At 54.5% G+C, this 277,898-nt stretch overlaps 5 protein-coding genes and 4 long non-coding RNA genes across 23 annotated transcripts; 4 read left to right on the top strand and 5 right to left on the bottom strand.

Annotated features, from left to right (window-relative positions):
- Positions 1 to 17,274: 17,274 nt before the first annotated feature.
- On the bottom strand, positions 17,275 to 32,393 carry LOC111938671 (uncharacterized). Its single transcript, XR_015278722.1, has 4 exons — positions 28,355 to 32,393; positions 22,309 to 27,486; positions 19,524 to 21,221; positions 17,275 to 17,567 (listed from the first exon to the last, which is right to left on the bottom strand). It is a non-coding gene; the product is annotated as an uncharacterized LOC111938671 (long non-coding RNA).
- A 5,144-nt stretch (positions 32,394 to 37,537) lies between these two features.
- On the bottom strand, positions 37,538 to 42,122 carry LOC111938670 (uncharacterized). The gene is made up of 2 exons (XR_002869048.1): positions 42,028 to 42,122; positions 37,538 to 37,818 (listed from the first exon to the last, which is right to left on the bottom strand). It is a non-coding gene; the product is annotated as an uncharacterized LOC111938670 (long non-coding RNA).
- Positions 42,123 to 50,432: 8,310 nt separating this feature from the next.
- Positions 50,433 to 53,088, bottom strand: HES4 (hes family bHLH transcription factor 4). 2 transcript variants are annotated; one of them, XM_086860579.1, is made up of 4 exons: positions 52,795 to 53,088; positions 52,514 to 52,609; positions 52,352 to 52,439; positions 50,433 to 51,436 (listed from the first exon to the last, which is right to left on the bottom strand). In XM_086860579.1, the coding sequence occupies exons 1-4, from the start codon at positions 52,903 to 52,905 to the stop codon at positions 50,859 to 50,861; spliced, it is 873 nt and encodes a 290-aa protein (XP_086716705.1). In that variant the 5' UTR covers positions 52,906 to 53,088; the 3' UTR covers positions 50,433 to 50,858. The 2 variants fall into 2 exon arrangements, with proteins under 2 accessions (XP_086716705.1, XP_086716706.1); XM_086860580.1 differs by having other exon boundaries at positions 52,693 to 53,077.
- A 3,338-nt stretch (positions 53,089 to 56,426) lies between these two features.
- Positions 56,427 to 57,462, top strand: LOC147649565 (uncharacterized). The gene is made up of 2 exons (XR_015278756.1): positions 56,427 to 56,907; positions 57,079 to 57,462. It is a non-coding gene; the product is annotated as an uncharacterized LOC147649565 (long non-coding RNA).
- A 31,070-nt stretch (positions 57,463 to 88,532) lies between these two features.
- Positions 88,533 to 92,486, top strand: LOC147649564 (uncharacterized). The gene is made up of 2 exons (XR_015278751.1): positions 88,533 to 89,991; positions 90,064 to 92,486. It is a non-coding gene; the product is annotated as an uncharacterized LOC147649564 (long non-coding RNA).
- A 12,711-nt stretch (positions 92,487 to 105,197) lies between these two features.
- Positions 105,198 to 202,965, top strand: AGRN (agrin). 11 transcript variants are annotated; one of them, XM_086860940.1, is made up of 39 exons: positions 105,497 to 105,787; positions 114,408 to 114,669; positions 133,647 to 133,667; positions 144,808 to 144,855; positions 154,627 to 154,842; positions 156,621 to 156,845; positions 159,427 to 159,651; positions 161,301 to 161,507; positions 166,735 to 166,956; positions 170,358 to 170,552; positions 171,382 to 171,582; positions 173,161 to 173,306; positions 173,419 to 173,524; positions 174,267 to 174,380; positions 176,619 to 176,783; positions 178,131 to 178,274; positions 178,796 to 178,920; positions 179,321 to 179,426; positions 179,668 to 180,084; positions 180,165 to 180,299; positions 181,180 to 181,307; positions 182,833 to 182,947; positions 183,470 to 183,589; positions 184,654 to 184,962; positions 185,861 to 186,053; positions 186,605 to 186,820; positions 187,454 to 187,683; positions 188,302 to 188,436; positions 188,528 to 188,624; positions 189,684 to 189,848; positions 190,810 to 190,921; positions 191,766 to 191,777; positions 192,619 to 192,735; positions 193,666 to 193,855; positions 194,666 to 194,753; positions 195,559 to 195,582; positions 198,826 to 199,050; positions 199,709 to 199,812; positions 200,527 to 202,965. In XM_086860940.1, exons 1-39 carry the CDS (start codon positions 105,593 to 105,595, stop codon positions 200,682 to 200,684), a joined length of 6,213 nt encoding a protein of 2,070 aa, XP_086717066.1. In that variant the 5' UTR covers positions 105,497 to 105,592; the 3' UTR covers positions 200,685 to 202,965. The 11 variants fall into 11 exon arrangements, with proteins under 11 accessions (XP_086717072.1, XP_086717069.1, XP_086717071.1 ...); XM_086860946.1 differs by lacking the exon at positions 133,647 to 133,667 and having other exon boundaries at positions 105,198 to 105,787; XM_086860941.1 differs by lacking the exon at positions 191,766 to 191,777.
- A 3,324-nt stretch (positions 202,966 to 206,289) lies between these two features.
- On the bottom strand, positions 206,290 to 213,475 carry RNF223 (ring finger protein 223). 3 transcript variants are annotated; one of them, XM_086860952.1, is made up of 2 exons: positions 210,100 to 210,223; positions 206,290 to 207,140 (listed from the first exon to the last, which is right to left on the bottom strand). In XM_086860952.1, the coding sequence occupies exons 1-2, from the start codon at positions 210,149 to 210,151 to the stop codon at positions 206,323 to 206,325; spliced, it is 870 nt and encodes a 289-aa protein (XP_086717078.1). In that variant the 5' UTR covers positions 210,152 to 210,223; the 3' UTR covers positions 206,290 to 206,322. The 3 variants fall into 3 exon arrangements, 1 of the variants encoding a protein (XP_086717078.1); XR_015278836.1 differs by lacking the exon at positions 210,100 to 210,223 and adding an exon at positions 213,438 to 213,475 and having other exon boundaries at positions 207,105 to 207,140; XR_015278837.1 differs by lacking the exon at positions 206,290 to 207,140 and adding an exon at positions 213,438 to 213,475 and having other exon boundaries at positions 210,168 to 210,205.
- A 4,134-nt stretch (positions 213,476 to 217,609) lies between these two features.
- C22H1orf159 (chromosome 22 C1orf159 homolog) lies at positions 217,610 to 233,756 on the top strand. Its single transcript, XM_086860939.1, has 9 exons — positions 217,610 to 217,689; positions 218,803 to 218,907; positions 223,248 to 223,323; positions 223,804 to 223,887; positions 225,146 to 225,211; positions 226,779 to 226,913; positions 228,830 to 228,855; positions 229,585 to 229,615; positions 231,428 to 233,756. Exons 2-9 carry the CDS (start codon positions 218,827 to 218,829, stop codon positions 231,493 to 231,495), a joined length of 567 nt encoding a protein of 188 aa, XP_086717065.1. The 5' UTR covers positions 217,610 to 217,689; positions 218,803 to 218,826; the 3' UTR covers positions 231,496 to 233,756.
- A 32,849-nt stretch (positions 233,757 to 266,605) lies between these two features.
- Positions 266,606 to 274,484, bottom strand: TNFRSF18 (TNF receptor superfamily member 18). 2 transcript variants are annotated; one of them, XM_086860696.1, is made up of 7 exons: positions 274,291 to 274,484; positions 273,639 to 274,248; positions 272,591 to 272,725; positions 271,676 to 271,763; positions 270,150 to 270,238; positions 269,160 to 269,300; positions 266,606 to 268,406 (listed from the first exon to the last, which is right to left on the bottom strand). In XM_086860696.1, the coding sequence occupies exons 2-7, from the start codon at positions 273,844 to 273,846 to the stop codon at positions 268,252 to 268,254; spliced, it is 816 nt and encodes a 271-aa protein (XP_086716822.1). In that variant the 5' UTR covers positions 273,847 to 274,248; positions 274,291 to 274,484; the 3' UTR covers positions 266,606 to 268,251. The 2 variants fall into 2 exon arrangements, with proteins under 2 accessions (XP_086716822.1, XP_023795984.2); XM_023940216.2 differs by having other exon boundaries at positions 273,639 to 274,473.
- Between the last annotated feature and the right edge of the window lie 3,414 nt (positions 274,485 to 277,898).

Raw genomic sequence — 277,898 nt, 5'->3', positions numbered from 1 at the left:
CCAGGGCACCGAGCGCTGCCCCGGCTGCTGCTCCATCCGCAGCGGCTCTGGAGCGATCCCGTGCTCCAGAACTTTCCCGGAGCCGGGGGATGGGCTCGGCTCTCGCACGGGGCCGGGAGACGGCCCCGAGTGTGCCGGGGGGGCTGGAAAGCAGCTCCGGCAGCTGTGCTGGAGGAAGGAAAACACGGATGTGACAGCACATCCCGCCGGGGAGGTTTTCCTGAGCCCACATCCCCACATCCCCCTGGCCAGTTCCACAGGGAATCCGGCTGGGAACGGCGAGCCCTGCAGCTGCCGGCTCAGCCCCAGCCCGGGGCAGGCGGCACGGCAGCTCCGGTGGCCCCGGTGACCGCCGGGTCTCCGTGAGCACCGCGATGGGACCGCGCCCGTGGCCACAGCAGGAATGTGTTTGTGGGGCAGGAGGGGAGCGCTCATGGGCCAGGAGCCGCCCGCCCGCCGAGTTCTGGCAATGGAAACACCGCAGCCATCTCAACAGCTCCTCCAATTCCCCCTGCCTCGTTTCCTCTTGCTGCTTTCCCGAATGCTGAAAGGCTTTGGGCTCCCGCGGATTAAAAGAAAATAATAATATATATAATAATAATAAAGAGAACCAATCTGGAGAGAATCCAGGACTGAGATTTGTGCCTGCTCGATCTCGGCTGTCAGCGCATCGTTAAACGCGGGGCAGAGCCAGGGGAGGGAGATCCTGCCGGGGGAGACAAGTGCTGCTGCTCCCCGGGGGTGACAGGCTCGGGGACACCGGGCCGGGGGGGACAGCGCCAGCAGGGCACGGAGCGGGCTGCGGGGCTGCGGGGCTCACCCTCGCTGGGCCTGGCACGCCGGGGAAGGAGCCCCAAGGTGACCAGCACAGGGCTGTGACATGTCCCAGCTGGCACCTGCGGGCACAGAGGATGAGGAGGGACACGAGGGAGAGGCGGCACAGGAGGGGCAGGAGCTGCAGCACAGGCGGCTGGGCAGGCTGAGGGTGGCACAAGGGACAGAGCTCCCCACGCTCCTCAGGCATTCAAAGGCGGCTCAGAAAATCACTGAGCTGGGTTTAGGCTCTGCTCACATATCCCGAGTCCCTCCGGGGTCACCTTTCCATCCCATCCGCTTTGGGATGCTGTGACAATCGGCCAGGAGCTGCTGGCACGGTGTCCCTGCGTGTCCTGTCCCTCTGGAGCCTCTCCTGGTGGCCCTGGCACGGCTGGGGAGGGGCCCTGGCACAGATGTGGGGGCTGGCACGGCTGGGGGGGCCCTGGCACGGCTGGGGGGGTCTGGCACAGCTGGGGAGCCCTGGCACGGCTGCCCCCAAGGGACGTGAGGTTCAACACCTGGGAGTGCCACAGCCAGGCAGGGACTGCGGGCACTGCCTGGCACAGGGCTGTCCCCAAGGGTGGGTGCCCAGTTTGGGCTCTGTGTGTGCCCAGTTTGGGTTCTGTGTGCCCAGTTTGGGTTCTGTGTGCCCAGTTTGGGATCTGTGTGTGCCCAGTTTGGGTTCTGTGTGTGCCCAGTTTGGGTTCTGTGTGCCCAGTTTGGGATCTGTGTGTGCCCAGTTTGGGTTCTGTGTGTGCCCAGTTTGGGCTCTGTGTGTGCCCAGTTTGGGATCTGTGTGTGCCCAGTTTGGGTTCTGTGTGTGCCCAGTTTGGGCTCTGTGTGTGCCCAGTTTGGGCTCTGTGTGTGCCCAGTTTGGGTTCTGTGTGTGCCCAGTTTGGGCTCTGTGTGTGCCCAGTTTGGGTTCTGTGTGTGCCCAGTTTGGGTTCTGTGTGCCCAGTTTGGGATCTGTGTGTGCCCAGTTTGGGCTCTGTGTGTGCCCAGTTTGGGCTCTGTGTGCCCAGTTTGGGCTCTGTGTGTGCCCAGTTTGGGCTCTGTGTGTGCCCAGTTTGGGTTCTGTGTGTGCCCAGTTTGGGCTCTGTGTGTGCCCAGTTTGGGATCTGTGTGTGCCCAGTTTGGGCTCTGTGTGTGCCCAGTTTGGGATGTGTGTGCCCAGTTTGGGATGTGTGTGCCCAGTTTGGGATGTGTGTGTGCCCAGTTTGGGTTCTGTGTGTGCCCAGTTTGGGCTCTGTGTGTGCCCAGTTTGGGATCTGTGTGTGCCCAGTTTGGGATCTGTGTGTGCCCAGTTTGGGATCTGTGTGTGCCCAGTTTGGGCTCTGTGTGTGCCCAGTTTGGGATCTGTGTGTGCCCAGTTATTTTATTTCCTCAGTTTCCTCAGCTGGCCTCTTCCTTCCTCACGCTCATTTCCTCCTCAGCTCTCCGGCTGCCTTTTGGTGCTGCTGCCGAGTGGAATTTGGGTCTCAGAACCCACCCTGAATTTTGGAGCATCCCAAAATCCACCCTGAGCTTTGGAGGGTCCCAAAACCCACCCTGGGCTTGGGAACATCCCAGAACCCACCCTGGGCTTTGGAGCATCCCAGAGCCCACCCTGAACTTTGGAGGGTCCCAAAACCCACCCTGAACTTTGGAGCATCCCAAAACCCACCCTGGGCTTGGGAACATCCCCGAGCCCAGCCCGGGCTGACCCCTGCGAGGTTCAGGCGAGGTCTCAGCCTCCTTTTCCATCCACCCCAAACCATCCCCAGGTGCTCTCCTTTAGCACGGGAGGCAGCCCCAAACCCCCTGTTCCCCTTCCAGCCTCAAACGAGGTGTCAGCAAAGCGCACACCGCAGAACGGGTGGCCCCTTTCCTGGAGAAGCTGTGAAAACCTGCCCAGGAGGAAATCAAACAAATAAACATGACCTGGAGAGGGGTTTTGGTGCCTCTCTCCCATCCCAGCAGTGCCTGGCTCCGCTCTCCCCGAGAGCCGAGCAAAACAAACCCGGCCCGCCTGATAAGAGCCAGCCCCGACAGCAAGCCATGGGAGAAGCCCTGGCTGCAATTAAAAATCTGCAATGTTTTAAACAAAGGGCAAAAGCAATCAGCTCGAGGTAATTAAAATGGATTAAAGCAGTGCAAAAGCATCGGAGCCAAATGCTGGGAAGAGCTCCAGGATGGATCAGGATGGGAAATGTGGGTGCCGGGCAGGACCATTAATATTCCTTCGCTCTTCTGCAAATCTTGGAGCAGCTCGGGGCCGGCTGCGAGCAATTAAAGCTCACAGCACCCCGGGGAGCCCGAGCTTATTGCACACACTGCGAGGGGAGTGGCTGGGATTTACCCCGGTTTGGGGTGATTTATCCGGGTTTGGGGTGATTTATCTGGGTTTGGGATGATTTATCTGGGTTTGGGGTGATTTACCCTGGTTTGGGGTGGTTTATCCCGGTTTGGGATGATTTATCCCGGTTTGGGGTGATTTATCCTGGCTTGGGGTGATTTATCCCGGTTTTGGGGTGATTTATCCCGGTTTGGGATGATTTATCTGGGTTTGGGGTGATTTATCCCGGTTTTGGGGTGATTTACCCCGGTTTAGGGGTGATTTACCCCAGTTTAGGGGTGGTTTATCCCGGTTTAGGGGTGTTTTACCCCAGTTTTGGGGTGATTTACCCCAGTTTTGGGGTGATTTACCCCAGTTTTCGGGTGATTTACCCCAGTTTTGGGGTGGTTTATCCCGGTTTTGGGGTGATTTACCCCAGTTTAGGGGTGATTTACCCCAGTTTTGGGGTGTTTTACCCCAGTTTTGGGGTGGTTTACCCCAGTTTTGGGGTGGTTTATCCCGGTTTTGGGGTGATTTACCCCAGTTTTGGGGTGGTTTATCCCGGTTTTGGGGTGATTTACCCCAGTTTTGGGGTGATTTATCCTGGTTTTGGGGTGGTTTACCCCAGTTTTGGGGTGGTTTACCCCAGTTTTGGGGTGATTTATCCCGGTCCTGGCCCGGGTGTGGCCGGGGAGCAGCCCAGGTGCCCGCAGTTTGTTTTCCCAGGCTGCAGGGGGATGGTGCCACGTGAGGATTTTGGCTCCCCCGGCAGCCTCGCTGTGAGTTCTTCCCTCCGAGCTGCCTTGTTTATTTTTAGCACCTCGGTTTCTATCAGGAATGACAAATTTGGCACCCGAGCTCGGATGTGGCCGGGACAGGAGCAGCTCACAACAATAAAACCTGAGCAGGCTCTGGCTGCCTCTTCCTCTTCCTCTCCCCCTCCCTGAGCTCTCCTGGCACGGCCCCAGGGACCCAGGAATTGCTTCCCTGTCCTTGGGAGGAAAATCGTGGAATGCTTTAGGTTGGAATGGTTGAAGACTGAGCTTTTCCAGCCCCTTCCATGGGCAGGGACACTTTGCACCATCCCAGCCTGGCCTTGGACACTCAGGGATCCCCAGTTCCTCTGGAAAAGCCGTTCCCAGGAGCCGCTCGCACGGAAGGCTTTGCCAGCCAACAATAACAACCAGGTACAAGTGAAGGCAGGGACGTCTCACTCGTCCTTGGGGGAGAGAGAGAGAGAAAAAAAATCAAAATAAAAGAGATCTGTCTTGTGTGTGTGTGTGTGTGTTTGAAAAGCAAACTCGTCACTGGAAAATGAAGCGGATTTCTGGGATAGCGCATCCGCTCCAACGGCTTAGCCTCGGAAAATAAAAGAAGGGATAGAAAAGGATAAAAAATAAACCCCAAGGCTTCCCTTTTCCCACGGGACAGCACTGAAGCAAAGCCTGGAGAGCGCTGCTCGCCAAGGTTCCCTGACTCCGGATTCCTTGGGTTTCGCTTCCTCCGGGAGCGCCCCAGCCCCGCTCCCGGCCTGAGGGCAATTTGGTTAATTGGTTTTAATTTCAGTGAAAGGGGGCAGGGTCCTGGCAAGGGGACATTAGGGGGGTCCCGGGGGTCATCAATCACCGGAGCTGAGCCCTGTGCTGGGCCGGCCCAGCCCTGCCCCATTGCAGTTCCCCATTCCTGGAGCAGCCGGGGGCAGATCCGGGTCCCTCCCTGGGACACGCTTTGCATCCCGCTGCTCCTGGAGAGGCAGCCCGGGATTTGTGCAGCCCCAGTTCTTGCTCTCAGCACCCGGCCTGGGCTGTGGGAGAGGTTTCAATGCCAGAGCTGGTGCTGGCAGCCGTGGCTGAACCATCGCCATCCTCACCCTGCATCCTCCAGGAGCTGTAAAACCCCAGGCTCCCAGAGGCTGCCTGGTGCCTCCAGCTCCCTAAAATGTCTGGAAGGGCATTATCCAACAGCCAGGGACAGCCAGAGCACGATGGATTTCCCTCCATCCCTGGAAATCCCAAAACGCTCCGTGCAGGATGGCTCAGCACGGGGCAGGCAGGGATCAGATGGGATCACACGGAGCAGGGATCAGATGGGATCAGATGGAGCAGGGATCAGATGGGGCAGGCAGGGAGCAGCTGGGATCAGATGGGGCTGGGATCACACGGAGCTGGGATCAGACGGAGCTGGGATCACACGGAGCTGGGATCAGATGGAGCTGGGATCACACGGAGCAGGGATCAGATGGGGCTGGGATCAGATGGGACTGGGATCAGATGGAGCTGGGATCACACAGAGCTGGGATCAGATGGGATCACACGGAGCAGGGATCAGATGGGATCAGATGGGGCTGGGATCAGATGGGGCTGTGATCACACGAAGCTGGGATCAGATGGAGCTGGGATCAGATGGGATCAGATGGAGCTGGGATCACACGGAGCTGGGATCAGATGGGCTCAGATGGGGCTGGGATCAGATGGGGCTGGGATCACACGGAGCTGGGATCAGATGGGGCTGGGATCACACAGAGCTGGGATCAGATGGGATCAGATGGGGCTGGGATCACACGGAGCTGGGATCAGATGGGATCAGATGGAGCTGGGATCAGATGGGATCAGATGGGGCTGGGATCAGATGGGGCTGGGATCAGATGGGATCAGATGGGGCTGGGATCGCACGGAGCTGGGATCAGATGGGATCAGATGGAGCTGGGATCAGATGGGGCTGGGATCAGATGGGGCTGGGATCACACGAAGCTGGGATCAGATGGAGCTGGGATCACACGGAGCAGGGATCAGATGGGATCAGATGGGGCTGGGATCAGATGGGGCTGGGATCACACAGAGCTGGGATCAGATGGGGCTGGGATCAGATGGAGCTGGGATCACACGGAGCTGGGATCAGATGGAGCTGGGATCAGATGGAGCTGGGATCGCACGGAGCTGGGATCACATGGAGTTGGGATCAGATGGGATCAGATGGAGCAGGGATCAGATGGGATCAGATGGGGCTGGGATCACACGGAGCTGGGATCAGATGGGGCTGGGATCAGATGGGATCAGATGGGGCAGGGATCAGATGGGATCAGATGGAGCTGGGATCACACGGAGCTGGGATCAGATGGGATCACACGGAGCTGGGATCAGATGGGATCAGATGGAGCTGGGATCGCACGGAGCTGGGATCAGATGGAGCTGGGATCAGATGGAGCTGGGATCACACAGAGCTGGGATCAGATGGGATCAGATGGAGCTGGGATCACACGGAGCTGGGATCAGATGGGATCAGATGGGGCTGGGATCAGATGGGATCAGATGGAGCTGGGATCACACGGAGCTGGGATCAGATGGGATCAGATGGGGCTGGGATCAGATGGAGCTGGGATCACACGGAGCTGGGATCAGATGGGATCAGATGGAGCTGGGATCGCACTGAGCTGGGATCAGATGGGATCAGATGGAGCTGGGATCACACGGAGCTGGGATCAGATGGGATCAGATGGAGCTGGGATCACACGGAGCTGGGATCAGATGGGATCACACGGAGCTGGGATCAGATGGGATCAGATGGAGCTGGGATCGCACGGAGCTGGGATTGCAGGGATTAGGGGCCTGCCTGGATAACAAGGAAACACCCAGCCACAGTCAGAGCAGCACCATCGTGCCTGGGGAATGAACCCAGCTCTGTCTGAGGAGGGAGCGTTCCCTTGAGGGCAGGAGGTTATCCAGGTTATCCAGGAGGAGCTGCCGCTCCCAAAGGGCATTTCAGGGATCCTCGGCAGGGATTTGTGCCGCTCCCTGCCAGAGCCTGCAGCAGCAGCGGCTCATCCGTCTGCTCCAGCCCGGCAGCTGCCGGTGTTTTGGCTGGAGCAGATCGGAATTAGCGGCTGGGCAATGTTTGTTCTCACCAGGCAGGAGGGGAGGCTGACAGCGACAGAAATGCAGGGCAGGAGAAAAAATAGCCGTGGAGAGGAGGAAGGAAGGGGAGGGGATGTGTGCAAACACAGAAATAAACACACGCCGCGCTCTCGGGATGAGCCGGCCGGGATGGAGAAGCGGCCCCGGCTCTGCCCACGCTGGAAACGCAGCACAGACAATTTTGGGAAGGGGGATGTGCCCGGCCCTGGCAGCGGCGAGGCGGCTGCACGAGTGACAGCGCCGGGGAGGGAGCGGAGGAGGAGGAGGAGGAGGAGGAGGGGGAGGATGACGAGGAGCTCCTGTGACACACGCCAGCAGCTCCAGTGGCGGCTGCGTGGGTGGCAGATCAGGCTGCGTGCCTGGCTCGCCTTTCCCAGGCACGAAGCGCTCCCCCCGCACGGAGAAATGGTCATTAGGATGTGCCTGCTGCCGCTCCCACCCCTCTCCCTGCCGCTCCCACCCCTCTCCCTGCTCCAAACCCCCGCAGCAGCCCCAGCTCCTCTTTGAATCCCTTTTCAAAGCGCTGGGACCTCCCGGCTCGCTCAGGGATGGGGTGGGATAGGGTGGGATGCTGGCCAGGCAGCCAGACGAGGAGCACGGCGTCATTAATTCCCAATAAAAAGGCAGGAGCCAGAGCTGGGGAAGGTCTCGGGGCAGAGCAGGCTCTGCTGGGAGCACCAGTGACCCGGGGAGGGATCCCAGTACAAACTGGTGTCACTTTGTCACCTGCTGAGGACGAGATGTCCAGGCCAGGGGCACACAGCGTGTCTGGCTTACAGGAGACAGAACTTTTGGGGTGGCAGGGGGAGGTTGGAGCCCCTCTGGTTCCTGCAGTGATTGGCATTTAAATAAACCTCAGGGCACAGCCGCTCCGAACCTGCCAGGCCTGGGGTCACTGGGGGCCGTGCTTTTCTCCCCTTCATGCCGAGGTCCTGCTTCCCCTGCTGGCTCTGGGGATTGCCCAGGCCCCGAGAGCTTTGGGTGCCTGTGCCAGCCTCGGAGGGAGCCTGGGGAGCTTTGGATCAGCTCATTTGGGTCAGCCTCAGGCGTTCTGCAGAGGGATCAATCACCCTGCCCGGCTCCCTGCCACTTTCATCAGCGTGACAAAAGCCGAGCTCAGGGGGAGCTGGGGCTTGGCTTTGCCCTAGATTTTTATTATCTCCAGCTCTGCTCGCGTTGGTGAAACGGGAGAGAAGCTGGAGCAGGAAAACACTCAGAGTTTCTCGGTGCCACAGCTCTGGATGAGCAGGGAATGTCCAGAGAGTCCTGAAATGAGTCCCAGTTACAGCACGAGGAGAGCTGGATTCTTAAAACAAAGGAATTTTTCAACAATTCTCCTCTTTGTGTCGCTGGAGGCTGGAAACGGCACCTGCAGGATCAGATCTGGGAATCCGGGGTGGGGAGGGCACTGCAAGGAACCCAAACCCAGATTTAGGATGAGCTGCATCACATTCCCCTCTGGCAGATGCGCAGGGACTTGGAAAAAGCGAAATTTCTGGGAACAGCTGGGAGCTTCATCCCTCTTCCCATGGCCGTGCGTCCCTCGGGGGCTGCAGGGCGGGTTTGGAGCTGTGACTGTCCCTGGCCGGTCCCTGTGTCACCCTGCCGGGCTGTGTGTCACCCAACCAGGCTGTGTGTCACCCTGCTGGGCCCCGTGTCACCCTGCTGGGCTCTGTGTCACCCTGCCGGGCTGTGTGTCACCCTGCCGGGCCCTGTGTCACCCTGCCGGGCTGTGTGTCACCCTGCCAGGCTGTGTGTCACCCAACCAGGCTGTGTGTCACCCTGCCGGGCTGTGTGTCACCCAACCAGGCTGTGTGTCACCCTGCTGGGCCCCGTGTCACCCTGCCAGGCTGTGTGTCGCCCTGCCGGGCCCTGTGTCACCCTGCCGGGCTGTGTGTCACCCAACCAGGCTGTGTGTCACCCTGCTGGGCCCCGTGTCACCCTGCTGGGCTCTGTGTCACCCTGCCAGGCTGTGTGTCATCCTGCTGGGCCCCGTGTCACCCTGCCGGGCTGTGTGTCACCCTGCCAGGCTGTGTGTCACCCAACCAGGCTGTGTGTCACCCTGCCGGGCTGTGTGTCACGCAACCAGGCTGTGTGTCACCCTGCTGGGCCCTGTGTCACCCTGCCAGGCTGTGTGTCACCCAACCAGGCTGTGTGTCACCCTGCTGGGCCCCGTGTCACCCTGCCAGGCTGTGTGTCGCCCTGCCGGGCCCTGTGTCACCCTGCCGGGCTGTGTGTCACCCAACCAGGCTGTGTGTCATCCTGCTGGGCCCCGTGTCACCCTGCCGGGCCCTGTGTCACCCTGCCGGGCTGTGTGTCACCCAACCAGGCTTTGTGTCACCCTGCTGGGCCCCGTGTCACCCTGCTGGGCTCTGTGTCACCCTGCCGGGCTGTGTGTCATCCTGCTGGGCCCCGTGTCACCCTGCCGGGCTGTGTGTCACCCTGCCAGGCTGTGTGTCACCCAACCAGGCTGTGTGTCACCCTGCCGGGCTGTGTGTCACGCAACCAGGCTGTGTGTCACCCTGCTGGGCCCTGTGTCACCCTGCCAGGCTGTGTGTCACCCAACCAGGCTGTGTGTCACCCTGCTGGGCCCCGTGTCACCCTGCCAGGCTGTGTGTCGCCCTGCCGGGCCCTGTGTCACCCTGCCGGGCTGTGTGTCACCCAACCAGGCTGTGTGTCATCCTGCTGGGCCCCGTGTCACCCTGCCGGGCCCTGTGTCACCCTGCCGGGCTGTGTGTCACCCAACCAGGCTTTGTGTCACCCTGCTGGGCCCCGTGTCACCCTGCCGGGCTGTGTGTCACCCTGCCGGGCCCTGTGTCACCCTGCCGGGCTGTGTGTCACCCAACCAGGCTGTGTGTCACCCTGCTGGGCCCCTAGTCACCCTGCCATGCCCCGTGTCATCCTGCTGGGCCTTGTGTCACCCTGCTGGGCCCTGTGTCACCCTGCCAGGCCCCTAGTCACCCTGCTGGTCCTGTGTCACCCTGCCGAGCTGTGTGTCACCCTGCTGGGCCCCATGTCACCCTGCTGGGCCCCATGTCACCCTGCTGGGCTCTGTGTCGCCCTGCTGGGCCCTGTGTCACTCTGCTGGGCTGTGTGTCACCCTACCGGGCTCTGTGTAACCCTGCTGGGCCCTGTGTCACCCTGCCACAGTTCCCCCATGCCCTGGAGCTCCCGGGCTCCCCTCGCTCCCGGCCCGGGGTGCACAGCTCTGGCTCCGGGAGCTGCAGGAGGGCCCGGCGGGGACCCAGCCCGGTTCCTCCGGAGCCTCTCCCTGGCTGCAGCTCTGCAGCAGCGATGCTGTCGGTGCAATCGGTGCAATCGGTGCTGTGGGTGCAATCGGTGCTGTGGGTGCAATCGGTGCTATCGGTGCTATCAGTGCTATCGGTGCTATCGGTGCAATCGGTGCTGTCGATGCTGTCGGTGCAATCGGTGCTATCGGTGCTATCGGTGCTGTGGGTGCAATCGGTGCTATCGGTGCTATCAGTGCTATCGGTGCTATCGGTGCTGTCGATGCTATCGGTGCTATCGGTGCTATTGGTGCTATCGGTGCTATCGATGCTATCGGTGCTGTCAGTGCTGTCGATGCTGTCGATGCTATCGGTGCTATCGGTGCTGTCGATGCTGTCGATGCTGTCAGTGCTATCGGTGCTGTCGCGGCGGGGTCCGATAAGGACAGCGGGGATGTGGCAATCCCCGGCCAGAACCTCCCTGGAACCGGCTCTGGGAGGAGCGGCCGCGGGTGAACAGATGGAGGCTTCCCCCGCGCTGTCTGCAGCACTTGGTGCGCTGAAATCTGGTGGTGGAGCCATTCATTCCCTCTGGGAAGCTCCAAGAGTTGACTCATGCCCTGAGACTGGACTCCTTTTGGCGCTGCCAGCACCGAATCTCCTCTCCTCTCCTCTCCTCTCCTCTCCTCTCCTCTCCTCTCCTCTCCTCTCCTCTCCTCTCCTCTCCTCTCCTCTCCTCTCCTCTCCTCTCCTCTCCTCTCCTCTCCTCTCCTCTCCTCTCCTCTCCTCTCCTCTCCTCTCCTCTCCTCTCCTCTCCTCTCCTCTCCTCTCCTCTCCTCTCCTCTCCTCTCCTCTCCTCTCCTCTCCTCTCCTCTCCTCTCCTCTCCTCTCCTCTCCTCTCCTCTCCTCTCCTCTCCTCTCCTCTCCTCTCCTCTCCTCTCCTCTCCTCTCCTCTCCTCTCCTCTCCTCTCCTCTCCTCTCCTCTCCTCTCCTCTCCTCTCCTCTCCTCTCCTCTCCTCTCCTCTCCTCTCCCCATTTTTTGTTTGGTTTGTGGTTTTTTATGGCTGGAATTTGTCCCCATCACGCTGACCCTGTCATGGACAAACACCACCCATGACCTCGCCTTGCCCGGGCTTTTATGGGGAGCCAACCCTTCCCTTGGTGCCTGGAATGGGGAAGGAGCGGGGCAGGATCCTCCTGTGGGATTTCAGAAGGGAATTGGGAATCTCACCCTCCTGGGCCGGAGTTTGACCCCAAACCGTGCTGGGTGATGTGTGGCTGCCTGCAGGAGCTGGGCAAACACCTGAGGTGCATCCCCTGTGTCCTGATAGAGAGAAGTGACTTCAGGGCTGTGAACCCATCCCTGCTGGACAATCCCAGCAGAGGAGCACTGAGAGCTGGGATCCCACTCTGCTCCCAGGGGATTGCTCCTTTCCCAGCTGGAAAAGCTCCTCCGGTGCCTGGTGCAGCCCAGCACAGCTCCCCAGGCCTGGGCCAGCGCTTCACACGGGGCTTTCGCTGCTTTTCCTCACAGCATTGCTGGGATTAAAACCATCTTGTGTTGGACCTGCAGCCGGGGGCCTGCAGAGAGCCCTGCTCCTGCTGCTGCTCGATGGATTTAACTGCAAACAGCGGGGCTGAGTGGGCTGCCAGGGGTAAATATCCACTTGTGAGGCATCTCCCCTTCAGCAGCAGCCTGGTGATGGCCGTGGCTCTTGTGGGACACATTTGTTAACTCCAGGAACCGAGTTTGGGATTAATTGGAAGAGCAAATGCAGAGCTGAAACTGCTGCAGTGGAAATGTGCCTCGGATTTATGGCCCCTCTTACATTTGCCAGTTAAAAAAGCAGTGCAAACATTTAAACATCAGTGGCAGTAAAGATAAAAATGTAACTTTGATTAGATAAAAGCTGGAGATACCCGTATTTACCCCCGGACCGTAACCCTTGTTTGCCTCCCTCGCTCCAGGCCACTCAAGTGCAGCAGCAGGGATTTCCTGGAGGCCCAGACACCTCCTGCTGTTAAAGGAACCTTTGGGGTGTGGGGACAACGAGCCCAGGGCCCCTGCAGGAGGGGAAGGGGGGCTGGCAGCTCTGTCTGGGGCAGGGGTGGTGGGGTTGGATGTTCCCTCTCCAGGGGGAGTCCCACGGAGCTGTGGGGACAGTCACCCTGCAGCAGGGACAGTTTGGGATGGGGACACTTCCAGCTGCTGCGGCAAACTCTGACAGATTTGCTGCCTTTGGTGGGTTAAGGGGGCCTTGGTGAAGTTTGGGGGGGTCTGTGGGGTGAGGATGGCTCAGAGAGCAGTGAGGAGTGGGGTGCTCCAGCTGGGACATCTGGGGACATTGGGACAGCAGGGATCTGGGGACATTGGGACAGGAGAGATCTGGGGACATTTGGATTACAGAGATCTGGGGACATTGGGACAGGAGAGATCTGGGGACATTGGGATTACAGAGACCTGGGGATGGGGACAGGAGAGATCTGGGGACATTGGGACAGGAGAGATTTGGGGACATTGGGATTACAGAGATCTGGGGACATTGGGATTACAGAGATCTGGGGACATTGGGATTACAGAGATCTGGGGACATTGGGACAGGACAGATCTGGGGACTGGGACAGAAGAGATCGGCTGTCACTGCTCCAGGGGCTCAGGAGGGGGACAGGATGCCCTGTCCCTGCCTGGGGGAAGGGGTGGGATGTCACATGCCTGGAGCTGTGGCGAGGAGGGAGCAAAGGCCACTTCCCTGGGATCCACATCCCAGCCGAGGTCACACCAGCCTCCGCCTCCTCACGAGCTGATGTGCAATTAATTAATTAGCAGTGTCCCCACAGCCCGATCAGCACAGCCAAAGCCAGGCCCCGGTGTCCCTGTGATGTCCCAGGGCTTGGCAGAGGGACAGACCCTCCCATCCCTTCCCCAGGGACGCGGCACCCCGTGCACCGCAGGAATTCCCATTCCCGCTGAGAGCAGCGCTGTGGCCCCGGTGGCACTGCCAGCCCTCCAGCCACGTGTCAAGGGCACAGAGCAGCGGCCCTTGGGGACATGGTGGCACAAGCCTGCGCTGTCGCTTGTTGTTTTTTTGCCTGCGTCAAGCGAGCAGATTCCATTTTAATGTCACGCCCGTGCTGTGCGGTGGTGGGACATTCCTGCCATGTGAGGCCAGGACGGTGTTTGGCTGCCCTTAAAGCGCTTTATCAGCTCCTGAAGTCACTTTGCAAACAGAGGCAGCCAAGGAGCCGGGGGTGAGAGGCAGCCGGGAGGAGGAGGAGGAGGAGGAAGGGGGGGAGAGGAGGGAGAAACAGCAAAGCAGGAAGAAAAAGGGCTTTGTTAATTTTAGCGGGGTGTGTTAGGTTCCTCCTTCATTCGCAGATCTGCCACACTCGGTGATGACAAGCCTCACGGAGCCCCCCCGGCTCGTCAAACCCCCCAGCCCGGCAGAGCCCGGCTCTGCTGCCCTGCCAGGCGAGGCTGAAGCGCGGCTCTGTTTTCATCACGGAAAAGCCTCCGGGCGCATATTTTTGTAATTAGGCTCTTTCTGCTCAGCAGTTTTTGCAGCTGTGATGACACTTGGGTGTCGCCCCCTGGTTTCTCACGCTCTCCCTGCCAAGGCTGGGCGGCCGCCAGCTCCGAGGTCAGGCGGCCCCGGTGGCCCCCGCACGCGCTGGGGGCCGGCGGCGGTGGCAGCGGGCCAGGGTCCTCCCCACGGCCACAGCCGGGGATGGAAGCCTGGAACGGCTCCGGGAGCAGGGATGGGGCTCGGCCCCCTCCCCTGCCTCGGCGGGGTCAGGGCTCGGGGCCACGGGGCCCCTGTGCTCGCAGCTCCCTGCCCCAGCACGTGGCCGGACGCTTCTGGAACGTCTCCAGCCCGGGAGGCTCCACGCCCTGCTCGGGCCTGCCCGGCCCAGCGCTCACAATGAGCTTCTTCCGCAGGGTCAGGTGGAGCTTCCTGCGCGTCCGGCTCTGCCTGCTGCTGCTTTTCTAATGGCTTGGCACTGCTGAGCAGAGCCTGGATCCATCCACCCATCATCCATCCATCCATCCATCATCCATCCATCCATCATCCATCCATCATCCATCCATCCATCATCCATCCATCCATCATCCATCCATCATCCATCCATCATCCATCCATCATCCATCCATCCATCCATCATCCATCATCCATCCATCCATCCATCATCCATCCATCCGTTCATCCATCCGTCCATCCATCCATCATCCATCCATCATCCATCATCCATCATCCATCCATCCATCATCCATCCATCCATCATCCATCCATCCACCCATCCATCCATCCACCCACCCATCCATCCATCCATCCATCATCCATCCATCCATCATCCATCCATCCATCCATTCATCCATCCATCCATCCATCCATCATCCATCCATCATCCATCCATCATCCATCCATCATCCATCCATCCATCCATCATCCATCCATCCATCCATCCATCCATCATCCATCCATCCATCCATCCATCCATCCATCATCCATCCATCCATATCCCTGCAGATCCTGGATCCATCCATATCCCTGCAGATCCTGGCTCCATCTCCTCCCTGCAGATCCCGATCCCATCCCGATCCCATCCCGATCCCATCCCCTCCCTCCCTCCCTCCCTCCCTCCCTCCCTCCCTCCCTCCCTCCCTCCCTCCCCGCGGCTCCTCGGAGCCATGGATAGCTCGGGATGTTCCCATCCCTCCCAGCCAAGAGGAGCTTTCCCCTTCCCTTTCCCCTTCCCTGCCCTCCCCGCAGCTCCTGGCTTCCAGGCAGGCTTTTCTTAGCCAAGGAAAGCCCAGGGGAGCCTCCCCTCCCTGCCCGGGACGAGGGAGGAGGAGGGATGGGCGGGCCTGGATCGGTTCCCACGCCCGGGGGGCCGCAGCCGCTTCCTCCCCGGGAGCCCCCCGAGCTCCGGGAAGCGCCGGGAGCTGGACCCGGGCGGGCTCCGGGCCACCCTCCCGTCCATCCGCCCGGAAACCTCGCTCCAGCTGCGGCTGATTACAGCCGGCACGGCTCTGCGGGCCCGGAGGGATCATTAATTACCGCTAACGAGGCCGCCCTGGTGCCCGCCCCGCGCGGCTCAGCCCCCCCAGCAGCGCCCCCGGGGGGATGCGCACCCCCTGCCCAGCCCGGGGCTGGCACCGCGACCCCTCCCCAGGCAGGGCCGAGCCCCATGGGTGGGTGGGGGATCCTCCCCCGGGGCTCCGGGCTGGTTAAATACAGCTTTGGGGTCTGTGTGCCCCCTCCCCAGGCAGGACCGAGCCCCATGGGTGGGTGGGGGGATCCTCCCCCGGGGCTCCGGGCTGGGGTCGCACTGGTTAAATACAGATTTAGGGTCTGCGGGAGCCTCAGCCTGCCCTGAGCCCAGCCCTGCCTCTCAGCAGGGGCATTTCCACTCCTAAGAAATGATTTACCCCCAAAACTCGGCCTCTTCACCCAGATGTTCAACATCAGCCAGACAGCGAATTCACCTCCTGCCTCAGTTTCCCCTTTCACAGAATGCAGTGTTCCTGGAGCAGGAGCAGCTCCTTGCTCCTTCCAGGATGTTTTTGCAGCCTTTAGGAAAAGGAACATTTCCTGGCCATAAAACCCTGGGGGAACCTGCACCAGTGATTTCTTGGGGAATGGGATGGGATGGGATGGGATCCATGGGATGGGATGGGATGGGATGGGATCCATGGGATGGGATGGGATGGGATGGGATGGGATGGGATGGGATCAGTGGGATGGGATCCATGGGATGGGATGGGATGGGATGGGATGGGGTGGGATGGGATGGGATGGGATCAGTGGGATGGGATGGGATGGGATCAGTGGGATGGGATCCATGGGATGGGATGGGATGGGATCGGATCCATGGGATGGGATGGGATCCATGGGATGGGATGGGATCGGTGGGATGGGATCCATGGGATGGGATGGGATGGGATCGGATCCATGGGATGGGATGGGATCCATGGGATGGGATGGGATCAGTGGGATGGGATCCATGGGATGGGATGGGATGGGATGGGATCCATGGGATGGGATGGGATCCATGGGATGGGATCCATGGGATGGGATGGGATGGGATTGGATCCATGGGATGGGATGGGATCCATGGGATGGGATGGGATCCATGGGATGGGATGGGATGGGATGGGATGGCAAAGCTGACCCTGGGGCTGTCACCTCATCCAGGCCTCTCAGCTCTGCAGCTCAGCCTCCCCTGAGGCTGCACCGGGATTTCCCACTTCCTAAAAAAATTTAAAAATGGATTATAAAGATCAGTGTGGGAATTTCAGGCTGAAGGGATTGGGAATGCTCAGCCTGGAGAAGAGGAAGCTCCAAGGTGACCTCGTTGTGGCCTTCCAGGACCTGAAGGAGCTGCAGGGAAAACGGAGAGGGAAGATTTGCAAGGGACAGGAGAAGAGGGAATGGCTTCCCACTGAAAGAAAGGAGTTGTAGATGGGATGTTGGGCAGGAATTCTTCCCTGTGAGGGTGGGGAGGGGCTGGGCTGGAATTCCCAGAGCAGCTGGGGCTGTCCCTGGATCCCTGGCAGTGCCCAGGGCCAGGCTGGACACTGGGGCTGGGTGCACCTGGGACAGCGGGAGGTGGCCCTGCCATGGCAGGGCTGGCACTGGATGACCTTGAAATCCCTTCCAACCCAAACCATTCCATGATTTTCTGATACAGATCACCAGGAAAATGCCCAGGGATGAAAGCTCTGACACGGGATCCATCCCTGTTTTGGGAAAGGATGGACAGAGGCTCCGTATAGCCAGAGCCAAATGGTTTTCCTACACGGCAGGCTGAGAATCATGGAATCCTGCAGTGGTCTGGGCAGGAAGGGACCTTAAAGATCATTTAATAACAGCTAAATCAATGCACTTAAGCATCAATTAAGTAGGAAAATCCAGGTTTTCTTTCCACAGGGGCTTTCCCTCTGGAAAACTGAGGGCACCAAATCCCCCTCTGGAATCACAGCAGATCTTCTTTGGACGCCAGGTTATTTTTCATGACCTCTAAAGCTTTTATTTTTATTTTTTTTATAAATTCCAACTCCAAGCTGATTTTTCTGCTGACATCACTTGACTCCAGGAGCCGAAACCTGGATTAAAACCATTCCACACTGGAAAAAGCTCTGCTGAAATGAGGCTCAGCAGCAGCAGGCTCACCCTGAAAACTCAATCTTCCCCGAATCAGGGAGAGGGAAGGAGCCAGCAGCTCTGAAGGAGCTCACCAAAGTGCTCTCATTTATTCTTATTACCAAGCCTTGCATGCCAGCTTCCCTGGAAAGCTCTCCTGGAAAAATAGCCAGAAGGAAATTAGATTAAAAAAAAAAAATCTATCAAAGCCTCCCTCTCTCCCAGCAATTCACAGATCAGCTGGATCAGCCCCAGATCCATTTCTGGCAGGGGTTTTATGAGTGAGGGGCTGGTTTTATCCCTCATTTCCCGGGTGGAATTCCCTCTGGAGACTCACTGGAGCTCAGGGTTGGTGCTGGGCCTTGGCACGAGGGATTTCCTCTTCAGAGCTGCCTCCCCCTGAATTTTGGGGTATTCCTTTGGATATTTTACCCCTTTCCAATCACCCCCCCCCAGCCCAGGCTGGCTCCATCCCTGTTCCATCAGCTCCAGAGGACTCCCAGCAAAATTCATTTGGCTTTTCCATGAATATTTCAGCCCAAAGGCTTCAGCTGGAGCTGTTCCCTGCTCTGGGAGCAGAGCCTGGGCTCAGCCCTTGGACTCGGGGCTACAACTGCCATAAAATCCCTTTGATCAAACCCTTCCCTGATGTGGCCTCTCCGTGCCCAGATAATTCCCAGGAATTATCCCAGGACTGGGCCCAGCAAAAGCAGGAATGTCACAGGATTCCCTGTGGAACAAGGAGCAGCCTGTGGATATTTTTTCCCCTGGGAATATTCTCGGGGCAGGTTCATTTTCTCTGTGAGTGCTGTCAGGATGAGCAGGGAGGAGTGGCAGTAACAGGGATCAGCTCCCTCGGAGCCCTTATCCCGGGTTTAATGATCTTCCCTGCTGGAATGGGATGCTCCCCTGCTCCCCAGACCCATCCCCACCTGTGGGCAGAGGTTTGGGAACAGCTTTTGTTCTCCTTTTTGGGGTTGCTGAATATTCCCCAGTGATTTTCCCGCCTGGCTGATGCCATTTTTATAAATAGGCTCCTCATGCATTTATTATCTCCTCCTTTTGAGGCACAGTGTGACACAGAGCTGTCTGTTCCCAGCTCGGAATGCTTCTCCAAATTCCCAATAAATCAGGAATTACCGCAGCAGCCGACACCGTTTTAGCTCCTTGTCAAAAGGGCGGTGAATGATGAGAAATCCACATTTAGAAAGAACTTCCAGATCTCCCAAACAGCTCCAGAGCAGGGAGAGGACTCAGTGAACCCGACGGGGACGATTTGGGAAGGGGACAGAGAAATCCTGCAGCTGCTCTGGAGCCTTTTTTTGGTGCCAATGTGTTCGTGGGGTTTGTTTGTGCTTTGGGGGTTCCTTCCTTGGGTTTTTTTTAAATTTTATTTTCTCCTGCCTTTAAACCTTTTTTATCTTCCCAAATCTTGTGTTTTATTACTTATTAGGTTAATGAGGAATTATTTATTATTATTTATTACTTATTATTGAATTCTTTATTATTCTTTATTACTTTATTACTGAATTCTGTGCCTCAAACTGTGAGCAGGAGGAGCAGAAAGGAGCTCTGGATGTTGTGCCCTGTCATAAACATAAACTCGTGGGGAAATCCCAGGCTGGGTTCATCTCAAAAAGCATGGAGCCAAAAAAAAAAAAAATTGGGAAAATTCCCTCTGTTCTGCAGGAATTCTCCATTCTCTGTCCTGGCCCTCAGGGACCTGGAAAAAAAATTGTCCCAGGTGTCCCCAGCCATGGGGAAAATCACAACTCAGCCCTAAATGTGCAGGGCTGGGAAATGAAATTGAAATCGTGACACTGAGAGGGAGGGAAAGGGGGGCTTGGTTGCCCTCCCAGCTTTTTCAGCCTCTGGGGTTTCCTCAAATTACATTTTTCAGCCACCAGGGCCGTATCTTCAGCACTTTTTAAGCAGAACTTGAGTTTCTCACAGTCCCAGGGCTGCAGGAATTGGGGATTTACACAACAGAGCGTGAACTGGAGCCAAACGTGGGTTTGTTCCCCCTGGGAGAGCTCAGGATTTTCTGGGAATTTCTTTGGAATGAGGAGTTCCTGAGCCTCGCTGTCCCTGATCGAGGACAATCCCTGCTCACCTGCTCTCCCAAGAAATGCCTGCAGTCAAAAGATGCTCCAGAGGGGTTCCAGATGCAGGAAAAGCCTGGATTTTCCATCTGGGATCGGGGGCTCCTGGCTGCCTTTGGCCTGGAGCTGCCCCGGGGCTGATTTAGAGCTCGGGCAGGAAGGTTCATCCCTGCCAGGCTTTGTTTGCTTCCCTTCCCAAGGTGAACAGCGGGACAGGATAAAGGGGTCAAGGCAGCAGGACACCCTGCTGGAGAGGAGGAGGGGAGGGAAACTCATCCCAAAAATCCCCATCCATCAAGATATTCTGGGGAAAAAAAAAAAGAGAAAATAACCCGTGCTTGGTGAGTCCTTCCCTGAGCACGGAAACTCCAGGGAGGGGCAGGGAGGGCAGGATTTGGGATATCCTGGATGGAAAAGGGAGCCTGGGGAGCTCCAGCCTCTCTCAGAGATGCTCCAGGTCCCTGCCCGGCTCGGGGCGAGGGGAGGGCAGGCAGCTCCGGCTGCTTTCCCTCTGCAGCTCTGTTTCCAGGAAAATTTGCCCTTTCACAGTCGCTGCAGCGAAATGTCAGCGAATGCCAAACGCCCGGAGCCACGGCCGCCCGGCGCAGGAGAGGCTCCATAAATCAGGGAGCAGTTAGTGGGAAAAAATCAGGTTCCAAGGAGCGAAGCAGTGGGAGACGAGCTCGGTTTTGTTGGTTTTTTTGTTTTTTCCCCGCTCCGAGCCAGGGCAGCAGCGCTCGAGTCCATTATGAGGCGCAGCAGTGAAGGAATTCATCACCTTGTCAATGCCCGGCGCTTTTTTTGGGGGTTATTTTTGTTGTTGTTTTTCCGCGGGGAGGGAACAAAGCCGCCCCACCATCGACTTTGTGCGCGCTCGGCGGGGCCACAAAGCCGGGCCACAAAGGCCTGGGGCTGGTGGCCCAGCTGGCTCCGAAGCCAGCACAGCTCCCTGCAATATGGAGCCACCCCAGAGCGCTGGGTGACCTCCTCCGGGCTCATCCCGCGCAAAATCCGCCAACAAACCCAACGGAAAATAAATAAAATAAAGATATCATCTTCAAATCTTCAATATTTCATCAGGCTCTTCTCACGCTCCCCGCCTTGCTTTGGTTTTGTTAGCTGCTCTAGGCTTAAAAAAAAGATATTTTAAAATAAAAAAAAAGGCAATGTGGAGGGGAAAAGTCTTTAACAAATGGTTAAAGGAGAGGTTTAGGAGGGGAAGGGATGGGTTTGGAGGTGCTGCTGTCCTGGGTGGAATTACAAAGGGAAGGGAAAAAGAAACTCTCCCAGGTAAAATGTTGTCCAAAAGCTGTTTGTTTAGGCAGCCCAAGGCTGCCACGCTGCAGGCAGAGGGGCTGGTGGTGCTTGGAAAAGGCTCTCAGGTGGGATTTTTGGGGTGTCCTGGGAGTTTAACTCAGTGATCCTTGTGGTCTCTTCCAGCTCAGGAGATTCTGGGATCAATTCCCTCTGAGGAAAAGCTCCTCCTCTGCAGCCTGGATGAGCTTAAGCACAGCTGGGTGAGGATAAAACAAATCCCGGCTTTATCCCTCACCCGGGAAGGGAGGTTTGGGAAGCACCACTGTCACCATGCCTGTCACCATCCTGTGTCCCCTGAGGCAGCAGCAGGGTCCTCCCTGGAGAAAATCCAGGGAAACTCCAGCCCTGGCATGGATCTCGCATTCCAGCACTTGGGATGGTGGCTCCTGGTCCTGAGGGAGATCACGGAATCATGGGATGGCTTGGGAATCGTGGCAAGGGACTTGGAAATCAGCTCGTTCCACCCCGGCCATGGGCAGGGACACTCCACCATCCCCAGCTGCTCCAAGCTGGCCTTGGACACTTCCAGGGATGGGGAATCCATGGAATAACCTGTCCAGGGCCTCCCCACCCTCCCAGGGAAGGATTTATTCCTAATTCCCCATCCAAACCTCCTCTGGGGCCAAAGATGTGAAGGCTGCAGCAAGAGGAGGTGGGGAAGGAAAAGACACAAGTCCCATCCCATCCCATGGATCCCATCCCATGGATCCCATCCCACCCCATGGATCCCACCCCATGGATCCCATCCCATCCCATCCCATGGATCCCATCCCATGGATCCCATCCCACCCCATGGATCCCACCTCCTGGATCCCACCCCATGGATCCCATCCCATCCCATGGATCCCATCCCAACCCATGGATCCCACCCCATGGGTCCCATCCCATGGATCCCATTCCATGGACCCCATCCCATTCCATGGATCCCATCTCATCCCATGGATCCCATCCCATTGATCCCATCCCATGGATCCTATCCCATGGATCCCACCCCATGGATCCCATCCCAACCCATGGATCCCACCCCATGGGTCCCATCCCATGGATCCCATCCCACCCCATGGATCCCACCCCCTGGATCCCACCCCATGGATCCTATCCCCATGGATCCCATCCCCATGGATCCCATCCCATCCCCTGGATCCCATCCCCTGGATCCCATCCCATGGATCCTATCCCCATGGATCCCATCCCCATGGATCCCATCCCATCCCCTGGATCCCATCCCATCCTATGGATCCCATCCCCATGGATCCCATCCCATCCCATGGATCCCATCCCCATGGATCCCATCCCATCCCCTGGATCCCATCCCATGGATCCCATCCCCATGGATCCCATCCCCATGGATCCCATCCCATCCCCTGGATCCCATCCCATGGATCCCATCCCAGTCTCCCAGTGACCTTTCCCAGGCTGGGAAGGTTCCTCCCTTTGCTGCCCAGGCTCTCTCCCTGAGCTGACAAAAGCTCTGCTCACAGATATCAAACCCTTCTGGATAGCTCTGCCCTGCCACGCCACCGAGTCCATTCTGCTCCTCTGGGTGACTCTGGAAGGACTTTTCCCGGCCCTGCTTCCCTTCTCCTGCCCGGATTCCGCAGTGGAAAGAGCCAGGCCTCACAATGGCCTCGCTCCTCTTTTGTTTCAGCCTTGATTTAACCCCCCTTTTAAGGAGCCTCCTGAATAATTCAGTGTTATCATTCAGGATGATGCTGGATTATTACAAGGCTTCCTTCCCTCCCGTCCTCCCCCTCCTCTTCCTCCTCCTCCTCCTTCCCCCCCCTCCTCCCATAACCTTTAAATTCTTTTCACACGTGAATGGGTTCAAAGGAAGTCGGGGAAGGCAAACACACAACGAGGAGGTTGCTGCTCTGCCCCTCTGCTGTCAGCTTGATAAATATAATGTGTCACCAATTAAAAACCCATTGCCATTCTGCGGCTGCAGCCCGGCCTCGTTAGGGCCCTCCTCCCGGGGTGGCTCCCAGGAGCTGCCGCTATCATTGTTGATAACAGAGGCTGCGTTTTTCCCATCCCGGGCCATTTCAGGCCTCCACATTGGCATGTAAATAAGTTATTCACCCGGCATCACTTGCTGATAGAAAAATGACCATGAAACTCTTTGATTTTGGGTTTGCTCTTGTCACCGGCGCACAATGAAATCGGGAGTTGCAGTTTTGTGGCTGGGGCTTGTGGAGGGCTTTTATTATTTTTTTTTCCCCCTCTTTTTTTTTTTCCCCTCTTTCCCAACTCTCCCCTCGCAGCATTTGTATGGAAATGGTGCCATCCCACAATTTAATGCCGGGGTTGACCTGCGAGGTGTCCCCACTCCAATCCAGCAGATTGTTGTTTATTTTTGCCCTCCCCAGGAACATTCAAACACAATCTGGGTCACGCAGGAAGAGCTGTTGGCTTTTCCCCCTTTTTTCGGGCTCTTTGGAGAGGAGAAAGGGACCCCCGGACTTTTCCCCGTGGGGAATGTGGGCCAATCCCACAGCTCTGCCTTGCCCCAGGGTGCAGCCAGGGAACCTTTCCCTGGAATATTGATGCATTCCTTCAGCCTCCCTGCCTCTCTCCAGCTGATTTTCCCGGCAGGATTTGCATTCCTGTTGGCAGCTCCCGAACCCAACGCACCCCTCAGGGTTTTCCCCTCATTCTGCCTCAATTTCTGGATGCTGGGCACCTTCCCCAGTGGTCCAGAGCTCACCCACAGCCTCTGGAAACTTCATTCCCTGGCCACCAAAATCCCTGGGAGGTTTGTCCCGCCTATCCTGGATCCCAACCCGCACTGGTGGGCAGCAGCAGGTGAAGGGGATTTGTTTGGGGACAAAAAAAGCTGTCGGGTTTTCATTGGAAAACCGCAGGATGTGGCTCACAGGAAGGGCCGGGTTTGGGGAATGCAGTTGGATGAAATATGGGAATCTGCTGCGGTCAGAGCTCCTCATTTCCACTTTAAGATCTCCAGTGCTTTGCTCTCGACCCTCACCAACCTGAGCTAGGACATTTCCAGACAGAAACCACTAGGACCAAGCTCTGGGTCTTTTGTTTGCCTCGGTTTGGTGTCACTTGGGGTTTTGTTTTTTTTAACTTCAGCAGGGCTTTTGGAGAGGGATGGGAGAATCCTTCACTGGGGGGAGCTGGGCGGGCGGTTTGAGTGATAAAGATGCTTCTGTGCAGCGTTTGAAGTGGAAATTCATGCAGATTTGGAGCCTGGATGCTCCCAGCAACGTTCTGGGAAGCTTTGCTTGTTAGATCCGTGTAATAAAGTTCCTCCCTCCCACCCCAGCCCAGCTCATCCCGGCCTCTCTCCAGGCACAGTCTGCAATCTCTGAAGTTCCTCCTCGCCTGCCAAGCACCACCTGCAAGAGGGGGAGTTCCCTGCAGCTGGGAGACAAAAGGATTTGCAATCAAAGCCTTGGAATAAGGGGAAAAAAGGAAGGAAAAAAGGCATCAAAAAGTTTTTCCACGTTCTGGGCTGTCTGGGAAGCGGAAAGGGGAGAATTGTGAGTTTTTCTTGCCCTGTTTACAGGATGTGGGAATGGGGATGTCTCCCAAAACCTCTTCTCTCCTTTCGTGGCCCCACAGTGGGAAGATGACGATGGAATTTTATCCTGTGGGACACAAATTTGCCTTTCTGGGCAGTGCTGGCTTCCAAGAGAAAACCTCTCTACTTAGATGTGGAAAAATCAGGATTAAACTCAGTGGGTGAAGCAGAGGGAAGAGAACAAGTTGGAATTCTTACTTTATATTCCCAGTCTCATTCCTCTTTTTAAACTAAATGGATTTTTAGGGAGCTGAGAGGTAAAAATTTGCACAGCAAAAGTCTGCAGGTAAATCAGGGGTTTGGAATGAGATGACCTTTAAGGAGCCTTCCAACCCCAAACCTGGGATTTCAGTCCCAAACTCTGGGATTCTGTAAAGGGAATTTTGTTTTTCAAAAGTCCTGAAAGAGAGGGGAGAGAAAACAGTGGCCTCATTGGGAAAATGAGGGGGGAGATGTGAGAAAATCCATCTGGGGATGACTGGGAAAAGCAGGACGAGAGTTTTCTCTCCAAGGAAATCCTTTCCCAGCAGGTTTTTGGCCAGCAGGAACAGGGAAGGAAACAAAACTCCAGGAAAACGCTGGAAATGTCTTTAAAAATACAATTTTTGTGTCACCTGAAGGGCCTTCCTGAGCTTTGTCCCCCGTGGGAATGGCAGCTCTGGGATGACTTTTCCCTTCCTCCTCCTGGAATGATTCCAGTCACCTTTGATTTGACATCCCCAAAAACCAGGATGGATTCCCGGTTTTCTGGCACTCCTCAGCCCTCCTGCTGCTGCTGCTGCTGCTGCCTGGTTATTCTTTAACATCCTGCGGCCCTGTCCCCTCTGCTTCCCGCAACACCCGGGCCAGGAGCCGGGGATGTTTATCCCGAGAGAGCCAGGGATGTTTATCCCGAGAGAGCCGGGGATGTTTATCCCGAGGGAGCCGGGGATGTTTATCCCGAGAGAGCCGGGGATGTTTATCCGCTGTCATTCCTCCCGGGCCATGCCAGCCCCGGGGTCACCCCGGGGATTGACACCGAGCCCCCCTGCCCTCCTTAGAGATGCACCGGGCTGTCAGTAACGAGGCCACGAGGTTTATTCAGCGCCGATCTCCCGATCTCCAAAGATAATCTGGGAATAATTGGGACTTAAGGAACTGGTGGGAATCTGATTTTTTGGCGGCGCTGCCATTCAGGAAACAGATGGACATCTTATTTCGCCTTAATTTGATGGGCTTGCTTGACAAAATGGCAGAGGTTGCACTTTGCTACAATAATCAGCTGCCACTCAGACTTTGTAAGGGGCTTGTGGAGGTTTCTTCTTAATTAGAGCGTGGCTCCCCATCGGGGAGGAGGTGATTCCCAGCAGCTTCTCTGCCTCTGGAGCCTGGAACAGAGAGGGAAAAACCCAGGGGTTTTCAGGTTTGTGTCAGATTTGGGGTTTTTTAAAAGTCTCATTTGGAAAATCAAGCTCGGGAGCGAGCGCATTGTCCGGGGGATAATGAATTCATGGATTTGCTCCCTCTGCCCTGGGACTGCTTTCCCTGGGCTGGGGGACACCTTGGGAAGCTTTGGAAAGCCTCAGGATTATTCCCAGGTTTGCAAACCCCACTTTTCACTTGCAAAAAACTTCCCAGTGCTGCCGTTTAACCCCTGACCTTCTGTGCTGCTTCCCTGGGCCTCCTATCCCGCTCCAAAGGGGATCCTCTGGGATCCCAGCTCCTCTCGGGACGCTCTCCTTGCTGTCCACTCTGCAGCTAAAAAGCAATTGGGAGCTTTTTTAATTAGGCAGATGTAATTACCGCCACCCCAGGGAAGTGCTGGAGTCGCCATCCCTGGAAGAGCTCAAAAAATGGAGGATATTGGTGGCACTTGGAGAAATGGCTCGGTGGGAACGCTGGGGGTGTTCGCTCCAGGGTTGGATTTCATGATCTTGGAGGTTTTTGCCAAGCTTTTCCTAAAAGTCTGGGACTTTCTTCCAAACTTAGTGACTCCATGATGCTGTGTTCAAACTCCTCAGTCAAATGCTGATGGGTTAAAGAGCCAAGCCAGACAAAACCCAAACCAGACCCAGACATGTTTGATGTCCTTTTTGCTTTCCTCATCCCCGTCCCTTTGGAGACTCCATTTTCAGCTTTTTCCAGCCTTTTCTTGGGGAAAAGCTGAAGGCATTGAGCAATCCAGGGACTCCAGATTGGGAGAGGGTCCAGCTCCAACCTGCCCCGTTCTGCACGCAAGGAATAAAGGGAATTCCAGTGGGATCTGTGGAACAGGGAGGTGCAGGATGCACAGATTTCCCCAGGGCTCATCAGCCGATCTGGCAGCTCTTGGCTGTGCTCTTGGACATCCATCAATCGCTGGCTGTCCATCAAACCCTGGCTGTCCATCAATCCCTGGCTGTCCATCAATCCCTGGATATCCATCAATCCCTGGCTGTCACTAAGACTCTGCATTTCTTGGTGTTTAGGAAGAGCGAAAAAGAGCCCCCTGAGCCCTTTGTGGGACTGTGGAATGGTGTGGATTGGAAAGGGACTTGAAGATGATCCAGTGCCACCCATCCCATGGCTCCCACTGTCCCAGGTTGCTCCATCCAACCTGGCCTTGGACAATTCCAGGGATGAAGAACCCACAACTTCTCTGTGCCTCCTTTTGCTGCCCGCAGGGGGCCTTTAGCAGCCCCTCTGTCCCTGCTTGTGGCATCACATTGAGCCTCTTCACCACTCCCTTCACCCTAAAAACCCTCCAGAGGAGCAAACCCTCCTCCTCCATGGAGATCCTCACTAAAAATTCAGTTTCCCCTCACTGCCCATCAGCTCGGGGATGTTTTTCGGGGATGTCTCGGGGATGAACATTCCCAGCTTTTGAAGGGGTATCAGGCTGAGGGTTCCCCTGGTCCTGGATCCCACCTGGCTCCCACCTGGATCCCACCTGGATCCCACCTGGATCCCAAAGCTCCAGGGTGACCTTCGCACTCCTCCAGGCTGCAGAGGAGCCGAAGTTTGCAGCGAGGTCATTGCACCTGCTCGGAAGAGAGGCTGGAAGGGATCCCAGAGGCTCCTCAGGGATGGAGCAGAGGCTGGAAGGGATCCCAGAGGCTCCTCAGGGATGGAGCAGAGGCTGGAAGGGATCCCAGAGGCTCCTCAGGGATGGAGCAGAGGCTGGAAGGGATCCCAGAGGCTCCTCAGGGATGGAGCAGAGGCTGGAAGGGATCCCAGAGGCTCCTCAGGGATGGAGCAGAGGCTGGAAGGGATCCCAGGAGGCTCCTCAGGGATGGAGCAGAGGCTGGAAGGGATCCCAGGAGGCTCCTCAGGGATGGAGCAGAGGCTGGGAGGGATCCCAGGAGGCTCCTCAGGGATGGAGCAGAGGCTGGGAGGGATCCCAGGGGCTCCTCAGGGATGGAGCAGAGGCTGGAAGGGATCCCAGGAGGCTCCTCAGGGATGGAGCAGAGGCTGGAAGGGATCCCAGAAGGCTCCTCAGGGATGGAGCAGAGGCTGGAAGGGATCCCAGAGGCTCCTCAGGGATGGAGCAGAGGCTGGAAGGGATCCCAGGAGGCTCCTCAGGGATGGAGCAGAGGCTGGAAGGGATCCCAGGGGCTCCTCAGGGATGGAGCAGAGGCTGGGAGGGATCCCAGGAGGCTCCTCAGGGATGGAGCAGAGGCTGGAAGGGATCCCAGGGGCTCCTCAGGGATGGAGCAGAGGCTGAAAGGGATCCCAGAGGCTCCTCAGGGATGGAGCAGAGGCTGGGAGGGATCCCAGGAGGCTCCTCAGGGATGGAGCAGAGGCTGGAAGGGATCCCAGGAGGCTCCTCAGGGATGGAGCAGAGGCTGGAAGGGATCCCAGAGGCTCCTCAGGGATGGAGCAGAGGCTGGAAGGGATCCCAGGAGGCTCCTCAGGGATGGAGCAGAGGCTGGAAGGGATCCCAGAGGCTCCTCAGGGATGGAGCAGAGGCTGGAAGGGATCCCACGGGCTCCTCAGGGATGGAGCAGAGGCTGGAAGGGATCCCACGGGCTCCTCAGGGATGGAGCAGAGGCTGGAAGGGATCCCAGGAGGCTCCTCAGGGATGGAGCAGAGGCTGGAAGGGATCCCAGGAGGCTCCTCAGGGATGGAGCAGAGGCTGGGAGGGATCCCAGGAGGCTCCTCAGGGATGGAGCAGAGGCTGGAAGGGATCACAGGAGGCTCCTCAAGGATGGAGCAGAGGCTGGGAGGGATCCCAGGAGGCTCCTCAGGGATGGAGCAGAGGCTGGAAGGGATCCCAGGAGGCTCCTCAGGGATGGAGCAGAGGCTGGAAGGGATCCCACGGGCTCCTCAGGGATGGAGCAGAGGCTGGAAGGGATCCCACGGGCTCCTCAGGGATGGAGCAGAGGCTGGAAGGGATCCCATGGGCTCCTCAGGGATGGAGCAGAGGCTGGAAGGGATCCCACGGGCTCCTCAGGGATGGAGCAGAGGCTGGAAGGGATCCCATGGGCTCCTCAGGGATGGAGCAGAGGCTGGGAGGGATCCCACGGGCTCCTCAAGGATGCCATACCCTGCACACCTCGGAGCATCCCCCCTGATTTATTCTCCACGGAGATGAGGTGCTTGCAAGGATTTAAAGAAGCCCATCTAATGGAGTGCTGGAAATGATAAATCAGCGGGCCTTTGTAAAGGTTATTACTTTAAACAAAGAGGGGCTTGAATGGAGCCAATTAAACGGCACCTGAATTGATAAACAAACTGCTTATTGTCGGGGGCTATTCTGCAGCTCTGGGGGTCCCCCCTCGCTGGAGGCCTGGGGATAAATTTACATGTGATTGGAGTTTAATGGGCCGCAACAGGCCTCCCATCCCATCGCCATGGCAACGGCCCTTTCTCCAGCTTTTAAACAGTCTGCAATGGCCTTTTATTGTGTGGGCTGCCAGCCCGACGGGGTGGGCGCTCCTTGTAGCAATTTGTTCCTGTCCCCGGGCACGGCCCGGCCAGGCCATGAATATATCTGGGGGGACACGGGGACAAAGGGCCGGGCCGAGGGGGCTCCATGGAGACCCTGGCACTGGAATGGTGACATATGGTCCGTGCTGACCCCGGGCAGCCCCACAATGAGCAGCCCCCGGCCCTTTCTGCTCCCCGGCCCAGGCAGGCCGGGCCTATTCATCCCTAGGCCGAGTCACGGGCCCAGGCCTCTCCCTCCGCCTGCTCCGGGCTTTGCTCCCGCTGAAATCTCTGCCCGGCAGCGCTAAAGGGAGAATGAGCAGAGGAGAAAGGAGATAAAGGCAGGAAGAAAAGGCTCTCCATGTCCCAGAGATGTTTGCTTTCCACTTGATTGGAAGCTGAAAGGGCGCGGATGTCGGGGCGGCAGAAGCGAGAGCTCCTGGTGCTGGAGTCCCAGCGAGGTTTGGGGTCAAAGGGGTCTGAAATCCCAACCTGTCCCACCCTTCCCATGGCCAGGGACGCTTTCTGCTCCTCCAGGTGCTCCAGCCTGGCCTCGGGCACTGCCAGGGATGGGGCAGCCACAGCTGCTCTGGGAATTCCATCCCAGCCCCCCATCACCCGCACAGGGAGGAATTTATTCCAAATATCCCATCTATCCCTGCCCTCTGTCCTGTCCCTCCATGCCTTGTCCATCTCCAGATCTCCTGGGGCCCCTTTGGGCCCTGCAAGGGGCTCTGAGTTCTCTTTGAGCCTTTTCTTCTCCAGATGAACATTCCCAGCTTTTGAAGGGGGATCGGGCTGAGGGTCCCCCTGGTCCTGGATCCTTCCTGGATCCCACCTGGATCCCGCCTGGATCCCACCTGGATCTCACCTGGATCTCACCTGGATCCCACCTGGATCCCATCTGGATCCCGCCTGGATCTCACCTGGATCCCTCCTGGATCTCACCTGGATCCCACCTGGATCCCGCCTGGAACCCACCTGGATCCCTCCTGGATCTCACCTGGATCCCTCCTGGATCCCACCTGGATCCTGCCTGGTACCACAGCCAGCACTGAATGCATCCCACAAGGACAAGGGAGCTGCAGGACATTCACCCCACACCCCAAATTCCACTTTTTCCAGGTGACTCAGGTGTCAGACCAGGGTTTGCGCTGTTGTCCCTCCCTGACCGCAGCAGGAGCCGGGTGACAATAAAAGCTGATTTCTCACAAAGGCCCCACCTGTGAGCTCTGCTCAGTGACCCCACAAACCAACGGGATTTGGGGTGTGTGGACACCTCATCCTGGGCTGTTCTTCCTCCCAGTCTGGGAGAACCCTGGGCTTGGATCCCTGGTGAATGAACCTGAAAGCCAGGCTCATAAAAGTCACCAGAAAGAAGCTGCCACACCAGTACTGTGCAGGGAGAACAAACTGGCCAAACTGGGCAAGAAATCTTCCTTCTGAAATCATGAATTTCCCAAAGAAAGCCTTCCCTAAGCAGAGAAAATGAAAAATCTCCTCAATAATTGATTTCCCAAACCGTGCAATGCTCTCGAAAATGTGGATTTTCTTCCTGGAGAGGAGAATTTCTACCAGACGTGGCTGAGCCGGGATGCTGGGGGTGCTATCAAAATCTCAGCTCCCCCTTGCTCCCTTCCCCACCCCTCGGAGCCATCCCGTGGCCAGGAGCTGGTGTGAAGGGACTGGGACCGGCCGCATTCCCCCTTTCATCTCGGGGTGTGACTTTATTCGGTTATTTCCTGGCAGTTTGGTGGGCTGCAGGCAGCTCCTCGCAGCTGGGAGAGCACCAGTTCCAGGCTTCCCTCCTGCCTCAAAGCCTTGTGGCACCTGGAGAGGGAATTCCTGCAGCCAGGACTGGGAAAATAAAAAATCCAGGAGTCCTCCTTGTCTCAGAAGTGTCAGAGCACTTGGAGAGGGAATTTTGGTATTGAGGACTGGGAGAGCAAAAATTCCAGAGTTTCTCTTGTCTCAAAGCATTGCCGGACTCAGAGAGGGAATTCCTGGGAAAGCACAAAATCCAGGAGTCCTTCTTGTCTCAGAAGTGTTGTGGCACTTGGGAGAGGGAATTCCTGTGGCCAGGACCGGAGAGCAAAAATTCCAGGGTTCCTCTTGTCTCAAAATCCAGGGTTCCCTCTTGTCTCAAAATCCAGGGTTCCCTCTTGTCCTGTGGCAGTCAGAGAGGGAATTCCTGCAGCCAGGATTGTGACAGATCCATCCCCGAGGCTGCTCCCTTCCAGCACCTCCTTGGGATACAGGAGATCTCCTGCCCTGCAGAAATTCCATCGTTTTCCCTCCCCTGATTCCTGCAGGTGCCTGAGGTGCAGGTAAATGCCTTTGTGGCAGGGTAGGCTCTTAAAAATGATGGCAATTAAACCAGTGAAATCCTCTCCATGTGGGAAAAAAAGGTTTTCTTTTCATGAAATATATCCCAGAGTTGTTCTCAGCTGGAGATTTAACGCCTGGATTTGAAATCTCCTGGCTTTTCCCAGGAAAAACCTGGCTCTTCTCCTTGGACCCCACTGAAATTCTTTATTTGGGATATTTGGATTTGGCTTGGGGTTTTTAATACCATTTTTTGAAGGAGTCTGATGCTGCTCATAACCTGGATCCAGGGAGGGCAGGCAGGCAGCAAAACTTCCCCCCAGGACAGCAAAATTCCCTCTCCTTTCCTTGCCATTTGCTTGGGAGGGATTTTCCTGCCAAGTTTATGGCCAGGCCTTGCATTTGAAAGGAAAATTGCTCTTCTTGAGCTGATGAGAGCAGGAGAAGAAACAACACAAAGCAAAAGGGGAGGTGAAAACCTGGCCAGAGGCTTCCAGCTGCAAGAGGAGCCCGTGGAGTCCTGGATTTTCCCATCCCAGGCTGGAATTCCAGCGGGTTTCGTTTTTGAAGCGGGATCTGGGCGATGCAGGACGTCCCCAGCCCTGTGCAGGGTGGTTTCAGCTGCAGGGAGGAGGAAAGGAAGGTGCTGAGGTGAGGCTGGAGGAGAGGAGGTGACACCAGTCCCACCTCACATCCCGACATTCCGCACGCTTCCAAGTTTGGGAATGAGTCCTGGTCTCCCGTGAATTACCCCAGGGTGCTCCCAACACCCCTCCTGCTCCTCAGGATCAGGGCAGATTTTTTAAAAAAAATCTCTTTTTTAAAAAAAATAAATCTGCAGGATGGCTGCAAATTATTTTAATTATATATTATATATAATAATAATATATATATATATATATATATATATATTAATTTCTGGGAGTTCTGTGCTTTTCTTTCCCTGGAAATGCATCAAACATTGAGAGGTGGAGGGAAGGGCTCCTCCTAAACACCCCTGGATACCCTGGAAACCTCCCCGGGAATGGGGAGGGAGGGAACCACGCAGGCACCACGTGGGAATGGCAGGGCTCAGCTTTTCCTTGGGATTGCTGCTGAGAGGGGAATTTCCTGCTGGAAATCTGGGAATTTGTGCGACGGGGAAAACGCCACCATAAGGAACTTCTTCCTTCGTGAAGCCTCGTTTACAAAGCCCCTGCAGAAGGCTGAGAAATGTTTTTGATTGGGATGAAAGCAACAGAAATAAACCCAAAGAAAGGAGAAAATCCGGGTTTATGGCATCCATTTGGCCCTTAATGGATTCATTCCCGCGTTTCTCGCAGCCTTTAACATTTGGGCCGGTCATAAAGCGCCTTTTCCTCCTCTGCTGCCCTGGATCCCTCCCCAGATGGCTGCTCCCAGCCTCCCACGCCAGCTGACCCTTTGGAAAGTCCTTTCCCAAAGCTGCTGCCTGCTGCTCCCTCCATATCCATACAAAAGCTTTACACTCCCAATATTTTCTATGCATCCTGCAGCACAATTCCTCCTGCCTCCCATAAAAGCGTTTCCAGGCTCCGAGACCATTCCGTGTGTGTGCCACAGGAAAAAACAACTGCAGCCCTGTAAACACAGACACTTCCTGCCCTGCTCCACGCAAACAGCGCCCTGACCCAAATTCACCCCCTTTCCTGCAGAAATCCTCGCGGCTTTACCACGTTTCCAGCGCAGTGTAAATGTCAGCCTGCTCTCCGTGGGGCTGGGCTGCTCCAGGAGACATTCCCAGCCGGACCCCAGCCTGCTCTGCTCTGGAATTTCAATCCTCTCATACACCTGGGCTGGATCCCTGGGGCTCCACGTGTCTGACACCAGCAGGAGCTGGCAGCAGAGCTCTGCGGCCTCTGGAATGTCACCATGGCTGTTCTGGTGTCACAGGGAAAGGAAGTGAGAAGGAACTGCTGCTTAAAAGGGGGGGAAATCACTTTTTTAAAAAAAAATTAAAAATGAATCTGCAGAATGGCTGCAAATTAATTTCTGTGCTTTTGTTTCCCTGGAATTCATCAAACATTCAGAGGTGGAGGGAAGGGCTCCTCCTAAATACCCCTGGATACCTCTGGCAGCGTGTGAAGGAACTGTCCCCTCTGTCCCCTCTGTCCCCTCTGTGCCACCCCACAGCTGGCCAGGTGTGCAGACAGCATCAGGGGAGGGAATTTGGGGTCAGCTCCGCATGCTGGGGGTCTCTGCCAGCCCTGGGGACGTGTTTGGGACCGCTGTCCCAGCCCCACGGGAGCTGTTTGCCCCCAGCTTGGCCTCCCAGGGCTTTCCCAGGATGCAGATCCAGGATCCTGCTGCCAGAGGGCTGGGACAGAGGTGCCAGTGCCACAAAGTGCCACTGCTGGTGGCCTCGGGGCTCAGCCCCAGCTCTGGGATGGGGCACTCGTGTTCCAGCGGCTCAGCCCGTGCTTGTAAGGAATAAATCCGTTTAAAATGTCATTTCCCTCCTTTTCTGACACGGGGATGGAGCCGAGCTCTGGGCGCTTTCCAAGCCCCATCCTTCCTCCTGTGCTTCCCTGCTGGCCCATGCCGGGATAAGGCACAAACCGGGAAATGTGGGGGTCTGAGCTGGGCCGGACCCCCGCCCCAGAGAGCAGCCGGGAGCATCCCGGGGGGAGCGGGGCAGCGTGCCCGGGGTCAGGGAGTGCTGCAGACGGGAGGCACACGCCCGGCGGGGTGGCAGCAGGAGCTTTAATGATGGTTTTATTCCGGTAATCAGCGAGCAAATAACGCGGCCACGCCTGAGAGGGACCGGCTGGGCCAGCCCGGCAGGTCCGGGGCTGAGTCAGGAGCGGCAGAGAGCGGCTGCTGGCCACGGGAACCTCGGCACCCTGGGCAGGGCACGGAGCCTGGCCCGAGCTTGGGGTGACTCAGGAGCGGGACAGACCCGGGACTGCCCTGGGACAGCCCTGGGACAGCCCTGGGGCAGCCCTGGGACAGACCCGGGACTGCCCTGGGACAGACCCGGGACTGCCCTGGGACAGACCTGGGACAGCCCTGGGACAGCCCTGGGACAGCCCTGGGACAGTCCTGGGACAGCCCTGGGACAGACCCGGGACAGACCTGGGACAGACCCGGGACAGACCTGGGACAGTCTTGGGACAGCCCTGGGACAGCCCTGGGACAGACCTGGGACAGCCCTCGGACAGACCTCGGACAGCCCTGGGACAGCCCTGGGACAGCCCTGGGACAGACCTGGGACAGACCTGGGACAGTCCTGGGACAGCCCTGGGACAGACCCGGGACTGCCCTGGGACAGACCTGGGACAGCCCTGGGACAGCCCTGGGACAGACCTGGGACAGACCTGGGACACTCCTGGGACAGACCCGGGACTGCCCTGGGGACAGACCTGGGACAGCCCTGGGACAGACCTGGGACAGACCTGGGACACTCCTGGGACAGTCCTGGGACAGTCCTGGGACACTCCTGGGACAGACCTGGGACAGACCTGGGACAGCCCTGGGACAGACCTGGGACAGACCTGGGACAGCCCTTGCACAGTCCTGGGACAGCCCTGGGACAGTCCTGGGACAGACCTGGGACAGTCCTGGGACAGCCCTGGGGACAGACCTGGGACAGCCCTGGGGACAGCCCTGGGACAGCCCTGGGACAGCCCTGGGACACTCCTGGGACAGCCCTGGGACAGTTCTGGAACAGACCTGGGACAGACCTGGGACAGACCTGGGACAGACCTGGGACAGTCCTGGGACAGCCCTGGGGACAGCCCTGGGACAGACCTGGGACAGACCTGGGACAGACCTGGGACAGACCTGGGACAGTCCTGGGACAGCCCTGGGACAGCCCTGGGACACCGCTCTGACAGCCCTGGGACAGCCCAGTACACACCAGGACACCCCAGGACATCCCTGGGACACTCCAGGACACCCCAGAACACCCCTGGGACAGCCCAGGACACCTCAGGACACTCCAGGACACCCCAGGACACCTCTGGGACAGCCCTGGTGTTCCAGTGCCGCTGGGATTTGGGCAGCAGCCGCTCTCTGAGGCTGCATTTTGCTGCTGGTTCCTCTGAAATGCTCTGTGGGTCTCTCTGGGCTGTTCCTCTGCTCCTCTGCAGCTGATGGGGGCAGGGAGATCCTGTGTAAACAGGAATCTCATCCCCAGTGGGGTCTGGGAGCTCTTCCAGCCTGCCCTGTGACCCCTGTGGAGCCTTTGCTGGGACCCCACAAGGTTTTTCCTCGGTGCCCCTAACTCTGCTTTGTCCAGAGATTCCTGAGGAGTGATCACAGAATCAGGGAATGGTTTGGGTTGGAAATGCCTTAAAGCTCATGCCATTCCACCTTTCCCTACCCCAGCTTTCTCCAAGCCCTGTCCAAGCTGGCCCTGGGCACCCCCAGGGATCCAGCCCCAGCTTCTCTGGGAAATCCATTCCCAGGGGAACAATTCCTTCCTGAGATCCCAGCGAAAGCTCCATGAATTCCTGTTCATCTGAGCTGCCGAGGGGAAAACTTTGGGCTTTCCTGGCCTCTATTTGGTGTTTTTTTTGTGAGCAGAACTCTCTAGAAAATCTGGCTCATGGGTATTTTTAGGTCTTTTCTGCTTCCCCCTGAATCATGAATCCTTTCCAGCAACCTAGGCTGGCCCTGGGAAGCCTCAGGAGGGATTTCCAGGGAGAAGAGGGGATGGAGGAGCTGCCACTCCTCCTTCCCACGAGTCTTTGGCACCAGTGAATCCCCAGCAAGCACTGGCTGCGTCCTTTTCGATAAAAAGAGAAGGATTTGTTTAAAGCAGCCAGAAAAACCCCATCCCTTAGGTGCTGTCAGCCTCAGAACGAGCCCTGGAGCCGCTCTGGACGCTCTGACACCAAGCAGGGAGGAAAACAAACAAGCAGGGAAAGCAAACCCTGCAAGGGGGAAAAAAAGCAACGTGTCTGGAAGACAACTCAAGGGCAGGCAGTGATGGGCAGGAGCGCTGCTGCCACTTCCCGTCACGTCAGGGCACAGGAAAACCGCACAGACACGGATTCAGCAGCCGGGAAGGGCTCGGGCTCGGGGATTCTGACAGCTGGAGTCCGTGGGAAGAGGGGCCAGGAACATCAGCAGTGCCCTCAGCAGGGTCTGTGCTCCCTCAGGGATGGGGAAAGGCTCTGTGCCCACAGCCACTCACCAATTCTGGGAGTCCTGCCTCAAAATCCAGCCCTGGCACCACCCTCTGTCCGTGCCTGTGGCCTCTGATCCAGTGAGGTTCCCACCTGAGGGTGAAGACCCCTGGAAAAGCCAGATTCCTGAGCCCTCTGAGCTTAGGGAAGGCCCAGCCCTGCGATTTAAGGGTCATTCGGGGTTTTTTAGGACAGCCAGAAAGAATGAAATCCATTGTGATTCAATCCTGGTGAAAGTGAGCTGGGAAAGGCAGGAGCAGATCCGTAATCCCCCTCCCACGGCTCCCAGATCCCGGGGCAGGATCCTGGGATTCCTCCCACAGCTCTGGGATAAGGCTGGAAAAATTCTGGAGCCAAACTTTTAACCGTGGTCACCACAAAACCCCGTCCCCAGCATTTCCAGGGATTCCAGCACTTCCCTGACCCACAGGAAAATCCTGGGAACAGAGAGGAGCAGAGAGAGGGGGAGATTCCGAATGGGGACTTGGAGCATCCAGCCAGTAATTCCTGATTTTTCCTCCCCACATCTGACCCGGGGGGAGAAGCCTCTGCTATCCCATGCCAGCAATTTAGCTGGAAGAACAGAGGTTTATTGCCTGCTGAGTGCTTTTCCAAACGGGACCTGGAGCCTTCACACACTTCCCTGCCTCTCCAGCATTCCCTTATCCCTCAGAGGCAGAAGGATTTTTATCTTCATCCAGCACTGGAAAAAAAACAACCCAATAAATAAAAATTAAAAAAAAAGGAGAAAATCCATAAAACCAGCTGCCTTAAGAAATAAACCTCTTTTCCCAGCCTATGCTAATAATTTACTCTTATTCCAGGTTTTATTGGAGCTCCTTTCAAGGGAGCCCCCCTCGGTAAATACACATAACTCAGGCCAGGAGGATTTCCTCCCCGCTGGGACTTTTAATGTCGAAAGCAGAGGTGTCAAACGAGCGGCTCAAAGCCCCGTGGTGGCCCCGGAGAGTTCCACATCTGGCCTGGATCTCGGTGCTTAACACATTTTAACTCTTGCCCCGAGCAGCTCCGGATTTCCCTCGGCAGCTCGAGCCGAGGGTTAGGTTTGATTTAAGGGGCTGAGAGCTGCAAGGAAAAGAAAAAAATAAATATATAGATATATAAATAAAGAAAAAGGAGCTGTTGAAAGGTTCAAAGGGCTGCCCCGGGCTTTGGGAGCGGGCTCGGAGCTCCCCCGGAGCAATGAGCAGCATTCCCGGGATGGGCTTGGGAAAGAGGGAGGGAGCGGGGATGGCCCTGCTCGGCTTTATCGCCTATCGGCTTTATCGCGACATGGCCACTCCAGCCGCTCCTGGCTCCGGCTGCCTCCAAACCAGTTCGTACCGCTGGGCTGGCACTGGGAGCACTGGGAGCACTGGGGGCACGGGGAGCACTGGGAACACTGGAGGCACTGGGAGCACTGGGAGCACTGGGAGCACTGGGAACACTGGGAGCACTGGGAGCACTGGGAGCACTGGGAGCTCTGGGGGCACGGGGAGCACTGGGAACACTGGAGGCACTGGGAGCACTGGGAGCACTGGGAGCACTGGGGACACTGGGAACACTGGGAGCACTGGGAACACTGTGGGCACTGGGAGCACTGGGGGCACTGGGAGCACTGGGAGCACTGGGAACACTGGGAGCACTGGGAGCACTGGGAGCACTGGGAGCACTGGGGGCACTGGGGGCACTGGGAGCACTGGGGACACTGGGAGCACTGGGAGCACTGTGGGCACTGGGAGCACTGGGAGCACTGGGAGCACTGGGGGGCACTGGGAGCACTGGGAGCACTGGGGGCCCTGGAGGCACTGGGGGCACTGGGAGCACTGGGAGCACTGGGAGCACTGGGGGCACTGGGAGCACTGGGAGCACTGGGAGCACTGGGAGCACTGGGGACACTGGGAACACTGGAGGCACTGGGGGCACTGGGAGCACTGGGAACACTGGGAGCACTGGGAGCTCTGGAGGCACTGGGAGCACTGGGGACACTGGGAGCACTGGGGACACTGGGAACACTGGAGGCACTGGGAGCACTGGGGGCACTGGGAGCACTGGGGGTACCGGGGGCACTGGGAGCACTGGGAGCACTGGGAGGGAGCACTGGGAGGGAGCACTGGGAGCACTGGGAGCACTGGGAACACTGGGAGCACTGGGAGCACTGGGAACACTGGGAGCACTGGGAGCACTGGGGGCACTGGGAGCACTGGGGGTACCGGGGGCACTGGGAGCACTGGGAGCACTGGGAGCGCTGGGAGCACTGGGAGCACTGGGAGCACTGGGAGCACTGGGAACACTGGGAACACTGGGAGCGCTGGGAGCACTGGGAACGGGAATGGGTGAAGCAGCGGGTTTGTGTCTCCTGTATTGCCGGGGAGCTGTGCGTGTCCTGAAAGGGAATTTGGGACACTTGGATGCTCTTCCTGACTTTTTCCTTCCCTTTTTGGTGGGCGCTGAAGCCTTTTCTGCTCCCTCTCAGTCTCTGCCTGCTCTGGTGTCCCCTCCTCTGGTCACGTTTTGGGGTACAGCAGGGTCCAGATCCCTGCAGGAGGAGGTTTGGGGGTTCAGCACCGCTCAGGATCTGCCCAATCCCTTGGGAAGCGTTCCCTGCTCTCCTGACAGGGAATGGGTGGGTTTGGAGAGCACCCAGCCATCCCAAATCCCTGCAGGAGGAGGTTCGGGGACTCAGCACCGCTCAGGATCTGCCCAATCCCTTGGGAAGCGTTCCCTGCTCTCCTGACAGGGAAACAAATGGATTTAGCAGCCACAGAGGGGCTGGGGGATCCTCTCCCTGGGGACGCCGCTGCCTTTTTCCCTCCTCCCTTCGAGTCCCAGAGCTCCAGAAGCATCCCAGACCCCCCGTCCCAGCGCTGTGCCCGCTGTCCCCAGTGCCCCTCTGGCCCTGCTGGCTCCGGGCTGTGCCTGGCACGGGGCACGGAGGCTCCAGCCCCGGCCGCCTCCAGCGCCCTCCTCCCGCAGCGGCTCGGGAGGCGAAAACTGCTCACGGAAGAACGCCGTGAAACGAGCGGCCACCGGCACAATTCCAGCTCCTGGCACGCTCCCGCTTTCCCAGGCTCCCGGGATGAGCGGCCGCTCCCAGCCCGGGAGCCGGGGCAGGATGCCGGGATGTGACTGGGAAAGCCGGGCCGAGGGAAGCCGGGGTGAAGGAGGAGATGAATAACTTCCCTGAAGGCTCGGCCCAGAGCGTGCCTCGGCCTGCCGGTGATTCAGCAGCTGATTTCACCCTCCCCTGCCCTCCTGGGACACGGACCTGCGGCCCGGCACCCGCCCCAAACAGCCCGGAGCCTTCAGGGAGGAGGGGACAGGGATGGGGAAAGCCGGGCTGAGCCCTGAAACCGCCCTGGGTGCTGGGAGAAAGGTGCTGGCAGCAGGGAGAGTGCCAGAAATCCTGCGGGAATGGCTGGAAGTGCCCCCCGTGCCCATCCCTCCCGGCATTCCAGCCGCTCCTCCTGGAGAGGAGAAGAGGAAAACCCCTCAGCTCGAGCCAGAGGAGGTTTAGGTTGGGTATCAGGGAAAGATTCTTCACTGGAAGGATGGTCAAGCCTTGGATCGGATTGCCCAGGGCAGTGGTGCAATCCCCACCCCTGAGAGCGCTGCAGAACCGTGGATGTGACATTTGGGGACACGCTCCGGTGCTCTGGCTGGCCCCGCAGTGCTGGGATCACGGGGGGAGCGGTGAATTTATTCTCCAGCTTCGGTGATTCCGTGGTTCTGTGCTCTCCCTGCTTTAACCCCGAGCTCCTGAGGCCGAAAGGAGCAGGAGCAGCTCCAGGGAATTTTGTGCTCTCCAAATGGTTCCCCCCGGCCGTGGAGCTGCCCCGGGCGGGGCTGGGGACAGAGGGGACCAGGGCCACCCCCAGGACACGGCAGCGGGTCCTGGGGCCAGAGGTGGCTGCTCAGGTTTTGGGGAGCGGCTGGAGCCGGGGCTGAGCGGTGAAATTGGGAGGCAGCTCCTTGCAGGGTGAGGGATGTGAGGGATCTCTGCAGCAGCAGAGCTGTCCCGTGTGTGATTCCGTGATCCGGAATTTGGGATTCCCGACACGAGCTGCTCTGCCCAAAACCTCGCCTGGCTTTCCCCCGGCTTCAAAACGTTCCGAGGGCTGTGTCCAGCTGGAGATGAGGCTCGCTCCCGTTGCATGGGCTGCAATCCCTGCAGCTGTCAGTCAGAGCTGTTGTCAGGCAGAGCTGTCACGCCGGGCAGGCGGGGGGTGATTGACAGCCCGGTTTGTTATCTCCGAACGTGTCATCCCAGCCCAGCCTGACAGCGCGGCCGTGGGAGACTTCCAGCATCCATTTATTATGAGCTGGCTGCAGCAAATCCTTCCCCGGCTCATCCCAGCCCTTCCTGAGCATCCCTGCCCGGCTGAGAGATGGGATCTGACAGGGCCAGGGGGTGGAGGGGGGTGGGAGTTGGGTCTGAGGAATCCTGGAGGGTCAGCGAATGGAAACAGGGAATTTCCACCCCTCTCCCAACTCCTCGGAGGGGGTTTGAGGTGGGAAGTAAAGAATGGGAGGAAAATCAATGATCCAGCTCAGGATATGCCAGGATTCCATGGCTCTGAGAGCAGAGCTTCACCAAGGATTTTACCAGCAGTGGGAAGGAGGAAAAACAATGGGAAAGAAAGAGGAAAATATGGGGAAAAAGGGGAAAAAAGCAACGGGGAAAACAGGAATAAAAACAATTGGAAAGGAAGAGGAAAAACAATGGGAAAGAACGAGGAAAAGATAGGAAAGAAGGGGGAAAAGCAATGGGGAAAAAGGAATAAAAACAATGGGAAAGAAGGAGGAAAAACAATGGGAAATAACAAGGAAAAGGTGGGAAAAAAGGGAAAAATCAATGGGGGAAAAGGAAGAAAAGCAATGGGAAAGAAGGAGGAAAAACAATGGGAAAGAAAGAGAAAAAGATGGGAAAAAAGGGGAAAAAGCAATGGGGGAAAAAGGAATCAAAACAATGGGAAAGAAGGAGGAAAAGCAAAGGGAGAAAAAGAAGGAAAGCAATGGGAATGAAGGAAGAAAAAATGGGAAAGAAAGAGGGAAAGCAATGAGAGAAAAGGAAGAAAAACAATGGGAAAGAAGGAGGAAAAGGTGGGAAAGATGGGAAAAAAAACAATGGGGAAAAAGGAAGAAAAGCAATGGGAAAGGAGGAAAAACAATGGGAAAGAGAGAGGAAAAGATGGGAAAGAGAGAGGAAAAGATGGGAAAGAGAGAGGAAAAGATGGGAAAAAGGAAGGAAAAGCTCCCAGAGGATGTTTCTGTGTCTCTCAGTCGTGCACTGACCTTGTCCTTGCAGGGCAGTTCCCCCTGCTGCAGCCCGGGGCTCTCCAGGATGCTCCCAGGTCACCTTGGCGGTGCCAGCAGCCCGGCCAGCCCAGCCTCGGGGACACTTCGCCCTTTCCCATCCCCTGGAGCCGCTCCAAGGCAGCCCAACCTCCCCCTGCTCCCGGCCAGGTCGCTGCCCTTTGGTCCCCACTAAAAATACCCGGCGGTGGATGTGTCTGAGCGTGTTTGGAGGTTAAATAAAGCTCTCCGTGGCCTCTCCCTGCACTGGGAGCTTCCCAAAAAAACACACGGAGCTTGCCGTGCTCGGCAAAGACAGAAAAATAATTCCCAGCCGGATTTAGAGAGGGAAAAGCTGCTCCAAGAAGCAAAAATGGGCTAAAAAATTCCTGCTGATTTCTCTGGGTGTCTTGGGTGTCGCCAGGAGCGCCCAGCACTGCCTTTGCTCAGCACCTGGATTTGTTCCACCTTCTCCTGTCTTTGCTCCCGGATCCTGGGAGGGTAAAAGGGGATCCCACAGACCCCGGGAGCTCAGTTTACCCCACATCCCACAAGTGCCAAAACAGGGGGGACAGCGGGAGCAGCGAGGGGAGATGGAACGGGAGCAGGAAGGGTGGAAAATGCCCATAATTCCAATTAAATCAGCGTCCCCGTGGCTTTATTCCATTGCTCCGTGAAAAATCCTGAGGCCACACATCCCACTGGGCTTTGGTTTAGGATTCCCAGAGAGAAAGTGAGGTTCTGGGATCATTTTTTGGCCTCCTCCCATGCGAGGGGACAGGTTTTAAACCAAGCCAAGGTCACGATCTGAGCCTCCCTCTCCCAGCTGATCCTGCTTTGTCTTCCCAGAGAAAACCTGGGAGCTGTCCCTGGGTGACTTCCCTTCAGGTTTGGGGTCTCTGGACATGGAAACAGCTTTCAGGAGCAAACACAAGCCAGAGGCTGCTGCCAGAACCTGAGTTCAATTCAGCTCCTGCTGCTGCCGATTGATTTTGGTGTCTGGGGGAAGTTTTGCCTTCTCCCCATCCCAGCCCCTGCGCTCCCGAAGGATCCGGGGAATCCCAGCACAGCCCCTGAGCTCAGGATTTGTTGCTGGTTTAACACCCAAACGCTGCCAAGAAACACTTGGGCTGCTCGGAGCTGCCTTGGCTGAGCCTCCGCGGATCCTCGGGGCTCGGCTCCATCTGCTCCGCTCTATTTCTGTGCCTCGGCCTTGGATCTCGCTCTCCTTTGGAAACCAGGCTGTTTACAAATATTTGCCTGGGAGAAGTTCTGCTGCTCCAGCAGGGAGGAGGAAAAACCTCTCAGCTCTGCACGGGCAGCAGCTGGATCCAGCTGTGAGGGGGAAATGATCCAGATGTGGGCGATGGGTGCCCGTGGCAGGGGCCTGGAACAGGATCATCCTCCCAGTTCTGCCATTCCAGCGTCTCCCAAGTAGCCAGAAAGACCCAATTTTCCCAAAAAGAGAAGAAAAAAATAAGGATTTATCACCCCAGAGCTGCCTGCTGGTAAATCAGGGAATAAAATGAATGGAGAGGCAGAGGTGAGGTGGATGCAGGGAGGAATAATTTCATTTATGGATCTTTTTCGTAGGAACAGCAGAGTAGGGATGGGGAGAAGCTCCCTTTGGAATATATTCCATGTTCACATATTCTGCATTTAAATTCCCACATCCTCCTCAGACTGTTCCATGATGTCTCTGACGTGAGATGAGGACGTGAAGCAGGCGGCTCCCTCCCAAATCAGGATATTCCCGGATTCCAGGATTCCAACTACAACATTTGAGGAGCGTTCAGGAGTTTTGCCATTCCCCCCCAGTTTGTGGCCGCTCTGGGGAGATGCTCCCAGCAAAAAGCTGGTGAGGGTCTGAATTCCTAAAAAACCAAGCTGGGAACAGACTCTGATGGCTTTAAAACCTCAAAGCCTGATGGAAGGCTGACACTTTTAATGCTGCTGTTCGGTTTAAAGTCGATTTTTAGAGTAAAACTCATCCTTTTTTAAAGCCCTGGCAGCTTTGGCAGAGCCAGCCTGGGGCTGATGCTGAGCCACCTCCCCAGGAAAGTCTGGAATTTGAACCTCACTTCACGGCTGTTGCCTTCAGCTTTTGGGAAAGGGTTTTTTTGGGGGAACACCCCCGTTCCAGCCAGCATTCCCAAGCTCTGGGAGGTTCCCAAATCGCTTGTGCAGCTCTGCAATGTGCTCGTGTTGCACTTTTAATCCATCTGTGGATGTTGGAAATGCAGGTGCTGGCCCCAGGCCCCGGCAGAGAGTAATTAATAGAATATTAAATAGGAATAATTCTGTTCTTGGTGGGGGAAGGAACATCCTGTGCTGCTCCCAGGGGCTGGAGCAGGGACGGAGGGTCCCGTTCCTCGGAAACACCAACTCCAGGCAGAGCAGCTGGACAAGGAGGAGCTCTCAGAGCTCTCACTGGGGGGCTGTGCCCTCTGTGTCCCAGCAGAGCCGGGATTCCTCCGGCTCTGGGAGCGATGGAAAACCAAAAATCCCTGCCTTGAACAGCTCGGGGTAACCTCGTCATAACCTCCCGGAGAAACGGCGCAGCTGGAGGGAGGAATTTGTTATCCACACGGAACATCTGTCCTCGGCCACGGGGACGGCCGCCCTTCCTCCCCACCCCCAGCATCCACCTGCCGGATTCCATGTTTTATTTCCCTTCCCTGGCGGTGGAAAGCTCACCTGAGCCGGCAGGGTGGCGCTGGGTTGGGTTTCCCTGCTGGATTGGCTGCTCCCATGGAATGGGAGAGGGAGATAGAGCAGGAATTTGGCTTTGAAAGGGCCGCATTCCGGCCCTGCCTGAGAGGGGCTAAATGGGAAGATCTGATTAAGCGTCTCAGTGCGGTGACCCTGACCTCAAAGAACGCGCCGAGGCTCGGGAGGAACTTCATTTCAATTAATCAGCTTAACAGCCCGAGTGGAGCTGCCCGCGTCCATTGAGCCGGGCTCCCGCTCCTCCTCCTCCTCCTCCTCCTCCTCCTCGCCATCCCAAGGGCCGGGGCTGCTCTGGGATTGCCCCAGTCACTGCCCTGGGGCTCGGGGGTCGGCGATGCCTTCATCCCCCTCATCAGCAGCCTTTGGAATATCAGGGACACAGAGCCCCCCATCCCTCTGGGAGCCGGCGCTTCCCAAGGGAAATGAAACGTGGGAAATGTGGGGAATGTGGGAAGCGAGGGATGGCTTTGCCCCCTTTTCCAGCCCCTCCTGCGCTCCCGGGCAGGGAAGGGGAGCAGGGAGCAGTGGGGACGGAGCTGAGGCTGCTGGGGAGGCTGAGGAAGCAGCCGGATGATCCCAGGAAGGGTCACAGGACCGTGGTCAGGGTGGGGCTGAACGGAGCCTTGAAGCTCTCAGGAGCCCCTGCTCGGTGGGAAAGGCCAAGGACAGGAGCTGGGAAGGGAGGAAGGCTCATCCAGAACCTCCACTGGTTTTCCAGGTGCTTTTCCTTTTCCCCTGGTGACCCGGGCAGGCCCAGGGAAGGGCTCTGGCTCCTGCCCGGAGCCTTTACCTGCTCTGGGCAGCGTTTCTCGGGATGCCCGTGGGGTCACGGCTTTGTGGAGCCACAGCTGAGCCCCTGCCGAATATTCCAGCGAGTTTTGTGCCTGGAGCTCCATTCCCGGCTCCTCCGTTTAGCTGGAAATGGCTCGTTAACACCTCTCCTCACATCCTTTCCCACGGAACGAGGCGCAGCTGCTCCGGCTCGGCTGCGATGAGGAGGAATCTCCACTTTTCCCTCTGTTCCACTCCCAGCTCTCCTTCCCGCACCACACCTCGATCATTCCAAGATTCCCGAGAATTCCCGGCCTCCTGAGCCATTATCGCTCTGGCTCCGCGTCCATCCCTTTGGACTTTTCCCTCCGGGGATCCGCGCACTTCGCTCTGGCCCTGCACTTTAAAGGGACAAGGGCAAATTTCGAACCCTCTGGAAAAGCGGCTGCACTCGGGAGCTGCTGCGGGGAAATGAACTGGAAACAACCTGGAAACAACCTGGAAACAATCTGGAACTAACCTGGAACTAACCTGGAAACAACCGGGAACTAACCTGGAACTAACCTGGAAACAGCCTGGAAATAACCTGGAAATAACCTGGAACTAACCTGGAACTAACCTGGAAACAACCTGGAAATAACCTGGAACTAACCTGGAACTAACCTGGAAACAACCTGGAAATAACCTGAAACTAACCTGGAAATAACCTGGAAGTGACCTGGAACTAACCTGGAACTAACCTGGAACTAACCTGGAAGTGACCTGGAACTGACCTGGAACTAACCTGAAAGTGACCTGGAAGTGACCTGGAACTAACCTGGAACTAACCTGGAACTAACCTGGAACTAACCTGGAACTAACCTGGAAGGGGCCTGGAAGGGGCCTGGAAGGGGCCTGGAAGGGGCCTGGGAGTGACCTGGAAGGGGCCTGGAAGGGGCCTGGAAGGGGCCTGGAAGGGGCCTGGGAGTGACCTGGAAGGGGCCTGGAAGGGGCCTGGAAGGGGCCTGGAAGGGGCCTGGGAGTGACCTGGAAGGGGCCTGGAAGGGGCCTGGAAGGGGCCTGGAAGGGGCCTGGGAGTGACCTGGAAGGGGCCTGGAAGGGGCCTGGAAGCGACCTGGAAGCGGCCTGGAAGTGACCTGGAAGGGGCCTGGAAGGGGCCTGGAAGTGACCTGGAAGGGGCCTGGAAGTGACCTGGAAGTGACCTGGAAGGGGCCTGGAAGGGGCCTGGAAGGGGCCTGGAAGGGGCCTGGAAGTGACCTGGAAGGGGCCTGGAAGTGACCTGGAAGGGGCCTGGAAGGGGCCTGGAAGGGGCCTGGAAGGGGCCTGGGAGTGACCTGGAAGGGGCCTGGAAGGGGCCTGGAAGGGGCCTGGAAGGGGCCTGGGAGTGACCTGGAAGGGGCCTGGAAGGGGCCTGGAAGCGACCTGGAAGCGGCCTGGAAGTGACCTGGAAGGGGCCTGGAAGGGGCCTGGAAGTGACCTGGAAGGGTCCTGGAAGTGACCTGGAAGTGACCTGGAAGGGGCCTGGAAGGGGCCTGGAAGGGGCCTGGAAGGGGCCTGGAAGTGACCTGGAAGGGGCCTGGAAGTGACCTGGAAGGGGCCTGGAAGGGGCCTGGAAGGGGCCTGGAAGGGGCCTGGAAGTGACCTGGAAGGGGCCTGGAAGGGGCCTGGAAGGGGCCTGGAAGGGGCCTGGGAGTGACCTGGAAGGGGCCTGGAAGGGGCCTGGAAGGGGCCTGGAAGGGGCCTGGGAGTGACCTGGAAGGGGCCTGGAAGGGGCCTGGAAGGGGCCTGGAAGGGGCCTGGGAGTGACCTGGAAGGGGCCTGGAAGGGGCCTGGAAGCGACCTGGAAGCGGCCTGGAAGTGACCTGGAAGGGGCCTGGAAGGGGCCTGGAAGTGACCTGGAAGGGGCCTGGAAGTGACCTGGAAGTGACCTGGAAGGGGCCTGGAAGGGGCCTGGAAGGGGCCTGGAAGGGGCCGGTCGGTGCTCCGGCTGCAGCCCGGGGCTGGAACAGAGCCGGGCGTCTCCTGGCAGTGCCATTCCTCGGGAGGATTGGGCATTTCTGGGGAGCGGCCCAGCCCAGCGGTGCCGCACACACGGAGGGGGCGGCAGCGCTGCCTCGGGGGGCTCGGGGGGCTCCGGCGAGGCCGTGTTGGGGTTCCGGGCTCCTGCTGCAGTGGGAGAGCCCCGGGGAGAGCTCCAGAGACCGGGGGAGGGCCCCAGAGCCCCGGGGAGAGCCTCAGAGCCCCGGGGAGAGCCCCAGAGCCCCGGGGAGAGCTCCAGAGCCCCGGGGAGAGCTCCAGAGCCCCGGGGAGAGCTCCAGAGCCCCGGGGAGAGCCCCAGAGCCCCGGGGAGAGCCCCAGAGCCCCGGGGAGAGCCTCAGAGCCCCGGGGAGAGCTCCAGAGCCCCAGGGAGAGCCCCAGAGCCCCGGGGAGAGCTCCAGAGCCCCGGGGAGAGCTGCAGAGACCGGGGGAGAGCCCCAGAGCCCCGGGGAGAGCCCCAGAGCCCCGGGGAGAGCTCCAGAGCCCCGGGGAGAGCTCCAGAGCCCCAGGGGAACACTCCAGAGCCCCGGGGAGAGCCCCAGAGCCCCGGGGAGAGCTCCAGAGCCCTGGGGAGAGCCCCAGAGCCCCGGGGAGAGCTCCAGAGCCCCGGGGAACACTCCAGAGCCCCGGGGAACACTCCAGAGCCCTGGGGAGAGCTCCAGAGCCCCGGGGAGAGCTCCAGAGCCCCAGGGGAACACTCCAGAGCCCCGGGGAGAGCCCCAGAGCCCCAGGGGAACACTCCAGAGCCCCAGGAACACTCCAGAGCCCCGGGGAGAGCCCCAGAGCCCCAGGGGAACACTCCAGAGCCCCGGGGAGAGCCCCAGAGCCCCAGGAACACTGCAGAGCCCCGGGGAGAGCCCCAGAGCCCCGGGTAGAGCCACAGAGCCCCAGGGGAACACTCCAGAGCCCCGGGGAGAGCTGCAGAGCCCCAGGAACACTCCAGAGCCCCAGGAACACTCCAGAGCCCCGGGGAGCACCCCAGAGCCCCGGGTAGAGCCGCAGAGCCCCAGGGGAACACTCCAGAGCCCCAGGAACACTGCAGAGCCCCGGGGAGAGCTCCAGAGCTCCAGGGGAACACTCCAGAGCCCCGGGGAGAGCCCCAGAGCCCCAGGAACACTGCAGAGCCCCAGGAACACTGCAGAGCCCCGGGGAGAGCTCCAAGGAGCGTTTGCACCGCTGCCGCCGCTCAGAAGCCGCTGGAACGGGGAGAGGGGCTCGCTCGGGCTGGCTCAGCCCCGAGTGCCCCGGCAGGACAGGCAATGTGCCGGGTCCCGGGGCGATCCGGGCGGTGAGAGCTGCCCCAGGGAGGGATTTGGTTGCAGGCAGGCGACAGCCAGGCTTTCATCTGCTCTTGCGAGCCTCCTTCAGACAGGAGAGGAGGGGTAGGGCCCGGCTGTGGGGGATGGAGGAGAACTGCTGGAACATGATTTTTATGTCTGTGATTGCATAACGAAAGCTCCTGGGAAGCTCCTGATTCAGACGGATCCCTCGCTCTGCCCGGGTGATGGAGGGCTCTCAGACTGATCGATTGCCCACGCTGCGGTGCGGAGGAATTGCTGGGCTGGATCGCTACCAGGCTCCGAGCAGCCTGCGCTCCTTTATCGAGCCGCGCCTGAGCCATCAGGAAGCTGGAAAAAGCCTTCAGGAGCCGATAATCTGCTTTTTATACCCCCGGCACACACAGGCCCCGCTCTCACAGAAGCTGCAGCCTGTTTGTTAATAGGAGCAGACCTTGAAGGATGGAATTGCATTTCTAGTGTAAAAAAAAAAATAAAGATAAAAAAATAAACCCGCCTGGGTTTGTGTCATTGGATGCTCTGCAAATAGCAGCTCGTTGTGAGCTGGGAAATGCTGCTGGTCCCACCGGGCTCATCCCCCCCGCCCACCCAGCGGGCCAATCCCCAGGGGGATCAGGGAAATCGGGGTCCCACAGCCCCCCAGCCCAGCTGGGAGACGCCTCTGGCCGCCCCAGCCCGGCTCCTGGCGTCTCCTGCACATTCCAGGACAGCCCCACCTCACAAATTTGGAGCGGAGCGCACAAAAAGCTTCGCCCTCCACCCCGAGCATTCCCTCTTAATGGTTTTTTCTCCACACCGCGGCCCTTATTAATTGGCGACAATTGGAAGCGGTTCATTCTCCGTGTGCGAGAGGCTGCAATTGCTTCCACTTGGCCACGATTCAAGTGCCGGGGGTGAGTCAGAATGGGTGGCAAAACTGTCTTTTCCTCAGTCCCCCTGCTCAGCGGCAAAGAAAAAGCCACAACCCCGAGTTATTCTCTTTTATGAGGTGGGCATTGTGAGGCCAGGCAATTGAATTTACAACAGCATTGAGTATCAGAGTCTATCTGGCCCTGTCAATGAGAGCGCCGGGGAAAAAAAAAAAAGACACACATTAACCCTCAGCTCCGAGTTCCCAGGAGTTTCAATAGGGCTCCCAACTTCCCAAAGAGCCCGCTGCATACTCGATGAGACCCTTTATACCTCCTAATTACCCTCCTGACAATAGGGACAGACTCTCTCGCCGCTTTTGTGGGCTCCGAGTAACTTCTGTGCAGCCCACCCCCACCCGAGCGCGGGGAGGGAGGGGGACAGCAGCCGCCTTGGGGAGCAGGCAGGAGGTGTTTCCTCAACCTCCAGATGCCCATTTTTTTAGGAATCCTCCTTCTGACTGCAAAACTCAGATGATATTTAACCCCCATCACTTCCCCAGCCCCCAATTTCTTACCCGAATCCCTTCCAATTCTCCTTAAATAAGGCCATAAAGTCCAGTCCTACTTTTTTTGTTGTTTTTTGCACACAGAGGATGAGCCCGTCCTTGCCCACTCTCAAACGAAATGAAAGGGTGGAAAATAAAAATAATAAAAAAAGTCTATTTCAAAGAGTTCCTTTATTGAAACACCTGCATTTTTTTTTCTCTTTTCGTTTTTGGAAGTCTTCGACACAGGCACGCACACACCCACAGACCAACGGGATACAAACAACTTTGGCATTATAACTTTTTGAATATTTGTTACAAAACTATTTCTCATTTATTTTTTTTTGTTTGTTTCTTTCTTTAAAAAAAGTATCTCAAATAAAGGCATTTTAAAGGAGTAAAAATACAAGTCGAGATCCCAACCTCTGAAAATAATAAATAGCACGTTCATAGCGAGGTCCTTTTCTTCCTTTCTGCTTAAATCTGCTTAAAAAAAAAACAAACCAACCCAAAACGTAACAGGGGCTCCATACAACGGAGCCAAGGAGAGTTGTTTCGTTTTTGTTTTGTTTTGGAGAGGGGGAATGACTGGAAGGAAGTCACCAGGGCCTCCAGACGGATTCACTGCGCTCTCCCACGGGACTCCCTGCCTGGGACGCTGGACCGATGCTGCCCCCAAATGATGTCAAGCCTTGCACGGGCGATGCCGAGGGGGTGGCGGCCGCGCTCCCCGAGCCGCCGCCCGCCGCGCTGGCGTTGGCGTAGAGCGGAATAACCGGTCCGGAGCCGGCCGGGAAGGCCGGGTTGGGGATGAGGAAGGCGAACTGGCCGTCGGTGGCCGGCACCAGCTGGAAGCCGCCGTAGACCTTGGGGGACAGCGCTTCGGCGGGGTTGAGCTTGCAGGGCACGGGCACGGCGGCTCCAGCTGCGGCCGGGGGCAGCTGGACGTGCAGCGGCTGCTGCGCCAGATGTGCGGGCTGGGCGGGCGGCGGCGGCGGCGGGGGGTAGTTCATGGCCACGATCTGGCCCAGGCACGCCGAGAGGTGGCTCAGGAGCCGCGTGCGCACGTCGGTGTTGACCCCTTCGCAGGTGGACAGGAACCGGGTCACCTCGTTCATGCACTCGTTGAAGCCGGCCCGGTACTTGCCGAGGACGGTGGGGTCGGCGCTGAGCGCGGCTGGGGGGGAGGAGGGGGCGGCAGGTGAGCGGCAGGTCCGGAATACCGGCCCCGGTACCCTGTCCCCAGTTCCCGGTCCCTGGCTCTCATCCCGGGTGTGTGGAGCCCGGTTCTCGGTTCCCCGCCCCCGTCCGGAGCCCGGTGCCCTGGATCTCATCCTGGGTGTGTGGAGCCTGGTTCTCGGTTCCCAGCCCCCGTCCGGAGCCCAGTTCCCGGTGCCCTGGCTCTCATCCCGGGTCTGTGGAGCCTGGTTCTCGGTTCCCAGCCCCCGTCCGGAGCCCGGTGCCCTGGCTCTCATCCCGGGTCTGTGGAGCCCGGTTCTCGGTTCCCCGCCCCCGTCCGGAGCCCGGTGCCCTGGATCTCATCCTGGGTGTGTGGAGCTCGGTTCTCGGTTCCCTGGCCCTCATCCCGGGTCTGTGGAGCCCGGTTCTCGGTTCCCAGCCCCCGTCCGGAGCCCGGTTCCCTGGCCCTCATCCTGGGTCTGTGGAGCTCGGTTCTCGGTGCTCTGTCCCTGCCCCCGGGTGTGTGGAGCCCGGTTCCCGGTTCCCTGGCTCTCATCCTGGGTGTGTGGAGCCCGGTTCTCGGTGCTCTGTCCCTAACCCCGGGTGTGTGGAGCCCAGTTCCCGGTCCCTGGCTCTCATCCCGGGTGTGTGGAGCCCGGTTCTCGGTGCTCTGTCCCTGCCCCCGGTTCCCGGTCCCCTGGCCCTGATCCCGGTTCCCAGCCCCCGTGCGGAGCCAGGTTCCCTGTAAGGAGCCCCGTCCCGCTCTCCTGTCTGCAGCTCCCGTTCTCTCACCCTCAGGCCCCAGTCACCGGTCCAGAGTCCCGTTCCCGGTGCCCCACCTTCAGTCCGGATCCCCGGTGCCCAGGTCCCGGTGCCGCCCCCGATCCCCGGAGCCCCCGGGGCCGGCACTCACCGGTCATCTGCGCCCGCTGCAGGTTCCGCAGGTGCTTGACGGTCATCTCCAGGATGTCCGCCTTCTCCAGCTTGGAGTGCCGCGAGCTCTGCGGGACAAGAGCGGCTCGGTGAGGGCTGCCCGCGGCCGGACACCCCCCGGTGTCCCCGCAGCCCCACTTACGTCCTTCTTGAGCGCGTCCAGGATGAGCGTCTTGAGCTGCCCCAGGCTCTCATTGATCCGCGCCCGGCGCCGCTTCTCCATGATGGGCTTGGAGGACTGCGGGGAGAGCGGAGCCGGTCAGCGCCCCCCGCACATCCCCGGGACCCCCGCACCGCACCCCACGCCCGACCGTCACCGACCTCAGCACGGCCGCGGGCTTGTCGCCATCCAGCTCCGCCGCCACCGCTGCTGCGCCCCGACCGGCACCCTCCTCCTCCTCCTCCTCCTCCTCCTCCATTTACCTTCCGGTGCTCGCTGGCGCTCCGCGGCTTGTCCGGCGTGTGGCTGGCGCTGGCGGGCGCGCCGGCGATGGGCGAGGCGGTCGGTTTCTCCATGCCCGTGTCGGCGGGCATGGCTGCTACGGCGGTGAGGAGCGGGAGACCGGGAGCGGTACCCGCGGAGGGGGGGAGGAGGAAGGCGGGGGTGGGGGGGAAGGGAGAACCGGAGGGGGCGAGCAGCGGCGCGGGCGGGCGAGCGCGTGCGGCGGCGGGCGCGGGGCGCGTGCGGCGGGCGCGGGGCGTGAGGCGGCGGCGGCGGCGCCCCCCGCCCCTCGCCCGCGCCCTTTTATAGCCCGGCGGCGGCGGCGGCGGCGGCGCCCATTCGTGTGAACCCGCCGCCGCCGCCGTTCCCACACTCGCGCTCGGCCAATCGGCGCCCGGCCCGCGCCCGGCGCCCGCGCGTCCCGCGCTCCCATTGGTCCGCGCCTCAGCCCCCCCGCCCCCTCTCCGGGGAGCCCCGCCCCCCATCACGCGCGCGCGGGGAACGCCCCCCGCCCCTCAGCGCGGCCACGTGGGGTGCGGGAAGGCGGGGGGGCGTGAGGGGGTGGAGTGTGAGGGCACAGCTCGGGCGGGGCGGGTCCCGGCCCCGGCCCCGCCGCGCCGGCCCCGGCCCTGGCCCCGCTCGCTGCCGCCCGCCCCGTGACACCCGGCCCGGGGGCGGTGGCGGCGGCTGGCGCGGCACGCGAGGCCGCGGCCGGCGGGTGGCCAATGGGCGGGGGCTGCGGGCGGGCGCGCGGGCGCTCTGCTCTCCCATTGGCTGCCGCGGGCGCCGCTGTCAATCACGGCCGCGGCTCGCGCGGTTCTCCCCCCCAGCCCCCCCCGTTCCCAATCCGCTCCCCGCCCCCCCCCCGTTCCCATTCCCATTCCCGTTCCCATTCCCGTTCCCATTCCCATTCCCGTTCCCGTTCCCATTCCCATTCCCGTTCCCGTTTCCATTCCCATTCCCATTCCCGTTCCCATTCCCGTTCCCATTCCCGTTTCCATTCCCATTCCCATTCCCATTCCCATTCCCATTCCCGTTCCCATTCCCGTTCCCGTTCCCATTCCCATTCCCGTTCCCGTTCCCATTCCCACTCTCCCCCCGTTTTCCCGTTGGAGCACGTGCCGGAGCGCTCCCGGGTCCATGGGAAAACCCCGCCCCGCCGCACCGCCCGCGGGGCCGCCGCCTTCCTCCGCTCCCGCTTCCCCTGCGCTCCCCCGGCTCCCTGCGGCCCCGGGAAGCGAATCCCGGCGGTGGCGGAGCGGGAGGAAGCTGGATGCGTCCGGGGGGGTGAACCCCCAGCGCCTTCTGGCGCGCCGGTGATGCTCCGGTACCCCGCGCCCCCCCCGCTTCAGCCGCTCAGGAAGGGTCAGCGCCCCCCTGCAGCCTTCAGGGACCCCCATTTGTCCCCCTCGCCTTTATTTCCCCCGGCTTGTCCCCTCCCGCAGCTCCCCGGAGCAAATCCCGCTGCGGTGCGGCTGCGGAGCCCCGCCACCCCCGGGGTTACCGGGCAGGAGGGGACAGGACCCCCCTTGTGCCAGCCGTGCCCGGGAGGAGCCGGGAGCTCGTCCCCCCTCCCTGAAACTGGGGGCTCCTCCGTGCCCCCCGAGCGGGCAGGTGGCCTCTTGTCCCCATCCTGGGGATTTTTGTCACTGGTGTTGATTCACACGGGGCTCTGTGCCCCGGGTTTGGTGATTTTTGTCACTCGGGGCTCTGTGCCCCGATTTTGGTGATTTTTGTCACTCGGGGCTCTGTGCCCCGATTTTGGTGATTTTTGTCACTCTGTGCCCACCGGCTCAGCCTGGCACCTCACACGTGCCAAGGGAGGTGCCAAACCCACCCCCCACTTTTCTGTGCCACCTTTGGGATGGGAGCAGCGTGTCCCCAAAAACCTGCGGGGCTTTGGGGAACCCCAAAACCTCCTGAGGGTCACGGTGCCCATCGGGCTCCCATGTCCCACAGAAATTCGGGGAACACGGCAGAAATTGGGGTAAGGTGGCAGAAATTGGGGTAAGGTGGCAGAAACTGGGGTAAGGTGGCAGAAATTGGGGGAATGTGGCAGAAATTGGGGGAATGTGGCAGAAATTGGGGTAAGGTGGCAGAAACTGGGGTAATGTGGCAGAAATTGGGGTAAGGTGGCAGAAATTGGGGTAAGGTGGCAGAAACTGGGGTAAGGTGGCAGAAATTGGGGTAAGGTGGCAGAAATTGGGGGAATGTGGCAGAAATTGGGGTAAGATGGCAGAAATTGGGGGAATGTGGCAGAAACTGGGGTAAGGTGGCAGAAATTGGGGTAAGGTGGCAGAAATTGGGGTAACTTGGCAGAAACCGGGGTAAGGTGGCAGCCCCGGAGCTCCTGGCTGGTTTCAAACCCTGCCCATTTAAAGACCTTTCCGGGGAACGCGGCCCTCGTGTGAAATCTCGCTGCTGCAGGCTTTAATCTTTTAATAATCATAAATTGGGAATTAGCTCCACACAGGCTGGAAAAGTCGGGAGGATTCCTCGGCTGGAAAGGCGCTGCTCCTTTTTCCCCCCCCTTTCCTCGCCCGTTCTGAAGGATAAAAATGAGGATTTTTATAAAACTCTCAGGAAAACGCGCCCGGTTCTGCCGCTGAAAACCGAGGGTGGCCTGGCTGAGTTTGTGGGAATTCTTTGGGAGGAGAAGGGAACCACACGTGGAATTGAATCCCCAGTTTTGGCCTGACTCCTGCTTTGCTCTTCATTTGCTCCAATGAATCATTCCCAGAGGAAAAGGAGGGAAGGGAAGGGAAGGGAAGGGAAGGGAAGGGAAGGGAAGGGAAGGGAAGGGAAGGGAAGGGAAGGGAAGGGAAGGGAAGGGAAGGGAAGGGAAGGGAAGGGAAGGGAAGGGAAGGGAAGGGAAGGGAAGGGAAGGGAAGGGAAGGGAAGGGAAGGGAAGGGAAGGGAAGGAAAGGGAGCAAAAAAGAGGAAAAAAAGGGAAAGAAAACCACTTGGAAGTATTCCCATCCTCCCGGCTGATCGGATCCCGGCCCTTTCATCTCCGGAGCAATTCCAGGTGCTTTGCCACATCCAGGCTGCCGAGAGCACCCAAGGCAGCCGCGCTGGAGGAAGCGGCACCATCCTCCCGCAGACATCAAAGGCTCCAGGAGAATTCATTTATTTCAGGAGCCTTTTCCTCTCTCTCCCCAAGGCGCACGTGACCACAGGAACAGCAATTCCGGGCTGAATGATGATTTTTGCTGTGTGGGAGGTGGTGTTTGTCTGGAGGAGTCTAAATGGCAACAAAGTGAAGCCCATTCCTCTGGAAAAAGGGCTCCGAGGTGCAGGTTGTGTCCCTGGGGAGGAATAAATGTTATTAAAGGGCTTTTGGAGCGTCACTGCAAAGGTTCAGGGCTCAGTTTCCTTCTGAGAGCAATAAACTGCAGAACAACAGCCCCTTGTGCAATCTCTCTGAAAATGAGGGAGGCTGTAAAAATCCTGGGAGGAAATAAGTCATAATAATAATAATAATAATCAAAAAAAAATAATGTCCCTCCTTCGGCCGCTGGTTCTGAATGCATTAATTACATAATTACACTGAAAAAAACCCCAACAAAAATTAAAAAAAAAAGAAGTCACGAAGCAAAGATTTCAGCAGAATCCACATCAAGTGATGCAATTCCCGGGCGGGGAGCAGGGAGCTGGCTGTGCTCCTCTCCAGAGGGAATTCCAGGGGATAACTCGGGGGAATTGGTGCCGTTCTGAACCCCTGGCATCGCTCCCAGCCCCGCTCCTCCTGTTTCCACCATCTCCAGGTTTCAAAGCTCGGTGAAACCTGGGGAAATCTCATTTCCTTGCAGCCGGAATTCTGTCCTCCCCCAGGATCGGAGCCTGGGTGGTTTTATTTTTGTTTTATCCCCACCTAAAGGCCCAGCTGGATGTGCCCAGGGCCATTTCCCATTCCCAGAGGTTTTACAGCCTTTTAGCGGCGATTGAAACCTCACAATGGGGACAGGATGGGGACAGCGACACTGCCCTGCCACCCTCCTGGAGCTGTGCCTGCCCACCTTCCCACCCCCGCAGCTGCAAACTGCCCCCGAGCCCAGGAGGAGCCCGGAAAATTCCCGAAAAACCCCTGCGAGGTGCGAGAAGATCCACGGGGACGCGGCGGATCCCGGGAATTTGCGGGAGGAGTTGGGATGTCAGGGTGGGGAGCGGGGCTGAGCAGAGCTCAGGATTTCCTCCCCCTAAGCCGCTTTTCTCCAGCCCAGCCCGTATTTTACAGCTCTTCATCTATTTCGTCACCCACGCAGGGTCCACGGGAGATGCCAAGGAAACAATTCCAGGACTGGCCAACCCTGGGATGGCAGCTGGGATCACTTCCATTCACCCCCTTGCAGCTGGAATTGCAATCATTTCGCTCCTCTCCTGCAATTCCTGCTTTGTAGCGCTGCCCCAGCTTGGGATAATTCGGCTTTTCCAGCCTCTGCTGGGAAGTGAAAGCCTTTAAACAACCTCTGGATGGAGACTTGGGATTTTCCTTCTCAGGGCTTATGTGCAAAGTCCCTGTGATTCCTCTCTGGGCATGGCCTATATATTTAATCTTGATCCCTTTTTTTATAAAAACCCAACAAATAAAACCCCCTCGTGTTCACACACGGCACTTTTTAAAATAAAAACAGCTTAAAAGCTTGGAATTCTGATGGTGTGAGGAGGGATTCTGGGCCTGAGGAGATGAGCAGGGGACAAACCTCTGCTGGCCGTCCCCGCTTGTCCCTGCCCAGCTCCCTTTGATCCCTGAACCCCATTTTATTACAGCCAGCCCCCTCAAAAATTGGCAAGGCCGCTGAAAAGCTTCGCATGGAGGGGGAAGAGGCTCATGAAGGATCCCGGAGGGGCTGAGTGAGGTTTTTGTGGGGTTTTGTGAGGTTTTTGTGGGTTTTTTGTGGGATTTTGTGAGGTTTTTGGGGTTTTTGGTGGGGTTTTGTGGGGTTTTTCTGGGGGTTTTGTGAGGGTTTTATGGGGTTTTTGTGAGGTTTTTGTGAGGTTTTTGGGGGTTTTGTGGGGTTTCTGTGAGGTTCTAGTGAGGTTTTTGGGGGGTTTTGTGGGGTTTTTGGGGGTTTTGTGAGGTTTTGTGGGGTTTCTGTGAGGTTTTAGTGAGGTTTTGGGGGGGTTTTGTGAGGTTTTTGGGGTTTTTGTGAGGTTTTGTGGGGTTTCTGTGAGGTTCTAGTGAGGTTTTTGGGGGGTTTTGTGGGGTTTTGGTGAGGTTTTGTGGGGTTTCTGTGAGGTTCTAGTGAGGTTTTTGGGGGGTTTTGTGGGGTTTTGTGAGGTTTTGTGTGGTTTCTGTGAGGTTCTAGTGAGGTTTTGGGGGGTTTGGTGGGGTTTTGGTGGCTGCCCCTCCCTGGCGCTGTTTGCTCGCGGCATTGTTGGGAACAGCTGGGGCTGCTCAGCCTCTCCAGCGCTGTTTGCCCAGGGATTGGGCTCTAATCCCTCCGGGATTTCCCCGGGCCTGATCCCATCCATCACCTCGGGCCGTGTCACGGGGAATGCCGAGCCAGAAATGAAGACATTAAGGGCTGGCAGCTCGCGAGGAGGTTTTTTTTTTTGGCCGCCCATAATGGGGAACAAATTAGAGCGCAGCCTCCAGCCCCGAGCATCCCCGGCAAACCTCCCGTGGCCTCTTTTGTCCCCGCGGAGTTTCCAGCTCTAATCAGCTGAAATTAATTAGCGGCGCTCACGTGGCCGCCAAAATCCCCCCCGGACGAGCCCAGGGCCAGGAAGGGGTTTGGGGAAAGGCGGGGAAGTTTTTGTGTCCTGATCTGTCCCATCCCTGCTGTGCTCTGCCTCTCCCATCCCTCCGGTGCCAGTTTCCATCAGAAATCCTCCTGCAGCTCAGCCATTCTCCAAAAATCCCCGGGATCCAAAACCTGCCTGATCCCAGGGGCTCTTCCATCTTTTATCTGGGAAAGAAATCTTGGGAAGGGCTGTGAACATTGGGAATGGGCGGTGGAACAATTCCCCATCCCTGGAATTGTTCTGGATGTGGCTCGAGGACATCACGGGCAGGGAGATGCTGCAAGGCCGGGCCTCGAGGCCTTTTCCAGCCTTGGAAATGCCGTGATTCCCCGAATCCATGGATCCAGCACCGAGCCCCAAGCTGTGCCAAAGGCTTCCCCCATGCCCGAGTTTCCCTGGATCCCAGGAGCTCCCAGACCAGGCGCATTCCCGGTGTCCAGCCCGCTCCGGCTGCCCTGGGAACAGAATCCCAGCAAACCCAGGCGCTGCCGGGGCTCTTCCAGCTGGGAGAGGAGATATTTCCAAGAAAATTCCTGTCTGCACTAATTAACTCCTCTTCAAGGACATCCTTTTGAGGGCTGGGAACGCAGCGGTGCCAACGCCGCCGCAGGAATCTCGCCCCGTTAGAAATGGAGATTTTTTAGTTTATTTTTTTTTTTTTCTTTGCTCATTTTCACGAGGAAGCAAATGGGCTTTAATTTCTTTTCTCCCCTCCTTTCCTCCTTCCCCGCCCTTGGAAATTTTCCTAAAAGGAAATTGCGGCGGCGTAGACAAAACCCCCTTTTTGAAGATTTTGCCCCGGTTTTGTCTCTCTCGGTGCTGAGAGCTGAGGAGGAGCCGCCGCACAGAATAGCCCAGCTGATTGAGACAGATGTTCCCTTCTTCTGCAAGTGCCAAAAACTCTGCCCAAGCACGGATCTGCTGACTTTCCCTTCCCTGGAAAACATCTTGAGAAGGCGGTGGGGATGGAGAGAGGCAGCGCCGTGCCCGGGTTCCCAGCCAGGGGTCCCTTCCCCATCCTCTGCGGACACAGAAGAGGGGCCGAGCCCTGAGCGGGCAGGAGGCAGAAAATCGAGTTAATCACAGCGGTGTGAGGCGGCCTCGGGCAGAAAATCTCCTGGCACCGATGCTGTTCTCAATTATCCGAGGAGTTAAAGCCCAGCACAATTCCAGCTGCTCGGAATTCAGAGGCGAAAACGTCTCCCGGGAGGTGGTGGCGGTGGGGATGGGACTTTCTGGCAGGGCTTGAAGTGAGGATTTTTGGTTGGCACTCAATAAAAATGTCACCATGAGAGGGGCTGATGGTGCCACGCTCTGAGCCGGGAGCCGGGCTCAGCTTCCCAAGGGATTCAGCCTCTCCTGGTCCTGCTGCTTCGCTCCAGAGTTTGGGGAAGCCTCAACTTCAGCCGGGAGCGGGGGCAGGATGGCTCCTAAGGGACACAGGAGCACAAAAAACTCATGGGAATCCTTTTATCCCTCAAGTTTTTCCTCAGAGCGGGTAAAGCCCATCCTCGTCTGCCACCCAAACGCCCCCTCTGCCATCTGGGCACCTCCCAGCCCCTTTCCTTTGGGTTCTTTGCGTTTCCCTTCACCTCCTGAGGTTTCTGCTCCCATACCTGGGGGAAAGGAGGGAGGGGAAAAGAAGCCATCACCGCTATTTGCTTTCCTTGGAGCAGATTTGTCGTTTTGCCGTCTGCAGGCGAGCGTGCTCCCCCACAATGGGGTTTGTTTGACTTCCCCGCTAAAAAGATCCCTGAGGTTTTTTTTTTGTGGTTTCTTTTTTTTTTTTTTTCCAGGCCCTGTCCACAGCTTTCCCCCGCCTCATTCCTTTCACTGGGGCTGTTGATGAGCTTGGCCTAATCAGATTAACTCAACCCAGACACAGCAGTGGCAGTTTATTCTCTTTTAAAAGGACTCCACGGCTTCCTACAAACTTTTTGTAAACTCTTCATCTCCGGCTCAGCTCCTTTGTAAGCTCGATCCAATGGGGCCTTTGAGAGCCCCACACTCGCGGGCAATGAGGAGCTGTTAGAATGGGTCACTAATCCAAAAGAGGGGAGAAATTCCTTTAAAGCCGCGCGCTGAGGCTTTGGGAGCACGGACAGGCACCCGCGGGAAGAGGGAATGGAATTCCCCAAGAGCCGGGACATTTCATTCCCGGCCTAAAATCCATTTGTTTTTGGGAAAGCCCGCTTTGTTTACACACCTGGATGTGTCCCTGGCTGCTGGGACACGCTTTGGGATCTGTCCTTTGTCCCTTCTCATCAAACAGCCCTCGGCAGGACCGAGGAAAACAAAGCAAGTGCTCCAGGATCGGTGCTTGGAGTTTGGGGTCTTCACCTCATCCTTCTTTTGGCAGGCACCAGGACAAAATCTGTGTGAGACCTTCAGAATTCCTGATCCACATCCAGAATCCTGGAATTGTCGAGGCTGGAAAAGCCACCCAAGGTCATGGAGCCCAATCTGTGCCCAGTTTATCCCCACCCTGTCACCAGCCCCATCCTTGGGCACCTCCAGAGCTCCCTGGACAGCACATTCCAAACTCCCACAGCTTTTCCATGAGGAAATTCCTCGCCATGTCCAGCCTGGAGCTCGAGGCTGTTTCCTCTCATCCTGGCACTGAGAGAAGGGCAGGGGCTCCTTGCTGGGATGGGTTTGGAGAGGGTTCCAAGCCGGGATGGTGGGAATGTCCCTGCCCATGGCAGGGGGAGGAATGGGAAGAGCTTTAAGGTCCTCTCCAACCCAAATCACTCCATGAACTTCCATTCCCTCTTTTCCCCATTTCTCCACAGGCGTTCCTCCATGTAAAAAATTTTTTTTAAAAATCCTTTTTTTGTCACATTATTAAAATTCCTTCTATTTGCATCATTCCAGACCTTTTCCTCCCAGGATTTCCCCTTGTGGCCGCCGTGACTTTGTGATTGGCACCTCGGAGCGGGCTCATTGTGGGGAGGATTTCATGGCATTCACGGGGGTTTCCACCTCTTTAGAGGCGCACAGAGCAGATTAACGTTGTGACTTCATCCCCCTGCCATTGTCCCCGCGGCTCCGAGTCACTCCGGGCCTTTGATAAAACCTGTCCCGCTCACAGAAAACCCCACAAAGCGCACAAAGAGCGCAACAACTCCCTGAAAAATTCCCCATTGTCTTCCCGGCGAAAAGATGCTCATTTTTCATGGTATCAGCTTTATATGAAAAATTCAATGGGATGGCAAAAAGAGTTGTCTCCTCTGGGAGGGACGGCCGGGACACCCAGCCTGGGCCACCTCCCCGGGCGGGGACAGCCCCGGCCCTCCCTGCCCCTCCTGCAGCTTTTGCTCTCCAGGGGTTGGAACCTGAACGCCCCAGACCTCCTTTGAACAGGGAAAAATATTAAATTTTTGTTTTTGTCTGAAGAAATGATGCCTGGAGTTAAAGCTGCTGCAAAAGAAAATGGGAATAATTGAGCGGAGGGTTTGGATTTTGAAGTCGATGATTTGTTTTTAAAGTGAGTTTAACGCTGCTGGTGGCTCCAAGGGACGTTGTGAAGTGTGGGAGGAAGGAAAATGAACACATCCAGAGAGAAGTGGCCAAAATCCAGGGACAGTTTAACCTGTGAGGTCCCAAAAAGCTGCCAGTGGAGAGGTGACACCAACCCAGCACCCCCATGGTCACCACCAGAGCGCGTCCCCAAGTGCCACTGCCAGGGATGGCCATTCCCACTTCCCTGAGCAGCCTGAAAAGGGAATTACTCCGGCTGGGGAGGGGCTTTTCCAGGATGGAAAACTCAAGCAGCCCTTCAGGAGAACTCCAGGACCATTCAGGCAGCTCAAGGGGATGTGGAATTCTCCCCTTTCCAGGCTCCTCCCAGGTGTCCCAGCAGCTGCCTGGTTAATCCAGAGGCTCCCTGGGCTCCCCCAGGCTGGGATGTGATCCTGGAGCCGCAGCCTCCTTCCTACCCCAAACTTTTAACAACAGGAAACCTTTTGTTTAAAAAAAAAGAAAAAAAACCCAACCAAAGAGAGAAAGAAAGGGAATTGGGGCTTGGGAAAGGCAGGATTTGTCCCGACCTCATTATATGCTAATTGGGATTTTAACAAGGATTGCCCAGTCCCGAGCAGGTGGCCGGTGACAACTGGTGACAACGTGGCTGTGACTGGGGAGCGAGCGGTGACATCAGGAGAGGCTGGGAACGCGCTGGGAGCCGGCTGAGCTGAGCTCTGCCTGCCCGTCTGGCGCCCCATCAATAATTAATCAATTAATGAGACACCTCTCTGCGGCACCTTTATCACGGGGGGAGCTGGAACCAACCCTGGAGCTGCGCAAAATGCAGGAGCTGGGGCCGGGTGTGAAGAGGCAGGGCTGGAATGAGCTGGAATGGGAACCCTGGCAGCTTTGGGGAGCGGTTTGGGATTAAAGCCTGGAAGTGGGGTCAGGGTGGATATTTGGGATAGATGGAAATCATGATCCTGGACAGTGGAGAGACTCATGGAGCTGGGAGAGGAATGCAGCTGGAGCAGCACAGGGAATGCAGCAGGAGCAGAGCAGGGAATGCAGCAGGAGCATCACAGGGAATGCAGCAGGAGCAGAGCAGGGAATGCAGCAGGAGCAGCACAGGGAATGCAGCAGGAGCAGCACAGGGAATGCAGCAGGAGCAGCACAGGCAATGCAGCAGGAGCAGCACAGGGAATGCAGCAGGAGCAGAGCAGGGAATGCAGCAGGAGCAGCACAGGGAATTCAGCAGGAGCTGGGTGGGAAATGCAGCAGGAACAGCACAGGGAATGCAGCAGGAGCTGGGTGGGAAATGCAGCAGGAGCAGCGCAGGGAATGCAGCAGGAGCAGCACAGGGAATGCAGCAGGAACAGCACAGGGAATGCAGCAGGAGCAGCACAGGAAATGCAGCAGGAACAGCACAGGGAATGCAGCAGGAGCAGCGCAGGGAATGCAGCAGGAACAGCACAGGAAATGCAGCAGGAGCAGCACAGGGAATGCAGCAGGAGCAGCGCAGGGAATGCAGCAGGAGCAGGACAGGGAATGCAGCAGGAGCTGGGTGGGAAATGCAGCAGGAGCAGCACAGGAAATGCAGCAGGAACAGCACAGGGAATGCAGCAGGAGCAGAGCAGGGAATGCAGCAGGAACAGCACAGGGAATGCAGCAGGAGCAGCACAGGAAATGCAGCAGGAGCAGCACAGGGAATGCAGCAGGAGCAGCACAGGAAATGCAGCAGGAGCTGGGTGGGAAATGCAGCAGGAACAGCGCAGGGAATGCAGCAGGAGCAGCGCAGGGAATGCAGCAGGAGCAGGACAGGGAATGCAGCAGGAACAGCACAGGGAATGCAGCAGGAGCTGGGTGGGAAATGCAGCAGGAGCAGCGCAGGGAATGCAGCAGGAACAGCGCAGGAAATGCAGCAGGAGCTGGGTGGGAAATGCAGCAGGAGCAGTGCAGGGAATGCAGCAGGAGCAGCACAGGGAATGCAGAATAAGCACGTGGGGAGAAGAAGGAACATCTCCTCCAGGCATTTCCATCCCCTCTGAGTTTCCTGCCGGCATCTCCTCCCCTGGAGCCCCCAGCACGGGAAAATCCCGGCTCAGGCCCGGCTCCGGGCAGGAAGCCCCAGGTGTTCCGTGGGATGCTCCAAGCGATCCCTGGGGCCAGCAGCGCTCCCGGATTCCTGTCGGGCACTGCCCGGGAGCTCCTGGCCGCCGGCTCAGCGCTCCTGCGGGCGGGAGCCAGTCCTGGAAAGGGAAAAGGCGGCCGGGGCAGGGCTGGGCTCCCTGGAATCGGGTGGCATTTGGAATTCCGGGGGCTGGGGAGGCTGCGGGCTTTGCCCGGGGTGGTGTGAAACCCTCCATCCTCTCCCAACGTGCCGGGCATATCAACACCACCTTCCCCGGGTCCCCGCGGCGTGGCAGGGGGAGAAAGGGTTTAATGAAAAATTTAAAGGCCGGCGTCTTAAAATAAATTCCAATCCCGGCTGAAATTTCACAGCGGCTGCTAAATGTCTCTCTCTCGCTGCAGGACTTGTGTGAGGGGACAGAAACAATTGCTCCCCTTCCAGGAGGGGAAAATTGGGCCTTGCTGGGCTGGGGGGAGACGGAGCCGGCTCCTCCGGAGGGGCGGGAGGTGATGGATGTAATTAAAAGCCCCGGGGGAGGGAGAAAGGGAGGAGGGAGAGAGGGAAGAACAATAAATGGACGCCGCTTATCTGGCGGCTGCGAGCTGATCTTCCTGGACGTGGAACATATGGGATTTTCAATAATGGATAAACACTTCCAAGGGGACTGCAAATGTTGGCTTTTAACGAGCTGGGATGTGCCCGAATCCCCCCGAATTCACCTTTTCTCTGCTCCCCCGGTCGTGGGGGGCTCTGCAGCCCCAGCAGTCCCCGGGTGCTGGCACAGCTGCCCCGAGGCTCCAGAGGGGGAATAAAATTGGCCCGAGCTGGATTTGGGCCAGGCCGGCAGGTCCCGTTCCCCTCCTCTGCTCTGGGATCCTTCACTCGCAGCCCCCCGGGCTCACCAGGACACCTCGAGTCCCACTCAGAGCTTTGGGCAGCCCAGGGCCTCTTTTCCAGGTGATGCCTCTGGAAAATCCATCCCACCAGCAGGGCCCGGGTTTTGCTGAGGTGACAACCGGCAGAAAATGTCCCGGCACCGCCCCGGGAGCTCTGCGAGACCAGCAGCAAACACCCGCGGGCACCAGGGGAACGCTCATCCCAGGAAAAATGCGGATCAGAATCCCAGAGCTGGTGCCCGGGGAATGCTGAGCAGCTGGAGCCTGGAATTCCCATCAAAACCATTCCCGGAATAAAAGCGGGAGGAGGCAGAGGGAGGTTCTGGCTCTGCTGACACCTCGGAGTTTCAATGGAGCTCAGGGAACTTGGAGACCCCTGGGTGCTTTTCCATGGATGGAATTCCATTTAAACCCGGGATATTCCCTTTCCCTCCCCCGGGATTCATCCAGAGGAAGCAGAGCCCATCCAGCAGATCCCTGGGAAGGGAATTTGGGGAAGGCTTTCCCTCCCTTGGCAAGATCCCACCCAAATCCTTGCTGCACTCACAGGGGATGATCAAGCTGCCTGAAGAAAGACAATTTCTGGATCTCAGCCGAGTCCAGAGGAGGAGGCAGCTGGGCAGGGACTGGGAGCGGGCACAGGGAAGGCACAGGGCAGGCACTGGGTGGGCACTGGGGGTGAAACTGGGCACGGGTGGGTTTTTCTGGAAGAAAATTCACGTTTTAATCATCTGGGGCAAGGCCAGGAGAGTGAAGTAGGAGGGGACAGTGCCCAGTTCCTCTGCCAGAGGAAATCCACTTTGGAGCTCAGCTTGGAGCTGGGACATCGCTCAAAGCCCTGGTGCTTCCCACCCGCTCCCTTCTCATGCTGTGACCTCCACATGTGCTTGTGCCTGAATTACTGGAAATTTGTGCCTTTCCTCCATCCCCTGGTGCCCACCCAGGGCCTGAGTTTTGTGTCTGGGTCAGTTTTTGTGGGTTCAGCCTCGTGTCTGGCATTCCCTGGGGAAGGAGGTGTCTTTCCCTTCCCTTCCCTTCCCTTCCCTTCCCTTCCCTTCCCTTCCCTTCCCTTCCCTTCCCTTCCCTTCCCTTCCCTTCCCTTCCCTTCCCTTCCCTTCCCTTCCCTTCCCTTCCCTTCCCTTCCCTTCCCTTCCCTTCCCTTCCCTTCCCTTCCCTTCCCTTCCCTTCCCTTCCCTTCCCTTCCCTTCCCTTCCCTTCCCTTCCCTTCCCTTCCCTTCCCTTCCCTTCCCTTCCCTTCCCTTCCCTTCCCTTCCCTTCCCTTCCCTTCCCTTCCCTTCCCTTCCCTTCCCTTCCCTTCCCTTCCCTTCCCTTCCCCGGTGTTTGGGGCAGGTACCTGGCAGCCAGGGCTGGGAACAAGGCTCTGGAGGATCCCTAATCCGCTCTGGCTCCGGCAGCGGCGCTTCCCAGAGAATAATTAGAGCCAAGTGACAGAGGCAGTGAGTGGAAATTGATGAATGTAATTAAAATCTCAGGGGGAGAGAGCCAGGGAGATGGGGAAGCACAGAGGAGCCGAGGGAGGAGAAGCGAGGGAGGTGTCGGGATTGGGATCCTGGGCTGGTTTAATTAATGAAAAAAAAAAAAAAACCCTCCAGGAACTTATTATTGATAAATTCTTATCTTTTCTTCTCAAAGAAATCAGGGATTTGAAGCCTGAAGGACAGCCAGGAGCAGCAGCTCGGAGCTGATGGGAGAAGCTGGGTTTGCTCCAGCCCTTCCCAGCAGGAAATCTCGGGGATGGCCGAGGACGGGCCCTGCTGGGCACTGCTGGCTCCAGAGCCGAGCCCCAGCTTCCCACGGGATCCCCAGGGAGCCTTTCCTGGGATCCCTGAAAGCTCTGCCCTGAACCTCCCAGGATCCCTGGAAAGCTCGGTGTGACCTTGGAGAGGCAAGGTGGGAGTGCTGGGATTGCACTGACCTGGGCTGGTCCTTCTCCCTCTTCCATCCTCCTAAAAATCCCCTTTTTTACCCTTTTGGGATGTCTTTGCACAGCCTTTCCCCTCCTGTGCAGCCCCTTTGGGGAGCTCTGGAGAGGTGGGCGAGGGTTTTTTGTTGGATTTGCCCTGGGTGATGGCGGTGCTGAACAGGCTGTTCCTGGAGGAAGCCATTTCCAGGGAAAACAATGGAATACCTGGGAATGGGGCTGTTTTCCTGGCCCTGATGCTGCTCTGTGCCCCCAGCCTGGAGCTGGGAATTGCAGGGGGAATGAAGGAGCTGGCACAGAACATCTGCTCCCACCTTGGTGTGTCCCAACCACCTCCCAGCTGGATTTCGGAGCTCAGGGAAGTCTGGATTCCATAGGGAAGGAGGGAAAGCTGTGTGTCCTCACCTTGAGGAGAACCCCATGGGTCAGCTCTGGGGTTAGCTCCCCATTCCTGCCTCAAGCCTTCCATCCCCCCCTCAGGATCAGCCCCTCTCCAGAGGCAGATTTTGTCCCCATCCCCCTCCTCCTCCCTCCCGTGCTGCCGATGGATGGGAAATTTGAGGAATGCTCAGATTTTACTCATTAGCCCAACCTCCTGCTGGCCCTGGTTTAAAACAACCTGCAGGAGCTTCCCTTGATCGGTGATGGATGAGTGGCAGCCGTGGGGCAGGGCAGACACCGAGCCTGCCTGGGGCCGGGCTGCCTCCGCTGCCCCGCTCTCCTGCTCCTCTGAGCCTGGACACAATCCAGTGGGATTGTCAATTCAATTTACTGGGATTGTCAATGCACCGGGATTGTCAATTCAATTTACTGGGATTGTCAATGCACCGGGATTGTCAATGCACCGGGATTGTCAATGCACCGGGATTGTCAATTCAATTTACCGGGATTGTCAATGCACCGGGATTGTCAATTCAATTTACCGGGATTGTCAATGCACCGGGATTGTCAATTCAATTTACTGGGATTGTCAATGCACCGGGATTGTCAATTTACCGGGAGTGTCAATGCAATGGGACTGTCAATGCACCGGGATTGTCAATTTACCGGGATTGTCAATGCACCGGGATTGTCAATTCAATTTACCGGGATTGTCAATGCACCGGGATTGTCAATTCACCGGGATTGTCAATTCAATTTACTGGGATTGTCAATTCAGCGGGATTGTCAATGCAATGGGACTGTCAATGCACCGGGATTGTCAATTCACCGGGACTGTCAATTCAATTTACTGGGATTGTCAATGCACCGGGATTGTCAATTCAATTTACCGGGATTGTCAATGCACCGGGATTGTCAATGCACCGGGATTGTCAATTTACTGGGAGTGTCAATGCAATGGGACTGTCAATGCACCGGGATTGTCAATTTACCAGGATTGTCAATGCACCGGGATTGTCAATTCAATTTACCGGGATTGTCAATGCACCGGGATTGTCAATTCACCGGGATTGTCAATTCAATTTACTGGGATTGTCAATTCAGCGGGATTGTCAATGCAATGGGACTGTCAATGCACCGGGATTGTCAATTCACCGGGACTGTCAATTCAATTTACTGGGATTGTCAATGCACCGGGATTGTCAATTCAATTTACTGGGACTGTCAATGCACCGGGATTGTCAATGCACCGGGATTGTCAATGCACCGGGATTGTCAATTCAATTTACTGGGATTGTCAATGCACCGGGATTGTCAATTCAATTTACCGGGATTGTCAATGCACCGGGATTGTCAATGCACCGGGATTGTCAATTTACTGGGAGTGTCAATGCAATGGGACTGTCAATGCACCGGGATTGTCAATTCAATTTACTGGGACTGTCAATGCACCGGGATTGTCAGTTCCCCGGGATTGTCAGTTCACTGGGATTGTCAGTTCACTGGGATTGTCAATGCACCGGGAGTGTCAATTCACCGGGATTGTCAATGCACCGGGAGTGTCAATTCAATTTACTGGGAGTGTCAATGCACCGGGAGTGTCAATGCAATGGGACTGTCAATTCACCGGGATTGTCAATTCACCGGGATTGTCAATGCACCGGGATTGTCAATTCAATTCACCGGGATTGTCAATTCACCGGGATTGTCAATGCACCGGGATTGTCAATTCACCGAGACTGTCAATGCACCGGGATTGTCAATTCACCGAGACTGTCAATGCACCGGGATTGTCAATTCACCGGGATTGTCAATTCACCGAGACTGTCAATGCACCGGGATTGTCAATTCAATTCACCGGGATTGTCAATTTACCAGGATTGTCAATTCACAGGGAGTGTCAATGCACTGGGAGTGTCAATGCACCGGGAGTGTCAATGCACCGGGACTGTCAATGCACCGGGATTGTCAATTCACAGGGATTGTCAATTCACAGGGATTGTCAATGCACCGGGAGTGTCAATGCACCAGGATTATCAATTCACAGGGACTGTCAATGCACCGAGATTGTCCATTTACCGGGATTGTCAATTTACCGGGATTGTCAATTCACAGGGAGTGTCAATGCACTGGGAGTGTCAATGCACCGGGAGTGTCAATGCACCGGGACTGTCAATTTACCGGGATTGTCAATTCACCGGGATTGTCAATTCACAGGGAGTGTCAATTCACAGGGAGTGTCAATGCACCGAGATTGTCCATTTACCGGGATTGTCAATTTACCGGGATTGTCAATTCACAGGGAGTGTCAATGCACCGGGATTGTCAATGCACCGGGATTGTCAATTCACAGGGATTGTCAATGCACCAGGATTGTCAATGCACAGGGATTGTCAATGCACCGGGATTGTCAATTCACAGGGAGTGTCAATGCACCGGGATTGTCTCCCTGTGGCTCCTTGCATCAGGCCGGGTTTGCCCCAGGCCAGGTTTGCCCCAGGCCAGCGAGGAGCTTCCCTCGGCTGCTCCTTTCCCTTTGGCTTTCCCAGGCTCAGGGGAGGGCAGGGGAGAGGCTTTGAGCACCCAAGGGGTCAGGACAGAGATTGGGATCTTGTTTGGGGACCCCAAAGATCAGGAGGGCCTTGTCTGGGCACCCCAGAGAGCTGGGAAAGCAGCGGGACCTGGTTTGGGCACCCAAGGGATCAGGGAGAGGAATGGTATCTTGTTTGGGTGCCCCAGAGAGCTGGGAGGGCAGCAGGACCTTGTTCCCCACAACTGGTCCAGCTCAAGCCATGGAATCCCGGAATCCCAGACTGGTTTCCGGTTGGAATAGACCTTAAAGCTGATCCCATTCCACCCCATTCCACTGCCCCAGGCTGCTCCAGGCTCCAGCCTGGCCCTGTCCCCCACTCCTGGTCTTGCTGGGAGTGTCCTGGAATCCTCTGGAGCCCAGTTTGGACCTTCACTCCCAGCAATTCCCAGTTTTGCGTTGCTGGTCCCGGGTCCCGCGGCAGCCCGGGGGTCCCTGCCCTGCAGAGCTTCTCCAGCCTCTCCAGTCCTGAATTTGGTCACAGCCGTTCCCACCCCTCTGTCACCTGCAGAGCGCCCGGAGCGAGCCCGGGGCGCTTCCCCCATCCCAGAAACTGCGGAAATCTGGGAAAAGGCAGGCGGGATGTGCTGCCCGCATCCCGCACCCGGCCGGAGGCGCTCGGTGCCCCGGGAAGGGCCGATGCAGCCGGGACCCGCCGCCCCGGGCTGCGAGAGCTTTGGGTTTTGTTGTTGTTGTTGTTGGGGAAGGGGAGGGGCCGTCTCTGGGGCTTTTTTGGAATCGCGTCCCCGCGTTTTTGACGGGAAGAAGCTGGCGTTCCATGAAAGCCTCGCGCTCGTTATTTAACGCTCAAGCCCTTCAATTAGTTCCATCGGATTCCCTTTGATGCTTTTGTTCGCGGACGCTTCCAGCGCGCACGGGGAGCTGCTCCACCTCTCCGGGGCTGCCCCGCTTTGATCTCCGAGCGCCTCCTGCCACTCCCCGGCCGCTGCGGCGGCGGAATCCGGGCCCAGCGGCCCCTGGCCGGGCTCTGGCACCGCCTGGTCCCCCCCGCTCCTGCCGGCACCGCCGCCCGTCCCAAAACCAATATTGACCTCCCCGCCAGGCCGCTCCCATCAGAGCTCGCCCGGCAAGTGAAGTTTTCCCGAGGTGCTCGGGCTGGCGGGGAGGGGACAGCGGCCAGCGCCGAGAGGGACCCGGGGGATGCCCGCGGCAGGCGGCGGCTCCGGGAGCCCGGACGGAGCCAGAACGCGGAGGGTCCGCGCAGGAATTAACGGGGAGGGGAGGAGGAGACGTTTCGGCACCGAAATTCCTTCTCGTGGGAATTCTGCAGAGCCGCGTGCCACAGCCCTGCACATCAGCCCCCCAGCCTGGCCACAGAGCCTTCCCTTTCCCAATCCCAATCCCTTTCCCAATCCCATTTCCATTCCCATTCCCTTTCCCATTCCCATTCCCCTTTCCATTTCCATTCCCATTCGCATTTCCATCCCCATCCCCATTCCCATCCCCAATCCCATTCCCATTCCCATCCCCAATCCCATTCCCATTCCCATTCCCATTCCCAATCCCATTCCCATTCCCACTCTCCACAGCTTCCAAACTCTCCCCACCATTTCTCCTGACGAGCAGCAGAGTTTGGGTCTCCCAGGATTTGCAGAAGAATCCATGCGAGCTCGGGAGTGCCCACGAGCTCCAAGGATTTGGCTCCAGGGGCCAGAGCAGAGGGAAGAGTGGGAAAACGTGGGGAAAGCTCTTGTGCCCCATTCCTGCTCCTCCCGGTGGCTGCTCCTGGTTTGGGGTCTTGGTAACGGGGCTGGAACAGGGAGGAAAGTGGGTGGAAAATAGGGATGTCGGTGAGGGATGTCCCCTGGGAGCTGGAATTTGGAGGAAAACCACCTGGGTAATGTCCAGCCTGGTCCTGCCCGTGCCAGGGACAGCCTGGAAGTTCAGGATTTGCTCCCAGGGTTCTCAGGGAGGAGCCAGGGACAGCTGTCCTTGCTTTGGGGGTGACACCTCAGGTCACCGTCCCATGGCCACCAACACCCCCGAGCAAGGCAGAGCGACAGAAACCCGCGGAGTCCAGGGCAGCAGAAGGATGGATCAGCACTTTCTGAGAGCAAACTGGGGAAAAACCCTCAGGAATTGGTTAAAAATGCATTTATTGAAACAAAAAAGCAGCTCAGAACAATGGGTGAGAGGAAGGAGTGGGGCCGGCTCTGCAGCCAGGGGCTGGGATGAGACATGAGGAGCTGAAAACCCAACTGGAAAATAAATCCCAACCTTCACAGCCCTTCCCAAGTGCCCAGAACTTTCTCCCTGCACCGAGGTCAGAGCCTGGGAGCGTTTTGGGAAGGGGCAGAATCGAGGAGAGCAAACAGCTCTTATTATTCCTTATAATTATTGGTCCTTATTAGTCCTTATTTGTCCTTATTATTTGTTATTTGTCCTTCTTTGTCCTCATTATTCCTTATTATTTTCTTGAATTCCCAATATTCCCCACATTGTGAAACAGATTCTCTGGAGGAATGAAACCGAAGGGAGCCTCAGGACCGAGGAAAACCCAAACCCCTTCCAGCCACATCCTGATGAGCCCAAGCCTTCTGTCAGCTTCAGGGGACACAAATCACACAAGGAATGTTCCTTTTGGGGCAGGGACATGAAAGGTTGGGACACGGGGAGGTTGGGAATAACATGGGAAGGTTGGGAATGACATGGGAAGGTTGGAAATGGCATGGGAAGGTTGGGAATGACATGGAAAGGTTGGAAATGGCATGGGAAGGTTGGGAATGACATGGAAAGGTTGGAAATGACATGGGAAGGTTGGGAATGACATGGAAAGGTTGGAAATGACATGGGAAGGTTGGAAATGGCACGGGAAGGTTGGGAATGACACAGAAAGGTTGGAAATGACACAGAAAGGTTGGAAATGACATGGGAAGGTTGGAAATGACATGGGAAGGTTGGAAAAGCTTCCCCGAGGAGGCCAAAGCTGCTCCCCAGGCAGGCTGGGAATGCACCTGGGGCTGTTCCCTCCTCCCTGGCCTGGAGCTGGAGGCAGATCCTGCTCCCATCCTGCTGGGAATGCTTCTCCATCCCTGCTGGGATCATTTCCCCATGGATAGGGTTCAGTGGGACTGAAAGGACCCCACAACCTCGGAAATTTGTCATTTGTTGGGGCTGAGCTGACATTTCCCTGCAGCCGGGCACTGGGGAGAGAGGAATCGCTCCCTGTTGTCCTTCCCGAGGCACTCAGAGCTCGGCTAAGGGGACATTCCCTCCTCCCGGGGAATCCTCCACTTCCAGCAGCCAGGATCGGTTACTGGGGCTCGAGCAGGCGGCCTTTGGGTGCCCGTCCCCATTTTCCCAGCAGGATTATCCCGATGTTGTTGTTCCTGAGCAGGGTGACTCAGGTGGGAGCTCCTCCCTGTCCCTGCCGGTCCAGGAGCTCCCAGCAGAGCCAGGACAGCAGGAAAATCCCGGCTGGGAAGGCGGGGAGCTCTGCTCAGCTCTCCCGGGAGCTCTGTGAGGAAAGGCTGGGATTGTTCACCCAGGGAGGAGTTTTGGGGTGACCTCGCTGTGGCCTGGCAGCGCCTGAAGGAGCTGCAGGAGAGGAGAGGGAATATTTACAAGGGATGGAGGGACAGGAAAAGGGGGAATGGCTTCCCACGGACACAGGACAGGGTTAGATGGGATATTGGGAATAAATTCCTGGCTCTGGGATGGAATTCCCAGAGAAGCTGGGGCTGTCCCATCCCTGGAAATGTCCAAATGCTGGGTTGGAACAACCTGGGATGGTGGAAGTGTCCCTGCCTGTGGACGGAGTGGGAATGGATGGGATTTAAGGTCCTTCCAGCCCAAACCATTCCATGACTCTGTGACATTGCCCGTGCAGGAGGAGGTGGCACAGAGGAGGTGACGCCCTGCCCGGACACTGCCCTGGCCCAGAAATGCATTGACCACAAACAGAGCTCGGCTCTCCATCTCCCCAAGGGATGAAACTGGATAAGGGAGCAGCAGGAATGTGCTCAGCACATGGAAAAACCCAGGGGATGGGGCTGGGAAAAGCCTTCCTGGAAGGTTTTCCTTGCTGGTGTCTGCCCAGGGCATTTCCCAGCCATCTCCAGAGCCACGGGGCCACCACGAGGGCCACCAGAGCCTGGATTCTACAGGCCAAGGCCGGGGGGGAATGATTCCCCCTCTGAGCACACACAGAGGAACCCATTTCCCAGGAATCCTTCTGCTGCCTGCCCTCAGCCAGGTCTGAGCTGCAGCAATTCCAGCCTGGCTTTGGCTTCTCCCGGCGCAGTGCCGTGGGCATGGGAGAATTCCAGAGGGAGGAATCCCACCGGAGCAGCTCTGCGCCCCCACAGCTCCGGGATTTCTGCGTCTCTCTCCCTGCTGAAGGTGCAAACCCTTCCTGGAGGGCAGCCAGACACTGGATAAGCACCCACCCAGGTTCCAGCAGGGAGGGGGAAAGGATGTGCAGGAGAGATGGAGACCCTCTGGGAAGCTCCAGAGGGCTGGGAAGGTGTCGTGGAGCTGCTGGGGACAAATGTCACCCGGGGAGCGGCCGCTGGATCCGCGGCGCCCCAGCCTGGTGTCAGCATCCATTTGGGAAAGGCTCCGTCAGGCAGAGCTCCAGAGAAATCCCATTCCCTGCTGGGTGGGAGCGCGGCCGATCCGCCCCAGAGCGAGCCAGGGCAGCTCCTCCGCGCTCGGGAGCTGGAGAGGAGCCAGGGCAGCAATCAGCGCCATCGGGCCGGGCGATAACGCCGCTTATCAGGCTCCAGCCGGCGGCTGAGCCAGCCCCGGCATCGCCCTCCAGCCTGCCGGGCTCCGAGCGGGCTCCGGGCCCTTCCGCTGATCAATCCCCCCAGAAACCCCCCGGGATGGGGCCGAGCACCCCGGAGCATCCCCGGGCCGGCTGTGCCGATATCCAGCCGGGAATGCGGGGATGGCTTTGGCCTGCCCTTGGTGGCAGCGGGCCCGGGATGTCGCGGTGGCGCTGGGGGACACCGGGAGGATGGAGGCGGCTGCGGGGGGCAGGGGGAGAGGGCAGGGGGCAGGCTGGAGGAGGCTGCAGGTGAGGAGCAGACAGACAGACAGGAGGAGCAGACAGACAGACAGACAGACAGGAGGAGCAGACAGACAGACAGGAGGCTGCAGGTGAGGAGCAGACAGACAGACAGACAGACAGGAGGAGCAGACAGACAGACAGATAGGAGGAGCAGACAGACAGACAGACAGAGAGGAGGAGCAGACAGACAGGAGGAGCAGACAGACAGACAGACAGACAGGAGGAGCAGACAGACAGACAGACAGAGAGGAGGAGCAGACAGACAGACAGACAGAGAGGAGGAGCAGACAGACAGGAGGAGCAGACAGACAGACAGACAGAGAGGAGGAGCAGACAGACAGACAGAGAGGAGGAGCAGACAGACAGACAGACAGACAGGAGGAGCAGACAGACAGACAGGAGGAACAGACAGACAGACAGACAGGAGGAGCAGACAGACAGACAGACAGACAGGAGGAGCAGACAGACAGACAGACAGGAGGAGCAGACAGACAGACAGGAGGAGCAGACAGACAGACAGAGAGGAGGAGCAGACAGACAGACAGACAGAGAGGAGGAGCAGACAGAGAGGAGGAGCAGACAGACAGACAGACAGACAGGAGGAGCAGACAGACAGACAGACAGGAGGAGCAGACAGACAGGAGGAGCAGACAGACAGACAGACAGAGAGGAGGAGCAGACAGACAGACAGAAAGACAGGAGGAGCAGACAGACAGACAGACAGACAGGAGGAGCAGACAGACAGACAGACAGACAGGAGGAGCAGACAGACAGACAGACAGACAGGAGGAGCAGACAGACAGACAGAGAGGAGGAGCAGACAGACAGACAGACAGAGAGGAGGAGCAGACAGACAGACAGACAGAAAGACAGGAGGAGCAGACAGACAGACAGGAGCAGACAGACAGACAGACAGAGAGGAGGAGCAGACAGACAGACAGACAGACAGGAGGAGCAGACAGACAGACAGGAGGAGCAGACAGACAGACAGACAGGAGGAGCAGACAGAGAGGAGGAGCAGACAGACAGACAGACAGACAGGAGGAGCAGACAGAGAGGAGGAGCAGACAGACAGACAGACAGACAGGAGGAGCAGACAGACAGACAGGAGCAGACAGACAGACAGACAGAGAGGAGGAGCAGACAGACAGGAGGAGCAGACAGACAGGAGGAGCAGACAGACAGACAGACAGAGAGGAGGAGCAGACAGACAGACAGAGAGGAGGAGCAGACAGACAGACAGACAGACAGGAGGAGCAGACAGACAGACAGACAGGAGGAGCAGACAGACAGGAGGAGCAGACAGACAGACAGACAGGAGGAGCAGACAGACAGGAGGAGCAGACAGACAGACAGACAGGAGGAGCAGACAGACAGACAGACAGGAGGCTGCAGGGAGGAGCAGCCCGGCTCCGATGGGCTCCGATGGGCAGAGCCGCAGGTGCGCGGGGGAAGCGGAGCAGCAGCAGCGGGAGAGCAGCGGAGCACGCAGGGAGCAGCACCCGTCTGATGCCGACATCCCGCGGCCCCCGCAGCCTCTCCGTGCAGGGGAAACGCGGTGCCGTGATCCCGAGAAATCCCAGCGCCGCTGGATTTTGCCGGGAAGCTGGGAAACACCACCAAATTCAGCTCCCGGCAGGCGCAGCTGCTCCGTTTGGTCACCCTTGCTAAGAAATGCGGGGAATTTCTCCTCTCTCCCACTCCTCCCATTCCCAGGAGCACAGGCAGCGGGTCCAGCACCAACTCCTGCATCCCAGAGCTCTCCTGCATCCCAGAGCTCTCCTCCTGCATCCCAGAGCTCTCCTCCTGCATCCCAGAGCTCTCCTGCATCCCAGAGCTCTCCTCCTGCATCCCAGAGCTCTCCTCCTGCATCCCAGAGCTCTCCTGCATCCCAGAGCTCTCCTCCTGCATCCCAGAGCTCTCCTCCTGCATCCCAGAGCTCTCCTGCATCCCAGAGCTCTCCTACTCTCCTCCTGCATCCCAGAGCTCTCCTCCTGCATCCCAGAGCTCTCCTCCTGCATCCCAGAGCTCTCCTCCTGCATCCCAGAGCTCTCCTACTCTCCTCCTGCATCCCAGAGCTCTCCTCCTGCATCCCAGAGCTCTCCTGCTGCATCCCAGAGCTCTCCTGCTGCATCCCAGAGCTCTCCTCCTGCATCCCAGAGCTCTCCTGCATCCCAGAGCTCTCCTGCTGCATCCCAGAGCTCTCCTGCATCCCAGAGCTCTCCTCCTGCATCCCAGAGCTCTCCTCCTGCATCCCAGAGCTCTCCTGCATCCCAGAGCTCTCCTGCTGCATCCCAGAGCTCTCCTGCATCCCAGAGCTCTCCTCCTGCATCCCAGAGCTCTCCTCCTGCATCCCAGAGCTCTCCTGCATCCCAGAGCTCTCCTCCTGCATCCCAGAGCTCTCCTGCATCCCAGAGCTCTCCTGCTGCATCCCAGAGCTCTCCTGCTGCATCCCAGAGCTCTCCTGCATCCCAGAGCTCTCCTGCATCCCAGAGCTCTCCTGCTGCATCCCAGAGCTCTCCTGCTGCATCCCAGAGCTCTCCTGCTGCATCCCAGAGCTCTCCTGCTGCATCCCAGAGCTCTCCTCCTGCATCTCAGAGCTCTCCTGCATCCCAGAGCTCTCCTCCTGTATCCCAGATCTCTCCTCCTGCATCCCAGAGCTCTCCTCCTGCATCCCAGAGCTCTCCTGCATCCCAGAGCTCTCCTCCTGCATCCCAGAGCTCTCCTCCTGCATCCCAGAGCTCTCCTGCATCCCAGAGCTCTCCTGCTGGGAATCAGCCGGGGGAAGGGAGCCAGGAGAGCTCAGCAGGATGACAGCGAGGATGGGAATGCTCTGCAGCAGCTCGGAGTGGTTGATTTCCCTGCAATATTTACTGTCTCCACCTGGCTCTGCTGGATCAGGGTTGCTGCTTTCCCAGGGCCCAGAGTTCCCAAATTTCAGCTCCATTTAGAATTTAAAGCCTGTGACCCGTGGCGGTTTGGAGCTGAAACAGGTCTGGAAAAGGCAGAGTTTCTTTGCAGAGCACAAACTGAGCTCTGTTTCCTTCCTACTCATCTTTCAAACCTCCGCAGGTTCTTCCCCACCGAGCTTTGCTGTGAGTCTCCCTTTTCAATCCTCCACACTTCCCAGGGTTTAACAACGGGATGAGAGACAGATCCGAGCAGGAAAACCCCGGGCCAGAACATTCGGTGTCTTTGCAGCTGGAGCCGTGAACGTGGGGGAGAAGAGAGGGTGGAAATTCCACAGCACGAGCCACACACTTCCAAAAAAAAGAAAAAAACCCCAAAAAAGTCAAATTCCCTGCTATAAAAAACAGTGGGAAAAGCACAGGATGGTGAGAGGAGCTGGGGGCTCAGAGCAGCTCATTCCAGGGGATCCCAGCCAGCACCTGTACATCATTCATCTTCTTTTATTGCCCTCTCGCAGCTCCTGGCTGGCTGTTAATGCAAAGCTCGATACCCCCTTTGGAAAGAGACATTTTCCAGGCCTTCCCGAGCGCTTGGGAATGCTGCTGGCCCTGTATCCTGGCCAGATAAATAGGCCAGGAGAAGGATTTGGGATCAGGGATATAATGAAAGTGTTTTCCCCATCAGAATTTCCCTCAGGTTGTCCCAGCCTGGGCTGAGGGCTCTGATCCAAACCCACATTTTCTGGAATTGCACCTTGGTACCCGTGGCTCCGCTCAGCCCCGAGGAAGCACTGGAGTCGAGGTCAGAAAATCAGGATTTTCCCCCACTTGCAGGATATTTTTGTCCTTACAGCCTTTACCCTGAGCTGGGGGGAGTGCTGGGACACAAATGCCACAATCCCCTTCCCAGGGGGAGCACGGGGGATCCAGTGCCCAGTGCAGAGGCAGAGCCCCAGAAAGCCCAGGGAGTGCAGGACTGCCTTTTCCAAGAGGATGGGATAAGGGGATAATCCTAGCCCAGCCCAGGTGTGGTGGGACACGTTTGGGGCTAATCCCTTGTCCTTATTTTCTTCTCAGCGTGGGAAAGCAAATCACTGCTTTTAATCCCTTTTTCCAGCCCCCAGTGCAGAGGGAGCGGCCCCAGGTGAGGGAGCCTCGGCTCCCTGGCTCGGGGTGTCCCTAGGGATGGGATCCAGGTGGGGAACGGTGGCACCCGCTGGGGCCACAGAGTGACCTCAGCCCGGGGAGGTGACACAGCAGGGCCCAGCAGGGGACGGAGAAGAGCGGCCCGAGTTCCTCTGGGCACATCCCTTGCATCTGTGACAAGGATTTTGTTTCACCCGGGGGTGCTAAATCTGAATTTTAGCACCCACAGAGGCTCCTGCACCTCTCCCCCGTCCCTGGCCTCGATCCCAGCAGAGCCGAGATCCCAAAAACACTGTCAGGACAGGGAGAAGAGAAAACAGGGGAGCTTGGGCAGCTTTGCCCAGCTCTCCCTTTGCCACGTCTGTGTCCCCGGTGACCCCGGCGCATCTCCCTCCCTCCCCATCCCCCGGGAGCCTCTCCTCCCTCCGCAGCTCCTCCCGCGGCCGCGATTCGCAGCTCCCGGGCCGGCAGCAGCTCCAGACACATCTGGCGGCCACACGCAGAGCCGATAATCCCATCCCGGAGCCGTCCCGGAGCCGTCCCGGGGGCGCCGCTGTCCCCCCGGGCAGGGCCGAGCCGGGGGCTGCAGCGTGACTGGAGCCGGGCTCTGCAGGGTGGGTGCGATGAGACTTCCAGCACCTGGAGCCAGCAGAGGCGTGGGCAGCATCCTGCGGATGATTAATGCTGGGGGAGGCGGAGAGAGCCCCGGCCGAGCGGGAGGGAGCGACAGCGACAGCGACAGCGAGGAGCTGCCTGTCAGTCACGGCCACAGCTCCCCCCCTCCCCGGGGAGATGACAAATCGGGATTGCCACCTGCTCCCACCTCTGCTGACTCAAACCGTGGCATACCTGCGGGGCCGGCACTCCCACTCCGAGATTTTCCAGGGTTTATTTATTGGACAATGGTAATTCACAGGAAAAAACCCCCTGGAAATCTTGTGTGGTGCCGCTCCCATCGCAGCTGCCTCCCAGCTGATCCCAAAAACCTCCCTCTGGATCCAGCTGATCCCTGACACCTCGCTCTGGATCCAGCTGATCCCAAAGCCTCCCTCTGGATCCAGCTGGTCCCAAACCCTCGCTCTGGATCCAGCTGATCCCAAAGCCTCCCTCTGGATCCAGCTGATCCCAAACCCTCGCTCTGGATCCAGCTGATCCCAAAGCCTCGCTCTGGATCCAGCTGATCCCAAAGCCTCGCTCTGGATCCAGTTGATCCCAAAGCCTCACTCTGGATCCAGCTGATCCCAAAGCCTCACTTCCAGCGGCTCTGGAGAGCCGGCTCCTGGAGAATTCCCTCTCCAGCCCCCAGGGGGATGGGAACGAGCGGAGGGTCCGAGGGAGCTGTGCCGGGAGCAGCTCCGCGCTGCTCGGGGACAGGGCCTGGCAGGACCTGGCAGCTGAAAGAAGCGGCTCATTAGCAATCAGCGCTTCTGCCCCTCTCATTACGGTCATTGCCAGCTCCTGCCGGCCCCGAGAGCCTCCGTGGGATCAGCAGAGGAGCTCTCGCTCCCCGCGGGGCTCCCTGGGCAGGTTCCCGGTGGGATCTGCAGCCGCCCCCTCCCCACCGCTGGCTGCATTTGGAGTATGGGAATATCAGTTGTATTTGGAATATGGGAACATCAGTTGAATTTGGAATATGGGAACATCAGTTGTATTTGGAATATGGGAACATCAGCGACTTCTGGCGGTCTGGTCCGCCCAAGCTGAGGCGGGCAGGGCCAGCCTGGGAACCGGGGTTTTCTCGGGGAAGGGGACGTCTCATTCCCGGCTTGCGGGGCGATGGATTCGGCCCGGGGCGGCGGGGGCAGCCGGGGGGGCTGTGTGGCCGGGATGGGCTCTGTGGGGCTGCCGCAGCCCACGAACCGTCCTGGAGCCTTCCCGGGGCCATCCCGGAGCCTTCCCGGGGCCATCCCGGGGCCATCCCGGAGCCTTCCCGGGGCCATCCCGGAGCCTTCCCGGGGCCATCCCGGAGCCGCTCCGGAGGCGCGGCCGGGCTGCGAGTGCCCCCGCGCGGTGCCGGGGCTCGGGATGGGGATGGAGCCGGAGTTAGGGATAAGGCCAGGGATCAGGATGGAGCCGGGATGGAGCCGGGGTTAGGGATGGAGCCGGGGATCAGGATGGAGCCGGGATGGAGCCGGGGTTAGGGATAAGGCCAGGGATCAGGATGGAGCCGGAGTTAGGGATAAAGCCAGGGATCAGGATGGAGCCGGGATGGAGCCAGGGATCAGGATGGAGCCGGGAAAGGGGTGGAGATGGACGGAGCCAGGGGTAGGGATGGATGGAGCCGGGAAAGGGGGTGGAGCTGGGGATGGATGGAACCAGGGATGGAGCCCAGGGTGGGGACTGGGATGGATGGAGCCGGAGATCAGGATGGAACTGGGAACGGAGCTGGGTAAGGATGAACTGGGTAAGGATGGAGTCAGGAATTAGGGGTGGAGCTGGGAATGGGGATGGAGTTGGGTAAGGATGGAGCTGGGAATGGGGATGGATCCAGCTTTGGTGCTGCAGTGATGGGAACAAGACCAAGAGGAGAAACCTTCTGGGAGGGGATGTGGGGGAGGAAGAGCGAGGCCTCAAGGGAAGTTTAGTTTGGATATTTGGATATTGGGGACAGCTTTTCACTGCAGGGCCGGCCAGGCTTTGGAGCTGTTCAGGGCGGTGCTGGAATCACCACCCCTGGAAGTGTTAAAAACCTTCTGAACGTGGCACTTGGGGACGCGGTTTAGTGGTGACCACGGCAGCGCTGGGGAATGCTTGGATCCGATGATTTTGGGGGTATTTTCCAACCTTTCCTCCCTCAGGTTGTTGCCAGCCCCTGGAGTGAAAGCCGAAACTTCCCGGTGGAGATCCCAGAAGCTCCCGCAGGGCAGGGGTAGCTGCCAGGGAGCAGGAGGAGCTGGGAAATGTCCCGCTGCCCCTTCCCTGCCGAGCACAGCTGGGGATTCACCTGCAGCCGGCACGGAAAGGGAATTCTGCAGCCTGGGGCTGGCGGGGAAGGGGCTGCGGTGCCTCCATCCCCCCGGGCTGGGCGCTGGTGACCGGGAGGGTAACGGGGTTGGATTGAACCTAATCCTCATTAGCCTGAAACCCATTTCAATTAAGCCAGGCTGGGCTCCTCCTTTGTCTTTCCTTTAATTGGAGCGTTCCCGCTGCTAAATGGGCAGCTTAAGCACGGCCGGGAGCCTGAGAAAAGCGCGGCGTGTCCCCCGGTGGGGTTGGGAAGTGCAGCAATGACAGAATAATCAGCTTCTTCCTCTTTATGGCCGCTCCCGATTCCCAGCGCTGGCCCCCGCTTCGTGGGGTTCGCCGGGGCTTTCAGGGGCCCGGTCCCCGTTCCCGGTCCCCATTCCCGGTCCCCATTCCCGGTCCCCATTCCCCGGTCCCCATTCCCCGGTCCCCATTCCCGGTCCCCATTCCCCGGTCCCCATTCCCCGGTCCCCATTCCCCGGTCCCCATTCCCCGTCCCCATTCCCCCGTCCCCGTTCCCGGTCCCTGTTCCCGGTCCCCGTTCCCCGTCCCTGTTCCCCGGTCCCCATTCCCCGTCCCCGTTCCCCGTTCCCTGCCCCTTCTCCTTCCTCTCCTCCCGGCCTTTGTGCCAAGCTGGGGAAGCCGAGCCCGGCCTGGAAATTCCTCCCTGAAAGGAGAAAACCGGGAATTCTTGGCTCTTTATCCCATCCTCTGCTCGCCTGAATTTCCCTCCTCCACCCTCTGGGTGTTCTTTATTTTTGAATTTGGGATTTCTCCACCCAATTTTCCTCCCTCGTGCTCTTCATCTCCATTTTCCCTGCGCCTTTTTTTCCTCCAAAAAATCCTTTCCTGTCACTCCCACTCCCCTTCCAGCGACCTCTTTGGTGGCCACCACGGGCCCGGTTTTGGCTCAGCAAAACTTCTCAGTCTCGGGGGAAGATGTGAGAAGCAACTGGGTGCCCATGCACCAATTAATTGGGTTCTCCCGCACAAATTAATTGGCCGACATGAATAAATTAATTTTGCGCCCATGTGTGAATTAATTGGGTGCCCATGCACGAAGCGGTCGCGCGCTCATGCGCGATGGAATTGGGCATTCACGCAGAAATTAATTGGGCGCGCGTGCATGACGTCATTGGGCGCTCATGCACACCTTAATTGGGCGGTCATGCATTAATTAACTGGGGGACCATGCATACGTTAATTGGTTGCCCAGGTGTGACGCCAAGGTGGTCCTGACCGGGAGCAAAGAGCTCACACGTGAACTCACATCGGGTGCTCGAGCGCGGCCTAATTGAGCAATCAAATGTGAATTAATTGCGTGGGGCTCGTCAGGTGCTGCGCTAATTAGGCCCTCGTGCATAAATTAGCGGTGCGGAGCTTTGGGGCCTGTCGCAGGTCCAGAGGGGTGTGAGGGTGGGAAGGGGCTGGAGCCCGCTGGGAATGTTCCGGTTGGGTGTTCTGGGATTTGGGATCCCCCAATTCCCTCGTCGGGGTCAGAGGGGTTTTGGCAGCTGGTCAAGCTCCAGCAGGAATTCCCAAGCATTCCCGAGCTGTCGGTGTGATGGAGAAGTCAGGGCTCAGCAGGAAGTCTGGGAATCTCTGCTTCATTAAGAAATCCATAATTCTCCCTCCAGGACCATCCATAACCTGTGGAGCCTCCCGTGGTTTCAGGAATCTGAACAAAACCCACCCAGGCCATTCAAACCAACTCAGTGGCGCTTGCTGGGAGGGGGTAAATTACTTTTAATTAACATTCAATTAATGCATTTGATGACTTTCTGTGTTCCCATGCGGTGCCCTGGATCCGCCCGCACCAGAAATTGTGGAGGTGGAAATCTGGGAACCTTTCTGTGTTTTCCAGAGGGGATGGATCCCCCTTTTCGCCTTTCACCATCCTGGGATGGCGCAACTCGAGGAGCTTTAAGGTCCCAGACCAGGCTGGGATTCTGTGATTTCATAATCCTGGGATTTTCCTGCACATCCCGAGGCCTGGAGAGGCTCCACGGGTGGAGCGAGGCTGTGAGAGGTGGGAGAGCTTGAGGAGCTCCTGGGACCCTGCTGCTGCCGCCTGTGGAATTCCTGGTGGAATTCGTGTGCTTCCTGCTGGCTCCTCTTCCCAAAAATCCGTGGATCACAGCAGGTGACCTGACCTTCACAACCCCCCATCACAGCACTGGGAACATTCTGATAGAATTTACAGAATTCCCGAGGCCCCCGCGGGACGCTGGAATCGCATCCCAGCCCCTCCCGGCTCAGCCTCTCTCCCCCAACAGCTCACCAGCCCCGTTTCTAGTATTTTTTTTCCCCTCTTTTCCATATGGTGCCAAGCCCACCTTGGGCCAGATTCCCGCCTGGCAGACAGCTGGGAACAGAGGGAAAACAGCAGCCGCCGCTCCTGGGACTTGCAAAGGGCCGCAGCAGGATGGGAGAGGGATGCAGCGCCGGGAGCCGTCTCCCTGGAAACCGCAGCGTGGGAGACATAATGAGCAGTGTCCCTCCCTCCTTCCCTCCGGCTGCTCTTTAATTCCTTCCTCAGCTTCCTTTGGATGAGGCCGGGGAGCCGCCGGCCCCAAAGCCCGGCCTTTTGTGGGTTTATGACACTCGGCCTTAGAAAAGCTCGGGTTTAACTCAGCTGCCGCTGTAACTTCTGGGGGAGGGAGAGGGGAGGAGGTCATGGAAAGGGTGCTGGGGATCCTCGGGAAAAGCGAAGCGGGGAAAACCTCTTGGATCCCTTTTCCTCCCCATTTGGTTGTTCCCAAAACAAAAGCGGCGTTTAAATGATGTGTTTGGGATGGGGCCATCCAAAGGCGCCCCGGGATAGCGCCCACGGGCATTCCCTTGGTGCTGCTGGGAAAAGCTGGATGTTCCCACCCCCCAAAGGCACATCCCAACATTCGGGGAGAGGAGGGACGGCGGCCCCAGGGTCCCCGTAGAGGTGACACCGCGGAGGGCGAGCTCCCCGCTGCTCCGAAGCCTTGGAGCTGCACCCTGGGGGAAGCTGGAACCAGGTGGGAATTCTGTCCTGGTGCCAGGAGAGCTGAGGAAATCCAGCTCCATCTCCAGAGGATCCCTGGGACACTCAGTGCTGGGACACTCAGTGCTGGTGGGGTGTGACCTCTGCTCCCCGGGACATCCTGAACCCCCGTTTCTGTCCCTGCCCCCCCCGTTTCTGTCCCTGACCCCCCTCTTTTCTGTCCCTGCCCCCCCCGTTTCTGTCCCTGCCCCCCGTTTCTGTCCCTGCCCCCCCGTTTCTGTCCCTGCCCCCCCCCGTTTCTGTCCCCGATCCCCGTTTCTGTCCCTGCCCCCCCCGTTTCTGTCCCTGCCCCCCGTTTCTGTCCCTGCCCCCCCGTTTCTGTCCCTGCCCCCCCCCGTTTCTGTCCCCGATCCCCGTTTCTGTCCCTGCTCCCCCCGTTTCTGTCCCTGCTCCCCCCGTTTCCGTCCCTGCCCCCCCCCGTTTCTGTCCCTGCCTCCCCCGTTTCTGTCCCTGCCTCCCCCGTTTCTGTCCCCGATCCCCGTTTCTGTCCCCGATCCCCGTTTCTGTCCCTGCCCCCCCGTTTCTGTCCCTGCCCCCCCGTTTCTGTCCCCGATCCCCGTTTCTGTCCCCGATCCCCGTTTCTGTCCCTGCTCCCCCCGTTTCTCTCCCTGCCCCCCCGTTTCTGTCCCTGCTCCCCCCGTTTCTGTCCCTGCTCCCCCCGTTTCTGTCCCTGCTCCCCCCGTTTCTGTCCCTGCTCCCCCCGTTTCTGTCCCTGCCCCCCCGTTTCTGTCCCTGCCCCCCCGTTTCTGTCCCTGTCCCCGATCCCCGTTTCTGTCCCTGCTCCCCCCGTTTCTGTCCCTGCTCCCCCCGTTTCTGTCCCTGCTCCCCCCGTTTCTGTCCCTGCCCCGTTTCTGTCCCTGCCCCCCGTTTCTGTCCCTGCCCCGTTTCTGTCCCTGCTCCCCCCGTTTCTGTCCCTGCCCCCCGTTTCTGTCCCTGCCCCGTTTCTGTCCCTGCTCCCCCCGTTTCTGTCCCTGCCCCCCCGTTTCTGTCCCTGCTCCCCCCGTTTCTGTCCCTGCCCCGTTTCTGTCCCTGCCCCCCGTTTCTGTCCCTGCCCCGTTTCTGTCCCTGCTCCCCCCGTTTCTGTCCCTGCCCCCCCGTTTCTGTCCCTGCTCCCCCCGTTTCTGTCCCTGCCCCCCGTTTCTGTCCCTGCCCCGTTTCTGTCCCTGCTCCCCCCGTTTCTGTCCCTGCCCCCCCGTTTCTGTCCCTGCTCCCCCCGTTTCTGTCCCTGCCCCGTTTCTGTCCCTGCCCCCCGTTTCTGTCCCTGCCCCGTTTCTGTCCCTGCTCCCCCCGTTTCTGTCCCTGCCCCCCCGTTTCTGTCCCTGCCCCCCGTTTCTGTCCCTGCCCCGTTTCTGCTCCTGGGCAGTGAGGATGGAAGGAGCTGCCTTTGGAATCCCGCTCCGAAGCTCTCGGCAAGGGAAGGAAAAGCTCCTGCTCCCTCCTCGTGTCCCCAGGCCCGGGGTGTCCTGGTGTCCCTTTGGAACCAGACCCTGCCTCCAAAAGGGGGAGCGGCCTCTGGCATCTCCCACCCCTCAAAAACGGGGAGAAAAAATGGGAGAAAAGCGCGATATTCGTGGCAAACTGCGCCGGGGAGGGGCAGGCGGGGGCTCGGCAGAGCTTTGGGGTCTCTGGGGGATCGGAACTCTTCCCCTACACCCTGTGGGGCACTGCTGAGCCCAGGGCTGGGGAGTGACCTCCCCTAATCCCAGGCGTGCTCCTCTCCTGCTTCCCTGCTGGATAAAGCTCGGAGGAGCTGCCAAGCGGGAATTGCTCCCAGGGAAGGGCATCCAGCGTTTCCCCAGCAGTGGAGCCACCCCTGGAGCTGAACCCAGCCCCATCCTTTGCCTGCTCCCTTTTTATCCTCCCCCATCTTTATTTTTCCTTCTCCTTTTTTTTTTTTTTTTAATTTTTTTTTTTTTATTGTTATTTGAGAAATGAATTTTAAAAAACTGGAATCACTTTTCCCCTTCTGGTGGGATTAAAACCCTCCCCATTCAAGCTCCCCGAGCAGGAAACAGAGGGGGTTTTATTTTATTTTTCCCCTCTGATTTCAGCTCGGAAAGCCGTGGCACTGAAAGCCCCTGGCTCTGAATGACCCCCGGGCCCTGAATGAGGAGCCTCTCAATTAAAAGTTTCCCATTGATGCCGCCTGAATGAGACCTTGCTGGGGAATTCTCCGCGCCTCAATGGCCCGGGCCCTCAGCAAATATTAAGGGGCCAATAGATTTCCCACAATATTTGTACACCTTCCTTTGTGGGGATTTTTCCCTCCGCTGAACCAGAAACCTTTAACACATCCGCTCCCGACCTGCTGCTCATTAGGGGCCGCCCCCGGTGTCCCCCCCGGTGCCATCCCCCGGTGTCCCCCTGGTGCCACCCCCGGTGCCACCTGCTCGCATTTATCCAAGCCGAGCTGGGAGTTCCGTGGAGAAAGGCGGGAGCGAGCGGAGCTCTGCGGCACCCCCAGGACAAACCCCGGCCTTGGGGAAGGGTTTTGGGGGCGCTCTGGGGACAGCAGCGCCTCCCCTTCATTCCCGGCCGCCACAAAGGGGGCTCGAGTTGGGGACAAAAGCCCCGGGACACTTCAGCAGCCCCCAGGGCCCGGCTGACAGCTCTGATTGTCACGGCCTCATTAACGATGCTAATTAGCGCCCACGCCGCGCGGCCCGGCGGGGGTGGGGGCGGGCAGCGAGGGGTGGGCCCTGCATAATTTATTGTCGCTTAATCTCATTAAAGGAGGATAAAAAGAGGGAGAAGGGAGTGTGGGAATGCGGGGAAGCTGCTCCGGCCTCCCTCGCTTCCAGGGACTCATCCCGGGGCTCCGGGCGGGGTCGGGAGGGATGGAGGAGGGATCTGGGCTGAGAGCTGGGCTGGGATCCGGGCTGGGATCCGGGCTGGGATCCGGGCTGGGATCCGGGCTGGGATCTGGGCTGGGATCCGGGCTGGGAGCCGGGCTGGGATCCGGGCTGGGATCCGGGCTGGGATCCGGGCTGGGATCCGGGCTGGGATCCGGGCTGGGATCCGGGCTGGGATCCGGGCTGGGAGCCGGGCTGGGATCCGGGCTGGGAGCCGGGCTGGGATCCGGGCTGGGAGCCGGGCTGGGAGCCGGGCTGGGATCCGGGCTGGGAGCCGGGCTGGGATCTGGGCTGGGATCTGGGCTGGGATCTGGGCTGAGAGCTGGGCTGGGATCCGAGCTGGGAGCTGGGCTGGGAGCTGGGCTGGGATCTGGGCTGGGATCTGGGCTGGGATCTGGGCTGAGAGCTGGGCTGGGATCCGAGCTGGGAGCTGGGCTGGGATCCGAGCTGGGAGCTGGGCTGGGAGCTGGGCTGGGATCTGGGCTGGGATCTGGGCTGAGAGCTGGGCTGGGATCCGAGCTGGGATCCGGGCTGGGATCCGAGCTGGGATCCGAGCTGGGAGCTGGGCTGGGATCCAGGCTGGGATCCGGGCTGGGATCCGGGCTGGGATCCAGGCTGGGAGCCGAGTTGGGATCGGGGCTGGGATCGGAGCTGGGATCGGAGCTGGGATCGGAGCTGGGATCGGAGCTGGGATCTGGGCTGGGGATCAGAGCTGGGATCGGAGCTGGGATCTGGGCTGGGGATCGGAGCTGGGATCGGAGCTGGGAGCTGAGCTGGGAGCTGGGATCGGAGCTGAGCCCGGGCTGGCCCCACACACTCCCAAAGCTGTTTGTCCTGCCTGCAGCGCTCCAGAACGGGACTGGAGAGGCTCCATGGATTTTCCTGGTGCCTGGACAGGGCTTTCCTTGCCCTGCCTTTGTGGCCAGCAAAGGTTTGCAGCCTCAGGCTGGCCTGGATGGGAATTACTCCATGATTTCCATCCTCAGACAGGAATAACCCCTGGATTTCCCTCCTAGGGTGGGAATAACCCCTGGATCTCCCTCCTAGGTTGGGAATAACCCCTGGATTCCCCCCCAGACTGTGGCCAGACAAGCCCCTGCCCCCCATGGGCTGAGTGAGGGGTGCAGGGGGTGTGACCTGGATGAAATTTGGACGTTAAATTGTTCCCAGACCTCAAGGATCCCAGGAAATCCAGGCATTCCAGCATAAATCAGGGTCAGGGTAAAGCAGAGTGAGGAAAGGGAGTCCTATTTATTTTTTGCTTTCATTTTTTTCCCCTTTCTCTAAGAGCTTTCCCTCTATTCCATGGGGGCATCATTCCACGAGCTCGGCACCGGCCTTGGCAGCTGGAGCGTGAAGTGGAAAGGAAAGAGCTTTTCCCAAGGGCTCTGCGGCAGCGAGGAGAAAATTTCCTGGAGAAATCCCTGGAGACGGCCAGGGAATGTGATGGAGAGGGGCACCAGCTGCTGCCTGACACCCCCGAGGTGTCGCCAGGGAGGGTGGGAGCACCTGACCGTGAACTGGAAGATCTTTAAGATCCCTCCCAAGCCGGATTTTCCCAGGATTTTATGATTTTCTGTCTTTTTGCACAGCTTTTCACCTGCCCTCCTCTAGGGCAAAGGAATGTGGGAACCTTCGGGAACGTGGGACCTTTCCCGCATGGAATTTGCGCTCCCACTCGGAGATGAGGAGGGATCTGGCTCTCCTGGGGCTCAGAGGGAAGGACAGAACCCTGAACCCCGACTCCTGGGGCTGGGAAAGCCGAGCCCTGCTGTCTCATGGAGCAGAAGGAATTGCCATTCCTGCCCTGCAGTGACCAGGAAATCAGGAACACCGGGGGTCACCGGGCTGCTTAGCTGGGGGGATCAGCCACTTCTTCCCAGCCCTGATCCCAGTGATCCCACTGATCCCAGTGATCTCACTGACCCCACTGATCCCAGTGACCTCACTGACCCCAGTGATCCCAGTGACCCCACTGTTCCCAGTGATCTCACTGACCCCAGTGACCCCAGTGACCCCACTGATCCCCGTGACCCAGTGACCCCAGTGATCCCACTGATCCCAGTGATCTCACTGACCCCAGTGACCCCACTGATCCCCATGACCCAGTGACCCCAGTGATCCCAGTGATCCCAGTGATCTCACTGACCCCAGTGACCCCAGTGATCTCACTGATCCCAGTGACCCCACTGATCCCAGTGATCTCACTGACCCCAGTGACCCCAGTGATCTCACTGACCCCAGTGATCCCAGTGACCCCACTGATCCCTGACCCCACTGACCCAGTGATCCCAGTTGTCCCAGTGATCTCACTGACCGCACTGACCCCACTGATCCCACAGATCCCACTGACCCCCCTGATCCCCAGTGATCCCACTAATCCCAGTGACCCCACTGATCCCACAGATCCCACTGACCCCACTGACCCCACTGATCACTGACCCCAGTGACCCCACTGACCCCCCTGCCAGCTCATGTGGGAAAATCTGGGAATCAGCTGCTTTGGAGGAGGGGATTTGGTTGGAGCAGGGGAGGCAGAGCCAGAGCAGTCCAGCAGCTCCCAGAACTAGGGAGCAACACCTGGGGGGGCTCCGTGGGGAGGGAAAGCTCCGGGGAGACTTTGGAGCCTCTCCCGGTGCCTAAAAGGGGCTTAAAAGCAGAGGGAGCCCCCGTTTTCCAGAGACAGACGGAGCCAGGATGTGGGGAAGGGGTTTAAAGGAAAAGAGGAGAGATTTAGATGGGTTTCAGGAAGGAATTCCTCTCTGTGAGGCTGGCAGGCGCTGGCACAGGTTATTCCATGGATACCCCAGCCCTGGAAGTGACCAAGGCCGGGCTGGACGGGGCTTGGAGCAGCCTGGGATGGTGGAAGCGGCCCTGGGATGGGATCAGGGGATGTTTAAGGCTCCATCCAACCCATCCCATCCCTTTGCCCGCACACAGCTGGGATGAAGGAACCCAACGGGAGCTGGGGATGGAAGCCAAGCCCAATTCCAGCCGGGAATCCCTCCCCAGCAGCTTCCCGAGGCTGGAGCCCTGCTCGGGGAGTCCAACAGTAGCACTGGCAGAGCTCTCCGAGCACTCCCGGCCTGCCCTGCCCTCCCTGGGGAGCCATCCATGCCGGGAACATGTGGAATTCCCTGCTCCATGTGCCCTGCAGATGCCTGGAGCACGTGGAGGGGATGATTCCAAAGCCAGGGGACCCAAAGAAATAAATGCATTAATTAAATTAATGATGAAAAGGCTTTAATCAGCCCTCCCTCACCCAGGCTTTGATGCTTTCCTCAGCCTTTGGAGTTCTGAGGGATCAGGCTTGCAGCATCTCAGGAAGGCCCGAGGGTTTGTGGAGTTGGATATCCCGGCTCCTGCTGTGGGGAAGGATGGAGAAATCCTGGAGTCTCCATCCCAGGGCGCTGTGGCACCCTCAGGGATCTGCAGGGGATGGGAAGGGATCCACAGGGATCAATCCAACCTTTATCCCTGCACAGACTTCCCCAAATTCCTCCCCGTGCATCCCTGGCAGCCTCGGGAATGTTCCCGTTCCTTGGAGAGCCTGCCCAGTGCCCCAGCACCCTCAGGGGGGAGAATTCCCTAAAATCCACCCCAGCCTCCCGGGCCCAGCTCCAGCCATTCCCTGGATCCCGTCCCTGTCACAGAGCGCCGGGATCGGAGCTGTCCCGTCCCGAGGGAGCCGCTCCAGGGGCGCACACGCCAACATCTGGGAGCCAGGGGCTGCTCCAGCTCCCGGGAAGGCGCCCCGCGGCTCCATGGAGCGGGAACAATCCCGCTTTTTATGGAAACACACGGCTGACATCTGGGGGAACAGGAAACAGCGTTGTCCCAGCAACGGCGTGTCCCCGCTCCATGGGAATGCCGCGGGACCGCCGGAGCTCGGGAATTCAAAGCCCACGGCGCCTGATGGATGGGCCGGGCTCCGTGGGGAGGATGGGATTAATCAGCACCATTTTTCCGTCATTTTTCCTCATCCCACACCTGCTTTTTCACATTTTCCCCCCTGTTTTCTGGCTGTTCCCCATTTCCTCTCCTCTGATCCCTCGTGGGATCTCGGGGCCTCATCCCCGTGCCAGGGGAGGAGAGGAGGGTGGGAAACCGTGGCTTTTCCTTGGGAATGGGGCTGGAACGCCGGTGGCAAAGGGATTCTTTAGGCCAAACATCCCGCGTTTTGCAGCCCAGCTTTGGGCGGGCACGTGGAATCATGGAACGCTTTGGGCTGGAAGGGACCTTGGGATCCGCTCCTGCCACCTCTTCCACACCTCCCGCCAGCCCGGGCTGCTCCGGCCGGCCTGGGACACTCCCAGGGATGCGGCAGCCGCGGCTTCCCTGGGAAATCCATTCCAGAGCCTCCCAACCCTCCCAGGGAAGGATTTATTCCCAAAATCCCATCCAAACCCCTCTGTCAGTCTGGCACCCCGGGAGCTCGAAGGGGTTGGAAATTGGGAAGTGCAGGACCTGCCCCGTGTCCCGGCCACCCTCGCACGTTTGTGCTTCCCGGGGACTCTTTGGGAATGGGAACGCTGCCGCTGGATCCCATCCCTCGCGGGTGGCTGCTCCAGCTCCTCGAATTCCTTCCCAGAGCGCTTCCCTCTGTTCGGGCCGGAACAATTCCCGAGTTCCCGGAGCTCAGCCGTGTCCCGCCCGTGCCCCAGGAGCGCCCGGGGGCTCTGGGATGCGGAGCCCGGGCCCTCCCCGCGGCTTCCCGTCCCTGCCGATGGCTCAATAACGCCGGGGACGAGCTAAACCCGCAGCTCCGTGCGCTCCAAAATTGGATTTACAGCCGCCTTTCTCCCGGCTGAGGAGGAAGAACAACCCCAGGGCTGTGGCGTGGGTCCGTGCCGGGCAGGGGTCCCCGGGAAGGGGCTCTGGGGACAGTCCCACGGTGTCACAGCCCCGTCCCTCGGGGCTCCCCCGGTCCGGGCAGCCGCGGGCCGCTCGTGCCCTCTGCCGGTCCCTTCTTCCCGGTGCGGCTCCGGGGCTGGATCCTCAGGGATCTGCGGTTCCCGGAGTTATTAACCCCCTCGGCTCGGGCCTGGCCCTGCAGGAGCCTGGCAGAGCAGCGCCAGGTCAGGGATGCTCCGGACCGGGATCGCGGCTGGGTGGGGATGCAGTGGGAAAGCCGAATGGCAGAATCCTGGAATGGTTTGGATGGAAGGGACCTTCAATCCCATCCCATTCCACCATCCCAGGGTGCTCCAAGCCCTGTCCTTGGGCACTTCCAGGGATGCGACAATTCCGGGCAACCTTTGCCCGTGTCTCACCACCTTCACAGGGGAAAATTTTCTTCCTCTCATTTATCCCAAACCTCCCAATCCACGATCGTGTGATTATCCTATGGATCTGTTGGAGCTGCCCTTTCCCAGCCCTCCTGCTCCGGGATGGGGAGGGAGATGCTCGTGCCGAGCCCGAATTTCCCCGCTCGCTCCCCTCCCCGGGCTCCCGGTGCTGTCCCCACCTGCCTTCCCGAGGCTCCCTCTGCTGCTCCACCGCTTTTTTCCAGGAGCGGCAGCGTTTCCCTGCGCTTTTCCTGGAGCTGCAGCGCAGTTTCCATCCACCAGAGGCCACTTTCCTCTCGCGTTTGCTGCTGCGGCTCCAGGGAAACTTTGGGAAGAGGAACCCGCCGGGCACAGCTGGGATGTTTTTCCCAATTCGTGGATTGTTGGGATTTTCCTGTCCAGCTCCTTCCCAGCTTTTCCTCACTGCTTCTTGCCAGGAAGAGCGGAGTTGGTAAGGATTTCTCTGGAGTTTTTTTGGGATTGTATCTCCAGCCCTTATCTCCTGAGAGAATTCCTTTGGCCTCGCAGGGGCCAGGTGGGAGCAGAGCCCCGCAGGTTTGCATCCCACCTCCGGTGTCAGCGAATCCAGCGTCTCCTGCCACGGGAAAACCTCACCCCGGAATTCCAGAGTGGTCTGGGTTGGGATGGACCCGAAATCCCATCCCACTGCAGCCCCTGCCACTGCCACTTCCAGAAGGATCCGGGCAGTGTCCCCCAGGATGAGCCTGCAGAGAGCTCGGAGCGGATCCCAGATCCACGGCCGTCCTTCCCAGGCTTTCCCATCCCATGGATCCCACTGTGCCCTGCTGGAATGACCCGGGAAGGAGGGCAGTCACCCCTCCAAGCGGCTCTGGGCCCAGGGAGTGCCCGGGGGAAAGGACCGGACCAGAAATCCCAGTGGGAAAACTTCCCAGCCTTGGGGGCCAGGAAATTCCCCTTGGGCAGTGCCCGAGCCCCGAGCAGAGACCAGAGAGGAGTGGGGACATTCCAGAGGGACTGGGGACACTCCAGAGGGATTGGGATATTCCAGAGGGATGGGGACACTCCAGAGGGATTGGGACATTCCAGAGGAGTGGGGACATTCCAGAGGAGTGGGGATATTCCAGAGGGATGGGGACGTTCCAGAGGGATGGAGATGTTCCAGAGGGATTGGGATATTCCAGAGGGATGGGGACGTTCCAGAGGGATGGAGATGTTCCAGAGGGATTGGGATATTCCAGGAGGATGAGGGTATTCCAGAGGGACATTCCAGAGGGATGGGGACATTCCAGAGCCAGCTGGGCACTGCCCTGTGCCCCGGGCTGGCCCTGCTGAGGTGGGCTCGGCCTGAGCCATCCCGGGATTCCATGAATCATGCAGGGGGAGCAGAGGGAGCCTGGGCTGCTCTCCCCCCCCTGATCCCTTCCCCTGTCCCGAGTGCCCACCTTCATTCCCTCTCCCAAAGCCCCAGTTTCCCTCTGCACTGCGGGATCCACGGATTTCCCACTCCCTGGGAGCGATGCCCACTCCCAGCTTGGCTGTTCCTGCTTTTCCAGGTTCCTGGGGTTCCGTTCCCCCCAGCCCTGCCGCTGCCAGGGGCTGCAGCCAGCCCTTCACTTTAGCTCCATTAAATCTCCTGGCTCAGCCCTGATCTTTAATTGAGCCTTCCCTGCCTGGCTCCCTGCAGCTCATCCAGCCCTGGGTCGCTTCCAGCGCTGCGGGGAAGGAAAAGGATGGAGGTGGCACTGGAGAGGGACCCGCCCTCAGTGGGGTGAGCAGTGGGGTGGGAACGCTTCCCTTTGCTGCTGCCTGCCCGGGGCATGGATGGACACAGGGATGGATGGATGGATGGATGGATGGATGGATGGATGGATGGATGGATGGATGATGGATGGATGGATGATGGATGGATGGATGATGGATGGATGATGGATGGATGGATGATGGATGGATGATGGATGGATGATGGATGGATGGATGGATGATGGATGGATGGATGATGGATGGATGATGGATGGATGATGGATGGATGGATGATGGATGGATGGATGGATGATGGATGGATGGATGGATGATGGATGGATGATGGATGGATGGATGGATGATGGATGGATGGATGGATGGATTAGGGATGATGGATGGATGATGGATGGATGGATGATGGATGGATGATGGATGGATGGATGGATGGATGATGGATGGATGGATGATGGATGGATGGATGATGGATGGATGGATGATGGATGGATGATGGATGGATGGATGGATGGATGGATGATGGATGGATGGATGATGGATGGATGATGGATGGATGGATGGATGGATGATGGATGGATGATGGATGGATGGATGGATGGATGGATGATGGATGGATGGATGATGGATGATGGATGGATGGATGGATGGATGGATGATGGATGATGGATGGATGATGGATGGATGGATGGATGATGGATGGATGATGGATGGATGGATGGATGATGGATGGATGGATGGATTAGGGATGATGGATGGATGATGGATGGATGGATGATGGATGGATGGATGATGGATGGATGGATGGATGGATGGATGGATTCGGGATGATGGATGGATGATGGATGGATGATGGATGGATGGATGATGGATGGATGGATGATGGATGGATGGATGGATGATGAATGGATGATGGATGATGGATGATGGATGGATGGATGGATGGATGGATGGATTCAGGATGATGGATGGATGATGGATGGATGGATGATGGATGGATGGATGGATGGATGGATGGATGGATGGATGGATGGAGACCCTGGAAAGGGCACAGGGAAATCCTCCTTGATTGGGATTTCAGGGAGGAGAAATGGATATCAGGGGCCAGGGCTCGCTGAAGGAGGGGAATGAAGGTGCTGAGGAAAATGGGATCAGGTGACTGATGGCACTGAGCAGGTTTCCCAAAAATGCTGTGGCTGCCCCAGGCCAGGCTGGGACAGCAGGAGGTGTCCCTGGAAGGCTGGGCTGGAATGGGATGGTCCTTACAGTCTCTCACAACCCAAACCATTCCCTGGTTCCATGAAAACAAGAGAGGGGATTTCACCTGCAGAGCTTTCCCTGCTCCGGGGCCTCTCCCCTCAGGTCCCTCTGGCACCTCACACTCGATCCCTTCCCAGCCCAAATCCCGGCCCAGCGCTGGGATCGGGTCCATCCTGGAGCATCTCCTTGGCTTTGAGCTCTGGGAGAAGAGGAAGGGGCAGAGATGCTGCTCCCACCCCCTGGCAGCCCCTGCTCTGTGCTGGAGGGGCTGCCACAGCCTGGCCCACCCAAACTGGGAGAAAACCAGTCCAGGAAGGATCAAGCCAGCTTTAAACTGGTTTCTGAGTGGGGTGGAGCAGGATGTCGGAGGGAGGCGAGGGTTTCTGTGCAGGGCCCAGCACCAGCCAGCCTGGTTTGGCCACGTTTGCTACAAAAAGCAGAACCAGAATTAATATTTGTGCCCTGCCAGCCGTTCCCAGGCTGAGCTGAGCCCTGCTCTGCTGCCCTGGGAGCAGCAGGAGCCGCCTGCCCCTTCCCGTGGAGGTTCCTGGAGCACTCCTGGTTTCCAGCAGGGGATTGGATTGACTCGGCTGTGAAACCAGGAGAGAGAAGGAGCTGCTTGCAGCAAATCCTGCCTGACGGGACTGGGAGCAAGCCCTAGGCAAGGCTCTGGTCCCAGGCTGAGCTTTGATTTGAGCTCAGCCAGGGCAGCTTCCTTCCCTTTCCTCCTGACCATCAAATCCTCTGGATTCAAACTTCTGCCTCTTCCACTTTGGAATGTTTCCCTTTCTTTTTTTTCCCTTCTTGACCATCCCACGAACGGGAAGGGATCGCTCCCAGAAACGACAGGATCCTATTCCTGATCACAGAAAGGTTTGGGCTGGAAAGGGCTTTTAAGATCATCCCATTCCCCTGGGCAGAGACAACTCCCACCATCCCAGGGTGCTCCAACCTGGCCTTGGGCACTCCCAGGGATGGAGCAGCCAGAGTTTTCCAAGGAAATCTGTTCCAGTGCCTCCCCAACCTCACCTGAAGCTCTTTTAGGCCCGAAATGGGGGAAAACGAGCCAGGATCCCTCCTTGGAGTGGGAGCAGCAGCTGCAATCAGCTCCTCCACCCCCAGCTCTGCCTCCAGAGCCTCTCTCCTGCCCAAATCGCCCCCTTTGCCGCAGTGCCAGGGGTGCCCCCAGCCCCAGGCTGTGAATGGTGCCACTGTCACTGCCCGTGCTGAGGAGCTGCTCCGCTCCCAGCCCGGCTCTCCAGCCGGGATTATGTGTCTGGACAAGCCCTCGGCAGCTGTTTTCCAGCTCTTGCCTAACAAAGAGCACTTTCATGGCTCCAGGAAAAGAGCAGGACCGGCCTTTGCAGCTGAGCCGGGGGCAGAGGGGCTCAGAGCCCCCTGCGCTGCCCCTCGGGGGGTGTGGGCACTCAGGCTGGCACCCAGGGACAGGGACAGGCTCTGTGGCCCTGGAATTCCCCTCCCTGCCTGCCCCAAAATATTCCCAAGCTTTCCTGGACGCTGCACCAGCCCCACTTTTCCCAGCTAAAACCGAGCCCAGCCCGCCCGGGGCTGGGAAATTGGGATTTTCCCTGGTGGGCTCAGCTTCTCCCCCTCCCCCTCCCCTCTCCCCACCTCCCGTTCCCCTTTTCCCAGCCGGAACACCCCGGGAGAGGAGGAGACGAGCCGGTCTGGAGTGCCTGAGTCAGAGCAGCCCTAATGGATGAGGCTGCAGCACTTTGGATAATTGGAAGGCTCTGCCAGGCTGCGCTGCCCTGGCGGAATCCAGAGGCTCCGGCGCTGCTGGGCCCGGCTCCTTGGCTCCTCTCCCGCTCCCTGCAGCAAACTCGGTGGCCTTGCCGGGACTGGGGTGCCTGGCCGGGTGGTTTTAGCTCAGCTGAGGATTTAGGGCAGGGTTGGGTCCCGACAGAGGTGAGGGGGCTTTCCTTGGGCTGCAGCAGCTGCAGGAAGGTTCTCCTCCACAGTCCAGCAAAGGAGGGGAAAGGATCAGGGAATCATGGAATGGGTTGGGTTGGAAGGGACCTTTAAAGGTTGTGCAGTCCCATGACCCTGCTCTGAGATTTCCCCCAGATTTTTCCCTTCCTCTCCAGCCACTTTTTGTCAGGTTTTCAAAATTCGGATTCAGCTCTTTGCAATGGATCTAAGAGGGAAAGGAGCAGGGTGCTCTCCTCCATGGATCCATCCCTCCATCCTCTTCCACCTCCAGCTGCCAATTCCTTGGCTTTCCCTGCGCCTGCTTCATCCCTGGGAAGGGAATTCCTCCCGAAATCCCTCTCAGCCCCGGCTAGCAGGTGCAGAACCCCTCAGCTCCCGTTTTCCTGCTCCCACTGTCCCAGCGCGGCCTGAGCTGAGTCGGGAGTGAAGCCGGGAGCGATTCCCGTGGTTTGGTGTTCCAGCCTCTCTGGGACATCCATCCCTGTGGTTTGAACCGGGAACAAGCGGGAGGCCAGCGCTCAGTGCCTGAGCCAGGGGCGGAATGCGGGCAATCCCGGGCAGGAAGAGGTTAAACCGCGCTCCGTGTGTGTGCGGAATGACGAATGCAGAGCCCAGCTTTGGGCAGATTCAGATCCCGGCAGGATGAAATATTCCCTGGTCATTCCCTGTGTGTGACTCACAAACTGATTCCAGAGAGAAGAAATCTTTTCAAAGCTCTCACTTTCAATGTCTTTTTTATTCTTCCCCCCCCCCCCACCGTTCTTTTTTTTTTTTAATTTTTTTTTTTTTTTTTTTTTTTTTTGCCCACGCAGCAGCTGCAGGAAGGGTTTGGGATAAAATTCCACACAAAAGCCTCCATCTCCTGGAGAGCCTGGGCCAATAAATCCTGCTCGGAGGATGAAATGGGCTCAGGGGAGTGTGAAACCACGATTTGGGAGGGCTGAGTCCCTCTGTGCCCACCCCTGGGCATTCCAGTCCTTCTGGGAGAGGCTCCAGCAGCTTCCCAGGGGTTGCCAAGGGCCCTCGGAGGGACTGGGAAAACCTTGGCTCCTTCAATCCTCAAAAAAAAAACCAAGAAACAAGCGGGAGAAAGCGAAAAGCTGGATCCCTGCATGCTCTGAATCTAAATATTTCCTCTTTCAGGTCAAGTTCTGCTTCGTGTTTTCCATCAGGGAGCCCCTGGAAGCTTTGGGAGCCTTTGTGGGGCTGGGCAGTGCCAGGGATGGCTGTGCCCACCCAGGGACCCCCGGCACGTAGCACAGGGAGCTGGGAATGCCCTGCCCGTGGGATTTCCCACATCCCCGTGGGTTTACAGCTCGTGGCAGAAGGAAACAAATGGGATTTGCCAGGAGGAGCTGCAGATTCATCCCTGGAATTGTCCAAGGCTGGGCTGGAGCAAGCTGGGCTGGTGGAAGGTGTCCCTGGAATGCAGGAGGTGGGATGGGATCAGCTTTTAGGTCCCTTCCCACACAAACCATTCCAGGGCTCCCCATTTCTCTGGGACAAGATTCCATGGAAGAACAGGCCCAGGTTCTCGGCTCCTTGGGATAAACTGGAGCCGAATTTGACGTTCCAGGCATCCCAGAGATGGTGACACCCCCAAATGTCCTTGGCACGGCGTGGCCAGCTGGGAAACCCAAACCCAAACAGCTGGGAACACACTGGGACAAGCCAGGGAATTCTGGAATTTAACACAGGAAAGGTTTTTGGTGTTTGATTCTAAATATTCTTCATCCCTGCAGCCATGGCTCCCACATCAAATCCTGGGACAACCCAGGGTGGGATGAGAGCAGCCACTGGGGATGCCCAGTTTCAGCTGGACAAAATTCCCAGCACTCCTTCCACAGAACGTGGGCTCAGAAATTCTCTGGAATTTAAAGCAGGAGAGGTTTTCGGGGTTTGACTCCAAATATTCTTCATCTCTGCATCCATGACTGCCACGTCAAATCCAGGGAATTCTGTGTTGGGATGAGGAGGGACATCCAATTCCATCTGGACAAAATCCCCAGTGCCCCTTACACCCAACACGGGAATTCCTCTGGAATTTAAACCAGGAAAGGCTTTATGTGTTTCATTCCAAATATTCCTCAGCCCCACCGATGCATCCACGATTCCCACCCCAAATCCCGCTCCATCAGGCTCCCTCTCATCCCCTGAGCCTGCAGGAGCTGAATTTCTCCCTTGCTGGCAATGCAGAAATGCTGTGGCTGCACTTTCCCTGCCCAGCTAATCCCATTTGTCTCCTCGCTGCTCCCAAAATGCCTTTTAAGGATTCCCAGCAATGCAGCAGAGAAATCCATTTGCCGGCACGAGGCAGCCAGGAGGGGAATTTTGATTTCCCAGTTATTAGCGGATGACAAGGTGAGGGAACCGGGGGAAGATTGATCGCCCAGAGAAGCATTTTCACTTTCCCCAATTAATCCTGGCGTGCTGGTAATCAATCCAGGAGCGGGAGGAATCAGGTGGGAGTGCTTCCCTCTGCTGCTGCCTGTCGGGGGGGATGGATGGAGACGTTTTCCCCTGGAAGTGGCACAGGAAAATCCACTTAGGTTGGGATTTCTGGGAGGAAAAATGGATATCAGGGGCCAGGGATTGTCCTTTCCCTGCACAGAGAGCAGACTGAGGCCATCAATCCACATTAGGGAGGCTCTGTGGCCACATAGAATTCCAGCAGGAGGAATTCCAGCAGCCCCCAGGCGTTTTTGAGGATGCGATTTCATCCTGGGGGATCGTTTGCCCTCAAGTTCACGCTGGGTTTTCCTTCTGCTTCTTTCCCTTTTTCCTCTTTTGATTGTGGTTCAAAGAGTCCTTGTGGGTCACTGGGTGCTTTGGGCCCTGAGCTGGGGTTAAGTTAAACCCTGCAGGAGGTCCAGGGCCACTAGACCCAGCCCTAAAACACCTGTAGGGGCGTGGGGGGCTCTGATCCCCAGGATTTGGGGCCAAAAATCCCAAAAATCCCCGGGTGACCCCAGCCCTTCATCCCATTCCAGGCTGAATTCCTCCCACCCTGTCATTACAGCTCAGAACCCGCCGTGGTTTGGAGATTTCTCCTGGAGTCGCGGGAATTTGGGCACATTCAGCACAATTCCCAGCTTTTCCTGCCTCTGGAGCAAAGCCTGGATCCCAGCGCCTCCAGATCTGCCATTCCAAGAGATCAGCTGGGAATTTTTAACCCCATTTTAACCCAGTTTTTAACCGAATTCAAGGCTGCCAGCCCGATCTGGGGAGGAGAACGCTGAATTCTCAATTTCTTTCCCCCAGGATGTGACAGATCCCTGTGAGTTCCTTGATTTTTATTTTTTTTTTTGGAAAGGCCCCAGTTTTCCTGTCCCTCAGGAGAGGGCCAGAGTGACCTCCCTTGGATGCTGCAGTGGCTGAGGTGAAATCCAGGAATGTGGGGCTGCTCCCAGCCCTCAGCCCCTCTCTAATGAACAGATTTACTAATTTGGGACTCATTATCCAGGCAGACACGCAGCATCCCAGGAGCAGCTTGTTCCAGCTGCTCCGGAGTGACATCCAGAGGGTTTCTAACAGCACACAAAAGGAATTTGGCAGCAGCAGGAAGCCACCAGGAGGGATTCAACTTGAAAGAGAAACAGGGAAAGGGGGAAAAAATCACATTAAAACATTTTGGAGTTTAAAGAGATGGAGCAGGGAAGGAAGCAGGGATGAGGAGGTTGGAAATCAGGAATGGGGATGATGGAAATCTGGGTTTTCCTTGCCTTTATTTGCTTCCAAGGCAAATATTTGGCTCCGAGCCCTGAGGGGTTCCTGCCCTGACATGTGGGCAATGCCAGGCCCTCCCTTCCCTTCTCCCCTTCTCCCCTCTCCACTTATCCCCCACTCCCTCCAAAAAAACCCTTGGAATTCCCACCCAAAATCCCGCAGAAGTGCGAGGAAGCAAACCCTGCCTGAATTCCCTGCGGTTTTTCCAAGATGTTTTGATTTTCCAGAGGCAGACTAAGCCACCTCCAAACACATTCCCGGAAGTTTTCCCCAGCCCCAGGTTCACAAGGAAGAGCCGGGACAAACCCCGGTGTTTTGTGTATTTTTGGGAGCTGCTGTTTATTTGTTTTGGGCGCTGATTTGCCGAGGAATTCGCCTCGGTTTTCCCACAGAAACGTCCCAGGATTTTTTGCCTGTTTCTCCTTTCATCAGCTTGAGGTTCAGCAATTCCCTGTGGGAATGTGCTGCTCCTTGCACATTGGCCCTAAAAAGGTGATTTTCTTCTTTTCCTGCCTTTTGGAAAATCCTTGTCCTTCTGAATCCCATGAAACCTCCACAAGCAGAGCCAGCTCCTCACATCTCACCTCCACCAAAAAACCCCTCAAGGCCAAGCAATTCCACTCACACCACGCCAGATTGGGGCAAAAACATCAAAAAAAAAAGCTGTGAAATCCATTTTTCTCCTCACATCCCAGCCCTGAAAGCAGATGGAGGGGTGGGGCTAAAAGGAGACAACTCAAACACAGAAAATTGTCAAAATCCAGCAGAAAGAATTCCTCCCTGATGAGATTGTGGAGCAGGGAGTCCCAGCTGGTTCCTTCCACCTCGAGCTGAGCTTGTTCCTGGGATTTCCACTCCAGCAGTGCTCGAGGAATACAATAAAAATTAATTATTAAAACAGCAAGATAAAAAAAAAATATCAGCTGCCAGGGCACTGAAATATTTTTAGCTGATTGCTGGAGTTTATAACAACAACAGAAATGGAATCATGGAGCTCCTCTGTGAGGATCTGTGAGGCCTGGGCTGGGCTTTGAGGGATGGAGGCTTCCCAGTGCCCCTCATCCAAAAATTTGGGGGTTTTGGGGAGGTTTTTTGGTAAGAAAATTGGATGATGTGGGTTTTCTTCAGGTCACTTCATCCTGGAACTTCTTCAGGGGAAGTTTTGAGTGGCAAAACCTGGGATGTGAGGCCTGTGGGGCCTGGGCTGGGCTTTGAGGGATGGAGGCTTCCCAGTGCCCCTCATACAAAAATCCAGGCTTTTGGAGAAGGTTTCTGATGAAACATGAGAATTGTCTTTGGGTTTCATCCTGCAACTTCTTGGGGTTTTACAGTGTAGAGAATTCTGGCAGGTTTCCCTACCAGGAGGGCCTGAGCAGGCTCTGGGGCACTTTTTTGGTGAAAATGATCTCCCTGAAGGCATCCCTGATGGAGATTTTATCCCTGAGGTGATAAAACCCTGCCTGCTTTGGATCAGCACCTTCCCTCAGTGCTGAGCTGGGAAATTCAGATTTCTGGGGGAGAAATGGAAGTTTTGAGTGGAAAGAGAACTGGGATGTGAGGCCTGTGGGGCCTGGGCTGGGCTTTGAGGGATGGAGGCTTCCCAGTGCCCCTCATCCAAAAATCCAGGCTTTTGAAGAAGGTTTCTGATGAAAAATGAGAATTGTCTTTGGGTTGTTTCATCCTTCAACTTCTTGAGGTTTTACAGTGTGGGGAATTCTGGCAAATTTTGAAGTTATTCCCTACCAGGAGCACCTGAGCAGGCTCTGGGCCACTTTTTTGGTGAAAATCTCCCTGAAGGCATCCCTGATGGAGATTTTATAAAACCCTGCCTGCTTTGGATCAGCACCTTCCCTCAGTGCTGAGCTGGGAAATTCAAATTTCTGGGGGAGAAATGGAAGTTTTGAGTGGAAAGAGAGCAGGAGAAGCTGTGGGGGTTACAAGAAGAGCCCCAAATGTCTGTGGGAACACCTGGGTTAAGAAAGAAAATGTCCAGGGTGCGTTCCCTGCAAACCCCCAAGGATCTGGGATATTTCCAGGCAGATTTATGGGCTCTCTGGCGCTCCATCCTCTTCAGGGAGAAACTTTGGAACACTCAGCAAGATTCATCTATTTCTACATATTAAATAAAAGAGAGAAGGAGAGGAAAAGGAGTGTGACACCCACAGGGACAAGCAGCAGGGTGAGATTGAGGTAAGGAATTATTTGGGAATTTAGGGAAGGGCGGGAGCACACAGGGCAGGATGCTGCTGTGGATCAGAGCTCATTGATGCCAGGAGGGACACGGGGACACCTCTTGTGTCACATCCTCTGCTGGCAGGTGGCACCGGCGTGGCTGAGCCTCACCCTGGCAGCGGGAGCTGGGCCTGGCTCACACACGGGGGATTTGTAGGGCCAGCAAGTGAAACACCCGGTAAAGCGCCTCTGGGGGCTCGCTGATTTATGGAGGGCAGAAACAACATCCCTCCTCCGGTGCCACTCCACTTTTCATTCTGTATCTGCCCTAATTGCTGGGGACAGCCGGGGAAATGGCCCTGCAGCCCCCGAGGGGAGCGGGGCCACGAGGTGACGGTGCTGCGGGGACAGAGCCCGGGATGCGGAAGGTCAGGAAAGGGTGCCATGGCATGGGATTTAAGCTCTGGCCCGACCCAAACCGCTCCACGGTTCCGTGGGTGGCTCTGTCACGGCTGGGGCACAGCGATGTCCCCAGGGTGGGTCACTCGTGGAGGGCGCGCCCGTGGGGTCCCCACGGGGCAGGACCAGCCCTGCCTCAGTTTCCCCGCGGGGTAAAGCCGGGATCATCCTTGGTGCCGGCCCCGGGGGTGGAACTGGGGGTGACAGGGAGAGAAATGCCGGGGTGCCCCCTCGGGGGTGCGGGGTGGAGGGGACAGGGCTGGGGACAGCTCGGGTTGGGGACGACAGGGAGGGCAATGCCGGGTGCCACCCCGCTTTGAGCACCTCGGGGGTGCGGGTGGAGCGGGGACAGCCCCGAGCAGGGCTGGGGACAGCCCCGAGCAGGGCTGGGGACAGCTGCCACCCGGAGTGGGGGTGCCGGGGAGGGACAGAGCCTGTCTGCGCATCTCGGGGGTGCGGGCTGCGGTGAGGGACACACCGCGACAGGGCTGGGGACAGCTGCCACTCACGGCGAGGGGGTGGCGGGGCCGGCTGCGGTCCCTACACCTTTAAAAGTCTCCTCACGTTGCGGCGCTGATTATCCATTAACCGAGGCGAGCTCCCCTTCCTGGGGGCGGCGTTCGCAGCGAGCGCTGCCAGCAGGGCGGGCGGGCGGCCGCGCTGCCTTCCTCCCTTCCTTTCTCCCTTCTCCCTCCCTCCTCTCCCCCCTAACCCCCGCTGCCTCCTTATCAGCAATTCAGATTGCATGCAAATCTGCGCGCTTTCTTCCAGGGCCACGGCAGCGAGCGCCGAGCGCTTCTCGGCGGCTTCGGGGAGCCAGATCTCCACCTCCTCCTCCTCCTCCTCCTCCTCCTCCTCCTCCTCCTCCTCCTCCTCCTCCTCCTCCTCCTGGGATTTTCCTCCTTCTCCCCTCCCCTGCTCTCCCCTCCCCTCGCTGCCTCCCTCCCTCCCTCCCTCCTCTCTTTCTTTCCTCCTTTTCACCTCCTGGAACAAAAGTGGCCCTTTCGGCTGCGCCAGCGCTGCCTGCGAGCGGGGCCGCTTTGTCTGCGGGGCACCGGCACCGGCTCCGGGCCGCCCCCGGTAGCGGGCCCATGGGCACCCCGCGGGCGGCCGCTGCCCGGCCGCTGCCGGCGCTGCTGGCCCTGGCAATGGCACTGGGATTGGGATTGGCGAGCTGCCCCGAGCGGGAGCTGGAGCGCAGGGAGGAGGAGGCCAACGTGGTGCTCACGGGCACGGTGGAGGAGATCATGAACGTGGACCCGGTGCACCACACCTACTCCTGCAAGGTAAAAACGCGGGGGCAACTTTCGCCCCGCGCCGGTTTTGGGGTGGAATCGGGGGTTTTTAGGCTACGGAGCGGCTCCCGCAGCAGTGGCCGGGGTTGTGCGGGGGGGTGGGGAATCTCCAGAGGTTGCTTTTTATGGACATTTCCCTCTTTGGCTTTGGCGTGATGCGGAGCTGCCTCCCAACTTTCCGTGCCTGGCTGCCGGGAAGGTGCTGGGAGCCGCTCCTGCCTCCAGCCGCGGCTCGCTGTTTACTTTAGCAGCATCTCGAGTTCCTGCAGCCCGAGCTATTGTTTAACCACCAACCTGGCCTCGGGCTCTGGGGCTTTTTTATCTCCCCCCGAAGCTGAGAGACGCTCAAGTCCCGAGCAACCTGAAATCCCATCCGCCCGCTTGACAGAAAACGTGCCGGATGCCTTAACCCTTGCCGGGGCAGGGTTCTCGCTTGCAAGGACACGCTCTTCCCTTGCCTTTTCCTCTTCTCCCCGTTGCCCTCTTCCTCCCCAAAATTCCTGCTTCTTCTGCCTGCGGTTGGTGCCGAGCAGGGCCGGGGGCGATGCTTTGGTGGCAGAGGGAAAGGTGAACTTTCCCCGCGGTGTTCTGGGGCATCCCCCGAGCATCCCCCAGCCCCTGCCCGCCCAGCTGGTGCCCGGTGCCCGCTCCCAGCGCCCCCCGACCCATCTGCAGCTCGGCGAGGAGCCCCTCCAGGCGAGAGCAGGCACCGTCTGTTTGCAGAGTGTCTGGCACATCCTGGGTGCTCCGCGGAGAATTAATGAGCTGCTGCCAGCAGCCGCTGGCCTGTGGGGCACAGATGGATGTGGCCACCTGAGGCCGGCGCGAGGTTGCCACGGGAGGTGGCCCAGCGGTGCTGGTGGCGAGGCAGAAATGTCAGGGTGAGAAATAAATCCCTTTTCTCCCGCTGCAGACTCACAGCGAGGTGTCTGCCTGGCAGAAAATCATCTTGCAGCAGCAGGGCAGGACTCTGGGATGGGGAGAGCTGGGATAGGAAAAGCTGGGATGGGAAAAGCTGGGATAGGAAAAGCTGGGATAGGAAGAGCTGGGATGGGGAGAGCTGGGATGGGGAGAGCTGGGATGGGGAGAGCTGGGATGGGAAAAGCTGGGATGGGAAAAGCTGGGATAGGAAAAGCTGGGATAGGAAAAGCTGGGATAGGAAAAGCTGGGATGGGGAGAGCTGGGATAGGAAAAGCTGGGATGGGGAGAGCTGGGATAGGAAAAGCTGGGATAGGAAAAGCTGGGATAGGAAATGCTGGGATAGGAAAAGCTGGGATAGGAAAAGCTGGGATAGGAAGAGCTGGGATGGGGAGAGCTGGGATGGGGAGAGCTGGGATGGGGAGAGCTGGGATGGGGAGAGCTGGGATAGGAAAAGCTGGGATGGGAAAAGCTGGGATAGGAAAAGCTGGGATAGGAAAAGCTGGGATAGGAAAAGCTGGGATAGGAAAAGCTGGGATGGGGAGAGCTGGGATGGGGAGAGCTGGGATAGGAAAAGCTGGGATAGGAAAAGCTGGGATAGGAAAAGCTGGGATAGGAAAAGCTGGGATAGGAAAAGCTGGGATAGGAAGAGCTGGGATGGGGAGAGCTGGGATGGGGAGAGCTGGGATAGGAAAAGCTGGGATAGGAAAAGCTGCCTGCTCAGCAGCTCTGCCTCTGCAAGGTGCAGTCCAGCCCCAGCTGGAGCAGCCAGGATTGGAATGGGGCTGCCCGTGGTGGCTTCCTGTGAAGCACCATCTGAATTCCTTAAACCGGGGAGGGAATCTCTTCCCTGCCTTTCCCTGAGCAGTGCCCGGGAGAGGTTTGTGCTGCTTGCTCTGGAGTTTGGGATTTGCTCCTGCCCACTCCTGGTCTTGAAAGAGCACAGAAGGGCCAGGATGTACTCCTGAGAGACCATTCCAGCCTTGGAGCCGTGTAAAAGTGAAAGCAGGAAATCTTTAATCCCATCCCATCCCATGGATCCCATCCCATCCCGGCAGTGCTGTGACATTCAGGAATTTTCACAGGACACTGGTTCCCTGTCCCTTTCCCTGCCCATCCGCCTGTGCTGTGCCATTTTTAGTGGCATTTCATGGTGTCTTTGCAGGGAAAAAAAAGCTTTGGAATGGGATTTGGAGTGTCCCAAGGACCTGGAAGCAGATAAATCCCCCATCACTGCAATGACTTGGGGATGTGCAGCTCTGCAGCAGCTCTTGGCTTCTTGCCCTCCTCAGATCTCCCAAAGTCTTGAAATTGTGTGGATTTTGCTGGGTTGGCCACCCCTGCGGTTTATTTTGTTGTTTTGTTTTGGTTTTGTTTTAAAACCAAAAAAATTAAACCTAAATTCCAAGAGCAATTTGGGATTAAACCTGACCCCTGGCTCCTGCTGTCCTTGCGCTGCCCCTGGGGAGCTGGGAGAAATCCAGGATCTTGTGCCGAGGAAATTCCTGCCCCAATTCCTGCTGCTCCCCAGACCCCGCGGTTATCTCCTGTCGGGCTCTTCCTTATCAGCAGAGGAAAGGCGAGGGCCCAGCGGGTGTGGGGAGTTCCCTGGAGCCCACACCCAAAATCCCGAGTATTCCTGGAGCTGGGTGGTCCGGGAGGGATCGGGCACGTGGGGATCTGTGAATTCCTTGCTGGGGCATTGTTCTTCCCAGCTCGGCTCCAAACCCTCCCAGCTGAGGGCTTCCATAGGCGCAGATAAGCACCGGCAGAAATGTGAAGTTCATGTTAGATAAACACCCCGAAATAGCTGCCAGCCCTTCCCGTGCTGCCAGGGGAGCTGGGGAGAGGAGGAACAGGCTGACAGAATTCCCAAAAAGCGGCTGCTGTGCTCTTTTTCCGAGGGATTTGACATTCCTGACTGCAGTTTCTGACTTTTCCCCCAAGCTGCTGCCGCTCCTCTGCGCTGGCATTGTCCCTTTCTGCTCCCAGGGCCCCCCGAAGTGCCTTTTCTGGGCTGTCCCGATGTTTAGCTGCTCTTTAGAGGATAAACCCAGGTTCTCTGAGCGCCGTAGGAAGCGTGGAAAAGGATGTGGATCCTGTTCCGGACAATGGAGCACGGATTTTGGGGGGGGGTTTGTGGGAATCGCCGGGTCCGGGGGAACGGGCAGGGAAAAGGCACCGAGAGAGACAAAAAAGGGGAGAGGGAAGAGTTGGAAGCAGAGCTGATTCTGGCTTTTATTTCCTAAAATTTCGTGGTGACCCCGTTCGGTGCGTCCCATCCCGAGTGACAGCTCCTCCAGAGGGGACTTTGCTCCTCACCCGGCTTCACAAAACCAGAGCTGGCAATCCCCGCCGCCTTTTCCTGGCAGGAATGTTCTGTACAGGTGCCGTCCCCTTCCTTCCCTATTATGGGATGCACCGCCCTGACACGTTGGAAAATCCTTTTATTTCTGGGGTTTTAAATTTCTTTTCCTGCTTTTAAAACACCCCCGTGCGAGGATGAAGTTGTGGCCGCTCTTCCTCTGCCCCCGCGGAGTTTAAAATCCTGCGTTTTCTGCTCTCCCCGGAAAAACAGAGCGCTCCAGGGCAGGGTCCTCCTCCAAACAGGTCCCAGCCCAATTTTTTTCTTTCTCTGCCTTCCTTTTCCCCCCGATGCTCGCTGCCGCCGGTGAGTCAGCGGTGACAAAGTCTTAATTGTGCCGCGCTGATGAATGGGATGCCCTGCAGGTAATTGCCGGAGCTCTGGTGCCTGCACATCCATTCATTAGGGTGGGGAGGAGGCCGCCGGACTCTGATGTTTCTCGGGGAGTGCTGTGGCCTGGCTCGGAGCTGCCTGAGCGCAGCAGCCACGCCAATTAACGCCAATTAACGCCAATTCCCATCTGCCGCAGAGCTGGGGGAGAATTCACCTTTTTCCCCCCCAAAACGCGAGGTGTGAAAATGCCCCGCACGCTCCTTTCAGCGCCAGCCTCGGGCTGCGTTTTCTGCTGCTGGAGGAGGTTCCCCCCCCCTTTTTTCTCCTTTGTCTGGCTGGGTTTTTGCCCTGCTTTGCTGCTCGCCTCCTCCGGAGCCTGCCCTGCGGCTGGAGCAGCAGCAGCAGGAGGTGGGGCTGCGGGAAGGTGTCTTGACTTGACTGCGGGGAGAGAGCGGCTCCAGCCCGGGGAGGAGGCTGGGGAGCAGCTGGGGAGGCAGGAGAGCTCTGGGAGCGCAGGATTGTGCCCTTCTCACCTTCCCCGAGCTCACCCGGGCTGTCCCGTGCGGCTTCCCGTGGGATCAGGGCCACGGAGGCTCTTCCAGGCTCCTTCAGGGAGTCCTGGAATGCTTTGGGTCTGGAAGGAGCTGCAAGGAGCAGGGTCCGACTCTTGGTTCTGCACAAAAATCCCACCTGGGCATCCCTGGGAGCGGCTGGGGGAATCCCAGTGCCCCACCACCCTCTGGGGGAAGGAAAGTTCCTGATCCCACCTGGGCATCCCTGGGAGCAGCTGGGGGAATCCCAGTGCCCCACCACCCTCTGGGGAAAGGAAAGTTCCTGATCTCCATCCTGGCACAGCTCCAGATGTTCCTTCAGGTCCTGTCCCTGCTCCCAGAGCAGAAATCAGAGCTGTCCCCCCTGAGGAAGTTGGAGCCTTTCAAGACCCTCTCATTCCGTAATATCCTCGGGAAGTGCCGGTCCTGCTCCTTCCTCGCTCCGAGGGAGGAGGAGGAGGAGGATGAGTGTGAGCAGGGCTTCTTTTAGTTAAACCAAACCAAATTTCGGGGAGGTTTCTGCCCTCCCTGGTGGGATTTGGAGTTCAACCCCGTGTTTCTCACCCAGCTGGGAGCTGGGTTTGTGCTGAAGGAGGACAGAAAATTCCTCGGAGAGCTCGGAGCAGCCCCTCAGTGCCTTTGCAGGAGGCACAAAACTTTCTCTGTCCCCATCTCGCTGCCTGCCCAGCTGGATTTGGGCTGTGCAGGGAGGGACACATCCCCTGGAGGATTTATTCCGTGTTTTGGAGCTTTGGGGTGGCTCAGCCCCCCCGGGGGACCCCCACCTTTCCTGCTGGAGGATAAACGGGGCTGTCCCGAGCTCTCCACGCCCGGGAGCAGCCGAGGCATGTGCGGCTCCAGAGGAGCTGTCACAGCCCTGTTTGCACCTGGGCTGCTCCTGCAGCTCAGGTATGCGGCAGAGCAGGGCAGGCTGCAGTGCTTGGGATGATAATTGGGGTAATTTATTGCTCTTTTGGATGGCTGCGCTGCCTGCGAGCTCAGACCCCTGCGAGCCCGGGGTCCTGCTCCCAATATTTCACCAGAAGGAGAAAGTGTGAGGAAAACAGGAGGGTGTGAGGGAGAGATAAACTCCTACACTCGCTTCTTAACCTTGACTTGTGCCTGCAGGGCCCAGGCAGTGCCGAGTTCATTCCCTTTTCCGGCCTGGCAGGTGGGGCTGGCGCTGAGCAGGACGCTCCGGCCCCGGCCCGTGGCTCCCGTGGCCGCAGGGAATGTGGGAATGACCCCGTTCCCGTCCTCCCAGTCCTGCCAGCGACACCGTGGAGGAGTTTGGCTCGAGCTCAGCCTGAACTTTGAAGCCTCTTCGATCGGGGCTGAAATTCTGGAGCTGAGGCTGCAAAAAAAACCCAATAAAAATTCCCAGATTGATGGTGGATCAGAGGATTTGTGTTCCCCGGAGCCCCCAGCGAGGTTTCAGCCCCTGGTTTGAACTCTGCAGCCTCAGATCTCGGCTGGAGACGCCGAGGGAGGGACGGGGAGGAATTTGGCACAGGGGAGAAGTCTCTGTGTCTGAACAGCCCCTCAGACACAGCTGGGGCACCTGGAGGGCCACCGGGGCAGAGACACCAAACTGGGAGGGGTCATTTTCCAGGGGGAGAAATCTGTCTGCCACCACAGGGCCACCAATCACTGCCAGGGCCACCAATCACTGCCAGGGCCACCAAACCTCGTCTGCCAGGGCCACCAAACCTTGTCAGAGCCACCAATCACTGCCAGGGCCACCAATCACTGCCAGGGCCACCAAACCTCGTCTGCCAGGGCCACCAAACCTTGTCAGAGCCACCAATCACTGCCAGGGCCACCAATCACTGCCAGGGCCACCAAACCTTGTCAGGGCCACCAATCACTGCCAGGGCCACCAATCATTGCCAGGGCCACCAATCATTGCCAGGGCCACCAAACCTCGTCTGCCAGGGCCACCAAACCTTGTCAGAGCCACCAATCACTGCCTGGGCCACCAATCATTGCCAGGGCCACCAATCACTGCCAGGGCCACCAAACCTCGTCTGCCAGGGCCACCAAACCTCATCAGAGCCACCAATCACTGCCAGGGCCACCAAACCTCGTCTGCCAGGGCCACCAAACCTTGTCAGAGCCACCAATCACTGCCAGGGCCACCAATCACTGCCAGGGCCACCAAACCTCATCTGCCAGGGCCACCAAACCTCACCAGGGCCACCAAACCTTGTCTGCCAGGGCCACCAAACCTTGTCAGAGCCACCAGTCACTGCCAGGGTCACCAGTCCTTGCTGGGGACACCAATCCTTGCCAGGGCCACCAGTCCTCGTCCCCAGCCGTTTGTGCCTCCTCCTGGCCCAGTCTGACTCTCCTGTGCTGTTTCTGGAGCCTCTCCCGTGGACGGGCGCTGCTCTCCGAGCCCCGCAGCCTTTCCCAGTCGGGATTTCCAGCCCTTCCATGTCCCTTCCCAGGCTCTCCCTCCTCCCTTGGCCCGGGATTCCCTCCCCAGGCCGGCTCTGTCGGGCAGGAGGGAGCTCTGTGCGCTTTGCTCGGGGCTTTCCACACTTCTTGTGCCTTTTGGGCTTCTGGGATGGGCTCTGCTGGGAGGTTCTGCCGGCCCTGGGGGGCCTGGGACAGCACCAGTGAAAACTGGGAACCAGGGTGGGAATGGGGAGCCAGGGTGGGAATGGGGAACCAGGGTGGGAATGGGGAGCCAGGGTGGGAATGGGGAACCAGGGTAGGGAATGGGGAACCAGGGTGGGGACTGGGGAACCAGGGTGGGAATGGGGGTCCAGGGTAGGGAATGGGGAACCAGGGTAGGGAATGGGGAACCAGGGTAGGGAATGGGGGTCCAGGGTGGGAATGGGGAACCAGGGTGGGGAATGGGGAGCCAGGGTGGGAATGGGGAACCAGGGTGGGAATGGGGGTCCAGGGTGGGGAATGGGGAGCCAGGGTGGGGAATGGGGAGCCAGGGTGGGGAAATGGGGGTCCAGGGTGGGGAATGGGAGTCCAGGGTGGGAATGGGGAGCCAGGGTGGGAATGGGGAACCAGGATGGGAATGGGGAACCAGGGTAGGGAATGGGGAGCCAGGGTGGGAATGGGGAGCCAGGGTGGGGAATGGGGAGCCAGGGTGGGAATGGGGAGCCAGGGTGGGGAATGGGGAGCCAGGATGGGAATGGGGAATCAGGATGGGAATGGGGAGCCAGGGTGGGGAAATGGGGGTCCAGGGTGGGAATGGGGGTCCAGGGTGGGGAATGGGGAGCCAGGGTGGGGAATGGGGAATCAGGATGGGAATGGGGAACCAGGGTGGGGAATGGGGAGCCAGGGTGGGAAAAGAGGAGCCCAGAAAGGGAAAGAGAAGCCCAGGGAGGGAAAATGGGAGCCCAGAGACAGAAAAGAGGAGCCCAGAAGGGCAAAGAACAGCTGAGGAAGGGGAAAAGTGGAGCCCAAAGAGGGAAATGGGAGCCCAGAGAAGGAAAATGGGAGCCCAGGGAGGGAAAATGAGGAGCCTAGGAAGGGAAAAGAGGAGCCCAGGAAGGGAAATGGGAGCCCAGGAAGGGAAATGAGGAACCCAGGAAGGGAAAATGGGAGTCCAGAGATGGAAAATGAGAGCCCAGGAAGGGAAATGAGGAACCCAGGAAGGGAAAATGGGAGTCCAGGAAGGGAAAATGGGAGTCCAGGAAGGGAAAATGGGAGTCCAGGAAGGGAAATGGGAGCCCAGAGATGGAAAATGGGAGCCCAGGAAGGGAAAAGAGGAGCCCAGGAAGGGAAAAGAGGAGACCAGAGATGGAAAATGGGAGCCCAGAGATGGAAAATGGGAGCCCAGAGATGGAAAATGGGAGCCCAGGGAGGGAAAATGGGAGCCCAGGAAGGGAAAAGAGGAGCCCAGGAAGGGAAAATGGGAGTCCAGGAAGGGAAATGGGAGCCCAGGAAGGGAAATGGGAGCCCAGGAAGGGAAATGGGAGCCCAGAGATGGAAAATGGGAGCCCAGGAAGGGAAAAGAGGAGCCCAGGAAGGGAAAAGAGGAGCCCAGGAAGGGAAAAGAGGAGCCCAGAGATGGAAAATGGGAGCCCAGGAAGGGAAAAGGGAGCCCAGGAAGGGAGGAACCCAGAGATGGAAAATGGGAGCCCAGGGAGGGAAAATGGGAGCCCAGGAAGGGAAATGAGGAGCCCAGGGAGGGAAAATGGGAGCCCAGGAAGGGAAATGAGGAGCCCAGGGAGGGAAAATGGGAGCCCAGGAAGGGAAAAGAGGAGCCCAGGAAGGGAAAAGAGGAGCCCAGGAAGGGAAATGGGAGCCCAGGGAGGGAAAATGGGAGCCCAGGAAGGGAAAAGGGAGCCCAGGAAGGGAAAAGAGGAGCCCAGGGAGGGAAAATGGGAGCCCAGGGAGGGAAAATGGGAGCCCAGGAAGGGAAATGAGGAACCCACAAAGCACAACAAGCCGGTGAGCTCTCCCCTCCCACCACCAGGTGCGGGTCTGGCGTTACCTGAAGGGCAAAGACATCGTGACCCACGAGATCCTGCTGGACGGGGGCAACAAGGTGGTGATCGGGGGCTTCGGGGACCCCCTGATCTGCGACAACCAGGTGGCCACGGGCGACACGCGCATCTTCTTCGTCAACCCCGCCCCGCAGGCGCTGTGGCCCGCGCACCGCAACGAGCTGATGCTCAACTCCAGCCTGATGCGCATCACCCTGCGCAACCTGGAGGAGGTGGAGCACTGCGTGGAAGGTGAGGCGGCACCTGCCTTTGGGGGGGTTTGGGGGGGTTTTTCTGGGGTTTTCTGGGGTTTTGTGGGGGTTTGGGGGGATTTTCATGGATCTCTCCTGGCATTTTCCTGGCATTTTCACAGGATTTTCCTGGCATTTTCACAGGATTTTCCTGGCATTTTCACAGGATTTTCCTGGCCTTTTCCTGGTACTTTCCTGTGCTTTTCCTGGGATTTTCATGGTGTTGCCAGCTCTGCTGGATGCCCCTGGGTGGGTGGGGGTGGGGGTGGGGGGTGAGGGCTGTCCCGCTGGTTTGGGGTGGGTGGGGCTGGGCTGGGCCTGGTGGCGCTGATTTGGGGTCAGTGGGGGATGATTTAAGATCGTCCTGCACTTCCCTGTGTGTTTGGGGTGGCTCACACTGGGCTGTGGGCTCCTGGACAGGTGATTTAGGATCGTCCTGCATTCCCTGTGTGTTTGGGGTGGCTCACACCGGGCTGTGGGCTCATGGACAGGTGATTTAGGATTGTCCTGCAGCTCTGTGTGTTTGGGGTGGCTCACACCGGGCTGTGGGCTCATGGACAGGTGATTTAGGATCGTCCTGCACTTCTCTGGGTGTTTGGGGTTGGTTTATGGGCCCTTGGACAGGTGATTTTGGATTGTCCTGTATTTCTCTGGGTGTTTGGGGTTGGTTTATGGGCCCTTGGACAGGTGATTTTGGATTGTCCTGTATTTCTCTGGGTGTTTGGGGTTGGTTTATGGGCCTCTGGACAGGTGATTTAGGATCATCCTGCATTCCCTGTGTGTTTGGGGTGGCTCACACCGGGCTGTGGGCTCCTGGGCAGGTGATTTAGGATCATCCTGTAGCTCTGGCTGTTTGGGGTTGGTTTATGGGCTCCTGAACAGGTGATTTAGGACCATCCTGCATTCCCTGTGTGTTTGGGGTTGGTCTGTGAGCTCCTGGACAGGTGATTTAGGATCATCCTGCAGCTCTGTGTGCTTGGGGTGGGTCACATTGGTCTGTGAGCTCCTGGACAGGTGATTTAGGATCATCCTGCATTCCCTGTGTGTTTGGGGTCCTCACACCGGGCTGTGAGCTCCTGGGGTCAGATACTGCCGGGTGTGCCGTGATTTAGGATCATCCTTTAGTTTTAGGGAGTCCCCAAAGGGAACAGGGAGCCCCCTTTGCCGAGCGTGTCCCAAGAGCAGCGGATAAACAGGAGCAGGAATGTGGGAATTCTGCTGGGACAACAAAAATCCAGGATTGGCTCCCTCCTCCCTTGGATCTGCAGCAGGGGAGGCCACATCCCCTTTTTCCAGCTGGGAATTCTGATGGGGGAATGCCCCACATCCCCTTTTTCCAGCTGGGAATTCTGACAGGAATGCCCCACATTCCCTTTTTCCAGCTGGGAATTCTGACAGGAATGCCCCACATTCCCTTTTTCCAGCTGGGAATTCTGACAGGAATGCCCCACATTCCCTTTTTCCAGCTGGGAATGCCCCACATCCCCTTTTTCCAGCTGGGAATGCCCCACATCCCCTTTTTCCAGCTGGGAATGCTCCACATCCCCTTTTTCCAGTTGGGAATTCTGATAGGAATGCCCCACATTCCCTTTTTCCAGCTGGGAATTCTGACAGGAATGCCCCACATCCCCTTTTTCCAGGGGAATGACCCCGCTCTTGGGTCAGCAGCTCAAGAGAGCCCCGAGTGGTGTTTGGGAGAAGAAAGGAGATTTTTTTTTTTATCCCAAGGATGAAAAAATGGGCTATAAATATAAAATATCTACAGAAATATCCATTAGAATTCCGTAACATCCTCGGGAAGTGCCGGTCCTGCTCCTTCTCGCTCCGAGGGAGGAGGAGGATGAGTGTGAGCGGGGTGGTTTGAGTTTAACCTGAGCGAATTTCGGGGAGGTTTCTGCCCTCCCTGGTGGGATTTGGGGTTTAACCAGGTGTTTCTCACCCAGCTGGGAGCTGGGCTTGTGCTGAGGGACGAAGGAGGAGAGAAAATTCCTCGGAGAGCTCAGAGCAGCCTCTCAGGAGCTGAGGATCCCACGGGGAGAGGGGCTCCTCACCGGGAACCGCGGTGCCGGGACGGGGTGGAGGGTGCGGACTGCGATGGGAAATCTCGGCTGGATACCGGGAAAAATCCTTCCCTGTCAGGTGGGGAGGCTCTGGAAGTCAAAATTCCATGGATTGCCCATCCCTGGAAGCGCCCAGGGCCCGGCTGGCTGGGGTTTGGGGTGATGAAGGTGTCCCTGCCCACGATGATCCCCAGGGTCTTTTCCAGCCCAAACCATTCCATGATGTCCCTCCAGGCCCTCGGGAGCTGAGGAGGGATCAGGATCCGTGGATTTGCTGTAGGGTTGGGACAGGTGGCTGGGGCTGTTTCCAACCCTCCCCTCCCATCCAGCGTTTTTTGGGAAGGTTTCTGTTGTGCTGGGCAGGTCTGAGCTCCGAGCTCAAATTCCAAATCCACCAGGAAAAAAGGGATTTCTCCTCATTCCCTGCCCTGTGCCAGCAGAGGATTCCTCCTGGCGCTTCCTGGGCTCGTTTCCTGCAGATTCTGTCCCTCCAAATGTGCACTTCCCTCTCCCCCAGGATGCTGCTGCCCTGGCAGGTGGGCTGGGATGGGAATACCGGGATGGGAAAGGCTGGAACACCACCCAGAACCTGCCCTGTGCTGGAGCTGATCGCCCTGAGCTGCTGGAATTGTGAGAAACCCCAAAGCCAGGGACTCCCAGGGAGCTCCAGGTGCTGCTCAGGGTTCTCAATTTGCCATCCATCATTCCCACTTTTCCTGGGAAAGCCATTTTGGGAGTCGTACTCCAGGGATTTCCTGCTCTTCCCACACTTTGGGAGCCCCATTCTCGTGTTGTTCCCCTCCTGAAGCCCTGAGTTCTCTGCAGCCTCCTCCAGCCCACCTGGCTCCTGCAAAACCGAGCCAAACCCGGCCTGAGGAGCTGCTCCTGCCCCCTGGGAACCATTCCCAAGCTCCCAGGCCAGGAATTCTGCTCCAGGACCGGTTTCCCATGGGCTCCTCGCAGGAGGCTTCAAAGCAGAGCTGCTCTTTGCTGCACTTTGGAGTTTCCAAACAAACCTTGGAGGGCTTTTTGCAGAAGGAATTGGAGGAATTGGAGGCAGCTGAGTGGAAAAACACAAATGTTTGGGAGTTCAGCCTCATGTCCTGTTGCTCCAGCCTGGAAAAATCCCAGACATCCGAATCTTGTCAGTGAGGGGAGGGCAGGCCAGGGCGGCTCTGGGAGACAGCTCAGGTTGGACTGGGAGCAGAGGGATTGGAGAGGTTCAGGTGGGCAGGAAAGGCTCCAGCAGAGCTCTGCAGACCGGGAGGGGCCTGGAGGGGAATTCTGGGGGGTTCTGGGACAGCTCTGGGACACCAGGAGCAGCTCTGGAGCAGCTCTGGGACACCAGGAGCAGCTCTGGGGCAGGTTTGGGACACCAGGAGCAGCTCTGGGGCAGCTCTGGGACACCAGGAACAGCTCTGGGGCAGGTTTGGGACACCAGGAGCAGCTCTGGGACACCAGGAGCAGTTCTGGGGCTGCTCTGGGACACCAGGAGCAGCTCTGGGGCAGCTCTGGGACACCAGGAGCAGCTCTGGGGCAGCTCTGGGACACCAGGAGCAGCTCTGGGGCTGCTTTGGGACACCAGGAGCAGCTCTGGGATTTTTTGGGGACAGTGTGGGGTTTTGGGGCGCTGCTGTGACCACAGGTGAGGAGCATTTGAAATTCTGCTCCATGTAAAAAAGCTCAGGATGTGCTGCAGGTGCTCCAGAGGTGGAAAAAAATCCCTTTTATTGGAACTGCAGCCAGTCCAGAGCCCTCCCCTGGAAGGAGGGCTGCACCTTCCCGAAGTTTCTCCTCCCATTTTTCTCCTGGTTTCATCCCTGGGGAGCAGCCCAGGCACCATTTCCATCCCAGGCTCTTCCTGAGGAATTCCGGGGGCTCCTGTCAGCCTGGGAATCTCAGCTCCGGCTGTGCTCTCCTCCGTCCCACCCCTGGAATTCCTTCCAGCCCTGGCATCTCCCTGTGCTCCTCAGCAGGGAGGGAGGGGGTTCCTGTGGGGGTTTGCCCTCCAGAAAGTGTTTTTTTTTCCTTTCCTTCCTCCTGTTCTGTTTTGTATCCGAGATAACGAGAGCAGGACCATCACCCCCGTCCCAGCAGGGGCAGAGCTCCAGCAGCTGGGAAATGTGGGAAAGGGGCAAGGAAGGAGCGGAGAGGGGAAAATCCAGCACTGGGCAGCCCCGGGGGACCCTTCCTGCTGCCTTATCACGGGGAAAGGATGGAATCCTCCCAGGGATTCCATGGAAAATGCTCTTGGAACAGCAGGGAGGGTCAGGGTTGCAGAGGCCACCCATCCCTGTCCCCATCCCTGTCCCTGTTCTGTCCCCATCCCTGTCTGCATCCCTGTCCTGTCCCTCTTCTGTCCCCATCCCTGTCCTATCCCTGTCCCCATCCCTGTCTTGTCCCATCCCTGTCCCATCCCTGTCCCTGTTCTGTCCCCATCCCTGTCCCCATCCCTGTCCTGTCCCATCCTTGTCCCATCCCTGTCCCATCCCTTTTCTGTCCCCATCCCTGTCCTGTCCCCATCCCTGTCCCATCCCTGTCCCTGTCTTGTCCCCATCCCTGTCCCATCCCTGTCCCTGTCCTGTCCCTGTCCTGTCCCCTCTGTGTCCCATCCCCCGGGTCCCTCCCCTCGCTCCCTGCCGTGGCAGGAGCACAAACGCTCCCGGTGCCGGTGGCAGGAGCAGGGAGGCTCCATTTGTTTAGCAAATTCCTGTGGAATTTTAATCCGGAGTGGGAGGCTGTGGCTCTGGGAAGGCTCCTCTGGCCCTGCTCGGGCACATCCCACGGCGCTTCCCTGCGGGATCAGCTCGGGAGCTGCACGTCCAGTCTGTCCCTGCTGCCCGGGAGCCCTGCCTTTCCCGGATTCCCCCTGTCCAAAATCCCTGCCTTTCCCGGATTCCCCCCGGCCAAAATCCCTGCCTTTCCCGGTTTCCCCCTGTCCAAAATCCCTGCCTTTCCCGGTTTCCCCCTGTCCAGAATCCCTGCATTTCCCTGTTTCCCCCTGTCCAAAATCCCTGCATTTCCCTGATTCCCCCTGTCCAAAATCCCTGCCTTTCCCGGTTTCCCCCCGTCCAAAATCCCTGCCTTTCCCGGTTTCCCCCTGTCCAATATCCCTGCATTTCCCTGTTTCCCCCTGTCCAGAATCCCTGCATTTCCCTGTTTCCCCCTGTCCAAAATCCCTGCCTTTCCCGGTTTCCCCCTGTCCAAAATCCCTGCCTTTCCCGGTTTCCCCCTGTCCAGAATCCCTGGATTTCCTGGTTTCCCCCTGTCCAATATCCCTGCATTTCCCTGTTTCCTCCTGTCCAGAATCCCTGGATCTCCCATTTCCCCCTGCCCAGGATCTCTGGATTTCCCAGTTTCCTCCTGTCCAATATCCCTGGATTTCCCCGTTTCCCCCTTCCCTGGAATTCCCAGTTTCCCCCTGCCCAGGAGCCCTGGAATTCCCAGTTTCCCCCTGCCCAGGATCTCTGGATTTCCTCATTTCCCCCTGTCCAATATCCCTGGATTTCCCGGTTTCCCTCTTCCCTGCATATCCTGGTTTCCCCCTGCCCAGGATCCCTGCATTTCCCAGTTTCCCCCTTCCCTGGAATTCCCAGTTTCCCCCTGCCCAGAATCCCTGGAATTCCCGGGTTCTCCCGCCCTCTGTCCCTGCCCGTGCTGTGTTTGCAGAACCTGTCCTGGCACAGATCCTGCCCTGCCAGCCTGGAATTCCAGCAATGCCCCCTGGAGCGCCCAGGATCCCGGGCAGCCTCTCCTGGGACCCTGCCAGCAGCTCCCGGCCGCTTCCCGGCCTCTTCCAGGGAATCTGGGCAGTGCCGGAGCTCGCCCAGGGCTGCCAGGGCAATTCTGGGGAGGCGCCACTGGTGCCATTCCAGGGGATTTGGGCAATTTCCCGGGATGTGAGGAGATTATCAGGAAGGCACCGCTGGTGCCTCAATTCCAGGGAATTTGGGCAATGCCGGAGCTTGCCGAGGGTGGTGAGGGTAAAACTGGGGAGGCACCACTGGTGCCTTTTCCAGGGAATTTGGGCAATTTCCAGGTGTGAGTGGGATATTGGGGAGCCTCACTTTGGACTTTTCCAGGGAATTTGGGCGATTTCCAGGTGTGTGAGTGGGATATTGGGGAGCCTCACTTTGGACTTTTCCAGGGAATTTGGGCGATTTCCAGGTGTGAGTGGGATATTGGGGAGCCTCACTTTGGACTTTTCCAGGGAATTTGGGCAATTTCCAGGTGTGAGTGGGATATTGGGGAGCCTCACTTTGGACTTTTCCAGGGAATTTGGGCGATTTCCAGGTGTGTGAGTGGGATATTGGGGAGCCTCACTTTGGACTTTTCCAGGGAATTTGGGTGATTTCCAGGTGTGAGTGGGATATTGGGGAGCCTCACTTTGGACTTTTCCAGGGAATCTGGGTGATTTCCAGGTGTGAGTGGGATATTGGGGAGCCTCACTTTGGACTTTTCCAGGGAATTTGGGTGATTTCCAGGTGTGAGTGGGATATTGGGGAGCCTCACTTTGGACTTTTCCAGGGAATTTGGGCAATTTCCAGGGGTGCAAGAGGAATTTTGGGGAGGCGCCATTGGTGCCATTCCAGGGAATTTGGGCAACTTTCAGGGGTGTGAGTGGGATATTTGGGAATCAGATTGGTGTCTCAATTCCAGAGAATTTGGGCAATGCTGGAGCTTGATAAGGGATGTGAGGGGGAATATTAGGGAGGCAGCACAGTTGCCTTTTCCAGGCAATTTGGGCAGTTTCCAGGGGTGTGAGTGGGATATTCAGGAACCTCATTGGTGCCTCAATTCCAGGGAATTTGGGCAATTTTCAGGAAAATGAGGACATTATCAGGAAGGCACTGCAGGTGCCTGAATTCCAGGGAATTTGGGCAATTCCAGAGCTCACCGAGGGGTGCAGGGGGAATACTGGGGAGGCACCTGGCTTTCCAGAGATGCTTTTTTTGGATGTTTTTCCCTGAATCCCGGATTTTGGGCCGTGCTGGCAGTGGGGAACAGCTGCCCTGCGATTTTTCCGAGGCTCGAGCAGCCGTGCCCTCCATGGAAATGGAATTCTTTCCCGCTCATCCCCCGGATGTGTCCCGTGGCGAGGTTTGTTTGGGGTTTTATCTCCCGTGGCCCATCTTTGTTTTGGAGCCGCTCAGTGGAACATCAAAGGCTGGATTTTCCCACCCACTTGCTCGGGAAAATGCAGGACATGGGGCGGGGATTGCGCCCAGGGCAGATTTTTGGGTCCAGAGAGACCTTTTTGGATCCAGGCTGATTTTTGGATCCAGGCTGATTTTTGGATCCAGGCTGATTTTTGGATCCAGGCTGGTTTTGGATCCAGGCTGTTTTTGGATCCAGGCTGGTTTGGGATCCAGGCTGATTTTTGGATCCAGGCTGATTTTTGGATCCAGGCTGATTTGGGATCCAGGCTGGTTTGGGATCCAGGCTGGTTTGGGATCCAGGCTGTTTTTGGATCCAAGCTGGTTTGGGATCCAGGCTGGTTTGGGATCCAGGGCTGTTTTTGGATCCAGGCTGGTTTGGGATCCAGGCTGGTTTGGGATCCAGGGCTGTTTTTGGATCCAGGCTGTTTTTGGATCCAGGCTGGTTTGGGATCCAGGGCTGGTTTGGGATCCAGGCTGGGTTTGGGATCCAGGGCTGTTTTTGGATCCAGGCTGTTTTTGGATCCAGGCTGGTTTGGGATCCAGGGCTGGTTTGGGATCCAGGCTGGGTTTGGGATCCAGGCTGGGTTTGGGATCCAGGGCTGGTTTGGGATCCAGGGCTGGTTTGGGATCCAGGGCTGGTTTGGGATCCAGGGCTGGTTTGGGATCCAGGGCTGGTTTGGGATCCAGGCTGGTTTGGGATCCAGGCTGGTTTGGGATCCAGGCTGGTTTTGGATTCAGAGCTGCTCTTTTGAGTCCAGATCATTTTTTGGGTCCAGAGCTGCTTTAGGTTCAGAGCTGCTTTATGGTTCTTTGGGAATGACTGGAGCAGGTTCTTTGGGAATGACTGGAGCAGGTTCTTTGGGAATGACTGGAGCAGGTTCTTTGGGAATGATGGGAGCAGGTTCTTTGGGAATGATGGGAGCAGGTTCTTTGGGAATGACTGGAGCAGGTTCTTTGGGAATGATGGGAGCAGGTTCTTTGGGAATAACCAGAGCAGGTTCTTTGGGAATAACCAGAGCAGGTTCTTTGGGAATAACCAGAGCAGGTTCTTTGGGAATAACCGGAGCAGGTTCTTTGGGAATGACTGGAGCAGGTTCTTTGGGAATGACTGGAGCAGGTTCTTTGGGAATGATGGGAGCAGGTTCTTTGGGAATAACCAGAGCAGGTTCTTTGGGAATGACTGGAGCAGGTTCCTCAGGAGCCATCGGGGCTGGCACTGCTGAGCCTGGCAGGACGTGCCGAGGTGCCCTGACAGTGCTGGCCTGGAGAGCCTGTGCTGGCCAGGATCCCACTTCCATGGCTTTGGATGTTTTCCCTGGATTGTGAGGGATGGATTTGAGACCTGAGAGGACACCGGGGCCCCAGTGCTGCTCCCTCAGCACCCTCTGTGTCCTGGGATGGGATGGGATGATGGGATGGACTGGGATGGGATGGGCTGGGATGGGATGGGATGATGGGCTGGGATGGGATGGGATGATGGGATGGGATGGGATGGGATGATGGGATGGGATGGGATGGACTGGGATGGGATGGGATGGGATGGGATGATGGGATGGGATGGGATGGGATGATGGGATGGACTGGGATGGGATGGGATGAGATGGGATGGGATGGGCTGGGATGGGATGGGATGATGGGATGGGATGGGATCCATGGGATGGGATGATGGGATGGGATGGGATGGGATGGACTGGGATGGGATGGGATAAGATGGGATCCATGGGATGGGCTGGGATGGGATGGGAGGTGCTCGGCTCCCTGTGGCAGCTCTGAGCTCTGGGCAGTTTTTCCATGAGGTTTTCCTGTTGGATCTGCCGCTGTTGTGAGCCTGGGATTCCCGTTCAAGCCAGGACACCCCGCTGGCAGCAGCTTCCTCGGGAAGCCTGGCAGGATGTTCTGCAGGATCCACCTCTGGTGTGGCTCTGGGAAAACTTCCCCGAGTTGATCCATGTGGTTTTCCCTTTCCGAAGAGCTTGGTTTTGCCCTCCCTGAGTATTTGGAATTCCCATCCCTTGGGAATGGAGCTGTCTCGCCTCCTTGTCCTCCACAGGCTCTGACCTCACTGAAGGATGTCCCTCCCTGCTCCAGGGCAGCTCCAGCCCAGCTCCCATTCCCGGATTTATTTCCTAACAAACCTCAGGAGGGATTTCTGGAGGGCACAGGGACACATCCCGAGCCACATTCCTTTTCCTGGGAAGGCTGCCTTGGACACACAGAGCCAGGCTCCTGCTCTGCCTCCCCAGGAGAGGCTCAGGGAAGGAGCTGGAGCTTCCCTGCTGCCAGGCTGGAGTGGGATGAAGCTTCTTTGGGATGCAGCACCAGGAATCTGGCAGGGTTTCGGGGCAAAGTGCTTTGGACACCACAGGATTCTCCCACTTGGAAGTGACGGATAAAAACTGCTGGGAGCTTTGGGATGCCTGGGAGCAGCTCAGGATTGAGAATTCCCACCCAATTCCCATTAAACTCCGCATCCCAGAGCTTCCTGCTGCCCCCTGTGATCCCCTGGATGCTGCTGAGGCTGAGGAGAGCCCCGGAGCTGCTGCTGGCGAGGCCCCAGTTCCCAGGAAATTGCCAGAAATCCCAGCTGGAATTGTTTTCCCAGCCCGCTCATTTCTCCCAGACAGCTCCTGCTCAGACTCCAGCCCTGCTCGGGCTCGGCACTTGTCCTTTCCTTGCTCCAGGGAGCTTTCCCAGCCTCTGCATTCCCTCCATCCCAGATCCTCCTTTTCCATGGAGTTTTTGTCCTTCAGGCTGGGAAAAGGAGGAGTGGAGGAACCCAAAAGGGAAGAGAGGGGTGGGAAATTCCTGCTGCTGCAGCCTGGTGATTATCCCTCCTCCTTCTCCTCCTCTGGGGTCACCAGGAGCACTGGGGGCACTGGAGGCACTGGGGGCACTGGGGGCAATGGGAACACTGGAGTCACTGGGAGCACTGAGGGCACCAGGAGCACTGGGGGCACTGGAGGCCCTGCTGTTTCATGGCCCCTGCAGCAGCAGCAGGGGCAGCAGCAGGGGCAGGGGCAGCAGGGGCAGCAGGGGCAGCAGGGGCAGGGGCAGCAGCATCAGCAGGGGCAGCAGGAGCAGGGGCAGCAGGGGCAGGGGCAGCAGGGGCAGGGGCAGCAGGGGCAGGGGCAGCAGCAGCAGGGGCAGCAGGGGCAGCAGCAGCAGGGGCAGCAGAGGCAGCAGGGGCAGGGGCAGCAGGGGCAGCAGCAGCAGGGGCAGCAGGGGCAGCAGGGGCAGCAGGGGCAGCAGGGGCAGCAGGGGCAGGGGCAGCAGGGGCAGGGGCAGCAGGGGCAGGGGCAGCAGCAGCAGGGGCAGCAGCAGCAGCAGGGGCAGCAGGGGCAGCAGGGGCAGCAGGGGCAGCAGGGGCAGGGGCAGCAGGGGCAGGGGCAGCAGGGGCAGGGGCAGCAGCAGCAGGAGCAGCAGCAGCATGGGCAGGGGCAGCAGCAGCAGCAGGGGCAGCAGCAGGGGCAGGGGCAGCAGCAGCAGGGGCAGCAGCAGCAGCAGCAGGGGCAGCAGCAGCAGCAGCAGGGGCAGCAGCAGCAGCAGCAGCAGGGGCAGCAGCAGCAGCAGGGGCAGCAGCAGCAGCAGCAGCAGGGGCAGCAGCGGCAGCAGGAGCTGCAGGAGCTGCAGGAGCTGCAGCAGCAGTGTGTGAGCAGCACCGCTCCATCCCCAGGGAGAGGATGTTGAACATTCCAGGCGTGGGAACCCTTTGGAGAAACTCTGGAATCTGTCCCGGCGCAGGCACCGGGTGAAAGGGAAGCAGAGGAGGGGACCCTGGGGACCCTCTGGCCACCACATCTGTGGTGATGAGACAAAAAACCCGGCTCCAAATCCCGTTCCTCGGGCACGATCCCGTTTTTCACAGCCTTTGGCTCCGTTTTCCAGCGGGGATTTTTCCTGAGAGCTCTGACCCCGTGCCCTGGGCTCTGCAGGCCGGACACTTCCCAGCTGTCCGTCCGTCCTGAGGGCTCCCAGGGGGTGGAAAAGGCTGGAATGCGGAGCTGTGAGCTGGGAATGGCGGCGTGGGGGAGCTCCGGGTGCCGATCCCGGAATGCGGGCTGCGGGTGGCGCGGGCACAGGGCTGGGAAGAGGCGCAGGGAAGAGGCTCTGGAATGGGTGGAGAACGGAGAATTGGCTCTGCCGGATGATTCCGGCCGCGTGTAATGAGGAAAGCGGGGAAATTGAGGTTGGACATGGAGAAGAAACCCTTCCCTGTGAGGGTGGCGAGGGCCTGGCACAGGTTATCCCGTGGATTCCCCATCCCTGGAAGTGTCCGAGGGCAGGCTGGAGGCATCTGGGCTAACGGGAGGTGTCCCTGCCCATGGCACAGGATGGGGCTGAGCCGTGCCGCGATCCCAAAGCTCCAGGCAGCCGAAATCCCCGGAGCAGCTGCTGGCACCGCGCCGTTGCCGGGCCCAAATCCGCGCTGCGTGGGAATCGGCACCCGGAACCCGCTGGAATTTGTTCGGGAGAAGCCTGGGTGGGCGGAGGGGGTGCAGTGGGGTCCCTCCGTGGGGAAGGGGCTGCAGGGGGGACACCTGGGGACGAGCTGTGGCTCTTCAGGCACTCATGTTTCCCTGGATAACAGGGGGGCAGGATTCCTGGCGAGTCCCTGCCTGGGGAATCGCACCTGGGATGCTGCTGGGAGCAGCGGGCGGCGCTGGGATCCCCGTCCCCCCTTCCCTGGCCGGGCAGGGCCGGCACATTCCTGGCCCCGGGCTTCAAAGGCTGTTTCTGGATAACAGAGCCGGCAGCCCTGGCAACCCTGGCACGGCCCTGGCAGCAGCTGCTGCTGCGCCCGCCCGGCACAGGAGCCTCCCCCGCTCCTGCCGGGACCCCACGCCCCCCTGGCCTCGGCTTTTGGGCTCAATCCTTCTTCTGGGGGGATTTCAGTCTCTTGGGGGGTCAATCTTTGCCCTTGGGGGGCTGCAAATTTATTGGGTGACCCCTGATCTAGGAGGCTGCAGATTTTGGGGTGAATCTCTGGGGGCTGCAGCTTTTGGGGGCTGCAGATTTTTGGGGGTAGCCCCCTGCTCTGAAGGGCTGAACCTTTTGGGGTGAATCTCTGGGGGGTGGCTACAGCTCTTTTTAGAGGAATGTTTTCCCTGAGGGGCTGCAGCTTTTGGGGTGAATCTCTGCTCTAGGGGAGGGGGCTGCAGCTCATTTGGGAGGAGCAGGGCCGGGCCCTTTTCCTGAGCAGGATTTTCCCAGGTCTGATCCAGCTGTTTTCCCTGTGTTTTTTTCCATGTGCTGCCCCATCCCCTGCGGATTGTGGATTATTCATTAGGTAAGAACATCCTTCCTCTCCTCTTTTGGACGGAAAGTGGGGCAGGGGAGGCCACACGAGGATGCTTTGTGTGATTCCCGAGTTGTGTGGGAGGAGGATTCCTCGGATCTGCCTCTTCCTTGGAGCTCCCCTGGGCAGGTGGCACGGAGGGGACGGGAAGAGCTCGTTCCTTTTGTTCCCTGCCATGATAAAACCCCTCTCTCCCCGCTGGATAAAAATTCCCTGAAGCTCAGGGATCACAGGGATCTGCTTGTGCTGGAAAGGGAGGTGTGAACTTCCCGCCCAGCATGCCCTGAGAATTCCCTCCTGGAAAACAAACCCCAAGTGGCTTTGGGATTTATGGAGCCCGCTCCAAATCCTCAGGGTCACTTGGTCAAGTGGGGTAAATTGGGAGAGCTTTGCCCAAGGTTGTGACACTTAATTAACTCCAGGCTCTGCCACAGTGCCGTGGGAAACCTGAGCCTGGCCCTGCAGCCTCTGGAGAGCTGGGAAGGGACTGGGAAAGGGCTGGGAAAGGGCTGGGAAGGGGCTGGGAAAGGGCTGGGAAGGGGCTGGGAAAGGGCTGGGAAGGGGCTGGGAAGCGAAGGGTGCAGGAACAGCTCCCAGAAAAGGGTTGGGTGGCCTTGGTGGCATTTTAAGGGCACTAAAAGCAGCTCCAGCCTTTATTTTTTACGGTTTTCTTTATGCTTTATGATGGTTTCCTTAGGCTAGTCCATAATTTATTCCTTAGGTTATTCCATAGATTATTCCTCAGTTATTCCTTAGGTTATTCCTCAGTTATTCCTCAATCATTCCTTAGGTTATTCCTTAGGTTTTTCCTTAGGTTATTCCATAGGTTATTCCTCAGTTATTCCTCAATCATTCCTTAGGTTATTCCTTAGGTTATTCCTTAGGTTTTTCCTTAGGTTATTCCTCAGTTATTCCTCAATCGTTCCTTAGGTTATTCCTTAGGTTATTCCTTAGGTTATTCCATAGGTTATTCCTCAGTTATTCCTCAATCATTCCTTAGGTTATTCCTTAGGTTTTTCCTTAGGTTATTCCTCAGTTATTCCTCAATCGTTCCTTAGGTTATTCCTTAGGTTATTCCATAGGTTATTCCATAGGTTATTCCTCAGTTATTCCTCGGTGGGTTGGAGAAGGCAGAGCTGAGGGGCTGGTGCTGGAATCAGGCAGGAATGGGATGAGCAGGATGATGGAGAGGGATGCAGGATGTTACTTCGGGATCTCCATGAAACAATTCCAAGGGAATTTTCTCCGGAGTGAAATCCTGGGAAGGGAGGCAGCTGCCCTACATGGGACTCTGGCAATGGCAATTCTCCAAAGGGAGAGGGAATGAATTTTAATGGAATCTTGAAAGACTTTAAATTTTCATGTTCCCGTCAATTATTCAGGACAGCGGAAAAGCGACTTTAAAGAGCAAAGGAAAGGGAGAGGCCACTCGGATTCCTGGAGGGGATCTGCATTTTGCTCCAGCGCGGGGAAACGGGGACGTCGGAAAAGCTCTGGTGCCGGGGAGGAGGGATTTTGGGAAGTTGGGATGCACTGGGGCAGGGCAGAGGGAACGTGGGCTGGCAGAATTCCCGGCGGGAGCTGATCCCGTTCAGTTTTAGCATCACCACATCCGTGGCCGCAGCAGGAGGCGTTTGGGGGTCTCCGTGCTGGGAATGCCGAGGCAGGGATGAATCCTGGCCTGGGACACCACTGCCAATTCCTGACCTGGGAAGGGATTTGGGGGATCCTGGAGCCCCATATCCCGGTGGGATAACTCCCCCCGAGCCCCAGGGGGGGATCCGTGTGGAATGTTTGGGGGGAGCCGATCCCAGCCGGGGCTCTCCGTGCCGGCACGGTGGAGCAGGGATCCAGCCCCGCTCCATCCCCCGCTCCCGAGCCGCGGCTGTGCGGGGATCCCGGAGCCTCTGGCACGGCTTTTCCCGGGAGCAGCCTGGCTCCTGCCGTCCCCATCTGTGCGCGGGGCTCTCGCTGTCCCCGGCGCGCTGCTCCGGCCTTGCCTCCCTCCGCGGCCGCCCCGCCGCTGCTCGGGGGCTCGGCAGCACAAACGGGGCTTTGATTCCTGCTGCTGGGAGCTGCCAGGCCTGGCTCCCTTCCCAGGAACCAGCGCCGGGCCCCACAGAAGCGCCCTTTGTGCGAGCCGGGGGCTGCGCTGGGGCCGGGGGACAGCGCCCGCCGGAGCCGCTCCAGGAGGAGCCCGAGGAGCTCCGCGGGCTCCGATTGTGCCGCTCTCACCCAAAAGAAAGCGGCCGCGGCTCCTCCTTTGACCCGCGACCGCTCTGTCCCCACCCGGGGGGGTGACGGGTGCCAGCAAAGGAGCCTTTGTCCCCAGGGCTGCGGGGGAAAGGGGACAGAGCGGCCCCACGGCCGGGCTCCCTCGGGAATTGTCCCCCAGCCGCCATTGGGGTCCCCGGGGCTGTCCCGGTGTCCCCGCTCGGGGAGGTGACAAAGTGATGGTTCAGCTTTGTGTCCTCGCAGCTCCGTCCTGTCCCCGGGGCACGCCTGGAGCGGGGTTTGGGGTGCAGGGAGCCACTTCCCGGGATTTGCTGTCTGAAATCAGCCTCAGCAGGGCTGGGGACAGCTCAGGGCCCCCAGGGGATGGATCCAGCCCTGGGGACAGCAGGATGGCCCCGCTTCCCACTGCTCCTCCGGGGGGGATGGAATCCAGCGCAGGGAGGGGAACTGTGGGGGGACCCGTGCCATAAATCGGGAATTCTGCGGCGGTTTTATGTGAGGGAGTGGAAATTCAGCCCGAGAACAAAGAGATGATTTAGGGAACAGGTGAAAAATGGCACCTGGTGCGGGAAACTCGGAAAAGAATGGCTCTGGATGCCACGGGGCCTTGGAAAGGTCCTGGATCTCACCCAGTCCCCAGGAAATTGGGAAATCTGCCTTGGTTTGGGTCTCTCTGCTCGGAACCTGTTCCCTGCAAGGAGCCGCCTGCTCTGATTTCCTGGATTTGTGCGATCCAGCCCTGTAATCCGAGGAAAACCGGGTGGAAGGAGCCCGGGGATGGCTCGGGGCAGCCCCGAGCTGCGGGGAAGGAGCTCCTGGAGCCGCCCGTGCCCGTTTTCCCCCTCTGGAAGCCGGGAAGGTGCCAGGGACTGACATTTCACGACTCATTTGGCCGCGGTGAGGCAGGAAAGTGGGATTTAGGCGGAGTTTTTCCAGTTTAATCTGCCGGGATGGTTTCAGATCCCTCAGCCCCCTGCCAGCCCCGGCTGGATAAACTTTCCCTGCCTTCAATCCCAAACGTTTGTGCAGCACAAATTCTGCCTTGAGGGGTTTTTTTTTCCCCTTGTCCCGGACCCACGGCGGCTCCTCCCGAGTGTTTTTGGTGGCGGTGGCCGAGAGGGGAAACCTCAAATCCTCGCAAAGCAATTACTGCTAATGAGACACTTCCTACACATCTGGTTTCAATCCTGGCGGCGTTTCGGGGACTTGCAGAGCTTGGGAAGGGAGGAAGGTGGGGGAATCCCAGCCTCTTCCTCTTCCCTCCTTCCCAGCGTGGCCCCAGGGATGCTCCTGAGCTCCCATCCCATCTCCTGATCCCGAATTTCGGCTCTGCAGGGAGGTGGGGTCGGTGCTGATGTGCTGCCAGTTGATTGATCTGGTTTTGAGAGCGGCTGTAACGTGCCTAATTAGTGTATAATTAACAAAATTAACAAAAGCGTGCCTCAGACTTCAGAAAATTCCTGAATTCGTTGCCAAGCGCGAGGAAAAGGGAGAAACTCTCGGGCTGCGTTCGCAGGAGGGGTTTCAATATGAAATTGCTGGGAGCTGCTGGTGGCCAGCCTGGCTTTTTCCAGCTCCTTGTCCCGGTTCCTGGACACTCCCAAATCCATCCCCATCCCATTCCCTGGCAGCAGCAGCTTCCCCTCCTCGCAAGGCTGATCCTCCAGGCACTCCTGCCCTGCCCGTGCTTGGTTCAAAGGCACTTCCCAGAGCCTCCTCTGCAGGGGGAGCTCCGGCCTGGCTTTTCCAGGGAATAAAGGGAATAACCCGGCTGAGCTTTGCCCCGGATAAGCTCTGGGAGTGACTCAGGAGCGGCTCCAGGGCCAGGCCAGGCCACACGTGGCTTCCCAGCAGTGCCACTTGTCCCAGGCAGCGGCGGTGACTCAGGCACGTCCTGGCTGCCTCAGCAAAGCCAAGCAGGGCAGGGCAGCTTTGGAATCCCCCAGCACCATCCTCCTGCCCTGCCGTGCTTCCCGGGAATATTCCCTGCTCCAAGCGTGCTTCTGGCCAGGGAAACTCGCCACAGCCGAGTGCCTGGCCTTGGAACTGAGCCTCCCACTCTCCTTTCGCGTTTTGTTGTGTTGGATCCAGAGTAAAACAAACTTCCCGCTCTCCTCGATGTTCTCAGCTGCGCCACAGAGCCGCAGCTCCGGCAGGGAAAACCAAGGCCGGGGGAATTTTGCAGGGATTGGGAGGAGGGTCGGGCTCAATTGCACTTTTGTTCTGGAAATCGGGGGGAAGGCGTGAGCCCTGCTGGGCTGGGAGGGACAGGGAGATCTGGGATGGACGGGAATGGTGTGGGAAGGGCTGGGGTGTCCATCCAGAGCCTTGGGTGGATGTGGCTGAGCACGGGAATGGTCTGGAGTCATCCAGGGGTCATTCCTGGCCTGTGGCTCCCCAGGGTCAAGTGTCCAGTGTGGCTGTGCAGGGATCTCCCGAGGGACAGGGAGCTCTGGGATGGACGGGAACGGTGTGGGAAGGGCTGGGGTGTCCATCCGGAGCCCTGGGTGGATGTGGCCGAGCACAGGAGAGCTTTGGTGTCCCCGTGAGTGACCCTCAGCTTGTGGTCAAGTGTCCGGTGTGGCCCAGGGGCATCCCAAAGCCTTTCTAATCCTTCTGGGATCGCCCCCAGGCAGCGCCAGCAGCGCTCCCAGAGCCTCCTGATCCTTTTCTCTGCTTTCCCTGGAAGTCACCTCTGCCCCTGCCAGGGCTGTGGCTGTCCCCTTGTCCCTCTCCAGGCTGGAAAAGCACGAGGGAAGCGTCCCACACCCCAGATTCCACCTGTCTGGAGCAGCCCTGGAGGGCCTGTGTGGATTTTTCACTGGGAATTGCAGTGTCAGGATGAGGAGGAATGGGATAAACAGAAAGAGGGGAAATTCAGGATAAATTTATCAGGGCAGTTCCTCCCTGTGAGGGAGTAAAATGCTCTCCCAGAGAAGCTGTGGCTCCTGGAAGTGTCCAAGGCCAGCTTGGAATTCCCATGGAAGGGGATGGGATTTAAGGTTCCACCCAGGCCATGCTGGGACTCTGTGAGCAGAAGAGGGGCCAAGAGTCGGGTTCCAGCCCGGGAGCTCCCCGTGGGACGGGGCCCTGGCTGGGTGACAGCTCCCGCTTCCACAGGCAGGGATTCCAGCCTGGAATTCCCCACTTCCCTGGAGGATCGATCCAGGCTGGCAGAGCCATTAAAACGCTCAGCTGTTAACCCTGGGCCTCCTCTCCCATCACTTTTCTCCTTTCACTCTGTTTTCCTCAGCCCCAAAAGTGCTTCCAGCCCTGGCGATGCCTCTGGAGAGGAGGGATCAGGCTGGGATGGGAGAGGGAGACATGGGAAGCCATGGCAGCTCCAGGTTTAGCTCCTGAACATTGTCTGGTTTCAGAAAATCATCCCTTGGAGGAGAAAACCCACGGGATTTGATGGTTAATGGAAATTCTGAGCTTTGGCTGTGCCTGGGATATTCCCCAGGATCTCCTGGAGTGGCAGCTCCTTGTGGATCAGATCCCGAGGATGGAATCCAGCACGGTCAGGATGGTCAGGAGTCCCTGCTGGGATGTTCCTGGTGGGATTTGTGCCGTGCTGGGCTCGGTTTTGGTGTCCTGGGGGCGTTTCCCCTCGTTTTGCCGGGCAGGATTTGCCGTTGCCATGTGCAGGATCATCGGGATCAGCCGGATCCGGCTGTTTCCCGGCTGCCTGCGGATTTGGGAGCTCCTTGTGCCACTCAAATGTGTTTAAATCCACGTGCTTGGAAGGTGGGGATGGGAATGAACTCCTGAACTGAGGGTTAATAGGGGAAGAACTGGGATTTTTGGGAATTTGAGATTTCAGCCTGTTGGAAGTGGCAGTGGCACTGCCTGGTGGCAGTGCCAGTCCTGCTGTCCCTGTGCCTCCGCTCCTTCCCAGCTGGATCTGGAGCACGTGGATGTCCCCAGGGACGTCCTTGGCCCTGGATTCCCTTCCAGGACCTGCAGCACGTGGGAAAAGCACCCAGCTCTGTTCCCTGGGACTCCCTCCTGCTTCTAACCTGTGGGATTTGGGATAAGGAATTCCCACCCCGGGAGCCTGGCCGGGATGTGGGGCAGGATCCAGCCTGGAAAGGGCTGCGAGAGACACCTGGAAGCGCCCCAGGTGGCGGAGGGGGCTTGGGGAGGAGGAAAGCTTGGGGGCTGCTCCTGTTTTCCTGCTTCTAACTCGATTTCTTCTCTCCTTTTTCTCCTCCCCTGCTTTCTAAAGAACATAGGAAGCTTCTCGCCGGTAAGTGGTGGGGGTGTCACGCCAAAAAAACCCCAAATTCCCATTTTTTCCATCCACCATCAGCCTGGCTGGCTTAGTCCCCGTCATCCTCATCCCTCGGGATGCGCGGGAGCAACGGGAGCGTCGCGATCCCAGCCCGGGATCCCAGCCCGGGAGCTCCCGGCTGTCCCCTCCTCCCGGCCCGGGATTGTCCCCACCCCCAGGGATGTGGAACTGGGATCTGAGGGCTCCTCACGTAGTGCTTGCTTCATCTTCCTCTCCATCCTCAGCCTCTCACCTTCGCCGGCGGCCGGGGAGGGCGGGCAGAGCTCCCTGAGCTCGCACTGGGCAGACCGGGAGGACTGGGCTGCTCGGGGGGACGGGGTTGGTGTTTTCCCATTGCTCAGATCCAGGGAATTCCTGTCCTGCTCCTGGCTGAGCTGGGAAGCTCCAGGTGTGGGGCAAACAGAGCAATTCCTTGGAAATCTTCAGGGAAAAGCGAGTGAGGGGGGCCGGGAGAAGCGGGGATGGGTTTCAGCTGGAGGAGGGCGGCTCTAGACTTGACAGAATAAAGGAATTTTTAAGATGAGGGTGCCCAGAGAAGCTGCCCCGTCCCTGGGAGTGTCCAAGGCCAGCTTGGATGGAGCTGGGTTGCCAGAGGAGCTGAGGAGAAGGGACTGAACCAGGATTGAATCTGGAGTGCCCCAGATTTGGGGCTGGAGCTGCTCCTTTTCCCACTTTCCTGCTCACCCCAGGACTTTTGGGATCACCGCCAGCCCAAAGCAGCTTTTTGGGGTGGTGTGGGGTGGGACAAAGCTGTGCCAGCTCAGCTGATTGAGCCAGGAGGGCCCCAGATCTGGGCTTTGGGCTCTCCTTCTTCCCACTCTCGAGCTCCCGTGCTCACCCCAGGACTTTCAGGTTCGCTGCCGACCCCAGAGCAACTTTTTGGGGTGATTCGAGGTGGGACAAAGCTGTGCCAGCTCTGCCCTCGGGTGCCAAAGGAGCTGAGGAGAAGGGATTGAAGCAGGAGCTGTGGAGGGAGCTGGATAAAGCTCCTGGATTTCCTCCCTCTCCGTGCCCCTGGCTGTGCTAATCCATGGGCTGGGCCGTGCTGATCCCGCTGGGAATGACCCCGCGGGCTCTGCTGGAAACGAGGGACACCAAACTCGCTGGGAGCCGCGGGAGGAGCGCAGGGAAGTTTCCCGAGCCCACAGCATCCTCTGCTGGCCGCCGCTTCCCGGGGCTCCCGCTCCTGGTGGATGCGGGGATCCTGCCTGGCCCCGGGGCTGCGGGCTCTGCCCTGCCCTGCCCGGGTGCGGGGCTGGGGGCTGCTGCTCTTGGCTCTCCCAGAGCTGCGGGGCAGCTGGGAAGGGCCCTGGATTCCTGGGAATGTCCCTGCTGTGCCCCATCCAGCCCTCAAACCCCTCCGGGTGCTGGCTTGAAGCGCTGGAGAGGTCCCGTGTGTCCCCTTTTTGTCCCTTCCCCCGGGGCGGGTCCCTGGAGCCGCAGCGCTGTCCGGGGAGCTGCTCCGGGCTCTGCTCCGCTCCCTTCGGAGCTGCCCGCGGCTCGGCTGGAATTCCCGGCGGCACGAGAGGCTCGGGAAGGGCGGCAGGTGGCGGTGCGAGCCCGCGGAGGAGCCGGGGCACCTCGGCTGCCGCTCCCGTCCTGCCGCTACCTGCCCATGGCGAGGGGACAGCGGGGACACCCGGGGGGCTGTCCCCATCCCTGTCCGACAGCGGGGACACTCGGGGGGCTGTCCCCATCCCTGTCCGACAGCGGGAACCCGGGGGGCTGTCCCCATCCCTGTCCGACAGCGGGAACCCGGGGGGCTGTCCCCATCCCTGTCAGACAGCGGACACTCGGGGGGCTGTCCCCATCCCTGTCCGACAGCGGGGACACCCGGGGGGCTGTCCCCATCCCTGTCAGACAGCGGGGACACTCGGGGGGCTGTCCCCATCCCTGTCAGAGGGGACACTCGGGGGGCTGTCCCCATCCCTGTCAGACAGCGGGGACACCCGGGGGGCTGTCCCCATCCCTGTCAGCGGGGACACCCGGGGGGCTGTCCCCATCCCTGTCAGACAGCGGACACTCGGGGGGCTGTCCCCATCCCTGTCAGCGGGGACACCCGGGGGGCTGTCCCCATCCCTGTCAGCGGGGACACCCGGGGGGCTGTCCCCATCCCTGTCCGACAGCCGGGACACCCGGGGGGCTGTCCCCATCCCTGTCAGCGGGGACACCCGGGGGGCTGTCCCCATCCCTGTCAGACAGCGGGGACACCCGGGGGGCTGTCCCCATCCCTGTCAGACAGCGGGGACACTCGGGGGGCTGTCCCCATCCCTGTCAGACAGCGGGGACACTCGGGGGGCTGTCCCCATCCCTGTCAGCGGGGACACTCGGGACATTGTCCCCATCCCTGTCTGACAGCGGGGACACTCGGGGGGCTGTCCCCATCCCTGTCCGACAGCGGGGACACTCGGGACATTGTCCCCATCCCCACGGGATAGGAACACTCTGGATTTTGTCCCCATCCCCACGGGACAGGGACACTCGGGATTTTGTCCCCATCCCCATGGGACTGGGGACACTCGGGACATTGTCCCCCTCCCCACGGGACAGGGACACTCGGGACATTGTCCCCATCCCACGGGACAGGGACACTTGGGACATTGTCCCCCTCCCCACGGGACAGGGACACTCGGGATTTTGTCCCCATCCCCACGGGACAGGGACACTCGGGACATTGTCCCCATCCCCACGGGACAGGGACACTCGGGACATTGTCCCTCTCCCGGCCGCTGTTCCCAGCGCCGATCCCGAAGGTGCGGCCCTGGGGCCGGGGAAGCGGAGCCGGTGCCCTCTGAGGGTGCGAAATCCCGGATTCGCCGCCTGGCTCTGGAAAATCCTCTGGAGCTGCGGGTTCCAGCCGGGAATGGGGTCCCAGCTCCCCGTGTGAGCCGTGCCCAGGGCGGTTTTGGGAAGGCAGAGGTGACGGGGATGCTCCGAGTCCTCGGAATTGCTTCCCCTCCCTCGGGTGGCCCTGGCTCTGCTGCGGGTCCCCTTCGGGACAGCATTGTGTCCTTGCAGACCCTCCAAGCTCTGCGTGCCAACCTCGGTTGGGTTTCTGTGGGTTTAGGGACGGGCTGTCGGAGCTCTCCCATTGCTGGCTGGGATTTGTGGGGTCTCACTGGGGACGCCAGCACAGGAGAGCAGGGAAGGGTCTGCTGGGCTGGGAGAGGGGGCCTGGAGTCCCTGGGCACAGATGTGTGGCCCACTCCATGCTGGAGCTTTTCCATCCCTTTTCCAGGGATTTTCCACCCCTGAGCACATCTGGAGGACGCTGCTTGGTCCAGTGTTGGATCCCAGTCCCGACAAAGTCCTTAAGCGGGGGAAAAAACCCCTTTTTCATCAGAGGCAGCCCTTACCCCGCACTCCCTGGAGCGTTTATCGGGAATGGTTCTTGGGAATGTTTCTTTGGAATGGTGCGAAGGAACGTCCCCATCCCACCCTGCACACCCAGCCCCGTCTCCCAGCCGCGCTCCCTCCTCTCCCGCCGAGAGCTTTAAAAGCTCTTTATTTCCGAGCGCTGCTCAGCGGGGAGTCAAGCTGGGTCCTGCCAAGTGTTAAATGAAATAATTCAAACCCCCGCTCCTCTCCCCCTGCCGCTCCTCTCTCCTCAGCGCCGGTAATTAGCCGGGAAAGCCGCGGGAGGGGATGGGGAAGGGAGAAGGAGCGAACGCCTTTCGCAGGCTCCCAACTCCTCCTCCTCCTCCCCGGAGGAAGCGCAGAGCGGCTCTGCAGGCGCTGGGTGCTGGCAGATAAATCCCAATTAGCTCCTGCCAAACAGGATTAGCGGGAGCCGAGCCAGGTGGGGAATCAGCCTGGCAACAGCGGGAGCAGCTCGGGGAGGAGGGGTGATTGACAGCTGTCAATCATCTCCCAAAGCAGCTCCGATTTTTTGGGTGTTGCTGGCTGGGGGCTGGAATCTGGGAAGGAATTGAAGCTGAGGTTGCTGCTGGTGCTGTCACTTCCCAAGGGAAGTGCTCCCAGTGCCCAGAGAGGCGTCTCCCGGCAGCTCCGGGAATAACTCCGGGAATAGCTCCGGGAATAACTCCGGGAACAGCTCCGGGAATGGCGGGATAGCCCCTCCCAGCTGCCCCAGCCCCTCCTGGCACCGGCGCTGATGGATGAAGCCAGGAGTGGCACCAGCTCTGCACTGGCTGGTGACCACACGGAGCCCTGGATGCACGGAACTCCCTGGAATTTCTCCCAGGAAGAAGATCCAGGCAGGGGATGTGGGTTTTTTCCTGGGAGATGATGGATTTTTGCCTGGAGTGTGAGGGGATTCTGTTGGTCCCTTGTCCGAGGGGATTTTGTGCCTCCTGTCCCCACTGGGGCTGACTGTCCCCATGGCACCTGCAGCCTCCTCCAGGAGGAGGAGGAGGAGGAGGAGGAGGAGGAGGAGGAGGAAGGCTGTCGGTGCAGGGGGGATGATGGGCAGTGGCTGAGGGGTGAGGGATGAATCCATCCCTGCTCCAGACACTGGGCAGGCTCTGGATCCCTGGATTCGCCCTCCCCAGCTGCCCCTTCCTGAGCCAAAGGTGGCTTTTGTGTCCTTTTTTTGTTTATTTTTATGGCCTTTTTGCCTTTTTTGGCCTTTTTTTCTGATTTTCTGGGCTTTTTAATTTTTATTATTTTTTCTTTTATGGCCTTTTTTGCATGGCCATCTCTTGCTGGCTTCGGCCTGTCCTCACTCCCCAAGGACACATCCCAAGTGTCCGAAGCGCCAAGGGCTGGATGTTCCCGGCTGGCAGAGGGAGCAGGTGGCACACGGGGTGTCCCCGCTGTCACTGTCACCACGGAGGTGGCGAGGGAAGGACAGAAATGCCACCCCACATTGTGTGGGGTCACCCCAGGGCAAAAAGATCCCGAGATTGTCGAGCCCCACCCCAAATCCTCGCAAGGGCCGCGGGGTTTGTCTCTCCCAGGAGGATGAGGAGGCAATCTGTCCATGCTGGAGCCTCCAGCACACAAAGGCTGCTCAGACCCACGCGGGGCTGCCCCTAAAAGCGGCCCCGCGGTGGCTGCAGGGGACAGAAAGGGGAGCCTGTGCCGCGGCTGATTTACATCTGAAAACAGGAGAGGAGAGGAGAGGAGAGGAGAGGAGAGGAGAGGAGAGGAGAGGAGAGGAGAGGAGAGGAGAGGAGAGGAGAGGAGAGGAGAGGAGAGGAGAGGAGAGGAGAGGAGAGGAGAGGAGAGGAGAGGAGAGGAGAGGAGAGGAGAGGAGAGGAGAGGAGAGGAGAGGAGAGGAGAGGAGAGGAGAGGAGAGGAGAGGAGAGGAGAGGAGAGGAGAGGAGAGGAGAGGAGAGGAGAGGAGAGGAGAGGAGAGGAGAGGAGAGGAGAGGAGAGGAGAGGAGAGGAGAGGAGAGGAGAGGAGAGGAGAGGAGAGGAGAGGAGAGGAGAGGAGAGGAGAGGAGAGGAGAGGAGAGGAGAGGAGAGGAGAGGAGAGGAGAGGAGAGGAGAGGAGAGGAGAGGAGAGGAGAGGAGAGGAGAGGAGAGGAGAGGAGAGGAGAAGGCAATGGCAATGGCAATGGCAATGGCAATGGCAATGGCAATGGCAATGGCCTCGCTTCCCTCTGGGAATTGTTCTGAGCCGAGCCTGGGCCTCGGCCTGGATTGCTGCGGTGGCTCTGAGACCGCACCCGGGGATGCGTGGAGAGGGGACAGGGATGGGCCTGGAGCAGGGACAGGAGGGGACAGGGATGGGCTGGAGCAGGGACAGGACAGGACAGGGATGGGCCTGGAGCAGGGACAGGAGGGGACAGGGACGGGCCTGGAGCAGGGACAGGAGGGGACAGGGATGGGCTGGAGCAGGGACAGGAGGGGACAGGGATGGGCTGGAGCAGGGACAGCAGGGCAGGGCCCGCTGGGCACCAGGCAGGAATTTGGCACCTGTGTCCCAGGAAGGATGGGGGAGCTGGGACGGGAAAGATGGAGGAGAAGGCACTGGAAGGATTCAGGAGATGGGATGAGAAGGATGGAGAAGCTGGGATGAGAAGGATGCAGGAGAAGGCACTGGAAGGATGCAGGAGCAGTAGAAGGATGCAGGGAGCGAGGCAGGTTTCAAGAGCAGCAATCTCTGGGACGTGACTTTGGTTTTTCCCCCTATTTTCTGTGTTATTCCTTGGATTTGCACCTTGGGGTGCTCCCAGCCCTCGGAGAGGAGCAGGGGGGCTTTGTGGGGCAGCTGGGGGGTGACTTATGCCCATCCCACCCCTTTCTGGGGTGCCCTAAGGCCACAGGACCACCCAGTGTCCCCCACGTGTCCCTGTGGGAGGGGAGGGTGGGCGGATTCCTCAGTGTTTGTGTCCCTCGGGCTGCAGGAGATTGCCAAGTGAGGGAAGGATTCTTGGAAGGGCTGGGAGGGGAACCTGCCCCTGGCAAAGGTTTTTCTCCCAAGTTGTTGCCTTTTGGAGGAGTGGGAAGCAGGAATCCAGTGGGAAGCAGGAATCCAGTGGGAAGCAGGAATTCTGAGCTGCCCCCAGAGCTGCCTCCATGGAGCCACGGCCCCCAGACATCCCAGAGAGAGAGGGGAAGCTCCTGGGTCCGTGTGGAGGCTGCAGGAGGAAGCTGAGCTTCCCTCCCTGGCTGCTGCTGAGCTCCTGGAAAGGGGAGGAACTCGGGGCAGCTGCTCTGCACGGAGCTTCCCACGCCCCTCACCCCATCTCCAGTGTCCCTGTGTCCTGGGAGGGGTTGGGGGGTCCCTCCCGGTCCCACTGCCAGAGCCTCTGCAGCACCCGAGACGCCGAGAGTCCTCGTGCCCCCTTCTTTGGCTGATAACCAAAACATTTTTGGTTTTTTGGCAGAGCTGTGGGGTCAGCCCAGGTTCTCTGTGAGCCCAGAACCTTTCTCTTGCATCCTCCAGAGCTGCCCAGCTCCTCCTGGTGAGGAAGAGCTCAGCTGTGGTGGCTGAGAAATGACCCAGCAGTTCCTGGTGCCCTAAAAGTGCCATTCCAAAGGCAGGGAATGACCTGCTGGGCCGTGGGTTTGTGTTCTGCCGGGAATGCTGTCCTGGCAGAGCAGAGCCAGCTCCTGGCTTTGTCTTCGGGGCACCAGGAATCCCTGCCTGGGGCTGTGGCTCTGCTGGCCCTGACCTCGCTCTGGTTTCAGCTGGGGGCACCTTCCCCATCCCGGCAGCAGCACCCGGCCAAGGAAACAGGAAAATGGATCAGGCTGGGATGGGAGAGGGAGACATGGGAAGCCATGGCAGCTCTGGGTTTAGCTCCTGAACGTTGTCTGGTTTCAGAAAATCATCCCTTGGAGCAGAAAACCCACGGGATTTGATGGTTAATGGAAATTCTGAGCTTTGGCTGTGCCTGGGATATTCCCCAGGATCTCCTGGAGTGGCAGCTCCTCGTGGATCAGATCCCGAGGATGGAATCCAGCACGGTCAGGATGGTCAGGAGTCCCTGCTGGGATGTTCCTGGTGGGATTTGTGCTGTGCTGGGCTCGGTTTTGGTGTCCTGGGGGCGTTTCCCCTCGTTTTGCCGGGCAGGATTTGCCGTTGCCGCCTGTGGGATCATCGGGAGCGGCGCCGTCCCTGCGCTCCTGATCCTTTTTCCCGGTTCCTGTTGGGGAGGCCGTGCCCGGTCCGTGCCCCTCCCTCGCCAAGAACGTCCTTAAAAAATAATAACCGGGTTTTTTTCCTGCTCTCCCCGTGGCTCTGCTGTCCCCGGGGGTCTCTCGGGGGGCGATGCCGGCAGAGGTGTGAGCGCTTTCTCCGCCTCCCGCCATCTCCAGTGGGCGGAGGGGCTGAGCCCCCACCCCTTCCACCCCCTCCCACCCTTCCCGGCTCATCCCGGGGGGGTCTCCCCGCCTCGGCCGGGGGAGGGGGAGCGGCTCCTGCGCGACCCCCGCCGCCCCCGCTCTTTGTCTGCGCCGCGCCCCTGCGCCCCCGCTCCCCTTTGTTGGGCGCTCGGAGGGGCTCGCCGTGCCCCCCCCGGCGGGCTCGGCCCGAGGGGCGGGCGGAGGGCGGGGGGAGCTCCGGGCCGTGGGGCGGGCGCTCCGGGCTCGCTCCGCGCTGCCGCTCCCTTGTCTGATGCTGCGCGGCTCCTTCCCCGCGCGGGGGGCGCGCCGAGACCACCGGGATTAGAGGATCCAGCCTCTCCCATCCAGCCCCGCAGCGCTCCATGCCGGGCTCCGCGCGGGGCTGCCATCCGCCCGGGAGGGACCGGCATGTCCGAGCGGCGTGAGGAGGGCAGCTGGCCCCCTCCGGGGCCGAGCCGGGGCCCTTCCCGCTGGCCCGAGGCTTGGGAAGGTGCCGGGGAGCCGGGCTCGGCCGGGCAGGGGCGGCGGGGGAGCGGGGATGGAGCTGCGGCGGAGCTGAGAGGAGCCTGCCAGGGCGAGAGGGAGCGGCTGCCTTCGGCTGGAGCGTGGCACGACTGAGCTACACCTCGGGCTGATCCCGGAATTTTGGCTGCTCCCTGAATCTTCAGGCTGCTCCTGAATCCTTGGGCTGCTCCCGGAATCCTCAGGCTGCTCCCGAATCCTTGGGTTTCTCCCAGAATCTTGGCTGCTCCCGGAATCCTTGTTTGCTCCTGGAATCTTGACTGCTCCCACAATCTTGGGCTTCTCCTGCAATCTTGGCTGCTGCTGGAATCCTTGGGCATCTCCTGCAATCTTGGCTGCTCCCAGAATTTTGGGTTTTTCCTGCGGTCTGGGCTGCTCCGGGCTGCGAGGACCCGCGGAGGGTCAGCCGCTGCCGGCCGTGTCCCGGAGGAGCCGCTGGACAGCGGGGGCAGCTCCGCGTTCCCGGGGCGAGGCCGCTTGGGTGTGAGAGAGTATCCCGGAGGATCTGAGAGGATATCCCGGAGCACAGGGATATTCCCGAGCCCGTTCCTGTCGCCGCCGTGCCGTTCCCACCGTTCCCACCCCAGCAGCGCCTTCTCCTCGTCCCGGTGGGCTCGGCCGGGATTTGGGCGCCGGGATCGTGCTTCGCTTTCCTGGGGCGGGTGTGGACTGAGCTCCCTCGAGGGGCCGGAGCTGTCCCCGAGGCCGCGCCGCTGCCGTGGCACCCCGGCCGGGATGGGAAGCCCCGGGAACACTTAGGCTGCCGAGAGCGCCGGGGACGGGGCACCGGGATCCGCCTGAGCCTCGTGGTGACCCTGGTGGCCGAGCATGACAGCGTGCCAGTACCCCATGGCGCCGGGAGCCCTGGAGCGGGACCGGCTGTACCAGCACAAGGTGTCCCTGGTGGTGCGCTACTTCATGATCCCCTGCAACATCTGCCTCATCCTCCTGGCCACCTCCACGCTGGGGTTCGCCGTGCTGCTCTTCCTCAATAACTGTACGTGTCCCTGGGCGGGGCACGGGGGCCTTCGGGGGCCGCTCCCGGAGCTCCTCGCTCCGCTGGGGACGATCCAGGCGCTGGATCACTCCCTGGCCCACTTTTCCCCGGCAGGAAAGCGGGAGCAGAGCTGTGAGGGAGGGCGGCTGTGCGTGGGCCAGCACAGCTCCCACCTGCTGCTGCTGCTCCCAGCAGGCTCCCGTCCCAAACCCTGCTGCTGCTGCGGGGGGACCAGCCGGGGATGGGAGGATTCGGGAAGGGCTGGTGAGGAGCCAGGGGATGTGAGGATTTGGGAAGGGCTGGTGAGGATCCAGGGGATGTGAGGATTCGGGAAGGGCTGGTGAGGATCCAGGGGATGTGAGGATTTGGGAAGGGCTGGTGAGGATCCAGGGGATGTGAGGATTCAGGAAGGGCTGGTGAGGATCCAGGGGATGTGAGGATTCGGGAAGGGCTGGTGAGGATCCAGGGGATGTGAGGATTTGGGAAGGGCTGGTGAGGATCCAGGGGATGTGAGGATTCGGGAAGGGCTGGTGAGGATCCAGGGGATGTGAGGATTCGGGAAGGGCTGGTGAGGAGCCAGGGGATGTGAGGATTTGGGGTCGAGAGATGATGAGGGCAGTTCCTTGGGGACAGGGGAAGCCTCTCCTGGGCCTGGCCTTTCCCTCAGGAAAAGCCTCCTGACCCACGGATCCGTCTGTGGAGCTGCCTGGCTGCTCCCTGAGCCCTGCAGCGCATCCCTGAGGGTGAGGGGGATGCAGGAGGGATGCGGGATCATCCCTCTGGGTGAGGAGGGAGGGCAGATGTCCCTCAGCACTCCCTTTCTCCAGGGATTTTCCCGGCTGGAAAACGGGCTCCTGGGAGTGCTGCCCTGGCCAGGGAATTCTGCTGCTCCCTCATTCCCAGCAAAAGCTGGAGCTTGGAGCCGATAAGTGAGAGGGAAATGCTCCCAGGCTGCTCCAGGAATCAGCAGAACGGGGTTGGCTGTTGATCTGATCCCTGGTGCAGCCGAGCAGATCCCACCCTTGGGTGTGGATACATCCAGGTGTTCCCGTCAGGCTCCGTCGCCTCCTGCTCCCTTCCCAAGGAATCTTCCATCACCCAGGGCTGGCTTTGACCTCCCTGACGCTGGAAGGGCCCAACAGCTGCTGTGGGAAAAGCCCACGGAGGGCAGGCAAAGCCTCCAGCGCAGCTTTGGGGTGTGCAGCTTCTCCTGGAGGAGCTGTGGCTGGGAATAAAGGCTGGAAAACACACGGACACCTTCAAGGAGCAGGGCCCAGGTGATGGAGCGTGGTGGGGGTGGGGTTGTCTCTGCCACAGCCTGGCTCTGCTGCCAGAGCCCAGGTTTTGGCTGTTTCCCGTTCAGCACGGGGGGGGTTTTGGTGCCTGAGTGGAGCTCAGCTCCCCCCGGGCTGATCCGGGGTCCCAGGGGTGGCAGGTGGCCCTTGCCTGGGGACCCGTGCTCGTGGCACCTCTCGCTTCCCGCATTTCGGAGGCTGCGGCGTTCCCTGCTCCGGGATAACCGGGCCGGCTGTGATTTGGGGTGATCCGCAGCAGGATTGGCCTCACAGCCCCGGAGATGGGGCAGGACAGGCCCAGAGCCATCCCAGCGCTGCCGGGGCTGCTCCCACATCCCAGCCAGGGATGCTCCATCCACTGCCGCCCTCCAAAGCAGCTCCTGCTCCCACCTCCAGGACCTCCTGGGAGCCAAAGCTGCGGCTGGAGGGATGAAACGCCACCGTGGACGAGGGCTGGGGGCTGGAGAGGAGGGAATGTGCCCCAGGAAGCCGTGACAGCTCCGTGCTTTCTGTTTCCTTGCAGACAAACCCAACAGTTACTTCACGCAGACGCCGCCGCCGCCGCGGGATGGTGAGTGCCGAGCCGGGGACACGGGAGCCTCTCCTGGGCTGCCCGAGCCCTTCCTGCCTCTTCCCCCTCCTGTGGAAGCGGGTCCATCCCACCCTCCTGCCCCCGAGCTGGAACTCAGCTCTGGGGATTTAAAGTCGCTTCCGAGCCAGCCCAGCCCTGCCAGTGCTGGGATGAAGGGTTTGGAGCCCTCAGCGCCCCCTTTTTCCAGGGATTTTCCCAGCTGGAAGCAGGGAAGGGCTGGAAAAGGTCAGCACCTGGGTATCCTGCAGACCTGAATTTCCATCCTTGCCTCTGGGTCGCCTCTCCCACCTTTCCTCTGCTTTCGTAGAGAACTTTGGGGGTTTGGGTTTTTTTTGTGAGGTTCTTATCAGCCAGCAGCTTCAGGAGCTGCTGGATGCAGGGCAGGCAAGCCCAGGCTGAGATAAAACCATCACAGGAGCTTTGTTCCCTTTAAAACCAGGCTTAAATCCCTGCCTTTGCTGGCAGGCTCTTCCCCCACCTTCACGTGCACAGATAAGAGCTGAGCAGAAAACAGCAGCCAATTAATAACCTGGTTGTTGCTTTATTTTATTTTATTTTATTTTATTTTATTTTATTTTTTAATTTTTATTTTTTAATATTTTATATTATATTTTGATATTTATTTATTTAAAAATATTTTAATTTATTATAATTATTTATTTTAATTCTTTTATATTTTAATCTTTATTTATTTTAAAAATATTTTATTTTATTTTAAATCTTACTTTAATTAAAAATATTTTATTTTAATTTAATTTTATATTTTTATTTTATTTTAATTATTTTTTTTGTTTTTATTGAATTTTTATTTTTATTTTTCTTTGCCTCCCCTGCTGGGGGTGGGGAAGGAGGCGGAGGAGAAACGGATGCGAGATAAAAATGTGATTAATCTATAATTGGCCCGGGGAAGGCATCTCGAGCGAAAAATAAAAACCCACGTAGGTGGAACTCCTTGCTCAGGGCTCCAAAATATTACCAGCCCAGCCCAGGCAGATGCCAGACTTCCAAAAGAGCTCTGGTGCTCCCACAGGAGATGGAAAACTACCGATCCTGGGAGGCTGCCAGGGCTGGCGGGGAGCACATTCCCGCTGCGCCTTCGGGGGGATTCTGGGGACAGGGCCACGGGAACAGGTCCCTGGGGGGCAGGGATGGGTTCTGCTGCCTCTGCCCATCCCTGGAATGGATTTGATGCGGTTCTGGGTGTCCTTGGTGGCTTTGGGCAGGGCTGAGGTTTGCTCCGGAGCTGGGATCTCCCGGCAGAGTTTGCTCGGAGGTGGCGCTGAGGTTTGGATAATCCTGGAGGTTTGGGAAGGTCCTGTCCCCAAATCCTCCAGGTGAGGCCCAGGCAGGTGCTGGGAGCACCAGCAGGGCCCCTGGGCAGCTCCCGGGCTCCTCGAGCACTGTCACCTCCCCTGGGACATCCCTCAGGCCCCCAGCCTGGCCCTAATTAGGGCCGTGTCTCTAATTAGCACTCCCTGTGCCAGGGCCCGCTGGAACTGGGTGCCAGGACAAGATTTTGGGTGTCTGGGTGGGATTTTGGGGTGTCAGTGCAGAGCCAGGGGCTGGACTCTGATCCTTGTGGGTCCCTTGGGCTGTTCCTCGAGTCTCTGTTGGCTTTTTTACCTTTTCCTCTCCTCCCGACTCCAAACCCTGCCCCAAGAAAACTCCCAAGCCTCACGTGGATTTAGGGAACACTTGGGAACAAGGCCACTGCCATTCCCAAATCCCCACAAATCCTGGCATTCCCCAGCCTGGGCAGGGATTTGAGGCTCCACCGGCTCATGGGGAGCTGCAGGACGGCTCCGTGTCCCCAGCTCAGGGACTGCCCTGGCCCTTCCAGGCTGGAGAATTCTCTCCTGTCTCCCGGCTCCAGGGCTGGGTGTGGCAGGATCCACACCGGGAGAGGGCTCTGGGGCAGCCAGGGTGGGCTGGGAGCCCTGAGGGGGGAGGATCGGGAAGGATCTTCCTCCTCCTCCTCCCATCTCCTCTGCGTTGTGTTTGTTTGCAGGAGTTGTGGCTGTTGCCTCTGAGGGCAGGGAGAACAAAGGAAGGGGATTTAGGTGGGATTTTGGGAAGAAACCCTTCCCTAGGAGGGTGGGGAGGCTCTGGAATGGATTTCCCAGGGCAGCCGGGGCTGTCCCTGGATCCCTGGGAGTGTCCCAGGCCAGGCTGGAGTGGCCTGGGATAGAGGGAGGTGTCCCTGCCCATGGATGGGATTTAAGGTCCCTTCCACAGGGACCGGGCTGGGGCTGGCCCTCCCCTGTGTGTGCTGTCCAAAACCTCCTCCAGCTGCTGGAAATCCAGGGAAAAAATCCAGGGAGGCAGGAATTCCTTGGGCTCTTTTATGCTCAGGCTCTGGGATCGCTGTGCCTGCTCATGGGGACAGGGAGGGGACACTCGGGAGCCACCATGAGAAAATCGAACTGGAAATACAGCCCAGGCTATCCCATGCCATGCCATGCCATGCCATGCCATGCCATCCCTTCCCATGCCATGCCATCCCATCCCATGCCATCCCATCCCATGCCATCCCATCCCATCCCATCCCATCATCCCATCCCATCCCATCCTCCCATCCCATCCCATCATCCCATGCCATGCCATGCCATGCCATGCCATGCCATCCCTTCCCATGCCATGCCATCCCATGCCATCCCACTCCACTCCACTCCACTCCACTCCATCCCCATCCCCATCCCCATCCCCATTCCCTTTGTTCCCAGTTTTGGGGCTCTCTGTGCATTAAAACCTCCCAGGTCCAAACCTCCCTCCCAGATGGGTTCTCCTGGCCCAGTTTTAGCAGGGATGGGGCAGGGAATGGGTGAAAATGAGTAAATTTGGGGCTTGGGGATCGGGATAGGGCCAGGAATGGGTGAGAATGAGCAAATTTGGGCTTGGGGAGCGGGATAGGGCCAGGAATGGGTGAGAATGAGCAAATTTGGGCTTGGGGAGCGGGATAGGGCCAGGAATGGGTGAGAATGAGCAAATTTGGGGCTTGGGGAGCGGGCCAGCGCGTCCCTGCCGGAGCAGGGCTCAGGCAGAGCTGCCTGGGGGAAGCTTTGTGCCCTCGGTGCCCGCAATCTGACGGCTCCGAGCTTTCCCTGGCGCCAGGACCCCGTTCCCGTTCCCTGGATGTCGGAGGTGCTCGCTGGGGCTGTGGGGTGAATTCCCAGCTCTTCCCAGGGCTCTTCCCGGGGCTCGGAGCGGGGTTGGGCGTTTGAGGCGATGGATGTGGATGGCAGCGGGGCTGGGCTGGGGGACAGGAGCCGCTCTCCATGGCAACGGGCGCCTCGCTCAGGCGGAATTAATGCCCAGCCCGGCCATTCCCGCTGCCCCTTTGGCACAGGGAAGCCTCAAAAGCCATCCCTGGGAGCGACACGTGGTGGGGGATGCATCCCAGCCCTTCCCTCCATCCAATCCCTGTTTGGGTTCCCGGCTGGAATGTTTTCCGTGGCTCCAGCGCGTTCTCCCGGCTGGTTTTGGGATAGCGCGTGGTTAAAGGCGCGTTTCTCACAGGCACGGAATTCCTAAATCCGGGCTCCTCCTGGGAGCTCCCGGCAGGGAATGCTCCAGCAGATCCCAGAGGTGCCCTGCCCTTCCCAGGAGGTTTCCATCCTCTCCCCGTGCAGGGTTTGTGGCTGTGCCTGGCAGTGTCATTCCTTACGATCCCTTTTCCTGCCTTTTCCCTCTCCTGGTGCCACCATGGAGCAGCTCCATCCCACCCTCCCACCCCCGAGCTGGGATTCAGCTCCCAGCTGTGCTTTTCCCATTGTTTTTCTCTGAGGGCTGACTTCCCCCGGAGCCAGAGCAAATTCCCGTTGTGCCTCCAGCAGGCAGGAATTGCTTCCCTGCATTCCCAACTTCCCAGGTCCCCCTCATCTCCAGGGCCCTCCTCAGCCCTTGGCAAGATTCCTGCTGAGGGGGAAGCTCTGTCCTGGCTGGGAGGAGCCCTGTGACCCCAAACCCCTCTCCTGTGCCATTCCCAGAGCTCCTCTCCTGTCCCATTCCCAGATTTCCTCTCCTGTGCCATTCCCAGATTTCCTCTCCTGTGCCATTCCCAGATTTCCTCTCCTGTGCCATTCCCAGTGCCCCTCTCCTGTGCCATTCCCAGATTTCCTCTCCTGTGCCATTCCCAGTGCCCCTCTCCTGTGCCATTCCCAGATTTCCTCTCCTGTGCCATTCCCAGATTTCCTCTCCTGTGCCATTCCCAGATTTCCTCTCCTGTGCCATTCCCAGATTTCCTCTCCTGTGCCATTCCCAGTGCCCCTCTCCTGTGCCATTCCCAGATTTCCTCTCCTGTGCCATTCCCAGTGCCCCTCTCCTGTGCCATTCCCAGTGCCCCTCTCCTGTGCCATTCCCAGATTTCCTCTCCTGTCCCATTCCCAGATTTCCTCTCCTGTGCCATTCCCAGTGCCCCTCTCCTGTCCCATTCCCAGATTTCCTCTCCTGTGCCATTCCCAGATTTCCTCTCCTGTGCCATTCCCAGTGCCCAGGAGCTGTTGGGATGCTGGGAATACGGGACAGACCTGGCAGGCAGCTGTGAGCAATCCCCAAACTGCTCCAGGAGCTTTTTCCCCCTTTTGCAGGCACTGGAAAAGAGCAGTGTTGCCATTCCACTTGTGATTATTGAGCTGGAGAAACCTGTGAATGGGAGAGATGGAGGCTTTATTAACTCGAGCTCCTGGAGAGCTCAGAGCACCCGGAGGCAGCTTGCTGTTAATCCCTCCTCAAACCCAGCTCCTTCCCTGCCACCTGGGCCTTGTTTCCCGCGGGATTTGTGCAAGGAGAGCCCAGGGTGGGGAGCTGAGCTGCTCCCCATCCTCCCTGCTCCGCTCCAGGGGGCTCAGAGCGGGCTGGGGATGGGGAGGGATTGAGGAGCTGCTCCGAGAGCTCCGCCTGGAGCTGTGTCCTGGGAGGCAGGGACTGAAGGAGAACCCTTCTCCCTGGATTCCCACCCTGATTCCTGGATTCCCACTCCAATTCCAGCATCCCTTCCCCAAATCCAGCATCCCCAAACCAACTCCTGCATCCCCACCCCAATTCCAGCATCCCCACACTGATTTCAGCATCCCCAAACCCATTGCCACATCTCCAAAACAACTCCTGCATCCCCACCCCAATTCCAGCATCCCCTCACCAATTCCTGCATCCCCTCACCAATTCCTGCATTGCCATTCCAGCCTCTCCATCCCAATTCCAGCCTCCCCACCCCAATTCCAGCCTCCCCACCCCAATTCCAGCCTCCCCACCCCAATTCCAGCCTCCCCACCCCAATTCCTGCCTCTCTACCCAAATTCCTGCCTCCCCACCCTGGCTCCCCCATCCCTGCACAGAGAAGAGCCATGGGTGGCTCCTGGCCATTCCCGGGGTGGCTCCTGGCCATTCCCGGGGTGGCTCCTGGCCATTCCCAGGCTGGCCCTGCCCTTCCCTCTGCCCATCCCTGCTCCATCCCGCTCCCAGCTGTCCCTCCAGCCCCACTGGACATCTGCAGGCGCCGTTGGACACAGGGAGGTGGAGCTGGAGCCATCTGCCCTGGCAGCTCCTGCGGAGCCCCAGCACCTGCTCGGGGAGAGACCGGGCTGCTAACGAAGCTGTGCTAATTAGGGGCTGCCTGAGGAAGTGTCCTGGCTGGCCGGGGGGACAGGTTTGGGGCTGGATTGGTGTCACTGCTCCTGCAGCTGTGGGCAGTTGTTGTTCCTGCTCCTCTCCTGTCGCCTCCCACATTTCCCCTTTCCTTGCGGGGTGCAGCTGTGCCAGGGGAGGGTCAGGATGGATTTCAGGGAAAGGTTCTGCTCCAGAGGGCGCTGGGGCGGTTCCCACGCTCCCCAGGGATGGGCACGGCCCCGAGAGCTCCAGGAGCATTTGGACACCACTGCCAGGGATGCCAGGCTGGGATTTTGGGGTGTCTGTGCCAAGCTGTGCCCTTCTTTTTGTCTGGCAACTTCTGGGAGAGGCCTGGGTGCCCCTGCCCTTCCCCAATTAGCCAGAGGACAGGAGCCCCTCGTTAACCTCGGGTTCTGCTCCCCCTGCACCAGGAGCTCCCTGCGGATCCAAGGAGGAGCCTCAGAGCCCCCTGAGCTGCAGCCGAGGCTCCGAGCCTGGTTTTCCCTGAGCCTTGATCTCTTCCCAAGGCCCTTTTGGCTGGGGCAGAGCGGAGGAGCTGCTGTTCCTGCCCACGGGATCCCTCTGGATGCAAACACTGCCGGGAACTATTTCCAGCGACACCTTTGGCTTCCCCATCCTCTCCAGGAGATGCTTTTATTATTATTTTTTATTACAGTTGTTATTTATTATCCTGCTCCCGCTCCAGCGCTGCTGAGAGCCGTGGAGAGGCTTGGCTGGAATTCCAGGGGGGACAACGATCCCTCCTTTTATTCCCTGCTGCTTCCCCTCATCCCTGGCAGCTCAGGAGCTTTGGGAAAGGGCAGCTCCGAGGTTTTTTTGGCTGCAGCCGAGTGCAGATCTCGCTCTGTGCCAAATTCCTCGCTGTGCCCCGAGCCTGCAGCACGGGGGTGACGGAACCGGAGCTGGGATTTGGATCCAGGCCCTGCCCTCACCTCCCAGGCAGCTCTGGAGCTCAGGATTAGCGGGGATGAGACAAAGGCAAGGCTTTCAATCCGAAAAAGGAGGTTTAGATGGGATCTTGGGAAGGAATTCTTTCCTGGGAGGATGGTGAGGGCCTGGCACTGGTTATTCCATGTGCCTTTCTTTTCCCATCCCTTTTCCTGCATTTTTTCTCCCCCCTTTTTTCCCCATGTTTTCTCCTGCTTTTCTCCACCTTTTTCCCCCACCTTCACCGCTTTTCCCGCCTTTTTTCCCTCCCTTCCCCTCCTTTTCCCGCCTTTTTTGTTCCACCTCTTTTTTCCCGCCTTTTTATCTCTGCCTTTTTCCTGCCTTTCCTCCCGCCTTTTTCCCACCTTGTTTTGCCCCGCCTTTTTTTCCCCCACCTCTTTTTCCCGCCTTTTTTTCCCCACCTCTTTTTCCCGCCTTTTTTTCCCCACCTCTTTTTCCCGCCTTTTTTTCCCCACCTCTTTTTCCCGCCTTTTTTTCCCCACCTTTTTCCCGCCTTTTTTTCCCACCTCTTTTTCCCACCTTTTCCTCCCCTTTTTTCCCCCCCTTTACCCCCCACCCTCCTTTTTCCTCTCCCCTTTTTTTCCCCTTTCCCTTCCCCTCAGAGTCAGCTCTGTCTCCCGTGGCGCTGCTCCCAGCTCCATTCCCACTCCCCAGCCCCTTTCCTCGGGATGAATCCCGCAATTCCCGTTCTCCTGGACCCTCCCCTGGCCCTGGAATTTTCACACCCCGTCTTCATTTAACACCAGCCAAGCGAGGGAAGGAGCAGCGCTGGGAAGTGCGGCAGAGACTCCCACTCCACCCAGGGCTCTCCATAAAAATGCTGAATCCCTTTGGATTCCGGGCGGGAGAGAGGAGAGTCCTTTTCCTTTTGATTTCCCGGGATTTATCTCCTGCCGGCTTCGCCGTGGCAGCTCCGGAATCTCCAGGCAGTCAAAGGCAAGCGCTGGGAATTGAAGTGTAAATGAGGCGTTTGATTTCGCCTTTTAGGATTCCTCTGTTCCCTCGTTCTGTAGGTCAGGCTCTGCTCTGACGGGTGGGGCAGGAACACCTCCAGGAATGGATGGAGCTGTCCCAGGAAACGGGGAAAATGCATTTCAGGGAACGATCTCCTGGAAAAGGCTCCCAGGGATGTCCCAGAGCTCCAGAGGCGTTCGTTCAACCCTCCCAGGGATGCAGGCTGGGATTTTGGGATGGCTGTGCAGAGTCTGTTTGGACTCTGATCCTTCTGGATCCCCTCCAGCTCAGGATATTCCATAATTCCGCGATTCCCTGATACTTCCCTGCCCAGCTGCCAGTGCCAGGCTGTGTCCCCGGGCACCTCCCGGTGTCACCTGTCTGGAGTCACCTGTGCCCTGCAGCAGTTCGGAGCTGGCTGCTCTGATAAAGAAATTCCCGCATCCCTGATTTCCTCGGAGGCTCCAGGCTCGTGGTGCGGCTGCTTTGCATAAGCAGCGATAAATAAATGAGCGATAAATAAATAAATGAGCGTGTGGGGGAAGGTCTGGCCCGCTCCCAGGCAGCTGAGGACGAGTTCTCCTTCCCTCGACTTCCCTCTCCCTCGCCGGGGAGTGAGAAACGCCTTTGGGGTGTGGAGAACTCCAGAAAAGCTTTGGAGGGAGCGTCCTGGGCTGCTGGAAATGCTGCTGGGTGCTCACCTGGGACAGTGCGGTCACCTGTGTGGGCATTGTGGTCACCTCTGTGGTCACCTGTGTGTCCCTGTGTGATCCTGTGGTCATCTAGCCCCTGTGGTCACCTGTGTGAGCACTGTGGTCACCTGGCCCCTGTGGTCACCCCTGTGGTCACCTGTGTGTCCTTGTGTGATCCTGTGGTCATCTGTGTGGGCACTGTGGTCACCTCTGTGGTCACCTGGTCCCTGTGGTCACCTGTGTGATCCTGTGGTCACCTGGGACAGTGCAGTCACCTGTGTGGGCAGTGTGGTCACTTGGCCCATGTGGTCACCTGTGTGGGCACTGTGGTCACCTCTGTGGTCACCTGTGTGTCCCTGTGTGATCCTGTGGTCATCTGGTCCCTGTGGTCACCTGTGTGAGCACTCTGGTTACCAGGGACAGTGTGGTCACCTGTGTGGGCACTGTGGTCACCTGGGACAGTGTGGTCACCTCTGTAGTCACCTGCTCCCTATGGTCACCTGTGTGACCATGTGGCCACCTGGCCCCTGTGTCCCTGTGTGATCGTGGTCACCTGGCACTCTGTGGTCACCTGTGTGGGCAGTGAGGTCACCTGGGGCCCCATGTCCCCTGTGTGTCCCTGTGTCCCCAAGGTGTCCCCGTGCACCCTGCGTGTCCTGGTGTCCCCCATGTGTCCCGGTGCCCACTGGCTCTCCCCGTGTCCCCCACATGTCCCTGTGTCCCCTGGCTGTCCCTGTGTCCCCCTGGCTGTCCCCATGTCCCCTGTGTGTCCCCACATCCCCTGTGTGTCCCCACATGTCCCCATGTCCCCCACATGTACCCATGTCCCCTGAGTGTCTGTGTCCCCGCAGGCTGCCGGGGGATGCTGTGTGGGTTTGATGTCCCTGTGTCCCCCGTGTGTCCCCGTGTCCCCCGTGTGTCCCCACAGGCTGCCGGGGGATGCTGTGTGGGTTTGGTGTCCCCGTGTCCCCCTGTGTCCCCTGAGTGTCTGTGTCCCTGCAGGCTGCCGGGGGATGCTGTGTGGGTTTGGTGTCCCCATGTCCCCCACATGTCCCCATGTCCCCTGTGTGTCCCCGTGTCCCCTGAGTGTCTGTGTCCCCGCAGGCTGCTGGGGGATGCTGTGTGGCTTTGATGTCCCTGTGTCCCCTGTGTGTCCCCATGTCCCCCACATGTCCCCATGTCCCCCGTGTGTCCCTGTGTCCCCTGAGTGTCCGTGTCCCCGCAGGCTGCCGGGGGATGCTGTGTGGGTTTGGTGTCCCCGTGTCCCCCGTGTGTCCCCATGTCCCCCATGTGTCCCCATGTCCCCTGAGTGTCCGTGTCCCCGCAGGCTGCCGGGGGATGCTGTGTGGGTTTGGTGTCCCCGTGTGCCCCGTGTGTCCCCATGTCCCCCATGTGTCCCTGTGTCCCCTGAGTGTCCGTGTCCCCGCAGGCTGCCGGGGGATGCTGTGTGGGTTTGGTGTCCCCGTGTCCCCCGTGTGTCCCCATGTCCCCCATGTGTCCCCATGTCCCCTGAGTGTCCGTGTCCCCGCAGGCTGCCGGGGGATGCTGTGTGGCTTCGGGGCCGTGTGCGAGCGCAGCCCCTCGGAGCCGGGCCAGGCCTCGTGCGTGTGCAGGAAGGGTCCCTGTGCCCCCGTGGTGGCCCCGGTGTGCGGCTCTGACCACTCCACCTACAGCAACGAGTGCGAGCTGGAGCGCGCCCAGTGCAACCAGCAGAGGAGGATCAAGGTCATCAGCAAGGGACCCTGCGGTGAGTGGGGCTGGCTGTCCCCAGGGGCAGGGACACCCCGGGACAGGGACACCCCGGGACAGGGACACCCCGGGACAGGGACACCCGGGACAGGGACACCCCGGGACAGGGGGAGTGGGGCTGGCTGTCCCCAGGTGGGCAGGGCTGGAGTGGATGGTGGCAGGGCTGGGAGCAGGGGGACACTGGGATCAGCGGCGCTGCCTTGGGGGTCAGCAGAGTGCAGCAAGGAGGGAAAATAATGGGAAAACAATGGAGGAATGATGTAGAAATAATGGAGAAATGATGGGAATATGATGGAGGAATGATGGAAAAATGATGGGAAAAGATGGAGGAAAGAAATGATGGAGAAATAATGGGAAAAGATGGAGAAATGATGGCCTCAGGCTGGGCCAGGGACACCAAGGCTGGGAAGGGACACTGAGGAATCACCAGCTCTGCTTTAAGGGTCAGCTAAGTGTGATCAGGAGGGAAACTGATGGAAAAATAATGGAAAACTGATGGAAAAATGATGGCCAGGGGCTGATCCAGGGGCGTGTGACAACCCTGTGAGGAGCATCTCTGATGTCCTGGGGATGGGGACAGGGCTGGTGGCAGAGGACAGCGAGGAATCCGGGAGTCAGCTTTGGGAATCAGCAGGGTGTGATCAGGAGGGAAAATGATGGGAAATGATGGGAAAATGATGGACAACTGAGGTGTGTGACAATGCCTCTGGGCAGGAAACATCTGCCACAGCTGGAATTGGGGGCTGGGTGTGCTGATCAAAGCTGATCAAAGCTGATCAAAGCCCTTCCCTGGGCTGGCATTCCAGCTGGGAGCCCGCAGCTGTGGGAATGAGCCCCCTCCAGGCTCCTCAGCTCCCAGGAAATGAAGTTGACCTTTCTGTCTGGCTCCCAGTGAATCCACACCCAGCTCTCCTGCTGGGATTCCTGCACGGGAGAGGTGGATTTCAAATAATAATCATCAGGAAGCGACAAATTAAGGGGGGGATAAAGGAATTTGTCGGCGAGGAAATTGCTCCTTGAGCTCTTCTCTGATTAGAGTTTGCAGGAGGGGCCTTGAGGACCCTGGGTTGGTTTTCTGGAGCTCCCAGGGAGCGTTTGCAGGAAAAGAGGGTTCGGGAGAGGTGGAGAGGGTGGGAAAGGAGAGGAGAGAGGAGCCAGGAGGGGAGGGAGCTCCTCCTGTGCTGAGGGTTTGAAATGATCCTCGGTGGGCACTGGGGGTGATGGACTTGCTGTTCAGGAGCTGGGAATGGCTCTGCCTCTGGAATCTGCTGGAGCTGGTGGAAAATCATCCACTGCACCTGGATTGGGGTGTTTGGAGGGATGGATTTGGGTAATATCAGGATATATCAGGGTTACCCCAAGAGAAATTGGACATCTCGTGCCGTGCTCTCACCATGTCCCCTCCCCGTCCCTCAGGCTCCAGGGATCCACTGAACTGGTGGAAAATTATCAATTGCTGCTGGATTGGGGTGTTTGGAGGGATGGATTTGGGGAATATTGGGATATATTGGGGTTATTCCATGGGAGGGACAGGACATCCCGTGCCATGCTCTCACCGTGTCCTCTCCCCATCCCTCAGGCTCCAGGGATCCACTGAACTGGTGGAAAATTATCAATTGCTGCTGGATTGGGGTGTTTGGAGGGATGGATTTAAGGGATATTGGGATATATTTGGGTTATTCCATGAGAGGAACGGGGAGACCCGTGCCGTGCCCTGACCCGTGCTGTGCCCTGGCCCCTGCCGTGCTCTCACCGTGTCCCCTCCCCGTCCCTCAGGCTCCAAGGACCCCTGTGCAGAGGTGACCTGCAGCTTTGGCAGCACCTGTGTCCCCTCCCCGGACGGCCAGGCCGCCAAGTGCGTGTGTCCCTCGTCCTGCGGCGGCGTCCCCGAGAGCCCCGTGTGCGGCAGCGACGGCCGCGACTACCGCAGCCTGTGCCACCTCAACAAGCACGCCTGCGACAAGCAGGAGAACGTCTTCAAGAAGTTCGATGGGCCCTGCGGTGAGGAGGGACTTGAAATGTCTCGGGAGTGAAGGGGTTACAAATAAAACTATCCCTGGGGTGGGGATTTTGGGGGAAGGAGCGGCAGGAGAGGGGGTGAGGAGGAACTTGGCCGTCAGCTCAAGAAGGTTGGGCTGGGCTGGGAAGGGGCGGTGTGGGCAGTGAAAGGTCACTCTGGACAGTGAAAGGTCACTCTGGGCAGCTGAAGGTCACTCTGGGCAGCCAGTGGTCACTCCTGGGATCAGAGCTTCCCAAACCGCTCCTGGGATCAGAGCATCCCAAACCGCTCCTGGGATCAGAGCTTCCCAAACCTCTCCTGGAATTAAAACATCCCAAAGAGCTCCCGGAATTAAAGCCTTCTGGAATTAAAGCATCCCAAAAGGCACCGATCCCAAAGTTTGAGGGGGGCTTCCTCCTCCTCCTCCTCCTCTCGTCCCTGGCTCATGGATGCCGGGATGAGAAGCAGCTGCATCCATGAGGAAATCCCAGGATCAGGCAGGACACACTCCAGGCTGCTGGCTCTCCCTGTGGGAAGCAGGGTGGGAATTTTGGGGCCGGGCTGGGAAGCTGGGAGAGCTTGGACTGTGCTCCCACAGCTCAGAGCAGGGTGGGAGCAGGAGGTGTGAAGGAGGGGCTGTCCTGCTGGGAGCTCCGGGATTTTGGGGCACAAGATAAGATTGGAGCCTCCAGGAGCGCCTGGTTTCAGCTGGGAATCACCGGGAGCTCAGGAAGGGCTGCAGGATCTGGAAGTGCCTGAAGGAATTTGGTTTGCTGTAAGGTTTGGGATGTGCTTTGGGATGGAGGGAATCCCTTCATTCCAATGCTAAAAGGGACAAATCCAGCTGGGATCATGTCCCAGCCCAGCCTTGAGGGACAAATCCAATTGGGACCCTGCCCTAAACCATTCCTGTGGGATGTGGGGATGGCAGAAAAGAAGATCCCAATTCTTGTTGTTGTTTTTTCCCCTTGTCAGCCTGGGGCTGTGCCCAGTGCAGGGATTGCAGGGATTAAAGGGTGGGAATATCCCCCGGTGCCTCTGGAATCGCAGACGAGGAATCAGCACTCTCCAGGTGCCTGCTTGGCAATCCTGTGGGGTTAGGTGCAGTCAGCACCTGTTTTGCCCCTGGTTTTGGAGTCCTCAAGGGAGATCAGCTCAAAGATAAACCCAGATTAGAGCCTAAACCTGGATTAGAGACATGAGGCACGACAGTCTGGGCCCTGGCTCCTTCCAGGGCTCTTCCAGCACTTTGGGAAGCCTGGGAGGGATAAAAGAGCAGGATGGGAGTGCCAAGCGTCCTGCAAACATTCCTTGGACTCAGAAGGTTTGTCTGGATCAGGAGAGAGGCAGAGGGGTGTGAGGGCAGCTCAGGATGGGGGAAAATGTTGAATTTACCCCAGGAGAGAGGCAGAGGGGTGTGAGGGAAGCTCAGGATGGGGGAAAATGTTGAATTTATCCCAGGAGAGAGGCAGAGGGGTGTGAGGGAAGCTCAGGATGGGGGAAAGGCTGAATTTATCCCAGGAGAGAGGCAGAGGGGTGTGAGGGCAGCTCAGGATGGGGGAAAATGTTGAATTTATCCCAGGAGAGAGGCAGAGGGGTGTGAGGGAAGCTCAGGATGGGGGAAAGGCTGAATTTATCCCAGGAGAGAGGCAGAGGGGTGTGAGGGCAGCTCAGGATGGGGGAAAATGTTGAATTTATCCCAGGAGAGAGGCAGAGGGGTGTGAGGGCAGCTCAGGGTGGGGGAAAGGCTGAATTTATCCCAGGAGAGAGGCAGAGGGGTGTGAGGGCAGCTCAGGATGGGGGAAAGGCTGAATTTATCCCAGGAGAGAGGCAGAGGGGTGTGAGGGCAGCTCAGGATGGGGGAAAGGCTGAATTTATCCCAGGAGAGAGGCAGAGGGGTGTGAGGGCAGCTCAGGATGGGGGAAAGGCTGAATTTATCCCAGTACTGTTCCCATTGGAAATGGCCTCAGCAAGGAGCAAGTCCTTCAGGGCACAAAGGAAGGTTTGGGGAGGCTCTTGGGGCAGGGAAGGAGCAGAGCCTGGGAAGCAGCAATTTGGGCATGGAATGTCAGGAAGATTAATCCACAAACACCAGAGGTTTATGTCCAAAAAGGAGACAGAGGAGTCCTTTTACTTTATCTGAGTAAAGGGAGAGGCCATGGGCCATTCCCCTGGGGTCTCTCCAGTTTTTGGAGGGCGCAAGCCTTCCTTTTATCCCAATTTCCTGGCTGCAGGTCCCTCTCTCTTTCCCATTGGCTGAGGTCCTTGAGAGGCACAGACCTCCCGGAATGCCTGATACCAAAGATTCCCCTTTTAATTTTTAATTCTTAAGGAATTTATGGTTTTCTCCTATTGTCTCTTTCGCCTTTCAACATCCAGTTTCATTTACCGGCAATCCCACAGTTTGTTTGTAAAGGCAAATATCCTTTTTTCCATTCACCGGTCAGTGGAAACCATCCCATTGTTTATTTCATCTCTCAGCACTGGTTTTATTTCCCTGTTTGTAAAGACAAAATTCCGCTGGGAATGACTCCGTGCTGCCCCTCCCTCCCTCCCTCCCTCCCTCCCTCCCTCCCTCCGCAGACCCCTGCCAGGGCGTCCCGAGCGAGCCGAGCCGGGTGTGCCGGGTGAACCCACGGACGCGGCGGGCAGAGCTGCTGCCCCGGCCTGAGAGCTGCCCCCCGAGCGGGGACCCCGTGTGCGGCGACGACGGCGTCACCTACGGCAGCGAGTGCGCCATGGCGCGCTCGGGGGCCCTGCGCGGGATGGACATCCAGAAGGTGCGCTCGGGGCAGTGCCAGCAGCAGGGTGAGTGTCAGTCCTTCCAAACCCCCTTGATCACGGGCAAAGAGCCTCCAGCTAACTCAGGTTAGAAAGGGCTGTGTTTATTCATCGTCCCCAAAAGGCGTGACCGCCCCCAACAAGGTTCTCTCCCCTCTATTTATCTCCCAGATTTGTGCATCCCGTGCATGTGCATGACCCCAGTGTCGCTAGAGGACACAGAGAGCGAGGGTTCAATCATAAACAGCAGCCAGAGATTTATTTTCAGGAGGCAAAAGTTTTTATTTTGGGGTTCTCAACCCTTTTTATGAGGTGTTTCCATACAGGTTAACCTGACTGGTACAAGGAACAACACCTCCCTCATCCCATTGGTGGGACAAGAGAAAAACACTCTCAGAACATCTGTGTCATTGTTTTGAGAAACCAAAACCTTGTTTTCACAACAGCCTTTGAGAGAGAAAGCTCCCAAAAGACTTTCCCTTGAAGGATCAGGTCAGCCCCTGAGAGCCTGAAGCTCTCTCGGGTTCAGAAGATCATGTCCACACCCCAGCAGCTCCCACCCACTCAGCATTCAAGTGAAGCTGTCAGTGCACAGCTCTTCTCTTGAATTGGGTCAGTGATCTCAAATCGGGTCAGGGTCTCAGACTGGGTCGGTGGCCTCAAAGGATGAAGTCAGGAAAGTCTTCCTCAGGTCCATGCAGGCTCTGGCAGGATCCAGGCCCTGCTTGGTGATCGATCAGTGCAGAGCCGTTGTTCTCACCAGCTTCAGTCTGTTCCTATAACAGCTCCCTCCACTTTCTTCTGTGAACAAGCTCATAATTATAACATATAATTAATAACAATGTGGCAATTAGCTCTGGCTTAAGCATCTAATAGTCATTAACTTGCCATTTGCTTATCTGACTTATATCTTGGTCATTATAAAGTGCTTCTAAGTCTTAGCTAAAATCTTAACTGTTCAAAAATCACGATTCAAGTGCCTCGGCATCCTCCTCCTCCTCCTCCTCCTCCTGTGTCGGAGCTCAGCAGCTCCGGGCAGTGGGAACATCCCCTTGGTGCCCAAAGAGGCTGCCTGGAACAGAGGCTGGAATAAAGTAGGGATCTAATAATAATAATAAATAATATAGAATACGGAATGCATAATAAACATTAATTAATAAATAAATAATAAATAAATAGTAAATAAATAATAAATAATTAAAGAATAAATAATAGAGGAATAAAGTGGGGATTTATTAAAAGGCCTTCCAAGGATGCACCTCGGGCAGTGCAAGAGCCCGGCTGAGGCTGCACCCAAGCTGGACCCTGGGTCAGGAGTTTTCACCCCTTTATAAGTTTTGGTCCATGTCCACATCGGGGTTAATTGCCCAATCACAGCTTCAGTTAATGAAGTCCCATCCTCCCAGTTTGCTCCAACAATTCACTGTTTACACTTTCTGGGCCTGAAGCTGTCAGGTGTCCTTGGTTCTGGGGCTGGAAGGGATTGTTTTAACAATCCTTTTAGTTAATTATCTAAACTGTGAGGAGAGCTTGCTCCCAGTCCAGGTGAAGTCCAGAGTTATCCCAGTGCAGTGCAGGGTCTGGAAAAGACGAGAGCTGAGAGCTGAGGCCGTGCCCTGACCCCCATCCCGCGGTGCCGGGCTGGGTGTGAGCGCTCTGGCCTGTCCCCACCACAGACAAGTGCAAGGACGAGTGCAAGTTCAACGCCGTGTGCCTGAACCGCCGCGGCGCCGCGCGCTGCTCCTGCGACCGCATCACCTGCGACGGCGCCTTCCGACCCCTGTGCGGCCGCGACAGCCGCACCTACGGCAGCGACTGCGAGCGCCGCAGGGCAGAGTGCCTGCAGCAGGCCAGCATCCCCACCAAGCACAGCGGGCCCTGCGGTGAGCACCGGGGCCACCGGCCGGGGACACCGCGAGAGAGGTGCTGGGCATGCCCAGCCTCCAGGGGATGGGGGGCCTCAGATTGTCCCAGGGAATGGGGGGCCTTGAATTGTCCCAGGGAATGCTGGGCCACAGATTGTCCCAGGGGTGATGGTGCTCAAACTGTCCCAGGGAATGGTGGTCACTCCTGTTCCATGGGGGTGGTGGTCCTCAAATTGTCCCAGGGGATGGCGGTGCTCCAATTGTCATAGGGGTGGTGGTCCTCAGACTGTCCCATGGGGATGATGGTCACTCCTGTTCCATAGGGATGGTGGTGCTCAAATTGTCCCAGGGCTGGTGGTGCTCAAATTGTCCCAGGGGTGGTGGTCACTCCTGTCCCATGGGGATTCTGGTCCTTGCTGTCCCACAGGGATGCTGATCCTCAAATTGTCCCATGGGGTTGCTGTCCCTCCTGTCCCATGGGGATGCTGGTGTCCCTCCTGTCCCATGGGGATGCTGGTGTCCCTCCTGTCCCATGGGGATGCTGGTGTCCCTCCTGTCCCATGGGGATGCTGGTGTCCCTCCTGTCCCATGGGGATGATGGTGTCTGTCCTGTCCCATGGGGATGATGGTGTCTGTCCTGTTCCTTGGGGATGCTGGACCCCAAATTGTCCCATGGGGATTCTGGTCCCCCACCCACCCTTGGCCCTTCCCGGCTGGCTCCAGGCAGGGTGGGATGTTGGGAAGCTGCAAATGGATTCCTGCTGAGCAAGGCAGGGGCTCAGCCTTGCGAGCAGCCGGCCTGGCTTGTGGCTGGTTCCGTGTCCATGTCCCTCCAGCAGCCCCGGTGTGTGCACGTCTCACTGTCCGTGCTCCTGTCTCTGTCCCATGTGGGGGACACCCATTTGTGTTTGAACCAAGTGTCTGACGTCCTGCTGGTTCCTCCCCACCGCATTCTCTTCAATCCATGCCATCCATTGCTCCTCCAGGGTAGTGCCAGTCTCCAAACCCTTCCCACGCTCTCCCTTCCATGCCTGCCTGCTTCTCCCAGCTCCAGGTGCTCTCCGCCGGGAACTCTTCCCTCTGTGCTCTCTCTGGAGCTCTCACTGTGTCTTTGTCTCATCTCTAGGAGAAGCTCCCCAATGGACCTTTCTCAGGAGGATGGGATGGGATGGGGCTTTGGATCCTTAGGATGCTGGGAATGTCCGGTTTTAACATCTCCCCTGGGAAGTGAAGGAGGTTAAAGCAGCCACGGCATTGATTTGGATGAGTTACAAGTTGTTCATTTCAGCTCAGTTCGGTTTTCCCCACCTCTGGAGCTGCGTCCTGTTCTTTTAAGCTTATGTTTAATCAGGTATCAGCTGGTCTGAGCCTCCCAAAGTGCTTGGGAATCAGAATCCCACACTGGGGATGTGCTTTGTTGGCTTTGTGCTCCTGCTGGAGGCTTTCGAGGCTGCCAGACCCAGCTGCTGGAAAAGAATTTGTCAGGCTCCCAAAATCGCACTCAGAATAAGCACAGCTGTTATTTTTAAGCATCCATTTCTCTGTGTTTCTGCTGGGGGAATGGCTGGGAGTCAATTCCCCAAGTTTTCCCGGTGGGAAGGGCTGTGATCCTGATCCCAGGGGGGGATTTTTTGCAGCCCTGGCTCCCTGGGCTCTCTTTAAACCTTCCCCTGGCCTCATTGAGAGGTTAAAAGTTCCCAAATTTCGGTGATGAGCAGGGAATTCGCGCTGCTCCTCAGCGTCAGCCACGCATCATTTCCACCGTGTTCCATGGAAAAAGGCCAGGAGCAGCAGGATGTGGCCCTGGTGCACCTGCCATTCCTCCCTCCATCTCCTTTCCTTTATTCCAGCTCCCTCCCCACTCCAGGCCAGCATCTGCTTTCAGGAGCTGTATCCTGCTGGGATGGGAGCAAAAAATGGGGGAATGAATCAAAACCAGGGCTCAGTCTGCCAAAACCTGGGATTGCAGTCCCTGAGGCAGCTCCAGGCAGTCCTGCAGCCCATCCCCAGGAGGTGTGAGCAGATTTTTTTATCCCTGTCAGCTCTGGAGAGGAAAAGGAGAAGCTCTGAGTGTCTGGGTGCTGTGGGAATGCAGAGCAGGGAGGGGCCTGGCAGCGTTTGAACCCCTGACAGCACCTGCCTGAGAAACCCTGAGCTCTCTGCTGCCTTCTCCAGCACCTGGGCCAGCGACACAAAGCCAAACAAAACCATCCAAGCCTTGTTTGGAATCCTTCTCAGTGCCACAGCTGAGAGAGAAGGGATGGGATGAGGCTGAAGTGGGAGGAAAGGAAAGGAAAGGAAAGGAAAGGAAAGGAAAGGAAAGGAAAGGAAAGGAAAGGAAAGGAAAGGAAAGGAAAGGAAAGGAAAGGAAAGGAAAGGAAAGGAAAGGAAAGGAAAGGAAAGGAAAGGAAAGGAAAGGAAAGGAAAGGAAAGGAAAGGAAAGGAAAGGAAAGGAAAGGAAAGGAGTGTCTGTCTTTTCCTCCCTGTCTCTGCTCTGCGCTCCTCTTTTTCTCCCTCCTCTCTCTCTCTTTCCTGTTTCCTCTGTGTCTTGTGTTTTACAGTGTTGCCTGTGTGGAGGAAGGAATTCTGTCCTGGCACCACCCTCCTGCTCCCAGCCCGGACATCTCTGCTGGGAGCTCGGCTCTGCCCCTCCTCCGTGGCCAGGGCCTCTCCTGGCCTCCTCTCACTGCTCCCACCTCTCTCTAGTTTGGCCTGAGAGCCCCCCAGGATGGAGAGCTTGCCCTGGGGGGTTTGTCCCATCCCTCGCCCCAAACTCTGCCTGCTGGAGTGGAAATTGCTGGGCTCTTGTCCGATGCTTGCTGTGCCTTCGAGGCAGAGTGGGAGCAGAGGTGGGTGCTGGGAGCCCCCTGCTCCTCAGCCAGCCCCTCCCGGGGCTGCTGCATCGCTCTGGACTGCTCCTGATTGATCTTCCCTCTCCTTCTGCTCCCAACTAACCAACCCCCCTTGCTTCCCCGCCTCGTCCTTCCCGGAGTTCCTGCTGCCCGGGGCTGCGGCGCTTCTCCCCATGCTGTCCCGGCTGTGTGTCCTGCTTGTCCCTGAGCCCAGGAGCTCCACAGGGATCCCAGCTCCCTCTCCCAGGCTCACAGGAGCTGGCTGTGCTCGTGGGTGGCTGTTCCCTGGGAATATTTCCCTGTGCACTATTCCCGGGAATATTTCCCGGAGCACTGCCGGGTATCAGGCATGGACTGATGGGCTCAGTGCCTCTTCCCCATGGGCATCCCCAGCTGGGCTGGCAGGAGAGCTCAGTGTTCCCTGGATATTCCCAACATCTGGGATTCTCAGATCCCTGGGCTTGGCTAGGTGTCTGTTCAGAGCCATGGAATGCTTTGGGTTGGAAGGATCTTAAATTATTGTCCCGTTCCAGCCCCCTGCCGCAGGCAGGGAACCTCCCACTGCCCCAGACTGCTCCGAGCCTGGTCTGGAGCACTTCCAGGTTCAGCAGCAGGTAAAGGATCAGGCCCTGGAATCACCCAGGGTGCAGAAAGAGAGTTGGGCTTTCCCTGTGCCTCAGTTTCCCTCCCTCCAGGGTGGAGCAGGGCCAGAACTCAAAGCAGGTCTGCATTAAAGCCCAGCTCAGCAGGTCCTCGTTGCTCCCACCCACAGCAAAATCAGTTCCAAAGCCCCTGAGATGTCTGGAGGTGCCCAAGGCTGCATGTGAGATATTCCAGGCTGGGATTTGGGAATTCCATGTGCTGCATCTCCAGCGTGTTCCTGCTGGAGAAGGATGGGGAATGTCAGGGCCGGGTTCTCCACCAGGGCTGGCCCCTCCCGGTGCTCCCACTCCCATTCCTGCGCTTCCCAAGGCAGGAGGCTGAGCCTGGATCTCAAACCAGGGATTATCTTTGCTTCATGCCCAGGAAAGCTGTCCAGAGGGAATTTCCCCATGGAAGCTGTGTCTGTGTGTTGGGGGACGTGGTTAAGGGACCAAAACAGGAAACAGACGGGGCCTGCTCCCCGGGGAGCAACTCCTGGTGCTGGGGAAGTGCTCGGAGCTGCAGGGACGCTGGGGACAGAGCTGCAGAGGGGCTGGATTGTGTCCTTGTGCCTAAACTGTCCCCCTCTCCCTGTTCCTTTCCAGACCCTTGGCTCTGGGCTGTGACTTGGTAGGTGCTTCCCAGAGAGGCAGATCCCAATCCGGGCGTTCCCAGGCCCTTCCTGGCTGGCTGGCACAGGGCTCCAGCCTGGCTGCTGCTCTGCAGAGCTGCCACCAACGTGCTGCTGCCAGGGGAGGTGCCCAGGGCCGCTCCAGAGGGGCCTTTCCCAGCTCTCTGCTCTGTGCCTGCCTCGCTGCCGGGGCTGGGCTGTGTCTGCTGTTGCTCCATCTCCTCCGGGCCGCATTGTCTGTCCCCCCATGTCCTTGTCCTGTGTCCTTGTCGCTGTCCAGCACCCATGGAACCCGTGGTGTCCTTTCCTCGTGCCAGACCCTGGGCAGCATCCTCTGTCCCCAGCAGCACGGCCACCTCAGCTCCTGGCTGGTGGGGGCATTCCTGGAGGGAATTCTTGGTTGGGAGCTGGGATGAAGCCCTGGGATGTCCCTGCCAGCAGGGAGTGGGACACGGCCTCTGCTCTCTGCTGGCACTTTGTCACTGCTGAGCATCGCCCAGGGGAGGGGCAGGGTGGGGATCACAGATCCAGAGGGAATGCTGCTTCCCAGCTGGGGAATTGCCAGCCCCTGGCAGGCTCAGGGCTCTGCTGGAGTCCCTTCCTGAGGGCTGGCCTGAGGGAAGGACGCGGGATGTCCCCTCCCTGGGAAGAGGAGGGAGGAGGATGGGACGGGGGATGAGCGGTGTGGCAGAACCAAGCGTGTCCTCTCCAGCCAGCTCCTCCTGGGGAACCCCACGAGCTTTTCAGGGAACAGTGTGATCCCAGGTGTGGATCCCAGGGAAGGGAACTCTCCCTGTGCGAGCTTTGTGGAAGGTTCTGCCAGTGCTGCTGCTGCTGCTCCCATTTCCAGGCAGGGGCCGAGGTGGGAATCCCGTTCCCGGCGTGCGGGGGAGAAGATCCCGTGCCTGCTGCCCATCCCTAACCTCTGCCACGCATGGGGACCGTGCTGAGCCGGGCATGGCGGGGCGGCATGGAGGGGCCAGGGGCTGGGCTGGGGGCCAGCCCCGCAGCTCTGCGCGCTCACCATGGCTTGGGGCAGGCAGGTGCCCCCGTGGGACGCTGGCACGTCCCGCTCCGCCACCCGCCCGAGCCACCCGCGCCTCTCCTGTCCCCTCCGCAGACCTGGGCACGCCCAGCCCCTGCCTGAGCGTGGAGTGCGCCTTCGGGGCCACGTGCGTGGTGAAGAACCAGGAGGCCGTGTGCGAGTGCCAGCAGCAGTGCCAGGGCCGCTACGACCCCGTGTGCGGCAGCGACCAGCGCACCTACGGCAACCCCTGCGAGCTGCGCGCCATGGCCTGCGTGCTCCAGAGGGACATCGGCATCAAGCACAAGGGGCCCTGCGGTAAGGATGGGCTGGGATCATGGTACTGGTGGTGATGGCGCTGGCTGTGTCCTCAAAAAGGACATCAGGGTCAAGGACAAGGGGCCCTGTGGTGAAATTTGGGGCAGAAGTTCTTGGTTTGTTCCTGTTTTGTTCTTGTATTGTTCTTGTTGTTGTTGTTGGCTTGTGTCCTCAAAAGGGACATCAGGATGAAGGACAAGGGGCCCTGTGGTAAGATTTTTGGGTGGGATTGTTGTTTTGTTGTTCATGGCCTGTGTCCTTCAGAGGAATGTCAGGGCCAAGGACAAGGGGCCCTGTGGTGAGATTTGGGGTTTGGTGTTGTTTTGTTGTTGTTATTGGCCTGTGACCTCAAAAGGGACATCAGGGTGAAGCACAAGGGGCCCTGAGGTGAAATTTGGGCTGGAGGTTCTTGTTTTGTTGTTGTTGTTTTGTAGTTGTTCATGGCCTGTGTGCTCCAGAAGGACATCAGGGGCAAGCACAAGGGGCTCTGTGGGGACATTTGTGCTGGAGGTTGATGCTTGGTTGCTGTTTCATTGCTGTTTGGTTGTTTTGTTGTTGTTTTGTTGTTGTTCTGTTGTTGCTTGGTTGTTTGGTTGTTTAATTGTTGTTGTTTGGTTGTTCAGTTGCTGTTCAATTGTTGTTCAGTTGCTGTTCGGTTGTTTGGTTGTTGCAGTTGCTGTTTGGTTGTTGTTCGGTTATTGTTCAGTTGCTGTTCGGTTGTTGTTCAGTTGTAGTTGCTGTTCAGTTCTTGTTCGGTTGCTGCAGTTGCTGTCTGGTTGTTGTTCAGTTGTTGTTCAGCTGTTGTTTGGTTGTTGCAGTTGCTGTCGGGTTGTTCGGTTGTTGTTCAGCTGTTGTTTGGTTGTTGCAGTAGCTGTTCGGTTGCCGTTCGGTTGTTGTTCGGTTGCAGTTGCTGTCTGGTTCTTGTTCGGCTGTTGCAGTTGCTGTTTGGTTGTTGTTCAGCTGCAGTTGCTGTCTGGTTGTTGTCTGGTTGTTGTTCAGCTGTTGTTCAGTTGTTGCAGTTGCTGTCTGGTTGTTGCTTGTTGTTTGGTTGTTGTTCAGCTGTTGTTTGGTTGTTGCAGTTGCTGTCTGGTTCTTGTTTGGTTGTTGCAGTTGCTGTCTGGTTGTTGTTCAGCTGTTGTTTGGTTGTTGCAGTTGCTGTCTGGTTCTTGTTTGGTTGTTGCAGTTGCTGTCTGGTTGCTGTTCAGCTGTTGCTCGGTTGTTGCAGTTGTTTGGTTGTTGCTCGGTTGTCGCAGTTGTTCATCCGTGTGCCGGCGCACAGGGAGCGGTGCCTGAGCACGGCTGTGGCGCTGCCCGTGGGCACAGGGGGTTTGGGCTGTTCCAGCTCAGTGGGGGTGGGAGAGGATCGAGAACCCACCCGGGATATTCCATCCCCGCTGAGGGACAGTCGGAATGAGTGAGGAGCTGTTCCCCCAGCTCAGGATGAGTGAGGAGCTGTTCCCCCAGCTCGGGATGAGTGAGGAGCTGTTCCCTGTGCTCGGGATGAGTGGGGAGCTGTTCCCTGTGCTCAGGATGAGTGAGGAGCTGTTCCCCCAGCTCAGGATGAGTGAGGAGCTGTTCCCTGTGCTCAGGATGAGTGAGGAGCTGTTCCCTGTGCTCGGGATGAGTGAGGAGCTGTTCCCTGTGCTCAGGATGAGTGAGGAGCTGTTCCCTGTGCTCAGGATGAGTGAGGAGCTGTCCCCCCAGCTCAGGATGAGTGAGGAGCTGTTCCCTGTGCTCGGGATGAGTGGGGAGCTGTTCCCTGTGCTCGGGATGAGTGAGGAGCTGTTCCCTGTGCTCAGGATGAGTGAGGAGCTGTTCCCTGTGCTCGGGATGAGTGAGGAGCTGTTCCCCCAGCTCAGGATGAGTGGGGAGCTGTTCCCCCAGCTCAGGATGAGTGGGGAGCTGTCCCCCACCACTGCACACCGGGCCTGGCGCTGTCCCTGCCCCTCCCTGCCCTGGGGTGAGGTCAGCAGGATCCATCCCAATCCCCGAGGAGAACCCAAACACAGCTCAGACCTTCCTGTATCACAGAACCACAGAATATCCTGGGCTGGGATCCACAGGATCCCTGAATCCACCCCACCAATCCCACCCTGGAGTGGTGTCAAACACTCCTGGAGCTCTGGCAACCTCAGGGCCGTGGCCATTCCCTGCTCCGGGCTCTTCCATCTGCCCCCTGTGCCAGTCAGGGTTTGCAGCCTGGCACAGCCTGGGCTAAACGGGATTCTCCCAGAACCAAATCTTTGGGATGTTCAGGTGGGGCTGAGCTAATGGCAGATGGATCAAAATACAGATTTCCTGCCCCAAACCTTCATGCTGGGAATCAGGAGCTGGCAGCTCTCATCATCCCCTCGAGCCACAGATCCCTAGCACGGGCCAGGATTTCTGCCACAGAAAAAAATCTCCAGGGAAGGATAAAAATGTCCAGAGCAGGATAAAAACCTCCAGGGCAGGATAAAAACCACCAGGGCAGGAAAAAAACCTCCAGGGCAGAATAAAATCACCAGGGCAGGATAAAAACCTCCAGGCCAGGATAAAAACCTCCAGGCCAGGATAAAAACCACCAGGCCAACAGCAGGAACCGAGCAGGGGGTTTGTGCGTCCTCCTCCTCCCCATTGCCAAGGCAGCAGCTGCTGTGTGAAAGAGAAAATCAGGAAAAGCACCTTGGAGCCAAATTCCTGGTGAAATGACTGGCAGGGAGGGAAGGGAGGTGTTGGGAGGGGAGGATGAATCAGTGAATACCCAGGAGTCAGGGGATGTGCTGGCTGCTGTCTCCTGCGAGGAGGGAGAGCTGCTTGGAGAGGGGAATTTTTACAAAATCAAGGTTTTCTGTGCCCCCAGCCTGGCTGGGAGTGTGCCAGGTGTGATGTTACGCCTGCATATCCAGGAAAACAATCAAGCTGAAGGTGGAATTCCCCTTCCCACATCTTCCTGTGGGAATCTGCTGCCTCTCCGCCTGGAGCTGGTGGCTGATTTCTTGCTCCCTGTAATTGTGATCTCTCCCACTTCTTTGCTGGAACAGCTGTGGTGACAGTGACACTTCAGCCTCTTTCTCCAGGCCTTGATGGCTGTTAGAGGAGTTCTTGCCTTTCTCCTCCCACCCTCTCGCTGCTCCTGCATCCCTTCCTTTCAGCGAGTTTTATTTCTGCATTGGTTGGGTTCCGAGCTGCCTTGGGAGGTTTGGGTGGGATTTTGGGTGGGATTTTTGGGAGGGTGGCGAGGTTGCCCAGAGCTGTGTCTGCCTCATCCCTGGAGGCGTCCGGCTTGGAGCCGCCCCGGAGAGCGGAGGGTGTCCCTTAAAGATGAGCTTTAACTCCAACCCAGACAATTCCACGATTCCTGTGGAATCCCACACCTCCTGTGCTGTTTCAATCCTGATTTCTCCCCTCTCCCTGCACAGACCGCTGTGGCAAGTGCCAGTTTGGTGCCATCTGCGAGGCGGAGACGGGGCGCTGTGTGTGCCCCACAGAGTGCGTGCCCTCGGCACAGCCCGTCTGCGGCACCGACGGCAACACCTACGGCAGCGAGTGCGAGCTGCACGTCCGCGCCTGCACCCAGCAGAAAACCATCCTGGTGGCTGCCCAGGGCCACTGCCGTGAGTGTGCCAGCGTCCCCTGCGTCCCCCGGGTCACCCGCGCTGCTGGAGGCGCAGGGAGAGGATGCTCGGCCCCGCTCGTCCTGCTCTGATCCCACTTTTATCCCGGATTTGGTCACTCGCGCGCCCTGCCCGAGTGACCATCCCTTTAACTTCTGGAATAATTGGATATTTTGGGCTCTCCAGCAGCTTTTTAGCTCCAGCTGGTTTGGGTTTCTCCCTCGCTGGAAATGCCCCCCGTGTTATTTGTCTGAGCCAAGCAAAGAAATTGGATTAATGTCCATGGGGCCAAGTTGGGAATTAGGCTAAAAACGTGTTAACAGCCAGCAGCAGAGCTGAGAGCACGAGGCTCTGTTTGATCCTTTCCCTCCCCTCCATCCCCTGGGGTCAATTCCTCTTTGTTCCTGCCTCCCCTCCCCACTCCCCAGCCGGGGGAGCCGTCTGGGCTAATTTCTTAATGAATTAAAAGCCCTGCTCAGCTTCTTCATTAGGACAAAAGCTGCCATGATGATTCGAGCCTCATAAAAACCTGTGCAGCTGGGGCTGGGTGTTCTGGGGTGAGATTCTCCAAGAATTTGGGGGAGGATGGGTGAGGGTGGCAGCTGACTCCCAGAACAAACCATTAAATGGGATTTTTCCTCCAAAAATTGCTGCTGAGCAATCCAAAACGCTCAGGGTGGGCACCCAGTAATTTGCGGGGTTTAACGAAGGGATGAGGTGACAATAACTGCCCCCTCGCAGGTGGCCACAGGAGCCGCTGGGTTGGCTGAGTGTGTCTCTCCCTGTGTCCCTCCCTGTGTCTCTCCCTGTGTCCCTCCCTGTGTCCCAGAGTCATGTGGCAGCTCCGTGTGCTCCTTCGGGAGCCGCTGCGTGGCCGGGCAGTGCCTGTGCCCGCGCTGCGAGCGCCAGCCCCCGGCCCCGGTGTGTGGCACCGACGGCGTCACCTACGGCAGCCCCTGCCAGCTGCAGGTGGCCTCGTGCCAGCTACAGAGGAGCATCGAGGTGGCCAGGATGGGACCCTGCGAGGACGGTAGGTTGGTCCTGCTGCCCCCACGGCTGGGGGAAAGGGGAGAGGGTTTGTGCACCAGGAGCTTCACTGCTGCCCCCTGTGCCCTGTGAGACCCCAAAAATCCCCCAGAACAGCAGGTCCTGTGCCCTGTCAGACCCCAAAAACCCCTCAGAACAGCAGGTCCTGTGCCCCATCAGACCCCAAACCCCCCAGAACAGCAGGTCCTGTGCCAGCCACATGTCTCTCACTGCCCCCTGTGCCCTGTGAGACCCCAAAAACCCCCAAAACAGCAGGTCCTGTGCCCCGTCAGACCCCAAAACCCCAAAACAGCAGGTCCTGTTATAGCCACGTGTCCTTCACTGCCCCCTGTGCCCTGTCAGACTCCAAACCCCCCAAAACAGCAGGCCCTGTGCCAGCCACATTTCCCGGCTGTCCTCTGTGCCCCACAGGACCCCCAGCACCCCCAGTTCTGTGCCAGCCCCCTTCCAATTCCAATCCCCACTCCACTATCCTAGTTTTTCCCAATTCTATCCAAACCACCCATGGAGCCAGGGCCTCCCCACCCTCACAGGGAGGAATTTTTCCCCTATTTCCCACCTGAATTTCCCATTTTTCAGTTTGAAGCCATTCCCCCTTGTCCTGTCTCTGCATCCCGTGCAAATTTGCCCTCTCCAATGGCATCCCTGGCATCCTGGCCCCTGGCAGGGCTTTGGAACTGGATGATCTTTCGGCTCCCTCCCAACCCAACCCATGCCATGGCTCTGTTGAGCCAGCAGAGCTCCAGGGAAGGTTTTGGGGTCAGCTCTACCTTGCTTGGTGAGCCTGAAAATAAAGAACCCGCTGAATTTTCCCACTGTGGGGAAAGCTGCAGATTCCTGCTGGCACAGGGAGGGAGCTGAGATTCCCTGGCACACGTGGTGCTGCTGGGAAGGACGTGAGAGCAGGGCAGAGCTGAGGAGAGGGGAACAGACAGAACAGGGTGTTTGATCACAGCCCTGCTCGGGGGATTTCAGGTTGCTGTCCCTCTGCGAGCAGAGCCTGAATAATTCTCTATGTAATGCCAAAGCCCAGGCTTTGATCACTCCATAAAAAGGGCCGGGTTCCCCTTCCCCCCTCTCCTTTTCCCCTTTCAGCAGCCTTTGAAATCAGCCACATCTCTGCTGCTGCGGCTGCAGCTTCCTGCAGAGCGCCAGGGATTTCAAACCTCTCCCTGCCCCAAATCCCAGCCCTCCCCAGCTCATCCCCAGCTCCCTGTGCAGGTGGGTTTGGGATGGGGAGAGGAGCTGGGTCCCAGCACGGAGCGGGACTGCCACTGCAGCCAGCGGCAGCTGGGTGGGCACAGCTGGGGGAGGAGGAGCTCGGGCCACCTGCTCGAGCCCCTTTGCACTGTCACAACCCCTGCCAGCAGTGGGACACCTGCCTCGTCCGCCTGGGGCAGGATTTTGGGGCTGGAAGGTGAAATATCCTGGGATTTGGATGGGTCTGTGCAGCTCTGGACGCGTCCTCAAACCTGGACGGGGCTTTGTCCCCGTCCCCCGTGCGTCCCCCGGCTGTGCCCCGCCGGAAGGGAGCCCTGTGCCACCGTGTCCTTGTCCCCAGAGTGCGGCTCGGGGGGCTCCGGCTCGGGGGATGGCAGCGAGTGCGAGCAGGAGCGGTGCCGGCAGTTCGGGGGCTGGTGGGACGAGGACGCTGAGGACGAGCCCTGCGTGTGTGACTTCACCTGCCTGGCCGTGCCCCGCAGCCCGGTGAGCCCTGCCCTCCTGCCGGCCCTCCCTGGGCACACAGGCACCCCGTGCCAGGACAGGCACCCCGTGCCAGGACAGACACCCCTGAGCTGTCCCCTCACTGTGCTGGCAGGTGTGTGGCTCTGACGGTGTCACCTACGCCAGTGAGTGTGAGCTGAAGAAGACGCGGTGTGAAAAACACCAGGAGCTCTTTGTCACCAGCCAGGGAGCCTGTAGGGGTGAGTCCCCTGAGGGAAGCCACCCCTCCTGGCTGGGCGTGTCCACGGGTGTCCCCTGGGTGTGTCCCTGGGTGTGTCCCTGAGGGAAGCCACCTCTCCCTGCTGGGTGTGTCCCCTGGGTGTGTCCCCTGGGTGTGTCCCCTGAGGGAAGCCACCCCTCCCTGCTGGGTGTGTCCCCAGGTATCCCTGGGTGTGTCCCTGGGTGTGTCCCCTGGGTGTGTCCCTGGGTGTGTCCCCTGGGTGTGTCCCCTGAGGGAAGCCACCCCTCCCTGCTGGGTGTGTCCCCAGGTATCCCTGGGTGTGTCCCTGGGTGTGTCCCCTGGGTGTGTCCCCTCAGGGAAGCCACCCCTCCCTGCTGGGTGTGTCCCCAGGTATCCCTGGGTGTGTCCCTGGGTGTGTCCCTGGGTGTGTCCCCTGGGTGTGTCCCCTCAGGGAAGCCACCCCTCCCTGCTGGATGTGTCCCCTGGGTGTGTCCCCAGGTGTGTCACCTGGGTGTGTCCCTTGGGCATGTCCCTAATGCCCTTTCCCTGGGAATAAGCAGGAACCGCTCACAGGGGACACCCCCCCCACCATGTCCCTGTGCTCTGCTGTCCCCATTCCTGGATCCCCGGCCATCCCCTCCAGTCCCCACTCCTGGATCCCCCGGTCATCCCCTCCAGTCCCCACTCCCGGATCCCCTCCGGTTCCCAGCGTCCCCAGGAGGATTTGCGATGACCCGAGCGTCGCTGTCCTCCCCCCGCAGCCCTGGCCACCACCCCACCGCCCCTGCTGGTCACGCACTGCAGCCAGAGCGTCTACGGCTGCTGCCCGGACAACGTCACGCTGGCGCTGGGCGTGGGAGCGGCCGGATGTCCCAGTGAGTGCCACCTCGGGGCCCCCAGGCACCGCCAGGGGAGGCTGCAGCGGGGATTTGGGGTCCTGGAAGAGGAGATGTGGACACTCCCCAGCTATAGGATCCTGGGATGTTGAAGCTGGAGAAGTCTTCCCCTGTTGCCCAATTCGTGTCCCCAAGTGCCACATCCCGAGGTTTTCTGGACGTTTCCAGGGATGGTGATTCCACCGCTTCCCTAGACAGCCCATTCCAAAACCTGACCACTCTTCCAGTCAACAAATCTCCCCAAATATCCAACCTGAACCTCCCCTGGTGCAACTTTTCCTCTGGTCCTGAGAGAGGGGACTGACCCCACCTGCCCACAGCCTCAACTGCTGGTGATCCTCCATCCTTCCAAAACCCCTGAGCCGACTCCCAGGCCTAAATCCCTTTGGAATGCGGGAGGGCAGGCTGGTGGAGTCCCCTTTGGATGTCCCCAGAGGTGCCACCAGGGCCTTGGTGCCTTCAAGCCATTGCTGGGCTCAGGGGTTTCCGCCTGCCTGGGTGACCGGAATATTCCGTGCTGGGAAAGGCGTCACCTGGGGACCTGCTGGTGGCCCAGTGACAGGTGGTGACCCCCCGTGCAGGAAGCTGAGCTGGCCGATAGCTCATTAATATTTATTCACTAATTAGCCGAGCCAGCGGGAGCGTTTGGAAAGGCTCTCAGCAGCTGAGGCTGTGGCTGCCTGATGGGGGAAAACATCAGCCCATGGAGACAACTCTGGGCTGGGATAATGCCTGAGCAGGGAGTGCTGGATAATGGGAACAGCAGCTGGATAATGGGAACAGCTGCAGGAGATGTGGGGGTGCTGCCCAGGGGGACGCTCCAGGGGACAGGAGCATTTCCATCGCTCTGGCAGGGACCATCTTCGGGTTTTCTGATGGAAATCCTGCCCCCCAGTCCATGGACACAGCTCCCTAGCTGGCTGGGACCCAGATCCCACCAGTTTGTGTGTCCCCTGTGTCCCCCATGTACCCCCTGTGTCCCCTCCATGTCCCTCCCGTGTCGCCCCCGTGCCCCTCCGTGCCCCCCTGTGTCCCCTCCGTGGTGCCCCCCGTATCCCCCTGTGTTCCCCTATGTCCCCCCCATGTCCCACCCGTGTCCCCTCTGTGTCCCCCATGTCCCTGGCGTGTCCCTCGGGGGTTGTCACCACATAAGGAGCAGTTTGAATTCCCTGGACATTCCCTTTCCTCGCTGCTCCCCAGCTGTCTCTTGCTGTCCCTTGCTGTCCCTTTCCTGCTGGGACAAGGACAGCGTGTCCCTGTCTCTCTTTGGCCGCCGTGCTGCCATCAAGCCGCTCGTTAATGAATTAATAATCAGCCTCTAATGACTTCCTTCCCCTTGGATGTTAATGGGAGAGGAGCTCTGGATGGCAGCGGGCTCGGCCTGGCGGAGGGGAGCGGGGCAGTGACGGGGGATGACAGGGGTGACAGGGTGTGACAGTGGTGTGACAGGGGTGTGACAGCAGTGACAGGGGGATGACAGGGGTGACAGCGGTGATGGGGGGTGACTGACAGGGGTGACTGGGGTGACGGGGTGATAGAGGGTGACAGCAGTGACAGGTGGTGACAGCAGTGACAGTGATGACAGGGGTGACAGCAGTGACAGTAGTGTGACAGGGGTGTGACAGGCTGACAGGGGATGACAGGGGTGATGGGTTGTGACAGGGGTGACAGCAGTGACAGGGGGTGACAGTGGTGGGACCAGGGTGACAGCAGTGACAGTGGTGACAGGGGTGTGACAGCGGTGTGACAGGGGTGTGGCAGCGGTGTGACAGGGGGTGACAGCGATGACAGTGATGACAGGGGTGTGACAGGGGGTGACAGCGGTGTGACAGCAGTGACAGTGGTGACAGGGGTGTGACAGGGGGTGACAGTGGTGTGACAGCAATGACAGTGGTGACAGGGGTGTGACAGGGGTGTGGTAGCGGTGACAGGGGTGTGACAGCAGTGTGGCAGTGGTGTGACAGTGGTGACAGTGGTGTGACAGTGGTGTGACAGGGGGTGACAGCAGTGTGGCAGCGGTGTGACAGCGGTGACAGTGGTGTGACAGGGGTGTGACAGTGGTGTGACAGGGGGTGACAGCAGTGTGGCAGCGGTGTGACAGCAGTGACAGTGGTGTGACAGGGGGTGACAGCAGTGTGACAGCAGTGTGACAGCAGTGACAGGGGTGTGCCAGTGGTGACAGCGGTGTCCCTGCTGTCCCTGCTGTCCCCACTGCAGGCTCGTGCCAGTGTAACCCCTACGGCTCCTACGGTGGCTCCTGTGACCCGGGTTCGGGCCAGTGCTCCTGCAAGCCCGGCGTGGGTGGCCTCAAGTGCGACCGCTGCGAGCCCGGCTTCTGGAACTTCCGCGGCATCGTCACCGACGGCAGGAGCGGCTGCACGCGTGAGTGACGGCTGGGGACAGCCCTGAGTGACGGCTGGGGACAGCCCTGAGTGACAGTGAGGGGACACTGCTCTGAGTGACAGCTGGGGACAGCCCTGAGTGACGGCTGGGGACAGCCCTGAGTGACAGTGAGGGGACACTGCTCTGAGTGACAGGGATGTCACCCCAACTGACAGGGGTTGGACACTGAAAGGGGTGTCACCCTGAGTGACAGGGGTGTCACCCCAAGGGACAGGGGTGGGACACTGACAGGGATGTCACCCTGAGTGACCAGGGGTGTCATGCCCCAAGTGACAGGGGTGTCACCCTGAGTGACAGGGGTGGGACAATGACAGGGGTGTCACCCTGAGTGACAGGGGTGTCATGCCCCAAGTGACAGGGATGTCACCCCAAGGGACAGGGGTGGGCCATCCCCAGCCCACCCTGTGCAAGCCTTTGGCCACTTCAGGAACCCCAATGTTTGTCCCTTTTGTCCCCCACGGTGGCTCTGGGTCTGCTTTGGGGTCACCAGAGGCCATCGGAACATCCCGACCTGCCTGGCTCCTCCTCCTCGCTCTTTCCTTGGATTTTGGAGGGAATCCCTCACCAAACACTGGGGTTTTCCCCTTTCCCACCCCATGGCAATGTTTTTTCCCCATTCCCACCCCGTAACTGTGGTTTTTTTCCCCTGTTCCCACCCCATAACTGCATTTCACCTCTTCCCACCCTATAACTGTGGGGTTTTCCCCCATCCCCACCCCATAACATTGTTTTTCCCCCATTCCCACTCCATAACTGAATTTCCCCCATCCCCACCCCATATCAGTTTTTTTCCCCCCATTCCCACCCTATAATGATGGTTTTACCCCCATTCCCACCCCATACCAGTGTTTTTCTCCCCATCCCCACCCCATCCCCACCCCATCCCCACCCCATCCCCCTGTTTATCCCCCATCCCCACCCCATCCCACTGTTCCCCCCATTCCCACCCCATAACAATATTTTATCCTCCATTCCCACCCTATAACAATATTTTATCCTCCATCCCCACCCCATAACACTGTTTCCCCCCCATTCCCACCCCATATCACTGTTTATCCCCCATCCCCACCCCATACCAGTGTTTTTCCCCCATCCCCACCCCATAACAATATTTTATCCCCCATTCTCACCCCATATCACTGTTTATCCCCCATCCCCACCCCATACCAGTGTTTTTCCCCCATCCCCACCCCATAACAATGTTTTATCCCCCATTCTCACCCCATATCACTGTTTATCCCCCATCCCCACCCCATATCACTGTCCCCCCCATCCCCACCCCATCCCGCTGTCCCAGTTCCCCGCTCACGGTGTTCCCGTTGGCAGCGTGCGGCTGTGACCCCGTGGGCTCGGTGCGCGATGACTGCGAGCAGATGTCGGGGCTGTGCTCCTGCCGGACGGGCGTGACGGGCATGAAGTGCAACCTGTGCCCCCACGGCGGCAAACTGGGCACCGCCGCCTGCCAGGAAGGTGTGGGGCACCCCTGGGACTGCCCCTCCTGCTCCTTTGGGGTTTGGGGGCTGCAGGAAATGGGATTTCACTTCCTGTAATTGGGATTCCCAGATAATTGGGGTTGTGTTTCCCATATGATTGGATTTAGGTTCCTGCATCACCGGGGTTTTGGTTTCTGTTTGTTTGGGTTTTGGGTCCTGTGTAATTGGGATTTTTGTTCCCGTATAATTGGGATTTTGCTTCCTGTGTTTGGGATTTTTGTTGCTGTTACTGGGATTTTAGCTGCTGTAACTGGGATTTGGCTGTAGTGACTGGGATTTTGGCTGCTGTGACTGGGATTTGGGTCCTGTGTAACTGGGATTTGGCTGTTGTTCCTGGGATTTTGGCTGCTCTAACTGGGATTTGGCTGTTGTTCCTGGGATTTTGGCTGCTGTAGCTGGGATTTGGCAGTTGTTACTGGGATTTTGGTTGCTGTAACTGGGATTTTGGCCGCTGCCTGCCCAGGATGTTCCATGCATCGCTGCTCTCCCTGTCCCCAGACCCCACAGCCCCCAGGTCGTGCGAGGAGCTGAGCTGTGACTTCGGGGCCTCGTGCGTGGAGGTGAACGGCTTCGCCCACTGCGAGTGCCCGTCCCCGCTGTGCTCTGAGGCCAACATGACCAAGGTTTGGGGACGGCGCCTTTGGGGTGCTCAGGGGTGTTTGGGGTGCTCAGGGAGGTTTGGGGTGCTCAGGGGTGTTTGGGGTGCTCAGGGAGGTTTGGGGTGGGCAGGGGTGTTTGGGGTGCTCAGGGGTGTTTGGGGTTCTCAGAAGTGTTTGGGGTGCTCAGGGAGGTTTGGGGTGCTCAGAGGTGTTTGGGGTGCTCAGGGGTCTCTCCCCCACAGAATCAGGCAGGAATTGTTCCCTGCCTGGCAGGGGGGACTTGCAGGTGGCACCTGTGAGCCCCCTGTCCCCACCAGGCACGCTGGGTCCCTCTGTGCCCCAGAGACGCTGCCAGCCTGCAGGGCCCCGTTGGTGTCACCGGGAGGGGCCCAGAGGTGCAGCCGAGTGTCCCCTGTGTCCCCAGGTGTGTGGCTCCGACGGTGTCACCTACGGGGACCAGTGCCAGCTGCAGACCATCGCCTGCAGGCAGGGCCAGCACATCACGGTCAAGCACCTGGGGCAGTGCCATGGTGAGTGTGCCCTGGGCAGTGCCATGCTCAGTGTCCCCAGGGCAGTGTCACTCAGTGTCCCCTGGGCAGTGCCATGCTCAGTGTCCCCAGGGCAGTGTCACCCCGTGTCCCGAGGCTGGCCCTGCCTGTCCCACCCTGTGGGACACCCCTGCCACAGCAGATTCCCTTCCCGGGGTTTGTCACCCCCTTCCCGCTGCCACCCCCGGCCTTCCCCCTCCTCACCTCCGGTGTCTGCCCACAGAGTCCGTCACCCCCGCGGGCCCCCCGGTGCCCCCCACGCCGCTGCCCACGCTGCCCCCGGACCGGCTCCTGCTGCCCCCGCCCCCTCGGGCCCCGGAGCCCACCGGGGCAGCCACCACTGTCCCCACCGGGACGGCCACCACTGTCCCCACTGGGACAGCCACCGCCCCGTCGCTGCGAGCCGAGCCCACGCAGCGAGGTCACCCCACCACGAGGCGTGTGACAACGGCCAGGCCGGCCACCACGGCCTGGGTCACCCACAGCGTGCACAAGGCCACCGTCCGCCCGCTGGTCACCGTGCCCGTGCTGGCGGCCACCGGCCGGCCGGGCTACGGCGAGTCCGGCAGCGCCGAGGGCAGCGGGGACCAGGACGCGGGCGGCAGCGGGGACCAGGAGTCCAGCGGGGCCGGATCTGCCGGTGAGTGCCAGCCCCACACCTCGGGCCCACTCGGTCACTGCACAGGGGGCACTGCCCGACGTCCCCTCGCTGTCCCCCAGGTGAGGAGGAGCCGGATGAAGGCCAGGTGATGTCCACGCCCGCCATCGAGAGGGCCACGTGCTACAACACCCCCCTGGGCTGCTGCTCCGACGGCAAAACCGCGGCTGCTGATGCAGAAGGGAGCAACTGCCCAGGTGAATTTGGGGCTGGGGGAGGGCTCCGGGGTCCTTTTGTGGTCAGGAGCTGGGGATCTTTCAAGGGGGATGACACAGAAGGGCCCAGGTGGATTTGAGGCTGGGGGAAGATTTGGGATCACTTTGGGGTCAGGAATCAGGGGCCGTGTTCCAGATTTTTCCTCACTGAAGTCCTCCCTTGTTCCTTGGGGTTCCAGTGGGACATCCCCTTTTCCTCTGGGAAAACACCAGTTTTCTTTTTAACCCATAAAGAACAGTGGCTGTGTGAATGGAAGGGGAAAAGGGAAAAGGGAGAGAGATGAAGGAAAAAAGGGAAGGGAAAAGAAAGAGAGAGGAGAAGAGAAAAGGAAAAGGAGGAGAAAAAGAGGAAGGGAAAAGGAAAAGTGAAAGGAGAAGGGAAAGGGAAAGGGAAAGGGAAAGGGAAAGGGAAAAGGAGAGGAAGCCTGTGTGTGGTTCTCACAGCAGGATCTCTCTGTCTCTGCACCCCCAGGCCTGGCACTCCTGGTGAGGCTGCAGGGGGTGTTGGCCAGCTGCCCAGGCCGGCTGTGCCCCGTGCCAGGTGTCCCCGTTGTCCCGGCCCCCCTGTGCCCCTGGCTGCCGTGGCGCGTTCTCTAACGTGTCTCTCTTGTCCCCCAGCTCCGGGGGCTGCTCTCCGGGCCGGAGCTCGCAGGAACCCGTCTGGTAAAAGCTGCCATCTCCAGCCTGGCCTTTGCCATCTGCTCCAGCACTAATCCTCCATGGCTGTCCCCGTCCCATCCCGACTAACCCGGCACTGGCACTACCCCCACACTGCCATCCCCCCTTTCCAGGGACTCCGGCGCTCCCCCGCCACCCCCTGCCCAGCTAAAGGGATTTGTCTTGTGTTCCCTCCCTCTGCCAGCCACCAAAGTGTTCCAAGGAGTGCTGATCCTGGAGGAGGTGGAGGGCCAGGAGCTGTTCTACACCCCAGAGATGGCTGACCCCAAATCCGAGCTCTTCGGGGAGACGGCGCGGAGCATCGAGAGCGCGGTGAGTTCCGTGGGATCCGGACACCATGGAGTCCGAGAATCTCAGGATCCAGGTTGGGAAAGGCCTCCAGGATCACCAGATCCAGCCCAGCACCCCCAGGTTCACCAGCAAACCCCGTCCCAATCCCCACATTCCTCGAGCTCTTCCAGGGATGGGGATTCCAGCACTGCCATGGACAACTTGTGCCAGCACCTGGCTCCCTCTTCAGGGAGGAAATTTGTCCTTAATATCCACCCTAAACCTCTTCTGGTGCAGCTTGAGGCCCTTTGCAGCCATCCTGTCGCTTCTTCCCTGGAGATGAGCCTGACTCCCTGCTGGCCACAGCTTCCCTTTGTTCTGTGCTGGATCAGAAATCCCTCTTCCAGCCTGACCTCAGTGCTGGGACTGTTCTGACACCTCTGGGATTCCCAAAGTGTTTTATCCTCGGGAAAAGTCCTGAGACAAAGATATGCCCCAAATCCTTTTCAGCTCCAGTTCAGCTGCACGACTGTGGGATATTCCTGGTGTAAATCCACTCTCCCACCTCTAAGAATCCCCTGCACCTCCAGCTGTGGGAGCAGGTGGATTTTGGGTGAGAATTTGTCCGTTTGGGGATGCTGAGGCAGTGCTGGGTGGCAGAGCAGCCACAAATCAGCTCTGCAAGGGCAGGGATATCTCTGGAGCTGATTCCAAGCCTTTGGAGCAGCCCTGGGAGCAGCTGAGCTGGGCCAGGTGGCTTCTGCAGCCCTTGTGACAATAACGATGTCCCCAGGACAGCAGTGCCGTGTGCCCGAGGGTGGCAAAGCTCCCCAAATCTTCATTCTCCAGCTCACTCGTTCAGGGGCTCCACTGGTTCCCGGTTTTCCATGGAAACACAAAACCATGGCACAAAAGTCCCCCTTGGCACACCCTTCCCGATGCCACGGTCTGTCCCCAGTGCCACCCCCCCGCCCCGATGTGCTCCTGGTCCTTTCCAGCCACCATTCCCAAAGGGGAAATGGGAACGTGGGATCGTTAATGAGTTAATGAGTTAATGAGTTAATTCCTGCCTTTGCCTTCATAGGGCTGTGCTGGCCTGGGCCGGGGCTGGTGCTGCTCACTGTCCTTCCCGCCCCTCCTGACAAATCCCACAGCATCCCAGAGCCAGGCTGGGGAGGCAGGCGGGATTTCAGGATGCAGAGTGAGGCTTTGTGGGATTTTCCCGAGTTCCTGAGCAGCTTTGCAGGGCTTTGGGAGAGATCAGCAGGACTGGGATGCCACACAAAGGGAAATCCCGGGATGAGCTGCGAGGTGGATCCGCTCTGGCTCCGTTCTGCTCCTCCTCACCGTGGGAATGGTTCCCTGTCCCGCTTTATTTATGGATCCCGTCCTTCCCTTTGCCATAAAGAGCAGGGACCGGCTGGAGCTGGCACATCCCTGTTCCCTCCCTGCAAAGGCTTGGAAGCAAATGCAAGCCTGGCTGAGAGTCGGGATTTTTCCCAGGCAGGATCCTCATCCCAGGATCTCCCCGTTAACCAGGATGTTCCCTTTGCTCCTTCCCAATCAGCTGGATGAGCTTTTCCGCGCTTCTGATGTCAGGAAGGATTTCAAGAGCATCCGAGTGCGGGACCTGGGCCAGAGCAGCGCTGTCAGGGTCATCGTGGAGGCCCACTTTGACCCAGGTAGGGCCATTCCCAGGGGCATTCCCAGCAGGAATTCTGGCTGGAGAAACCCGGGTGGAGAGGAGAGGGAAAGAACCATCCTAAAATTCAGTGGGGTTGGCTTTTTTATCTGGCAAAATTTCCATGTGGGCAGAGCTGGGAGGAACAGCACCCTAAGGAAGCTGGAAGGGTTTTCCTTGGGAAAGGAGGATTATTTTCCTTGGGAAAAGACAATTGTTTTCCTTGGGAAAAGAGGATTATTTTCCTTAGGAAAGGAGAATTATTTTCCTTGGAAAGGAAGGGTATTTTCCTTGGGAAAGAGGATTATTTTCCTTGGGAAAGGAGGATTATTTTCCTTGGGAAAAGACAATTATTTTCCTTGGGAAAGGAGGGGTATTTTCCTTGGGAAAGGAGGGGTATTTTCCTTAGGAAAGGAGGATTATTTTCCTTGGGAAAGGAGGGATTTGGGGAGGTCATGGGAAGGAAATTCCTGTTGGAATCTCCACTGTTGCTCCCCTCCCTTCCCCTCCCGGCTGGAATCAGCCACGTCCTACACGGCCGCCGATATCCAGGGGGCTCTGCTGAAGCAGATCCGAGCTTCCAAGAAAAAAACCATCCTGGTGAAGAAGCCCCAGACGGAGCACATCAAATTCATGGATTTTGGTGAGTGCCCTGGGATTAGGGTTTCAAAATGCCAGGGGGTCTCTGCTGCTCCTGCCAGGGCTTTGCAGCTGCGGCACCAACCCTCCCAAAGCTTCCCCAGGTGGCTCCGGAGGAATCATGGAATGCTGGGGGCTGGGAGATGAATGATCATCCAGAGCGTGGGGCAGGATCTTCCTGCTCCAGCCTGGCCTTGGGCACTTCCAGGGATCCAGGGGCAGCCTCAGCTTCTCTGGGAAATCCAGTCCAGGGCCCAGAATTGTTTTGTCCTCAGGAAAAGCAGAAAAGGGTTCAAATTCCCCTGTTTCCATGGAATATGGCCGGTGGCGCCCATGGAGGTGTGGCATAGAGCCCAGCCTAGAATTCCAGGGGGATAGCCAGTCTGGGACTCCTCCTGCTCCATCCCTGCCAGAATTCCTGGGAAAAGTGGGCACATGGAGCCTGGCAGAGGCACAGCCCCACCACCACTATCCCAAAAAACCCAATTTTTGTCCACTTTGAGGCCTCTTGGGGTGCAAATTCCTCCTCCAGGACCAGGCAGGCTGCCCCTCCATAAACCCACCTCTGACCCCAAAACTGACCCACCCCTGACCCCAAAACTGACCCACCCCTGACCCCAAAACTGACCCAAATCTGACCTCAAATCTGACCCACCTCTGACCCCAAAACTGACCCACCCCTGACCCCAAAACTGACCCACCCCTGACCCCAAAACTGACCCACCTCTGACCCCAAAACTGACCCACCTCTGACCCCAAAACTGACTCACCCCAACCCTAAAACTGACCCACCTCTGACCCCAAAACTGACCCACCCCTGACCCCAAAACTGACCCACCCCTGACCCCAAAACTGACCCACCTCTGACCCCAAAACTGACCCACCTCTGACCCCAAAACTGACCCAAATCTGACCTCAAATCTGACCCACCTCTGACCCCAAAACTGACCCACCCCTGACCCCAAAACTGACCCACCTCTGACCCCAAAACTGACCCACGCTGACCCTGCCCCACACCTGCCCCCAACCCTTTCCCCCTGAGCCTGACCGCCCTGTGCTGTGTTCCAGACTGGATCCCGCGGCTCTTCACCACCACCGTCACCACCACCACGGCCACCACCATGGCCCCGGCCACCACCCGCCGGCTCACCGCAGCCACGGCGGCCCCGGGCCAGCCCCTGGAGCCCGTGGGCAGCACCAGGAGGCCAGGCCCCGGTGGCAGCCGTGGGAAGCCCACCCGGCAGCCCCCTGGCACCGGCAGAGCCCCCCGGCCCTGCGAGTCACAGCCCTGCCTGTACGGTGGCACCTGCGAGGACGACGGGCAGGACTTCACCTGCAGCTGCCCTGCGGGGAGAGGAGGGGCCGTGTGTGACAAATGTACGTGCTGCTCCCAAAAAATCCCCCCTTGCGAGCCTGAAAAATCCATTCCCGTGGGCGGGGGTGCGGGCCCGCTGTGCCAGGTTGTTCCAGCCTGGATTTGGACACTTCCAGAGATGGGAAACAGCTACAAGACCATGGAGTAGAGACAGAGGGACGGGGGGAGGTGCAAACCAGCCCCCAGATCAGCCCTGGCACAGCAGGGCTTGGTGCCACCAGCTGTGCCAGCTCTGCCACCACAGCTCGTGTGGGTCCAAAAGGCTGGAAAAGGTGAGCAGGAGCAATTCCTCCCCAGCTCTGCCCTGATACCAAAGAGCTCGGGAGCTGCTGCTCTGTTGTCCCAGCTCATGGCAGCATCACCTGGGGCCACCCAGCGTCACCCAGAGCCACTCAGGGTTACCCAGGGTCACCCAGAGCCACTCAGGGTCACCCAGGGTCACCCCACTGTCAGGGTCACTTGGGGTCACCCAGTGTCACCCAGCATAACCCAGTGTCACCCAGTGTCACTCTGTCACCTGGGGTCACCCAGGGTCACCAGAGGAGTCTGGGGTTACTGCTCTGAGTGTCTGGAGGGATCGTTTCCTGGGAGAACATTCCCTGAGTGGGATAATTCCCAGGAGAACATTCCCTGGAGGGATCGTTTTCCAGGAGAACATTCCCTGGAGGATAATTTCCCAGAAGAACATTCCCTGGAGGGATAATTTCTGGGAGAACATTCCCTGGAGGGATAATTCCCAGGAGAACATTCTCTGAGTGGGATAATTCCCAGGAGAACATTCCCTGGAGGGATAATTTCCAGGAGAACATTCCTTGGAGGGATAATTCCCAGGACCCCATCCTTCACAGGCAGGAGAACATTCCCAGCTTTGTGTCCCTGTGTCCCCTCCTGTCCCCGCAGCTGTCGGGTACTTCATCCCCAGCTTCGGGGGCAAATCCTACCTGGCCTTCAAGACCATGAGGGCCTACCACACGGTGAGGATTTCCATGGAATTCCGGGCCCTGGAGCCCAGCGGGCTGCTCCTCTACAATGCCCAGAAACACGGCAAGGATTTCATCTCGCTGGCGCTGGTGGGCGGCTTCGTGGAGCTCAGGTGAGCCCCAGCACCGGGAATTTACATCCCAGCACCGGGAATTTACATCCCAGCACAGGGAATTTACATACCAGGACTGGGAATTTGCATCCTAAAAAGCCTCTAAATGGACAAAAATCGGGATTTATTTTTTTTTGGTGGGGGGGATGCTGGAATAGGCAGGGAGCTCATTCCCTCTTTTTGGCAAAGTGAACTCGCTGGTCTCACTTTGAATTTCAAAAAGCTCCAAGGTGTGGGAGGTTGGGGTTTTTTTGAGAGATCTTTTTTTGGTGAGGTTTTTTTTTAACTGGGAGAAGAAATGCGGAGAGAGGGGAGAAAAAGGCAAGGGAGGAAAGCGCCAGAGTGGCTTTTTTTGTATTCCAAAATCCAAGGGTTTGGAATAAGGGGAGGGAGAGGACAGAGCAGGGACAGGGTGGGAGGGAGAGAGGAAGAGGAGGGGGAGGGAGGGAGAGAGGAAGAGGAGGGGGAGGGAGGGTCCCCAAGTGGCACGGCAGCCCTGGCACAGCCCAGCTATGGCACCTTTGGGCACAAGCACCAGGCTCTCCCGGCAGGTTTAACACTGGCTCCGGCACGGGCACGGTGACCAGCAAGGTCCGCGTGGAGCCGGGCCGCTGGCACCGGCTGGTGGTGACGCGGAACCGGCGCAGCGGCGCCCTGGCCGTGGATGGGGAGCCCCACGTCAGCGGGCACAGCCCCCCGGGCACCGACGGCCTCAACCTGGACACCGACCTGTTCATCGGGGGCGTGCCCGATGAGCACATGGCCCTGTGAGGGTGGCACTGCGGCTGGCGGGTGGCACTGGGACCATGAGGGTGGCACTGGGCCCATGAGGGTGGCACTGGGACTGTGAGGGTGGCACTGGGCCCGTGAGGGTGGCACTGGGGCTTTAAAGGGACACTGGGCCCGTGAGGGTGGCACTGGGCCCGTGAGGGTGGCACTGGGCCCGTGAGGGTGGCACTGGGCCCGTGAGGGTGGCACTGGGGCTGTGAGGGTGGCACTGGGCCCATGAGGGTGGCACTGGGCCCGTGAGGGTGGCACTGGGACCGTGAGGGTGGCACTGGGACCGTGAGGGTGGCACTGGGCCTGTGAGGGGACACTGGGTCTGTGAGGGTGGCACTGGAACCATGAGGCTGTCACTGTCCCGTGAGCGTGGCACAGCCCCTGCCATGGTGCCAATGCAGGGCTGGCTCCCATCTCACCCTCAACCGCAGAATCCCTCCCACCTTGCTCACCCTGACACTCCATGGGCAGCCTGAGCCCGCTGCCCACCAGAACTCCCTGGCGATGAACCCAGGGCCCAACACCAGAACCCCCTGGGAACAAACACCCAAAGCTCCCTGGGGACAAACCCCAGAACCCCCTGGGGACAATCCCAGGGCCCAACGCTGTCTTCCCCTCAGGGCGGCCGAGCGCACGGCGGCCTCGGCGGGGCTGCGGGGCTGCATCCGCCAGCTGGGCATCAACAACCGCCTGCACGAGCTGCGCCAGGGTGCCGGCGACGTCCTCTACGGCAGCGCCGTGGGCGAGTGCGGCACCGAGCCCTGCCAGCCCAACCCCTGCCAGCACGGCGGCACCTGCCACGCCAGGGAGGCCGACATGTTCCACTGCCAGTGCCTCGAGGCCTACACGGGTATGGGCATGGGCACCGCTGGGCTCTGAGGGGGTTTTGGGGTACAGGGATGGGCATTGTGGGGTTTTCACCCCTCTGTGGGTTCTGAGACAGCTTTTGGGGTATAGGAGTGGGCACTGGGGGATTCTGAGGGAGTTTTTGGGGTTGCTGTGGAGGGTGAAGCCATGTCCGGTGCTGTCCATAAATTCCAGGTGGAATATGGAGATAAGGGCCAGGATCTGGCTGTCCTCATGCCCCCAACAATGTTCCCTTTAGGGGCATTAAACAATGTCCCCTCAAGGCATTTTAGGGGTGTGATGCCCCTCCATTTGTGGGGTTCACTGTGGGGAAATTCTTCTGAATTGAGGGATTGAGCATGGGATTTGCCTTTGGGCACGGGAATTGTCTGCCCAGGCTGGAGTCACCGTCCCTGGAGGGGGTTATCAAAGCCTGGAGGTAGCACTCGGTGCCAGGGTTTTGTTGCTGAGGGGCTGTTGGGTCGTAGATTGATCTCCAGGACCTTTTCCATCCTGGTTCATTCCGGGATCGTGTGGGATTGTGTGGGAAGCAGCTGAGGCGGGAGGAGAGGCTGTGGGGGACCCTGGGGGGGTTGGTGACGAGCTGCCTGTGCCACCGCAGGGCCCACGTGCGCCTTCGAGAGGAACCCGTGCGAGCCCTCGCCGTGCCACGCCTCTGCCACCTGCCTGGTGCTGCCCGACCGGGGAGCCCTGTGTGCCTGCCCCATGGGCCGCCAGGGCCACCTCTGCGAGGAAGGTGGGACAGCAGGGTGGGGCTGGGGGAGCCCTGAGGGCAGCTGGGGCACTGGCCATGCCTCCCGACCCTCACGCTGCTCCTTTGTGCCCAGTGACAGAGCAGGACCGCTCCGTGCCCTTCCTGCCGGAGTTCAACGGCTTCTCCTACCTGGAGCTGAACGGGCTGCAGAGCTTCGTGCCCGACCTGCAGTGAGTGAGGGATGGGGCAAATCCCCACCCGCAGCACCCTGAGCACGAGGGGCATCCTCACCTGGCAGGGGTGCCACAAACAGCCCTTGTGCCACAAACAGCCCCCTGTGCCACATCCACCTTCCCTGTGCCACATCCACCTTCCCTGTGTCACATCCAATGCCACAAACAACCCCCTGTGGCACCTTCAGTGCCACCTCCACCTTCCCTGTGCAACATCCAGTGCCACAAACAGCCCCCTGTGCCACAAACAGCCCCTGTGCCACAAACAGCTCGCTGTGCCACATCCACCTTCCCTGTGCCACATCCAGTGCCACATCTAGCCTCCTGTGCGACATCCAGCTCCCTGTGCCACATTCAGTGCCACCTCCACCTCCCCTGTGCCACCTCCACCTCCCCTGTGCCACCTCCACCTCCCCTGTGCCACATCCACCTCCCCTGTGCCACCTCCACCTCCCCTGTGCCACCTCCACCTCCCCTGTGCCACATCCAGCTCCCTGTGCCACCTCCACCTCCCCTGTGCCACCTCCACCTCCCCTGTGCCACCTCCACCTCCCCTGTGCCACATCCAGCTCCCTGTGCCACATCCAGCTCCCTGTGCCACATCCAGTGCCACCTCTCCCTTCCCTGTGCCACATCCAGCTCCCTGTGCCACATCCAGTGCCACCTCTCCCTTCCCTGTGCCACATCCAGCTCCCTGTGCCACATCCAGTGCCACCTCTCCCTTCCCTGTGCCACATCCAGCTCCCTGTGCCACATCCAGCTCCCTGTGCCACATCCAGTGCCACCTCTCCCTTCCCTGTGCCACATCCAGCTCCCTGTGCCACATCCAGTGCCACCTCTCCCTTCCCTGTGCCACATCCAGCTCCCTGTGCCACATCCAGCTCCCTGTGCCACATCCAGTGCCACCTTTCCCTTCCCTGTGCCACATCCAGCTTCTCCCCCTTGTCACTTCTGCCACCTCCACGGTCTCAGGCAGGCAGGGTTATGCCAAGGGAGGCGGGTGTGGAGCAGGAGGGCAGCAGGATGGGAGGGTATCCACAGCCCTGCTCTCCTCAGGGACAAGATGTCCATGGAAGTGGTGTTCCTGGCCAAGAACCCCAGCGGGATGATCTTCTACAACGGTCAGAAGAGCGATGGCAAAGGGGACTTTGTGTCCCTGGCGCTGCACGAGGGGCACCTGGAGTACAGATACGACCTGGGCAAAGGGCCAGCCCTGCTCAGGTGAGCCCTGACCTGCCCGTCCTGGTTTTTACTGGGACATCCAGCTTTAGATTCCCGTTTATTTCCAGCTGAGGGAGCAGGAGCTGGAGCTCCTGCATTTCCCCTTTCCCGTGCACTCCCTGTCCTCCGAGTGCCCCAGGGCTGACTCAGAGCTTCCATGGACAATTCCAGGTCCAGGAGGGGAGCTCAGCCCGCAGCATCCCAAAGACAGGACAGGAGGAAACTCCTCAAAGCTGCATTAGGGGAGGTTTAGGTTGGATATTTGGGAGTTTTTCCCCTCTGGAAGGGCGGTCAGGGATTGGAACCACCCCTGGAAGTGTTCAAAAGACGTGTGGATGTGGCACTTTTGGATGTGCTTTGGTGAACGCTTCCAGGGCTGGAGATTCCACCACAGTTCCAATGTTCCAAAGCCCTTTCCATGAAGGAATTTTCCCAACTCTCCAACCTAAACCTTCCCTGAGGCCGTTCCCTCTCCTCCTGGCCCTGTTCCCTGGGAGCAGAGCCTGACCTGGGGCTGTCCCCTCCTGGCAGGGATTCATGGAGAGCAGTAAGCTCCTTCCCGAGCTCCTTTCCTTCAGGCCAAGCCCCTTTCCCAGCTATAATTTTTATATTTTACCTATAAAAATAAGATCTCTATCCTGTGGAGAACCCACAGAGAAAAAATGTAAACATATCTAGAAAGAAAAGAGTTTGATGGACATGTACAGTAACCATTACCAACCCATGAACTGAGATTCAATTATTTGAAACTCAAATAATTGAAGAAATAAATGAATGAGAATGAATTCGACTCACACGTGGTGCCTCGTGACACCAGATCAAAATGAGCAGCAAAGCTTTGGCCATTCTGCACGGAGCACAGGTGTCCTGCCCGTCTCTGCTGAGACAGGTTTCCAGGTTTTGCAGGTTCTGAGGGCACAGCTCTCACCTGGGAGCTTTCTTTTCCCTTTTTCCCCCTCAGGAGCAAGGAGCCAGTGCCCCTCAACACCTGGATCAGTGTCCTGCTGGAGAGGAGCGGCCGCAAGGGCGTCCTGAGGGTCAACAATGGCGAGAGGGTGACGGGGGAGTCGCCGGTGAGTCAGGGAGGGACGCCCAGCCCTACTCTGCTCCTGTGTGGGAGGAATTCCTCAGGTTCCTGGGATTTAAATCGTGGCTTTGAGGGTGGAGAAGTGGGCAGGGAAGGATCCCTGCATCCCGTCCCATGGGACAGCAGCTCCCAGCCCCTCTCCCTCGCTGTCCCTGCCCAGGAGCCCAGCCAGCTTTCAGGGATGCCTCTGATGAGCCCTCCCCACTCTCATGGACGCCCATCCCTTATTTCAGGTCCTCACCTGTCCCTGTGTTGGGACAGGTACATGAGGCACCTGTGGGTCAATAATGACATTGTTAATTAAGGGCCTTGATGGGTGTCAGGAGCCCCCTGAGCAGCGAGAGGAGCTCTGGGAGCAGGGAGAGCCCCTTGGCCCTGCTGCCGCTGCATCCATCAGTGCTTCCAGCCTTTTCCCAGCTGGCAGCTTCCAATTCCAGCCTTTCCCCATGTCCCTCCTGCTTCTGTCCCTTCGTTCCTAGGGATTCCCTCCCTCCCTCCCCATTTCCAGGAAGCTGAGAAGGCAGGAAAAGCCCTGCTGGCTGCCGACTTCACCCCTAAACCCACCAGGAACTGCGGCATTCCTGCTAGAGAAGGGATTTTCCTGCCAGAAAAGGGATTTTCCTGCCCTCACTCTCCTCTTTGGAAGCTCCTCTTGGAGCAAAGCAGAGCCCTGGGTGGCAGTGACCCTCCTGCCACCCCCAGAGCCACCCAGCCCCGGTGGCAGCAGCCCTGCCTGTTGCGATGTCACCCCACTGATGTCCCTTTGTTTTTTTTCTCTCTCCCTTTGATTTTCCTTTGTATTTTTCCCTTCCCTGCTGTCTGGATCCCAGAAATCCCGTAAGGTACAGATAAGTATGACCCCCCCCACGCCTCCATCTCATCTGCCATTGGCACCTCGTTCTTTCTTTGTGTTTTCCATCCGGATCTCAGTGTTCCACCCTGTCCCTTTCCCATCTGATTTAGGATCCCTGTAGTTTAGAGCCGCTCATTCCCTCTCCCGTCCTTCATTCCCAGCCAGTTGTTACCTTTTGTTTCGGGAGCATTTCAATTAATCCCATTTTATTTTGTTGTGTTAATCCCACAAAACATTAGCTAGTGATCCATGTCACCCTGTCCTTGCTGTGGCCCTGGCTCCATCCCAGAGAATTCCCAGGAATCCTGGGGCTGCAGCCTCACCTGGGATTTTCCAGTGGGGCAACAGCAAGGAGAGAATTTTCTCTTCCAAAAACACCATGTGGGGTGCAGGAGAACCTCCTCAAGCCATGGGATGTGGGAGAAGCTCCTCAAATCTGGGCTGGATCCCTTTGGAATGTGCTGGGATTTGAGCACGCACCCTGCAGAGGCTCTGAGCGATGGTTGGGTACCCAAATTCTGGGGGTCACATGAAAGCAGAGCCCCCCTCCAGGCCTGAGGGTGTGGGAACAGCCTCTCCCCAAAACCCAATCCATGGGAAACCTTTCCCAGGTGCCTGCTGGGGGTGGCACCTGGCAGTCCTCGGCATGAGGAGGTTTCCTGCAGGCTCCACCCATAGAATCATCAATAAACCATCATGGAATGAAACATCACAAATTATCATCCAAGATCCCAAACTGAGAGAGCCACGAGGATCACCAAGGGCAGCTGCCGGGCCAGGGGACAGCCAGGAACATCCTGATTCCCTCTGGGTGATCCCTGTTTCCACAGGTGCCCCACATGGTGCTGAACCTGAAGGAGCCCTTCTACGTGGGGGGAGCCCCCGACTTCTCCAGGCTGGCTCGAGCGGCTGCCATCTCCAGCGGCTTCCAGGGAGCTGTGCAGAGGGTGAGGTCCTGCTGGTCATCCCAGTGTCCTGCTGGTCACACCAGTGTCCTGCTGGTCACACCAGTGTCCTGCTGGTCACACCAGTGTCCTGCTGCTTATCCCAGTGTCCTGCTGCTCATCCCAGTGTCCTGCTGGTCACACCAGCGTCCTGCTGGTCACACCAGTGTCCATCTGGGATAGCGCAGTGTCCTGCTGCTCATCCCAGTGTCCTGCTGGTCACACCAGTGTCCTGCTGGTCACACCAGTGTCCTGCTGGTCACTCCAGTGTCCTGCTGGTCACTCCAGTGTCCTGCTGGTCATTCCAGTGTCCTGCTGGTCATTCCAGTGTCCTGCTGGTCATTCCAGCGTCCTGCTGGTCATCCCAGTGTCCTGCTGGGACAGCCCAGTGTCCTGCTGGTCACTCCAGTGTCCTGCTGGGACAGCCCAGTGTCCTGCTGGGACAGCCCAGTGTCCTGCTGGGATAGCCCAGTGTCCAGCTGGGACAGCCCAGTGTCCAGCTGGGAGATGCCCCACGTGTCCTGGGACGGACCTGGGAGCTGTCCTGGTGTGTGGAGCATCCCTGGAGGAAAAGTGGCACTGGTGGGGGACAGGAGGGGAATCTGGGGTCACGGGGACACATGGAATTGGATTCCTGTTGGAGGAATGCATTCCCTTCTCAGGGATGGATTCCCATGAGAGGGATGCATTCCCATCTCCTCGTGTCCCCTTCCCGCTGTCCCCATGTCCCCAGGGATGGCTGGATCTGTGGATCCCAGCCTGGTGTGGCCTGGAGGGACCTTCAGGCTCCCCCTTTGCCGTGGCCAGGACACCTCCACTGTCCCAGCCCGGCCAACCCGGCCCGGGGCGCTGCCAGGGATGAGAATTCCCATTTTCCCGGGAAATCCCTGCCAGGCGCCAGCCGCCGGTGGCTGAGCCCGTCTCCTCCCACAGATCTCGCTGGAGGGGGTGCCCGTGCTGCAGGAGCAGAACATCCGCAGCGCCAGGGAGATCTCCCCGTTCCGGGGGCACCCCTGCACCCAGAGCCCCAACCCCTGCCAGCACGGGGGCACCTGCAGCCCCAGCATGGGCACCTACGAGTGCTCCTGCCACAGGGGCTTCTCCGGAGCCCACTGCGAGAAAGGTGCGGCCACGGGGGGCACGGGGGACCGGGGGAGTGACACTGGAGGTGGCACAGGGAAGGTTGGGGTGGCACTGAAGGTGGCACAGGGGGCTGGAGGTGGCCATGGGGAGCTGAAGGTGACACTGGAGGTGGAACAGGGGCTGGAGGTGGCACAGGGAAGGTTGGGGTGGCACTGGAGGTGGCACAGGGGGCTGGAGGTGGCACTGGAGGTGACACAGGGGGCTGGAGGTGGCACTGGAGGTGACACAGGGAAGGGTGGGGTGGCCATGGGGAGCTGGAGGTGGCCATGGGGAGCTGGAGGTGACACAGAGAAGGGTGGGGTGGCCATGGGGAGTTGGAGGTGGCCATGGGGAGCTGGAGGTGGCTATGGAGGTGACACAGGGAAGGTTGGGGTGGCCATAGGGAGCTGGAGGTGGCCATGGAGCTGCAGGCTGGATGGAAAAGCTGAATGGAAATGTCCTGTGCAAGTTCAGCCCATCCAGCAGAGGGATCATGATGCAAATGAGCACAAATCAGGATGTTCTGGGAGAGGAAAACCCTTGGAGAGCTGGGCTAGGGAATCATGGAATGGGTTGGGTTGGAATCCCATCCATTCCCATTCCCATCCCAAGCTCTAAAAAATCCCCAAACAAGCTCTGAAGCTGCTCAGATCCCTCCAGGGGCTGACATTTCCTTGGGGACAGCTTTGGGTGTGTCACCGTCCTGTCGGGAATGCTGAGGGGGGATTTTCCCCATCTCCCAGGAGAGCCAGGAATTCCCTGGCATTTCCTGGCAGCTCCTTCTCCCATCTCCCTGCTTTTCCCCCTTCAGTGATCATCGAGAAGGCGGCTGGGGATGCCGAGGCCGTCGCCTTCGATGGCCAGACGTTCCTGGAGTACCACAACGCCATCACCAAGAGGTACCAAAGCCCCAGACTGGAATATGGGCTGATTTGGGGAGGAAAAGCTGGGATCTAGGAGCTCCAAACCGGGGCTGGATGTTCCCAATCCTCCCTTCCGAAGCGGGGCCGGTTGTTCCCAGTTGTCCCCTGTTGGTTTTCCCCCAAATTCCCAGCTCCAGGCCTGGTTCTGCAGCCTGGGGAAACTCCTGGCTTAGCCCAGCCTGCTTTGGGAATGGGATGGAGCTGGATCCTGAGCGTGCCAGGCTGGAAGTGCCACAGGGATGGGACATCCCTGCCCTGGGACTGTCCCACCCTCACATGGGGAGGATCCTGTGGTGTCCGTGGCTGTGCTGGTCCTTGGGAATTGTGTCTGGGAATGAGCAGAGCTCCCCCTGAGCTCCCCCAGCCTGGGAATTTCTCCTTGGGAATTGTGTCTGGGAATGAGCAGAGCTCCCCCTGAGCTCCCCCAGCCTGGGAATTTCTCCTTGGGAATTGTGTCTGGGAATGAGCAGAGCTCCCCCTGAGCTCCCCCAGCCTGGGAATTTCTCCTTGGGAATTGTGTCTGGGAATGAGCAGAGCTCCCCCTGAGCTCCCCCAGGCTGGGAATTTCTCCTTCAGGAGCCTCCTGGCCCGCTGTGGTTTGCTCAGTGCCCTTCCTCCCTCCCCACGGGGGTGAATCCCCACCTCCAGGGCGCTGGGATGAGCTCCCGAGGCCATTCCCGGTTTCCCAGCCCCGCAGGGGTGGGGGGTGTCCGTGTGGAGCCGTTGTCTGTCCGTGTCCATGTGTCTGTCCCTTCTCAGTGTCGCTGTTTCTGTTTTCAAGCCACCTGAGCAATGAGATCCCAGCGTAAGTATGGCCCCGCCACCCTCCCCATCCTCACCATCACCCCAAACACGGGGCAGTCCTGCCAGCAATGGGGGGAGGAATTTGGGGTCTCTCCCAGGTTTTTTGATGGAAAACCATTCCCATTGTGGAGTGAGAAGGGCTCAGGTGCTGGAGCTGTGTCCCAGGCAGCTGCTGTCCCCCCAGCACGCCTTCATTGCATCTTAAAATTAACTTAAATTAATTGAGTTTTCAATTTGAAGCTCGACTTTATTAAAGGTGAGCACAAGGAATGAAAATCCCTGTGGCTTCCTGCTCCAGCAGCAGCCAGAGGTGTTGGAGATGGAAAGTGGGGCTGCTGATCCCGGATTTTTCCAGTGTGGATGTGGCACTGGAGGAGGCTGGGCTGGGCACTGGGAGCCCCTGGAAACATCTCCAGTGTGGATGAGGGGTCAGGAAAAGGGGCAGGGCAGGAGATGGGGAGAAATCCAAACCCCTGGACAGCTGAGATTTGATGTCCTGCGTGGAAGGGAAGCCTGCTCCGAGCAGGAACATTCCCTGCTCCATGCTGAACATTCCCTGCTCCATGCAGGAACATTCCCTGCTCCATGCTGAACATTCCCTGCTCCATGCAGGAACGTTCCCTGTTCCATGCAGGAACATTCCCTGCCATGGGAAGGAGGAATTTTTAGGGATCTCTGCCTGTCCCATCTCATCCCACCTCATTCTGTGTCCCCAGGGCCGTGGGGCTGAGCTGTGCCTGTGCATGGGGGGCTGCAGAGCCATCGCCTGCATGTCCATGGCATTGCGAGGGGCTGGAAAGGCATTTTCAGGAATTTTAGGATTATCCTGAATGTCCTCTTAAGATGGGAAGTGTTGTGACCTCATAACTGTCCCTGTGCCCCCCTCCCCAAGCCTGCTGGCTTTGTGTCCCTGCAGAGGGAACGTCACCACTCCCAGCCTTTTCCTGGCCTTTTCCCAGCCTTTTCCTGACCTTTTCCCAGATTTTTCCAAGTCACTTTGGGCTGTGCTGCCCCATCCTCTAAGGAGTTTCTCCCACATCCCCCTGCTGGGTTTGGCCACCCATAAAAGTGGATTTTTCCTCCTCCAGGGAAGCTCCAGGGTGTGTCCTGGGCGGGATCAACATTCCCATGGTTTCTCCAGGCCCTGACTTGCCCGTCCTGGTTTTTACTGGGACATCCAGCTTTAGATTCCCGTTTATTTCCAGCTGAGGGAGCAGGAGCTGGAGCTCCTGCATTTCCCCTTTCCCGTGCACTCCCTGTCCTCCGAGTGCCCCAGGGCTGACTCAGAGCTTCCATGGACAATTCCAGGTCCAGGAGGGGAGCTCAGCCCGCAGCATCCCAAAGGCAGGACAGGAGGAAACTCCTCAAAGCTGCATTAAGGGAGGTTTAGGTTGGATATTTGGGAGTTTTTCCCCTCTGGAAGGGCGGTCAGGGATTGGAACCACCCCTGGAAGTGTTCAAAAGACGTGTGGATGTGGCACTTTTGGATGTGCTTTGGTGAACGCTTCCAGGGCTGGAGATTCCACCACAGTTCCAATGTTCCAAAGCCCTTTCCATGAAGGAATTTTCCCAACTCTCCAACCTAAACCTCCCCTGAGGCCGTTCCCTCTCCTCCTGGCCCTGTGCCCTGGGAGCAGAGCCTGACCTGGGGCTGTCCCCTCCTGGCAGGGATTCATGGAGAGCAGTAAGCTCCTTCCCGAGCTCCTTTCCTCCAGGCCAAGCCCCTTTCCCAGCTCCCTCAGCCATCCCAGACCCAGCATGGGTGGATATTCCCTCCTTGCCATGGGACAATTCCCGGCTCTCCCAATCACTCCAGGCGCTTCCTGCTGGGCTCTGAGTGGGGTGAAGAGCTGGAGCTGGGTGAGGATGGAAAGGTGAGGAGAGGAGAGGAGAGGAGAGGAGAGGAAAAAGGAAAAAAGGAAAAAAGGAAAAAAGGAAAAAAGGAAAAGGCAGGCTGGGTGGGTCTCCTCGCTGCCCCACGCTTATGGCACGCTCCCCTTTTTTCCCCATCTGAGTCCCGAGGCGCTGGATTTCCCCTGGGAGCCCAGGTGAGTGTGCCAGGCTGTGCCTGCCTCGTGGCCTGCCTGTGCCTCAGCATGTCCCTGTGTCCCTGTGTGTGTCCTGTGTGTCCCCTCCTGCCTTTTTATCCTGAGGGATGAGCTCCGCACAGGGGGCCAGGCTGGGTGACCCCAAAGGACACAGAGCCCTGTCCCACCCTCCGGATGCAGCGTCCCTCGGGAATAAAAAGCTCTCCGTGTTGTCCCTCTTGTCCAGTCTCTGTGTGTCCCGCTCCACCTGTTGCCAAGGGCCTCCTGCCTGTTCCAGAGGAAAAAATTTGGTTTCCAACCCAGGGAAAATCCCATCTTTCCTTCATTCCTCCCTTGGGAAAAAGTTTTGTTGCCTCCATCCCCTCCCTGTCACAGTCCCCAGGGTGCTGAGGCTGTTGTGTCTGGGATTGATCCTTGCACTCCATGAGGACAAAAGCAAGGAATCTCCAGCTGGGTCTTGGGGAACGTCCCAGGAGAGCTGTGCAGCCCCACTCAGGAGCACAGGAGGGTGGGGGAACTCCAGCCTTGGCATTCCCAAGAGTGGGAACTGCCTCAGAGACCTCTAGGGCCGTTCCTTGGAGCCTCTTGCCTGGCTTGGAGCTTCCCATCCACTACCAGGAATTCTGATCCCACAAAATCTGTCCCCCTCAAGGGCAGCAGTTTGGGACAGACCCTGCCTGTGTGTCCCAATCGCAGGAGTGGGATGGAGGCCATCCCAGCTGGTTTGTGGGATCCTATCCCAAAATCTGCCCCTCGTGCGGGCAGCAGGTGGGACAGACCCCATGGGTGGATCCCAGGAGTGGGATGGCGATTATCCCAAAATCTGCCACCCCAAGGGCAGCAGCTGGGGACTGACCCATCCCAGGAGTGGGATGGAGGCCACCCCAGCTGGTTTGTGGGATCGTATCCCAAAATCTGCTCCTCATGAGGATATCAGGTGGAACAGATCCCATGGGTGAATCCCAGTCCCAGGAATAGGATGGAGGTTATCCCAAAATCTGCCACCCTTGAGGGCAGCAGTTTGGGACAGATTCCACAGGTGAATCCCAGGAATGGGATGGAGGTTATCCCACAGTCTGTGACCCTCGAGGCCAGCGGGTGGGGACAGGTGGGGAGTCCCTGGGAAGAGGAGGCTGCTCCGAGGAGCCAGCCGTGGCTTTCCCGGCGCAGCTCCCAGCGCTGCTCTCCCTCCCCAGCGAGAAGGCCCTGCAGTCCAACCACTTTGAGCTCAGCATCAAAACCGAGGCCACGCAGGGGCTGCTCCTGTGGAGCGGGAAGGGGCTGGAAAAGTCGGATTACATCGCCCTGGCCATCGTGGATGGCTTCGTGCAGCTGAGCTACGACCTGGGCTCCAAAGCTGTCACCCTGCGCTCCACAGTGCCCGTCAACACCAACCAGTGGATCCACATCAAAGCCTCCAGGTGAGGGGGACAGCAGGATCGGGATTGATCGGGATTGATCAGGATCGGGATTGGAATGGAAAAGCTGGGAATGAGGCAGCTGAGCCCGGTGATCCCCAAGGATCTGTCCCTGGATAAGGATAGAGGGGAGGTCATGTCCTGCTGGGAAATACCTGGCAATGTGCAAGGGGACAGAGCAGGAGGGGTGGAAGGGTCGTGCCTTGGATTTGGGTTTCACATTCCACTCCCGGTGGGAGCGAGCTGGGAGGTGGGAGTGGGGAGGGATCACAGCCCTGGAGTGCCAGGGATTCCTGCTGGGATCTGGCAGGGCTGGGACTCTGGCACCCAGGGGTGCCAGAGGGGACAGTCCCCATCACTGGGTGGCACCAGAGCAAGGATTGCATCCAGAGGGATGCTCCACTCTGCAGCTGGAAAAGCAGGTGGGACAGATCCCATGGGTGAATCCCAGGAATGGGATGGAGGTTATCCCAAAATCTGGAACTCCCGAGGGCAGCAGGTGGGACAGATCCCATGGGTGAATCCCAGGGGAGAGATGGAGGTTATCCCAAAATCTGCCAGCCTGGTGGTTCCCAGTGCCAGGACGTGCAGGGACCAGCCCTGGGCTGTCTCTCGGAGGTTGTTGATGGATTCCTGGTTTTCCCCCCTCCCTCGGGAGCAGGGTGCAGAGGGAAGGGTCCCTGCAGGTTGGGAACGAAGCTCCCATCGCCGGCTCCTCTCCTCTTGGGGCCACCCAGCTGGACACGGACGGGGCGCTGTGGCTGGGTGAGTCCAGGGGAAGGGACATTCCCAGTGTCCCATGGGAGGATTCAGAGCTGGAATGGGGTGGGGATGTCCTTCCCTTCCCTCAACACCACACCTTGACCTCCCAGGTGGCCTAAAATTTCCTACAGATGCTTTCCTGTGGTGCCACCGAGGGAGCAGTGCCAGTCCTTGCCATGGCACCGCGTCCCCCGAGGCAGCAACAGGCAATTCCAGCCCGAACTGGTGTTGGAAGGGACCTTAACGCCCCTCCAGTGTCACTTCCAGACGTGTCCCACTGTCCCAGGCTGCTCCAGCCTGGCCTGGGACGCTCCCAGGGATGGGGCAGCCCCAGATCCTCTGGGAAATCCATTCCAGGGGCTCCCCACCCTCCCAGGGAGACCCCAGTGGTGGCAGTGTGACAGTGCTGGGGCCAGGCTGTCTGTCCCCTGTACCCTGTCCCTGCCCCGAGCTGACCATGGCTGTCCCCACTCTGTCCATCCCCTGGCCCCTGACCTGAGCTGTCTCCTGTCCCTGACCTGACCCCAGTTCCTGATCCCTGTCCATCCCATCCCTGTCCCTGTCCATCCATCCCCTGTCCCCTGTCTCTGCCCATCCCTGTCCATCCCTGTTCATCCATCCCTGTCCATCCCAGTCTATGCCATCTCTGTCCATCCCATCCCATCCATCCCATCCATCCCGTTCCCATCCTCAGGCACTGACCCCATTCCGTTGCAGGGGGTCTGGACAAGCGCAGCGCGCGCCCGCGGCTGCCCAAGGCGTTCAGCACGGCCTTTGTGGGCTGCATGCGCTCCGTGCTGCTGGACCGCCGGGAGCTGCACCTGCGCCAGGACGCGCTCAACGCGCCGCGGATATTGCACTGCTCGGCCCCCTAGAGCCGCCGCCGCCCGCCCGCCCGCCGCTGGAATTATTTTCTATTTTTGTAAACTTATTGCTTTTTATATTTTTGGGGGGGACGGGGAGGGCGGGAAACCCTTTTTTTGGTTTTTCCCGCGGGTTCTCCGGGCGGTGAGAGCCGGCCCGAGCGGCGGCACCGCCCAACGAAGCTCGACCCGCGGCTCCGAGGAGCGCCGGAACTCTCCCGCTGCAGCGCCCGTCTTCTTCATACTTGAAGCTTCTTTTTTTTTGGGGTCGTTTCCCCCCTTTTTTCCCGGCGTTTTGGGGGGGTTGCTCCCAAAGCCGACCCTGTTTTCCTGCGGGGGAAACGCTGCCGGTGCTGGCGAGGCCTTCACGGATTGGCAGGGTAGGAATTCCCACCCCGCTCCGGGCTCTGGCTCTTCCAAACCTTCTCCTGGCGCTGTGTCCTGCTGCCCCCTGTTCCTCTCCGTAATTTATGTGTGTAAGGATCTCAAGTGCTTTTCTCCTTGGAGCTCTGCTCAAATCAGGGACGATTCCACGCACTGGAAGGGAGAGAGCCGGGCCCACTCCTCTCTGCGCTTGGCTTGTGACTCTTCGCTGGACTGAGAGGTGCTGGGGAGGGAAAAATGTGGATTTTTCCAGCGGTTCTCCTCTTCCTCTTCCTCTTGGACACGTGCAGGAGCAGCTGTGAAACCTCATTCCCACATTTTGTGTTCATCCAGATGTGTACCGACCCCCCGGCCGCTCTTCCTGAGGCCACCGAGCCTCGGCCTCCCTCATGCTGGGGATCGCTTGGAGCTCCTCTCCGAGAGCTGGGAATTCTCTCCCTCTTCCAAAAAGGACCAGCAGATTCCCTTTTCCCTTCTCAGAGATCTCTTGGATGTGTCCTTCCATGCCCCGCAGCGTTTCCCAGCCTCTGGTTCCCAGCCTGGGCCTGCAGAGCTGGCGCTGGAGCCTCTCCCACAAAGAGATTTTGGAATTTTTTTACCTTGGATTTGGAGTTTTTGGGTCTTCCACGCTCCTCTGGATGCTGCCAGCCCAGCAGGAACGGCTCCAACGGGAATGGAGCTGGGGAATATCTGGGGGGAATTTGAAGCATTTTCCTCCTGGAAAGGAAAATTTGGTTCCAAAGTTTCTGGGGTGTGACGGCGCCCCTGCCTGCAGCCTCTGGATCTCCTGGAATCTGGAGAAGAGCAGATGGATCCCAGCTCTGGAAGAAATCACATCCCCCACTGGGATTCCTTCTCCATGGGAAGGATTTCCTGGTGTTTTGTGGCCTCTGTCTCCCTGTCCCACCCTCAGCTGGAATTGCTCCACGGAAAAACAACTTTAGGGAATTCATCTGCAGGATCCCACCAGCTTTTGGGTGGAAATTCCCAGAATTTGCCATTTTTTCCCCTAAATTTCTATCCCGCCTTGCAGGGCACCCTTTAAAACGGGAATTTTGGCACCAACCTTTGAGACAGGAAAGGTCAAATTTCTTCTCTCAGGATGAGCTCTGAACAAAGGTGGAACCAAGAGGGAAAACCTATGGAAAAACCACTTGGATCTGCTTTTATTTCATTTATTTGATTAAAAAAAAAAAAAAAATAAATCAAATAAAAATATTCCCAATCCTGTGGAAGATCCTGGGTTAAATATTCCATGGGGGGCTGTGCCAGGTGAGGGCTCTGCTGTGGCTGGGAGCGTTCCACGGGTGCCAAAATTCCCATTTTTAGTCCAAATTGGGATTTCTGGTGGGAAATGCTGGGCTGGGCTGGGAGGGACGGACTGGGGAGTCCCCCAATCCATATTTTGGGAATGGCATTCCCAGCTGGAATGTTCCAGCTCCAGAGGGACGGGGAAGCTGCTGATTTTCAGGAATGAAGTCAAGAAATGGCCAAGAAAAACCCAACAACCGAACAAAAACAAAGCTAAAACCTCATTCTGCTTTCGCTGGGGCTTGGAAATGCCTTAAACCAGGATTTTGTGTCCTCTGGGGGAGCATTTGGAATTTCCAGCAGCGCCCTTCGAGCCGTGCACTTCACTGTTAACATTTCTACCACAAAACCTGCAAAAAACCCCCCAAAAAGACATCGAGGTGGGTTTTTTTTCCTGGATTTTAGGTTTTTTGGGGCTTTTTTTTTAATTGAAACCCCTTGAGCTGTCCGTGTGGCTCGGTGGAGAGGGAGAATTCCCGACTTTGGGAGCCGCTGGCTGAATTCCGAAGGGCGCCGCGCAGTAGAGGAGCAGCATGATGTAACCATTACTAACTCGTGTCTTTCGTCAAATCACCCAGAAATAAAAGTTTGGAAACAATTTGAGAGGTTTTTAAGGGGCCTGGTGCTTCTTTTCTTTCCCTCTGGAATAAAGGAAAATCCTGGTTTTTTTCGGTGATGTTTGCTGGGCAGAGGGGGCAGGAGCAGAGGGGTTCCCGTGGCTCCTCAATTCAGTTTTTCCATGAATTCCAACCCCAATCCCGGGATTTCGCAGGATTTTTGTGTCTTTCCTTCCCCTGTTCTGTGGCCAGGGAGTCTCCACTTTTCCCTCTTTGTGTCTTTTATCCCCTCAGCAGCATTTTCCAAGGAATTTCTGCATCCCACGGATCCCACAGGGCTGAGGTGACGCCCCTGGGGGTTGTTCCTCATGGACTGCAGCATTTTCCCTGCTGGGAATCCATGGAAAATCAGCCTCGAGCAGGATGTGGATTGATAAAAGGAGTGGGAAGGACAATTCCATTGTTTTCCTTTGGATCTGAAGGGAAAATTCAGAGGTCTTGGGCAAACCCAGGACAAATGCATGCTGCTTCCCAGAAAAACAAGAAATCCCAGGAAATTGCTTCCCAAAAAAGCCAGGAATCCAGAAATTTGGATAAGAAGGAATCAGGTGTGTGAAATCGAGAACATTTTGGGTCTGAAGGGCAAATTCAGGGGTCTTGGGCAAACCCAGGTCACATTGATGCTACTTCCCAGAAAAGCCAGAAATCCCAGGAAACTGCTTCCCAGAAAAGCCAGGAATGCCCCCAAGGAAATGCCCTGGATCCAGCATCTCCCACAAATCCTGACTGACAAAACCAAGCCAGTCAAAATCTGGGAGAAGCTCCCAGGACTGGGAATCTCAGTGGCAGGAGGAGGAGCAAGAACAGCACAGTGGTCAGCATTCCCAGGGGGTTTTTGTCCCGGGAACAATCCAGGGAAGCTGCACCCTCTCAGAGCCCTCATCCCTGAGGAATGAGCTGCTCCTGCCCCGGCAGCTCCCAGGGATTCCCTGGATGGACACGGAATCCACCGGGGATTATTTTGGCTCCAAAGCCGCTATTTTTGACCTGCCGGGGGTGGCAGCGGCCGTGTCCCGGTTTTTATTCCCTCTTGGACAGCGGCCTTTGCTTCCCCACCCAGCACCGGAAAGTGCCGGATCCAGGGCCTTCCTTGGGGTCACTCCTGGATTTTATGGGAAGCAATTTCCTGGGATTTCTGCCTTTCATGGGAAGCAGCATCCATTTGTCCTGGGTTTGTCCAAGACCCCTTCAAATCCAGAATGTTCTTGATTTCACACACCTGACTCCTTCTTATCCCAGTTTCCTGGAATTTCAGGCTTTTATGGGGAGCAATTTCCTGGAATTTCTGGTTTTTCTGGGAAGCAGCATCCATTTTTCCTGGGTTTGTCCAAGACCCCTGAATTTGCCCTTCAGATCCAGAGAGTGCTTGGTTTGTGGGAGGTAAAACTCACCTGACCCCTCGTAGCCCAGGGGGTTGGGATGTTGGGATGTTGGGATGAGAGTGGGGGACTTGCCCTGGGGAGCTGGTGCCACCGTGACTCCCCAGAGCAGAGATATTTTGGGATAAAACCCTTGCCAGCCTGGGATATTGGGATATTGGGGATCTCTCTGTTTGTTTTGATCCCTCGGACTCAAATCTCGGTGGAGTCAGCACCAAAATCCAGATTTCCAGAGAGGTTTGGCAGTGAGGGCCCTGCTCCAGCTCCAGTCCCAAGCCTCAAATTCTGGGGTCAGTTTGGGGCTCCTCAGGACAGGGAAGTTCCGTGATCCCTGTCTGTGTGATCCCTGCTCCACCAAAATCCATGGAAAAACCCCTGTTCCCTGTCTGTGTGATCCCTGCTCCACCAAAATCCATGGAAAAACCCCTGTTCCCTGTCTGTGTGTGCCAGTTTTGGGGCTCTGTTCCAATTGCTGAACCCCCAGAGCAGTTTTGGGATCTGAAATCTCATCTGGGACAATTCCCGTCTCCTCCCCCCCCCCCAAAAAAATGGGAGAAATTGGGAATTTTCCGGATGAAGTGCCCTGGGAATGCAGCTGGAATCGCAAGGGAAAAGGGAGCAATCCTACCCAGGGACACCTGGAATTGTGGAAAACACAACTGAATCCATCCAGGCGTGCTCCTTGCACACAATAAAACACACGGAATTAAACACATAAAAACGTGGAATTTTTTGGGAATGGGAGCCGGGAGGTCTCTGGGAATCCCTGGCACATCCCTGTTCCAATAAAAGCAGCGTCGGCCACTGGCCGGGTCTCAAAGAGGCACTTTGGAGGATGAGGAGGGCAAAGCTGTCCCAAAAAACCGGGATTTTTGGCAGTGGGGAGAGGTTGGGGTGCGCTTTGGTGACTCCGGGCTGCGCTGGGTTTGTGCCTCTGCCTGGAAAATCCTGTTCCAGAGGGAGAGCAGGGATTTGGGAGCATCTTCCTGGGAAAATGAATGGAGCAGGTGCTGGGTTCTGTGGGAATGCTGATGGGATGAGCTCGCTTTGGCAGCTCCACCTCCAGCACCAGGGAACCTTCCCAGCCTCTGGAATGCGGCAGTTTCCCACCTGTTCATCCAGCCCTCCCCATCCCAGATCCTCGAGGGAATAATTCCGGAGCTGCTCCAGCTGGCAAGAAGAAAAAAAATCCCTTTATTCCCTCAGGAACTCGAGGAAGGAGCTGCCGCTGCCGTGGGGGATCCCACACTTCTGCTCCCCGAGCATTCCAGGCCCGGATTCCATGGAGAGCCTGGCACGGGAATGTGCAGGGATATTCCAGCGGTGCGGGGAGGGGGTGCGGGGTCTGCCGGCCATCCCAGGAACTCAGCGGGAGCTCCCAGGAAAGGGAATTGTCCTGTTCCTCATCCCCATGGAGCTGAGCAGATCCAGGAATTGTCCTGTTCCTCATCCCCATGGAGCTGAGCAGATCCAGGAATTGTCCTGTTCCTCATCCCCATGGAGCTGAGCAGATCCAGGAATTGTCCTGTTCCTCATCCCCATGGAGCTGAGCAGATCCAGGAATTGTCCTGTTCCTCATCCCCATGGAGCCAAGGCAGATCCAGAGGCTCCTGGTGCTGGGAAGGGATTTTGTCCCAGAAGCTGCCAGAGCAGCAGGTCCTGTGCCTGTTCCCATCCCTGAGCAGATCCAGAAGCTCTGGCACTACAGGAACCAGGGTTTCGTCCCAGATCCTGTCAGGGGAGCGGGTCCTGTCCTTGTTCCCATCCCTGAGCAGATCCAGAAGCTCTGGCACTACAGGAACCAGGGTTTTGTCCCAGATTCTGCCAGAGCAGCAGGTCCTGCCCCTGTTCCCATCCCGGAGCAGGGACCAGCCCTACAGGAACGGGGGCCGTGTCCCAGCCGCTGTCAGGAGAGCGGGTCCTGTCCCTGTTCCCGTCCCGGAGCAGCTCCAGGGGTTCCTAGAGGAACGGGAGCTGTGTGGCCGCCGCCGGTGCCGGGGTGGTTTTGGGGCTGAGGAATTGGGGTCTGGCGGGGCGGCTGAAGCAGCGCAGGTTGCCGGTTTTGAGCGCGCACTGCACGGGCCACAGCACGATGCAGAACAGGATGAGCACCAGAGCCGAGAGCAGCACGATTCGCTTCCAATCGTCGCACAGCTCGCAGCGGGACAGCCTGCCCGCCAGCCCCGGCGGCGGCGGCTCCGCGCTGTCCGCCTTGCTCATGGCCACGTCGATGGACAGGCACGACTCGGGGTTCTCGGCGTCGTCCGAGGCCCGGCGGCAGCAGAGCTTGGTGCCGTCCATCCAGAGCAGGCGCTCGTGCTGCTGCTCGGGGGGCAGCGTGGCGAGCAGCGGGCGGCAGGTGCGCAGCCCCGGCGCTCCCCGGCCCGGCAGAGCCGTGGGCTGGCGGCACAGCGGGCACGGCAGCGGCTCCCCGGGCCCGGCGGGGCCGGGCAGCGCCGCGCTCAGCCTCGCCACGCACTCCAGGCAGAACACGTGCGAGCACTGCAGCACCTTGGGCGTCTTGAAGGCGTTGTCGTAGCTGGTGAAGCAGATGGAGCACTCCACCGGAGAGGCCGGCTTGGGCGAGCCGGGGCTGGCCGAGCCCGGGGAGCCTCTCCGGCCGCCCTCCCCCGGCGAGTTCAGCACCAGCGGGCTCAGGGGCACCGGCGGCGCCGCCGGCTCGGGGCTGCTCGGAGAGTCCGGAGTGCTCGAGTGCCACAGCTGGGGGAAACACGACATGACGGAGCCCCCGGCCAGGAACAGAGCCCTGGGAGACTCTGCAAGAGAAAAACGGCGTAGGGTGGATTATTTTATTTTATTTTATTTTATTTTATTTCATTTCATTTCATTTCATTTCATTTCATTTCATTTCATTATTCTATTGTATTTTATTCTATTTTATTTCACTTCATTTTATTTTACTTTATTTTATTTTATTTTATTCCATTTTATTTTATTTTATTTTATTTTATTTTATTTTATTTTATTTCATTATTCTATTGTATTTTATTCTATTTTATTTCACTTCATTTTATTTTACTTTATTTTATTTTATTTTATTTTATTCCATTTTATTTTATTTTATTTTATTATTCTATTGTATTTTATTCTATTTCACTTCATTTTATTTTACTTTATTTTATTTATTTTATTTAATTATGATATTGTATTTTATTATATTTTATTTCACTTTATTTTATTTTATTTTATTTTATTTTACTTCATTATTCTATTGTATTTTATTCTATTTTATTTTATTTTATATATAAATTTTTATATTAATATACTACAATATATTAACATATTACATATGGTAGATCTAGCTATATAAATAAAAATATAATATAAATAAATGTATAATGTAGTACACATATATTATATATCATATAATTCATATATCATATGTTAGTATTATATTTTTATCTATATTTTAATTTCCTTTCTATTATTTTCTCTTATTTTCTTATATTATTACTTATGTTTTATAATTCTATTTCATTCTTTTATTCTTTTCTTTTCCTTTATTATTTTCTTTCATTCTTTTATTATTTCCTTTTATTATTTCCCCTTATTATTTTATTTTTATTTTATTCTATTTCATTTAATTTCATTTTTTCTTATTTTATTTTATTTTATTTTATTTTATTTTATTTTATTTTATTTTATTTTATTTTATTTTATTTTATTTTATTTTATTTTATTTTTTATATTTTTTTTATTTTTTATATTTTATTTGATGTTTTCTTATTTTTTCTTATTTAATTTCTTTTCTTATTTTTCGTGTTTTCTAATTTCATTCCAAACTCCCTCCCCGTGCTGGCTCCGAGCCCTCCCCGGAGCCCTTTGTGTCTCTCCCGAGCCACGGGAGCGAAACCTCGGCATTCCGGCTTTTCTGTTTTCCATGGATTTGGAGCCCTGGAGCTGCTCAGTGCAGAACTGCACGTTCCACACCCAGCGTGAGCTGCTGCCTTCCCACCACCACCAGTTCCTCTCCGGCCTGGGAACCGAGAGGAACGTTCCCAGAGATGGGAACAGAAGGAGTTGGGGCAGCAGATCTGGGGTGAATTCCTTCATTCCCTGCAGCTGGAATTGCAGGATTAACCCCCAATCTGCAAATGGATCCAGCTCATGAAAATGGGAAAACCCAAGAGCCGTGCTCCATTGGGGGGATCCATTTGGATGGGTCCATTTTGGATGGATCCATTTGGGGGGGGATCCATTTTGGATGGGTCCATTTTGGGGGGGGTCCATTTTGGATGGGTCCATTTTGGGGGGGATCCATTTGGGGGGGATCCACTTTGGATGGGTCCATTTTGGGGGGGGTCCATTTTGGATGGGTCCATTTTGGGGGGGGATCCATTTTGGATGGGTCCATTTTGGGGGAGATCCATTTTGGGTGGGTCCATTTTGGGGGGGGATGCATTTTGGATGGGTCCATTTTGGGGGATATCCATTTTGGGGGGGTCCATTTTGGGGGATCCATTTTGGGGGGGTCCATTTTGGATGGATCCATTTTGGATGGGCCCATTTTGGAGGATCCATTTTGGATGGGTCCATTTTGTGGGGGATCCATTTTGGATGGGTCCATTTTGGATGGGTCCATTTTGGGGGGGGGTCCATTTTGGATGGGTCCATTTTGGATGGGTCCATTTTGGGGGGGGATCCATTTTGGAGGATCCATTTTGGATGGGTCCATTTTGGATGGGTCCATTTTGTGGGGGATCCATTTTGGGTGGGTCCATTTTGGGTGGGGATCCATTTTGGGGGGTCCATTTTGGGTGGGTCCATTTTGGATGGGTCCATTTGGGTGGGGATCCATTTTGGGGGGTTTGTCTGCCCTAAATACACCTGAAGACCCTTCAAGAAACAGATGGCCCCAATCCCAAAAATTCGGGTTCCAAACCCCTCCTGTCCCTTCATCCCCCTCAGAATCACCAAAATTTGGGTTATTTTAGCAACACCTGCAGCTCCACCTGCATCCAGATCCAAATTTCAGCTCCTTTCCCTTTATTCCTCTCGGAATCATCCAATATTTGGGTTATTTTAGGCAAAACCTGCATCCAGAGACATATTTTGAGCTCCTGTTCCTTCATCCCCCTCAGAATCACCGTAAATTTGGGTTATTTTAGGCAGCACCTGCAACTCCACCTGCATCCAGAGGCAAATTCCAGCTCCTGCCCCTTCATCCCCCTCGGAATCACCCAAAATTTGATTATTTTAGGCAAAACCTGCATCCAGAGCCAAATTTTGAGCTCCTCTTCCTTCGTTCCCCTCAGAATCACCCAAAATTTGGGTTATTTTAGCTCCACCTGGATCCAGCTCCAAATTCCAGCTCCTGTTTAGGAGTTCAGGAGCCTCAATCCCAGAAATTCGGATTCCAAACCCCTCCTGTGCCTTCATCCCACCTGGAATCACCCAAATTTGGGTTATTTTAGCAAAACCTACATCCAGATCCAACTTTCACCTCCTTTCTGGGAATTCAGGAGCCCCAGTCCCAGAAATTCGGGTCCCAAACCCCTCCTGTGCCTTCACTCCCCTTGGAATCACTTTTCATTCTTCCCATTTGGTCTGGAAAATGTTTTTGCCTTTTGGCTCTGGTTTTAGGGAGCCCCAAGGAGGCGTTGGGAGAAGCGAGGCGCCCGCAGGGATCCCTCCGAGCCTTTCCCGCTGGAACGGGAGCGACGTTCCCACCGAAATTCCTCCCTTTTGGGTGGAAAAAACACGAGGAGGACCTACCCCGGGTGGTGCCCCCCGGCAGCCGGGCTGGGAGGAGAGCAGAGGATTCCATGAGGGAATCTCTGATTCTGGGAATGCCTCAGGGATTATGGAGCATGAGCCAGGCCTAAGAGACAGACAACACTTTTCAGCGGGGAGATAACGAGGGGGAAAATGGGGATTTTTGGGATTTTTGGGAGGGAGCTGCCCGGGGATGCTGGAGTTCCAGAAAAAACCTGGGAAGGGAGGAAATGAGGGTTGTTTTTTCCAGCAGAAATGGTGGAATTCCAGGCCTGGCGCTGTCACCGAGACACAGGGAGAGCCACGGGAATTCTTCGAGGTTCTGGAGGTTTTCCCGTGGGAAAGGGGGAACCGCCTGAGCCCGGCTCTGGAGCAGAGCCCCAGGACCAGAAAACTGGGGTCCAAACCATTCCTGCACCTTCATTCCCTCAGAATCACCCAAATTTGGGTTCTTTTGGCACCACCTGCAGGTCCACCTGCATCCAGAGGCAAATTCCAGCTCCTGTCCCTTCATCCCCCTCAGAATCCTCCAAACTTTGATTATTTTAGGCAAAACCTGCATCCAGAGCCAACTTTCAGCTCCTGTCCTTTCATCCCACTCGGAATCACCCAAAAATTTGAATTATTTTAGCAACACCTGCAGCTCCCCCTGCATCCAGAGCCAAATTCCAGCTCCTGTCTGGGAGTTCTGGAGCCTCAATCCCAGAAATTCAGGCTCCAAACCCCTCCTGTGCCTTCACTCCCCTCGGAATCCTCCAAAATTTGGGTTACTTTAGGCAAAACCTGGATTCAGATCCAAATTCCAGTTCCTGTCTGGGAGTTCAGGAGCTCCAATCCCAGAAATTCGGCCTCCAAACCCCTCCTGTGCCTTCATCTCCTTCATAATCCTCCAAAATTTGGGTTATTTTAGCTCCACCTGGATCCAGATCCAAATTCCAGCTCCTGTCCCTTCATCCTGCTCGGAATCACCCGAAATTTGGATTATTTTAGCAAAACCTGCATTCAGATCCAAATTCCAGCTGCTGTCCCCTCATCCCGCTCAGAATCACCCAAAATTTGATTATTTTAGGCAACACTCACAACTCCACCTGGATCCAGAGCCAAATTCCAGCTCCTGTTCCTTCATCTCCCTCGGAATCACCCAAATTTGGGTTATTTTATCTCCACCTGGATTCAAATCCAAATTCCAGCTCCTGTCCGGGAGTTCTGGAGCCTCAATCCCAGAAATTCAGGTTCCAAACTCCTCCTGTCCCTTCATCCCCCTCGGAATTCTCCAAACTTTGGGTTATTTTATCTCCACCTGCATCCAGATCCAAATTCCAGCTGCTGTCCCTTCATCCCGCTCGGAATCACCCAAAATTTGGGATATTTTGGCACCACCTGCAGCTCCCCCTGCATCCAGAGGCAAATTCCAGCGGCTGTAGCCGGCAGCAGCAGGAAATTCCTGGTGCCAGCTCAGCTTCCCGGGAACATTTTTGGGGATGAGTCAGGATCCTCCCGACTGGGAGGAGGCAGCGGAGCCGGAATTCCAGCCCGCAGCTCCTCCCGCATTCCCGTCCTCATTGCAGCGCCCAGAAACTCCAAATATTCCCCACATTCCACAAGGGAAAAAAAGAGGAAATTAAAAATCTCTCTGGTTTGAGGATGAGGAATTCAGCCCTCTCCCTTCCCTTTGGAATTTCCTCTTTTTGCGCTTCTCTTCATTTAAATACGGAGTTTTTTTGGGGGGTGCAGATTCTCCTTAAATTTAAATTTGATTGAAATTGAAATTAAATAATTCAATAACAAAAATTAATATATAATTACTAATATGTAATATATATAACATATATACTATATAAAATATCATAAATATAATAAATAAATAATAATAATTTAGATAACTTAAATAATTTATATAAATTTAAATTTAAATTAGGGTTAAATTTGGGAAATTTTCCAGCGAGTTTAGATCCATTTTTTTTAATTTTTAAATTTTTTAGCTGCAGCACAGATGCCAATAAATCCCAAATCCAAGCCCAAATTTCCAGGATGAGGAAAACCTGAGGGAGTTTTTGCTTTTTTCTTATTTTTTGGGGGGGTTTTAAATCTTCTCTTTTGTAGAACTCCATCCATTCAATCTAGGTTTGGGGTTTTTTTCAGTTCCTGGGGGTTTTTCCAGGAATTTTCAGGAATTCTGAGCAGCGAGGGAAACAGGGAAAGAGAGAAGCCTCGGTTCACTCCAGTTCTTATTTCACAACCTGAATTATGAAATTTCAGGAGGTTTTATTGGTCTGGGCTGTGTCAGCTCCAGCACAGCAAAATCCTGACATTAAACTCCAAATTCAGCCCCAAAATTTGCTTTTAAATAAAAATCCGAACTTTCCTTCACGCTCCTCGTTTGACAAACGCGGCCCTGACCCCCCGGAAACCTCTTGGGTTTAATAAATGGAGATTCTGCTCATTTTCCTCGTTTAATTCCATGGAGTTTTGGTTGATATTTTGGTTTTTGGGGTTTCTGGGGATCACTTGGAACACGGGAATTTGGATTGAGCTGAGGAGAGCGCGGCTGAGACCTGGAATTCCCGTGGGATGCGTCAGCCTCCCCCTCGCGCGGAATTTCAATAGAATTTTGTGAGGTTTTGGGGTTTTTTGTTTGATTTTCTGATTATTTTTTAAATTCATCCTCTCCTTTTCCCAGCCACTTTTCCAAAGCTTCCGGAATGCTGGGAAATGACAAAGCCGTTCACAAAGGAAGGAATTCCATACTTTGGGTCAGTTCTAGGGATCTCTTTACACCGTAAAACCAGACAGAGAGGGGCCAGGCTTAAAATGGGATTTGGGATTTGTCCTTTGGAATTCCAACAATCCCAGTTCCAGTGATCCCTAATCCAGTGATCCCAATTCCAACAGTCCCAGTGATCCCAGTTCCAACAGTCCCAGTGATCCCAGCTCCAACAATCCCAGTTCCAGTGATTCCAGTTCCCGTGATCTCGAATCCAGCAATCCCTGTCCCAGTGATCCCAGTTCCAACAATCCCTAATCCAACGATCCCAGTTCCAGTGATTCCTAATCCAGTATCCCTGTTTGAGTGATCCCAATTCCAGTGATCCCAATTCCAACAATCCCAGTTCCAGTGATCCCTAATCCAGTGATCCCAGTTCCAGCCATCCCTAATCCAACAATCCCATTTCCAGCATTCCCAGTCCCAGCGATCCCAGACTGGTTTCTCTCCTGTGGGCCGATCCCATCCCACGGATCCCATCCCACAGATCCCATCCCATGGATCCCATCCCACAGATCCCATCCCACGGATCCTATCCCATGGATCCCATCCCATGGATCCCATCCCGCTGTACCTGTGCAAGGCTCTCAGCCAGACCAGATCATGTCCCGGCAATCCCCACTCCCTCCTTCGGAACCCTCGCTGGCGATTCCAGACGGGATCGTTCCCCGGGTTCCGGAGCAGGAGCGGCGGGGCCCAGGTGTGTTTATACCGAGCCTGGGCTGCCCTTCCTGCTCCTCCGGCCCTTCCCCATCCTCTGAATCATCCCGGCACAAACAGCCTGGAATGCTGCCAGAGGGGACCCAGCTGCGGGAAAACAGGGACTGATCCCTCCCTGCCGCCATGGGAATTCTGCTTTCCAGGGGTTTCCAAAATTTTCCATCCATTTCCATCATCTATCCCTCTTTTCCAGGCTGGGAAATTCTGCTTTCCAAAATTTCCTGTCATTTTTCATCCATTTTCAGAATTTATCCCTCTTTTCCAGGCTGGGAAATTCTATCTTTCAGGATTTTTTTTACATTTTCCATCATCTATTCCTCTTTTCCAGGCTGGGAAATTCTGCTTTCCAAAATTTCCTGACATTTTCCATCCATTTCCATCATTGATCCCTCTTTTCCAGGCTGAGAAATTCCATTATTCAAAAAATATTTTCAAAGTATTTTTTTATTTAAAATATTTAAAATATTTAAAATATTTTCCATCATCTATCCCTCTTTTCCAGGCTGGAAAATTCTGCTTTCCATTTTTTTTTTTCCCCGTTATTTTCCATCAATTTCCATCATTGATCCCTTTTTGCCAGGCTGGGAAAATCCATTTTTCAGATTTTTTTTTACATTTTCCTTCATTGATCCCTCTTTTCCAGACTGGGAAATTCTATTTTTCAGGGTTTTTTTACATTTTCCAGAATTTATCCCTCTTTTCCAGACTGGGAAATTTTATTTTTGAGTGGTTTTCAAAATTTTCTGTCATTTTCCATCCATTTTCATCATTGATCCATCTTTCCCACTGGGAAATTCTATTTTTCAGGGTTTTTAAAATATTTTCCATCATTTATCCCTCTCTTCCAGACTGGGAAATTCTGCTTTCCAAAATTTCCTGTCATTTTCCATCCATTTCCATCACTGATCCCTCTTTTCCAGCCTGGGAAATTCCATTTTTCAGGGTTTTTTTAAAATATTTTCCAGAATTTATTCCTCTTTTCCAGGCTGGGAAATTCCATTTTCCAGGGTTTTTTTAAAATATTTTCCAGAATTTATTCCTCTTTTCCAGGCTGGGAAATTCCATTTTCCAGGGTTTTTTTACATTTTCCGAGGATCAGGAGTGGCGTCATTATTCCCAGGAGGAGAAGAAATGATCCAGAGGCAGCCGGAGCCGTGGGACGCTGCTGGGGAGGGAGGAAATCCTGGAATCACGGAAATCCCGTCACAAAAGAGCAGGAATCCAATCCAGTCGCTCTCCCAGCACTAAACCCAAGGAATTCCCCAAAGGAACAGGGAATTCCGGAGATCCTTGAAGACCCTGGAATTCCCTGGGAGTGATGGAGAGAAAAATTCCCCTTGGAAAATCCCTCTCCATGTTCCTTGGAGGCCCTGCAGGAATTGGGGTTGGGAATTGATTCCTTCCCTAAAAACTGAGAAATTAGGAAAAATCCCATCTGGAATTGCCTTGTGTCCCTAAAATTCCACAAAAAAAGGAACTGGGGTCTGGAATTGCCTTCTCTGCTGGTGGCGCTCCCTGGAAGAGATGGAGAGGGAAAGTCCCAAGGAAAATCCCTCTCCATGTTCCTTGAAAGCCCCTGGCAAATCCTGGAATTCTCTGGGAGAGATGGAGAGGAAAATTCCCCATAAAAGTCCCTCTCCAGGCCTCTGCAGATCCTGGAATTCTTCGGGAGAAATTAAGAGGAAAATTCCTGAGGAAAATCCTTCTCCATGTTCCTTGGAGGCCCCTGGCAGATCCTGGAATTCTCTGGAAGAGAATGAGAAGAAAATTCCCAATGAAAATCCTTCTCCGGGCCCCTGGAATTCCCTGAAAGAGACTGAGAGGAAAATTCCCGATGAAAACCCTTCTCCAGGCCCCTGGAGCCCCTGGAATTCCCTGGCAGAGATTTTCTGGAATTCCCAGGCCATCCAGAGGGAACGTGGGGCTTCCCCTGAGCTGGGCAAGGGAAGGTTGGGAGAATCCCGGGACAGAAACAGGGAATGGTTTGGGGTTGGGAAGGGCCTCCAAGCCCATCCAGGGATTCCTGGAGGTCCCTCTGGAGCCTTTTCCCGGTTCATTCCCAGTTTTCACCAGCAGCGAGGGAAGGAGGTTGGGAGCTCTCCCAACATTTTAATTGTCCCGGTGAGGATCCCGTGCCGGTTCCGGGGGATGAGTCACTTCCCGCCCCGCGCTGACAGCTTTGGGAATGACCTTGGGAATGCCCTTGGGAATGCGGTGTCAGAGCTGGGAATGGCGCCAGGGCCCTCGTGCTCCTCCTCTCCCGGATTTCCTTCCGTAACCAAATCCTCTGGCCCTCTGCTGGCAGAATTCCTGCTTTTCCAGCCCTGGATCCATGGGAATCCTCACAGCCAAGGGATTCCTTGTTCCTCCTTTTCCAGCTCTGGATCCAAGGGAATTCCTCACAGCCAAGGGATTCTTCATTCCTGCTCTTCCAGAGGTAGACCCAAGGGAATTCCTCAGAGCCAAAGGATTCCTTGTTCCTCCTTTTCCAGCCCTGGATCCATGGGAATTCTTCACCCCGCACCGGGCGTGGTTTGCACTGCCCAGAGCATATCCAGGCGGGAAGGACGAGTTGGAATTCCAAGGAATCCCACAAATCCCAGCAAATAATTCCACCTCCCTCTCTTCCAATGAATCTTCCAGGCCTTGATTGGTTCTTGAAGGAACAAAGTGGAAAATCAAGAGGAAAAAATCCACTCCGACCATTCCGAGGGAACACCCCAGCCAGCCTGCGAATGCCAAAGTCAGTTTTTTAGGAAGAGAGAATAAATTTGTCTGGAGAATTTCCAAGATTTGATCCATGAGAATGGAAAAGAAATTGCTCCAAGGTCTAATGGAGAGATCCAGGATCCGGATCCAAACCAGGCTCGAGTGCTGCTGCTCCTGGGAATGCCAAATTCAGGATTTTTAGGAAGAGGGAATGGATTTTTCTGGAGAAATTCCAAGATTTGATCCGTGAGAATGGAAAATAAACTGTTCCGAGATTTAACAAAGAGATCCAGGATCCGGCTCCGAGCTGGGTGTTCCGTTCCCAGCACTCTGGGAATTCCTGACTTCCCAAAAATCCATGGAATCCCTGCTAGGCTCCCTGCTCCACCTGCAGCTCCCGGCTCCCAGATTTGCTTCGTGTTAAAAGCAGCAAAAGAATAATTTTAGCATTTCTGCCAAAAAAAAATCCAGAGGGAAATCAGAAAATCTTGGAAATGCCAGACTGAAATGGATTGGTGCTCCAAGGAATTGGGAAAATTCTGGGATTGCAAAAGGTGCTGCTCCTCATGCCCACGTGAAATATCAAGGGGTCAAAAGGAGGAATAAACCACAGAAAAATAAGATTTTTAGGGGAAATAAGGACAATAAACCCCAGAAAAAGGAGATTTTTAGGGGAAATAAGCCACATTTAAAGGAGATTCTTTTAGGGGAAATAAACCCCAGAAAAAAAGGAGATTTTTTTAGGGGAAATAAACGACACGGTTTCCTCTCTGGAATTCTGCACGGTTCAATGATTTGGATGGGAAGGGATCTTAAATCCCATCCGGTCCCACCCCTTCCCATGGGCAGGGCCACCTCCCAGTGCCCCAGGCTGCTCCAAGGCCCGTCCAAGCTGGCCTTGGACACTGCCCGGGATGGGGCAGCCACATTTGGGCCAGCTCTACCCGATTTTCCCGAATTCCCAGGATTTTTAGCCGCACAGGCCTCGACCCCGCCGCCTCCTCCCTCCCGCCGCGTCAACGTTGCCGGGCAACGCCTGAAATGGCGGCGGGCGCGCGGGGCACGCCGGGAGTTGTAGTGCGGAGACCCCACCGCCCCCGCGCCCTGCCGGCAGCGCGGGACTCGTTTTCCCAGCAGGCACCGCGGCGCCGCGCGAAAAGGCTGAGATAGCGCATTTACCTGCGGGGAGCGGGTACAGGTGGGGCGCGCCGCGGGTCCTCTCGGGATTTGTAGTTCTTGGCGGAGAGGATGCTCGGCCAAACGGCGCGGTGGGCGGCGGCCGCGGGACTACAACTCCCAGGGTGCCGCGGGGCGCAGCGGGCAGGGCGCCGGTGGAGGGCGGGGGGTACGAACGGGAACCTCGGCGGTGCCGGGGGGATGCTCGGGGCTGCCCTCAGGTGAGGATGAGGAGGAGGAAGCGGGAGGGAGAACGGGCGGCGACCCCCGGGGCGAGCGGCGAGCGCGGGGTGGGGCCCCATTGTTCGCGGAGAGCCGGGAGGGCAGCGCTTCCTCATGGATTCCCCGAGTTCTCCAGGGAAATCGGCACCATGGGGGTCGGAGGGGTTTGGCTTCAGGATTTGAAATCGCCCCTTGTTCCTCCTCCTCGCCCAGCGCTTTTGGGGCCAGCGGGTTGCTGCTGCGTTTGGAAAGGAACCTTCTCCTTCTTATCCCACCCCCCGAAACTTTGGGTGCTTTATTTCCTAGTAATTTAATTGGGTTGGAGACAATTTTCTGCCAAGCTAAGCTGTTGGGGTTGCGGGTATTTGGTGTTACTGTTCTGGTGTGTTTGTGGTGGCTAAGCTTCCCGCAGATGCACAGCCCAATAATAGGGATTTTAGTGCACCGTTTAGGGGTGAAAACCCCCCAAACTGGCCATAGAAACATCGGGATTGTTGAGCCTGGAGAAGGGAAACTTTGCGGTGACCTCTCTGTGACCTTCCAGGAAAGATGGAAAGGGAATATCTCCAGGGGATGGAATGACAGGATCAGGGGGGAATTCCTTCCAAGTGACAGGGAGTGGGTTTAGCTTGGATATTGGGAAGGAATTCCCCCCTGTGAGGGTGCTGAGGCCCTGGCACTGGTTATTCCATGGATATCCCATCCCTGGAATGTCCAAGGACACGCTGCCGTGGCTGGGGCTGGCACTGAATGCCCTGAAATCCCTTCCGAGCCAACCCATTCCTTTATCCCATTCCCAAACCGCTTCTCCCTGGACAATATTCACTTCTCCTGCTGGCTTTCCATGCTGCAGCAAGGCTGGAAGAGCAGAAGGTGTCCCAGCAGTAAATATTCATGGCTGGTTGCTCCAGGCAGGTGTGGAGCAAAACACAAAGCCTGGCTTAAGGTGGCTGTGACTGAACTGAGGTTTTAATTGCTGAGCGCTGGTACAAAACCCCAGCGTGGAAGGGCAGGACTGGAGCTCTGCTCAGAGCTGGAAAAACGAGTCCTCCTCCAGCTGGGATTGAGAAAAGATCGTTCAAACAAATAAACCCTTTCCGTGTCTCTGCCAGGGCAGGTGCGTTGTGCAACGGGGGATGAGCAGCAAAGCACGAGGCAAAGGCGTTGGCTGGAGGCTGGAAAAGGCACTCGGGACTCCAGGGAGCCTCCAGGTGCTGGTGAGTGGCATGGGCAGCCCTCAAAACCTGCTCTGCTCTGGCATTTCCATGTGTAAAACCCTAGCACTTTGCTCTGGCTTATCATTTCCCTGTGTAAAACCCTGGCACTCTGCTCAGCTCTGGCATTTCCACGTTTAAAACCCTTTAATTCTGCTCTGATTTGGCATTTCCATGTGTAAAACGTTTCCATTCTGCTCTGCTCTGGCATTTCCATGTTTAAAACTCTTCCATTCTGCTCTGGTTTGGCATTTCCATGTTTAAAACCCTTCCATTCTGCTCTGTTTTATGATTTCCATGTTTAAAACCCTTCTATTCTGCTCTGGTTTATCATTTCCATGTTTAATACCCTTCCATTCTGCTCTCAATTTCATCATTTCACCTTTTAAAACCCTTCCCTTCTTCTCTGTATTATCATATCACCTTTTAAAATCCTTCCATTCTGCTCTCAATTTTGTCATTTCTGCTTTTAAAACCCTGCTATTCTGCTCTCAGTTTTGTAATTTCATTTTTTAAAACCTTTGCATTATTCTCTCAGTTTTATCATTTCAAGTTTTCTTCTCAGTTTTATCATTTCAACTTTTCCAACCCTCTGGTTCTGCTCTCAATTTTGTCATTTCCATGTTTAAAACTCTTCCATTCTGCTCTCCTCTGGCATTTCCATGTTTAAAACCCTTTAATTCTGCTCTCAATTTTGTCATTTCACCTTTTAAAACCCTTTCATTCTGCTCTGTTTTACCATTTCAGCTTTTAGAATCCAGGCACTCTGCTCTGGTTTGGCATTTTCATGTTTAAAACTCTTCCATTCTGCTCTCAATTTTATATTTTCAATGTTTAAAACACTTTAATTCTTCTCTCAATTTTATCATTAAAACCTTTTCCATCTTCTCTCTGATCATTTCCATGTTTAAAACTCTTCCATTCTGCTCTCAATTTCATCATTTCACCTTTTAAAATCTTTTAATTCTTCTCTCAGTTTTATCATTTCAAGTTTTCCAACCCTCTGGTTCTGCTCTCAGTTTTATCATTTCCATGTTTAAAACCCTTCATTTCTGCTCTCAGTTTTTATAATTTCACCTTTTAAAACCCTTTAATTCTTCTCTCAATTTTATCATTAAAACCCTTTCTGTCTTCTCTCAATTTTATCATTTCAGCTTTTAAAACCCTTTAATTCCTCTCTCAGTTTTATTATTTCAATGTTTAAAACCCTTCCTTTCTGCTTTCAATTTTATCATTTCAGCTTTTCTTCTCAGATTTGTAATTTCACCTTTTAAAACCCTCTGGTTCTTCTCTCATCTTTATAATTTCACCTTTTAAAACCCTTTCATTCTTCTCTCAGTTTTATCATTTCAATGTTTAAAGTCCTCTGGTTCCACTCTCAATTTTATCATTTCACATTTTAAAACCCTTTAGTTCTCTCAATTTTTTCATTTCAACTTCTAAAATCCTTTAGTTCTGCCCTCAATACTATAATTTCAGCTTTTAAAACCCTTTCATTCCTCTCTCGGTTTTATCATTTCAATGCTTAAAACACTTTAATTCTTCTCTCAGTTTTTATAATTTCATTTTATCATTTCACTTTTTGAAAAACCTGCAATTCTTCTCTCAGTTTTATCATTTCAACCTTTAAAACCTTCTGGTTCTGCTCTCATTTTTTTTATTTCACCTTTTAAAACTCTTCACAATTCTTCTCTCAATCATACAATTCCAACTTTTAAAACCCTGTGGTTCTGCTCTCAGTTTTATTTCAGCTTCTCCAACCCTTCCATTTTATCAATTTTATAATTTATCATTTCAACATTTAAAACCATTCCTTTCTTCTCTCAATTTTATCATTTCACCTTCTTTTCTCAGTTTTATCATTTCAGTTTTTATCATTTTCCATACTTTTATCATTTCAGCTCTTAAAACCTCTCTGATTTTCCTCTGTTTGATCATTTCTGCCTTTCCAACCCTTCCCAATTTCCCACCCAGATTTCCTCTCCCGCTCCCTTTCCAAGCTCAGCCTCTCCTCAGCCTTGGTGGATCCCAAATCTCCTGAAGGTTTTTGGGATAGTTTTTCCTCTCTAAATTTCAATTTCTGAAGTAAAACCCCATCCATGGAGGCAGCTTTGGCCCAAAGGAGTTGTTCCTTCCCAGGCTGTGAGATCCTGCTTGGAATTCCAATATTTTCCTGTGATGGCGGGAAAATCCTGAGGGGAAAATACTTTTTAATTCATATCTCCTTTTTAAAATAATTTTAATTTTATTTTAATTAAATAATTTTTAAAATGAAGCAAAAATTAAGTAATATAAAGTAATAATATTTTTTAAAAATGAAGCAGGAATGAAGTAAAAAGAAAAGAATTTAAAAAATGAAGTTAAAATGTAAAAATAATTAAAAATATTAAGCAGAAATGAAGTGAAAAGAAAGTAATTTTACAAATTAACTGGAAATGAAGTAAGAATCATTTAAAAACTAAGCAGAAATGAAGTAAAAAGGAAAATAATTTTTAAAATGAAGTAAAAATTAAGTAAAATGAAGTAAAAATAAAGTAACTTTAAAAAATCAAGTGAAAAGGAAAGTAATTTTAAAAATGAAGTAAAAATGAAGTAAAATAAAGTAAAAATAATTTAAAAATTAAGCAGAAATGAAGTAAAACCAAAATAATTTTTAAAATGAAGTAAAAATTGATTAAAATTAAGTAAAAATAATTTAAAAAATGAAATAAAAATGAAGTAAAAATAATTAAAAATATTAAGCAGAATTGAAGTAAAAACAAAATAATTTTAAAAATGAAATAAAAATGGAGTAAAATTGGCTGCTGGAAATGAGAACACTGGAGCGGGGCAGGCTCGGGATGAGCCCTGCGGCTCCTGAGGGATCCTGGTTTATTTTAGGGATGGGAATCCAGCCAGGAATGAGCTGATTGGGACCATCCCGTGCTTCCAAGTGGTTTCTCCACCCTAATTTTCCCTTTATTATGAGCTGCTCTTCACGGTTCCTGTTCTAGGTAAGGACAATCTGGTTTTTAAATAAGAATTTTATTTTAGTGTGGTTTATTTGTAATAAATAATCCTTCCTTACTTGTGATTTTTGAGTCTTTGAAGCAGCAGGGATTGACAAAAATTCAGAATGTAATTAACATTAATAATTTAATTTTATTATCTTTTATAGAAAAATATATTTGTTATATTTAAATTATGTTTTATAATAATTAATCCTTTTTAATGTGTTTTCTGGCTCTGAATCAGCAGGGTTTGACAAAAATTAAGAATTTATAATATTGATAATTTAATTGAGAATGTAATTTTATTATATTTTTGTATGTTTTATAGAAAAATTCATATTTAATATATTTTTATTGTTTTGTAATAAATAATCTTTTTTCATGTGTTTTCTTACTTTGAATCAGCAGGTATTGACAAAAATCTCATTAATTGTTTAATTTTATTATATTTTATAATAAATAATTTTTCCTGTGTTTTCTGACTCTTCCCAGCCTTCTTTTTTTCCCTCCCTTTTATCCCCTTAACAAAGGGAAGCAGAATTAATTAATAATTAATAAATAATTTGAATTTATTCCCCATTTTTCTCCAGATCGGTGTTTTTCCTGGCAATGGAGGTGCCCTTTGTGCTTCTCCTAACCAGGCTCGTGGCAGAAGTTGCCGGAAAATCCACGGAAAATTCGGTGGGTTCTCCAGAAATTTTTCCTGCTCCAAGCCAGATTATTTTATTTTGTTTTGTTTTTTTTTATTTAATTTTTTATTTTATTGATTATTTTTTATTTTATTTTAATTTTTTATTTTATTTTTTATTTTTACTTTTTATATTTTTAATTTTTTATTTATTTATTTTTTTTATTTTTATTTTATTTTTTCATTTTTTCTATTTTTTATTTTTTAACTTTTTCTATTTTTTAATTTTTAAAATGTTTTTACTTTTTCATTTTTTAATTTTTTGATTTTTCTTTATTTTATTATTTATTTTAAATTATTTTTTTATTTTAAATTTATTTTTTATTTTTTTAATTTTTTACTTTTAATTTTTAGTTTTTTTCTATATTTTATTTAAATTTTATTTTTTTATTTGATTTTGATTTGATCCCAGATTTTCTCTATTTTCATTTCTAAAATAAAAATTTCATCAATAAAACAAAAATAAAATTGTTTTATGAAAATAAAATCAATTCATAAAACAAGAAACAAAATTAAAAATAAACAAAGTTCTCTCCTTCTTGCTGGGAAAAAAATTCCAGGGGGTTTTAACCGAATTATCCTGAATTTCTGTGGAGGTTTTTCCTTTGGTGGAGGCATTTTCCTCCCTGGCAAATGGGAATTTCCCTGGGAATTTCTCTCCTCAGGTGCCAGACCCGGAATGTTGTGTGGAAACGTTGGACTCCAACAGCTCCTGCCCGGTCACGCAGCAGTGCAGCCCAGGTAGGGAATTCCTTGGGAAAAATCCAGGGAATCTGGGACCAGAAAAGCTCTTAAGGATCAGTCGTTCCATGGGCAGAGAGCAAGCTGGCCTTGGAGAATTCCAGGGAGAAAAAATTCCCAGATTTTTGTTATTCCTGTGTTCTTCCTTCTCTTTTTTTTCCTTTGTAAAGTTTTATTTTTCCTGGGAAATGGAAGAAACATTGGGAATAAAAACATTGGGAATAAAAACAAAGGGAAAAGAAACACTGGGGATAAAAACATTGGGAACAAAAACATTAGGAAAAGAAACGTTGGGAACAAACATTGGGAACTTTGGGAACAAACCCTGGGAATACAGACCTTGGGAGCAAACATTGGGAACAGACCCTCTTTCCTGTGGGCAAGGGGAATGGGGTGCCATTCCTGCCCCCCAAAGGGAATTCCTGCGGTGTATCCCGGTAATTGTGGGAATTGCCGGCTCAGCGCTCTCCTGTCCTGCAGGCTGCTACCGGCGCTGGGCCGAGGACGGGAGCAGCAGCTGCGTCCGCTGCCGCAACGGGAGCGACCTCGGCGACTGCAGCACCCGTGAGTCCGGATCCATTCATTCCCGTTCATTCAGCTCAGTCCTTCCTGTTAATTCCTGTTCATTCAGCTCAGTCCTTCCTGTTAATTCAGCTCAGTCCATTCCCGTTAATTCATCTCAGTCCTTTCCCGTTCATTCCCGTTCATTCATTTCAGTCCTTCCTGTTAATTCCTGTTAATTCAGCTGAGTCCATTTCTGTTCATTCCCGTTAATTCATTTCAGTCCTTCCTGTTAATTCCTGTTAATTCAGCTCAGTCCATTCCTGTTCATTCCCGTTCATTCATCTCAGTCCTTCCTGTTAATTCCCGTTAATTCAGATCAGTTGTTCCCATTAATTCCCATTAATTCATTTCAGTCCATTCCCATTCATTCCCATTAATTCATCTCCATTCATTCCCGTTAATTCATCTCAGTCCATTCCCATTAATTCATCGCAGTCCATTCCCGTTAATTCCCGTTAATTCATCTCAGTCCATTCCTGTTAATTCCTGTTAATTCATTTCAGTCCATTCCCATTAATTCACCTCAATCCATTCCCATTAATTCCTGCTAATTCATCTCAGTTGTTCCCGTTAATTCCTTGTTCATCTCCATCCGTTCCCATTAATTCGCATTAATTAATTTCAGTCCATTCCCGTTCATTCCCGTTAATTCATCTCAGTCCATTCCCATTAATTCCCGTTAATTAATTTCTGTCCATTCCCATTAATTCCCATTAGTTCATCTCAGTCCATTCCCGTTCATTCCCGTTAATTCATCTCAGTCCATTCCCGTTAATTCCCGTTAATTAATTTCAGTCCATTCCCATTAATTCCCATTAGTTCATCTCAGTCCATTCCCGTTAATTCCCGTTAATTCATCTCAGTCCATTCCCGTTAATTCCCCTCGTTCATTTCATTCACATGACTTCCAACTAATTTACATAATTTTATTAATTAATTATTAATCAATTACTGCAAAAACTCTTCCAAAATGCAGCAAAAGATGGAGATTTTTTTATCCCTCATCCTTTAATTTTTGTTCATATTAATTTTGTAAATTAATTTTAATTTAGCTGTAATTAATTATAATTATTTTTTAATTATTGTCAGCGATTCCTGCACCAAAAACCCAAAACAGCAGCAGCAAATGGCGATTTTCCTCCCCCAGAATATCCAAACCTTTCCCAAGGGCAGCTTTGGGCGGAAAGAGTGGGAATTTGGGGCAATGTGCAGCCTCGGGCCAGGGTGGAATTGGGGAAATTTGGGATTTCCCTTGCAGCCGGGAGCCGAGGGATGAGCCCCGAGAGGAACGAGAGCACGGCCACGGCCCTCGGCCACGGCTTCGGTGAGTCCGGGACTGAGGAGAGCGAGCGGAGGGGTTAAAAATGGGATTGAATGGGTTAAAAATAGGACTGAATGGATTAAAAATAGGATTGAATGGGTTAAAAATGGGACTGAATGGGTTAAAAATAGGATTGAATTGGTTAAAAACGGGACTGAATGGGTTAAAAACGGGACTGAATGGGTTAAAAGTAGGATTGAATTGGTTAAAAACGGGACTGAATGGGTTAAAAATGGGATTGAATGGGATTGAGTTGGTTAAAAATGGGATTGAATCGGTGAGAATAGGTTAAAAATGGGATTGAATGGGTCAAAAATGGGTTAAAAATGGGACTGAATGGGTTAAAAACAGGACTGAATGGGTTAAAAAATGGGATTGAATGGGTTAAAATGGGACTGAATGGGTTAAAAATGGGTTAAAATGGGACTGAATGGGTTAAAATGGGACTGAATGGGTTAAAAATTGATTTAATTGGTGAAAATGGGTTAAAAATGGGATTGAATGGGTTAAAAATGGATTGTATTTGTTTTAATTGGTTAAAATGGGATTGAATTGAGGAAAATGGATTAAAAATGGGATTGAATTGGTTAAAAATGGTTAAAATTGAGATTGAATTTGTTAAAATGGGTTTAAAATGGGATAGAGTTGATTAAAAATGGATTTAATTGGTGAAAATGGGTTAAAAATGGGATTGAATTCGTTAAAATGGGTTAAAAAGGGATTGAATTGGTGAAAATGAGTTAAAAATGGGATAGAATGGGTTAACAATGACACTTAATTGTTAAAATTAGTTTAAAAAGGCATTTAGTGAGTTTAAAAAAGGATTCAATGAGTTAAAAATGGGATTGAATTGGTTAAAATGAGTTAAAAATGGATTTAATGTGTTTTAAAAGGGCTTTAACTTGTTAAAATGAATTTGAAACATGATTTAATTTTTTCAGATGAGTTAAAAAAGGAATTTAATGAGTTTAAAAGTGATTGAATTTGTTAAAATAAGTTTTAAACGGGATTTAATGAGTTTAAAAGGGATTTAATTTGTTAAAACACATCAAAAATGAATTTAAGGAGTTTTAAGTGTGACTGAATTTGTTAAAATCAGTTAAAAATTTGATTTAATGAATTTAAAAGGGATTAAATTTGTTAGAATTTAGTTTAAAAATTGATTTAATGAATTTATAAAGGGATTTAATTAGTTTAAAAAGTGATTTAATTCATTAAAATGAGTTAAAAAATGGATTTAATCAGTTAAAAAATGAATTTAATGAGTTTAAAACGACTCAAAAAATGGATATAAGGAGTTTTAAGTGTGGCTGAATTTGTTAAAATGAATTCCAAAAGGGATTTAATTTGTTAAAATGAGGTAAAAATTTGATTTAATGAGTTTAAAAGCAATTTAATGAGGAAAAAAAATTAATGAGTTAAAAAATGATTGAATTTATCATATGATTGAACACTTACCCAACAACACCCAAAATCCATAATTTTCTCATTATTTGGATTTAATCCTTCGATGAAAAGTGATTTTTGGCCCAGAGCAGATTTTTTATTTTGATAATTTTTATATTTCCAGGGGGCCCAGAAGTCGCCGCTTCCCTGATTTTGGGGACGTTTTTCCTCAGTTTATTCCTCATCCTCTCGGTGGCTTCGTTTTTCTACCTCAAACGAACCAACAAACTCCCAAAGGTTTTCTACAGGAGGAACAAAGGTAAAAAAAAAACAACCTTAATTATCCATTCCTTAATGAACCTCGCTCTGCTAATTGATTGAATTGGGAACTGAAACCTGAAAATTCCCATTTTGTGCCAAGAAATTCCCATTTTGAGTTCATAAATCCCCGTTTTGTGGAGAAAATTCCCATTTTGTGTCAGGAAATTCCCATTTTGAGCTCCTATATCCCTATTTTGTGGAGAAAATTCTCATTTTGTGCCAAGAAATTCCCAATTTGTGGAGAAAATTCCCCATTTTGAGATCATAAATCCCCGTTTTGTGGAGAAAATTCCCATTTTGTGTCAGGAAATTCCCATTTTGAGCTCCTATATCCCTGTTTTGTGGAGAAAATTCTCATTTTGTGCCAAGAAATTCCCAATTTGTGGAGAAAATTCCCCATTTTGAGATCATAAATCCCCATTTTGTGGAGAAAATTCTCATTTTGTGCCAAGAAATTCCCATTTTGAGCTCCTATATCCCTGTTTTGTGGAGAAAATTCTCATTTTGTGCCAAGAAATTCCCAATTTGTGGAGAAAATTCCCCATTTTGAGTTCATAAATCCCCATTTTGTGGAGAAAATTCTCATTTTGTGTCAGGAAATTCCCATTTTGAGCTCCTATATCCCTGTTTTGTGGAGAAAATTCTCATTTTGTGCCAAGAAATTCCCAATTTGTGGAGAAAATTCCCCATTTTGAGATCATAAATCCCCGTTTTGTGGAGAAAATTCTCATTTTTTGTCAGGAAATTCCCATTTTGAGCTCCTAAATCCTTATTTTGTGAAGAAAATTCTCATTTTCTGCCAAGAAATTCCCATTCTGAGCTCATAAATCCCCATTTTGTGGAGAAAAGTCTCATTTTGTGCCAATAAATTCCAATTTTGTGGTGAAAATCCCATTTTGTACCAATAAATTCCAATATTGTGGAGAAAATTCCCATTTGGAGCTCATAAATCCCCAATTTTGTGGAGAAAATTCTCATTTTGTGCCAATAAATTCCAATTTTGTAGAGAAAATTCCCATTTTGTACCAATAAATTCCCATTTTATGTTGCTGAATTCCCTGTTTTTGGAGGAAATTCCCATTTTGTGCTGATAAATTGCCCATTTAGAGGAGAAAATCCCAATTTTGTGGAGGAAATTCCAATTTTATGCCAATAAAATCTTGTTTTGTGGAGAAAATTTCCCATTTTGGGCTGTTAAATCCCCAATTTTGTGGAGAAAATTCCCAATTTTGTGGAGAAAATCCCCAATTTGTGCCAATAAATTCCCATTTTGAGCTCATAAATCCCTGTTTTGTGGAGAAAATTCCTGTTTTGTGCCAATGAATTCCCATTTTGTGGAGGAAATTCCCATTTTGAGCTCATAAATTCCCATTTTGTTCCAATAAATTCCCATTTTATGCTGCTGAATTCCCTTTTTTTGGAGGAAATTCCCAATTTCTGCTGATAAATTGCCCATTTAGAGGAGAAAATCCCCATTTTGTGAGGAAATTCCAATTTTGTACCAGTAAATTCTAATTTTGTGAAGAAAATCCCCATTTTATGCCAATAAAATCCTGTTTTGTGGAGGAAATTCCCACTTTGTGCTGCTGAATTCCCTTTCTTGGAGGAAATTCCCTTTTTTTTAGAGAAAATCCCCTTTTTGAGCTCATAAATCCCTATTTTGTGCCAAGAAATTCCCATTTTGTGCCAAGAAATTCTCATTTTCTGCCAAGAAATTCTTCGGTCTAAAGGATCCTCCACCCAGTTAAATCCCCCAAAGGGAATTTTGGAATATTTTGGTTGGATTTTAGGACAAAATTCCTTTTTTAACAATAAAATTATTCCATCCATGGCTGTGTTTTTGGAAAATGAACAATTCTGGTCTTGAAATTAATTAAAATAATCTTAATTAATCTCTTTTTTTCTCTCTTTTAGCATCTGTTCTCCAGCCCAGTGAAACTGTGAGTGAATTCTGCTTTTATAGGAACATGAAATTAACAATAATTCCCTTTTTAATTAACCTTAATTCCCATTTTAATTAACAATCATTTCCTTTTAAATTAACAATAATTCCCATTTTAATTAACAAAATTGAAACTTTATTAAGCAGCTCCTTAATGAATGAGACTGAAAGAAAATCCAAGATATTTTGAGGTTCTTTGGATCCAAATTGGGACAAAAATGGAAAAATCAAGGGTTTTTTCCAAGAAAAAAACTATACACAGTGAAAATTCAAGGAATCCTAAAAAAAATCCTGATTTTATTTAAGGAAAAACTGTTATAAAGTTTTTATTTCCAAATGAATATTACTGGAATCCTAAAAATTTCCAGGATTTTTTTAGGAAAAATGGTTAAAAAGTGCTTTTTTTTAACCTGGATTTTATTAGAATCCTAAAAAATTCCAAGATTTTTAAGGAAAAACTGTTGAAAAGTGCATTTTTTTGACATGGATACTATTGGAATTCTTAAAAATCCCAGGATTTTTAAGGAAAAACTGTTTAAAAAGTGCTTTTTTTTAACATAAATATCATTGGAATCCTAAAAAATTCAGGATTTTTATGGAAAAACTGTTGAAAAGTGGTTTTTTAGACATGGATACTATCGGAATTCTTAAAAACTCCAGGATTTTTATGGAAGAACAGTTAAGAAATGCTTTTTTTTGACCTTATTTTCCTTCTCCTGCTCCACAGGCATCCATGATCCCTCCTCCAACTTCTTCAGGTGAGGAAATCTCCCCTGGAATCTGCTAAAAATAAATGGAAAAATCCCAAAAGTTCTCGGGATAAAGCCTGGAATGTGTGCAGGGAAGAGAAACCCCATGGAATTTGCTTTTTCCCGTGGGATCCGTTGCTTTACTTCACACAGGCCAAAATACCACAGGAATTTTGGGGTGGAAAATGGATATTGGGGTTTGGGGTTGGGTTTTGTGGGATTGGGTTTGGAGGTTTGGGTGTTTGGGTTTAATTTTAGTTAAACTTCATTAAATTAAATTTTAATCGGTTTAATTTGGGGGTTGGGGGTTTAGATTTGGGGTTGGAGGTTTAAATTTGGTTTTGTGCTTGGGTTTTGTGGGTTTAGATTTGGGGTTGGAGGTTTGGAGTTTGGGGGCTTAAATTTGTGGTTGAGTTTTGTGGGGTTTGGGGTTGGGTTTGTGGGTTTAGGTTCGGGTTTGGAGATTTTAGGTTTGTTTTTGGGTTTGGGTTTTGTGAGGTTTGGTTTTGTGGGGTTTGGGTTTGTGGGTTTAGGTTTGGTTTTGGGGTTGGGTTTGTGGGTTTGGGTTTGTGGGTTTAGGTTTGGGTTTGTGGGTTTAGGTTCGGGTTTGGAGATTTTAGGTTTGGTTTTTAGCTTGGGTTTTGTGAGGTTTGGTTTTGTGGGGTTTGGGTTTGTGGGGTTTGGGTTTGTGGGTTGCATTTTGGTTTTGGGATGAAGTTTGTGGGTTTAAGTTTGGGTTTTGGGTTTTTGGTTGAGTTTTGTGGGGTTTGGGTTTGTGGGGTTTGGGTTTGTGGGGTTTGGGTTTTGGGGTTTAATTTTGGTTTTGTGGGTTTAGATTTGGGTTTGGAGGTTTGGGTTCTGGGGGTTTAAATTTGGGGTTGGGTTTTGTGGGGTTTGGGTTTGTGGGTTGCATTTTGGTTTTGGGATGGAGTTTGTGGGTTTAGGTTTGGGTTTTGGGTTTTTGGTTGAGTTTTATGGGGTTTGGGGTTGGGTTTTGTGGGTTTTGAGGGTTTCATTTTGCTTTTGGGGTTGAGTTTGTGGGTTTGGGTTTGTGGTTGGGTCTTGTGGGGTTTGGGTTTTTTGGGTTTAATTTTAGGTTCGGGTTTTGTGGGTTTCATTTTGGGTTTGGATTTGGTTTTGGGTTTAATTTTGGGTTTGGATTTCAAGTTTTTGGGTTTGGGTTTTGTGAGTATCATTTTGGGGTTTGGATTTCAGTGTTTGGGTTTAATTTTGAGATTGGGTTTGGTTTTGGGTTTAATTTTGGGATTGGGTTTTGTGGGTTTCATTTTGGCGTTTAGATTTGGTTTTGGGTTTAATTTTGGGTTTGGATTTCAGGTTTTTGGGTTTGGGTTTTGTGGGTTTCATTTTGGGGTTTGGATTTCAGTGTTTGGGTTTAATTTTGGGATTGGGTTTTATGGGTTTCATTTTGGGGTTTAGATTTGGTTTTGGGTTTAATTTTGGGTTTGGATTTCAGGTTTTTGGATTTGGGTTTTGTGGGTTTCATTTTGGGTTTGGATTTGGTTTGGGGATTAATTTTGGGTTTGGATTTCAGGTTTTTGGGTTTGGGTTTTGTGAGTATCATTTTGGGGTTTGGATTTCAGTGTTTGGGTTTAATTTTGGGATTGGGTTTGGTTTTGGGTTTAATTTGGGGTTTGTGGCTTTACATTTGGGGGCTGAATTTTGTTGATTTAGGTTTAACTTTGACCTTAAACTTCCCCAAAAATCCCCAAACCTCCCTTGGGCAGCGACCCCCCCCTTCCGCCTCCTCGTCCCTTTGGGAATTGCGGGATTTGTGGGATTTGTGGGATTTGTTCCCGGCAGTGCGGAAGCCGCGCTACGAGCGCCGCGAGCGCTCCGGCCCCGCCGACAGCCGCGTCAGCCACGTCTGAGCCCCGAATCCCGGGAATCCCAGCAATCCTGGGAATCCTGGGAACACCGGGAAGCCGCCGCTCCCTCGGGAAGCCGAAGGGTTTGGGCCAGACCCACCCAGGGACTCCAGAGGCTCCTGGTCCCGCTCCGGAGGATGGGATGGAATTCCTGAGGAACTGGGCGGATCTTTCCTCTTCACGAAGAATTCCTGAGGAATTTCCAGGACTGGAGAGGAGAATCCTTAAGGAATCTTGGTGCCTTTTCCTGTGTGGGGAGGATCCTTGGGGAATTTGGGGAGAATCTTTAAGGAATTTGGGGAGAATCCTTGGGGAATTTGGGGATAGTCCTTAAGGAATTTCAAGGACTTGTGAGGAGAATTCTTTGGGAATTTGGGGGAATTTCCCTGTGTGGGGAGGATCCTTTGGGAATTTGGGGAGGATCCTTTGGGAATTTGGGGAGAATCCTTGGGGAATTTGGGGACTTTGTTTGGGGAGGATCCGTCTGGAATTTGGGGAGAATCCTTAGGGAATTTGGGGGAATTTCCCTGTGTGGGGAGAATCCTTAAAGAATTTGGGGAGGATGCTTTGGGAATTTGGGGAGGATGCTTTGGGAATTTGGGGAGGATCCTTGGGGGATTCAGGGCCTTTCCCTGGGATATGACCCCAGGAGGAGCCGGCAGCGCTGCATGCCCCGGAATCCTGGGATTCCTGGGATCCATCCCGGGATGGAGACTTGGCCGAGGGATCCCTCAAGTGTTGCTGCTTCCACCTGGGATAGTGATTGATTGATTGATTGATTGATGACGCTGATTGATGTCGCTGATTGATTATGAATAATTAATTATGGAGAACCGATTATGCCAATAATTGGGATGCAGAATCCTTCGGAAGCGAATTCCGGCACCTTCTCAGCTCCCGGCTCCACCTGGGAGCGTTTCCCGATCTTGGTGCTCAGTCCAGGCCCGATCCCAAACCTGGGAATGATTTTTGGGAGTTTTTCCAGCTGAATCCTCGGATAAAGTGTTCTCCAAGGATTATCCCTGCTGCCTGCATTCCGTGTGGAAAGGAGACAGTTCCTGCATTGGAGCAGCCAGGGATTTTTGGGATGAGCCGGAGGCGTCGGGACAACTCCTGTCGGTGGAAAAATGGGATTTGGTTTTGGGAAATCTCTGGAATTAGCAGGGCATTCCCAACTTCCAGAGGCTTTCCCGACTTCCAGAGGCATTCCTGAATTCCAAGCACCAGCCTCCACATCTCCCATGGATCTTCTTCCTGCCTGAGGAATTTTGGGAAGATGAAATAACTGGAAAAGGAGGGGTTTTTTCCTCCTCCTCCAACTTTTCCATCCAAGCCTGAGAATCCTAAATCCATGGAAAAGTCACCGTCAGCCCCTGGAATTCCAACTCCGAGCATTCCCAGCTCCCCGTGCTGCTCCCAAAGGAATTCCTTGGGATGCCCAACATTCCCTGGCAGCGATGGCCGCGGGAACCGTTGGTTCTCCCTTTTCCCAAAGGTTTTTTTGGGGGGAAAATGAGAACAAAACTCTTGGATCTGCCTCCCCCACGGAGAATCCCTGTTCCCTCTTCCCTGGGGTTCAGACTTCCCAAGAGGAGAATTTGGCATGGGAAGAAATCCGTTTATCCCATGGAATAATCCCATTTTTCTGGGAATTTCGGGGCAGCTGGATTCACCTTGATCTCCTGAAAAAATGAGATTTTTGTGGAATTTTCAGGGATAAAACCCAAACCATGTGCCAAAAACCCCCTGGAATTCCAGATTTTTCCTCTTTATTATGATAAAGAAACCAATTTTCCTTCTGGCCAAGGAATTCCAGCTGGAACCTTTCCCATTTTTTGGAGGATCTGGGAAATGCCAACTTGGAATTTGGATCATTTCCATTTTTTTGTGCTGCTGAGATTTTGATTTTTTTCTTCCCTTCAAGAGCAGAAATCCTGGCTGGAGCATTTCTCCTGGAATTTCTCCTGGAATTTCTCCGAATTCCTGAGGATTTTTCAAATTCCAAAGGGAAAAAAAAAAAAAAGGAGGAACTATGCAAATAATTCCAAGGAATTGCACCTCTGGAGCCGGGAATTTCCTGATGTTAATTCCTGTCCTGCTTAATTGCTAACATTTAATTTATGGAAGGATCGGCTCCTTCTTCCGTCCCTTCTCGTCTGGGATTTGGTTCCGTTGTATAAAACCAGAATTTTGACATTAAAAACCGGATTTGTGGCATTAAAAACGGAAAACTGGGATTTCTGGAATTAAAAATCTAAAAATCAGATTCTGTGTCGAGTTAAAATTGAGGTTTTTCTCTGTGATTTTTACCCAGAAAATGTTAAAATGTGAAAACCCAAGGTTTTTATTCAGAAAACGTTAAAATCCCAGGGTTTTTATCCAGGAACTGTTAAAATCCCAAAGCTTTTATCCGAAAAATGTGAAAATCCCAAGGTTTTTATCCAGGAAAAGTGAAAATCCCAAGGGTTTTACCCAGAAAATGTTAAAATACCAAAGTTTTAATCTAAAATACTTGAAAATCCCAAGGTATTTTATCCAGAAAATGTGAAAATCCCAACATTTTTACCCAGAAAAATCTGAAATCCCATGATTTTTACCCGGAAAATTTGCAAATCCCGAGATTTTTGCTCGTTTGTTTCAGCTTTGTCATCGCTCTGAACGCGCAGCTGGGGCTGGGCTTTGGGGTTTGTGGGGTTGGGCTTTGGGGTTTGTAGGTTTGGAGTTTGGGGTTAGGATTTGGGGTTGGTTTTGTGGGGTTTGGGGTTTTTGGGTCGGGGTTTAGTTTGGAGTTTTGTGGATTTAGTTTGGTGTTTTGTGGGTTTAGTTTAGGGTTTGGGATTAAGGTTGGGTTTTATGGCTTTGGGGTTGGTTTTGTAGGATTGGGATTTGGTTTTGTGGGTTTGGGTTTGGTTTTGTGGGTTTAGTTTTGGGTTTGGGGCTTTGTTTTGTGGGTTTGGGGCTTTGTTTTGTGGGTTTGGGGTTGAGTTTTGTGGGTTTGGGGTTGGTTTGTTGGTTTTGTGGGTATAGTTTTAGGTTTGGGATTAAAGTTGGGTTTTGTGGGTTTAGTTTGGGGTTTGGGGTTGAGCTTTGTGGGTTAGTTTTGGTTTTCTGGGTTTATTTTGGGGTTGGTGTTGAGTTTTGTGGGGTTTATGGGTTTGGGGTTTGAGCTTTGTGGGTTCAGAATTGGATTTGGGGTTAAGGTTTGGGTTTGTGGGTTTAATTTGGGGTTTTGTGGTTGAATTTTGTGGGTTTAGTTTTGGTTTTGTGGGTTGAGTTTGGGTTTGGGATTGCAGTTTAAGTTTTGGGGTTGAGCTTTGGGTTTGGGGTTAAGGTTTGGGTTTTGGGGTTGAATTTTGTGGGTTTCATTTTGAGTTTCCTGGGATCTGGGTTTGGGTTCTGTTCCCTCTGCGCTGTCTGAGCCCATTCCCGGGTGCTGCTTTGGGCTGGGAACACCGGAATTCTGCTTTCCAACGGCTGCAGATCCCCAAAACTCCTGGATTTGGATCTTTGGGGTCAAAATCAAGAGATTATGACTTTTCAGGGTTTGGAGCTTTTTTTGTGGGGTTTGGGGCCTTTTTTTGAGTTTTATTCTAGTTTATTGTTTTTATTATTATTATTATTATTATTTATTTTTTTATTTTATTATTTGGTCTAAAACTTCCCAGCTTGATTGGAAAATAAAACAGGAGAACAAGGCGGGAAAAAAAAAAGTTGGAAAAATCCAATTCCAAGCCTGTGCTGCCCCTCAGGGAGAGTCGAGCATCTTCCTTTCGGAGATTCCCGTGGAATTCCACGGATTATCCCCATTCTTTAAGGAATTCCATGGATTATCCCCATTCCTTAAGGAATTCCATGGATTATCTGTATTTCCTAAAGAATTCCATGGATTATCCCCACTCCTTACAGAATTCTATGGATTATCCCCATTCCTTAAGGAATTCCATGGATTATCTGTATTCCTTAAGGAATTCCATGGATTTATACCCATTCCTTAAGGAATTCCATGGATTTATCCCCATTCCTTAAGGAATTCCATGGATTATCCCCACTCCTTACAGAACTCCATGGATTTATCCCCATTTCTTTAGGAATTCCATGGATTATCCCAACTCCTTAAGGAATTCCCGCCCTGAAGGAGGAAACAGCAGAATCATTTAGGAAAGTGGAAAATCCCTAAATTCCAACTGCTGGGAAGGGGAACTCGGGTGATTCCAGGAGCAGCAATTCCAGAGGCTCTGGAATTGGGAGGAGCAGTCAGCACCGCTCTAACGAAGACATTTCCATCAAGCAGCTCTGGCCGAGCTGGAATTCCCCTTTTCCCACCGGGATCAGATTTAGGGATCCAGGATCAGGAGTGGGGGCATTCCCAAAGCAATTCCCAATTCCCTCTCCCAATGATGGCATCTCCATGGTTGAGTTTTGGTGGATTTCTTGTTAATTCCATGGATTTCTTGTTAATTCCATGGATTTCTTTGGAATTTCTTGTTAATTCCATGGATTTCTTTGGGATTTCTCTTTAATCCCACAGATTTCCTTTAATTCCTCGGATTTTTTTTTTTTTTATTATTTCATGGGTTTCTTGTTAATTCCATGGATTTCTTTTGAATTTCATCCCTGGGAATCCCTGGAGCTGGGAAATCCCTGGAAATCCCTGGAGCTGTGGCCACTGGGGGGGAGTAGAAGGCAAGGAGAGCTCTGCTCGTGGAACTGAGCCGGGAAAGTTGAGTTGGGACTGAGCTTTTCCAACAATTCCCAAGAAATCCTCCGAATCCTCCAGAGCCACTCATCTTGCGGAATCCCTGGAAGAAACAAGTTTGTTCCTTGCCTTTGGATCAGGAAATCCTGGGATTTTGGCCCAGGGAAGTTGAGTTGGGAGCACAATTTTCCAACAATTCCTGGGAACAGGTGAATCCTCTGGAGCCGCTCATCCTGCAAAATTCCCAGAAAAGCCGTTGGTTCAGTCCAGCGCGAGGCCGGGCTTTACTGAGCCAAGCCCAGACTCTCCGATCTTATCTGGGCCTGAGAAACTCCAAATGTTCCTGGGGTGTTCCCATAAATCCAATCAAAGGATCCGATTTTATGGATGTGGAAAAGCCGCTCTCTGCTGGGGGCTGTTCCCAGTGAAATCAAGCTCCAAAAAATTCCTGGGATTTCTTATTAATCCCACGGATTTCTTGTTAATTTCATGGATTTCTTGTTAATTCCACAGATTTCTTTGTGATTTCTTTTTAATTTCATGGATTTCCTTTCATTCCGTGGATTTCTTGGGGAAAAAAAAAATCCTAAAAGCCCTTAAAAAAATTCCTTATTTTATTTAAAAAATGAGGATTTCATAGATCATTACATTTTGCGGAGTTATTGCTCATTCAGAGTGTTAAAAAATGAAAATATTTTAAAATATTTTTAATCCAAAAGATTTTAAAGAATATTTTTAAAATATTTTAAAAATATTTTAAAATAATTTTTTAAAATTTTTTAAAATGTAAAGATTTTTAAAGATTAATTTTTTTTTTCAAAATGAAGATTTTAGAAGTAAATTTTTGAAAGATTCAGGGTTATTTTCATGGTTTTATTTTAAACTTTCCTTCATCAGGATGTTCTGGGATTCAGCCAGCAAATATTTATATTATATTATATTATATTATATTATATTATATTATATTATATTATATTATATTATATTATATTATATTATATCATATTATATCATATTATATCATATCATATTATATCATATCATATTATATCATATCATATTATATCATATTACATCATATCATATCATATTATATTATATCATATTACATCATATTACATTATATTACATTATATTTTAAATACTATTTTTATTATAGTATATTTTATTTTATTATATTATTCTTTTATAATATAGTATTTATTATTTATTATTTTTATATTATATTAATTATATTATATTATTATCAGCACATTAATACTATTTAATAATCAATTAAATTAATAACAATTTAATTAATATTACATTTGTAATATAAATTATATTCAAAATATAATTAATCCTCGTGGTCAATCAGCTCCTTCTGTCCCACTTTGGTGGTGCCAGAGACCATTTAAGGTCACAGAATTCCAGGATTAACCTGGAAAAAACCTTCAATCTCTTTTTATCCCTGAGATAAATTAATTAAAATAATAATAATAGTAATAATAGTAATAATAGTAATAATGATGATGATGATAATAACAATAACAATAATAATAGTAATAATAATAATAGTAATAATAATAATAATAATAATAATAATAATAATAATAATAATAATAGTAATAAATAGTAGAGGGGTCCGGCAGCATTGAATATCCCTAAAGTCATCCAAAAATCCCTAAAATTATCCAGGCATTCCCTTCAATCCCACTTTTATCCCACTTTTTTCCCACCTTCCACCATCCCAGGACGCTCCAAACTGGTTTTCCTGGCAGGGAATGTGGGATCAAACGGGTAGAAAGCTGGAAAATGCCTTTTCCAGGTGGTTTTTCCATCCCAAAAATTCCCAGCTCCAGGAGGTCACAAAATTCCTCTCCTGGAATTCCCCTTGGAATTCCAAATTCCTCTACAAATCCCAAATTCTCCTGGAAATTCCCCCCAAGGTTTTGTTCTTCATCCCTGGGAATGAGGACAGCTCCAAACAGGGCTGGAATTTTTTAAGGATCCTGCAGGAACATCCAGGGCTGAGGTCAGAATTCCTCATTCCCAGATGTTTTCCCAATTTTTTTCTTTCACTTTCACCCCTGTCCTGAAAATTCCTCATTTTCAGATATTCCCAAGTATTTCGTTTCACTTTTTCACCCTTTTTTGTTTCCCTTTTTGCCCACCTGGATCCTCTGGGCCTTTATTCCTGGATAATTCCCAAAGCTCTCAGGAAGTTGGATTTGGGGAATTTTCTTAGAAATGTTGGCCGTTTTTGCTGAGCCCAAACATCAATTTTTGTTTGGATTTGTAGCTTTGAAGTCAGGCTTTAATCCTCACAAAAAATAACTTGGAAACTCCATAAAAACTCTCCATAAATTCCGACTTTGATCCTTTTCCTCCTGCTGGAGTCAGGGAATAATCATTTCTTTCTCCTCTATTTCATTCCTGCTTCAAATCCTATTTTTATTTTATTTATCTGTGATGCTGAGTGCATGGAAAATAATTCTCCATTCTTTTTCTGGAGTCTTTTGGATGGAATAATTCCATTTGCACACCCACAGAATTTTTTTGGGAAAGACCTTCAAGAGCAACCATTTCACTGCTGCATCAACCACTTGGAAAATTCCCTATTTTTTTTTCCTCTTCCAGATTCTGCTTTTCCTGCTTTTTTGAGTGGGATAAAATTTGTATCCCACCTTCCTGCATCCCTTATCCATAATTTTCAGGTGTTTGTTGAAATAAATTGTGCACTAAATAATTAAATAATAAATTATAAATTATAAATTATAAATAATAATAAAATAAATGCCACAAAATGGGACAAAACTCTGCATAAATGTTAAGAGCAGGGATAATTTGTACTTTGGGGGAATATTTCCCTTTTTCTCTGGAATATCCTGAAAAATTATCCTGGAAAATTTCCCGTGTGCTTGAAAGTTTTACTCTCCTGTTTGTGAGGGAAATTTCAAACCTGAAAGAGGCAAAAATGATAAAAATAACAATAAATCACTATTTTACCAATTTCAGTGATCAGAATCGTGAATTATTGAGGACGGACATTCCCAACTTAGTGAATTCCACAGCAAGATGGACAAAAAAACAGGAATTTTTTCTGCTTCCCGACCATGTCCAAGGCTTTTTCCAGCTGTTTTTCCTACTCCAACGAGCCAGAGGCAATTAAAAAAGTCTGTTTTAATGAAGCTTTAATTGTTCAGGAGCTCGGCTGCTCCCAGGGTGGAAAAGGGCAGGTGCTGAGAGAGAAAAAAAAGGGAGAAATTGGAGTCTAACGAGGACAAACACCATAAAAACACCGGGATATTTGCAGTGGGGCTCAGCTGGCGGTGCCAGCGTTGGGGTTTGTGCGGCTTCAGGGAAAAAAAATAGGAATTTTCCTCCTGGGATTTGGTGTGGGAATAAAAATTCCCCATTGGGAGTGAGCTGAAATCAACCTGAGGGTAAAAATGGGGGTGGGAACAGAGATTTCTCAAGTTTTGGATGGGATATTTGGGTTGATTTGGAAGGTTTTGCTGCAAAATATCCGTTGGAAATCCGATGTTTTCATGGAATGAGCTGTGGGATTGAAGGAGTTCCTCCTAAAACAGAATCCTGGGATATCCCAGGCTGGAAAAACCTCCCAAAAATCTCCCAGTCCCATTTTCCTGGGGTGGTTTCTTCCACCTCTTTCCTCAATTTCCCTTTCCCAGGTAGGAAAATACCTGAAAATTCCTTTTACACTGAGTTATTTCCACCTCTGTTGGTTTCAAAGTTGCTTTTTGGGGTGTCTTGGTGCAGTCTGGGGTCTGATCCCAACTTCCCAAATTTTTTTGACTTCCTCAGAGGGCTGAGGGGATTTGGGACCTTTTATTTTGGCCTGGATTTTTCATCTTTCCTTTGTGTTTTGGGTTTTATTCTCCCCATTTGTGAGGGGAATTTCAACCCTCTAAGAGGTAAAAATGATAAAAATAACCATCAATCATTATTTTTACTGATTTCACATTTATGAATTAGTTTTGTTTCAGACCTTCTGAGGGGATTTGGGCCCTGGCCAGGATTTATTTCTATTTCCTGTGTGTTTTAAGGTGAATTCTCCCCGTTTGTGAGGGGAATGTGCCTGAATTTCAGCCCTTGAAGAGGTAAAAATTATAAGAATAACAATAAATTATTATTTTTACCAATTTCAGTGATCAGATTTATGAATTAGTTTTGTTCCAGCCCTTCTGAGGGGATCTGGGCCTTGGCCAGAATTAATTTCTATTTCCTGTGTGTTTTAAGGTGAATTTTCCCTATTTGCGAGGGGAATGTGCCTGAATTTCAGCCCTTGAAGTGGTAAAAATATTTTAAATAGCAATAATTTATTATTTTTACCAATTTCAGTGATCAGAAATGAGAATTAGTTTTGTTTCAGCCCTTCTGAGGGGATCTGGGCCCTGCCCTGGATTTATTTCTATTTCCTGTGTATTTTAAGGTGAATTCTCCACATTTGTGAGGGGAATGTGCCTGAATTTCAGCCCTCAAAGAGATAAGAAGAATAAAAATAGCAATAAATCGTTATTTTTACCATTTTTAGTGATCAGAAATGTGAATTAGTTTTGTTTCAGCCCTTCTGAGGGGATTTGAGCACTTTTTTTGGCCTAGATTTTTTTAAGTTTTCTTCATCTTTTAAAGTTTTAGTCTGCCAGTTTGTGAGGGGATTGAGCCTGAATTTCAGCCCTCAAAGAGATAAAAAGAATCAAAATAACAATAATTTATTATTTTTATCAATTTCAGTGATCAGATTCGTGAATTAGTTTTATTTCAGCCCTTCTGAGGGGATTTGGGCTTGGCCTGGATTTTTAAAATTTCCTGTGTGTTTTAAGGTGAATTCTCCCAGTTTGTGAGGGGAATGTGCCTGAATCTCAGCCCTTGAAGAGGTAAAAATATTAAAAATAGCAATAAATTATTTTTTTTACCAATTTCAGTGATCAGAATTGTGAATTAGTTTTGGTTTAGCCCTTCTGAGAGGATTGTGCTGCTTCAGCCACAGGCCAGGAAAATGATTTCTATTTTCAAAGGAGAAAACAAATGGAGCTCACAGGAATAAAATTCCTGAATCTTCCCTCTCCCAGCTGTTATCTCTTCATTTTTCCAGGAAAATTGTGCCAATCCCTTCCCCTCATCCCCTCCACTCCTGGAAACCGGGAAGAGATGGGCAAATAAAAGGGGAATTTCTCCCATTTTCCTCCTCTATCAGGAATTCTCTCCGCAGGAAATAAATAATAAACCCAACCAAGCAGAGCCTTGGAGCCCCTGGATTTTCCTCGCCGGGAGCCGAAGTTAAAAATTATTCAAAGGAGAAATTCCTGGCCTGTGAAGCGGAGGCTCCGACTGTACCAGGCAAAGATTTCCACCAGCATTCCCTCTCTCGGCCAAGGCCGAGATAACAGAGCAGGAAGAAATCCCCACTTCCCAGATTCCATCGGCAGCTCCCATTCCCACCTCGTTTTTCCTCGTTTTTCTCCTTTTGGGATGAGGATTTGGCCTCTTCTCCTTGGAATTTGCCGGAGTTTAAAGGACAAAGAGGACAGGGCACCACAAGTAAGTGTTGGACTTTATCCTCTCCTAAGGAAAGGATTTCTTTTTTTCCTGAGGGATTCTTGGATTGGGATCTTTTTTAGGGCATTTTTATAGGAGCAAAAAGGGTAAAAATTCCTGGATTTTGAGGCACTCGGGGTGAATTACAACAGGGAAACTTCTTGAGGCCTTGATTAGGGATAAAGTGATTAAAAGAGGTTTTGCCCAGTTTTGTGGTGATTCCTGAAAATTCCCAGCCGTGGATGCATTGTTTGAGAGGCAGGAAGGGAATTCCCGTTGGAAAAGGATAAACTACTTATTTCCTATTTTTTTTTTTAATCCTGGGGATGTGTTGTGCTTGGTGTTGTCTGGGATCACATCTTGGATGTTTTGCAGGGGATGAGAACTTGGAATGTTGGAATATTCCCAGTTTTACCCTTCTGAGGGACCCAAGAGCTGCGGAAAATCAGGGATTTACACCTTGGTGGGAACCCAGAACAATCCCAAATCCCTGCTTTTCCTGCACAGCCAAGAAAAAAAGTGGGAATATCTTAAAATGTGGCTGGAGAATTTTATTGAAATCTTGGATTTTTGGGATTGCTTTGAATGCAGCCTTTGCTGAAAGGGCTGAAAGCCCTGGGATGAAAATTAATAACAATAACCATAATTATAATAAAGATAATAATAATAATTATTGTGGGGTCTGGAAGCATTGAATATCCCTAAAATCATCCCAAAGTCCCTAAAATCATTCAAAGATTTCTAGAACAATCCAGAGGTCCCTAAAAACATCCTGAGGTCCCCTAAAATCATCAAAAAATCCCTAAAATAATCCAGAAGCCTCTAAAATAATCCAGAAGACCCTAAAATTATCCAGATGTTCCTTAAAATTCTCAAAAAATCCCTAAAACCATCCAAAAATCCCTAAAATCATCCAAAAGTCCCTAAAATCATCCAGAAGTCCCTAAACTCATCCAAAAATCCCTAAAATAATCCAGGAGTCCCAAAAATTGTCTAGAAGACTCTAATATTATCCAGGTGTTCCCTAAAACCCTCCAGAGATCCCTAAAATTGTCCAAAAAAATCCCTAAAATCCTCCCAAAGTCCCTAAAATCACCTAAAGACTCCTAAAATCCTCCAAAAATCCCTAACATCTTCCAGAAGTCCCTAAAATCCTCCAAAACTTCCTAAAATCATCCAAAGATCCCCCAAAGCATCCAAAGATCCCTAAAACCTTCCCAAAAAATCCCTAAAATCCTCCCCAAACCCCCAAATCCTCCCCAAATTCCCAATCCCCCAAATCCTGTGTGGCTGTCACCCCAAGCCTGCCCCTTGGCCCTGGTTATTTTCCCAGCCAAACTGCCCGGAATCCATTGGGATCTGGGATCCATTGGGATTTCTTTGGGAATGGCAGGAGAAAAGGGCCCAGCCAGGGGTTAATGGGCTGCGGGTCAAGGTCTTTCTTTTCCCGCCAGTCCAACCCAAACCGCCGCTGGATCCGGTTCCAAAGAGCTCCTGATGGAACAGGAAAAACCTGCGGATTCCTGGCTCCGGATCCGGGATGAGGACAGGGAGCTCTGGGATGGTTCAGGGTTTGGTTTCCCTTTAAATTTCAGAGGGAAAAGGAGGGAAAAAAAAAAATCTGGATTTTTCTCTATTTTTCGGATCTGTCGCCACCCCACATTCCTGACGTTCCTTTGGAAGTTTGATCCTATAAAAACTCCGCTCCCACCTCCGGCAGTTCCGCAGAGCTGCAGAAAAACCGGGATTTTGGCCATCCTTTCTTTATTCCGGCAGGTGGAAATTTGGATTATTTAATGCTCTGAACACATCCCGCTTTCCCTTCTGGGGCTAAAACCGGGATGTGTCCTCGTTATTCCCACAATTCTCCTTTCCCTGGGATATTTGGGACACGAAGCACAAAGGGTTGGGGGTTTCGTTGTTTTTTTCCTTTTGTTTGAACTCGATGACTCAAACTTGGGGCGAATCCAAGGCAAATAAAAGGTGCAGGCACGGAGTTAACTCTTGAACTGCTGGGATTTAGGGATCGGGAAGGAGCCAAAAAATTCCTCCCAGTGCTGTGAGATCCAGCCTTTTCCCAGGTTTTTGGATTTGAATCCCTCTCTGGGCAGACGGGAAATGAAAATTCCCGATTTTCCGCTTGTTTTGTTGGTAAATCCTCCCCTCCTGCTGGGGTTAAACAGCACCTGCTTCCCGAGGTTTTCTGGGAATGCTGTTTTTAGGATGGAGCCGGATGTTTGGGGATTTTTTTGGGACAGAGCCACAGCCTTGTGCCAGATCAGGAGCCATGGAATGGGTGTGGGGTGCTCTGTCCCAGGAATTCCTGAGAATCTATTATTCTCCATCATTCCTGATAATTCCTGGTCATTCCTACCATGGATGGAGTTTGTAAGGCTGGAAGAGAAGATTTGGGAATGGTTTTGCGGCCTGGGTGACAATTCTTAGTAAATCCTGGTAATTCCTGGTCATTCCTGATAATTCCTGATCATTCCTGCATCGGGATGGAGTTTGAAAGGCTGGAAGAATTGATCTGGGAATGGTTTTGGGGTGCAGAGTGAGAATTCCTGAGAATTCCTGGCAATCGATCATTCCTGGTCATTCCTGGTCATTCCTGGTCATTCCTGGTCATTCCTGCATAGGGATGAAGTTTGAAAGGCTTGCAGAAAATATTTGGGAATGGTTTTGGGGCCTGGGGTGTTCATGCCTGAGGTGATAATTCCTGATCATTCCTGGTCATTCCTGATCATTTCTGATCATTCCTGGCAATTCCTGTATCAGGATGGAGTTTGAAAGAATGGAAGAAAATATTTGGGAATAGTTTGGAGCCTGGGGTGATCATTCCTAATAATTCCTGATTATTCCTCGTCATTCCTGACATGGGATGGAGTTTGAAAAGCTGGAAGAGAAGATTTGGGAATGATTTTGGGGCGTAGAGTGAGAATTCCAGAGAATTCCAGAGAATTCCTGGTAATTCCTGGTAATCAATCATTCCTGGTCATTCCTGATCATTCCTGCCATGGGATGGAATTTGAAAGGATGGAATTTGAAAGGATAGAAGATCTGGGAATGATTTTGGGATATGGGGAGGGGGCAGCTCGGCCTTGATCCAGCTTGGAAAATCTTTGGGAATATTTAGGAGATGCAGATTTCATGGTTGTCATCTCAAATTTAAGGAATTTTTTTAATCTCTCAGCTCCATTTTCACTGAATTTCGCTTCCTCTGCTCCTTCTTCCGGCTATCCCAAAGGTAACAGTGCAGGAAAAATTCCCAAATCCCTCTATCCCAACCTAAACCCACCCAAATTCCACAATTTTGAAGTCAAGAATGAATTTTTTATCTGCCTTAAAACTCCCAGGGCAAAGAAATGAAATTTTTATTTCCATTCGAAAGACACAAATCTCCACTTTTGCTTCCTTTTCCCGGGATTCTGGAACTGGGCTTTGGGAAGCAGCGGAAGCAATCAGTGGCTCTGCTAATTAACACTGGAAATCAGTGTGATTTGCATAATTAAATATTAATTAGGTCAGCACGTGGCAAAAAATAAGAGTGGCAGCTGCCAGGGTTGAGAGTTTTGTAAGCGAAAAATGTGGATTGGAATAATTTTGCCTGGAATTCCATCTTCCCGCTGGAATTTCCAGCTTCCCCCATTCCATTTGCAAGTGGAACGAGCATGGGGATCTTTATTTGGAATATTCAAATGATCCCAGGAAATCAATGGGATAAATCTGAAGGTGTTTATGGAAATAAAGATTGGATGGAATGAGCAAATTGGAAAATCCCTCTGGAATTCCGAGCAGCTCAATCCTGTGGCTCTGCCCTCCTGCTCCCTGTGGTTTTTACTTTCTCCAAATCCTTCAGATTCCAGGGATTTATTGGAATATTCAAATGTACCCAGGAAATATGGGATAAATCCTTGAGGTGTTTGAGAAGAAAAAGATTTTTTAAAAAATTGAGGAGAATGAAAAACCCGCTGGAATTCTGGCAGCTGTCACAGTGGTGTCACGGTGATGTCACAACGGTGTCACGGTGATGTCAGAGCAGTGTCACAGTGATTTCACAGTGGTGTCACAGTGACGTCACAGCAATGACATAGTGACATCACAGCAGTGCCATGGTGATGTCACATTGGTGTTACAATGATGTCACAGTGGTGTCACAGTGATGTCATAGTAAATCACATGACATCTCTGCATTTTCACAGTGATGTCATAGCAGTTCTGTTATGATGTCATAGCACTGTCACAGTGATGTCACACTAATGTCACTGTGACGTCACACTGGTGCCACTGTGATGTCATAGTGATGTCACTGTGACCATAGTGATGGCATAGCAGAGTCACAGTGATGTCACCGTGCTGTCCCAGTGATGTCATAGCCTATCACAGTGATGCCATGCTGACATCACAGCGATGGCACAGTGATGTCACAGAGGTGTCTCAGTGATGTCACTGCAGTATCACTGCAGTGTCCAGAGACATCACAGCAGTGTCACAGTGGTGTCCTGGTGATGTCACAGCAGTGTCAGTGATGTCACAGGGTGTCACAGCGTTGTCGCAGTGATGTCATGACAGTGTCACAGTGATGTCACAGTGATGTCACAGTGATGTCACAGCAGTGTCTGACCCGTGGGACTCTGGGCAAGGATTGCTGGGTGTCACAGGGAGGTGACTGCAGTGTCACAATGGTGTCTAAGCGGTGTCACTGCAGTCTCACCGTGGTGTCACAGAGGTGTCACTGCAGTGTCACTGCGGTGTCACAGAGAGGTCACTGCGGTGTCACAGAGGTGTCACATAGGTGTCACAGAGGGGTCACTGCAGTGTCACCGTGGTGTCACAGAGGTGTCACTGCGGTGACACAGAGGTGTCACAGAGGTGTCACAGAGATGTCACAGAGGTGTCACTGCAGTGTCACTGCAATGTCACAGAGGGGTCACAGAGGCGTCACTGCAGTGTCACAGTGCTGTCACTGCAGTGGTGTCACAGAGATGTCACTGCAGTGTCCCGATGATGTCACTCAGGTGTCTCTGCAGTGTCCCAGGGGGTCCCAGCACTGACCCCACTGTGTCCCCGCAATGTCCCCACGATGTCCCCGCAGTGTCCCCATGGTGTCCCCGCAGTGTCCCCACGATATCCCCATGATGTCCCCACGATGTCCCCAGAGTGTCCCCACCCTGGCCCAGCCCCACTCCAGCCGTGCTGACACTCCCAGCCCGGCCCTCACAGCTCAGGCGGGCTCAGGGAGCACCAGGGCCCCCGGGAGGGGACATCAGGGGACATCCCCCGGCCCAGCGTCACCCCCCAGTCCATGGATTTACCACTCACACGGGGGGGGATCCTTCCAGAGCTCTCAAATCCCAATAAAAGGATTTTTGGGGGAGAGTTTTGGAGGCCATGACCTCCCTTTTTGTTGGTTTTGGGTTGGGTTTTTTTGCAGCTGAGTCACCAAATTGTCACCCAGTATTTCCTCCTGCAAAGGGCCCAGCCCAGCTCCCAGCCTGGCGCTGGCTTTGCCACCCCAAATCCAGGAGAACTCGGGGGGAAATTGGGCTCTGAGCCTTTCCCACCCCAAATCAGAGAGAATACAGGGAAAAATTGGGCTCTGAGCTTTTCTCACCCCAAATCTCTGAGGATTCAGAGAAAAATTGGCATCTCAGCCCCAAATCCAGGCACAGGGGGCTGTGCCAGAGGCTTTTCCATCCCAAATCTGAGAGAATTCAGGGATAAATTTGGTTCTGAGCCTTTCGCACCCCAAACCTGAAAGGATTCAGGGATAAATTGTGCTCTGAGCCTTTCCTGCCCCCAGTCTGAGAAGATTCAGGGATAAATTTGGGTCACAGCTTTTCCCACCCCAAATCTGAGAGGATTCCAGATTGGTTTTGTCAATTTTTTTGATGGTATTTGTTCTGGTTTTATTCCTTTTTTGCCTTGGAAAACCCCTTTTTTCCTCCTTTTTTTTTTCAAAGTTGTTTTGTTTTCCCTGCTCCTTTCCTTGATGTTTTGTCACGGGGAAATTCCATTGCTCTGGTGACAGATTTATCATTCCAAGAGAACTCCTATGGGAGTTCTGACCTACAGGGATTCATTGCTTCTCTCAACATCCCCAAAAAAATTCCCAAAACAAAGCTCCAGGCTGCAGCTGGAATTTGCTGCCATGAGGAAATCTTGGAATTTGCATAAATTCCATATTCAATGAGGCGAGCGTGGCCTGGGCCCCTCTTTTCCCTGCAATCCCACATCTCCGTCCCTTGGGATTTGCATGGATAATTCCCGATATTTGTTTCCAGGCAGGTGGCCCCCATCCACTTGATTCCCATATTTAAATGGGGATGGAAATTCAGGGAAAGGACCTTAATCCCTCAGGAAAATTGCCTGCCTGGGTGGGTCCCATGTTCCGGTGGATTTATGGGATCTGTGGAGTTGGGGATGGATTGATAAGGAAGGAGAATTCATCCCGTATTTTTGGGGTTGTGTTAAAGGGAAATTCAGATCAAACTCCCTGGAAAATTTTTGGGAATTTTTCTCTCCTGCTCCAAAACAGGGCTGGATATCCCTGAGAATTCCTGGTTAAACCCTCCTGGATTGGGAAGGAGTTGGGCAAATTTGGGCTGGAATTGTGAGAGTTCTTTGGGATAATTGTGGCTCAAACATTTGGGAATCTTCTGCCCATAAACATCCAGGAAAAATGGGATATTCCACATCCCGGACCACGATGGGCTTGGAACAAAATCCCTTTTTAAGTCTCTTTCAACCTGAATGATTTGATGATTAAATTGATGATTTTAGGATTAAAAGTGATGATTTAAGGATGAAAATGATAATTTTAGGATGAAAATGATGATTTTAGGATTAAAAATGATGATTTTAGGATCAAAGCCATCCCGTGATTTGATGATTAAAGTGAGGGGGTTTATGAATTAAAAATTATGATTTTCTGATGGAAAGTTATGATTTTATGATTAAAATGACAATTTTTGTATTAAAATTACAATTTTAGGATCAAAACCATCCCATGATTTGATGATTAAAAGGATGATTCAAAGATTAAAAGGATGATTTTAGAATTAAAATCCTCCCATGTTTTTAGGATTCAAATGTTGGATTTAGGATTAAAATGACGATTTTATAATCAAAATTATGATTTTGGGATTAAAATTATAACTTTAGGATCGAAACTACCCCACGATCTTATGCTTAAAATGATGATTTTAGGATTAAAAATGATGATTTTAGGATTAAAATCCCAATTTTACGACCAAACCCGCAGCTGTCCCCTCCCGCTAATTCCAATCTGCGTCTTTTACGCCACATCCCGGTTTTCAGATTTTTTTGGGATTTATCCCGCATTTTGCACCTGCCCTGCACCTGCTGCCGCGCCTGCTGTAACCCTACCCCGGCTGCCAGCCCGGAGTGAAAATCACCCCATTGTTCCCGGGTTTTGTGGGTGTTCCTGCCGGAATTCCCGTTGGGAAGAGCGTTCCAAAGGCGAGGTGTGAGCTGGAGTCACCCGACCCCGAACAAAGAGCTCCCGACCTCCGTTTATGTTCTTTTTATTGACTTAATCTTGAATTGCTGCGGGAAGTTGAGTTTTTAACCACTTCCCTCCCTCATCTAGGGTTTTCCAGAGGGTTTGGGTTGGATATTTGGGAATTTTGCTGTGGGACTGTGGATTTTTTACCCTTTGGGAGAGGAAAACCCAAAGCTCTTCCAACCCACAGGGGGAGGGTGATGACCTGGATTTTCTGTTCCTTTTATTGACTTCATATCGAACCTCTCCAACTGGGCTGTGGGAAGCTGAGTTTTTAACCATTTCTGCCCTTATTCGGGATTTTCCAGAGGGTTTGGGCTCAGATATTTGGGAATTTCACTGTGGGGCCATGGATTTTTGCTTTTCTTGGTGTGGGACTTGGGGAGGAAAACCCAAAGCTGTTGCAGCCCACAGGAGGAGGAAGGGAAGGTGCTCGGTGTGAATTTTCTGTTCCTTTTATTGACTTCATATCAATCCTCTCCAACTGGGCCGCAGGAAATTGAGTTTTTAACCATTTCCACCCTTATTTGGGGTTTTCCAGAGGGTTTGGAGTTGAATATTTGGGAATTTCACTGTGGAGCCCTGGTTTTTACCCTCAGGGTGAGGAAGGGAAGGTGCTCAGTGTGAATTTTCTGTTATTTTTATTGACTTAATCTAGAACCACTCACACTGATCTGCAGGAAGTTGAATTTTTAACCATTTCCGCCCTTATTTGAGATTTTCCAGAGGGTTTGGTGTTGGATGTTTGGGAATTTCACTGTGGAGGAGTGGATATTTTACCCTTCAGGGAAGGAAGGGAAGGTGCTCAGTGTGAATTTTCTGTTCCTTTTATTGACTTCATATTGAACTCTCCAACTGGGCTGTGGGAAGTTGGATTTTTACCAATTTTCTCCCTCATTTTGTCTTCTCCAGAGGATATTTGGGAATTTCGCTGTGGGGCTGTGGATTTTTTGCCTTCCTGGGTGTGGGATTTGGGGAGGAAAAGCCGGAGCTGTTCTGACACGCCGGGGGAGGAAGGGAAGGTGCTCGGGGAGCTCTCCCTGCACAGGTGACTCAGAGCTGGCAGCGCCTGGCACAGCCCAAGCGCCCGGCTCCGGCTCCGGCTGCTCTGGCAGCGCTCCAGCAGGAAAGCGCGGCTGGATCCGCTCTGTCACGCGATGCCAGGGGAGAGGTAGAGGAGAAATTCAGGAGAAATCCTTGGGATGATCCCTGGGGTGGAATTCCCAAAGAAGCCGTGGCTTCCCCAGCTCTGGATGCCAGGGGTCAGAGATTCAGGATAAATCCTTCCTTGGGACACTGAGGAGTCCCTGGGGTGGAATTCCCAAAGAAGCCATGGGAGCCCCAGACCTTGTGCCTGTTTGGATCAGAGATTCGGGATAAATTTTTCTTTGGGATTAAACTGGATTTTTGGGGATGTTCTGGCTGCTAAAGGCAATTCCCATTTTCCCCCCTGTTCTCAGATCCATGGGGTGAAAAACTGGGATTAAATTGGGATTAACCCGGGAACTCTCTTATTTCTGGGACAAAGCCCCGCTCTGCCCCAAACCCCCAGATGTGTCCCAGTTAAGGACCTGAATCCCAGATTTTAATCCAGGAGAGCGGTGCTGCTGGACTGGGCAGCTCTGGCCCAAGAAATCCTGGAATGAAATAATCCCAGTGCTTTTTCTGGGGGTGGATTCAGGATCCTGACCCATTCCATGATGGATTCACTTCCCAAAGCAGCTCTAAACCTTTGCTGCCAATCGGGAATCCTCGTTTGAACCAGTTGTGAGGAGGAAACAAAGGTGCTTGGAAAAACCAAAGGAATTTCTCAGAGCAGGAAAACACCTGCTCCACTCAGGAGGAGACAAAAGGCAGGGAAGGGATGGCCCAAAAATCCCAGGATGGGCTGGAAACCAAACCGGGATTAAATTCAGGTTTTTGCTCCACTCAGCTGATACAGGAGGAGACAAAAGACATGGAAAGGATGGCTTGGAAATCCCTGAATGGGCTGGAAAACAATCTGGGATTAAATTTGGGTTTTTGCTCCAGTCCAACTGCTCCAGCAGGAGACAAAACACAGGGAAAGGACATCTTGGAAAACTCAGGATGGCCTGAAAACCAATCTGGGACTAAATTCAGGTTTTTGCTCCACTCAGCTGCCCCAGGAGGAGACAAAAGGCAGGGAAAGGACTGCCCAAAAATCCCGGGATGGGCTGAAAACCAAGATGGAAAACCAATCTGTAAGCTCAGCCTGGCTCTTGGCAGCCCCAAGATGTGAAATCTTCCTGCTCTGAGGATGAAAGGCTTTGTTCCTTTTATTTATTTAATTCCCCCCCCCTCTTTTTTCTTTATTCTTTTCCCTCCCCTTTGTCCTGCCGGGAGCTCGGTGATCCAGGGCAGGGAGGAGTGGCAGGAGGAAAGGGCAGGAACGGCTGGAATTCTTGGAAAGGAGGGGATGTGGTGCTTTCAGCGACTTCCGTGCGGAGCCCGAGGTCTCAAGGCCGGTTTTTAACTCAGTTTTATCAAAATTCTCTGTTGAATCCAAGGGTTTAAATCAAATCCTCAAAATCCATGTTGATTCCAAGGGTTTTTTAATCAGATCCTCAAAATTTTGAGCCTGAGGTCCCATGGAAGGTTTTTGAGTCAGATTCTTGAAATTCTGTGTTGTTGATTCCAACGGGGTTTTAATGGGATTAAATTCAAATTAAATTGGAATTAAGTTCAAGTTTTAAGATTAAATTCAATTAAATTCACTGAAAATTCTGAGCCCAAACTCAAGGAGGAGTTTTTCAATTGGATTCTCAAAATTCTGGGCTGAACTCAAGGATTTGAGGAAGGGTTTTAAGCTGGATTCCTAAAATTTTGATTCCAGGGGCTCTTAAGGACAATTTTGAAGACGGATTTTTAACCCAAAGATTCGAGGAAGGGTTTTGAGCCAGATTCCCAAAATTCTGAGTCCAAGAACAATTTTGTCTTAAGGACAATTTTGAAGCCGGATTTTCAAAATTCTGGGCTGAGCCCAAGGATTCGAGGCAGGGTTTTAAGGCAGAATTCCCAAAACCCCGAGCTGAGCCCAAGCTGATTTAAAGATGATTTTTTTATTATTATTATTTCACTGAATAATCCTGGAAGGATTTTTTTCCTCATTTGAGCTTTCCTGACCCGGCCGGGTTTTGGTCGGAAGCCGCAGTTAAGCTTGGTTTAAGGGCTCCGATTTCCCCGTGTTTGCTTTGCTCAGAGCAGGGATTTCTGCGGCGATAACGACCCCATAGATCCCCTGGGGCCCATTATTGGGATCCTGATTCCCTCCTGGGAATCCTCGATGATTCCCGAGGTTCAGGATCCATCTCCCCTTTCACTCGTGCCCTGTGCAAACACAGCTGAGGGCCCGCGGTGAGAGAAAAGGGCTTCAATTGATAAAATAATGGAATATTTGGCATTATTGCAAAGATTCTAAGGTTCTTTCCAAAGATTTAAAGTTTTTTTCCAAAGCTTTCATGTTTTTTTCTGAAGTTCTTGAGTTTTTTCCAAATATTTTAAGGTTTTTCCAAAGGTTTCAAGTTTTTTCCAAAGATTTTAAGGTTTTTTCAAAGGTTTTGAGGTTTCTTTAAAAGATTTTTAAAGTTTTTTCCAAAGATTTTAAGATTTTTTTTTAAGATTCTAAGGTTTTTTCCCAAAGCTTTTGTGTTTTTTTCCAAAGCTTTTGTGTTGTTCTCCAAAGCTTTTGAGGTTTTTTCCAACAATTTTAAGGGGTTTCCTAAAATTTTTGAGGTTTCGTTGAAAGATTTTTAGGGTTTTTCCAAAGATTTTATTTTATTGAAATATTTTTCAAAAATTCTAAGGGTGTTTTCCCAAAGTTCATGAGTTTTTTTGAAGTTCTTGAGGTTTTTCCTAAGATTTTAAGTTTTTTCAAAGATTCTAAGGGGTTTTTTCCAAAACTTTTGGGTTTTTTTCCAAAACTTTTGCAGTTTTTCCTAGGTTTTGAGGTTTTTCAAAGTTCTTGAGTTTTTTCCAAATATTTTAAGGTTTTTCCAAATATTTCAAGGTTTTTCCAAATATTTTAAGGTTTTTCCATGTTTTTTTAGGCTCTAAAACTTCATTTTTTGGGGAAAATAAACCCCATCTTTTCTGCCCAGCACATCAGGGCAGGAAAATCTGGTGACTTCTTTGTGGCCTGGGAGGGAACGGGATCCTCCCTTCCAGATTATTGTGCGGAAAAATTCACTCCTCCCTTTTCCTGCTCTGATTTGTTGGGACAGGGGAGGGTCCTCGGCTCCCGGCCCTGGGTCCCACCTGCCTGGATTAAAATCTGGGATTCGGGTCCTTAACTGGGACAGATTTGGGGTTTTTTGTCCCAAAAATTAAAGAGGATTCCACGAAGTTAATCCAAATTCAATCCCAGTTTCTCACCCCATGGATCTGAGAACGGGGGGAAAATGGGAGAGGATGAGATGGAAGAAATAATTCCTTTTATGGAGCTGAGATTCCTGCCCCAAGCTGAGCTTCCCAAGGGATCTCAGGAGTCACTGCTGAGGAAAAGTTGGCTCTTGTGGGAATTCAGAGCCAATTATCGGGATAATTGGAGCCGGGAGCTGCATCTTCCTTGGGAAATCCGAGCAGCTTTCCTGCAAAACAAGGAGAAAACATTTGGTGTTTTCGATTTTCACTGTGCCGAGGGGAATTTTCCTACGATGCCTTTGATAGGGGCTGATTCACGATTTTTAAAGGATATTTGGAAAGGCACAATTCCAATTTGTAGCAATTCTTTTCTTTTAAATGCCTACATTTTAAATGGATTTCTTTTTGATGCTCCTCTTATTTGTAATGTTTTCTTCTTCCAGGGCCTAAAGGGGCTCCAGGAGAGGGATCTGGGACAAGGGATGGAGGGACAGGATTTGGGCTGGATAAAGTCAGATTTAGATGGAAATTTGGGAGGACATTGTTCCTTGTGAGAGCAGATTTGGCAAAACTTAAGGGGGTGGAGGAGGAGGATGAGATCCAGGGGGGTCCAGCCTGGGGATGAGAAGGGTTTGGAGAGAGCTCAGAGCCCTGAAGGGGCACCAGGAGAGGGCTTGGGACAAGCCAAGACAGAGGGAATGGTTTGGTGTGGAATGAGGATGGAATTTGATGGAATACTGGGAGGAAATCGTTCCCTGTGAGGGCAGCGAGACTTTGGAGAGGATTTGGCAGAGCCTAAGAGGGTGGAGGAGGAGGAAGGGGAGAGCTGAGGGGTCCAGCCTGGAATGAGAAGGGTTTTGGGAGAGCTCAGAGGGCCCCCTCCCAGGGCCTAAAGGGGCTCCAGGAGAGCTGGAGATGGATTTTTTTGGCTTTGTGTGGAGTGAGGGTGGGAGTAGATGGGAAACTGGGAGGGAAATTGAGGCTGGCGAGGCCTCGGCCTGAGCAGCCGTGGCCACCCCATCCCTGGAAGTGTCCAAGGCTGGCCTGGAGCAGGCCAGGATGGTGGGAGGTCCCGGCTGGCCCTGGATCTCCAGTGTCCCTTCCAGCCCATGCCACCCCCGCAGAGCTCCGGGAAGAACCCAGCCTTTGTTAGGCCGGGCCCAGCGCCTCCTGAGGCGGCTGCTCCGGCCGCTCCCCACGGCCAGGACACACCTGTTGGGAACGGGAGGCGCGGGATTGGCTGGGCCAGGAATGCACCTGCGCAGGGAGGGGTGAAGGCTCCATGTAAGACGAGCCTTGGCCTCGCTCCCCATCCCTCCTCAATTCCAGCTCCAACACGCAGCTCCTCCGAGGCTCCACGCTCGGCCAAGCCTTTCCCGGCCTTTGGTTTTGGGGATTTTTTTTCCCCTTTTAAGCTCAGTTTTATTTTTTTAAGCTCGATTTCAGCAGCCTAACGAGGTGTAGCGGTGTTGTTTTTCCAGGTCCACCTCTGGTTTTGCCACCGGTCGCTCGGAGCCGATTTCCCCGCGAAATCCTCGCGCTCCAAGGTCGCCTTTTCCAGGACGCGGAAGAGGAAAACTCTCCTGGCTCCTCATCCTTCCAAGCTTTTCCTTCCCCACCTGGAGGCTGATCTGGCTTTGGGAGAAGCTCCTTGTGCTTCCAGCACTGAAGTTTTTCCCTGGGTTTCGTGCTGGTCCTGGTAAGATCCAAAGTATCCAGGTACAGCGGGCAAAAGGGATTTACGGAGCGCAAAAACAACTCCTCGAAGGCTTTCCCTGCTTTCCCATAGATATTCCCTCTCTTCGCTTCACTTTCTCCGGGATTTAACCCTCATTTCTCTTCCTCCTTCTCCCCCCAGGTGGATCCGAGAGGGTTTTGTTGGACAGATCAGGTTTTGTGTGCTCTGAGTGCTGGGGGAGGGGAGGGCAGCGCATGAATCCAAACGTTCATTTTACAACCAGTCAAACCAGTCAGGGCAGCTCCAAGCACATCCAAGGGCTCGGGAAAGGAGGGAGTCGAAGGGGGAAAAGCTGCTCTCACCCAGGTGTCACAGAAAGCTGGGAAAGAAAAAGGAGGGTTTGGAAAATCGGCTTAAAATTTGATTAAAATCCAAATAAAATCGACACAAAACAAGCGTGAAATTGGAAGGGTTTCTTCCAATACTGGGCTTCAGAATATTTGGATTTAAGGGAGGATTTCCCAGTTTTTCACTAAAAGTGAGGATTCAAAATCCGAGTTTGCTGCTGGCTCTGGGGAAAAAAAGGAATATTTGGAAGATCTGATTAAAATCTGAATAAAATCAATATAAAACGAGCGTGAAATTGAAAGGGGTTCTTCCAGTATTTCCGGGTTTCGGAATATTTGGATTTAAGGGAGGATTTCCCAGTTTTGGGAGTGAAAACGAGGATTCCAAATCCTAGTTTGCTGCTGGCTCTGAGTAATGATTGCCACATTTTAATTACTTTTTTAATTAACCAGCATTTTAATGAGTTTTCCTCACCCTCCAAACACCCGAGCCTCAAATTTTCATTTTTCCTCCTATCCTGCCCCAAATTGATTCCTCAGATAAGAGCAGTGAAGGGAACAGATTGAGAATTTTCCAAGCAGAACCAAGAAAATCTGGGAATTTTTATTGGATCCGAGTGGACGTGGAGGAAAACTCGGAGCCGTCGGCTTCCGCTCGTGGCAGGAGGAGCCATTTTGGGTTGGTTTTGTTGATTCTTTTCTCACCCGGGGCTTTTTTTTTTTTGTTCTTTTTGGTCCCTGGAAAAATCCAAATATGAAAGTTTTGTCTTCGTTCTGGTGCTGGATCCAAGCGGGATCGGCTTTTCCTTGTTTTTCCGGAACTTTGGAGAGTTGGGCTCCGAAGGGAGGACGGAGAAGGTTTGATTTCGTTTTTGGAGGGTGAGGTCAAGCCCTGGGTTCTTCCTCAAAATCCCCCTTTTTTTTTTTTGGATTAGAATTCCATTGGGAAGAAGGAAATTTTGCCGGTGGGTGAAAATTTGGGAGAGGTGTTTTCTTATCCAGGAGGATTCTTGGGAATTCTGCCGGATTTGGGGATGGGGATTTGTGGGATTCACCCCTTTACCTCCACCCATGAGGAAAAACCTTCTGGAAAGTTCTGTGGGGCACAAAACGGGAAATTATCCCAGATTTCGGACAAAAAAGTTTGGAAAAGATGGAACTTTTCCAAAATATTCGGTTCATCCCGATTAAACTCTCTGGAATTGATTTAATTCCAAGGTTTTTACCGGCTCTTTCCGGAAAAACAACAGGAATTTATTCACCCCTTCGTTTTCCCAGAATTAATTCCTGATTTTATTTTTTTCTCCCCCATTTTATTTCCCATGGAATTGCAAATATTTCCATCCACTTTTCGCTTTGGTGAGTGAATTTTGCTCCATTTTAGCCAAAAAAATTACTTTGATCCCAAAACATTTCCGGGTCGTTCCCTCTCCAAAGCCAAACTCCGCGGCCCTCGGAGCGGCAGCACTGAATCAAATTTGGGATTTGCAAATTGGAATGGCTTTGATCCCTTTTTAAACTGGAATTTCTGCTGAAGGCGCCCACTCAGAGCTGGGGTGGCGGGAGCAGATTTCGAAAGCACCTTTGATTTTGGGCTGTTTAAATCACTCTCAAAATTCACTTTTTGGACTATTTTGGATGGTTACATTAATTCTTTTTAAAAGTATATTAATTCTGTTTAATATTCTATTCATTATTTTTAATATTATATTCATATTTATATTTGATTTCTATTTATTTTATATTTATATTATCATTAACATTTACACTTACACTTATATTTATATTTATATTTATATTTATATTTATATTTATATTTATATTTATATTTATATTTATATATTTTATTTATATTTTTATATTTTATTTATATTTATATTTTTATTTCTATTTATTTCTATGTATATTTATTGTTATATTTCTATTTATCATTCATCATTTCATTATTGTATTTCTATTTACTGTTATACTATTGATATATAATATCAATATATAATAATATTTAATAATTATTAATTAATAATTAACATTAAATAATAATATTTATGTTTAATTATATTAAATAATAATATTTATGTTTAATTAAAATTTGGTCAAACAGAAACAAAATTCAAGCAACCAAAATATTGCAGAATTAGAGAAAATCCTAGAAATAAACATCAGGATTTGGGGAATTTTTAATTAGTTTCTTAATTAATTGAGTTTTTAATTAATTGTTCCCATTGCAGGGAAAGCCCAGGAATTCCAGTGGGAATTTTCAGCCCAGTTTGGGCTGCTTAATACATTTTGGGAAAGTTAAAATTCCCAATTTCTGAATGCGGCACCTTCTGGAAGTCACGGAAAGTTGGGAATTCCAAAGCCAGGATTCAGCTCCGGTTTGAAATGGAGCAGGGGCTGAGTCCCTTTGAAATATCCCAATGGAATTTTCAATGGAATTTTCAATTCTGGAATTTTCAATCTTGCTCCATGCAGGAAATCAATTCCAGCAGCTGACCTGGTGACATAGTTTTAGGAATTTTATTTCATTAATTGAATTTGATTTGATTTCTTTATTAACGCTGGGAAAACTTCCAAGTTCCTGCCCCACCTTTGAAGAAAATCTGAATTAAAGTGAAAAGGAGTTTTGAAATATCGCTGTCAAAAACGGAGAGGAATTTCTTTAATTCGGAAAAAATCAGGAAAGAAACAGGAAAAATCAGAAAAATCAGAGGAAAATCTGAGAAATAAGGAAAAAATCTGCAAAAAGGAGAAAAAAAAATAGAAAATAGAAAATAAAAAGAGGATAAATCAGAAAAATCAGGGGAAAAAAAATTCCTCTCCAGCCATTCCTTGGTTTTCCTGGAGGAAATAATTGGGAATTACGGTGAGGATTAACCTGGTTTGGATTCCCTGGAAATGGAGGAACAGGGAATGCTCTGAGCACAGGGAATTCAGGTGGGGGTTCCCTTTTTCCCTTGTGTTTTTCCTCCTTTTCCATTTTTTTCTGCCACTTTTCCAAGATTCTGCCAAAAACAGTAAAATATTTGATTTATTTCCCCTCTTCCTGCCCAACCTGTCCATAAAAAATTGGGGAAAAGGGAATTCTGAGGGATTTGGGGTGGTTTTCCCTTTTTTTATTCTTCAGCTTTTCCACATTTTTTCCCTATTTTTCTTTTTCCTGCCACTTTTCCAAGATCCTGCCAAAAACAGTAAAATATTTGATTTATTTCCCCCTCTTTTGCCAACCTGTCCTTTAAAATGGGAATTTTGGGATATTTTTTGGTTGGTTGGAGTTTTTTGCTGGTTTTATTGTGACTTTTGGCAGTTTTTTCTTGTTCTTTTTGGGGGTTTTGGTGTTTTTGGGGGGATTTTTACGAGTTTTTCATTGCCGTTTTGGAGATTTTTGGTTGTTGGGTTTTGGAATTTTTTGGCGCTTTCTGAGTTTTTGGGGAGTTTTTCTCATAATTGTTGAGTTTTAGGAAGATTTTGTTGCTTTTATTGTGGTTTTTTGGCAGGTTTTTTGCTATTATTTCAGGAGTTTTGGTGGTTTTTGGTTGTCATAGAATTTTTGGGAATTTTTTGGTGTTTTTTGAGTGGTTTTGGGGATTCTGGTGGGATTTACTCCAAGTTCAGATTCCCCTAGTGGATTTAAGCTTGGATCTCTTCCCTACAGGAATAAATCAGTGACACACCGAGATGCAGTTCTGAGAAACTGGGTTTAAACTGGTTTTAACTGATTTAAACCAGTTTAGACTGATTTTTGACTGGGTTTACTGGGTTCGGACTGGTTTTGAGCTGGTTTTGAACTGGTTTTTGCTGAGTTTAACAGGTTTTTAACAGGTTTTTACTGGTTTGAACAGGTTTTGAACTGGTTTGAACGGATTTTGAATAGGTTTGAGCTGGTTTTGAGCTGGTTTTGAGCTGGTCTTGATGGTTCTCTTCCTGAGCTGTCCTGCTGTAAAACTCCACATTTTCCCTGGGATCAGACTTTTCCCTCCTGGTCCCGTTCCAGTTTGATCTCCCAATTAAAACATCCATTTTTCAAAAAAAATCACTTTCATTTTTTTAATTATTCCTTTGAAAATCCCAAATTTAAAACCTCAACTCAACAAATCCATTTGGGAAGGGGAATGGGAAAACGGGATTTGCTCGGAAATGAGGAATGCGGGAGGTGGAATTTTAAATGGATTTTGTTGAAAACAAAGAAATGTGGGAAGTTGATTTTTGAGGAACATCCCAACACCCTGAACTCCAGATCCCATAAAAAACTCAGCTTTTAAGGATATTTTAAAGGATATTTTTGATCCAAGGCCTTAAAGGAACTCCAGGAATTATTTGGAATGCTTTTATTTATGGAATACGGCCTGGATGGCTCCGGCAGCTCCGTGTCCTGATCCCACAATATTCCATGGAGGAATTGTTGTTTGGGGATCGGAATTTTGGCTTTTTCCAAAGTATTTCCAGTTGGATAATATTTCCTCAGGTATTGAGAACTGGATCATTTTGCTCTAATTACAATTAAATATTGGGGCATTTTTGGGACTTATTTTCCATGTTATTATTATTATTATTACTATTACTATTATTACTATTATTATTAATTATCAATATCATTATTATAATTTTATTCTCATTCTCATTTTCATTGTCAATTATTCATTACCATCATTATTAAATTTATTCTTCTTTCATTTATTTACATTATTTTTATCCATATTAATTTTATCTGTATTAAATAGCTGACCAAGCTGGGCTTTATTCCTAAACTGAGTCTAACAAAGCCAAGTTTTAATCTTTGGAAAGCCTCTAATTACTTTTATAGGCAGGGCTGGCAGTGAACACAGAATTTTGGGGTGATTTTTCCAGATTTTTCACTAAAAAATCCCCAAAAAAGCCAAAATCCCAACAGAAAACCATTCCCAGGTGATATTTTTCCCAAATCCCTCCATTTTTTACTCCCAAAAAAAATCAGTTTTGGAGCCGTGACCCTGAGATATCCTCACCATCTTACTGGGCAGCATTGGATGATTTCTGCCTTTCTAATACTGCCTGGTAATGATGATGAAGGTGTTTCCTGCACTCCGTGGAAAATCCGGCAGAAAATCCGGGAGCGGAGCTTAATCCCGGCTCAAGAATTCCAGGTTTGGCCCCCAAATCCCTCCCAAGCACGAGGGAATGAAAATTCAAACTTGGAATTTCAGGATATTGTGGGTTTATCGTGGGTTGGGAAAACTTATTTCAGGCTGGATAAAATCCTGTCGGGATAAACCTGGATCAGGAAAAATCCATGGATCGGAAGCTGCAGAAATAGGAATATCCAAATGGGAAAAGAAAGTGGTTTTAGGAACAAGAGAAATGTGGGAATTTTGTCCCAGAAATGATCTTTTCGTTCCCTTTTAAACAGCGGGAGCTTCCAGGGAGCAGAAGGGAAGATTTTATTGGAATGGAACTTTGGGATTTCCTTGTTCATTTGTGTAAAGTCAGCCTTAACCTCCTGTTTCTCTTTTAGATCTGGATTAAACCAGGTTTATCTTCATGTTTCCATTTTGGATCTGGCTTAAATCAGGTTTAACCTCACATTTCCCTTTTAGAGCTGTCTTAACCCAGGCTTAATTTCATCTTTCTCTTTTAGAGCTGTATTAAGTCAAGCCTAACCTCATCTTTCTCCTCTAGACCTTTATTAAAGTTTAACCTCCTGTTTCTCCTTTAGATCTGTCTTAAGCCAGGCTTAACCCCCTGTTTCCATTTTAAATGCGTATTAAACCAGGTTTAACCTCCTCTTTCCCTTTTGGATCTGTATCAGATTGAACCTCATTTTCTATTTTAGATCTGTCTTAAATCAGGTTTATCTTTTAAACCAGGCTTAACCCCCTGCTTCTGTTTCAAACCTGGATTCAATCTCTGTGCTCTTTTCCCTCCCAAAACCCGCCACGACTTCAAACCCCCTTTCACCACCAGCCCCTCTTCCTTGTTCCCAAATTGCCGATGAAATAAAGCCGTTCCTTGGGTTTTCCTGGAATTCTGGCCTCCTGAAGAAGGTGGAATTCTCGATTCCCGCGGCCGCCAGATGCACTGGTCCTCTGTGGGCATCTTACTAGACAGTGCTGGATTTTCTGCCTCTACTCTAACACTGTCTGGTAACGATGTTTAAAGGGTGATCCAAACCACTCCAGGCCCAAAATTCCAGCCAGACCGGAACTTTTCCACAGGGTAAGGATGGATTTTGGGAAAACGGGGAGGGGTTTAGCCACGGAAAAATGCAATTGAAATGGAAATATGATGGAAGCGCTCCAGAGGTGCTGCCGGGTGTTCAGTCAGGTCTAACATCCCAAATCCAGGTTTTTCCTCCTCCAATTTGGTTTGCACAACTCGGGACACCCGAGATTTCCTTGGAATTTTGTCATTCCTGCCTGTGGAAGGTGGTTCAGGACAGGATCCAGGTTGGAAAGGTCATTTTTCCCAATTCTAAAGGTCTTTTTTTCCCAGTTCCAGTCATTTTTCCCAATCCCAAATGTTTTTTTTCCCAATTCCAAAGGCCATTTTTCCCAATTTCTCAATGAAAGCCCCGCGGTTGAGATGCTCCTGAACTTCCAACTTTTCCACCCTGCCTTGTTCCAGGTGGGATTCACTACCCTGAGGAATTCCACAGGAAAACCAGGAATTCCAGCCAGGAAACCGCTCCCAAAAGCTCCAGGCAGCTGGAGGAGCATTCAGAGCTCCAGGAATTCATCCCAAGTGAGCAGGAGCTTGTGGAGAATGGATAAAATTCATGTTGGAAGCTGGAATTCCAAAAGGAAATTCCTCTTCTCTCCAATGGAATAAAATTCCCGTTGAATCTGTTGCTGAGGTAGCAGAGGACACCTCATCCCACAGCAATTCCAGCAAATTTAAACCCGGCTTTAGGGAAAAATCCCAAATTTCTGCTGGAGCTGCAGGAAGGATTTGGCTCCTCAGGCAGGGTGTAGGGTCCCGCAGGTAAAGCCAGGCCTAACTTGGGCTCTGAGGGTCAGAATCCCCCAAATTCCAGATTTCCACCTCCATTTATCCCTTGGGAATGAGAATTCCTGAGTTAAAGTCCATCCTCACCCAAGGAATCCCAGAATTCTGGGATCATTTCGGCCGGAATTGAAATCCAAGGAATGCCCCATCCCCACCTTGTCCCTGAGTTCCACATCCAGCAATTCCATGGGCACTTCCGGGAAATTCCTCCCGATTCCCCTTCCCATCCTGGAATTTCTCCCAATCCCAGATTTCAGCTCCTTTCTGGGCCAGCCAAGGCAGTTCCACACATTCCTCAGCTTTCTGTGGGATTCCAAGGATTTCATTTGGGATTCAATCCCAGTCCCACGAGGTTTTTCCTGGAGTTAATCCCTTCCCTCACTCCAAATTCCAAATTAAACCTGGTCTAGCGACACAAAAATGCTTGGAATGAAATGATTTTAAAATTCCCTCCAACCCAAAGTCTGGAATTCTCTTCCTTCATCCCTAGAAAACTTGAAATCCCTTTTTTCCTGCTTTGCACTAAGCCAGGCCTAAGATTCCTTGCCAAAATTCGTGGATAACACAGGAAAATCAGGGAAAAATTAAATTAATTGTTTCATAATTCAAATTATTCCCATTTCAACGTGGATAGCTTGGGAGGAGCTACCCTAAATCCAAACTGGACCCCCTGGAACGAGCTCGGTTTGCCCTTGGAGGTTGAAATTCCCAGGAAAAGCAGCGGAGGAGGAAGCAGAGGGGTGATTAATTAAAGCACGGCATTAATGAGTAACTGCTCCGGGAGGCCAGGAGGAAATGAGGGAGGAATCCTGGAAATGGGATTTTAACGAGGCCGTAAATCCCTGGGATCGGGGCCGCTCCCGCTCCCATCCATCCCCTCCTTGAGCCTGGAATTGGGGTGGAATTGGGGAAATCAATCCCGATAAAAAAAGGAGATCATTCCAATGGGAAAATCCAGCTCTCCTGGTGGTGGAGCTGTGGGAAAAACCATCCCAGAGCCAGGAAAAACCCAGGAAAATTCCTTTTTCTTTCACTGCCCTCACTTTTCCTACTGATTTCCTTCTTCCTTAAATCCACTTCACCACCAGCCCTGGATTTTGGGTGCTTTAGGAGCTTTTTGGGGCCGAATCCTAAAAATTTTCCCTCAGCAATGGGAATTTGTGGATGAGGGGCATCCCGAATTTCCCGGGAGCTGCTCCAGAGGGATTCCACACCTGGTAAGTCCTTAAACCATTTCCAATTCATTCCCCAGCCAAGCAGAAAAAGCAGAATTTTCATCATTTCCCTGCCTCAAATCAAGCAGGACGAGTTCAAGATTTCCTGGGAATTGCTGGGGCTCGGGAGAGCCTTTTCCTTGGAATCATTTTCCAATGCTGGATGTGGAAAAAAATGGGATTTCCTGGAGCCTGCTGATTGCTGTCTTACCAGGCAAAGTTAGATCTGGATATTTCTGTCTAATACTGTCTGGTAATGCCGTCAATCGCACGGGCGCGACCTCCGCGGCCACAAATCCCGGGAAAAATTCCCTTTAGAGGAAGAATTCCTGGAGTTTCACAGCTGGAACTCACTGGAAGGGTTTTGGGCACTTTTTTATTGAAGAAAAAACCCAAATCCTTGATTTTTATCAGGAGAATTAATGGAGTTTTATATTCATTTTAGAAATTAAAGGGGTTTTTAGTGGGACACAAATCCCGGGAAAAATTCCCTTTAGCAGAAGAATTCCTGGAGTTTCACAGCTGGAATTCATCTGGGGGATTTGAGGCACTTTTTTTGTGGCAAAAATGAGGAGGAAAAGCCCCCAAATCCTTGATTTTATCAGAACTGAGGAATTTTGACATTAATTTGAGGCGTTTGGGGCAAGAATTCCGGCAGGGCCAGAAAAATCCCTGCAGCGCCTCCAGATTCCCGCTGGACCGGGGCCCCCCGGGATGTCCCCAACGTCCCCCGGGGTCCCAAAGGGTCCCCTCAGCCTGTCCAGTGTCCCCTGGGGTCACACAGGGTCCCCTCAGTGTCCCCTCCTGTCACAGGGGGTCCCCTCAGCCTCTCCAGTGGCCCCAGGGGTCACAAAGGGTCCCAACGTGTCCCCTGGGGTCCCAAGGTGTCCCCTCAGTGCCCCCTCATTGTCCTCTGGGGTCCCAAAGGGTCCCCAAAGTGTCCCCTGAGGTCTCAAAATGTCCCTTTGATGTCCCCTGGGGTCCCAGTGTCCCCTCAGTGTCCCCTCATTGTCCCCTGGGGTCCCAAAATGTCCCCTCAATGTCCCCTCTTGTCCCAAGGGTCCCCTCAGTGTCCCCCGGGCTCCCAAGGGATAAAACAGATTTAAAATAAAAAACAATAAATAATAAAATATAAAATAATAAAATAGTTATTTGCTATAAATTATTTACTTATTATTTATGCTTAATTAGTAAATAAAAAACATACTAATATATAATAATAGATATATTATATCTATATTATATCTATATATAATATAATCAAGTATATATTTTATATATAAAATATATAAATATATAAAAATTTATAAATAAATATATAAAATAGATGTAATCCATATATAAATACTCTCTATATATATTATATCTATTTATTGATTACATATAACATATATAATATAAATAAATATATATCTAATATAAATAAGTATAAATTCTATATATAGATATATAAAATATATAATCTAAATAAATATATCTAATACAAATAAAAGTATAAAATATAAATTATAAAATATATATAATATAAATACACATATAATATAAATAAATATATTATATATAATCTATATATAAAAATGTAAATAATCTATGTATATAGAGATTATATCTATATATAGATTATATATAATATATCTAATATAAACAAGGATACATTTTATATACAAATATATAAAAGATATCTAATATAAATAAATATATCTTATATAAACAACTATATAAAGTATATAAAAAAATATTAAAAATGGAAAAATATATCTAATATATAGTATATAAAATAATAAATTATAATAAATTCAATTATAATTTAAGAATATATAGTAATATAATAAATTAAATAATATTTAATAATAATAATAGTAACCGTAATGTATATAAATATTTTTTATACATAAAAAAAATAATAATATTCTAATGCAATAACAATAAAAGTGGCCTTGTGCCATTTTTAACCGAGGCTCCACAGGGATCAAATTCCCTCCCGAGCTCTGGGCTGGGGCCTGGAAAAATCCCAGTGGGATTGGAACTCTTGGAATTCTGCTCATGGAAGATCCCATCGACCACGACCAGGACGGAAAAGCTCCGGAAAACTCTGGGAATTCTCTGAGCTAGGAGAGGGGCATGGGACAAACCCTGCCCATGGGCCCCGAGGAAGGGCTTTGGAAAGAGCCCCCTAACCCCGGGAATTGGGAATTCTGCACCCAATCCCAACATTCTGGAGTCCTGGAAAACCCTGCAGGACCTGAACGGCTTTGGAATGAAGAGGGGGATGAAGGATCCTTTTCCTTTTTCCTTTTCCTCTTTCCGTTTTCCTTTTCCTTCCCCCATTTTTTCTTCCCCTTTTTCCCTTCCCCCCCTTCCCCCCCCTTTTCCCTTCCCTTCCCTTCCCTTCCCTTCCCTTCCCTTCCCTTCCCTTCCCTTCCCTTCCCTTCCCTTCCCTTCCCTTCCCTTCCCTTCCCTTCCCTTCCCTTCCCTTCCCTTCCCGCACCTTCTCGCACCTTCCCGCACCTTCCCTTCCCGCACCTTCCCTTCCCTTCCCGCACCTTCCCTTCCCGCACCTTCCCTTCCCGCACCTTCCCTTCCCGCACCTTCCCTTCCCGCACCTTTCCTTTCCTTCCCTTCCCGCACCTTCCCGCACCTTCCCTTTTCCCCACTTTTTCCTTTCCCCTACCCCCCCAGTTTGCAGGAAGCAGAATTTTTAAGGACAAAACTGAATTTTAAAGCATCCAAATCATTAATTCCTGACCCAGAGGATTCCCAAATCCCTCTCCTTTATTCCTCGTCTCCAGAGCAGAGTGGAGCAGGTGGGGGACAGGCAGGAAATGTGGGAAAAGCCAGGAAATGTGGGAAAAGTCCAGCACAAATCCAGGGATTTATCCAGGAAATATTGGTCAGCCTTGAATTCCCTCCCCTCTCTGGCTGTTCCCTCTGGAATTCGCTTTTCCAGGAGCTCCCTCTGCTGCTGCTCGGCTTCCAAAGGGTTGGGAAAAGGGGAAAACAAAGCTGGGGTTTGGATGGAATTCTGGGGCTTTTGTTGGGATCTTGTTCCCATTCCCGTATCCAGATCCTCTTCTCCTGGAGGGAGGAATTTGAATTCCAGCCCCAAAAATGGGATTTTTTCCTTGGCCAGGTTTGCCAGGGTGGCTCCATCCTCTCCAGGATTGAGATAAAAATCCAAAGGGGAGAAGGCTCAGCTTCCTTGGGATAATTTGGGAATGATGCTGGAGGTGAAAGCCAAAGAAAATCCAAATCCCAGAAGCAAAAAAAAACTTTACTAAAAGGACTTTCCCTTTGGAATTTCCCGAGTTTTTCTTTGGAATTCCCCAGATTTTCCCAGGGAATCTGAAACTTCCCAGCCCAGATTTTGGGGCCTGCAGGAATTCCCAGCTGTGATCCCAACCCCAAATACAGGGAAACAGCAGCACCTGCTGGAACTCCCTGGGAACCTCTGGAATCTCCCAGGGAGCGATTTTTCCCGGATTTCTGATCCAACCTCACCCTTTTCCAGTGGGAAGCCGTTCCCATTGTCCTGTCCCTCCATCCCTTATCCCAATCCTGCTCCAGGGGAACATTCCCAGATTTCCCAGCCAGGCTCTCTGGAGTTGATCCAAAATCCAAGGATCATCCAAGAGAGCTTTAAATCCATGTGCACGGATTGAAACCCTCTGAAATCCCAGGAATTTCCATGGATTTCCATTGAATAACCACCAAAGACATGAGAAACTCATCCTGAATTATCCCTAATTAACCCTAATGATCCCTAATGATCCACAATTACCGATACAGATGTCGGCATCTCAAAAACTTCCAAAACCTGCTGGAATTCATCATAAAATCATGGAATATCCTAAGTGGGAAGGGTCCCACGGGGATCAGAAATCCTAAAATCCCACTTGAGAGCGTTTTCCAGAATTTTTTCCCATTCCCTCCATTTTTCTGGAGCTCTGACCATTCCCTACATGAGCTTCACTCCCCCTTTTCCCAACTTTCCTTGGAAGAACCTGCACAGGAAAATCCCTGGCAGCACAGCAGGAGCTTCCCGAGGGAATCTTTGGGTGGGAGCAGGAATGGGATTAGGAGAGGCTGGAATGAGGTTGGGAATGAACAATCGGGAAAGCCGAGGGAAAACCAGGAGACATGGCCGCTATTCCCGATCCTGGAAATCGGGATATTCCAGGAAATCCCACTGATCTCTTCCTGAATCAACACCAGCCTGAATCAGCGGGATTTTATCCCTAAATTCCCATTTTTTGGGGAAAAACAAACCCAAACTTGCCCTAAATCCACTCCTTTTCCTACAGAGAAGTGATGTCTCACACCCCATCCCATTCCCGCGTTTTTTTGGTTTTTTGGGAAGCCCAGCTCAGCCCCGCATTCCCGGTGATCCTGGGAGGGATCCGTTAGCTGAGCTCGCTGTAGATTTTCAGGGAGAGGATGGAAAGTTTTTCCTCGGCCGTTTTGTCCCCACGCTCCTCCTCTGGGAATTGGATGCTGTGGGATTCCTCCCCTTGGAGCGGGAGCTGCGGCGGCGCCCGTGGGAAGTTGTGTCCCGGATCTGCGGTGGGAACAAGGAAAAAGCTCGTCCAGGAATTCCAGAAACTCTCATCAGGCTGCCCAGCCCCTTTGCCGGGTTGTGGGATCAGGGAATTATGGAATGGGATGGGTTGGAAGGGATTTTGGGATGATCCCATCCGTGGGCGGGGACATTTCCCGCTATCCCAAGGACAATTCCAGGGATCCAGAGGCGCCCGGAGCTTCTCTGGGGAAGCCATTCCAGGGCCTTCCCACTGTCCCAGCCAGGAATTCCATCCCAAAATTCCATCAAACCCTCCCTTTTGTTTGGAGCATTGGCCTGGATGATCGGTGATTCCAGGTCTCTGCCCCAAATCCCAGAGGAAATCCAGATTTATCCCTCTAATTCTACTCCCTTTATCCCTGCTGGAACTCACAGAGATTCCCCCACCTCCAGCTGGGAATTTTGTGGGATCAGGGAATTCTGGAATGGGATGGGTTGGAAGGGATTTGGGATGATCCCGTTCCATCCCATCCATGGGCAGGGACATTTCCCACTATCCCAGGGCGCTCCAAGGACAATTCCAGGGATCCAGGGGCCAACCTGTGCCAGGGCCTTCCCACCCTCGCGGGCAGGAATTCCATCCCAAAATCCCATCCACCCTGCCCTGGGTCAGGAATGTTGTCCTGGATCACCGGCAATTCTGGGAATCTGCTCCAAATCCCAGAGGAAACCCGGATTTATCCATCTAATTCCATCCTTTGATCCCGTGCGGGCACTCCGGAGATCCCTCACCTCCGGGTGGGAATGTTTTGTCCCGGCGGAGGCTCCAGATGCAGAAGTGCAGCAGGAGCGTGAGCAGGACCAGCACGAACACGGCCGCGGCCGCCAGGACGGCCAGGACAGAGCTGGAGGAGAATTCCAGGGGAATCCGAGCTGCAGTCAATGGGATTCCATTAAAAATTCAGGAATTCTGGGACTGGGTTGTGTTCAAGGGGAGGGAGGTTTTCCAAGGACATTTAGGGATTGATTTAAGGGCTCTGTGGGAAAGGGGGAAGGGGGGGAAGCTTCGAGGTGAGGGGGAAAGGGAATTGTGGGATGGGGTGGGAATAGGGGAAAGGGAATTGTGGGATGGGAATAGGGGGAAAGGAAGGGGGAAAAGGGAAAGGGAAAAAAGGAGGAGAAGGAGGAAAAGGAGGAAAAGGAAAAGGAAAGAGGAAATGGGATGAAGAAGAGGAAAGGGAAGATGGAAGGGAAAGCAGAAAAGGAAAAAAGAGGGAAGAGGGAGAGGGAAGAGGAAATGGGAAAGGAAGGGAAAGGGAAGAGGAAGATGAAACAGAAAAGGGAAAAAGGAAAAGGAAAGGGAAAAGGAAAGACCTGGGAGACACCAATTCCCAGGAGAAGTTGGCAAAGCCTATCCCCAGCCATTCCCATCCTCTGATCCAGGAAAAACCCTGGAATGCCGCTGGGGGCTCAGCCACCATTGGGAGGGACCCAAGGACATTTTTCCTAAGAAAAGCAGGAAAAGAGCCAGAGCAGCTCAGTGGGAATTGATGAATTCCCACCCAAACATGCCCTGGCCAGGGATTGTCTCCACGTTTTTTCATGGACAGCACTTTGAGTATGGAATCTTTGCCAGGCCAACAATTAATTAATGCCATCTCAATTAATATCAATATTAATATCCATTTTTTACGGAACAGCAGCAGTTTTCCAAGAGGATTTCCAGGCTGGGAAGCTGTGGGAAAGCAGGGAAAGGGAATTTTCCCTGGGAATTCTTGGCACCTGGCTCCAGGGCTTTGACGGGTAAGCTGCACACGGAGTTGTGGGTGCTGTTCCCTGCCCGGAGCATGATGAACCCGCTGCTCTCACAGCTGGAAAAACAATGGGAATTCAGGATTTAGGATATTCCCGCTTTTCCTTTGGCCCTCTCTTCCCCCCACCAGCTCTTCCCAAGGTTTTGCCCCCTTTTGCAGCAGCACAGTGGAAGTTTGGGCTCTTTCCCCAACCTGGGTTTGTGCCCATCTTTTTTCCCCATGGATTTCCCAGTCTGGAATAATTTCTCCAGGATCTTAAGCTTGACTTTCAGTGAGTTTAGGCTGGGAGTTGGGCTTAAGCTCTGCCTTGAGACTAAGATGAGAAATGCCAGATCTTGCTTAATTAAAAAATTCATCAAAATTAATCTCAGGAAGATTTTCGGGGATTCAATTGGATTTTTTAATGTCAGTACTGAATATCTTCATTGATCTTTAAATAGTAATTTGTATTATATTATTGTTATTATTATTAATAATTATTATTACTATTAATATCATGTTCTTCTTATTTTTATTCCTAATTTCAAAGGAGGAAATTAAAAAATCCGATTATTATTATTAATAATTTATTATTAATTATTACTATTATTTTCAAATAAGGCAAATTTCAATAAACCCCTACTCACTCCATTCTTATCCTTATTATTCTATTTTTTCTATTTATATATTTATGTATAAATTTATATATTCATATATTTATTTATATATATAAAATTTATATAGTTATATATAAATATATAAATATATATTTTTATAAGTATATAATACTTAACATAATATCTAATATATTATTAATTATTAATTATGATAATTATATTATAATTATTATATGTAATTATAATAATACTATAAAATTATATGTATTATATGTATTTATGTAATTATAATAATACTATAAAATCAAATCTGGACATAATAGTTAATAATTAATGATATTGTTAAATTTATAATATTTAATATAATATTTATATAAATTTCTATTTTAACAAGCATTATGAACAGTTACTTGTTATTCATGATTCGTTATTGGTTATTATTGGTTATTATTGGTTATTATTGGTTATTATTCGTTATTATTGGTTATTGATGGCTATTGATGGCTATTATTGGTTATTGATAGCTATTGATGGCTATTGATGGCTATTGATGGCTATTATTAGTTATTGATGGTTATTGATGGTTATTGATGGTTATTATTGGTTGTTGATGGTTATTGATGGCTATTGATGGCTATTGATGGCTATTGATGGCTATTGATGGCTATTATTGGTTATTGATGGCTATTGATGGCTATTGATGGCTATTGATGGCTATTGATGGCTATTATCGGTTATTGATGGCTATTGATGGCTATTATTAGTTATTGATGGCTATTATTAGTTATTGATGGTTATTGATGGTTATTATTGGTTGTTGATGGTTTTTATTGGTTATTGATGGTTATTATTGGTTATTGATGGTTATTATTGGTTATTGATGGTTATTGATCCCTACTCAGTCCAGTTGCGGCACCAGCTGTTCCTGCTGCTGGAATAGCTCCCGTTCCGGCAGGGCTCACACCCGAACTGGAAATTCACTGTTCCTGCAGGGAAAAGGGATGGGAATGAGCAGGATCCCAAATTCCAGGACAGCCCGCACAGGGACAGCTAGGGCCTGGCCCAGTCCCATTCCCAATCCCATTCCCAGTCCCATTGCTAGTCCCATTCCTGGGTTACTGATCCTGCTGGGCTCCCATCCTGGCTCACACCGCGGCAGCTCCCGGCAGAACTGGCAGGGCCTGTCCCATTCCCATCCCCTCCCCCATTCCCATTCCCGATCCCATTCCCAGGTTACCGATCCTGATGGGCTCCCATCCTGGCCGGCAGCGCTGCAGCTCCTGGCAGAACTGGCGGGGCCTGTCCCATCCCCTTCCCCTTCCCCATCCCCCTTCCCCTTCCCCATCCCCCTTCCCCTTCCCCATCCCCCTTCCCCTGCCCCATCCCCCTTCCCCTGCCCCATCCCCCTTCCCCTGCCCCATCCCCCTTCCCCTGCCCCATCCCCCTTCCCATCCCCATTCCCGATTCCATTCACAGGTTACCGATCCTGATGGGCTCCCATCCTGGCTGGCAGCGCTGCAGCTCCCGGCAGAACTGGCAGGGCCTGTCCCATCCCCTTCCCCTTCCCCTTCCCCTTCCCCTTCCCCTTCCCCTGCCCCATCCCCATTCCCATTCCCATCCCCATTCCCATTCCTATTCCCGATCCCATTCCCATTCCTGACCCCATTCCCATTCCTGACCCCATTCCCAGGTTACCAATCCTGCTGGGCTCCCATCCCAGCTCACACCGTGGCAGCTCCCGGCAGAACTGGCAGGGCCTGTCCCATTCCCATTCCTGATCCCATTCCCGATGCCATTCCCATTCCCAGGTTACCGATCCTGCTGGGCTCCCATCCCGGCTCACACCGCGGCAGCTCCTGGCAGAACTGGCAGGCCTTGTCGGCACAGCTGTAGCCTTGGGGACATTTGCAGTCAGGGTCCCGCGCTGCCTCGCAGGGCTCGGGGTTTCCTGCGGGAAGGAAAGGGTTAAAGGCCGCAATTCCCATCCGCATGGGGAAAAAGCTGGGAAAAAGGGAGAGCCGGGAGGTGCTGCTTCCACCCTGCTGTGGGTAGGTGAGGAGCTGACACAGAGGGGGTTCTGGAGCAAAGGGATCCCAAAAATCCTCCCTCCCATCCCAGGGAAAGAGACTTCTCCAGGGAAAATGGGATCCCAAAAATCCTCCCTCCCATCCCAGGGAAAGAGACTTCTCCAGGGAAAATGGGATCCCAAAAATCCTCCTTTCCATCCTGGGGAAAGAGAGAGGCCCTACCCAGAACTGTTACCCACAGTTATACACACTAGACACAGTTTACACACACTTTACACACATTTACCCTATTTACACACATTTTATACACACTTTACACACAATTACACACATTTACACACAAATTTACCCTCATTTACACACAATTACCCCTAATTACACACAATTACCCACATTTACACATACTTTACACACATTTACCCCCCCATTACTCCAAATTACACATTTACCCCCATTTACACACATTTACCCCCATTTACACACACTTTACACACATTTACCCCAAATAACACACAACTACCCCCAATTACACACACTTTACACACACTTTCCACACAGTTACACACAATTACACACCCTTTACATGTTCTACAAACATTTACCCCATTTACCCCCAATAACACACAATTACCCCAATAATACACAATTTACACACAATTACACAAACTTTACACACACTTTACACATTTTACACACAATTACACACACTTTACACACACTTTACCCCAAATTACACACACTTTACACACACTTTACACATTTTACACACAATTACATACGTTTACTCCCAATAACACACACTTTGCACCCCCTTTCCCCCGTTTCCAGGCTCACCTGCCTCCCAGCTGCAGTTGGGGCAGCACTTGGTGCCGCCGCCCCAGCCCAGCCTCAGCCGCCCGTCCTGGCAGTGCCCGGCCTGGCCCGGCTGCACCCAGAGCCCGGCCAGCAGCGCCAGCAGCAGCCACAGCCACCCACAGCCCATGGCCACCGGCCACCGCTGGGGCCTGGCACTGTCACTGCTGTGTCCTGGGAATGTCACCATGTCCTGGGAATGTCACCGTGTCCTGGGAATCTCACCGCTGAGGCCTGGAAATGTCAACGTGTCCTGGAAATGTCACCGCTGGGGCCTGGCAGTGTCACCGCTGGGGTCTGGAAATGTCAACGTGTCCTGGAAATGTCACCGTGTCCTGGCAGTGTCACCGCTGTATCCTGGCAGTGTCAGCACTGTGTCCTGGCAGTGTCACCGCTGTGTCCCGGCAGTGTCACCGCTGTGTCTTGGCAGTGTCACCGTTGTGTCCTGGCAGTGCCACTGTACTGTCCCGGCAGTGCCACCGCTGTGTCCCGGCAGTGTCACTGCTGTGTCCTGGCAGTGTCACCGCTGTGTCCTGGCAGTGCCACTGTACTGTCCCGGCAGTGTCACCGCTGTGTCCCGGCAGTGTCACTGCTGTATCCTGGCAGTGTCACTGCTGTATCCTGGCAGTGTCACCGCTGTGTCCCGGCAGTGCCACTGTACTGTCTGAGCAGTGTCACCGCTGTGTCCTGGCAGTGTCACTGCCGTGTCCTGGTGGTGCCACTCCAGCCTGGCAGTGCCACCGCCTCGCTGTCCCCACGCTGTCCCCTCCGCCGAGGAGGCACCGGGGTTTTTGTGGCCCAGCTCTTCCTGCTTTTCTGGGGGCGGGGAGAAGCTCTGGGCTCAGCTGGAGCTGGGGCGGGGAAAGGGCTGGCCCCGAACAAATGGGATTTGGGAAGGGTTAAAGGGGGGCACTCCAGGGATGGAGCAGCCATAAATCCCCTGGGAATTCCATCCCAGCCCCTCCCCACCCTCACATCCAAGAATTCCTTCCCAATATCCCATCTGAACCCCTTCTCTGCCAGTGAGGGCAGTCCCTGTGTCCTGGCACTCCAGCCCTTGGGAATGTTCCCTCTCCATCCTTCTGACAGCTCCTTCAGGCCCATTTCCATCACTCCAAAGCTTCTCCAGGCTGAACATTCCCAACTCTCCCAGCGCTCTCCCAACGCGCTTCTGCTCCTAATGGCTTTAGAAATAGGAATTTAGGAATTCCCAAATGAATTTATAAACCCCTCAAGGTTTTAACCACCAGGATGCAATGTACGCTGAGCCCATCCCTTCCTCCACGGATCCATGGATCCAGCATCCATCCATCCATCCATCATCCATCACCCATCCATCCATCCATCATCCATCACCCATCCATCATCCATCACCCATCCATCCATCACCCATCCATCCATCACCCATCCATCCATCACCCATCCATCCATCACCCATCCATCCATCCCCCATCCATGGATCCATCCATCCATCCATCATCCATCATCCATCCATCCATCATCCATCCATCATCCATCACCCATCCATCCATCACCCATCCATCCATCATCCATCCATCATCCATCACCCATCCATCCATCCATCCCCCATCCATGGATCCATCCATCCATCCATCCTGAAAACCCATCCCAACCTCCTCCTGAGAACCTTCCCCTAACCCCATCCCAACCATTCCCTAAAACCCATCCCTACCTTTCCCCACCCCATCCAAACCTTCCCCATCCCCATCCCACTTTCGCTAACCCCATCCCATCCCATGGATCCCATCCCATCCCACGGATCCCATCCCCTGGCACTGCCGTTTGCCCCATATCAGGATTTTCTTGATTTCTCTTTTTTTTGCCTTTGGGGATTTTTCTCTTTGCTCTTTGCGTGGTTTTACCCTTCGAGGCGCCGGGGCCCCATCAGGTGACGGAAGTTTCCATCACTCTCCGACCAGAACCGTTCCGGAGCTCCGGAGTCAGCAGCGACCTTTCGGATTTATCGGATCCATCGCGTTTATCTCCTGTTCTCATCTCGGGGCTTTCTCAGCAGCTCCGGCTGCGGCCGCTGACGTTTCAGCGCCGCGGCCCCAAAGGCACAACTCACTTCCCGCCCCAAAAAAACTCCTCCCCACGGAAAGATTCCCCATCTTTGGGCTCCCAAAGTGGCTACTCCATGAGGAAAATCCTAAAAAATCGGATATTCCCCCAGGAATCTGCAGTTAAATCCATCAGAATTCCAGGATCCTTCATGAAAAGTCAATGCAGTCCATGGGAGGATTCCCCTCTTTGGGATCCAAAAGTGGTGACTCCATGAGGAAAATCCCAAGAAATTGGACAGTCCCAAAAACCTGAAGTCCTCATCCCAAATCCATCAAAATTCTGGGATCATTCAAAAAAAAACACTCAATGCACTCCGTGGGAAAATTCCCCTCTTTGGGATCCAAAAGTGGCAACTCCACAAGGAAAATCCCAAGAAATTGGACATTCCCAGAAACCCCAAATCCACCAAAACCCCGGGATCCTTCCCAAAAACCCCACTGATCACAGCCCTGCCTTCCCCTATGAAAAATTCCCCTTTTTTGTTTCTGAATTTGGTGACTCCATGAGGAAAATCCTAAAAAAAAATAAATCTGTCATTCCCCCAGGAACCTGGAGTTAAATCCATCAAAACACCAGGATCCTCCCAGGAAAACCCACCCAGCCTTCCCCTGTGAAAAATTCCCCTTTTTTCCTTCCAAAAGTGGTGGCTCCCTGAGGAAAATCACAAGAAATGGGACAGTCCCAGAAATCTGGAGTGAAATCCTCACCCCAAATCCACCAAAATTCCGGGATCCTTCCCAAAATCCGCACTGATCACATCCCTGATTTCCCCTAGGAAAAATTCATCTCTCAGGGCAAATTCCAAGCATAAATTCAAAATTGGGATGGAAAAGAGGGAAAAACATCATGGATTTCGTCCCTTTCCTACACCCTGGGGTACCAAAACCCGCAAGGGTGGGATTTGGGGAACACTCCTTGGATTCTTGGAGCCTTGTCCATGAAAACCAATGGGAATATCCTCATCCAGAGGCACATTCCAAGGAATATTTGAGGAATTTGGGGCTTGGAGACAGAGAGGAGTTGGGCTCTGGGACAGGATGAGGAGAAATGGCCTCAGATGGTGCCAGGGGAGCTCCAGGTGGGATTTCCTTGTGGAAAAAGGGATCAAACCTTGGAAAAGGGGGGAATTCCCATCCTGGAAGTTTCCAGGGAATTCCAGGATGTGGCACTCGGGGTGAGGATCATTCCCAGGTTGGACCCTGATCCTGCAGAGCTTTTCCAACCCGAAGAATTCCTGGGAATTCCCTCCCCTCCGCTGCCCACATTCCCCCACTTCCTTTCCACCCGGCAAACGACGGAATTTCAGAGAAAACTGAAGGAAACCACTCCCCAAAAAAACAAGGAAACCACCCCAAAACCCCAAAGGAAATCACCTCGAGAAGCGTCAGCGCTTCTGGAACCTTCCTCACCTCCCCTGCCCCGGCCGGGCGCTCCGAGCGCTCCCCACAGCGCTTCCGCCGTCTCCGGGCTCTGATGGGCCGCAACGGGGAGCCCCGGCTGCTCCTGCCCCGCAAGCATCGCTGCCAGCATGGCAGTGATTAGGCCTGGCTTAGAGCCCCAGCCAGGCCCGGTTCACAGCCCCAACCAGGCCCAGCTTAGAGCCCCAGCAAGGCCCGGCTTAGAGCCCCAGCAAGGCCCGGCTTAGAGCCCCAGCAAAGCCCAGCTCTGGGAGGATTTTCACCCCACACTCTGGAATTTCCATTTCCACTCTGGAATTTCCATTCCCACACCCTGGGTTTTTTATCCTCACACTGCGGAGTTTCCATTCCCACACTCCAGAATTTTTATCCCTGCACCATGGAATTTCCATTTGCACACCCTGGAATTTCCATTCCCAGATTGTGGAATTTTTATCACCCATGCTGTGGGATTTCCTTTTCCACATTGTTGAATTTTTATTCCCACACTGAGGAATTCTCATTCCCATACCCTGGAATTTCCATTCCCATACTCTGGAATTTCCGTTCCCAGATTGTGGAGTTTTCCTTCCCACCCCATGGAATTTTCCTCTCCGGAGGGCCCTTTGCTCCCTGCAGAACAGGCTCACTGCTCATTTTTCCAGGTGGATTTTAAAAATGACAAAGTTCAGATCATTCCTGGGAAACCTGGAAATGTGGATCCATCCCAACTTCCCTTGGGGGAAGAACCTTTCCCGAA

Source organism: Cyanistes caeruleus, chromosome 22 (genome assembly GCF_971803275.1).
Source record: "Cyanistes caeruleus chromosome 22, bCyaCae1.hap1.1, whole genome shotgun sequence".
Taxonomy (NCBI): domain Eukaryota; kingdom Metazoa; phylum Chordata; class Aves; order Passeriformes; family Paridae; genus Cyanistes; species Cyanistes caeruleus.
The sequence above is the reverse complement of the archived record's forward strand: the minus strand, read 5'-3'. Positions and strand labels throughout refer to the sequence as shown.

What these genes read in the sequence shown, in the direction of transcription:
- AGRN (XM_086860940.1), top strand. Translation starts at nt 105,593, where the DNA reads ATGGGCACCCCGCGGGCGGCCGCTGCCCGGCCGCTGCCGGCGCTGCTG. An exon ending in CATCAAATTCATGGATTTTG is followed by an intron (nt 183,590 to 184,653) that starts GTGAGTGCCCTG and finishes GCTGTGTTCCAG; the next exon opens with ACTGGATCCCGCGGCTCTTC. An exon ending in CCCGATGAGCACATGGCCCT is followed by an intron (nt 186,821 to 187,453) that starts GTGAGGGTGGCA and finishes TCTTCCCCTCAG; the next exon opens with GGCGGCCGAGCGCACGGCGG.
- TNFRSF18 (XM_086860696.1), bottom strand. Translation starts at nt 273,846, where the DNA reads ATGGTGACATTCCCAGGACACAGCAGTGACAGTGCCAGGCCCCAGCGG. An exon ending in CGTCAAAGCCCTGGAGCCAG is followed by an intron (nt 269,301 to 270,149) that starts GTGCCAAGAATT and finishes CATTGACTGCAG; the next exon opens with CTCGGATTCCCCTGGAATTC. An exon ending in CAAAACATTCCCACCCGGAG is followed by an intron (nt 268,407 to 269,159) that starts GTGAGGGATCTC and finishes TTCCCACCGCAG; the next exon opens with ATCCGGGACACAACTTCCCA.
- RNF223 (XM_086860952.1), bottom strand. Translation starts at nt 210,151, where the DNA reads ATGGAATCCTCTGCTCTCCTCCCAGCCCGGCTGCCGGGGGGCACCACC. An exon ending in GCCGGGGGGCACCACCCGGG is followed by an intron (nt 207,141 to 210,099) that starts GTAGGTCCTCCT and finishes TTTCTCTTGCAG; the next exon opens with AGTCTCCCAGGGCTCTGTTC.
- C22H1orf159 (XM_086860939.1), top strand. Translation starts at nt 218,827, where the DNA reads ATGAGCAGCAAAGCACGAGGCAAAGGCGTTGGCTGGAGGCTGGAAAAG. An exon ending in CACGCAGCAGTGCAGCCCAG is followed by an intron (nt 223,324 to 223,803) that starts GTAGGGAATTCC and finishes CCTGTCCTGCAG; the next exon opens with GCTGCTACCGGCGCTGGGCC. An exon ending in GGCCCTCGGCCACGGCTTCG is followed by an intron (nt 225,212 to 226,778) that starts GTGAGTCCGGGA and finishes TTATATTTCCAG; the next exon opens with GGGGCCCAGAAGTCGCCGCT.
- HES4 (XM_086860580.1), bottom strand. Translation starts at nt 52,905, where the DNA reads ATGCCCGCCGACACGGGCATGGAGAAACCGACCGCCTCGCCCATCGCC. An exon ending in AAGCCCGCGGCCGTGCTGAG is followed by an intron (nt 52,610 to 52,692) that starts GTCGGTGACGGT and finishes CTCTCCCCGCAG; the next exon opens with TCCTCCAAGCCCATCATGGA. An exon ending in TGGACGCGCTCAAGAAGGAC is followed by an intron (nt 52,440 to 52,513) that starts GTAAGTGGGGCT and finishes CTTGTCCCGCAG; the next exon opens with AGCTCGCGGCACTCCAAGCT.